The following is a 288,358-nucleotide window of genomic DNA, read 5'->3' as shown; positions in this document are numbered from 1 at the left end:
CATGTACACATAGAAGTACACGGGGGAGGGGAGACTTATCAAAACTAGTGCAAAGGAAAACTGTCTTAGTTGCCATAGCAACCAATCAGATTCCTCCTTTCATTTTCCAAAGGAGCTGTGAAATATGAAAAGTGGAATCTGATTGGTTGCTATAAGCAACTAAGCCAGTTCTACTTTACACCAGTTTGAAAAATGACAATATAAAAAAAAAAATAAAATGTGACAGCACTCTCAAACACTTAAAGAGGACCTTTCACTACTCTACAAACGAAAAACTAACTATACCTGTGGGCAGAGCGGCGCCCAGGGGTCCCCCTGCACTTACTAGCAAGTCTGGGCGCCGCTCCGTTCGCCCGGTATAGGCTCCGGTGCCTGCGCTCCCTCTGACTGTTTTCTTGTAGGAGGCGTGTCCCTTGCTGCACTGCTGGCCAATCGCAGCGCACAGCTCATAGCCAGGCTATGAGCTGTGCGCTGCGATTGGCCAGCAGTGCAGCAAGGGACACGCCTCCTACAAGAAAACAGTCAGAGGGAGCGCAGGCACCGGAGCCTATACCGGGCGAACGGAGCGGCGCCCAGACTTGCTAGTAAGTGCAGGGGGACCCCTGGGCGCCGCTCTGCCCACAGGTATAGTTAGTTTTTCGTTTGTAGAGTAGTGAAAGGTCCTCTTTAATTCACCCCTGTGGTCGCAACGTTTTCGGCTCATTCATAGAGCCTTTTTTCAAAGCTATAAGCGGAAACGTTGCAACCACAGGGGTGAAAAAAAAGTGTTTTTCTTTTCACCCTTTTTTTCTGAGAGTCCTGCCATTGTTTTTTATTTTTATATTATCTCAGATTTCTTTCCGGATCCATTGGCATCACCTCCATATTTATTTTTGGTCTGCTGTGCTGCCATTACAGTATATATATATATATATATATATATATATATATGTAGCAAGGGGGGAACTAACTCTCCTTAGGGAGAGAGCACCTTAATCAGCTTGAGGACAATTTTACTAGACAGAGGAATGTCTAGTAAACATGACACCAAACACCACCAGACATGTAACACCAAACTAGACATACAAACACCCTGAACATAACCCACTACATACAAATAGGGACAGGAAGGGAAGGAGACACCGGAATGACATTGATGACCACAAGGGTGGCCCTCGCTAGTTAGATGGTAAAAGCCAGGGACAGAGAACCACCAGCACACACCAAGGCTGGAGGAACCCACAGCTTCAGGCATTCAGCAAAGGTTAAAAAGCCCAAGCAGCCGCACACACACACAAACCCAGTGTTCACAAAACACTAGGAAGGTAGTTAACCCTTCCAACACCAGACAGTGGAAGGAAAACACTTAGAGGGGAAGTGCACACACAAGTATACCAAACCACGTAACCACTGGCAACAGCTTGCATGGCAACCATGTCACAGCAATCACCCTGAAGGCCAAGACACTGCCACCGCATGCTCTCACAGCAACACGTTGCCCACGGGCATCCGCAAGTGTGGCAACAGTGTCACAGCGTACACCATAGGCCGTGACAACAGGCCTCCTACCCAGTTAAGCCAGTACTCTCTGCTCTGCACTGATGAGGGGCAATCACCCCGAAACAGCTGTCTGCAGATGAGGTGCTGGCTTATTTAATATCCAAGACGAGTTGGTCAGCACACGCTGAAATGCACGTCGCCCGGGACAGGACAGGCTCCACGTGTAGTTAACGAAAAGATCCCGGCAGACGTGACTTGATGCTCTTTCATAGACTTTATTGTCATAAATCAATATGTCCCATCATCATCTAGGACACGTTTCGGCTAGACTGCCTTTTTCAACAGGTCTGTTGAAAAAGGCAGTCTAGCCGAAACGCGTCCTAGACGATGGGACATATTGATTTATGACAATAAAGTCTATGAAAGAGCATCAAGTCACGTCTGCTGGGATTTTTTCATTAACTATTTAATATCCAAGTCATGTCTCATGTCACAATAAAAGCATTTTTGAAAAAAAATTATCATGTTTTTGTGTCTGTATATTTATTTATTGTTTGTCAATTGCGGGATGAGGGGATGGTTTGATTGGTACAAATTTTGGGTGCATATAACTTTTTTTTATCACTTTCTTGATCACTTTTTCTAACATTTTTGGGGAAGTGAGGTGGACAAAATTGCAATTTTATCATAGTTTTCTTTTTTTTTTTCTGACGTTCACCATGTGATAAAATGAACGTGATTCTTTTACAGATCAGGTTATTAGACCTGGCTTCGGAGCTGTGCACACATGTCTGTGCAAGATCTGCTCTGGACCGCGTGGAAATGGGCTTCATACGCTGAATCCACGCATCCGATATGGGCAAGATAACTGAGGACAAGCCAAGGAACGCCCGGGTATGCAAAAACATGTCCTAAGTGCTGGAAAGGGGCCTAAGTCTCAATACAGCAATCCAAAGTGCAAAGCTCCCTGGGGAACAGTAATATGCAAATTAACAGTGGAGCCCCAGTTATGGGTCTACAACACAGTGAAGGCCAGATATTCCTCCAGAGAAGGAAAACCAAGCAAAGGGGTGTCCCCATTATAGAGATGACCAGATCCAACATATTAAGTGGCCCCTATGTTAGGATCCAGCTCTTTTACAAGCCTTAAGGATGTGACAGCACAATATAAATATTAAGCCCATGGGGACATGACCTCCAAATTTATGCTCTCCCAGCTTAAGAAATGCAGGGCCCCTACTTATATCTGCTGTCAACTCAGCTTCTTCTCAGCCATTGTGGACAACCAACCATATAGCGTCCCGCTTTAGCGAGTTTGATGCATGGCTATATTCAATCCACCTGCCTCGCTTGACCACTGAACTGGCAGCTTCCCTTTCACGCCCTTTTACCATTGAAGAACTAAACAGCAGTCCGACTGACTACCTTGCATAAAAGCCCAGGCTCTGACGGACTACCCTTGCTTTATTATAAAACCTTTCAGTCTCTCTTACTGCCCAAGCTTTTCAAAATTTAAAATGACACACTTCAGGCAGTCCCTTTACCTCCACATATGTTACATGCGACAATCCTCCCTAAAGAAGGGAATGTACGAGCTATCGCCCTACTTGACCAAGTAGATTGGCTGTTCATGACTAGGGTACTGCTCAAATACCACTTTTATTCACAATACATACAGTGCCTTGCAAAAGTATTCACCCCCTTGATTTTTTTCATATTTTGTTACATTACAGCCTAAGGCCCCTTTCACACGGCCGAGATTTCCGCCCGGCATCTCTTCTGTCTTCATCTTTGCTGTGCACAGGAATAGGACCTTTGATGATGTCACTGCGCTCATCACATGGTCCATCACACGATCTTTTACCATGGTGATTGATCATGTGACGGACCATGTGATGAGAGTAGTGACGTCATCAAAGGTCCTATTTCTCAAAGAAGAAGACAGAAGAGATGCCGACTGCGCGAACAAGTGGATTAAGGCGAGTTAAAGTTTTGTATTTTTTGTAACCCCTCCAGCACTATTATACTAAGCATTCTGTATTAAGAATGCTATTATTTTCCCTTATAACCATGTTATAAGGGAAAAGAATACAATCTACAGAACACCTAACCCAGACCCGAACTTCTGTGAAGAAGTTCGGGTTTGGGTACCAAACATGCTGATTTTTCTCACACGCGTGCAAAACACATTACAATGTTTTGCACTCGCACCGAAAAAATCACGCATTTTCCCGCAACGCACCCGCATCTTATCCAGGCAAAAAACATGACGCCCGTGTGAAAGAGGTCTTAAGGTCAATGTTTTCTTAATCTGAATTGTATGTGATGGATCAGAACACAATAGTCTAAGTTGGTGAAGTGAAATGAGAAAAATATATAAATAAAACTAGTGTTTAGAAATAGAAAACAGAAAATTGGCATGTGCGTATGTATTCACCCCCTTTGTTAGGAAGCCCATAAAAAGCTCTGTTGGAACCAATTACCTTCAAAAGTCAAATAATCTCCACCTGTGTGCAATCTATGTGTCACATGATCTGTCAATATATATAATCACCTTTTTTGAAAGGCCCCAGGTGCCGCAACACCTAAGCAAGAGGCATCACTAACCAAAACACTGCCATGAAGACCAAGGAACTCTCCAAACAAGTAAGGGACAATGTTGTTGAGAAGTATAAGTCAGGGTTAGGTTATAAAAAAAAAAATCCAAATCTTTGATGATCCCCAGGAGCACCATCAAATCTATCATAAGCAAATGGAAAGAACATGGCACAACAGTAAACCTGCCAAGAGACGGCCGCCCACCAAAACTCACAGACCGGGCAAGGAGGGCATTAATCAGAGAGGCAGCACAGAGACCTAAGGTAACCCTGGAGGAGCTGCAGAGTTCCACAGCAGAGACTGGAGTATCTGTACATAGGATGACAATAAGCCGTATGATCCACAGAGTTGGGGTTTATGGCAGAGTGGCCAGAAGAAAGCCATTAATTTCAGCAAAAAACCCAAAAAGATTACAATTACTTACCGGTAATAGTTTTTTCCTCTAGCCTCCACAGTGGCACGGATTCACAGGAGGGTTACTCCGCCTCCCCCAGGGACAGGAAATAACATGGAGATCTTTAAATAGCCCCCTCCCATTACCTGCTCCAGTAAATAACCGAGAAACTCTAAAATGGAGGCAACATAATGTTATTCATCTATTTTTCAAATAACAAAAATACGACAATACGGCATCAGATTATTATGGGGGGGGGGGGGGGGGATTTCCTATGCCGCTGTAGAAGCTAGAGGAAAAAAACAATTACCGGTAAGAAATTGTAATCTTTCCAAACGCCTGCACTGCGGCAGAGATTCACAGGAGGAATAACAGAGAAATTAATTATCTAGGGAGGGACCGCTGCAGATAACACTATGCGCGAAAATGATAAGTCCTTATTTAACACAGCTAACTGATAATGTTGAAAAAAAGTAGAAGTTGAAGACCAGGTGGCTGCCCGGCATATTTGTTCCAGCAAGAAGTCTGCTGACTCTGCCCATGAAGGGCACGGCTGATCGGGTCGAATGAGCTTTTAGTCCCTTTGGAGAAATGACATCCTTTAAGTTGTAGCAAAAAAGGACTGCTGATCTGATCCATCTTCCGATGGTTGTCTTGCTTGCCGCCTGTCATCTATTTGGTCCAGCAAACTGAATGAAGAGTCTCTCTGTCTGTCTTCCTGAAGGTTTCTGTTGCTGTCAGGTAAACTAACAAACATCTGCGAACGCCCAGATTATAAAAATGCCTCTCCTCCGGACAACCTGTTGGAGAACCGAATGATGGCAACGAAACTACTTGCAAACTGTGAAATTTTGAGGCCACCTTAGGTAAAAAAGAGGGAGAATGTTTCAGCACTATCCTATCATCTTTAACAGTTAGATAGGGAGGTCTACATGAAAACGCCTGTATTTCACCCACTCTTCTAGCTGAAGTAATTGCAACAAGGAAGACTGTTTTAAATTACAGTAATCTTAAAGGGATTTCAGATAATGGCTCAAATGGGGAAATCGATTAAAACTGACAAATCTAAATTTAGGTCCCAAGGAGGGATTGTAGACCTAACTATAGGTTCCTTCCTCATTGCCCCTTTTATAAATCTTTTAACAAGATCTAATTCTGCCAACTTTGTATCTAGAAAGGCACTTAGGGCTGACATATGGACTTATATGGTACTGACTCTTAAATCTTTATTTAGGCCCGCTTGCAGGAAATCTAGAATGATAGATACATCTAAGCCAACAGTAGTCCTTAGACTATCTTTTAAGGATTTTAAAAAAGCTTCTTAAACTCTATGGTAAATCTTTGATGTAATAGTTTTACGACTACATAAAATAGTAGAAATTACCGCCTCTGAAAGCCTTTTTTTCCCTCAACAATTCCTGTTCAGGTTCCAAGCTGCTAGACGTAGTTGTGCCGACCTAGGGTGCAAGACTGGACCCTGATGAAGAAGGTCTGGGAGAGGTGGCAGGATCCAATAATCCCCTGCTGACATGTTCAATAGTAGGGGGAACCAAAATCTTGACCAGTATGGAGCCACTAGAATTAGTTTTGACTTTTCTTGTAACACTTTTGATAGAATCCTGGGTATTAGGGCAAAACGGGGGGAATGCGTACAGGATCTCGTTCGGCCAAGGATGGGAGAGTGCATCCATGAACAAAGGGTGGTCTTTGTAGGATAGGGAACAAAATTCCTCTGTCTGTCTGTTCTGCCGAGTCGCAAACAGGTCTAGTTGTGGAATCGACCACTTCTTTGTTATATGAAGGAATATTTGCCGATTTAAGCACCATTCGCCTTCTTTCAAAGTGTCCCTGTACTATGGACACGTCTGAATGAGCCCCCCAACCGGATCTGCTGGCGTCTGTTGTTATAGGGGCTGTCGCCATGAGACTTCGTCACATAGGTTTCTTCTGTCTAGCCACCATATTAAAGAGTCTTTTACCGGTTGAGGGACTCTCACTTTCTTTTCTAATGAGAACATGGTCTTGTCCCAATTTTTTTACATAAACGTCTGTAGGACCAGAGAGTGTGCTTGTGCCCATCTTACTGCCAGAATGGAAGATGACATAAGGCCCAGCACCTTCATCACTACCCAAATGGTCACTTTTTTTCTTGCTCCGAAAGAGAGAAATTTCCCAATTGATTTTTGCTAATTTTTCTACAGGGAGGAAAGTCTTCATAAGATGAGAGTCCAACAACATTCCAAGAAAAACCTTCCTTTATTTCAGGATGAAGATCTAATTTTTCTTGATTTATAATCCAGCCTAGGTCTTTCAGATCCTGCTGTACTATGTTCAAGTGATGCTCAAAAATTTCTTTTGCTTTAGCGGCAATGAGGAAATCGTCCAGATAGGCGATAACAAGTACCCCTTCTGATGTAGGCTTGCTACTACCTCTGACATTACTTTTGAGAAGACTCTGGGGTCTGATGTTAGGCCAAAGGGAGGGACCTGGAATTGCAAGTGAAAAACTTTTTCCCTGACTTAACCGCAAATCTCAGATATTTGTGGTGACTGCTGCATATAGGAATATGATAATATGCATCGGCAAGGTCGAAGGTTGCCATATAAACGTCTTCTATAAGAAGACTTATTGTACATTTTATCGTTTCCATTTTGAAATGTTTGTACTGGAACTGGCCCTTTAAATTTATAATTGCTCTGTGAGATCCATTAGTTTTTTTCACTAAGAAAATTGGGGAATAAAAGCCTGTCTTTTCTTCTCCAGGTGGAACAGGAACTATGGCCTTTTTCTGAAGTAGTATCGTCAATTGATTTATGAGCACTGACAGTTTTATTTTATTCTTTGGTAATGCAATAAACATTCTGAGGAGGGGAGGAAAATTCTCCCTTTAGACGTGACGATAATACGTCTAATACTCAGAGGGATCTGGAGATTTTTTCCGAGGAGCCTTCCTCCCACTGCACTTCTGGCATCACTGACTGCTAGGTTTTGGGGAATTTTCTGGGCTAAAGAGAAAACCTCTACCTCTACCTGCCTGCCATCTTCTTGAAAACCTCTTTTTTCTGGTCCTGTCTGCCCCTTGTGAAGGAGCCGAAATTCCGTCTTTGGGTTCTTTTTTTTTTTAAATCAAATCTTTATTTAAGATTTCACATGCGGAAAGCAATGGATAAGACATTGTATTTGTGAACATCATAGAACATTAACAACATCCTTGATTTTGAGTCATAAGCTACATAGTAAAGGATTGGACATATATATACGATCGCTCGCGACCATCAACTCCGCACAGTATGTTGGTGGACATAGACAATAAAACAGTAAGTTCAACATCCCATTACTAAAGGAGATGCAACTATACAGGAGATATTGTGATGCATAATTGAGGTTCAGTGTTTCACTAACATCACTAACATCAGCGACGTGTACCAGAGCAGAGTGGATCTTATCCTTGTGAGTAGTGCTAGCGAAGGTTGAATTTTTTATGCCATTCAAGCCATGGATTCCATGTCAGAAGATACTTATCGTGCGACAAAGAAGACATATCTCATGCATTTTACTAACCCAATCGCCAATTTGCAGAGTTTTACTGGATAACCAGATCATAGGAACTAACAGCTTTGCTGCAGAATCTAGGGAGGCTAACAGGGAATGTTTTGACATTGCAAAGCTAGCGCTAGGTAGATCAAGCAAAACCACTAATGGGGTAAGTGGCGAGGAAGAAGGGCAAATCTCCTGAATATGCTTGGAAATCATGTCCCAAAAAGGGGGATATCAGTGGACACGACCACCATATATGAAACAATGTGCCTATAGCATCACAGCATCTCCAGCATTGAGCCGAGCATGAGGAATCCATGGCTCGAAGTTTAACAGGCGTGTTGTACCACCTAGTGACTAACTTATAAGCATTTTCCTGGATCCTAATACAGTGTGAATAACCATGTGAATGGCATAGAATCCGAGCCACTGTCTCACTGTCAAAGGAGGTAGCCATGTCTTTTTCCCATTGTGTAATGTAAAGGGGTTTGGAGGAGTCATCAGTGTCTAGTAATTATTATATATCAATGAGACTGCCCCTTTCCTACTCTCTTGTTGCGTCAAGACTACATCGTACCATTTAGAGTCATAATGACCAGGGGTACATGCAATGTATTGAGTGCATATTTTCAAAAACTGCGAATAATGCAAAGGGGTCCACGATATATGTGGGAAGCTAGATTGGAGCCATTGAAGTGAAGGGACCTTGCGCTGTTCTATGAAGTCCCCCACCGCACCTGTTCCCAATGCTGACCATATTCCTAAGTCGTCTTGGAAATCTTTAACCAATAGATACGGTAAAAAGCATATACGGGTGAACTGCGACAGGTATTGAGTGGAGTAAATGTGTGTTGACAATTTGGACCACGTGTCCAAAATGCCTTTGAGAGGGTCATGTTTGTCTGAGCCCTTATTACATTTAACTTTAGGGTCCCATAACCCTGCTAGACCCCTCGGGCCCAATAGCTTCTTGGCTATTTGGCACCCTAATTTGCAAACTTTTGGGTTACTAAGTTCTGAGTGCAATCTCAGTTTAACCGCTTTATAATAATTAGCCACTTCTGGAAGCCCAAAGCCACCCTTAAATCTAGATTTAGCTAAAATCTTATATGCGAGCCTAGGACTGCTGCTCCCCCATATGAAGGAAGAGAAGAGTCTACGAGTTTGGTCCAGAAAAGATTGGGGAAGGGAAATGGGAAGGGTCTGCAGAGTATCTAAGAGTTTGGGTAAGATAAAAGTTTTTAGTAAATTTTTTCTGCCCACCTGATCCTGTCTTAAAGCCCACAGGATAGGTATGGAATCTTGATGTCCGCGAGTTGTTGCCTAATACTGGACAGTAGAGGCACATAATTCAGAGAAAACAACGGACTAGGTTCCTTTGTCACTTTAATACCTAAATAACCAATATGGGAGTCATGCCACTGAAAAGGGAAATCCCTCTTGAATCCTTCCGTTAAAAAGCGGGCAATGTTTATGCCTAAAGCGGTGCATTTTTAGAGATTAATTTTAAACTTGGACAGAGACCCAAATTTGTCTAATTGCTTCAGGAGGGCTGGAAGCGCTTCTTCTGGATTTGTCAGGAATAGTAACATATCGTCCGCAAATGCAGCTACAGTATGAATTTCGGGGCCAACTGCTAGTCCCTTGATCGCAGGATCCTGTCTTAAAGCTTGAATGAACATCTCTAGGCAGAGTATAAACAATATGGTTGAGAGCGGGCAACCTTGCCCTGTCCCATTCGCTATATTAAAAGAGAGGGAAAAGATGCCATTCACTTGGACCCTTGCGGAGGGGTTAGAGTACAGAGACAGCACCGCACCAACAAACTGCAAAGGGAGACCAAATTTCAACAGGGTGGCTTTCATAAAAATCCAGTCCACCCTATCGAACGCCTTTTCAGCATCAGTACTAAGGAACGCAAGCTTCCGCCCGTGTTTCAAGGCGTACTGCTGTGCCTGAAGGACTTGAAATGTGCTGTCCCTGCACTCTCTGCCCCCCACAAATCCAGACTGTTCCGGCGATATAATCCCTGGCAACAGAGGAGAGAGTCTGTTGGACAAAAGTTTCGCCCACAATTTGACATCTGCATTTAACAGCGAAATTGGCCTATAACTGGAAGGAACCTCCGCGTCTTTGCCTGGCTTCGGCAACACGATAATATGCGCCTCTAGTGCCTGCTTGGTTAAGGGGGTTCCGTTCATCAATTAATTGTAAAAAGTTGCGAACCTAATACTGGGAAAAAACGTTTGTAATAAGCCACCGTAAGGCCATCTGGGCTCGGGCTCTTACCTGATGGTGTGGATTTAAGAACCTTCTTAACGTCATCTAAAGTTATGGGGGCCAACAAAGCTATTTTAGAAGACTCTGAAAAAACAGGTAAGTCCAACCATTGTAGGAACCTCCCAATTTCCTCCTCCCTAATAAGTACCTCATCCCCAGTCTCAACAGGCCTAAGATTATACAATGCATGATAATAAGTACTAAATATTTTTTATATACTTTGGGTATCCGCAGTGTTTAATGAAGGCCTGGTCATCTTGTTTTTTAATGAGCGCCGACATGATCTTACCACCCCTGTTTCCATGGACGTAATGTTTGTGTTTTACTCTCAAGTAAGCCCTGGCCGCTTTCACGTTTAGTAACCCCTTAAGTTCCTGTCTAAGGGTTTTTAGTTCTTCAAAATCCCGTATTGCTAGTGACTTTTTATGAGACGCTTCTACTGTGGAAATACGGGCTAAAAGGTCTGACATTCTCGTAATTCTGTCTTTTTTAATGTGAGAACCCAACGTGATAAATTCCCCATGTATCACAGCTTTATGTGCTTCCCACATTAAGGCCCTAGACGATGTGGAATCAACATTCAGGGTAAAGTACTCTTGCAATTTCTGCGATATAGTGTCCACTTGTGCCTTAGAGTTGAGGAGAGTATGATTCTGATAGGCGAGATTAGACATTCTATCTCCATGCACCGATCTCCAAATGTCACTGAGATGGAGGTCTCTGAGAGGTGTTTGGACAGCTTTGAGAGCCTGAAATGAGACAGCAGATTTCTGGGTTGAAGAATCAAACAGAGGATTCAGTGCTAGGTTGAGGTCACCCCCAAATAAAAGGACGCCCGTCGCGAAGGCATTGATCGTATTAAGTATGACCTTCAACCAGCTGGCCGTTTTAACATTCGGGGCATATATATATTGCAAACAGTGACCATCAAGCGCCCTATTTCGCCTTTCAAAAAAAGGTACCGTCCTTCAGGGTTTTCAACTCTGAGTGGAATATAAAGGGGACACCCCGTTTAAATCCAATGCTAACTCCTCGTGCAGACGAGCTATCACAAAGAGCATGATAGCATAGGCCGAAAGAGGAGTTACCTGGGTTGGGCACTTGGAGCTAGAGAAATGGGTCTCTTGGAGAAGGACTATGTCAACTGTGATTCTTCTAAGGATCTGGAAAATTTTATTGCGTTTCACGGGGTTGTTGCAGCTATGAACATTAAAAGGTGGAAAAACGTAGTTTTAATGGGGCCATTAGTATGGTCTATAGAACCGCGAGCGAAGGCCGTATATATGACCAAACATCAAGGATATACACAACAAAATAAACAGAACCATAGAATAAGTGAACATATCTGATTAAATTCCAATATAATCGGATTACTATACTAGGAGGGGGAGGGAAATACGCATGCAAGCAACATGTGTATCCCGACTAGCCCAGAACCCCCACCAACCCAGCCTCACAATTAAATGTGATAAAGTGATCAGGAACCACCCTTTGTGACCCACCTATTAGGTGAAAGAGAGAGCCCATGATAAACATAAAACCAGTAAGCATAGCAAACATAGATACATAATAATCAGGATCGGCAAGATCATTGTATAACTAGGAAATAACGTCTGTTAAAGGTATCGTAATAAGCCTAAGGACATGGTTATAACAAACAGTCGCTAGTAATATTAATATACCGCCAGCGCCCGACCCTCAGTCTGGCGCGACCTTGGTCAAGGCCTTTTTATTCCTCCCGGATCTCTGGGCTCTTGGTTTCATCCTTTTCGATACAGTGGGAAGTGGCGGTATATCCTCTATAGTTGGGATGGGCATCTAAGAAGGGATCTCCAATGGCGACAATTGTATGGACGGTTAAGCGATGATTCAGCGACTCAGGTGCATGGACGGTTAAGCGACGATTTCCAGCTGTAATCAGGATCCCAAAGGGAAAGAGCCATCGGTAAGGAATCTTGGAAGACCGTAGAAGGTCAGTGAGCGGTTTCAAAATCCTCTGTTTTTGAAGGGTGGAAGCAGCTAAGTCCTGATATATCTGGATATTAACCACTTGTAGCTTCACTTCTCCTCTTTTCCTCGCTGCCTGTAAGATCAGCTCAGTGTCTCTATAGCTCAGAATGCCACATATTATATCCCTAGGGTTGTCAAGGGATACCGGTTTAGGCCGCAAGGCCCGGTGCACTCTCTCAACCGTGACATGGACCGCTTGCTCTGGGCCTAGGAGCATATTATAGAGAGTCCATAACATGGAACAGACCCTCTTTATCTTCTGCCTCTGATAAGCCCCGGATCCTAATGTTCTTACGTCTATTCCTGTTCTCCTGGTCCTCCATCTGCAGCAGTAGAGTATTCATCGCTCTAGTGTGAGAGCGCAAGGAGTCCTTCACTGCTAAATTGAAGGTAAGTAAAGAGTCTTGGGACTGCACGAGGGTATCGACCCGATCTCCGATATGACGGACGTCACATTAAATGGACGCCAGGTCTGTCGCCAGCGGAGCCAGGGCTCTTTGTAGCGCTCCCTCCAGAAACTCTCTGGTGAGTTCAGACTGCTCACCTCCATGCTGCAGGCTACATGCACCCATAGCCTCATCATCTCTCATCGCTTGGGAGTCTGCTGCGCCGTCTGAGGCCGCGTCATGCTGTTTCGGCGCGATCTTGGAGGTCCTCGCTGTCGGCTGAGAAGCCGGTTTACTGAGAAATTTTCTCCATGTCCGACCGTGAATTCGAGTCTCCCTTATGCCCGGGGACGTCTTGCGGGCTTTACTTCGGCTGAATCTTCATGCCGGTCACAGGGTAATGCTAAGAATAAGGCTGAGATAGGGCCTGGTGGCGAGAGCTCTGCTAACAAGCAGCCGCCATCGAGCTCGGTCAGGCCACGCCCCCCGTCTTTGGGTTCTGTCGCAAAACCTTTTTTCCTATTCGTGGCTTTTTCAAGTATATCATCGAGTACAGACCCAAATACTCTGTCTCCCTCACAGGGGATACCGCATAACTTATTTTTTTAAGCAGAATCCCCTGACCATGACCTCAGCCACACCGCTCTTCTAGTGGCATTGGCTGCAGATCTGGCCGCCAGTTTAACGGTATCTACGGAGGCATCCGCCAGAAAATTTGCTGCCTGCTTAAACATAGGTAAGGAGGCAATGATATCCTCCCTTGGAGTACCTGCCACTAAATGCTCCTCCATCTGGTTAATCCAAATGGACCTGGCAGTAGTGCCTTCCCAGGATCTTTTAAAAAGAGCTTCACTTTTTTTGTCCAGGTGGTCTTTTGAAAGACCTACATCCTCAAAAGGGAAAGATTTTTTTGTTATTTTTGCTACAAGAGCATCTACTTTAGGGCATTTATCTCAAAGGGTGGTATCCTCCTCGGAAAATGGATACTTTCTCTTAAAAATTTTAGAAACCCCGGGCTTTTTTTCTGGGTCTGACCATTCTTTATTAATAAGTTTAATATTAGAATGGAGGGGAAAAACTCTTTTCCTTTTTCCCTCCAAACTTCTAAACATAAGGTCATGTACGGATTTTGGTTGTTTAGAGTCTGATTTAAAGTCTCCCTTATGGTTTTCAAAAGAGATTCTGTCTCTTCAATGGAACAAAGGGGGCGACCAGACTTGTCTTAAGAGGAATCAGAGTTGCACCCTGAAAGTAATTCTCCTTTATCAAAATCTTCCTCCTGCAGATCCATTTCGCCACTGAGGGACAATAAAGGGATTTTCTTCTTCTACTTCTTCAGAAGCGGCGGACGCTGCTGACATGGAGGTGGAAGTTTTTTGAGATGTGGACGCCACTTTACAGTCCACAATGCTGCTCACGTCCTCTTTGATAATGTTTCTGATATTATCCAGAAAGGAAGGAGATTATTCTGATACAATCTTTTCCAAACACTTCACACAGAGGGGTTTTTTTATGACCGGAAGGCAGTCCTTTTCTGCAAATTGAACACTTTTTAATACGAGGAGAAGATTCAGCTGACTTTTGCGTATCCCTGACCTAGGGGAATATATGAAAGAAAATGTTCAGAAGGAAGCGGCCTTAGGTCATAAAAGGAAATAGGTTTCCCCTCACAGAATTTCTTTGTCACCTGAAGTAAAACATATCTGTTACAAGTCATTTATAACACCCCAGGGGAGAAGAGCTTATCGGGCTGAGGGCTTTGGTTGGGTCTGCAGACCTCCGTACTCTGTCTGAATCCCCTGGAGTAGACATGATCCACTGCTTCTGCTTTTCAGCAAGACGCTGGAAAAAAGCACTTCTTCCTTCTCTTTTAAAGTACTCGTATCTAGGGGAAGTATATCGGCACCAGCGCTCCCGAGATCTCGCGCCCACCGAGATCTCGTTAGCGATCACGCGACCTACCCGTCCTCTCACGATAACTCGCACAGACGTCCCCCGGGGCTGCCTCCACCGGATGACTTATGCCAGAGAACCAGGAATGGGCGCACCGCGAGCCCCGCAGCCCTGTTCTCCGCCCAGCAGACAAGAGGCGCTAAGGAACGAACTCCTGCGGGCGCCCAGCCTTTGCAGGAGGATCTTCACACATCACAGAGGGACAGGAAACAATTGGAGCAGGTAAGGGGAGGTGGCTATTTAAAGATCTCCACATTGTTTCCTGTCCCTGGGGGAGGCGGGGTAACCCTCCTGTGAATCTGTGCCGCTGTGGAGGCGTTTGGAAAAGCACGTTGTGAGTTTGTGAAAAGGCATGTGGAGACTCCCAAAATGTACAGAGCAAGGTGCTCTGGTCTGATGAGGCTAAAATTGAACTTTTCGGCCAAAGAAAACGCTATGTCTGGCGCAAACCCAACACATCACATCATCCAAAGAGCACCATCCTTACAGTGAGACATGGTGGTGGCAGCATCATGCTGGGGGGATGTTTTTTTAGCAGCCAGGACTGGGAAACTGGTCAGAGTTGAGGGAAAGATGGATGGTGCTAAATACAGGGATATTCTTGAGCAATAGGAGGTTCGCCTTCCAGCAGGACAATGGCCCAAAACACACTGCTAAAGCAACACTTGAGTGGTTTAAGGAGAAACATGTAAATGTGTTGGAATGGCCGAGTCACAGCCCAGATCTCAATCCAATAGAAAATCTGTGGTCAGACTTAAAGATTGCTGTTCACAAGCGCAAACATCCAACTTGAAAGACTTGGAGCAGTTTTGCAAGGAGGAATGGGCAAAAAGCCCAGTGGTAAGATGTGGGAAGCTCATAGAGACTTATCCAAAGCGACTTGGAGCTGTGATTGCCGCAAAAGGCGGCTCTACAAAGTGTTGACTTTAGGGGGGTGAATAGTTATGCACATTGACTTTTTCTGGTATTTTGTTGTTTGCTTCATAATAAAAAAAACAAAAAACATACATCTTCAAAGTTGTGGGCATGTTCTGTAAATTGAATGACACAAAAAAGTCAAGGGGGTGAATACTTTTGCAAGGCACTGTAGATGCTATTATAGCCATGTACCATAATACATCTGCACGAGTCCTAGTAAACACTGTTCTTTCCCCTCCTTTCACAATGGCACCCGACAAGGTTCCCCTTTCCTATTAAGATCAGACAGGATGATAGAATTGAGGGGCTACAGTTAGGGGGAACCCAACATCAATTGGCTGCATTTGCAGACGATTTATTGATTATTATTAGTAATCCCAATTCAATTGATCTTGAACAGGGGATACCTGCATTACCCCTGAAGACGCTGGGTGTCCAGCGAAACATGTCGGGATGCAGGGTGTCTGTGTGTTTTTAGTTTCAGGCAGGAAGCTCCACAATAAGAAAACAGGAGTGTAGAAATAGACCGTCAGCCCGAGCGCTCCAAGGCTGAAGTCGCTACAGAGTATTAGTATTTAGAGCGCTGCTGTGAGGAAATGTAAAGAGCAGTAATTCATAGACCGGGAGAAGCAGCCAGCCTGTAAACCACTGGGAGTTTTAGCTTGTTTCCAGTGTCCATGGGAGAGAAGAGAAAGAATATACTTTTTAAAGGAGAAAAATAAATAAATAAATGTGAAGTTTTAAAAAACAGCACATGGAAAAAGACGCAGCCAGGACCAATTGTTATAGCCACTATTAAAGTAAAGGTTACATGTGCTGTGAGGTTCTATTTAGTTTGTATCATTTATTCTTACTGGGGCACAAATGGGGGCATTCTTCTTACTGGGGGCATTCTTCTTACTGGGAGGTACTAATGGGGGCATTATTCTTACTGGGGGGCACAAATGGGAAATTATTCTTACTGAGGGTACTAATGGGGGCATTATTATTACTGGGGGGCACTATTCTTACTCGGGGCACAAATGGAGGACATTATTCTTCCTGGGGGCACTAATGGGGGCATTATTCTCACTGGGGGCACAAATGTGGAAATTATTTGTCAAGGGTAGAGTCACGGGAATCAAGATAGAGCGGAGGTGCACCCCCCTGAGCTGCCACCCGGTCCCCTGTCCCTGCCTACTTGCACCACCCGCCCTAGGTGACGGAGCGCAACTGGGCGACAGTCCCTAACCTACTAAGTGAAAGCAGAGAGAAAGAGACAGCAGGGAAGAGGACAGCCACTGAGAAGTTACGGATAAGAGGTTGAACAAAAACGGAAGGCGAGGCGGGTCAACTAGCCGAGGTCAGTCCAGGAGGTCACGTCAGAACAAGGGAAGAGGCAAAGACAAATCCGTAAACAAGCCGAGTTCAATATCCGAGAGGTAGTGTCAAGATACAGGGAGCAGGCAGAAGAGGTGTCAAGAGGCGGATCGAGGTTCAATTCCAGAGGTAGCTAAATAACAAGAAAGTACACAGCCTATAGGACAAAAATCACAGGCAACCTGTAGCCAGCAGGCCGCCTGTATTTATAGTGGGGAGTGAGGGTCATGTGACGTGGCCAGCTCGGCGCTCAAGGCAGACCTAGGAGCAGGGAGCCTCCCAGTTAGCAAGGGATCCTCGCTCCCGAAGCTAAGCAGCAGGTCTGCGGCTGATGGGAGACCGAGAGCGCCTTCGGCGCCCCGTTACATTATTCTTACTAAGGGTACTAATGGGGGCATTTTTCTTACGGGAAGGCACTAAAGGGGGTATTATTCTTACTGAAGGGCACTAATGGGGGCATTATTCTTACTGGGGGTAATAATGGGGCATTATTCTTGCAGGAGGGCACTAATGGGGGTATTATTCTTACTGGGGTGCACTAATGGGGGCATTATTCTTACAGGAGGACACTAATAGGGGCATTATTCTTACTGGGGAGCACTAACGGCGGCATTATTCTTACTGGGGGGCACTAATGGGGGTCCTCCACATTAAAGGAACGTCCACTCACCCAACCGCTCCCCGGCTGCTGTACTTCTGACCGAGTCAGTAATTATGGGCAGAGTTAGAGGCTAGGCCTAGTATAAATAACCTGCTCTGATGCCGCACAGATTGTCCCTCTTTGCCATTTCTACTACCGGCACCACCGGCCACTAAACATTGTGTCCAACCTCCATGCACTGGAAGGACCTTGTGATGTCACGTGACATGTAAGGGTCCATTCACACGTCCGTAAGTGTCTTGCGGATCAAAAAGACATTGGCAATGTGAATTCCGCAATTTGTGGACCACACATCGCCGGCACTATAATAGAAAATGCCTAATCTTGTCCGCAATTGTGGACAAGAATAGGACTTGTTTTATTTTTTTGCCTAAACGGAAGCACGGAAGCGGAATTGCGGATCCGCAAATGCGGATGCGGACAGCACATTCCGGCCTTATTGAAAATGAATGTGTCTGCACCCGTTCCGCAAAATTGCGAAACGGATGCGGACCCATTTTGCGGACGTGTGAATGGACCCTAAGTCACGGGGGTCTGCAGCAGCAGGGTAATGTCTACATCTGTGTGCTGTGGTAATAAGGATAACGATAATTTGTTTTCCCTTAGTCCTAACAGTGGCACGGATGGGGTATTCCGCCTCCCGTGGACTGGTAGGACAGGTGGAAATTGTATTGACCTTATAATTAACAAAACCCTCCTACCTCCAATAAAGAGGGGGGAATCACCCCCAGTCCCCTTGTGTAATTACAAGTAGAAATAAGCAACAATAATGTATAACAATTTCTAACTAAGGGAAGATATTTGTGTGCCACTGTTAGGACTAAGGGAAAACAAATTATCGTTAGAAAACCCCCAAGGGAGGGCCCTCATGCCTGGCGGAGGTTAACACTGTTCGGCCAAATGAGGAATAGCTATCTATCCTAGAATCCACTCAACAGTGTGATATTAAAGTGGAGTGAGAACTCCAGGAAGCTGATTTACAGATCACATCCAGTGTAATCGAGCTTCTTTCGGCAAAGGAAGTAGCCACCGCTCGAGTAGAGTGGGCCTTTACAAACTCAGGTGGCTCAGAACCCTGAGACACATAAGACTCCCGAATTGCCTCTTTAATCCATCGACTTATCGAGGGCTTAGAGGCCTTCCTACCCTTGTGGGTACAGGAAAAAAGAATAAGGAGATTTTAATCTTTCCTAAATACCTTGGACTGCTCCAGGTAAATCCTGAGACATCTCGACACATCGAGGGTATGGAGCCCTCTTTCTTCTGAAGAGGGGAGTGGAGCCAAAATTGGAAGAGAAATCACCTGCCTGCTGAATGAAGGCACCTTTGGACTAAAGGTAGGCAAGAACTTGAGCAGCACCCGGTCTTGCAGGAACTTGGTGTACGGCTCAAAAGCAGAAAAAGCTTGGAGTTCCCCAACTCGCTTTGCAGAAGTGATAGCCAATAAAAAAAGTAATTTTCCAAGCAAGAAATTTGAACTCCACCTCATCTAAAGGCATGATAACCCCCTGAGCACGACCGTTAAATCCCATACTGGGATAGGTCTGATTACTGTAGGCTTTAACCTTGAAGCTTCCTTCAGGAACCTTTTGATAAGTGGTTCTTGAGAAATGGACCAGTTGAGACAGGCCGAGATAGCAGAAGTTTGCACTCTGAGGGTAGACGGTGACAACCCCTTGTCAAGACCATCCTGCAGGAACTGTAGGATAGTATGCATGGAAGCGTCTGTGGATGACAGTTGACGACTGTTTGCTGGACGGAAGCAGTCTTGTTAGCATAAATTTGTCCAATGGGGGACTGTCCAAGTCTAACAGATATCCCTGAGATATAATACGGAGCACCCAAGGGTCTTGGATGTGGATCTGTCAAGATTCTAGAAAGTGTTGTAGGAGACTGCCTACAGGAATATGGGGAGCAGGGAGTTCTGAGAATCCAGTCAGACCGGCATTGTACCAAGAGCCTCGAGGAGGCCTGCAATCAGAGCGTCTAGGATTTCTTGGGGGCTTAGAGACCCTGGAGGATCCCCCCCCCCCCCCCTGGGAGCTCCAATCTCTCTGGGTTATGGGCTGAGGTCCAGACCTGGACCCAAACCTTTTGCCCTGACCAAGAAAGGGCTGTTGGGGTAGGGACTTGCCCTTCTTATCTGACAGTCCCTCCATAATATGGTCAAGCTCTGTCCCAAAAAGTCTGCCGGGTTCATAGGCCATGGCGCAGAGATTATGCTTGGAAGTTGTATCAGCCTTCCAGGGTTTTAGCCAGAGCAGACGCCTGCCCGCGGCTGAGAGCGCCATGGTCTTGGAAGCCAATTTTAGATGTTGTGGAGCATCGTCACACAAAAAAATAAATAAAAAATCAATGGCCAGACCGGCCGTCTTACAAGAGGCCAAGATGTCATCCCTAAAGACCCCAATTTGAGCGAACCTGGTCTTGAGAAAGTTGGCCACTTCAGAGGACGCTATTGCGACCGAGGCAGAAGCCGAAGCAGAGGAATAAACGCAATCAGGCTTGCGGTCCATCGGATCCTGAAGACTTGAACCATCGTCCGATGGTACCATGGTCCTCTTGGAAATGGCCATATCCACCTTTGGTACTGCCCCCCCAAGAGGACAATTGATCTTCTCTTACCGGGAAGACAGACTTAAATCTTTTGGTCAGCACGGGACCTTTTTCTGGTTTCTTCCACTCCGTCCTCATTAATGACAGGAGGGAATCGTCCGCTTTAAAAACCCTGGGTCCCTTAGAGGCGGAGGTAGAGGCTTCACCCTGATCCACATCCTGGTCCCCCGACCAGATGGATTCCCCCCCCCCCCCCCCCCCGATATCTCCATGGCCCGATGAGGAGAGAAAGGTCTTTGGCGCTTAGAACTAAAGGCTTGCTTCAGCTCCTCTATAGAGGAGTTCACCTGGTTCATGTGGGACTCCATGTAGTTCTTCACCCAGTCAACTACATTATGAACCGTAGGTTTCTGCTGGGGAAGAAGCTTAGCTCTACAGGGCGGACATCGCAAAAATAAATTGTCTTCCAGGACAATTTGACAATCGTGGCATAGAAGATTATGTATTTTGCTAGAACTCTTCCTGCCCGGGCCCCTGTAGACGACATGGCTGCAAGAAACAAACAGAATTAACTGTTAAGACTGGATTCTTTATATTCACAAGCAGAGCCCTTGTAGCACTCAGTGGATATCTTTCTGGAGTAGAGTTCCCACCCCTTTTAACAATTAGTACAAAGACTCCAGTTGGATGCAACTTGTTTATTTTGTGTTCAAAGTTGGTTGCGGCGGCGAGGTAACGTTTCGGCAACTCTGTGCCTCCATCAGACTGCTGCAAAAAAAATAAAAAATATAGTATCTATATCATTCAATGTGACAGCGGATATTCAATGCACATTTGTATATAGGAAAAATACATACGTGAAAATAAATGAATACATTTTGAAGAAAAAGGAAAAATTAAGGCATAAGAAAATAATAAATTGGATTTCCACTGGAGTTCAAAGTTAAAGAACCTGTTGCGGCAAGGACACAGTCAACAAGTGGCATCCTCTTTTTCTCAAAAAAAGCTGTAGTGGTGAGTTAAGGGAATCGCCCGATAAGCCATTATAGCACCGGAAATACGTCATCGGAGTATCATTGTGCTTAGATGACGGATAAATAGGACAAATAAGGGGGAAAGAAAAAAGGTGGAAGGGAAAAAGGGAAAGAATGAGGATAGAAAGGCTGAGATAGAGACTGGAAGGGAGTTATCAATCTATATATCAGTCTCTATCTCAGCCTTTCTATCCTTATTCTTTCCCTTTTTCCCTTCCACCTTTTTTCTTTCTCCCTTATTTGTCCTATTCATCCGTCATCTAAGCGCAATGATACTCCGATGACGTATTTCCGGTCGGTGGAACGCAACATTACAACAGTATGTGTTCCATCTGATACACTTCCGCCCATATCCTGACCATCCGGTTTTTCCATATAATATGTTATCTAATAAAGCTTTCCCACCCTATACTATTGTTCCCTTCAAGGTCCGCCATCCCTCCCCTCGTCCCCATGCATCTACAACACGGCGCTGCGCTCCACCAAACACACTTCCGGGTGGTGGAACGCATCGCGGTGATCCTATGCGTTTCTACGCGACGCACTTCCGGAAGAGCGCGCGATTATTTAAACCCATGCCATAGTACTCCAGGCATGGCGCATCTTTCCTCTAGCGGTACAACTGCATGTTTGTCTTCACAACTGCGTCTATACCCTCGCGGCTTCTTCTTCTACAAGCGGCAGTAGGTAAGCTGTTCCTGGGACACTGGGTCATCGTCGTTTAACCTGTAACTAACTGAGTACAATATGGATAGGAATATATCTAAATAAAGTATAGGTAAGCTGTCCCTGGGACTCTGGTCCAGCATCATCATGCCTATAATAAACTGAGTGCAATGTAGATAGGAGCATATTACTACAGACAGGTGCTATAATGGCTTATCACCACTACAGCTACATCCGTCATCTAAGCACAATGATACTCCGATGACGTATTTCCGGTGCTATAATGGCTTATCAGGCGATTCCCTTAACTCACCACTGCAGCCTTTTTTTGAGAAAAAGAGGATGCCACTGGTTGACTGTGTCCTTGCCGCAACAGGTTCTTTAACTTTGAACTCCAGCGGAAATCCAATTTATTATTTTCTTATGCCTTAATTGTTCCTTTTTCTTCAAAATGTATTCATTTATTTTCACTATATACAAATGTGCATTGAATATCCGAGGTCATATTGAATGATATAGATACTATATTTATTATTTTATTGCTGCAGTCTGATGAAGGCACAGAGTTGGCGAAACCGCAACCTCGCCGCCGCAACCAAACCTTGAACCCCAAATAAAACAAGTTGCATCCAACTTTGTACTAACTGTTAAGACTGGAAGGAGGAAAAGAGTCCAAGCAAATAGGCTTTTTCACAGAAAAACCAAGAAACTGCCTCAAGCAAAACCCGCAAGGGTAAAATAGCAGAGGACAGCGCTAGCTGAACAAAGGAAAACCGCTTGGAAGAGGGGAAGCTTCACCAGTATAGAATACCCACACACCTGCGCTCCAGGAGGCCGAATAACCACTGGTGCGGGATTTAAAAGGGGCAGAGCTAGCGCCAAAATCTAATCATCAATAAAAATAACTTAAAACCAAGATCAAAATAGAAATACTAGGCTAAGAGGGAGCCAAAAAAGTACATTATTAAAGGAGAAAACACTTCTCCTAGAAACAGGAAGTGACATCACAGCCGGAGACGTCACTCCCAAAATGGCGGCGCCCGCAGGAAACACGTAGGGCCTCTGTTTCCAAGCTCCAGCGCTCAGGAGCCACAAGTGGGCCAAATACAACCATCCTCACCGCCCGAGATTACCCTGCGGACAGCCAAGTTACCCCAAAGGGGTGAGTGTCACGATGAAACGAACAGGGACTTCCACCAGTCCAAACCTGTCCGGAGGACAGCAAAAACCACAAGGGGACTGGGGGTGATCCCCTCTTTACTGGAGGTGGGAGGGTCTAGTTAATTATTTAATTATTAAGTGTCAATAACATTTCCACCTGTTCTACCAGTCCAGGGGGCGGAATACCCATCTGTGCCACTGGTTAGGACCTAAGGGAACAGGAACAATAGCACGGTGCTTACCCTGAGCTTGGGATCGAGGCTCCAGTGTCACATGACCCTGTGATGTCACAAGCTTCCTACGGCCCATGAAGTTTAGTCAAGGACCTTTCATGATGTCATGCCCATGTGACCATGTGTGGGAGGAGTCAGGCTGGAGGCTGTGCTGCTGGAGGAGGAAAAAGACCTGTGATGAGGCCATGACCATGTGACCATGTGTGGGAGGAGTCAGGGATCACATGACCAGGAGCTGCTCTGTGGTTGTGATAGACCAGAAGTTTGTGTGTTCCACCAGGAAGGAATTACAGTGTGTATGTAGCAGAGCTGTCTGTGTATGTAGCAGAGCTGTCTCTGTGTGATGTGTATGTAGCAGAGCTGTCTGTGTGTGATGTGTATGTAGCGGAGCTGTCTCTGTGTGATGTGTATGTAGCAGAGCTGTCTCTGTGTGATATGTATGTAGCGGAGCTGTGTCTGTGTGATGTGTATGTAGCAGAGCTGTCTCTGTGTGATGTGTATGTAGCGGAGCTGTCTCTGTGTGATGTGTATGTAGCGGAGCTGTCTCTGTGTGATGTGTATGTAGCAGAGCTGTCTCTGTGTGATGTGTATGTAGCGGAGCTGTCTCTGTGTGATGTGTATGTAGCTGAGCTGTGTCTGTGTGACGTGTATGCAGCGGAGCTGTCTCTGTGTGATGTGTATGTAGCGGAGCTGTCTCTATGTGACGTGTATGTAGCGGAGCTGTCTCTGTGTGATGTGTATGTAACGGAGCTGTCTCTGTGTGATGTGTATGTAGCGGAGCTGTCTCTGTGTGTGATGTGTATGTAGCGGAGCTGTCTGTGTGTGATGTGTATGTAGCGGAGCTGTCTCTGTGTGATGTGTATGTAGCGGAGCTGTCTCTGTGTGATGTGTATGTAGCGGAGCTGTCTGTGTGTGATGTGTATGTAGCGGAGCTGTCTCTGTGTGATGTGTATGTAGCGGAGCTGTCTCTGTGTGATGTGTATGTAGCGGGGCTGTCTCTGTGTGATGTGTATGTAGCGGAGCTGTCTCTGTGTGATGTGTATGTAGAGGAGCTGTCTCTGTGTGATGTGTATGTAGCAGAGCTGTCTCTGTGTGATGTGTATGTAGCGGAGCTGTCTCTGTGTGACGTGTATGTAGCGGAGCTGTCTCTGTGTGATGTGTATGTAGCAGAGCTGTCTCTGTGTGACGTGTATGTAGCGGAGCTGTCTCTGTGTGATGTGTATGTAGCAGAGCTGTCACTGTGTGACGTGTATGTAGCAGAGCTGTCACTGTGTGACGTGTATGTAGCGGAGCTGTGTCTGTGTGATGTGTATGTAGCAGAGCTGTCTCTGTGTGATGTGTATGTAGCGGAGCTGTCTCTGTGTGATGTGTATGTAGCGGAGCTGTCTCTGTGTGATGTGTATGTAGCGGAGCTGTCTCTGTGTGATGTGTATTTAGCGGAGCTGTCTCTGTGTGATGTGTATGTAGCGGAGCTGTCTCTGTGTGATGTGTATGTAGCGGAGCTGTCTCTGTGTGATGTGTATGTAGCAGAGCTGTCTCTGTGTGATGTGTATGTAGCAGAGCTGTCTCTGTGTGATGTGTATGTAGCAGAGCTGTCTCTGTGTGATGTGTATGTAGCAGAGCTGTCTGTGTGTGACGTGTATGTAGAGGAGCTGTCTCTGCGTGACGTGTATGTAGCGGAGCTGCCTCTGTGTGATGTGTATGTAGCGGAGCTGTCTCTGTGTGACGTGTATGTAGCGGAGCTGTCTCTGTGTGACGTGTATGTAGCGGAGCTGTCTCTGTGTGACCTGTATGTAGCGGAGCTGTCTGTGTGATGTGTATGTAGCGGAGCTGTCTCTGTGTGAAGTGTATGTAGCGGAGCTGTCTCTGTGTGATGTGTATGTAGCGGAGCTGTCTCTGTGTGATGTGTATGTAGCGGAGCTGTCTCTGTGTGACGTGTATGTAGCAGAGCTGTCTGTGTGATGTGTATGTAGCGGAGCTGTCTCTGTGTGATGTGTATGTAGCGGAGCTGTCTCTGTTTGATGTGTATGTAGCGGAGCTGTCTCTGTGTGATGTGTATGTAGCGGAGCTGTCTCTGTGTGATGTGTATGTAGCGGAGCTGTCTCTGTGTGATGTGTATGTAGAGGAGCTGTCTCTGTGTGATGTGTATGTAGCGGAGCTGTCTCTGTGTGACGTGTATGTAGCAGAGCTGTCTCTGTGTGATGTGTATGGAGCGGAGCTGTCTCTGTGTGGCGTGTATGTAGCGGAGCTGTCTCTGTGTGATGTGTATGTAGAGGAGCTGTCTCTGTGTGATGTGTATGTAGAGGAGCTGTCTCTGTGTGATGTGTATGTAGCGGAGCTGTCTCTGTGTGACGTGTATGTAGCAGAGCTGTCTCTGTGTGATGTGTATGTAGCGGAGCTGTTTCTGTGTGATGTGCATGTAGCGGAGCTGTCTCTGTGTGATGTGTATGTAGAGGAGCTGTCTCTGTGTGGCGTGTATGTAGCGGAGCTGTCTCTGTGTGATGTGTATGTAGGCCGAGAACGTCCGGCGGGCCATAGGGGAGTGTGTGTCTGCGTGTATATGTGCGTGTGTGTAAATCTTTTTTTTGTGTGCGTGTGTGTGTGGGCACGGGTGTTCACGGACTTAACCCTAAAACTAACAGGAAAAAAAATAAAAAATAACAAAAAAAAGGGGAAAAAAAGTGAAAAAATAAATTCAAAACCGCTGATCAACTGTCTGAAGTTGATTAGCAGTGGCCGGACGCTAAGAGTGCCGGCCACAGTCAGCGCACACAAAAAAATTAAAAATAAATCCTGCACCCCAAAAAAGGGGGGGGGGGGGGCAAGCGGCAGCACCCCTGGGGGGTCTAGGGTCTGTGGACCCCAGACACCCTAACTTAGGGTGATGCAATCAAAGCTAAAATAACTAACTTTCCCTTTATTTTCCCTGCCTAACCCAAACTTTCCCTATGCTTTCCCTATGTACCTGAAGTTCAGATGGGGGGTGCTGGGGCACAGATCGCGCCCTGGGGGGCACAGATGGCGTCCTGGGGGGCACAGATGGGGCGATGCTGGCACAGACTGACGACACGTGCAGGCAGCTCCTCTCTCCTCTGGCTCTGGAACACAAAAGGAGGAGGAGAGGAGCGCCTGCCTCTTTTGAATATCCCGCCGGCCCGCCCACCAACCAATCAGAGGCGATCCTGAGAGGTGATGTCACCATCACCTCTCAGGATCGCTGGATGGTGATTGGTGGGGTGAAATCACACCACCATCACCATCCTGTTCCGGGTTATCGGGTCTTCAGAGACCCGAATAACCCGGAAACGCTGAAAACAGCAGGTCTGAATTGACCTGCGGTTTTCTGCGATCGCCGACATGGGGGGGTCACCGGGCCCCCCGGCGCATTTAGCCCAGGTGCCTGCTCAATGAGCAGGCACCGGGTTCCGATCACCGCGTGGCGGTGATCGGAACCATACATGACGTACCGGTACGTCATGTGTCCTTAAGAGGTTAAAGTATAACTGTCATATATATATATTTTTGGGGTATTGGATTCTGGTGATTAATATCTCCTTGGTGGCCCTATTACAACTTTTCACTGTGTATTCAATACCCCTTAATTCCACAGTTTTGTTCCCTGTACTGCCTGCTTTTACCTCTGCTTAAAATAGTGTTGCTAGGCAGGTCCGTCTATCTGTTGAAGGACGGAGGACGCAGAAGCACGCAGCCTGCAAGGTCAGATTACAGACAGCCAGGGACTGTAAGTAAATGATTACAGCCAGGTCCTCCCCAGCAGCTGATACTAGTGCCTGGGCTGTGTGCACTTCTCCCTGTCCCTGCGCTTGGCAGACGCTCCCTCACTCAGCAGAGCTGGAGAATGCAGAGTTGAAGCAGCGCAGACCAGGGAAGGGAGATCTGCCGTCTGCTCAGTGTATAAATGAAAGCAACATGTGGTAAGAGGACCCCTTTGTGCTGCAGGAGATTAACTCTTTAGGGGGAGGGCTCTGGTTACTGACACTTTGGGGGACTATTGTTACTGGCTAGTGAGGGCTGGCGGGATTAGCCTCAGGGTGAGGGCAGTGGCGGCCAGCTTAACTGAATAGTGAAATTGCAGTTTTATGCAGACTGGTTGCTAAGGGCTGAATCTTATTATATATGGGGTAAGTCAGTCTAATAGTAACTGATTCTGGAATATCATGTTATTAGTAACTACATATATGAAAATTAAAATTAGGGTCTAAGTGTGACAGTTATCCTTTAATGGCAGAGTCCTCAAATTTGGCACAGTCATTGAGTGACTTCGGGGCAAATTTTAAAAAGTGGGTAGAACCACAAACAGCTAATCAGATTTCAAAGCAACATCCTGTGGTTTCTTCCGAAACGACACTATCTAGTGTTATCTGTGTTTTTACATAGGACTGCAGGTAACACTACCACATTATCAGGACTAGTGTTATCTGTGTTTTTACATAGGACTGCAGGTAACACTACCACATTATCAGGACTAGTGTTATCTGTGTTTTTACATAGGACTGCAAGTAACTACCACATTATCAGGACTAGTGTTATCTGTGTTTTTACATAGGAGTCAGACTGCAGGTAACACTACCACATTATCAGCACTAGTGTTATCTGTGGTTTTACATAGGACTGCAGGTAACACTACCACATTATCATGACTAGTGTTATCTGTGTTTTTTACATAGGACTGCAGGTAACACTACCACATTATCAGCACTAGTGTTATCTGTGGTTTTACATAGGCTTGCAGGTAACACTACTACATTTTCTGTACTCAGATAGTCATTAATGTGTTATCTATGTTGTTACATAGGACTGCAGGGGACATCTACTATATTATCTGTACTGTGAAACTAGACATACAATGCAACAGCTCACTGCAAACCAAATAAAGTACAAAAATGCATAATAATTGCTAGTGCTACACTTGGGCCTGCTTTAATTTCTGTCATTTTTTGTGCCAAAATGGCCTCCATTATATCCAAGGAATGCAGGTACCAACATGCACGCCGGGGCCCACCAAAGAATGCAATGAGAGTCCACAACTGTATCTCTCCTGGTGCCATTTGGCTTCCAGTGAATGAGGGGGAGCAAGCCAAGGTATATACTTACACTAATTAGAATCAGCCTATGGGGCAGACAAGGTGGTCAGGAGTGCACGACTGAGGTGTCAGCCACACCTCCAGTACAGACTGCAAAGAAAAGGGGGTCAGTCAGCACATTCCAATGCGCAGGGGCACGTTGCTATGGCTGAGAACAAGACTGTAAGACAAAACATGCAATGCAACAGCTCTGTGAAAACCAAATAAAGTATAAAAATGCATAATTTAACCGGCTGGCGCTGTTTTCTTCTTTGTGAAGAAAAAACATGGTTCTCTCCAGACTCTATTCCTGTGTTGTGGTCGATCTTGATGACATTATAATGTTCTTCTCAGATTTGGAATCCCACCGAAAACTTGTACACCTGGTCCTAAAAAGGTTTTAAGAGAATAATCAGTATGCCAAATTTGAAAAATATTTTTTTGAACAATCTTCGCTTCCATTTCTGGGGTACATAATATCTGATACTGGCCTGCAGATGGATCCTGATAAGCTGTCCACGATTTTGAAGTGGCCTCATCCTTCTGGTTTAAATTCAATTCAATGTTTCCTGGGGTTCTCCAACTACTATTGTCAGTTTGTTCCACACTTGTCTTCTTTGACAGCTCCCATCTAAGCCTTGACCCGCAAAGGGGCGAATCCCAAGAGTTGGACAGCTGAGGCTGAATCAGCCTTTCAAGCCTTGAAGCAGGCCTTTTTCTACAGTTCCAGTGCTCTATCATCCTGATTCCAGTAAGCAATTTTTTCTGGAGCTGGATGCATCGTCTATTGGTGCTGGGGCGGTGCTTTCACAAAAGTCTTCTTCGGGTAAGATGACAACCTCTGGCTTCTTCTCCAGGGCCTTTTCCGCTCCTGAGTTCAACTACTCGATTGGGGACAGAGAGTTGTTGGCCATCAAGATGGCATTGGAGGAATGGTGGTACCTTCTGGAGGGAGCTGGTCATCCTGTGGTGATCTATACCGACCATAACCTCACATATCTACAGTCTGCGCAGAGACTTAATCCTAGATGGTCCCTGTTCTTTGCCCATTTTGATTTCATTCTTTACTTTCGTGCTATAGACATAACTTCAAAGCAGATGCTCTCTCGAGATCCTTTGATTCTACCGACCAGGAGGAGGAGCCCCAACATATCATCGATCCCATTTAAGTCTCTGCCTGCCCTGTCAAGCTATCCGAGATTTCACCTGGAAAGACTTTTGTTGCAGAGTCTCTCAGAAAGCAGGTCTTACTATGAGGCCATTCATCTTAAGTGGCAGTTCATGCTGGTCAGCGAAAGACCTTCAGATTCATAGCGCAGCGGTACTAGTGGCCATCCATGCGACAAGACATCTAAGAATTTGTCACTGCTTGTCCATCCTGTGTGCAAAGTAAGACTTCCAAACAATGTCCAGATGGCCTTCTGCTTTCTCTTCCTATTCCTGAGGTTCCCTGGCAATAAATAGCCATGGACTTTATTACAGAACTGCCCACTTCCTCTGGTTGTTTTGTGATTTGGGTAGGGGTAGACCGCTTCTCTAAAATGGTGCATTTAGTTCCTCTGGACTCCCTTCTGCCCCACAACTGGCCAAGGAATTTATTGAGCACATTATCCATCTCCATGGCTTTCCTCTCCGTATTGTGTCTGATAGAGGCGTACAGTTTATGTAAAAATTCTGGAGAGCTCTCTGCAAGTAACGGAATGTATCTCTGGACTTCTCTTTGGCGTATTATCTGCAGTTCAATGGTCAAGTGGAGCGTGTCAACCAAATTCTTACCAACTTTTTGCGCCACTTCACTAATATTCATCATGACAACTAGGTTGAACTATTACCCTGGGCGGAATTTTCATACAACAATTATGTCAGCAAGTCCTCCAAGAAATCACCATTGTTTGTTGTTTATGGTCAACAACCTAACATCCCACTCCCGGTGTCTCCTACTTCTGGTATCCCTGCTGCAGATGCAACTTCAAGAGAGTTCTCTAAAATCTGGGAGGAGACCAGGAGCTCTGAAAGAGGCTTCTGTGCGCATGAAGGAGGCTGCTGATAAAAAGACATAGAGATTCTCCCAATTTGACTTGCCTCCAAATACATCAGGCTCAAAATACCCTCTTACAAATTGGGTCCACACTTCATCGGTCCATTTGAGATCCTTGAGAAAATAAATGATGTTTTTTACAAGCTTAAGCTGCTTTCCACATCTCCCTGCCGAAACCTGTCATCCTGGATCGTTTTGTCAAAAAAACTGTCTCTGCTCCTGTTGCAGTCAGTGATGTCAGTGAAAAAAATCTATGAGGTAAAAACTATTCTGGGGATGAAGAAGATTAGAGGTAAAACCCTGTTTCTTGTGGATTGTAAGGGGTTTGGCCCTGAGGAAAAATCTTGGGAACCTAGGGAAAACATCAATGCTCCTCTTCTTCTGAAAAATGTTTTTGTATTAGGGCCAGGCCTGAGGAGAGGGGGTACTGTTAGCCCAGCGGTCCATGACGGCGCTGCTGCCCCTACCCTCAGGCACGGGCGCCGGGCTCCCTCTTTCCTTCCTGTCGCCATGCTGACAAGCGTAGGCAGCAGCTACCTTAACTGTTGTATCTGTGCTCCATGCCAGAGCTTACTTCCTGCTGGAGTCCTGTACTGTTGTTAGGGCTTGCATGGGTGTGTCTCTCCTCCCTTGTGATGCAGCACGTACAAACCCGCTATTTCCCCAGCCTATGACTGGATTGCAGGAAGTATTTAAAGTTGCTTCTTACCACAGGAAGATGCCTGAGCAACTCTTGGTCACTAGCTTGTCTGTCACCGCCAGTTCTGTGAGGTCTGGCAGACGTTCTTCTCTATCTCTTGTATGACGTTCTTTGTTTTGGTTTCACTTTGTCATCTCCTTTCCTTGTGCCAGGTGTCACTTATTTAGACTAATCGTCTTCCTTTATATTCCCTCCCATACTGCCTCACTTTGCGGTTTATACTACTTCCTGGATGAAGTGTTCATTGCTGGAGGCTGCTGCTGCTGTTTGCTCAGATAAGTCTTTTCCTTTATTGTGTTTCCTTGCTGGCTTGATTCTAGGTGACCCTGAATCCGTCCGTATTAAGTGTGGTCGTGTCCCCTCACTATTATAGGGTTTTCAGGTGTCACACAGTCTTAGGTACGTGGGCATGCAATAGTCTACCATTGAGACCCTTGCATGTGCATAGCAGTCAGGGAGAGCTCTTAGGGTTTTATAGGGCTCGCCTGTCACACCTGTGACAGGTTTTAGAAGGTCTGAAAGATTATCTGCTCATTAGTGATCTGACAGCATCTTTTGGTTTCACTTTGTGTGTTGCTTGTATGTCCACACCTCCTGTTCAGGTGTGGATCATGTGACCTTTACCTCCCCCTATTTAGTTTGACTTCACCCATCACTCCTTGCTCTGGATAGCTTCATTTGGTGTTGGAAGAGCTGGAGTGTGGTTCTAGTTGAAGTCCTGATCATCCATCATCCTTAGAAGCTAAGTGTTTGGCTTGTTGTGTTTTGTATCCCCCCCCCCTCTGTTGTTTACTAGGCCTCAGTGAGACGCTGGTTCCTTCACCAGGTAAGGAGCGGGTTGTCTCTGCCCTGTTCTTAAGTCTAGGGCATCTGAGGGCCACCAGGGTTTTCTAGGTTCCTGTGTATGGGCATCTCTACCATCGAGAGGTGCCCATACGGATAGGAATTAGGACCAGGAGCAGGGTTTTATAGGTCGTGACCCTTTTCCTTCCCTAGCGGTGAGGCCTAGTGTCTTTTCCCTTCCGTCTTGTTGTCTTTTGGTGTTCTCCCCTATTACATCCGTGAAATCGCCTATATGCTCCTTAGTTTGGGATCAAGCCAGTCGGTCGTTTATTTATACGTTCCAGCTATCTGCAACTTCATCCATTACATTGTCTAGTTCCCAGTGTAAAGGCGTCTTTGGAGTTTCTGCTTTTCTGTGTACTGGACCCTGCTTTTGGATTTATCATATTTTGCTTGTTTGCCCCCTGCCTCTGACCTTAGACTTAGTTTATGGACTTTGCTTGATCGCTGCCTGCGCTGACTTCGAACTTCCTGACCATGTACTCCTGACTCAGGGACTGCTCTAAAGTGGCACCTGGCAACTACCCTAATGGCTCAAGCCTATCCTAACCATCAGAGGCTCTAGTAAAGACCAGGTAGTTGCTTAGTCACGCCCCTCCAGAGTATGGCCAGTCAGTGCACTTCCAAGGAAGCAGGGGGTGGCTCCCCAGCGCCAAAAAAGTCTATTAGGTTGCTTTGTCATATTGAGCCACAATACAGGAGCAGAACAAATTAAAATAAAAAATGTGCTGTGATGAGGATTGTGTCACTACTGTGACATTCAGAAGGCCCTAATGATGTTAAGAGGACAATTTGTCACTAATAATCCTGAGCTCACGTATTGTTATGGTGTCTGCAGATCCATAATGGTGGCCCCTCAAGCTGATTAGGGAACCAGAGGAAACACGCTGGCAGACCTCACTGGAAGCGGTGATACATGGAGCAGGTGAGTATATCAGAATAATAGTCCTGGCAAGTATGGCAGGCCCTAGCTCTAAGCAATTAGCTCTCCAAGAGCAGAAGACCCTGCTGTTAGCTCTACATGTGGGCCATATGGCCGCCGCAGCATGTAGCCCCAGAGGCTGTCAGAAACCCTGTGCTCCCTGAGTGGTGTGAGGACAGTGGGGTGAAATGTAGGAGAAGGGGATGCACAGAGCTTCTTCAGACGTCTGTTCCTCTATGTGGCCGGTATGACATACTCACAGCAGGGCAGGGAAAGCAGCAGGCCTGGTAATGTGCCTTCACCAGTTCTGGTAGGACCAAGGTGAGGTCCAGCTGTGCAGAGTGGCAGGAAGAGGAAAGAAGTTGCTTGCAGCAGTTGTTTAGCAGGTTAGAGACACTGTGAGCTGTGGTGAGGCATCTATATCAGTGAGAGCTAAGAATCAAGCAGCCATCTTAGGCAGCAGCCATCTCCCCCTCCCGAGACTCCAAACTTTTTTTTCTGCTGTCTCATGACCTTTGAAACCCTGTCAAAAAAGTGATATGGAAAGCTTCCCGTGTATGAATCTTTATATAGGAAGCATAGTTTTATGCTGCTGGATGAGACGTCATTGCCATGGAGGATCAGTCTGGTGACTATTTTTTCCTCTGGTACTGAAAGTACAACAGCATTACATCTGTCATAACCAGAATTTCATTTGACCTCATAGTGTGTGGCTTATCATACTGTGGTAAGGTGTACAGTAAAGTACTGGAAGGGGTGTATACTTCACCCAGAATCCTCACATGGATGAGGTAAATGAAGTCCACCAGTCTACACCCTTCCAGCACAGCTATTTCCCCTAGCCTGAGGTGATCTCAGCTGTTACTGCTGGTATCATTACTGGGGAATAACATCAGGTTTCGGATTGTCCATCAGTGTCAGAAAGCCTGGGAAGCTATATGACTCCTCCTGTGTGAACTGTTCTGTAGTGGCGAGTTAGAGACGACCTGTCGAGGTAGAGCCCAGAAGGGCTGGTGTTGGTTTTGATGTTTTGTTGTGGTATGCGCTGAAGCTTCAACCAAGTGACTGTGAACTTGGATGCCACAAATTGCGCTGTGCTGAGGAGCCAATAAACCGCTATTTGGACTTTTAACCCACAGAGTCCCATTGCAAGTACATCTATCCTGCGGATAAATTGTTGGAAAAATTGGTTGTTTCAGGAAACCAACCTTACAAACAAAAACAATCCCCAAATATTGTCACGGTGGGGAGTGGGGGAAATCCCCCACCGTACAATGAAGGGAAAGTAAGGTAGCAGCTAGGCCTGGAAACAGGGAAAAGGGAGCTGGTAACTAACTAAGCATCCCGTCAGAAGGTGGAGACAACCGGAGACAACCGATTCCTCCACGACACAGAGGAAACTGAGTCTCCAACAGGCCTAGCAAAAAAGGGGAAGAAAGCAGCCAGCAGTGGACGACACAACAGGTAAGTGGCCAGAGGCAGAAAACACCACTGCCAACAGGACCAACATGGACACCTACCTCACCACAGCTGCACTAGGAACTCGAGCCGCTATCACTGGATCCTGGAAAAGCGCATAGGCCCAAATACACACACCAGGCAGGACCCAGTACAAACACAGAATCCATTAAAAACAACCTGGACCACCATTATGCATGAACCATGGCAGCACCAGGCTGAGTTGCTTGTAGTTCCCCCTCCGTAGAACTCCAGGGACCCCCTTCCAGAGGTTAGGACATACAAAGGATATGTCTGGCACCCATGCTGATCTGAAACACCAAACAGGCCAGACATGAAACACCAAACCAGACATAACAACAACCCCAAACATAAACCCACACCAAACATGCAACAAGTGAGGTAGGGTAACTGAAACAGACACACAGGGATGTTATCAGAAGACAACAGGTGATCTTGATGTCCCATAAGGTGGCCCTCAAGGACTGGGCAGATGGAACAGCACCAGCTCCTCGAGACACAGAAGACAATCTCAAATCAGGCTCACAACTCCAGAACAATTAGAGCCAAGAGGCCACACCCAGTTCCACCTTGCTCATACCTTAATCCCATACACACCAGAATGGGAAGGGAAAGGGCCTTAGGCCTCTTGCACATGACCGTATGGCTTTTTCTGTATTTTGCGGTGCGCAAAAAACAGATCCGCAAAAAATACGGATGACGTCCGTGTGCATCAATTTTTTTGCGGAAAGTAACAGCTGGCCCTTGATAGAACAGTACTATCCTTGTTCATTATGCGGACAATAATAGTATAAGTTCTATCTTTGAACGTAACGGAAACAGAATGCATACAGAGTACATTCAGGTTTTTTTTGCGGATCCATTGAAATGAATGGTTCCGTATACAGAACGCAAAAAACGGAACTGAAACGGGAGGAAAAAACGTTTGTGTGCAAGAGGCCTTAAAGGGGAAGTTCACCTGCAAGCTATACAAACACCTTGTTGCCACAGTCAACAAGCATGCAAGGCAAAAGTGTCACGGTCCACTAACTCCAGACCATGACACAGCTGTGACAAATATAGTCTTAGATTCTAAGTGCAGATTGTCCTTAAATAAGATGGTCAGTCTCTCAAATCCATACAAAGAGAAAATAGGATGTCACAACTCCACAAAAGTGTATTTAAACAACACTGGAAATGGATAAAAAATGTCTGACTTGCACATTAAAGAAACCTCCACTGGTATACTTTCAATGTGAAGAAGACTCTCCACTGGTGAGTCCAGCCATGGTTCATCTTATCTGCTTCTCCTTCCTTCTGGTACAGCCACTCCACGATCCTTACATTGGGAAAAATAGTGAAGCACTACACTGGCAATATGCTCCTCACACCCTTTTATTATACTCAGAAGTTAAAAACAGCATATCCTAAACCACCATGTGGCAAACGCCTAGACTTGAGTTTCACAATGCAGCTCCCTTTGGTACACCAAAAGCACTGTATAAGGCTTCATGGACATATTCAAGCATATTCATCTTCCTGCATCTGATCCACATTTTTTGCATATTTGATGCAGACCCATTCATTTCAAAGAGGCCTCCAAAAATGTGGACAGAACACAATTCTGATGTTGTGTTGTCACAGGCCATGGTGACAGATTACCTTTAAAGCTCTCCTACAGCAGTGAAGATAAAAAATTTCACTTTTTTGGCAGATTTTCCATTTTAATCCTTTTTTCCGCTAATAAAGCAAAGGTTAACAGCCAAATAAAACTCAATATTAATTGCCCTGATTCTGTAGTTTACAGAAACACCCCAAATGTGGTTATAAACTGCTGTATGGCCACAGGGCAGGGCGCAGAAGGAAAGGAACACCACATGGTTTTTGGAAGGCAGATTTTGATAGACTGTTTTTTTTTATGCCATGTCCCATTTGAAGCCCCCCTAGAGTAGAAACTCCAAAAAAGTTACCCCATTTTGGAAACTACGGGATAAGGTGGCAGTTTTATTGGTACTATTTTAGGGTACATATGATTTTTGGTTGCTCTATATTACACTTTTTGTGAGGCAATGTAACAAAAAAAATAGCTGTTTTGGCACTTTTTATTTTTTGTTATTTACAACGTTCATCTGACAGGTTAGAGCATGTGATATTTTTATAGAGCAGGTTGTTAAGGACCCGGTTATACTGAATTTGTCTTTTTTTGGGGGGGTTTTATACAATTAAAGCCTTTTTTATAGAGCAGGTTGTTACGGACGCGACAATACCAAATATTGCTATTATACTTTTTATGATGTAAGGTAAAAAAAATGGCTTTTTTGACACTGTTTTATTTAATTTTTTTACGGTGTTCACCTGAGGGGTTAGATCATATGATATTTGTATAGAGCAAGTCATTACAGACGTGGCAATACCTAATATGTATACTTTTTAAAATTTATTTAAGGCTACTTTCACATTCGCGTTTGGTGCGTATCAGTCATGGATCTGCACAGACGGATCTGTTCAGATAATACAACCGTTTGCATCCGTTCAGAACGGATCCGTTTGTATTATCTTTAACATAGCCAAGACGGAGCTGAACACCATTGAAAGTCAATGGAGGACGGATCCGTTTTCTATTGTGTCATAGAAAACTGATCCGTCCCCATTGACTTAAATTGTGTGTCAGGACAGGTACGTTTGGCTCAGTTTCGTCAGACGGTGTCCGCCTCCAAAGCGGAATGGAGATGGAACGGAGGCAAACTAATGCATTCTGAGCGGATCCTTTCCATTCATAATGCAATAGGGCAAAACTGATCCCTGAACGGATCTCACAAACGGAAACCAAAACGCCAGTGTGAAAGTAGCCTAAGTTTTACACAATAACAGCATTTTTGAAACAAAAAAAACATGTAAAATCATGTTTTAGTGTCTCCATATTCTGAGAGCCAATTTTTTTTTAATTTTTGGGCCAATTGTCTTAGGTAGGGGCTCAATTCTAGTGGCATGAGATGATGGTTTGATTGGTACGATTTGGGGTGCTTATGACTTTTTGATCACTTGGTATTACACTTTTTGTGATGAAAGGTGACAAAATGGCTTTTTGACACCATTTTTATTAGATTTTTTTTACGGTGTTCACTATAGGGGTTAAATCATGTGATATTTTTATAGAGCAGGTCGTTACGGACACGGCGGTACCTAATATGTATACTTTTTTGTAAGCTTTATACACTAATATTATTTTTGAAACAAAAAAAATCATGCTTTAGTGTCTCCATACTCTGGTAGCCATATTTTTTTTTTTTTTTTTTGGGCGATTGTCTTAGGTAGGGTATCATTTTTGTGGGATGAGATGACTGATTGGTACAATTTTGGGGTGTGTATTACTTTTTGATCGCTTGCTATTACACTTTTTGTGATGTAAGGTGACAAAAGGGCTTTTTGCCACCATTTCCTTTTTTTTACGGTGTTCACCTGAGGTGTTAGGTCATGTGGTATTTTTTATAGAACAGCGGCGATACCTAATATGTATTTTTTTTTTACATTTAACACAATAAAAGCATTTTTTTAACAAAAATAAATCATGTTTTGGTGTCTCCATAGTCTGAGAGCCATAGTTTTATTTTTTGTGGGATGAGGTGAAGGTTAGATTTGTACTATTTTGTGGGGGCATACGCCTTTTTGATCGCTTGATGTTGCACTTTTAGTGATCTAAGGTGACAAAAATAGCTTTTTTTCAATTTTTTTTTTTTATGGTGTCTATCGGACGGGGTGGATCATGTGATATATTTATAGAGCCGGTTATTATGGACATGGCAATCCCTAATATGTTTTATTTTATTATTATTATAAAATTAGGGAAAAGGGCGTTTTTTTTCTTTTTTTTTAACTTGAAACTTTTATTTTATTTTATTTTATTGAAAACACTTTTTTCTGTCCCACTTTGGGACTTCAACTTTTGGGGGTCTGATATGGGGTTCTGAAATGCATTACAATACATCTGTATTGTATTGTAAAGCATTGCCTGTTATTGTATTACACAGAGTAATACAGGGAGTGCAGAATTATTAGGCAAGTTGTATTTTTGAGGATTAATTTTATTATTGAACAACAACCATGTTCTCAATGAACCCAAAAAACTCATTAATATCAAAGCTGAATATTTTTGGAAGTAGTTTTTAGTTTGTTTTTAGTTTTAGCTATTTTAGGGGGATATCTGTGTGTGCAGGTGACTATTACTGTACATAATTATTAGGCAACTTAACAAAAAACAAATATATACCCATTTCAATTATTTATTTTTACCAGTGAAACCAATATAACATCTCAACATTCACAAATATACATTTCTGACATTCAAAAACAAAACAAAAACATATCAGTGACCAATATAGCCAACCTTTCTTTGCAAGGACACTCAAAAGCCTTCCATCCATGGATTCTGTCAGTGTTTTGATCTGTTCAACATCAGCATTGCGTGCAGCAGCAACCACAGCCTCCCAGACACTGTTCAGAGAGGAGTACTATTTTCCCTCCTTGTAAATCTCACATTTGATGATGGACCACAGGTTCTCAATGGGGTTCAGATCAGGTGAACAAGGAGGCCATGTCATTAGATTTTCTTCTTTTATACCCTTTCTTGCCAGCCACGCTGTGGAGTACTTGGACGCGTGTGATGGAGCATTGTCCTGCATGAAAATCATGTTTTTCTTGAAGGATGCAGACTTCTTCCTGTACCACTGCTTGAAGAAGGTGTCTTCCAGAAACTGGCAGTAGGACTGGGAGTTGAGCTTGACTCCATCCTCAACCCGAAAAGGCCCCACAAGCTCATCTTTGATGATACCAGCCCAAACCAGTACTCCACCTCCACCTTGCTGGCGTCTGACTCGGACTGGAGCTCTCTGCCCTTTACCAATCCAGCCACGGGCCCATCCATCTGGCACATCAAGACTCACTCTCATTTCATCAGTCCATAAAACCTTAGAAAAATCAGTCTTGAGATATTTCTTGGCTCAGTCTTGACGTTTCAGCTTGTGTGTCTTGTTCAGTGGTAGTCGTCTTTCAGCCTTTCTTACCTTGGCCATGTCTCTGAGTATTGCACACCTTGTGCTTTTGGGCACTCCAGTGATGTTGCAGCTCTGAAATATGGCCAAACTGGTGGCAAGTGGCATCTTGGCAGCTGCACGCTTGACTTTTCTCAGTTCATGGGCAGTTATTTTGCGCCTTGGTTTTTCCACACGCTTCTTGCGACCCTGTTGACTATTTTGAATGAAACGCTTGATTGTTCGATGATCACGCTTCAGAAGCTTTGCAATTTTAAGAGTGCTGCATCCCTCTGCAAGATATCTCACTATTTTTGACTTTTCTGAGCCTGTCAAGTCCTTCTTTTGACCCATTTTGCCAAAGGAAAGGAAGTTGCCTACTAATTATGCACACCTGATATAGGGTGTTGATGTCATTAGACCACACCCCTTCTCATTACAGAGATGCACATCACCTAATATGCTTAATTGGTAGTAGGCTTTCGAGCCTATACAGCTTGGAGTAAGACAACATGCATAAAGAGGATGATGTGGTCAAAATACTCATTTGCCTAATAATTCTGCACTCCCTGTACACTAACAGGTTGCCTAGGAGACCCAGCTTGGGGCTTGATCTCCTCGGCCCCCGTAGAACGTAGGTCCCGATGCCGTGCAAGGAATTGGGCAGCCTCTGCATGGCATCGGGCTGCCTTGTCACACATCGGGTCCTACGCCACCGCAGCGCAGGGACCCGATACGCTCCTTCACCCACCGCAAACCACTTCTATGTCGCGGTCAGCACTGACCGCAGCATAGAAGGGGAAATCCGCCGGAATCTCTGTAAACAGCGATGTCAGCAAATGCAGCAGGGGCCCGGACCCCTGCAGTGATCGGGCACAACTTCTGCACCCACCCGATCAGCCCACCGTGCATGCACGGCATTTTGCGTTGAGGGTATTACATTTAATCTTATATATAGTCCTTTGGGGTACTAGTTAGGTGAATTTCTAAATATTTTACACTTTCCCCCTCCTCCTTGATCACCAGGGACCCCGGGATAAAGTCTCCTATTGGATCCAAAGGGATACAAGCAGATTTGCTCCAGTTTATTTTTAAGGCAACTTTAACACTGGCGTTTTGGTTTCCGTTTGTGAGATCTGTTCAGGGCTCTCACAAGCGGTCCAAAATGGATCAGTTTTGCCCTAATGCATTCTGAATGGATAAGGATCCGTTCAGAATGCATCAGTTTGCCTCTGTTCTGCCTCCATTTCGCTGTGGAGGCAAACACCAAAAAGATGCTTGCAGCGTTTTGGTGTCCGCCTGACTATGCAGAGGCAAACGGATCCGTCCTGACATTATTGTGTGCCACACAATATGGCACAATAGAAAAGGGATCAGTCCCCATTGACTTTCAATGGCGTTCAAGACGGATCCGTTTTGGCTATGTTACAGATAATACAAATGGATCCGTTCTGAACGGAAGCGTTTATGCAGATCCATGACGGATCCGCACCAAAAGCGAGTGTGAAAGTAGCCTAAACCAGGTATTTCTCCAAATTTCTCAAAAATCTCAAATATTCGGAACAGCGAACCATTAGACCGCACAGATAACATCATGTCGTCTGCATACATATGGAGACTTTCCTCATCTCTCTCTCTCTCTGGAACATAAATCTATACGATTGGTTGCTGTACTTGCATTGCGTGTGTTGTAAGATATTGATTGGTTGGATTTCAAAACCCTGTGGGCAGTACTATGTTTGTTTTTTATGAATAAAAGAGGCTGTACCTGAAGTACAGTCTGACCACTGCTTGACCCTCAACACGGAGCCTTGTCTTGTTATTGGGGGGGATTCCCTGTATGCTGTTAGAGATTGCCAGGAGTGTAAGCTGATTGTATGCATTTCCTGTTCGTCTGCTAGCAGCTATTCGCGAGGTTCCAGTTTGGAGTGCTATTTTGTATCCAGTTCGGGAGTTTAGTGTTCTGCAGTAGCTGTGCCTGTCTCTCAAAAAGGGGCATACCGCCTAAACGGATTTTAACCCCTTGTCTGCTGAAAACGGTCCGTTACATTACCTCACTCTAAACAGTGGTAGAGTCCTATCCTACTAGATGTAGTAGATTCAAAAGTGCTAAGTGTAGCAGAGCTAAAAAACTACAGCAGCCTCCTCCTCTCCACAGATGTCAATGTCAAAAGTAGGAATGAGCAAAGCAGCCATCTAAAAGCAGATAGAAGCTTTTTTCTTTAACAAGATATATTACAAAGTTTTCTTATATTCCCGTGTACTATTCATTTATGGATACTGGAGGAACACATTAAATATACTAATGTAAAATATTCTATACACATGGTGGATATACAGGTGTGTTATTTATTCGTAATAAAGATACAGTTGGTAAAGTATCGCTGTCAGGACAAGTAATCACAGAAATTCCTGATAGAGGTGGGTGTAGCACAAACTTTTAACCATTTTAACTAAATTAAAGAGGTTGTCCGCTTTTTTATAATGATGACCTATCGATCATCAATAGAATAGGTTAACAATATCAGATCGGCAGGGGTCTGACTCCTAGCACCCCTGCCTATCAGCTGTTCGAAGAGAAAGCAGCGCTTGTACAAGCACTGCCTTCTCCGTTTACCTGCTCTCTGTCACAATTGAAGTGGCGAGCAGTGTAATTACAACTATGGCATCTCTATTCACCTCTATAGGACAACTTCTGTCTGTTCAAGTGAATAGGACGGAGCCGTCCCATTTATGTGAATGGGGACACCATAGTTGTAATTACACTGCTCGCCGTGGCTTTCTCTTTAAGCAGCTGATCGGCGGGGGTGCCGGAAGTATGACTCCTGCCGATCTAATATTGATGACCCATCTGTGCTACATCCATTTCCACATGGACTTGAAATTTGACTATGCTTTCACTACAGCAGTGTCTGCTTTTTGTGCAGTCAAAAGAGATGACCAAGCTTTGGCCAAGTTTGGTCTTCTTCAGTCCTATACAGGCTTCACTACTCTATGGTTTGCCAGGTATTTTTAGCCCTTTTAGCACAATTTCTTGGTAACTGTCAGGGGCATACAACAACATTTTTGGACCCCATGGGAAAACTGACTTTCTGTGAGCTTTCTTACATTTACATTTTTTTTTATTGGTAAACAAATCTTAATTTTTACAAAATCGTACTTTCCCCAACTCCTATGTTGTAAAAAGTAGAGCAGGTGCTTTATGAATATGGCGCTTATTCTGAACACCGTGATCTCTGAAACTATTTACACCAGACAACTTACATTGCCAAATCTCCTCTATACAGCTCTAATTCCTTCGCCTCTCCCAAACAATATAGGAATAAATAAGACTTCCATTGAGCCCAATGCAAACTGAAAAAATCTTTTTTTACCACATTCCCTCTAGTGGTGGCTACAGGATATTATCTGGGATTTAAGCTGGGAACTGACAGAACATGGGCTTACTTTACCACAGGTCCCACAGCAGTGATGTGGTCTGCCTCCATATCAAGGACCTCTTCATTGCATACATTTCATAATTATCATTTACTGCTCTTAATTGCCTTTCCTTTCTGTTGCATGACATGTTAGTTAAAAAAAGAAAATTACCACATCCCTGCTTGGGTTCTTTGAAGATTAAAAAGATGAAATTTTTTGGTAAAATGTTTCCCACATTCATAAATGTCCTTTTCCATTGTGAACAGTTTTCCGATGATTAAAAAGATATGATTTGCGAGAAAAATATTTTCCGCATACTGAACAAAAATATGGCTTCTCCCCTGTGTGAATTCTACAATGTCTAACAAGATCCGATTTCTGAGTAAAGCATTTCCCACATTCTGAACATACATGTGGCCTCTGCCCTGTGTGAATTCTCTGATGTGTAATAAGATTTGATTTATTGAGAAATAATTTCCCACATTCAGAACATGAAAATGGCTTCTCTCCTGTGTGAATTCTCTGATGTGTAATAAGATTTGATTTTCTGATAAAAAATTTCCCACATTCGGAACATGAGTTTGGCTTCTTCCCTGGGTGACTCCTCTGATGTGACTTGTCTTCAATGTGCATCTTTTCATGAGCAACAAGATTTTTGAAAGCAAAACATTTCCCACATTGCGAACATAAAAACGGCTTCTCGACTGTGTGAAATCTCTGATGTGTAATATGACTTGATTTTCTGATAAAAATTTTCCCACATTCGGAACATGAAATTGGCTTCTTCCCTGGGTGACTCCTCTGATGTGCCTTCTCTTCAATGTGCATCTTTTCATGTGCAACTAGAGTTTTTTTGAAAGCAAAACGTTTCCCACATTGGGAACATGAAAATGGCTTCTCTCCTGTGTGAATTCTCTGATGTGTAATAAGATTTGCTTTTCTGATAAAAAATTTCCCACATTCAGAACATGAGATTGGCTCCTTCCCTGTGTCACTACTCTGATGTGACTTGTCTTCAATGTGCATCTTTTCATGTGCAACAAGATTTGCTTTTATGATAAAAGTTTTTCCACATTGAGAACATGAGTTTGGCTTCTTCCCCGTGTCACTGCTCTGATGTGACTTGTCTTCAATGTGCATCTTTTCATGTGCAACAAGAGTTTTTTTGAAAGCAAAACATTTCCCACATTGCGAACATGAAAACGGCTTCTCGTCTGTGTGGCTTCTCTCATGTTGAAGAAGTTCTAATTCATGGTTAAACGATTTTCCGCATTCTGAACACGAAAACAACTTAATCTTTATGTCAGCTCTTTGTTCAACAGAACTTCTCCCGCTTTTATTTTGAGTTACAGTCTGTGATGAATCAGAAGATTGGACCTGCTGAAGTGGATCAAATAAAAGATCTTGGCTGAGTAGGGCTGAGGGTATAGCTTCATATGTTGCTTGTGTAATATCATGAGCAGTTGCCTGCAAAGCTAAAGTAATCCAATGTCCATCTGAGCTTCTGGTACAGTCATCTGCAAGAATAAAACAGATTTTATTACTGTGAATAATAAAACCATAAGCAGTTCTATCTAAAAAGTTTAAAGAAAAACTTCCGCAAAAAAATTATTCTCTGACCTGCTAGAAAGGTACATGATGTAATCTGTGGTGAATGTAATTTTCTTACCAGAGTCTGTATTTGTGAGTTATCACCTCCCTTCTGCTTCTCATCTGTGTCATCTTCATGGCTTTCTCTACACTTTTCAAGTGAAATTCTCAGTGGAGAATAATGAAGGAATTTGTGAATCGGAGCTATTAGGTGGTATCTCTTTGACACACATTCTTGGAAACCTTTTCGAGAAAATTAGACTGACAGAGTCCAGGGGTTCAAATGGAGGCCCCATTAGTGTTAAAAAAAACTAAATTAAAGTCCAATTGAGGAATAAAATTGACAATGGAAGGTGTCAGTCTAGATGCAGCTTGGTTGAACCTCTCTATCCACCTGGACTTCAAAGTAGTCTCAATCAGGCCTCGAGAAAGCTTCGGAAGATGCGAAATTGCCGTAGGCCGGCTGCATCTGTGGAGTACTGTTTTCCTGCACTGTGCATATAGCTGAAATATATCTATACTGCTTTAGGCCTCATGCACACGACCGTATTTTGTTTCCGTGTCCGATCCGTTTTTTGGCGGATAGGATGCGGACCTATTCATTTCAAGGGGTCCGAAAAAAAACGCGGACAACACACCGTGTGCTGTCCACATCAGTATATCCGTACCGTTGCTCCGCAAAAAAGAATTGTGAATGTCCTATTTTTTTCTAGTTTGCGGACAAGGATAGGCATTATTAGAATGGATCCGCAAAAAAAACGGATCCGCAAAAGAAACGGATGCCATACTGAACGTCATCCTTTTTTTTGCAGACCGCAAAATACATACGGTCGTGTGCATGTAGCCTTAGTCTAAAAAAAAGGCACTCAAAGCCAAGATCAAGATAGCGTAATGGAAAAAAGGGTCAAAATTGCCGATTTGCCATTTTTTCATTGCTTCGCACACACTTCTAAATGGTATCAATAAAAAGTAAAGATTGTTTCGCAAAAAATGAGCCCCTAAAAAGCTCAGTAGACATAAGTATAAAACAGTTATAGTCAGAATATGGCGATGTAAAAAATATATATATTTTTCTCAAAGTTAAAATTTTTACTCTATTTAGACACAAAAAACCTATACATATGGGGTATCGTTGTCATCGGACTTACCGAGAAAATGAAGGGCATGGGTCAGTGTAAACAAAACACTGTGGGAACAAAACCTGCAAAACGGGGGAGGGATTGCATTTTTTTCCAATTCCACCCCATTTGGAATTTTTTTTCCACTTCCCACTACATTTTATGCCATAATTAATGGTGGCACGAGAAAATACAACCTGTCCCGCAAAAAATAAGCTCTCATACAGCAATGTGACCGGAAATATAAAAAAAGTTATGGCTCACGGAAAATAGGGAAGAAAAATGAGAACGCAAAAACAAAAAAAAATAATAATCTGGTAGCCAAGGGGTTAAAATGTTTTTAAAGTTGTAAAATTGAAGGCCGAAGTTATTCCCGGAAGTCTTGTGAGAGACTAATTTTGCCTCCACGCAGCACATACCGTACATCCTTATAGTATTAAAACGAAGTTGGGGAACAAATCGACTTCAGATTTTAGATACAAAGTGCGATTTGCTCCCCCCTAAAACTGACTGGGGCCACTGCAGGGGGCATTATACCTACAAGAGGCAAGACAAGGGGCATTATACCTCCTGGGGGCACTACTGATAGGTATTATACCTACTCAGACACTGCTGAGGGGATTATATCAACTGAGGATACTATCAACTGAGGATTATATCAACTGAGGGCATTATACCAACTGAGAGCACTACAGGAGGCATTACAATGACTGGGGGTTACTACAGAGGGGCATTATATTTATTGGGGCACTAGAGGGTGCCATTATAATTACTGGGGGCACTTTAGGTGGCATTATTACTACTTGGGTTCTGTAGAGGCATTATTATTATTGGGCACATTATGGAGGGTACTACTACTAACAGGGTCATTCTTGAAGAGCATTATCACTGTAGAGGGCACTATTACTAATTAGTACACTTTGGGAGAGAATTATTACTATTGGTGGGACTTTTGGGAGCACTTTGGGGACCATCTGTATGGTACTGTTATTTCTTCATTTTAGTATTTGAGGGCACAGTGTTGAGGGTAGCATGGGATAACACTGTTGGGACACTAGGAGGAGGATAACTAAACATGGCTGAAAGAAGTCGTTAAGTGTTGTCTGGGCCGAATGGAGAAGATGAGGAAAGATAACGTCTACATCAAGGGAGACGTCACTGAATATAATAATAGGTAGGTGGTGCTGTATTCTTCTGTACGTGTGATAGCACGAAATGTAATGTCCATTAAAATATGTCTTTAGCATTGGGGAGGGGGTTGGATGGAGAATTTGACACATTTGCATTGAGATTTGGGCCCCAAATCTTTTGATACCCTAGCAACACCCCTGATTTCCACAAGTCCAAACATGTCCACGTGAAAACCTGCAACGTAGTAAATTCTGGTACCTGGGACGCAGTTTGTGGCAGGGGTCCACCTGCGGTCATTTCCACTGGGCAGTGCTTAAACACTATCCCTAGTATGTCTACAGTTGGACTTCTGAAGGAACGAATCACTAGAAGAGGAGGTTGAGAGTACAAGGAGAACCTCATCTCTTCCTCCTAGACTCTGGTGACCACCATTCCTGACACTAATAGCTCTGACCTTCCATCCTCCCTCTCTTATTTGGGTGTATGTCTCCATGTTCTGTTCTGTTTCAGCACACAAAAACATTTTATGTGACCCTAATAGGAGCTAATGGTTCCTCACTCTCAAAATCAGAATCACATTTTCACCCTTATTTGATTTCTATTTTGGTTGAAAAACCTTACAGAATACAGACCATAAAGAATTCAACATAAAATTGTAGTATCCAGTGATGGAGTAGAATCTGTTAGTCTTCTCTGCTTTATTTAAAGGTTACTACTCACCTGGGCGGTTATCTGTAGGAATGTCCTCTGTACTCTGCTCATGACCCCTCACATATGTCTCTGTAACAAGCTATGAAATAAATAATGTATAAATCATCAGACAGTTGGAGAAGTTGTGTGGAAGGTTTTTTATGAACAGAAAATATCAGTAGTTAGATTGACAGCCAAACATGATCAAGCAGCAGTAGATGGTGAGGTATAATGTAGCTCTGAGAGCAACCAAATAATACAAGTAGTTTAAACCCTTAGTGACCACCAATGCACCTTTTTACATCGGTCACTAAGGGGCCTTAGGCTGAGCATTTTTTTATGGTGGCCCAGGCTAAGCATTGCATGGGTCCAGTGCAGCAGAGAGCAGGGATTCGACCCTCACAATAGAGCCACTCTCCTGCTTTAACAGTGCGGCCTGGCAGGATCGCCGATCCAGGCAATTTAATCTCTTACATGCCGCAGACAATAGTGCCCAGGGCATGTGAGCGGTTACAGAGGGAGTGGACTCCCTCTGTCTCCCATTGACACCCCGCAAATGAGATTGCGGGGTGCCGATGTCAGTGCAGCAGGCCAGGGCCTAGTGAAGGCCCCTGGCCTGCCTCTAGTGTGTCCCAGAAGGCTGTGCGTGTCCCGGAAGTGCCCTGCTACCCATGATATTCTGCAATAAATCCAGACCATCAATAATCGCGTGCTTCTGATAATGATTCATTAGAAAACATTTCTTGTAATCTGCACGTCACCTGTATAATCTCATCTGTAGTGATACCAGCAATTTGCAGATGAAATTATATGCTGCAGGCCTGTTGGCACAATAGTTACACTTGGGGCACATCTTCAGTTCTCTTCTTCTGCTTTTGGGGGACAGTGTGGCTACTGCAGTGTTCAGGCTTCAGTTGTAGGTTAGCCGGGGCCCAGAGGCAGGAGTTGGGTGGGCAGGCTTCCTGCTCGGTGGGCTAGGCTTCCAACTAGGCAGGCAGGCCTGTAGTCACATTGCTCCTGTTTCCCTATTGGAACTGCAGGAGTGTATGTGACTCAGCAGATTGATGGAGTAGCTTCACAAACCAGCTTAAGATCTGGAGCACATGAATGAGTGTGTGCCCCGCGCCCGTACTACGGCCTGCAAACAGAATGGTCTGTAATCCACAAGATACTGATCAGATGCCCACGGAAACATTATGAAGAGTTTCCAAGGGAGTTTGGTCCGTGCACGTTCTTGTGTTTGAGCCCTAACACTGAGCCCCACAATCAGGGGGACCACTTGCATATGCCCCAAAAGGAGGGCATCATACCTGGGTGATGATATAACACACAGAATGGAGACCATAATCTATATACCAGCGTTGGCAGATATTACAGGCAGGAGGTAGAAGAGAGAGGAATACAACTTCCAGAATGTCCACGCTGTTATTATGGGATTGGCAATATTTCAGGACAGGGGTATAAGAGGAGAGGACTACATCATCCCGGAAAGCCCAGGCCATTATTACAGAAAAGAGGATATTTCAGAGAGGAGTATAAGAGGAGAGGACTACAACTCCCAGAAAGCCCCGGTCGTTATTATGGAATAGAGGATTTTTCTGGGAGGGGTATAAAATGAGACGACTACAACTCCCAGAATGGCCAAGACATTATTATGGGATAGAGGATATTTCAGGGAGGGGTATAAGAGGAGAGGACTATTATATTAACCCAAAGGTTTCTCAGGCTTACCACTTCTCCGTTCCTGAGCCTGGCCCCTGCACTGATGACATGCCCCCTCTGCTCGGCCCTGCCCTAGGCACTTGCCCTCGGGTGCCTATTCGTAAATACGTCTCTGATGGCAGAAACTGATTGCTAAGGGTCACAGAAAGAGGAAATGATCCACCAAAGGAATGGATGACAGATGTGTGACATACAGGTAGATAGTGGATTAATGAGCAGTACTGAACTGAATCTGAATTCAAGTCAGCAGATCAGCCAGGACACAACAGCAACGCAACAAGCAAATCTCAAACACAGAAAAAAAAGACCATAAAACTACAGATCCCAAAATATACAGATACAAAGATAGAGTCACAGGACTACTAGTCTCAGAATACAGAACAATGTACGAACTACCTGGAAGGGAACGCATCTAGAAAGCACTCAAAAACCAGAACTGTGTAAGGCCTGACTATATAAAGGCTAGACAATCAGAAACTCCACCCTAATCACCAGACAAAGCTAGGTGTTAACCATGCCCAGATTCAGAAACAAGGCAACTGAATAAAAACTACCCAAACAAAATGAGAAACCAGTTGAAAATGAAGCAACAGGCAGGCCCCTGTTGCTTGTAACAACAACCTAACATTATAAACTGGAATACAGTCAATTTTCATATCCTGCAAAGGAAAACATACACCAAACATGTTCTCAACACAACCATATCAGCAATATGGCCACATTATCAGTTTTTGGTAGGGTGGGCATCTTCACTGCCGGTTATCTGACCCAAATATCTACAGGTCTTCTGTATATATCCAATGGGTTCCCTATTCCAACGAGCAGTCTCCATAGCTAGAGATATGTAATGTCTATGGTCAGCTGTAACCCTGCCATCTCCACCTTTCTCATTATACAAGGATAAAACATAAAATATCGGTGGATAAAACAAGATTGAACACAAGATCTTCACAGCCTTCTACAGATCATAGGGAACATTTCAAGAGGACTCAATCCATCTACCTGATCATCCTGTGGGACATTGTGATGTTCTATTGAACCATCCTGTGGAAGAAGAGGACTGGGACATCTCTCCGGTGTTCTTGTCTCTTCCTTAACTGTAGGAAACACATCCAGTGACTGAATTAATTCCTTACATACAGAAAATGAGAGGACGTGTGTATTTAGTCATGTCTATTACCTGGTGATGTGAGGGGCTGGTGATCCTCCATCATGACGTCCTTGTACAGATCTTTGTGCCCTTCTAAATACTCCCACTCCTCCATGGAAAAATGGATTGTGACATCCTGACACCTTATAGGAACCTGACAACACAATGATACAGTCATCGCCCAGATCCCTTCATAACATTCCTGTATAATGTCCCAGCATTCCCAGCAGTGTCACCTCTCCAGTCAGCAGCTCAATCATCCTATTGGTGAGCTTTAGGATATTCTCTCTATTGATTTCCTCATGTATCAGGGGGTGAGGCGGAAGCCCCATGATTGGGCTCAGGGTTCTTCCACATCCTTCAGACACAGCGGCCTGACAGCGCTCACTAGAGGTCTTCTTCACTACTGTGTAGTCCTGGTTATGGAGAGACACAGTAATAATTATCACTACATACATCTCCAGAGTCCCTCACCTCTCCAGTCATGTCCATCTGTTAGTAACATAGAGAAGATGATGTAATGTGACATCATCAGAATCTCTCACCTCTCCAGTAAGCCGGAAGAGGATCTCTAGGGTGAGATTTATTATACTCTCCGCCATCTTGTCCCTGTCCCTATCCATCCTTGATGGGTCAATCAGGAGAAGGATCTTATATAGTAGATCTCCACTGGCCGGATCCTATATTGTAGGAACCTGAATGGAGAGAAGATGAGAAGATGTAAAATCCTACAAAATCCCATGTAAAATACAATTACTTGAGAGAATAAGAGGAGACATTAGAGGAGATAATAAAGTGTAGATGTTGTGTTCTCTTTCTTGTTTGGATAGGAACATGAGTTAAATAGCTTAGTCAAGGCAGATCCTCAATGTGTGAGGTCAAGGTAGTTTCATAATATGTCACAACTTAAAGGCTATGGGCACCTTTGTGCATAAAAAAAAAATCAATAACCCATATGTTACTGTAATGCAGCACATAATAAAATTGCACATGTTTGTTTATTGGTATCAGCTTTGCTTCACAGGCCCTCAGAAGTGCTCTTCTATGATTTTTACTCACTGTGGTCATCTCCTGTGAGGCTCTGTAGGTGTTCCCTCAGCACTGGTCACATGGCCTCTCCCGTCTGTTGATTTCACATGCACCAGCACAGCTCTGCTCCCCTCCCTCCCTTCCCTGAGATAAGCCCTGCCCCCACACCCTGTCACATGGCACAGCTATGCTCCGCCCCTTCTCTGAGATAAGCCCCACCCCCACATCCTATCACATGGCACAGCTATCAGCCACTTCCATACAGAAGGCCTGTAATCAGCAGATCTATTTCTCACTTTCCATTCTGCAGAAAGTCCACTATTTATAGAAGACAATAGATATTTCTGCTGATAACGTTAGTGCAGCGATCTACAGTCAGAACCTTGGTGTTATACACAGGATATAGATCTCATTTACTGACGCTCTCTCTTCTGAATACAGTATTGTGTGCAGTCGGCATATGAACTGTCACTTTTCCCACACAGATTAGTACAGTGTGACGACACACAATGCCATGTACACATAGAAGTACACGGGGGAGGGGAGACTTATCAAAACTAGTGCAAAGGAAAACTGGCTTAGTTGTCCATAGCAACCAATCAGATTCCTCCTTTCATTTTCCAAAGGAGCCTTTGAAATATGAAAGGTGGAATTTGATTGGTTGCTATGGGCAACTAAGCAAGTTCGACTTTACACCAGTTTGAAAAATGACAATATAAACGAAAAAAGTGACAGCACTCTTAAACACTTAATTCACCCCTGTGGTCGCAACGTTTTCGGCTCCTTCATAGAGCCTTTTTTAAAGCTATAAGCGGCTTCAATTTGCTAGAGAGCATAACGATTGGACTCTGGAGCAATGGAAGAAGGTCATGTGGTCTGATGAGTCCAGATTTACCCTGTTCCAGAAGTAATGGGCGCATCAGGGTAAGAAGAGTGGCAGGTGAAGTGATGCACCCATCATGCCTAGTGCCTACTGTACCAGCCTGTGGGGGCAGTGCTATGATCTGGGGTTGCTGCAGTTGGTTAGGTCTAAGTTCAGCGACAGTATGTGCTCCAAGAATGAGGCCAGCTGACTACCTGAACATACTGAATGACCAGGTTATTCCATCAATGGATTTTTTTCATCCCTGATGGCACAGGCATATTACAAGATGACAATGCCAGGATTCGGGTATAGTAAGGACCGGCACTCGCTATTGGTAGTGATATCAAATAAATTTAATGGTCACATACAAATGGTTAATGTGACGCGTTTCGGCTATTAGAAGCCTTTGTCAAACATACTGTGTACAACAATCAAACAATTTAAATAGCCCGCGATGGAGCCGGATATGACGTCAGGTTGCCATGACAACATTGTAAACAAAGGACACAACAGTGCAGAACTGATGATAGAGCAAGTGGATGAGCAGGTAACAATGATTGCTTAACAGGGCACCATTTTTTGCAGTACTGTAAACTGTAGAACATGATTAACACAGATACAATATGATATACTTAATGTTAGATACTGTGGCTAACTAATTAAGGAAAAAAAGGGGTGAAAAAAAAACACAATTAAATTGTCGGTGCACCATGCTTTATACTGCCACATTTTGCTAAAATATATGAAAAATTCAAGATATTCTATACAGTTATACTGCTGTTATATGGTGAACTTACGCCCTGATTAAGCAGTTAGTAACATGGATGTAGTCAAGTTCTCTGTGGAGAAAAGAAAGAAGGAACCAGTTGAGAAAAATTGCTATGCACTGTAGTTTACAAAAAGCTGTTTAAAACACAATTTAATTGTGTTTTTTTTTCACCCCTTTTTTTCCTTAATTAGTTAGCCACAGTATCTAACATTAAGTATATCATATTGTATCTGTGTTAATCATGTTCTACAGTTTACAGTACTGCAAAAAATGGTGCCCTGTTAAGCAATCATTGTTACCTGCTCATCCACTTGCTCTATCATCAGTTCTGCACTGTTGTGTCCTTTGTTTACAATGTTGTCATGGCAACCTGACGTCATATCCGGCTCCATCGCGGGCTATTTAAATTGTTTGATTGTTGTACACAGTATGTTTGACAAAGGCTTCTAATAGCCGAAACGCGTCACATTAACCATTTGTATGTGACCATTAAATTTATTTGATATCACTACCAATAGCGAGTGCCGGTCCTTACTATACCATTATCTGTGGATCTTCTTCCCTGGACACGCGCACCGCTCCGCTGTAAGCAGTAGTGCCGCTCGTATCTTCTCTCTGATTTAATGCCAGGATTCATCGGGCTCAAATTGTGAAAGAGTGGTTCAGGGAGCATGAGACATCATTGTCACACATAGATTGGCCACCACAGAGTCCAGACCTTAACCCCATTGAGAATCTTTGGGATGTGCTGGAGAAGACTTTGCGCAGCAGTCAGACTCTACCATCATCAATGCAAGATCTTGGTGAAAAATGTATGCAACACTGGATGGAAATAAATCTTGTGACATTGCAGAAGCTTATCGAAACAATGCCACAGCGAATGCGTGCCGTAATCAAAGCTAAAGGCGGTCCAACGAAATATTAGAGTGCATGACTGTCACACCTGTGACAGGTCTTAGAAGGTCTGAAAGATTATCTACACATTAGTGATCTGACAGCCTCTTTTGGTTTTACTTTTTGTTTTGCCGGTATGTCCACCCCTCCTGTTCAGGGGTGGATCATGTGACCTTTATCTCTCCCTATTTAGTCTGACTTCACCCATCACTCCTTGCTCTGGATAGCTTCATTTGGTTTTGGAAGAGCTGGAGTGTGGTTCTTGTTGAAGTCCTGTTCATCCATCATCCTCAGTAGTTAAGTGTTCCGCTTGTTGTGTTTTGTATTCTCACCCCCCTGGTTGTTTACTAGGCCTCAGCAAGATGCTGGTTCCTTCACCAGGGAAGGAATGGGTTGTCTCTGCCCTGTCATTACCTTTAGGGCATCTGAGGGTCACCAGGGTTTTCTAGGTTCCTGTGTATGGGCATCTCTACCATCGAGAGGTGCCCATAGGGATAGGAGTTTGGGCCAGGAGCAGGGTTTTATAGGTGGTGACCCTTTTCCTTCCCTAGCGTTGAGGCCTAGTGTCTTATCCCTTCCTTCTTGTTGTCTTTTGGTGTTCTCCCCTACTACATCCGTGACAATGACCTTTTTTTTTGTGGACAGGCAGTGCATATTATTAGGGTTACTCCTGCAGTATATAAATATTTTGCTAGAGGTAGTTGTGCGTTGTATGTGTATCTATATATTTATTTATATTACGCTTTTTGTGAGGCGAGGTAACCAAAAAATAGCTGTTCTGGCACAGTTTTTATTTTCTGTATTTTACAATGTTCACCTGACAGGGTAGATCATGTGATATATTTATAGAGCAGGTCGTAACGACCTGGCAATACCAAATTTGTCTATTTCTTAAAATTTTATTTAGGTTTTACACAATACATTTTTGAAAAAAAAATGATGTTTTTGTGTCATCATTTTCTGAAAGCCATATTATTTTTATTTTCTGGACGATTGTCTTAGGTAGGGTCTCAATTTTTGCAGGATGAGATTACGGTTTGATTGGTACTATTTTGGGGCACATATGACTTTTTAATTGCAAGGTATTTCATTTTTTGTGATGTAAGGTGATAAAAAATGGCTTTTTTGGCACAGCTTTTATTTATATATTTGTACTGCGTTAGGCGGGTTGGATCCCATGGGATCCAACCCGCCAACCAGGCGGGTTGGATCCCATGATAGTTTTATAGATCAGGTTGTTACTGACACGGCAATACCTAATATGTGCATTTGAAAAAAAATAACATGTTTTTGTGTCTGTATTGTTTTTATTTTTGTGGCAATTGCAGGATGAGGTGATGGTTTGATTGTTACTAATTTTGGGTACATATAACTTTTTTGATCACTTTTTCTAACATTTTTGGGGAAGTGAGGGTGGACAAAATTGCAATTCCATCATAGTTGTTATTTTTATGACGTTCACAGTGTGATAAAATTAACGTGATCCTTTTATAGATCAGGTCGTTAGGCCTGGCAGCGGAGCTGTGCACACATGCCTGTGCAAGGTCTGCTCTGGACCGTGTGGAAATGGGCTTCATATGCTGAATCCTTGCATCCGATATGGGCAAGATAACTGAGGACAAGCCGAGGAACGCCCGGGTACGCAAAAACCTTTCCTAGGTGCTGGAGACATGGATAAATTTATAAAGAAGATAGGGCCTTCACTGGGGAAACAAGATAGCGCTGGAGGAAGAAGATGGCATGGTAGGGGAAAGAGAGAGCGTCACAGATGAGGCATTTACGCAGGAGCAATTACCGGTGACTCATTTCGGAAACGATCCGATCAGAAAGGACCTACAGGACATCAAATGTGACATAAGGCAAGTGTCTAAATGAGTCGACATGATGGAGGTTAACCAAGGAGCCATAGTGGAGTTTGGTATGGCGGTATCATCTAGCCTAGACAGCACACAGGCCTGCATCATCTCATTATACAACTTGATAGAAGACAAAGATTATAGAGGACACAGAAATAATGGGCGTCTTAAGGGTCTCCCTGAAACCATACCAACAGAAAGTTTAACGGCGTCTGTGACGGAATTGTTCTCTCTACTGCTGGGAACAGAGGCCTCTGCTGACCTGACTATGGACAGAGCTCACCGCGCCCACCGCTAAAGCAAAATGAGCTCCCACGTTATAAGCCGCACAGTCAGCTATCAAACTAAAGAGAAGATCTTAAAAGCTGCACAGGCCACTCCATCTTTCACCTTTACAGGCGCCTCTGTGTTCATTCATATCGAGATCTCTCCCCCATGACAATGCAGAAGTGGAGAGTCATGAAACCACTCCTAGAGATCGTAAAGATGAAATCCATGACATATCGCTGGCTGACTACTAGAAGAAAAGACCGGCACTCACTAAGTTTTCACGAACTCAGGCTATAAAGCCTGAGTTCGTGAAGACTTAGTGAGTGCCAGTGTTTTCTTCTAATACATGCGAGATAGTTATCTCGGACTCGTGCACCACGCCTCCTGAACAGAGTGCCGGCTGATCATTATCATATCGCTGGCTACATCCTGTGGGGCTACTTATACCACCTGTTCTTGTCCTTCTACTTTTTTTCGACATTATCAGTTAGATGTGTTAAAAGGACTGAGATTGAGGGACGCTACTATGTGAGGGCAGCGTGAGGGACGCTACTGTGTGGGGGCAGCGTGAGGGACGCTACTGTGTGAGGGGCAGTGTGGGGGACGCTACTGTGTGAGGGGCAGCGTGGGGGACGCTACTGTGTGAGGGGCAGTGTGGGGGACGCTACTGTGTGAGGGGCAGTGTGGGGGACGCTACTGTGTGAGGGGCAGCGTGGGGGACGCTACTGTGTGAGGGGCAGCGTGGGGGACGCTACTGTGTGGGGGCAGCGTGAGGGACGCTACTGTGTGGGGGCAGCGTGAGGGACGCTACTGTGTGGGGGCAGCGTGAGGGACGCTACTGTGTGGGGGCAGCGTGAGGGACGCTACTGTGTGGGGGCAGCGTGAGGGACGCTACTGTGTGGGGGCAGCGTGAGGGACGCTACTGTGTGGGGGCAGCGTGAGGGACGCTACTGTGTGGGGGCAGCGTGAGGGACGCTACTGTGTGGGGGCAGCGTGAGGGACGCTACTGTGTGGGGGCAGCGTGAGGGACGCTACTGTGTGGGGGCAGCGTGAGGGACGCTACTGTGTGGGGGCAGCGTGAGGGACGCTACTGTGTGGGGGCAGCGTGAGGGACGCTACTGTGTGAGGGGCAGCGTGGGGGACGCTACTGTGTGAGGGGCAGGGTGGGGGACGCTACTGTGTGAGGGGCAGGGTGGGGGACGCTACTGTGTGAGGGGCAGGGTGGGGGACGCTACTGTGTGGGGGCAGCGTGAGGGACGCTACTGTGTGGGGGCAGCGTGAGGGACGCTACTGTGTGGGGGCAGCGTGAGGGACGCTACTGTGTGGGGGCAGCGTGAGGGACGCTACTGTGTGGGGGCAGCGTGAGGGACGCTACTGTGTGGGGGCAGCGTGAGGGACGCTACTGTGTGGGGGCAGCGTGAGGGACGCTACTGTGTGGGGGCAGCGTGAGGGACGCTACTGTGTGGGGGCAGCGTGAGGGACGCTACTGTGTGGGGGCAGCGTGAGGGACGCTACTGTGTGGGGGCAGCGTGAGGGACGCTACTGTGTGGGGGCAGCGTGAGGGACGCTACTGTGTGGGGGCAGCGTGAGGGACGCTACTGTGTGGGGGCAGCGTGAGGGACGCTACTGTGTGGGGGCAGCGTGAGGGACGCTACTGTGTGGGGGGCAGCGTGGAGGGACGCTACTGTGTGGGGGGCAGCGTGGGGGACACTACTGTGTGGGGGGCAGTGTGGGGGACACTACTGTGTGGGGGCAGTGTGGGGGACACTACTGTGTGGGGGGCAGTGTGGGGGACACTACTGTGTGGGGGGCAGTGTGGGGGACACTACTGTGTGGGGGCAGTGTGGGGGACACTACTGTGTGGGGGGCAGTGTGGGGGACACTACTGTGTGGGGGGCAGTGTGGGGGACACTACTGTGTGGGGGGCAGTGTGGGGGACACTACTGTGTGGGGGGCAGTGTGGGGGACACTACTGTGTGGGGGGCAGTGTGGGGGACACTACTGTGTGGGGGCAGTGTGGGGGACACTACTGTGTGGGGGCAGTGTGGGGGACACTACTGTGTGGGGGTAGTGTGGGGGACACTACTGTGTGGGGGGCAGTGTGGGGGACACTACTGTATGGGGGCAGTGTGGGGGACACTACTGTGTGGGGGGCAGTGTGGAGGAATCTACTGTGTGGGGGAACTACTGTATGGGGCAGTGTGGGGGACGCTACTGTGTGGGGGCAGCGTGGGGGACGCTACTGTGTGGGGGCAGCGTGGGGGACGCTACTGTGTGGGGGCAGCGTGGGGGACGCTACTGTGTGGGGGCAGCGTGGGGGACGCTACTGTGTGGGGGCAGCGTGGGGGACGCTACTGTGTGGGGGCAGCGTGGGGGACACTACTGTGTGGGGGCAGCGTGGGGGACACTACTGTGTGGGGGCAGCGTGGGGGACACTACTGTGTGGGGGCAGCGTGGGGGACACTACTGTGTGGGGGCAGCGTGGGGGACACTACTGTGTGGGGGCAGCGTGGGGGACACTACTGTGTGGGGGCAGCGTGGGGGACACTACTGTGTGGGGGCAGCGTGGGGGACACTACTGTGTGGGGGCAGAGTGGGGGACACTACTGTGTGGGGGCAGCGTGGGGGAGGCTACTGTGTGGGGGCAGCGTGGGGGACACTACTGTGTGGGGGGCAGTGTGGGGGGGCAGTGTGGGGGACACTAATGTGTTTGGACTCAGTGTGGGGGACACTACTGTGTGGGGGTGTCACGGCCTTTGGTGTGCGCTGTGACACTGTTGCCACACTTGCGGTTGCCTGCGGCAAAGTGTTGCTGTGAGAGCATGCGGTGGCAGTGTCTCTGCCTTCTGGGTGATTGCCATGACATGGTTGCCACACATGCTGTTGCCGGTGGTAAAGTGTGGTTTGGTATGCTTGTGTGTGCACTTCCCCTTTAAGTGGCTTCCTTCCTCTGTCTGGTGTTGGAAGGGTTAACTCCCTCCCTAGTGTTTTGTGAACACTGTGTGTGTGTGTGTGTGTGTGTGGGTGCGACTGCTTGGGCTATTTAGCCTCTGCTGGATGCCTGTAGCTCAGTGTTCCTCCAGCCTTGGTGTGTGCTGGTGGTTCTCTGTTCCTGGCTTTTACCATCTGTCCAGCGAGGCCCCCCTTGTGGTGATTGATGGTATTATGGTGTCTCTTTCCCTTCTTATCTTTTGGTTTGTAGGGGTTATGTTCAGGGTGTTGTATGTCTTGTGTTACATGGCTGCTGGTGTTTGGTGTCCAGTAGGGCTGCAGCTAACGATTATTTGAATAATCAATTAGTTGTTGATAATTTCATTGATTAATTGAGAAAAAACACCAAAATGACAAAAAAAAGGGGTTTATATGATTTTACTTGAAAAAGTATGTTCAAAGGCCATATTAAAACAATTTTAGGACTTACATAATTATAAAAAATTTGCATTACACTGCAAAAAAGACCACATGTCCACATGGTCAGGGCTGAGGCTAGCTCTCTTCTTACACGGCAGGCACTGTTATGGGGGCATCTGTGGATGGCAGGCACTGTATGGAGGCATCTGTGGATGGCAGGCACTGTTATGGGGGCATCTGCGGATGGCAGGCACTGTTATGGGGGCATCTGCGGATGGCAGGCACTGTTATGGGGGCATCTGCGGATGGCAGGCACTGTTATGGGGGCATCTGCGGATGGCAGGCACTGTTATGGGGGCATCTGCGGATGGCAGGCACTGTTATGGGGGCATCTGCGGATGGCAGGCACTGTTATGGGGGCATCTGCGGATGGCAGGCACTGTTATGGGGGCATCTGCGGATGGCAGGCACTGTTATGGGGGCATCTGCGGATGGCAGGCACTGTTATGGGGGCATCTGCGGATGGCAGGCACTGTTATGGGGGCATCTGCGGATGGCAGGCACTGTTATGGGGGCATCTGTGGATGGCCGGCACTGTTATGGGGGCATCTGTGGATGGCGCATATGTGTCATCCACAGATTCCCCCCCCCCCCCAATAACAGTGTCCCTGTGTAGTGATTGTGAATGACCCCCAATACAGGGGTGGGGGCTGGCATTTCGGTTTTGTAATCGCAGCAGGTCACTGTGTTGTATTACACCGGGCCCCGCTCATCTAATCATATCCATCAAGTAGGGGATGCTAAACTACTTATAGTGCAAAATCCCTCCAGACCCTAACTTACTAGTATTAAACTATCGCAGGAGGCCGGGCAGCGGCAGGCGCGTAACTCGCTACGTCATGCGCCTTCATTCATAAAGTGGGAGGAGCAGGCGCGTGACGTAGTGAGCCTCCTGCCTGCTATGAAGTGCACTAGTAAGTTTTACACGCTGCCGCCCGCACAGCAAAAAATCGGGCGATTATTCGATAACGGAAATTGACAACGAATCCCGTTATCGAATATTGTCGATTAATCGTTGCAGCCCTAGTGTCCAGCATGTTTGCTAGACATTCCCGTCTCACGTTATTGCAGCTATGGTGTCCTGGGTCCCTGTGTGGTGTGTGCTGTGTCCTTTATGTTGGTGTGGACAGCAGCACTAGTGCACGGGTTCCTGTCAGACTCCTGTCCCTCCATGACTGGGATGAACAGGTCGTCTCTTCCCTGCTCCTTGGTGAGGGATTACCAGGGCGACTCAGGGTCTCTAGGAATCCGGAGTATGAGCCGTCCTACCATCGGGGTCCGCTCATACGGTGAGGAGTCAGGGAGAGGATTAGGGACGCTGTAGGAGGTGACCTGCTCCCTTATTACTCCTTTTGGCCAGGCTGATCCCCTTTACCCTTTGACACCGCACGGTGGGGGGTTTCCCCCGCTCCCCGTCGTGACAGGGGGACACTACTGTGTGGGGGGCAGCATGGGGGCCTTTCTATTGGGGAGGCACTGTAGGGGCCATTCTATTATTTTTGGGGACTTTATACAGGTATTGCCTGGAGCACAATATAGGGGGTTATTATTACTGGGGGCACTCTAGGGGACATTATAGCTGCTGTAGGACACTATAGGGACATTTGGGGTCATTTATCAAACTGGTGTAAAGTAGAACTGGCTTAGTTGCCCATAGCAACCAATCAGATTCCACCTTTAATATTTGACAGCTCCTTTGGAAATCCAGTTCTACTTCTACACCAGTTTGATAAATGACCCCAATTATGTCCACTGGGGGGTCACTATTCTTTCAGAGTATAGTACCTGGGACATTGGGGGGCACAACGGGCTCAGTATTGGGGGTGGCAGCAGGATGACACTGTAGGGACACCAAGGTGGGGGGGTTATGGAAAAATCTAACGTGTCTGTGTTACAAACTCTGCAGAGACGAGATGTGGCTGAAAGAATTAGTCATGGTGGTCTGACGGAGGAGAAGAGGAAAGAGAAGGTCTACATGACAGGAGATGTCCCTGGGCAGCCGCTATGGACCAGAAAGTCATTATTTGGCGCCATCTATAAAATATCTGGAATGCGATGATTTCTGCGCTAATATTTCAGTGGATACTGAAGAGCAAGAAAAGAATTGTCCCGGGGGCTCCGCATAAGAAATAAAGGGACGTCACTCACCCAACCGCTCCCCGGCCAGTGATTGTGGGCGGGGTTAGAGGCGTGGCCTAGTCTAATAACCTGCTGGGAGGCCGCACAGATTGTCCCCATTTCTACTACAGACCTACCTCCACCGGGGCCACCGGCCACTAAGCATCGTGTCCAACCTCCATGCACCGGAAGGGCCTTGTGACGTCACATGACCAGGTGACATGGGTAATATCTACATCCGTGCGCTGTGGTACTAAAGACCAGCAGTGTAATGTAACAGGAACAATAGCACGGTGCTTACCCTGAGCTTGGGATCGAGGCTCCAGTGTCACATGACCCTGTGATGTCACAAGCTTCCTACGGCCCATGAAGTTTAGTCAAGGACCTTTCATGATGTCATGCCCATGTGACCATGTGTGGGAGGAGTCAGGCTGGAGGCTGTGCTGCTGGAGGAGGAAAAAGACCTGTGATGAGGCCATGACCATGTGACCATGTGTGGGAGGAGTCAGGGATCACATGACCAGGTGCTCCCATGTGTTCCAGAGCTGTCTCTGTGTGATGTGTATGTAGCGGAGCTGTCTCTGTGTGATGTGTATGTAGCGGAGCTGTCTCTGTGTGACGTGTATGTAGCAGAGCTGTCTCTGTGTGACGTGTATGTAGCGGAGCTGTCTCTGTGTGACGTGTATGTAGAGGAGCTGTCTCTGTGTGATGTGTATGTAGCGGAGCTGTCTCTGTGTGATGTGTATGTAGCGGAGCTGTCTCTGTGTGATGTGTATGTAGCGGAGCTGTCTCTGTGTGATGTGTATGTAGCAGAGCTGTCTCTGTGTGATGTGTATGTAGCGGAGCTGTCTCTGTGTGATGTGTATGTAGCGGAGCTGTCTCTGTGTGATGTGCATGTAGCGGAGCGGTCTCTGTGTGACGTGTATGTAGCGGAGCTGTCTCTGTGTGATGTGCATGTAGCGGAGCGGTCTCTGTGTGATGTGTATGTAGCAGAGCTGTCTCTGTGTGATGTGTATGTAGCAGAGCTGTCTCTGTGTGATGTGTATGTAGCGGAGCTGTCTCTGTGTGATGTGTATGTAGCGGAGCTGTCTCTGTGTGATGTGTATGTAGCGGAGCTGTCTCTGTGTGATGTGTATGTAGCGGAGCTGTCTCTGTGTGACGTGCATGTAGCGGAGCTGTCTCTGTGTGACGTGCATGTAGCGGAGCGGTCTCTGTGTGATGTGTATGTAGCGGAGCTGTCTCTGTGTGACGTGTATGTAGCGGAGCTGTCTCTGTGTGACGTGTATGTAGCAGAGCTGTCTCTGTGTGATGTGTATGTAGCGGAGCTGTCTCTGTGTGATGTGCATGTAGCGGAGCTGTCTCTGTGTGATGTGTATGTAGCGGAGCTGTCTCTGTGTGATGTGTATGTAGCGGAGCTGTCTCTGTGTGATGTGTATGTAGCGGAGCTGTCTCTGTGTGATGTGTATGTAGCGGAGCTGTCTCTGTGTGATATGTATGTAGAGGAGCTGTCGCTGTGTGATGTGTATGTAGCGGAGCTGTCTCTGTGTGATGTGTATGTAACGGAGCTGTCTCTGTGTGATATGTATGTAGAGGAGCTGTCTCTGTGTGACGTGTATGCAGCGGAGCTGTCTCTGTGTGACGTGTATGTAGCAGAGCTGTCTCTGTGTGACAGAAAGGCACGTTGTGAGTTTGTGAAAAGGCATGTGGGGGACTCCCAAATGTATGGAGGAAGGTGCTCTGGTCTGATGAGACTAAAATTTAACTTTTCAGCCATCAAAGAAAACGCTATGTCTGACGCAAACCCAACACAACACATCACCCAAAGAGCACCATCCCCACAGTGAGACCTGGTGGTGGCAGCATCATGCTGGGGGGACTGGGAAACTGGTCAGAGTGGAGGGAGAGATGGATGGTGATGAATATAGGGATGTTGTTCAGTCGCAATTCATTCGCGCTCGGCTCTTTTTGCGACCCCCATGGACCACAGCACGCCAGGCCCCTCTATCTTCCACTGTCTCTTGAAGCTTGCCTAAGCTCATGTTTGTTGCCTCCATGATACTGTCCAGCAATCTCATTCTTTGCCTTCGATCTTCCCAGCATCAGCGTCTTCTCCAATCACTCCTGCCTTCTCATGATGTGTCCAAAGTATTTTAGCTACAGCTTCAGTATTGCTCCTGCCAATGAACAATCGGGGTTAATTTCTTCAAGGATTGATTGACTGGATCTTCTTGCAGCCCATGGAGCTCTCGGACGTCTTCTCCAGCACCACAGTTGGAAGGCGCAGATTCTTCTACACTCAGCTTTCCTTAAGGTCCAGCTCTCACAACCATACATTACTACAGAAAAAACCACGGCTTGACCATACGGACTTTTGTTGGCAAGGTGACATCTCTGCTATAAATTACACTGTTCAAATGTGTCATTGCTTTCCTTCCAAGAAGCAAAAGTCTGAATTTCATGGCTGCAGTCACCATATGCAGTCATCTTTGAGCCCAAGAAAACAAAATCTAATACTGCTTCCATTTCTTCCCCCTCTATTTGCCAGGAGCGGAAGGATCGTGATGCCATAATCTTAGGGTTTTTATATTCTTGAGCAGAACCTGCCCAACTCTGTGTGTGATTTGAGGCTAGGACGGAGGTTCTCCTTCCAGCAGGACAATGGGCCCCAAACACACGGCTAAAGCAACACTTGGGTGGTTTAAGGAGAAACATGTAAATGTGTTGGAATGGCCGAGTCACAGCCCAGATCTCAATCCAATAGAAAATCTGTGGTCAGACTTAAAGATTGCTGGTCACAAGCGCAAACCATCCAACCTGAAGGAGCTGGGGCAGTTTTGCAAGGAGGAATGGGCAAAAATCCCAGTGGTAAGATGTGGCAAGCTCATAGAGACTTATCCAAAGGAGCTTTGATCACTGGCGGATCCAAGGGCGGCGGGGGGGGGGCGTATACGGGGCAATCCCCCCCCCCCCCCCCCCGAGCTGGCGGCAGCGAGCACAGGGAGATGAGCTTGTGGAAGCGTTCATCTCCATAGTCATCTGTATCACCGTCCTCAGGAGATACAGGCGATACAGACGGCTGTGCAGCAGGGGAGGGAGAGGCGTGTCCCTTTCCCTTCCTCTGATAGGCTGCAGGCACTAGGCCGGCAGCCTATCAGAGGGCGGTGTGATGATGTCATTACGCCGCCTGAGCCATACAGTGCGGGACACAGGCTGGAAGAGGCTGCATCGCATCGCTGACATGGAGGTAAGTATAAGGGTTTATTATATATATATATACACACACAATACTTTTACTGCCACATTGGGGGTGGGGCTGTTATTACTGGTACATGATGGGAGGGCTCTTGTTACTGGCACATGATTGGGGGCACTATAGGGGCATCTACTGAGGCCACACAGAAGGGGTGTTTTATATGGGGGGCTCTGTACAGTAGCATTTTATACTGGGACACATTATGGTGGGTACTATGGGGAAAGGGAGTGAGGAGTACTATGGGGTCATCTACGGGGGGCACTAAGAAGGGGTATTTTATACTGGTACATTATGTGGGGGGCACTAGGAGGAAGGTGGGAGCACTATGGGGGTATTTACTGGGGGCACTATATAGGGGTATTTTATACTGGCACTTTATGGTGGGTACTATGGGGAAGGGGGGAGAGAAGTACTATGGGGTCATCTACGGGGGGCACTAAGAAGGGGTATTTTATACTTGCAAATTATGGGGAATACTGAGGGCATTTACTGGGGGCACTATATAAAGGTATTTTATACTGGCACATTATGGGTGCACTATGGGCACATTAGCTCAACTGGGGGCATTACAAGGGGGTATTTTTTACACTGTCTATTATAAGGAGAATTATTACTACTGGGGGGGGGGGGGGCATTTATTACTGCCACACAATATACAGTATACCGCTACACTGTGCCCCACAATATACAGTATACCTCTACACTGTGCCCCACAATATACAGTATACCTCTACACTGTGCCCCACAATATACAGTATACCTCTACACTGTGCCCCACAATATACAGTATACCTCTACACTGTGCCCCACAATATACAGTATACCTCTACACTGTGCCTCACAATATACAGTATACCTCTACACTGTGCCACACAATATACAGTAAACCTCTACACTGTGCCCCACAATATACAGTATACCGCTACACTGTGCCACACAATGTACAGTATACCTCTACACTGTGCCCCACAATATACAGTATACCTCTACACTGTGCCCCACAATATACAGTATACCTCTACACTGTGCCCCACAATATACAGTATACCTCTACACTGTGCCCCACAATGTACAGTATACCTCTACACTGTGCCAAACAATATACAGTATACCGCTACACTGTGCCCCACAATGTACAGTATACCGCTACACTGTGCCCCACAATGTACAGTATACCGCTACACTGTGCCCCACAATGTACAGTATACCGCTACACTGTGCCCCACAATATACTGTATACCTCTACACTGTGCCCCACAATATACAGTATACTGCTACACTGTGCCCCACAATATACAGCATACCTCTACACTGTGCCACACAATATACAGTATACCTCTACACTGTGCCCCACAATGTACAGTATACCTCTACACTGTGCCCCACAATATACAGTATACCTCTACTCTACACTGTGCCCCACAATATACAGTATACCTCTACACTGTGCCCCACAATGTACAGTATACCGCTACACTGTGCCCCACAATATACAGTATACCTCTACACTGTGCCCCCCCCACAATATACAGTATACCTCTACACTGTGCCCCACAATATACAGTATACCTCTACACTGTGCCCCACAATGTACAGTATACCTCTACACCGTGCCACACAATTTACAGTATACCTCTACACTGTGCCCCACAATGTACAGTATACCTCTACACCGTGCCACACAATGTACAGTATACCACTACACCGTGCCACACAATGTACAGTATACCGCTACACCGTGCCACACAATGTACAGTATACCGCTACACCGTGCCACACAATGTACAGTATACCGCTACACTGTGCCACACAATGTACAGTATACCTCTACACCATGTAGTCTGTTCTATAAGCACCATTGTGTTGTAGTGGCGGACAGAAAATAATCTGGAAGTGCCCCTCCCAAGACCAGACTCTGGATCCGTCACTGGATGTGACATACACGTCTCTGTGTGACGTGTATGCAGCGGAGCTGTCTCTGTGTGACGTGTATGCAGCGGAGCTGTCTCTGTGTGACGTGTATGTAGCGGAGCTGTCTCTGTGTGATGTGTATGTAGCGGAGCTGTCTCTGTGTGACGTGTATGCAGCGGAGCTGTCTCTGTGTGACGTGTATGCAGCGGAGCTGTCTCTGTGTGACGTGTATGCAGCGGCGCTAGGCTGACTGAACAGGAACGTGCTCACCGCCATGCTAAAGGACTTTGTTTCTTTTGTGGTGGTTCTGATCATTTTCGCTGTGATTGTTCCCTAAAGCCGGGAAACTCCCGAGCCTCAGGTCTGTTGCAGAGGTGGCTCTAGGTGAAGATCATTTCTCTCTACCCATGACTCTGCCGGCAACTTTGTCATTTGGAGATAATTGGCTCATGGAGATGGCACTTCTGGATTCCGGATTGGCAGGAAAGCCATAGTGGATTGATATCGTATTCCAGTCCGACGCCTGCAGAGACCATTGATGGTGTCATCTGTCGATGCAAGGGCTCTATCTGAGTACAGTTTAGTACTGAACCTGTGAAACTACAGATTGGAGCTCTCCATACTGAAGACATTTCATTCTTGATTCTTCCAAGTCTGTCTCATCCTCTCCTTTTGGGACTACTATGGCTCTGTATCCATGAACCTGTTCTTGATTGGAAGTCCAGAGATGTGCTTCGTTGGAAAATGTCTTTCTCCTGTACAGCCTGCTCGGGTACCACCAAATCTTGAAGATCTGCCTGCAGCATATCACACCTATGCTGAAGTCTTCGATAAGAAAGAGGCTGAGACGTTACCTCCACACAGGCCCTATGATTGTCCTTGTGACCTGGTACATGGTTCTTCACCTCCCCATGGTCATATTTATCCCCTGTCGCCAGCTCCGCAAGCCATGTCCGAATATATTAAAGAAAATCTTGATAGAGGATTTATCCGGAAGTCATCTTCTCCAGCTGGCGCTGGTTTCATCTTTGTAATGAAAAAAAAATCTCTGGCCATGCATCGGTTATAGGTGTGTCAATAAGTTCACAGTCAAGAACAAATACCCTCTTCCCCTTATTCCAGAGTTGTTTGACTGCTTCAGAGAAGCTAAGGTCTTTTCCAAATTAGATCTGCGTAGGGTCTACAATTTGATCTGAATTTGCCAATAGGATGAGTGGAAGACCGCCTTTAACTCCCGTGATGGTCACTATGAGTATCTGGTAATGTCTTTAGGGCTAAGCAATGTCCCGGGGATATTTCATGAATTTGTTAAAGATATCTTCAGAGACTTACTGTATTCCTGTGTTGTGGTCTTTCTTGATGACATTCTAATATTCTACTCAGATTTGGTATCCCACCGAAAACAGGTCCACCTGGTCCTAAAAAGGCTTTGAGAGAATAATCAGTTTACCAAATTTGAAAAATGTATCTTTGAACAATGCTCGCTTCCATTTCTGGGGTACATATTATCTGATACTGGTCTGCAATGATCCTGAGAAGCTGTCCGTGATTTTGAAGTGGCCTCGTCCTTCTGCAATTCAACGTTTCCTGGGGTTCACAAACTACTACCGCCAGTTTGTGCCAGGCTTCTTTTCTTTGACAGCTCCTATCTCAGCCTTCACCCGCAAAGGGGCGAATCCCAAGAGTTGTATAGCTGAGGCTGAATCAGCCTTTCAAGCCTTGAAGCAGGCCTTCTCTACAGTTCAAGTACTCCATCGTCCTGATGCCAGTAAGCTAATTTTTCTGGAGGTGGATGCATCATCTATTGGTGCTGGGGCGGTGTTTTCACAAAAGTCTTGCTCGGGTAAGATGACAACCTGTGGCTTCTTCTCCGCTCCTGAGTGCAACTACTCAATTGGGGACAGAGAGTTGTTGGCCATCAATATGGCATTGGAGGAATGGTGGTACCTTCTGGAGGGAGCTGGTCATCCTGTGGTGTTCTATACCGACCAGAAGAACCTCACATATCTGCAGTTTGCACAGAAACTTAATCCTAGATGGACCCTGTTCTTTGGCCATTTTTATTGAATTCTTTACTTTCATGCTGCAGACAAGAACATCAAAGCAGATGCTCTGTCAAGATCCTTTGATTCTACCGACCAGGAGGAGGAGCACCAACATATCATCAATCCCGCTTAAATCTCTGCCTGCCCTGCCAAGCTATCCGAGATTCCATCTGGAAAGACTTTTGTTGCAGAGTCTCTCAGAAAGCAGGTCTTACTATGGGGCCATTCATCTAAAGTGGCGGTTCATGCTGATCAGCGAAAGACCTTCAGATTCATAGCGCAGCGGTACTGGTGGCCTTCCATGCAACAAGACATCCAAGAATTTGTCGCTGCTTGTCCATCCTGAGCACAAAATAAGACTTCCAAACAATGTCCAGCTGGCCTTCTGCTTTCTCTTCCTGTTCCTGAGGTTCCCTGGCAATAAATAGCCATGAACTTTATTACGGAACTGCCCACTTCTTCTGGTTGATTTTGGTAGTGGTAAACCAGTGAAAAATTGAGCACATTTCCGTCTCCATGGCTTCCCTCTCTGTAGTATGTCTGTGTCACAGGAAGTACGGGGAAGGAAAGGCAACCAATGGGAACCACAACTAAACAACAACAGACTAGGCCCCAAACCTAGGGAATAAAGAGGTCACCTCCTAGCATTCCCTGATACTCTACCTAAGCTGCTAACAACATGTGCAAATCTCAGTGGTAGAAATGCACATGCACAGGAACCTGAGACTGCTGAAACACTGCACAAAACCCAAACTGACGGAGCTAGTGTCTCCCTGAGGCCTAGTCAGGACAGACACACCAAGAAAAAGGAACGTAGCTTGAGATGTAACTGAAACAGGAGCACCAACACACAAGCAGAGCACTCCACAGAAGAGCTTCAGGGAAACAAGTGAGAGGTGGAACATATAAAGAGCCACCTGGCTGATAATGAGAAGTATCTGCGACGGGGTGGAAACCTGTCAGCAACAATGAAAACAAGAGAGATCTGTCAGATAGACTCCTGAGTCTTTCATCTATTTGAACTTCTAAGATCTCTCCCAGGGCCGGCAGTGACAGTCTCATAGAGGCGTACATTTCACGTCAAAATTCTGGAGAGCTCTCTGCAAGTTACTGAATGTATCACTGGACTTCTCTCTAGCGTATCATCTGCAGTTCAACGGTCAAGTGGAGCGTGTCAACCAAATTCTTACCAACTTTTTGCGCCATTTCACTAATATTCGTCATGACAACTAGGTTGAACTAATATCCTGGGCTGAATTTTTGTACAACAATCATGTCAGCGAGTCCTCCAAGAAATATTGTTTATAGTCAACAACTTAACATCCCACTCCTGGTGTCTTCTACTTCTGGTATCCCTGCTGTAGATGCAACTTCAAGAGAGTTCTCTAAAATCTGTGAGGAGACCATGGGAGCTCTGAAAGAGGCTTCTGTGCGCATGAAGGAGACTGCTGATAAAAGACGTAGAGATTCTCCTAATTTTCATCCTGGTGATAAATTGTGGCTTGACTCCAAATTCATCAGGCTCGAAATAACCTCTTACAAATTGGGTCCACACTTCATCGGTCCATTTGAGATCCTTGAGCAAATTTATGATGTTTCTTATAAGCTTAAGCTGCCGGCCTCTCTTGTCAAAAAATCTGTCTCTGCTCCTGTTGCAGTCAGTGATGTCAGTGAAAACGTCTATGAGGTAAAAACTATTCTGGGGATGAAGAAGAGTAGAGGCAAAACCCTGTTTCTTGTGGATTGGAAGGGGTTTGGCCCTGAGGAAAGATCTTGGGAACCTAGAGAGAACATCAATGCCCCTCTTATGAAAAATGATTTTTTTCTAGGGCCAGGCCTGAGGAGAGGGGGTGTAAGGAAGGGGTACTGTTATCCCAGCGGTCGATGAAAGCACTGCTGCCCCTACTCGCAGGCATGGGTGTCCTCTTTCCCTCCTGCTGCTGTGCTGACAAGCGTGGGCATCAGCTAGTTTAACTGTTGTATCTGTGCTCCTTCCCAGAGCTTACTTCCTGCTCGAGTCCTGTACTGTTTTTAGGGCTTGCATGGGTGTGTCTCTCCTCCCTTGTGAGGCAGCACGTACACACCAGCTATCTCCCCAGCCTATGGCTAAATCGCAGGAAGTATGTAAAGGCGCTTCCTGCCCCAAGAAGGTGCCTGAGCAACTCTTGGTCACTAGCTTGTCTAGTTCCTAGTGTGAAGGTGTTTTTGGAGTTCCTGCTTTTCTGTGTACTGGACCCTGCTTTTGGATTCATCGTAATTTGCTTGTTTGCCCCCTGCCTCTTCTTCTTCGTTTATGGACTTTGCTTGATCGCTGCCTACGCTGACTTTGGACTTACTGACCATGTACTCCTGACTCAGGGACTGCTCTGGAGTGGTACCTAGCAACTACCCTTTCGACCCAAGCCTATCCTCACCATCAGAGGCTCTAGTGAAGACCAGGTAGTTGCTTAGTATGGCCAGTCAGTGGCGGAGTGGGTCCACACCCGCTTGCCAGCATTCATGCACTTCCAAGGAAGCAGGGGGTGGCTCCCCAGCACCCACAAAGTTTATTAGGTTCCTAGGAGCAGCAGATTTTCCATGTTGCTTTGTCATATTGAGCCACAATATAGGAACAGAACAAAATGAAAAATGTGCCAAGAAGTGTTAAACAGTACCTTATTGTGTGATGGGGGTACCTCTAGTGATGAGGATAAAATATCTCTACTGTCACATTCAGAAGGCCCAATGATGTTAAGAGGACAATCTGTCACTAATAATCCTGAGCTCACGTATTGTTATGGTGTCTGCAGATCCATAATGGTGGCCCCTCAAGCTGATTAGGGAACCAGAGGAAACACGCTTGCAGACCTCGCTGGAAGCGGTGATACATGGAGCAGGTGAGTATATCAGAGTAATAGTCCTGGCAAATATGGTGAACTGGATGGCAGGCCCTAGCTCCAAGCAACTAGCTCTCCAAGAGCAGAAGACCATGCTGTTAGCTCTACACGTGTGCAATATGGCCACCGCAGCATGTAGCCTCAGATGCTGTCAGAAACCCTGTGCTTCCTGAGCAGTGTGAGGACAGCGGGGTGAAATGTAGGAGAAGAGGATGCACAGAGCCGCTTCAGATGTCTGTTCCTCTATGTGGCTACGCTGTCATCTCTATATGTGGGCAATATGGCCACCGCAGAATGTAGCCTCAGAGGCTGTCAGAGACTCTGTGCTCCCCGCTTGGTGGGAGGAGAGGATGCACAGAGCTGCTTCAGATGTCTGTTCATCTATGTGGCCGGTATGACGTACGCACAGCAGGGCAGGGAAAGCACTGTGAGCTGTGGTGAGGCATCTATATCAGGGAGAGCTAAGAATCAAGCAGCCATCTCCCCCTCCTGAGACTCCAAACTTTTTTTTTTCTGCTTTCTCATGACCTTTAAAACCCTTTCATAAAGCTAACCAGTAAATATTTCAAGGATATTCAAAAGAGTGATATGGAAAGCTTCCTGTGTATGACTCTTTATATAGGAAGCATAGTTTTATGCTGCTGGATGAGACGTCATTGCCATGGAGGATCAGTCTGGTGACTATTTTTCCTCTGGTACTGAAAGTACAACAGCATTACATCTGTCATAACCAGAATTTCATTTGACCTCATAGTGTGTGGCTTATCATACTGTGGTAAGGTGTACAGTTGTAGTGTCCCACTAGGTAGGGGTGGGCACTACACAAGGGTCAATTGGGTCACGTGTTACTCCTACTCTCAAGGGACAGTGGCATTCTATTTAACTATGCATTTTAATGTATTTTCAATGTATTTTGATATGTATCGTTCCCCTGTGCCATGTACAGCAGGCCTATTGGGGTGTAGTGTAGCATCCTAGACACTAGAGGGAGATAAGGAGCCCCTAGTATAAATGTTCAGGCCCAGACAGGGAGGAGGTAGTCTGTAGTCAGGAGTCTGTGGAGACAGAAGTGAGAAGGCACCAGCCAGAGATATGCTGAGGGCCTCCTCCTGACATGCAGCTAGACAGCCCATGCTTCTAGTTGCCACCAGGAGGCTAGTGGAAGGATCCTAGCCTGCCTGCAGTTAATGAGCCTATGTTAGCTCAAAGGAATCAACCCCAGTAGAAGAGATGGGCCTCCTGGGAGAAACCTGCAGTGCCCTCCAGCCAAGCGGAGCCTGTGTATCCAGCTAAGACAAGTAAGCTGATGGGCAGAGGACCTATAAAGACAGCGCAAGGGTCAATACGGGAAGAAGATTTATTTGCCAAGGATAGAAGCCAGCATTTAGGCATACGGGCCTTGGGATAGAAAGCCAGCCAGGAGTTCAAAGGGAACAGTGTACACTATTTCTGAGGAGAAGGTACAGCCTGGTCTGAGTGTGGGCATTATTATTACCCTCCGAGTATCTTGCAAGATTATACCTGCCATTATTTAAATAAGCCTGCTCGTGAAGCATATGACATAAGGGACTGTATTACCATCTTGATGTACAAAGTTGGACTGTTTTCCAGTAAAGTGAAGTTTGGTTCATCATACCATCTGCGTACCTCACTTATTGCTACTGGAAACCGGTGTGCCACCGTTACAGGCACTGGCGTCATGATCCTTAAAGGGACCTTGCCCCAGGCACTCAAAACACCTGCAACATCCAGGGCACCTCATCCACCATCAGGCCTGGTCCCTACATCCAGAGTGTGCCCCAGAGGAACTTTGTGTCAGCCTCTCCTTCACTGCCGCACGACTGCCCAGAGTTCTCCTACAAACAGTGAGTAACCCTTGGTTGCCCATAACCATGACCTCACTTCTCAATACCCTGCAGGTCTGGTGTGCTGCACAGTACAGTACTGGAAGGGGTGTATACTTCACCCAGAATCCTCACAAGGATGAGGTAAATGAATTCCACCAGTCTACACCCTTCCAGCGCAGCTATTTCCTGTAGCCTGAGGTGATCTCAGCTGTTACTGCTGGTATCATTACTGGGGAATAACATCAGCTTTCAGATTGTCCGTCAGTGTCAGAAAGCCTGGGAAGCTAGATGACTCCTCCTGTGTGAACTGTGCTGTAGCGGCGAGTTAGAGATGACCTGTCGAGGTAGAGCCCAGAAGGGCTGGTGTTGGTTTTGATGCTTTGTTGTGGTATGTGTTGCCAAGTGTCTGTTAACTTGGATGCCACGAATTGCGCTGTGCTGAGGAGCCAATAAACTGCTATTTGGACTTTTAACCCCCAGAGTCCCATTCCAAGTACACAATCCCTCACAGCAGGGCAGGGAAAGCAGCAGGCCTGGTAATGTGCCTTCACCAGTTCTGGTAGGACCAAGGTGAGGTCCAGCTGTGCAGAGAGGCAGGAAGAGGAAAGAAGTTGCTTGCAGCAGTTGTTTAGCAGGTTAGAGACACTGTGAGCTGTGGTGAGGCATCCATATTAGGGAGAGCTAAGAATCAAGCAGCCATCTTTGGCAGCAGCCATCTCCCCCTCCCGAGACTCCAAACTTTTTTTTCTGCTTTCTCAGGACCTTTGAAGCCCTGTCAAAAAGCTAACCAATAAATATTGAAAGGACCTTGAAAAGAGTGATATGGAAAGCTTTCTGTGTATGTCTTTTTATATAGGAAGCATAGTTTTATGCTGCTGGATGAGACGTCATTGCTAATGATGAGCGAATTTTTCAAAAATTCGATTCGTCTGGTTAGCCAAATTTTTTTTTAAAATTCACTTTGATGCAAATTTTTTTAACGTATCGTGTTAAAATGGCTATTTCCGGGCTGCAGAGAGCTTTTATAGGGGTGTAGAACACTGTGTCTTGCAGTAACACACATAGGGAGTCTGCTGTGGTAGTGAAATAATCACAGCACACTTCACTTATTTGGGAGTTATAGGGCCAAAACTGACCAAATAACTCAAGTATAAACTCCGCCTTACAGGTCGATTTTTAGCGCCAAGAAGAAGTGCACTCCAGTAGCAGCATGAGACCACAGAGTGGCAAGGTGACATAATGTGGAGATGGCAGCAGCAGGATACCACAGAGTGGCAAGGTAACATAGTGTGGAGATGGCAGCAGCTGCATCAGGAGACCACAAAGTGACCCAGTATTAGAGTGGGGCGGTGGGTGGCAATACCAGTGCCCGCTGACGAAGGTGGGTGAAATAAGGAGCACTTGGCATCAGATGTGTGGCATCAGGCAGGTTGCAGTATCAGAGTAGTAGCTGAGGAAGGTAGTCAGAAGAAACCAGTCTCTTTTATCAAAGTGTTGGTGTGGCACCATGGATGATCTAGTCCGATGCATCAGGAATTGGTGGTACGAAATCCTGGCTGATCCACACCTGATTCATCTTGACAAAGATCCACATTTTGCGTGGACAGACGAGTTCTCCTTGGGGTAACTATGGCCCCCACTCAGATGCCACACTACTGGCCCGGTAGGACAGCTTTTCCAGGGCAAACTCTGCAAGTTGCGGCCACAAATCTAGTCTGGCTGCCCAGTAGTCCAGCGGATCTTCAATGTGGGATGGCAGGGTGATGTCCAAGTATGACCACCCCACCCCTCCCCTCCCCAGCAGCCATGGCAGTGGAATGTGAGAGCAGAGGGCCCCCCCCCCCGGTCAGAGCTGTGAGAGGATGGACGATGAAGCAGATAGGCAGCGGCCAACTGACTACATAGGATGTCTCTGTAGTAGTTCAATTTGTCCTCCCTCTTGGTGGGTGTAAAAAAGGCCCCCATTCTCGACCAGTAGCGAGGGTCATCCTTTTGCCGAATGGTGACAATTCGGCTGTCACTACGCAAACAAGTGAGCATGCATCGTGCTATTTGTGCAAGTGTCTCGGAGGGACTCCATGCCTCCATCTCCACTGCATACTGCCACGGTGCATCCGGGTCCTCTGTCTCATCTTCCTTATCACCCTGTAGCTCCTCTGGCTGTTCCTGATCCTCCTCTCCTTTCAGCTGATTAGAAAAAAACACCTATTTGGCTACACATTACCTGTGCTCTAATGTCCTCCTCTCCCAGTTCAGCCCCCACAGGGCTCATGTGGCCATGAGATCAAGGCACCACGTCTCCTGTACCCTAACCAGCCATAGTTACCAGCATCTGTTCCAGGACATGATGCAGTGGAATGATGTTGTTCATTCCGTAGTCCTGGCGACTGACAAATCATGTGGCCTCCTCAAAGAGCCTGAGCAAACGGCAGGTGTCAGGCATGAGCTGCCACTGGCTGACATCGAAGTTACATAGTGGGGTTCTCCTATCCGCTTGCATCATCAAGAAATCGTTGATGGCATTTCTCTGTTCGTATAGTTGTCCAACATATGGAGGGTGGAATTCTAATGGGTGGAAACGTCGTATATCAGCCTATGTTGGGGGATGCCGTTCTGCCGCTGCAGCTCAAGGAGGGTGTGTTTTGCAGTGTACGAGTGGCTGAAGTGCATGCAAAGTTTCCTGCCCATTTTTAAGATTTTTTGGAGATGGGTGGAAGACTTTGGGAACTGCTTGACAATATTGAACATGTGTGCCATGCAGGGCCTATGGCTCAGCCTTCCTTAACGCAGTCACCATGTTCTTCCCGTTGTCGGTCAGTATGGTTCCAATTTTCAGTTGTCACGGAGAAAGCCAGGATTCGATTTATTAATGCATCACATGGAGCAGTTCCTCCCCTGTGTGACTCCATTTGCCAAGGCAAACCAGGTGCAGAACAGCGTGACACCGCCGAGCCCTGCACATGTGGTATGCTGGAGGGGCACTGTGACTTGTCCCCGCAGTGGAGGCTGAGGACACGGTGGAGGATGAGGAGGCAAAGGCGGATATTGTCGCAGGACCAACGGCGCGACCTAACCAAGTTGCTGGAGTGGCTGTGCAGGAACCACATTCACCCAGTGGGCCGTAAAGGACATGTACTGTCCCTGACCATAGTTCCAGCTCTACACATCGACACGGCCGTGCACTTCGGCAGACACCTACAGGCTCAAGGACTGGCCTACCTTCTGTTCGACATATTTGTGCGGGGCTGGTACTGCCTTTTTCGCAAATAAGTGACGGCTTGGGACTCTCCACTTCAGCTCGGCACAAGCCATCTGTTCTCTGAAAGGTGCAGAGTCCACCTCTTGGAAAGGGAGGAACTGCAGCACCAGCAATTTGGACAGGAGAACGTTCAGCTTCTGAGCTGTTGGATGCGTGCACGCATAATGCTGTCTCTTTCCTATCGCTTCAGTGATTGATTGCTTACGGAATGACTGACAAGGAGCAGGGGCATCTGGAATAGCAGAAGATGGGAATGACAGACAGCTCCCTTCGGCTGAGGTGGTGGAGCCTTGACTGGCTGAAATTGGGTGTGTGCCCACTGGGTGATACAGCGGTAGCTGTGGCAGGCTGGACCACTATATTGGAGCCACTGTTCTCCCAGGCCAGTACATGGCGATGCTGCAAATGTTGATGCAGGGCCATAGTGCCAACATTGGCACCCTGGCCATGCTTCACTTTCTGCCCACATATTCTACATGTGGCCACTTTAACCTCCTCTGGCAGCCTAATAAAAAACTGCCACACGACGGAGTAGGCGATTTTCCCCCCCAACAGTCCGCAGCACCACTACTTTCCAGGCAGGTAGGCTGCTGTGAAGCAGGTGGTCTACCCCAGGCACGTTTGGCTCCCGACCTGCAACTGCTGCCACCATGCTGACTCCCAGCCATGCTACCCCCTTGAGGCTCATCCGCTGCCTCACAGGCAAGCTGCCACCCTCTTCTCCTGATGATAATGAAGCCCCTTCTGCACCCGGCTCCCAAGTGCGATCGGCTTCATCATCTTCAAGTAGTGTCTGCACGACACTGATGTTCTCCTCAACGGTCTCTGGGTCAGGAGACGCTACACAAGCTTCTGAGCCCCTTTCCTCATCACTAATTGCCCGCCTAGCAGAGGAAACGGTGGATGCCTCCTCCAGATCTTGGCTGGGCAGTAGCTACTGACTGTCCTCTAGTAGCTCTTCCTTGCTGAAAAGTGGAACTGAGCCCACAGAATATAGTACTTCTCGTGGTGAGGGAACAGAAAAGGACAGAGGCAGGTTGAGGACAGGTGAGGGCTCAGGGCCTGCTCCCGGGCCATACCAACTAAGGGTTGTGTCTGACGAACCCACCAACTGTTGGCTGGGGGTGTCTGATGTCACTTGGGATGACAGAGTTAACCAATCATAAACCGCTGGCTTGCTAGTCAAGACACGAACACTAGATGAAACTGGGAGCTCAGGCCTCTTGCTACGACTCTTGTTGCCACGCCCCCTTACTCTGCTGCGACCTCTGCTTGAGCCAGAAACATTCAGGCCTCTGACACCCCTCTATGCATGGCCTGACACTTCTCTACCTGACATACTTGTAGCTGAACTACACAAATTAAATGGAAATTAAAACACCCCTAAAAGCAACAAATATATTTTTCTTTTTGTACTAAAATAGTCCACTAAACGCTTTTACCACAATTAAGGGTACATTCACACTTGTGGCAAAGAAACTGCCTGGCAGATCCGTCAAAACGTATGCCAACTGATGGCATTTGTAAGACTGATCAGGATTCTGATCAGTCTTACAAATGCATTGAAATGCCGTATCCGTCTTTCCGGTGTCATCCGGAAAAACGGATCTGGCATTTATTTATTTAAATTTTTGAAAAAAAATGTTGGATCCGGTATTCCGGCAACTATTACGGATTTTTGGCCAGAGATAATACCGCAGCATGCTACGGTTTTATCTCCGTCCTGAACAGTCAAAAAGACTGAACTGAAGACATCCTGATGCATCCTGAACGGATTTCTCTCCATTTAGAATGCATGGGGATAAAACTGATCATTTCTTTTCCGGTATAGAGCCCCTAGGACAGAACTCTATGCCGGAAAAGTAAAACGCTAGTGTGAAAGTACCCTAACTACAGAAATGCACTGAGAATATATTTTTCTTGTAGTACTGAAATACACCCCTATATGCTTTCAACAGAAATAACTTCAGAAGTGACCTGAGAATATATTTTTCTTGTTGGACTGAAATAGGCCACTTTACGCTTTGACCAGAAAACAATTAAAGAGTGAAGTGCGTATGTATTTTTCTTGTAGTGCTGAAATACGCCGCCATACGCTTTCAACAGAAATGACTGCAGAAGTGAACTGAGAATATATTTTTCTTGTTGTACTAAACTACGCCCCTATATGCTTTCACCAGAAATAACTGCAACAGTGCAGTGTATATATATATATTTTTTTTTTTTTACTGAAATACGCCCTTATACGCTTTCAACAGCAATAACTGTAACAGTGCAGTGCGTATATATTTTTTCTGTTGTACTGAAATACGCCCCTATACGCTTTCAACAGAAAAAACTGCAGAAGTGAACTGAGAATATATTTTTGTTGTTGGACTGAAATAGGTCACTATACACTTTGACCAGAAAACAATTAAAGAGAGAAGTGCGTATATATTTTTCTTGTACTGAAATACGCCCCTGTACGCTTTCAACAGAAATAACTGCAGAAATGAAATGCGTATATATTTTTCTTGTAGTACTGAAATACACCACTATACGCTTTTAAAATAACTGCAGAAGTGGAATGCATATATATTTTCTTGTAGTACTGAATAAGATACTAAGATATAAGCCACTAAAGGCTTTTCAACATAACACTTGCCGCCCATCTCTAGTCATTGCTATGGAGGATCAGCCTGGTGACTATTTTTCCTCTGGTACTAAAAGTACACCAGCATTACATTTTTCATAACCATAATTTAATTTGACCTCATAGTGTGTGGCTTATCATAGGCCTCTTTTACACAGGCGTCGCATGGGAGGGCCGAATAGGATGCGGGTGCGTCGTGGGAAAATGCGCGATTTTTCTGCGCGGGTGCAAAGCGTTTTAATGCGTTTTGCACGCGCGTGAGAAAAATTGGCATGTTTGGTTCCCAGACCTGAACCCAAACTTCTTCACAGAAGTGCGGGTTTGGGTTAGGTGTTGTAAGATCCTCACCTGCTTTGCACTCCAGGGGAACCAAGAGGGGTCCTCGTGGAGTTGCGGGACAGGTTATGCGTGTCTCTGATGCACCAGCGCTGACCCCTTTGCGAGCCAGTGCGGAGATGCGTTCGCGTGGACATCGGAGGGGAGGACCGTAGGAGTCACGGGGACAGAGTGGCCAGGCGAGTGACAAGACGCCGCGGCCAGGGTTGTCTCCGGTGTCTCCTGCGACTTCCGTTTCCGCATCTGGGTCCACGCGCTCGCATACTCGCGCTGAGTCAATCATGCGTCCGTGCGTACGCACGAGGGCAGGTTCGCAAAGGGATACACGGTCGCGTGTACGCGCTTCTTATGCACTTCGTCGACCAGTGGCGCATATTATACTGACTCACAAGAGCAAAGTGGATTAGGGAGCCAGCCATGGGTTAATCAACTTGTGATTGCCTTAGGCCTTGTACTCAGGTGCAGGGCAATTTGTTCACCTATGGTAGTGGACACTTGGCACCCTGGGATTGGTCAGCAGGCATTTAAAAGGAGGTCTCTCAGGGTGATCAGTGCACACTGTTATTTTCCCTCAACCAGGTATAGGTCACAACTCCTAGTGACTGAAGACTGCCAGGAACTTTGTCCTTACAGCGGACCCAAGATCTGGAGTGACTCGACTGCCAAGTGCACAGCATCATTCAGCACTGGTTGGGACTATTCCTGGAATCTCCTTGCCTGTTTTTTTGTTATTATTCCTTGTTACCAGCAAGTGTCCTGGACGTTTATGTTTCTGGTGAATAAACACCTTTTTGCTTTCATCACTGGTCTGTTTGTTGGTGCCTTGCATTACAGAACAGTGGGCCCAACTAACAGTTGCCATGGACAAGATCCAGCAGCAGCTGAATGAATTAACGGGAGCCGTTAACCTGCTGTTCCAACGACGCCCAAATATACCAGCAGCCGCTGCAGCGCAAATCCAAGAGCAACTGACAACTGTGATGGAGGAGGTTCAGCAGCTTATCCAGGGAGCCTCAGCACTACCCGTCACTATCGCAAGGCATCAAACAGAACCTAAGATCCCGCTGCCTGACCCCTTCACAGGAGAGCGACAGGAGTTCTTAAACTTCAGGGACTCCTGTCTCCTTTATTTCCAGTTACGACCGATGGCTTCTGGCACTCTCAGGCAGAGAATTGGGATTGTAATGTCACTGCTACGTGGAGACCACCAACGTTGGGCATTTAACTTGCCTTAAGACCATACAGCTTTTTCGTCAGTGGATGCCTTCTTCGAGGCTATGGCTGTGATTTACGATGACCCGGATCGTACTCGCACCGCAGAGACCAATCTTGAGCATATTCAACAAGGCCGCCGCCCAGCTGAAGAATACGCTGCAGAATTCAGGCGATGGGCAGCTTTCACCACCTGGGGCGACGCAGCCCTACGCCATTGCTTCCGTTTGGGACTTTCGGATGCGGTCCGGGATCTTCTTTTGGCCTTGCCTACCCCCTTCTCGTTGGAAATGGCTATCTCTCAGGCAATCGATGCTGACAGGCGAATCCGTGAGAGGCGAGTGGAACGGTCGTCTCGGTTTTCATCCCCTCGACCACATCCAGGGCCTCTAAAATCGGCCGAAGAGCCAATGGAGGTTGGATCCTCCCATCTCACACAGGCAGAACGAGCTCGTCGCCAACAGAAAGGCCTGTGCCTATTTTGCGGGAAGTCTGGACACCTCATTAACACCTGTCCCCTCCTGCCGGCGGGAAACGAATGAACTAGGGGGCATAGAGGAGAACCCCCTAGGTGCTATTATCCCTCCTCCAAGCCGGGTGATGGTATCCATATCCTTACGGTGGCAAGACAAGGTCCATGAGTTGTCAGCACTAATCGATTCTGGGGCCGCTGGGAATTTTGTGGACTCAACCTTGGTTCGTCGACTTGGCATCCCGTTGATCCAGCCGAAAACCACCATGTCAGTGACCGCGATTGATGGTTCCCCTCTTCAAGATGGTCATGCAGTGTGGATGACTCCGGGAATACAGGTAACGGTGGGGGCTGATCATCGGGAGACCTTAAGCCTTTTTGTCCTTGACATGCCATCCACTCCCGTGATTTTGGGTCTCCCTTGGTTAAGGCTCCATAATCCAGTAGTGGACTGGCGCTCGGGTCTTATCTGTCAGTGGAGTACGGAATGCCTTACTAAGTGCATTCGTCCCGACCTGTCACTAGCCTCCATGGAAGTATTAAGTACTTTACCACAGCAGTATCATAATTTCCGAGATGTGTTCAGTCCTCAGGGGGCTGATGTATTACCTCCCCACAGGTCATATGATTGTCCTATAGACCTGTTGCCAGGCACCATGCCACCACGAGGGCATTTTTATAATCTCACTGGGCCTGAGGTTCAGGCTCAGCGGGAGTATATTAAAGAGAACCTTGAGAAGAATTTCATTCGTCCATCCACTTCCCCTGCTGGAGCTGGATTCTTCTTTGTGGAGAAGAAGGATGGAGGCTTGAGACCTTGCATCGATTATCGTGCCCTTAATCGGATTACGGTGAAGAATCGGTATCCACTGCCTCTGATTGATGATCTGTTTTCTTAGGTGGCAGGGGCCCGAGTCTTCACCAAACTCGATTTAAGGGGTGCTTATAATTTAGTTCGCATTAGAGAGGGTGACGAATGGAAGACCGCATTTAATACCAGAGACGGGCATTACGAGTATCTCGTGATGCCTTTCGGTCTCTGTAATGCTCCCGCGGTCTTCCAGGAGTTCATCAACGATGTTCTCAGAGATTTCTTGGATAGATGTGTTGTTGTCTATCTAGATGACATACTAATCTACTCCTCGGATCTGGTCTCTCATCGGAGACACGTGTGTCAGGTTTTCCAGAAGCTGAGGGAGAACCGCCTCTATGCCAAACTTGAGAAGTGTCTGTTTGAGGTGAAGGAGTTGCCTTTCCTGGGGTACATTATCTCAGAAAAGGGATTGGCTATGGACCCATCCAAACTTTCTGCTGTCTTGGATTGGCCTCAACCTAAGGATCTTAAGGGGTTGCAGCGTTTCTTAGGCTTTGCCAACTTCTACCGCAAGTTTATTAAGAATTTTTCTGCGATAGTAGTACCTCTCACCAACCTCACTAAGAAGGGAGCTAATCCTTCTAAGTGGACGAGAGAGGCAGTCAGAGCCTTTGAGATGCTGAAACAGGCCTTTTGCACGGCACCAATTCTTACTCATCCAGACACCTCCAGACCTTTTGTTCTCGAGGTCGATGCCTCAGAGGTCGGTGTAGGGGCAGTTCTCTCACAGTATTCTGGGGACCCCGAGAGGTTACATCCCTGTGCCTTCTTCTCTCGGAAGCTCTCTCCAGCCGAGTGTAATTATGATATCGGCAATAGAGAGCTTCTGGGAGTAAGATTGGCTTTTCAAGAGTGGAGACATTGGCTAGAGGGTGCAGAACATCCCATCACTGTTTACACTGACCACAAAAATTTGGAGTATCTAGAGAGTGCCAAAAGACTCAACTCCCGACAAGCCAGGTGGGCATTGTTTTTCACCCGCTTCAATTTCCGCCTCACTTATAAACCAGGTTCCAAAAACGTGAAGGCAGATGCCCTGTCCCGCTGCTTCCCTGAGGCTGCTTCCATCCTGGACTCTGAGCCAGAAACCATTCTCCCAACTAAATGTTTTCTTGCTGCCCTGGGGGCCGCAGAAGTAATGGAGGACTTGTCCTCTCTTCTTGAGCCCTCACAGGCAGAGAGTCCACCTGACAAACCCGAGGGTCGATGGTTCGTACCCATTAACCTTCGATTGGAGGTCATCCGACAGCTTCATGACTCAAAGTCTGCCGGGCATTTGGGTGTTAAAAAAACACTTGCCCTTGTTAAACGTCACGTGTGGTGGCCCAACATGTCCGTGGATGTTAAGGCCTATATCCAGGCATGTACTGTTCTTGAATCATGTCTTTCGATTACACAGAGTGCCGGATGACATTGTTTCAGACAGAGGAGTGCAATTCATCTCCCGCTTCTGGCGTTCTTTCTGCTCCTGATTGGGTATTAATTTGTCTTTTTCTTCTGGTTTTCACCCAGAGACCAACGGTCAGACGGAAAGGACTAACCAGACCCTGGAGCAATATCTCCGGTGCTTCGTGTCAGACTGCCAGGAGGAATGGGCAGCGTATCTACCCTTTGCGGAGGTGGCTTATAATAACTCTGAGCATGCTTCCACTAAGTTGTCTCCTTTCAGGTGCGTGGGGGGCAGGGATCCAAGACTCTCTTCTTTGGCCGGACCCTCCACTGACTCACCGGTGGTGGATCAGTGGTTCAAGGATAGGCGTCCCATTTGGTCGTCGGCCCAGCGGAATCTCCGCAGTGCGGTGGCGCAACAGAAGAAATTTGCTGATCGTCATCGCACCGTAGAGCAAAAATTTAAGGTGGGAGATCAGGTGTGGGTCTCCACCCGGAACATTCCGCTACGTCAGCCATCTTCCAAGTTGGGTCCTCGATTCATTGGCCCATACCCAGTGACACAAAAGATCAACCGAGTTACGTACAAGGTTGCTCTTCCACCGTCGATCCGAGGAGTGAACACCTTTCATGTTTCACTTCTCAAATCGGCAGCCGACTCCGCTCCCTTCATTCAGACCCCATCCCCGCTGGAGGTCCAAGGGGTACCGGAGTTCAAAGTGAACAGAATTTTGGACTCTCGTTTTGTCCAAAGGTCTCTTCAATACTTGGTGGACTGGAAGGGTTTTGGTCCAGAGGAGAGATGTTGGATACCTGCTCGCCAGGTGCATGCGGATGAGTTGGTGGCAGCCTTTCACCGGGATAATCCGGGGAAAGCTTGCTTGGAGTCTTCAGAGCCGCCTCCTCGAGGGGGGGGGGGGGGGGTAATGTAAGATCCTCACCTGCTTTGCACTCCAGGGGAACCAAGAGGGGTCCTCGTGGAGTTGCAGGACAGGTTATGCGTGTCTCTGATGCACCAGCGCTGACCCCTTTGCGAGCCAGTGCGGAGATGCGTTCGCGTGGACATCGGAGGGGAGGACCGTCGGAGTCCCGGGGACAGAGTGGCCAGGCGAGTGACAAGACGCCGCGGCCAGGGTTGTCTCCGGTGTCTCCTGCGACTTCCGTTTCCGCATCTGGGTCCACGCGCTCGCATACTCGCGCTGAGTCAATCATGCGTCCGTGCGTACGCACGAGGGCAGGTTCGCAAAGGGATACACGGTCTCGAGTACGCGCTTCTTATGCACTTCGTCAACCAGTGGCGCATATTATACTGACTCACAAGAGCAAAGTGGATTAGGGAGCCAGCCATGGGTTAATCAACTTGTGATTGCCTTAGGCCTTGTACTCAGGTGCAGGGCAATTTGTTCACCTATGGTAGTGGACACTTGGCACCCTGGGATTGGTCAGCAGGCATTTAAAAGGAGGTCTCTCAGGGTGATCAGTGCCCACTGTTATTTTCCCTCAACCAGGTATAGGTCACAACTCCTAGTGACTGAAGACTGCCAGGAACTTTGTCCTTACAGCAGACCCAAGATCTGGAGTGACTCGACTGCCAAGTGCACAGCATCATTCAGCACTGGTTGGGACTATTCCTGGAATCTCCTTGCCTGGTTTTTTGTTATTATTCCTTGTTACCAGCAAGTGTCCTGGACGTTTATGTTTCTGGTGAATAAACACCTTTTTGCTTTCATCACTGGTCTGTTTGTTGGTGCCTTGCATTACAGGTGTTGTGTAGATTCTATTATTTTCCCTTATAACATGGTTATAATGGAAAATAATAGCATTTTAAATACAGAATGCTTAGTAAATTAGAGATGGAGGGGGTTAAAAAAAACTAAAATTGAACTCACCTCATCCGCTTGTTCGCGCAGCCCGGCTTGTCTTTCTTCTTCTTTGATGACCTGGGAGGAAAAGTACCTTTGGTGACATCACTGCGCTTATCACATGGTACATCACCATGGTGATGGACCATGTAATGTGCGCAGTGACGTCACTAAAGGTCCTTTTCCTCCCAGATCATCAAATAAGAAGAAAGACAAGCCGGGCTGCGCGAACAAGCGGATGAAGTGAGTTTAATTATTTTCTAATAATTTTTAACAATATAGAACATGCTGCAATTTTACGCAACAGACAAGTGATGAGTGAAAATCACCGCTCATGTGCACAGCCCCATAGAAATGAATGGGTCCGGATTCAGTGCGGGTGCAATGCGTTCACCTCACACCTTGCACCTGCGCGGAAGACGTGCTCGTGGGAAAGAGGCCTAACTGTGGAGAGCACACAATTCTGTTATTGTGATGTCACAGTAGTTCTTTAGTGGAGCAATGATATCTCCATTAATTTGGGGGAGAGACCCTTCTCTAGCGCTAGATTCACACCAGCATTAATAAATCCAGCAACCTGTCCCGGAAGACGGTTCTGGCATAAATGCTATCTGCTGGACAAAAAAAAAAAAGCTGCATGCCGCTGTATTTGCATGGCCAAAAGTCAGCATTTATGCTGGAAAGTGTCCGAGTTACTGTTAGAGCCCATTATAATCATGTCTGGCAGTTCCGAATATGGTGGACTCTGGCAGACTGTTCTCTGGTGGAACAGCCTGACGGATTTCAGAAAGCTACAGTGAACGTAGCCTAAGCTGCCTACAAAAATAAAAACCTAGAGACCTGAGAATATGGTGGGTGTAGCCCTACCTTTTCAGATGTACAGTATACACTATCTATGGTCAGTCCAAGAAATTTTAAAATTCACGACAGCTTCTGCCAATCCATAATTTAAAGAGGTTTTCCGGCTCCTACTTGAAAATTGTCCATCTTCATAACCTGTGGAGAGAAGGTTCTTACACCAATACTTACCTTCCACAGTGCAGCCCTTCCTATGATTCCCTTCACGGTCACGTGACCGCTCTTGAAGCGTTTTGAAGTCTTCCGGTCCAGCACAGTCTTCTTCTTTTCCTGCCTGAGATAGGAGACGGAACGTCATCACTGACGTCACTGCCTCCTGCCAGCCTTCTTCGGTCCCGTTGCTTGCACACTACTGCGCATGCGCCGGGACCGCCGGCCATCTTTTGTGTACAGGCTTCTATGTGAAGCCTGTACTGACTCATGTACAGCACGATGTAAGCACTGTGCACGAGTGACAGCATAGAGATCAGCCAGAGAGGCTGATTGCTATGCTGTGGAGGTCATTGAGGGAGCTGTGGATGGCACATGGGGGCACTGTAGATAACATCTAGAGTGACCCCATAACAGTGATGGAAGTAGGGAGCCACAGCAGCATATCCACAAAATCTTCTTTATTCAAATGAACACCTCACAACAGGGCATAAAAATTGCAGCAACGTTTCGGCTACGAATAGCCTTTATCAAGCATATTTTACAACTAAAATCACAGCATATAAATCCCATATACTGGGCCCACCCACAATGCTAAACATCCAACAGACCGTGATACCATAGGTCACACCTACCTAGCGTGAGGTCACAATCACATTACATCACATTAATCAGCTGGTACAAGTTATAACAATTGTAATCCCAAGTTCACCTGTGTGGGGTTACGGCGTGTGAACATCCACGATGGAATTGGCGTCTCACAATCAGAGATGCGCATGTCCGTAGACGTCATCAAAAAGCGGCACATGAGAAGCATCACCGCGCGTGTATATGGCATGTATGGCAGTCGGCGTCCCGATGCATAGACAGCGCAGGTCCATGGGCGTCATCAAGGGGCGGCCGGCTTACGTCACGATGCCGCACCTCCTTGCGACGCACCAGGCTGACCTATGCCTGGGGAGGCAACAGGGCCACCAATAGGAATCGCCCGCACCGCTACTGTAAATAAACAGCGTGCAGGATGTTTATAGATCAAAGCCCCAACATGCGCTGGAGACACACTGCGCAACCTGGCACAATTTAAAAAAGAGGAGAATCAACGTGTCAATGTGGAAACGCGATCCCCACACAGGTTTACATATACAGTGTGGTACAAAGGACCAATGTTGGAGATAAAGAACAAGTATAATTGACGTGAGGCCTCATCAACACAGAGATCATCATGTCAAATACCTCATCAATAAAAGAGGGTGACCGGGTTGGTGTATATTAATAATTAAGGAGCATTACATAGTGGTATAATTAAGACATTTACAAATATATATAAAAAAAACCCACAAACCAATGTAACAGATGAGAGTTTAGCTGATACCAGCCACATTGAATTCAAGATTCAATCCAAAAGGTTGTAAAGATTTCAATGTGTAGATCCATTTGAGTTCCTTCTTTCTTAATATCGCATCTTTGTCTCCCCCTCTCCGTAAGGGACCCACACTATCTATAACCCTAAAGCGAAGTTGGTTCACTGAGTGTCCTGCTTCGACAAAATGCTTTGCAACTGGTTTATCCATGTTCATTTTGCGTATAGTGCTTTTGTGCTTATTGATGCGTTCCCTGACTTCCATAGTGGTCTCACCCACATAGGTGAGGCTACAGGGACACTGGATGGCATATATCACATCCCGTGACCTGCAGGTGTAATAGCCATTGATTTTATATTTTTTACCGCTATACGGATGGAAGAAGTGATCACCTTTGAGAACATTGCCACAGTTACAACAAGATAAACATGGATAAGTACCATTTTTGTGTGGGGCAAGCAGTTTTTGTGTAGTCAATGACTGGCCGCCTATATCCGTTTTAACCAGTCTATCACGTAGGCTAGGATTCCGCCTGTATGCCATCTCCGGCAACCCCCTTTGGAGTATATGCCACTCCTTTCTAAGGACATGGGCAATGTCGCCACTGTCCCGGCCGAAGATGGAGACAAACGGAACCCTAGCCTCGGATCTAGCTTTTGTCGATTTCTGTAGTGCAGCACACCTGTCAACCAACTTGACCTTATGTTTGGTTCTGTCAAGTAAAGATTTGGGGTAACCTCGTTCTATAAACCGTGTTCACATGGTGTCCACCCTTTGTGCACAAACATCTTCATCAGAGACTATTCTTCTAACCCTTAGAAGTTGACTCCAAGGGATGGAATCAAGCATTCTATGTGGGTGATAGCTATCATGCATCAGAAGGGTATTTCTGTCGGTGGGCTTCTGATAGAGGTCCGTTGCCGAAAGACCCCCCATCACATAAACCCGCACGTCAAGAAATTGTAGCTCACTAGGTGAAGAAGTGACTGTAAATTGTAATCCCGGGACACCCGCATTCAAATGTACGTGGAAGGCATCAAGCTCATCCACTGTGCCTGTCCAGATCATAAAGATGTCGTCGATGTAGCGCCACCAACACAGGACCCTCCCAAAAAACGGGGAACGGTAGACAAGCCTGTCCTCCACCTCGGCCATAAAGATGTTAGCGTAAGTTGGGGCCATATTAGACCCCATGGCCACACCCCGCTGTTGCTGATAGAAAGTGTCCCCGAAGAGGAAATAACTCCTCATCAGGACCCCCTCCAAGAAATCGACAAAAGCTAGATCCGAGGCTAGGGTTCCGTTTGTCTCCATCTTCGGCCGGGACAGTGGCGACATTGCCCATGTCCTTAGAAAGGAGTGGCATATACTCCAAAGGGGGTTGCCGGAGATAGAAGAATTCAAGTCCCCGCCGATGATGGCATACAGGCGGAATCCTAGCCTACGTGATAGACTGGTTAAAACGGATATAGGCGGCCAGTCATTGACTACACAAAAACTGCTTGCCCCACGTAAAAATGGTACTTATCCATGTTTATCTTGTTGTAACTGTGGCAATGTTCTCAAAGGTGATCACTTCTTCCATCCGTATAGCGGTAAAAAATATAAAATCAATGGCTATTACACCTGCAGGTCACGGGATGTGATATATGTCATCCAGTGTCCCTGTAGCCTCACCTATGTGGGTGAGACCACTATGGAAGTCAGGGAACGCATCAATAAGCACAAAAGCACTATACGCAAAATGAACATGGATAAACCAGTTGCAAAGCATTTTGTCGAAGCAGGACACTCAGTGAACCAACTTCGCTTTAGGGTTATAGATAGTGTGGGTCCCTTACGGAGAGGGGGAGACAAAGATGCGATATTAAGAAAGAAGGAACTCAAATGGATCTACACATTGAAATCTTTACAACCTTTTGGATTGAATCTTGAATTCAATGTGGCTGGTATCAGCTAAACTCTCATCTGTTACAGTGTTTTGTGTTTTTTTTTAATATATATTTGTAAATGTCTTAATTATACCACTATGTAATGCTCCTTAATTATTAATATACACCAACCCGGTCACCCTCTTTTATTGATGAGGTATTTGACATGATGATCTCTGTGTTGATGAGGCCTCACGTCAATTATACTTGTTCTTTATCTCCAACATTGGTCCTTTGTACCACACTGTATATGTAAACCTGTGTGGGGATCGCGTTTCCACATTGACACGTTGATTCTCCTCTTTTTTAAATTGTGCCAGGTTGCGCAGTGTGTCTCCAGCGCATGTTGGGGCTTTGATCTATAAACATCCTGCACGCTGTTTATTTACAGTAGCGGTGCGGGCGATTCCTATTGGTGGCCCTGTTGCCTCCCCAGGCATAGGTCAGCCTGGTGCGTCGCAAGGAGGTGCGGCATCGTGACGTAAGCCGGCCGCCCCTTGATGACGCCCATGGACCTGCGCTGTCTATGCATCGGGACAGCCGACTGCCATACATGCCATATACACGCGCGGTGATGCTTCTCATGTGCCGCTTTTTGATGACGTCTACGGACATGCGCATCTCTGATTGTGAGACGCCAATTCCATCGTGGATGTTCACACGCCGTAACCCCACACAGGTGAACTTGGATTACAATTGTTATAACTTGTACCAGCTGATTAATGTGATGTAATGTGATTGTGACCTCACGCTAGGTAGGTGTGACCTATGGTATCACGGTCTGTTGGATGTTTAGCATTGTGGGTGGGCCCAGTATATGGGATTTATATGCTGTGATTTTAGTTGTAAAATATGCTTGATAAAGGCTATTCGTAGCCGAAACGTTGCTGCAATTTTTATGCCCTGTTGTGAGGTGTTCATTTGAATAAAGAAGATTTTGTGGATATGCTGCTGTGGCTCCCTACTTCCTCCATATGTCTCTGGATCGCGTTGGATCTGTGATACCCTGCCCAGCTACTGCATGACCACCATTTTTGCTCTCTACAAGCCGCTTGTTGTGCTGCTCTTGAACTAACCTATTCTTCCATAACAGTGATATCCACAGTGCTCCCATACGAGTGACACTGTTATGGGGCACTGTGGATGTCACTGTTGTGGGGGGCACTGTGGATGTCACTGTTGTGGGGGGCACTGTGGATGTCACTGTTGTGGGGGGCACTGTGGATGTCACTGTTGTGGGGGGCACTGTGGATGTCACTGTTGTGGGGGGCACTGTGGATGTCACTGTTGTGGGGGGCACTGTGGATGTCACTGTTGTGGGGGGCACTGTGGATGTCACTGTTGTGGGGGGCACTGTGGATGTCACTGTTGTGGGGGCACTGTGGATGACACTGCGGTCGGGGCACTGTGGATGACACTGCGGTCGGGGCACTGTGGATGACACTGCGGTCGGGGCACTGTGGATGACACTGCGGTCGGGGCACTGTGGATGACACTGCGGTCGGGGCACTGTGGATGACACTGCGGTCGGGGCACTGTGGATGACACTGCGGTCGGGGCACTGTGGATGACACTGCGGTCGGGGCACTGTGGATGACACTGTTGTGGGGGCACTGTGGATGACACTTGTGGGGGCACTGTGGATGACACTGCGGTGGGGGCACTGTGGATGACACTGCGGTGGGGGCACTGTGGATGACACTGCGGTGGGGGCACTGTGGATGACACTGCGGTGGGGGCACTGTGGATGACACTGCGGTGGGGGCACTGTGGATGACACTGTTATGGCAGCTCAGTATGAGTGATAGGGATCATGCAAACTACTGTGAACGGCCCAGGAATCCATGTCTCAGTCCATGTGTCAGCCACAATTTCCAGGCCAACCTCGGCTCCCCGACCAGATAAGAGACTGGCTGCATCATACATTACTGTCATTTCGTCAGTGTCGGTCAGGAGAGTGCGGTCGGCCTGGGAGATGCGGCGACAAGCGGACAGTGTTTCCCAGGCTGATCATGGTCTTATCTCACGTGTATCACACATGATGGCCCAAAATAAACCCTTCAGCAGTCAGGACCAAAAAAGATAGCATTAGGCCTCATCGCCAAGTAGCAGATCTGCTAAATAAGGATACTGCCTTTGTGAGATGTGCATTTTTTCCAGAACCATTGAGTTCTATGGGCTTTAGATCTGCATTATGAGGACCAGAATAAGACCCGTTCTATCTTTTGCTGTACTGATATACGGATGTGGAAAGCACACTGTCCTCATAATGCAGACCTGAAATCCATAGAAATCAATGGGACTAAAAAAAATAAAAATAAAAATGCTGGTCGCACACTGACAGTATCCTTATTTAGCGGATCTGCATCTCGCAGACCGAAAAATGGATATGGTTGTGTGCATAAGGGTTTAGATACACAGCTCAGCAGGCAGGATCATACAAGATAGGATTAGATACACCACTCAGCAGATTGTGTCATACAAAATGGAATTAGATACACAGCTCAGCAGGCTGTATCATAGAAGATGGGATTATTTACACACTTCAGCAGGCTGTATCATAGAAGATGGGATTATTTACACACTTCAGCAGGCTGTATCATAGAAGATGAGAAGATGGGATTAGATACACACTTCAGCAGGCAGTATCATAGAAGATGAGAAGATGGGATTAGATACACACTTCAGCAGGCAGTATCATAGAAGATGGGATTAGATACACACTTCAGCAGGGAGTATTATAGAAGATGAGATTAGATACACTTCAGCAGGGAGTATCGCATACAACAGGCTATGCATCTGTAACACCCCAGAGTTAACATAGTAACATAGTAACATAGTACATAAGGCCGAAAAAAGACATTTGTCCCTCCAGTTCAGCCTGTTATCCCGCAAGTTGATCCAGAGGAAGACCCCTCTCTAGTAACTATAGCCTGTAATATTATTAAGCTCCAGAAATACATCCAGGCCTCTTGAATTCCTTTATTGTACTCACCATCACCACCTCCTCAGGCAGAGAGTTCCATAGTCTCACTGCTCTTACCGTAAAGAATCCTTTTCTATGTTTGTGTACAAACCTTCTTTCCTCCAGACGCAGAGGATGTCCCCTCGTCACCGTCACAGTCCTGGGGATAAATAGCTGATGGGATAGATCTCTGTACTGACCCTTGATATATTTATACATATTAATTAGATCTCCCCTCAGTTATGACACGCCTCTACCCCGCTACTATCTCCTAAGAGCCTTTACATTGTCATCTCATGTAACTTACATTATGTCTTTACAATGTTAAAGGTCTTCACAAACCTTGTTAAATATAATAGTCATTTTACATGTTCACCAGCAGATGGCAGCAATGGATTTGTAAGGAACAAGTTCTAGTTTAGTTTATCTAAGCTGGAATGGTTCATTCCAGCTTAGCTCCCCCTCTGTGGACGTGTGGAATGTTCCCACATCCTGCAGCTTGGGAGAGAAGGGAAGTTAGAGTCAGTGCAGCCCACCCCCTGCTAGGGGTAGGGTGTGTGTGTAAGGAGTCCCCCTGTCTAGGGAAGAAAGCCAGGATCCTGTCTCGGCTGAGACATTGATCACCTCCCCAGCCTGAGCCCTGTAGCCTCGGCTGGATGAAGCAAGCAGAAAACCACTAGTTAAGCAGAAAACCTCCAGGAAGAAAGCATTCCCTGAGAGCCTATCTGTAAGTAAAGTCCAGAGACCTAGAAGAACCAATATTCCTCCTCAGCTAGTCAGTCCTCATACAGCAGATGATAGAGAAAACTGCAGAAGCCAAATTCCTGCCACGATTACAGAGCTCACAAGCGGATGTCTTTTCCTGCAAGCTCACAGATTTATAGTGCAGACGACTTATTTCTGCCAACCATTGCCAAAGCCTGTTGGGACCAAGACCAAAGCTATATTTTGTTTGGATGAAAGTTATCCTCAGTAAAGCAAAGTTTGAACTTCATCTAAAGGTCTGGACATCAATTTCTGCTGCAAAATCCCTCTATTACTCCTCCTATCACTACATCACTACACTCAATTTATTGCAAGTAAGCCAGGAGTCCAGCCGTACCCAGGTAGGAGACACCGTTGACACCATTACCACCACCATACAGAGACATTACACCACTTGGGCATTCCTAACCTGAGACGTGCGTTATAACACCTTGGGAGGGCCCTGTGACAGTACTCTGCGCACGCTGCAATTGAAGTCACGAACAAACGTATAGACCAGCCATGTCCAAACTGCGGCCCTCCAGCTGTTGCAAAACTACAACTCCCAGCATGCCTGGATAGCTTACAGCTATTAGGGCATGCTGGGAGTTGTAGTTTTGCAACAGCTGGAGGGCCGCAGTTTGGACATGCCTGGTATAGACTATTAACCACCCATATTCTGGCCCACTGCATAAGTGGCGTCAGCGCGTACCCCAAATCCTGGTCACTGCACATCAGGCACACATACAGTACATGTTAGGATTAGATACAGATGTGTCTGGATGTGCTTGCTGATTAGAGCTGTTTATAGATGTGATTGGATATAATGTGTTTATTACACTCTGGAGATGGTGAGGGCAGAGCCTGTGGACGGTCAGTGATGGGATTAGATACACAGCTCGAAAGGCTGTATCACACAGGATAGGATTAGATACACATGTGAGGGCAGAGCCTGCAGACGGTCAGTGATGGGATTAGATACACAGCTCAGCAGGCTGTATCACACAGGATAGGATTAGGTACACATGTCAGGGCAGAACCTGTGAATGGTCAGTGATGGGATTTAGACACCGAGTGAGAAGTAGATTCCTGTCTGGGTGTAGAAAGATGGACACATGAGTTGTAGTGGGTGTGGCTGCTGCAGACAAAGCACTGTGGGGGGCGTGGCCATCCTGTGACTCATCACTGTGAAGTGCAGCCAGGCTTGTGTATCAATAAAGTTATGTATTCAACAAAACAAGAAGGGAACAAGGTAAACAGATCTGCCAGGATAATGTGATGTCTTCTAGGGGAGAAGGAAAACTCAGACATGAAAAACTGGTATTGGGGGCATATGTAGGCATGGTGAGGGGTGTTAGGAGCACATAAAAAGAATTTTGATTTTAGGACCGGACAACCTTTTTAACATCCTGCAGAAATGCCTTTCTGAAGCATCAAAGGTTTTTCGCACCTACTTGCAAGAAAGGACTGGGTATCATCTCTCTCTCTGGAACATAAATCTATAAGCTCCACTGCACCTCCATTAGTTCTGTGGCAACATCTAAAGGATGAAGAATGATTGGCTCAAACACAAGCATAGAGGTTTTACAAGCAGATGTTTATTAATGATTAGTAACAAGATTTAGGACCATTATAGTGTACCTCCAGTAATAAACAAGTTTTCAGAAATAAACAGTACAAGTGAATATAATAAACTTTATAATGTATTGAATTAAAGATACTCTTCTTATTGGGCTTCTGTGGGCAATTAACTTCTCTTGCCCTTCACCCTCCCTCTTATGTCTTGTAGCCCCTCTTCATGTCCAGCCTCACACACAAAAATCTCAGGAAAGAAGGGGCTGCTGCCAGCTAGTAAGTGATTTATTACCTCACTCTAAACAGTGGTAGAGCCCTATCCTACAGTTTGTGGGTCTCTCATCCAGAGGCCTCCTCCTCATCCAGATGTCAGTCAAAAGTAGGAATGAGCAAGGATCTATATAAGGATTTATTGGTAATAAAGATACAGTTGGTAAAGTATCGCTGTCAGGAGAAGTAATCACAGAAATTCCTGATAGAGGTGGGGGTAGCACAAACTTTTAACCATTTTAACTAAATTAAAGAGGTTGTCCGCTTTTTTATAATGATGACCTATCGATCATCAATAGAATAGGTTAACAATATCAGATCGGCGGGGGTCTGACTCCTGGCACCCCTGCCGATCAGCTGTTTGAAGAGAAAGCAGCGCTTGTACAAGCACTGCCTTCTCTGTTTACCTGCTCGCTGTCACAATTGAAGTGGCGAGCAGTGTAATTACAACTATGGCATCTCTATAGGACAACTTCTGTCTGTTCACGTGAATGGGGACACCATAGTTGTAATTACACCGCTCGCCGTGGCTTTCTCTTTAAGCAGCTGATCGGCGGGGGTGCCGGAAGTATGACTCCTGCCGATCTAATATTGATGACCCATCTGTGCTACATCCATTTCCACATGGACTTGAAATTTGACTATGCTTTCACTACAGCGGTGTCTGTTTTTTGTGTAGTCAAAACAGATGGCCAAGCTTTGGCCAAGTTTGGTCTTCTTCAGTCCTATACAGGCTTCACTACTCTATGGTTTGCCAGGTATTTTTAGCCATTTCACAAATTCTCTGTAACTGTCAGGGGCATACAACAACATTTTTGGACCCCATGGGAAAACTGACTTTCTGTGAGCTTTCTGATATAATATTTTTTTTTATTGGTACACAAATCTTAATTTTTACAAAATTGTACTTTCTCCAACTCCTATGTTGTAAAAAGTAGAGCAGGTGCTTTATGAATATGGCGCTCATTCTGAACACCATGATCTCTGAATCTATTTACACAAGACAACTGACATTGCCAAATCTCCTCTATACAGCTCTAATTCCTTCACCTCTCCCAAACAGTATAGGATTAAATGACTTTCATTGAGCTCAATGCAAACTGTAAAAATCTCTTTTCACCAAGCTCCCTCTTGTGGTGGCTACAGGTTATTATCTGGGATTTAAAGGGGTTGTCCGGGTTCAGAGTTGAACCCAGACATATCCCCATTTTCACCCAGGAAGCCCCCCTGACTTAAGCATCAGAGCAATTCATGCTCTGATGCTCTCCTTTGCCCTGTGCTAAATCACTCAGGGCAAAGGCATTTTTAGGAGTTCCGGTAACGAACCGGGCTCTCCATGGGGCTGCCAGGAAGCCCAGTGACATCACCGGCACTGATAAGTGGGCTTTAGCGCTGCCCTAGTCAGTAGGACGTCACCGAACACACTGCTGGGAGGAAGCCTCCGCCCGGCAGTGTGTTATGATAAACAAAAGAGCCCGTGCCCTGCGCAATCGCAGGGCAAGAGAGCGCATCGGAGGATGAGATGCTCCGATGCTAGCCCTTAGGGGTGCTGTCTGGGCAAAAATAACGGTATGTCTGGGTTCAGCTCTGAACCCGGATAATACCTTTGAGTTGCGAACTAACAGAAAGTTCACCTGTAGGCCCACGGCAGTCAAGGACCTCTCAAATGCATACATTTCATAATTATAATTTACTGCTCTTAATTGCCTTTCCTTTCTGTTGCATGACATGCTAGTTAAAAAAAAAAAAAAATGAGTACATCCCTGCTTAAGTTCTTTGAAGATGAAAAGATGTGATTTTTGGGTAAAATGTTTCCCACATTCATAAATGTCCTTTTCCATTGTGAAAGGTTTTCTGATGATCAAAAAGATATGTTTTCCGAGAAAAATATTTTCCGCATACTGTACACAAATATGGCTTCTCCCCTGTGTGAATTCTCCAATGTCTAACAAGATCCGATTTCTGAGTAAAACATTTCCCACATTCTGAACACACGTATGGCCTCTCCCCTGTGTGAATTCTCTGATGTGTAATAAGATTTGATTTATTGATAAATAATTTCCCACATTCAGAACATGAAAATGGCTTCTCTCCTGTGTGAATTCTCTGATGTTTAAGAAGATTTGATTTTCTGAGAAAAATTTTCCCACATTCAGGACATGAGACAGGCTTGTTCCCTGTGTGACTCCTCTGTGCCTTCTCTTCAATGTGCATCTTTTCATGTGCAACTAGAGTTTTTTTGAAAGCAAAACGTTTCCCACATTGCGAACATGAAAACGGCTTCTCGCCTGTGTGGCTTCTCTCATGTTGAAGAAGTTCTAATTCATGGTTAAACGATTTTCCGCATTCTGAACATGAAAACAACTTAATCTTCGTGTCAGCTCTCGTGTCAGAACTTCTACCGCTTTTATTTTGAGTTACAGTCTGTGATGAATCAGAAGATTGGGCCTGCGGAATTGGATCAAATGAAAAATCTGGGCTGAGGGGTGCGGGTATAGCTTCATATGTTGCTTGGGTAATATCATGAGCAGTTGCATCCAAAGCTAAAGTAATCCAATGTCCATCTGAGCTCCTGGTACAGTCATCTGCAAGAATAAAATGGATTTTATTATTGTGAGCAATATAACCATATCCATTTCTATAGAAAAAGTTTAATACAAATTGCAAAGTATAGAGCAAAATTCAATTATTAATGTAAGACAGTGGTGAGAAAACAGATCACAATCTAGCGGAAGACTTCAGAGCAAGGACCAGTAGATGATGTTCAGGCACAAGGCTGTTCTCTTCCAGTTTTCCACTTCTTCATAGGTTCATGTTCTTGACGATCTCTACACTTTTCTATTGAAATTCTCAGTGGAGAATTATGAAGGATTTGCAAGTCGGAGCTATTAGGCGATATCTCTTTGACACACATACGTGGAATCCTTTGAGGAATAAACCAGTCTACAATGACAAGCTCACTGCTTATTTTAAATTAGGAAATACTTGCAATCAGTGTCCCTCTTCTTGTTTTTATTTTGTATATGTCACGGTTTCCCCGGCCACTGCTGCCTGGTCTACTGGGCAGTATAGGCTGATGTTGGAGCCCTGGGCTTGCGGCCAAAAGGTGATAAGGTAGCATGCCTACTTCTTGATCGCATTGAACCCTGCAATAATGTAAAACTAGTGTTGTTACTGTTATATGTTACCATGTAGAACCCAGTAAGGCCACATAATTGGGAGATGCTGCTGCAGGAATTGGTAGTGCTTGTGTACCTAGTAATACCCTATAAATACTGCATGTCATGACTATTTTAACATGGTATATGCCCAGGGTAACCTAGAAAACATAGCGGGCCAGGGACCAACTTCTATATCTTCCAAAGCCTGCCGCTAGAGTTTCCATACTCAGATTTCATAACTCTGCGTTCTTGACACCAATTTCCTATATCTTGGGAGTTAGCTGTCTGACAGCCCAGAAAGATCTATGATAAACGCAGTAGGCCATCACTGCAACTGTTCACTTAGACACAAAAAATGTGAATTACTCTTACTGGCAATTTGGTTTCCATGAGTCCCTTATGATGGTACCACCTTGATCTCTTTAGGGGCTGGATCTCTTTAGGGGCTGGAACAGACCAAGGTTAAATTTGACCCGCCTCGCCGAGAACCTCCCACCAGTGTTTACTAAATGACTACAGTCATCAATGATAATCTGCCAAACCAAGAAATGTATTGTGCATTACCATCATACACCAAGCAGAAACAAAGGGAGGTATAAAAATATGTGCAATCATGGAGGACTAATGGAAACAGTTTATAGGTATAGCAAATTCCCATTTTGTCACCATGGCAGCACCACCTAGAGACGTCCTAGATTAGTAGTTATGGAGCGACAATGGCCTGGAGAAGAAGTTTTGCAAGTAGGGATGAGCGAACCTGAACTGTATAGTTCGGGTTCGTACCGAATTTCGTAAAAGTCCGGGTTCGGTGTTCGTCACTTTTTAAAAGGCTGCAAAGCAGCCAATCAACAAGCGTCATACTACTTGCCCCAAGAGGCCGTCACAGCCATGCCTACTATTGGCATGGCTGTGATTGGCCAGTGCAGCATGTGACCCAGCCTCTATTTAAGCTGGAGTCACATAGCGCCGCCCGTCACTCTGCTCTGATCAGTATAGGGAGAAGTTGCAGCTGCGACGTTAGGGCGAGATTAGGCAGTGATTAACTCCTCCAAAAGACTTCATTCAGAGATCGATCTGCAGCTGTGGATGATTGAACTGCTGCTATTGAATTGCTCACTGTTTTTAGGCTGCCCAGAGCGTTTTTCAGTCACTTTTTTCTGGGGTGATAGGCGGCCATTTTGTGTCTTGTGGCGCGCCAGCACAAGCTGCCAACAAGTGCATTAAACCCTCAATAGTGTAGTTGTTTTTTGGCTAAATCCTACATCAGGGTCAAGCTGTCACACCAAGTGCATTTAACCATCAATAGTCTGGTTATTTTTTGGCCATATACTACATCAGGGGCAAGCTGTCACCAAGTGCATTTAACCCTCAATGGTGTGGTTGTTTTTTGGCTAAATCCTACATCAGGGTCAAGCTGTCACACCAAGTGCATTTAACCATCAATAGTCTGGTTATTGTTTGGCCATATACTACATCAGGGGCAAGCTGTCACCAAGTGCATTTAACCATCAATGGTGTGGTTGTTTTTTGGCTAAATCCTACATCAGGGTCAAGCTGTCACACCAAGTGTATTTAACCATCAATAGTCTGGTTATTTTTTGGCCATATACTACATCAGGGGCAAGCTGTCACCAAGTGCATTTAACCCTCAATGGTGTGGTTGTTTTTTGGCTAAATCCTACATCAGGGTCAAGCTGTCACACCAAGTGCATTTTACCAGCAATAGTCTGGTTATTTTTTGGCCATATCCCAGTCTAATTCTGTCAGTAAACGTATACCTGTCATCCAGCGCCTAAATAATAGGCCTCAAATTTATAGTCAGCTAAATCTGTGGTTATTGCTGTGGCTGGGCAAGTTATTTAGTGTCCGTCAAAGCACAGTTTTTGTTCTGGGTTGAAATACAATTCCCAATTTAGAAATTTCCTAATTTAGTGGTTTCTGCTGTATCAGAGCTACTTTAAATCTATCCCTAAAAGGGTATATAAGATTCAAGGTGCACATAGGGTCATTCTGAATAACTTCACACACACGCTACTGTGCATTTGCAAGTCTAATTCTGTCAGTAAACCTATACCTGTCACCCAGCGCCTAAATACTAGGCCTCAAATTAATATTCAGCTAAATCTGTCGTTACTGCTGTGCCTGTATTAGTGTAATACGGTACCTAAATAGATAGCCAGATAGTGGTAGGTGTCTGTAAAAAAAAGGCCTGAATTTGAATTCAATACATTGGGCCAAATAATATTTTTCTTATTGTGGTGAACGGTAACAATGAGGAAAACATCTAGTAAGGGACGCGAACGCGGACATGGTCGTGGTGGTGTTAGTGGACCCTCTGGTGCTGGGAGAGGACGTGGCCGTTCTGCCACAGCCACACGTCCTAGTGTACCAACTACCTCAGGTCCCAGTAGCCGCCATAATTTACAGCGATATTTGGTGGGGCCCAATGCCGTTCTAAGGATGGTAAGGCCTGAGCAGGTACAGGCATTAGTCAATTGGGTGGCCGACAGTGGATCCAGCACGTTCACATTATCTCCCACCCAGTCTTCTGCAGAAAGCGCACAGATGGCGCCTGAAAACCAAGCCCATCAGTCTGTCACATCACCCCCATGCATACCAGGGAAACTGTCTGAGCCTCAAGTTATGCAGCAGTCTCTTATGCTGTTTGAAGACTCCGCTGGCAGGGTTTCCCAAGGGCATCCACCCAGCCCTTCCCCAGCGGTGGAAGACATAGAATGCACTGACGCACAACCACTTATGTTTCCTGATGATGAGGACATGGGAATACCACCTCAGCATGTCTCTGATGATGACGAAACACAGGTGCCAACTGCTGCGTCTTTCTGCATTGTGCATACTGAACAGGAGGTCAAGGATCAAGACTGGGTGGAAGACGATGCAGGGGACGATGAGGTCCTAGACCCCACATGGAATGAAGGTCGTGCCACTAACTTTCACAGTTCGGAGGAAAAGGCAGTGGTGAGACCGAGCCAACAGCGTAGCAAAAGAGGGAGCAGTGGGCAAAAGCAGAACACCCGCCGCCAAGAGACTCCGCCTGCTACTGACCGCCGCCATCTGGGACCGAGCACCCCAAAGGCAGCTTCAAGGAGTTCCCTGGCATGGCACTTCTTCAAACAATGTGCTGACGACAAGACCCAAGTGGTTTGCACGCTGTGCCATCAGAGCCTGAAGCGAGGCATTAACGTTCTGAACCTGAGCACAACCTGCATGACCAGGCACCTGCATGCAAAGCATGAACTGCAGTGGAGTAAACACCTTAAAAACAAGGAAGTCACTCAGGCTCCCCCTGCTACCTCTTCTGCTGCTGCCGCCTCGGCCTCTTCTGCTGCTCCTGCCGCCTCGGCCTCTTCCTCCGCCTCTGGAGGAACGTTGGCACCTGCCGCCCAGCAAACAGAGGATGTACCACCAACACCACCGCCACCTCCGTCACCAAGCATCTCAACCATGTCACACGCCAGCGTTCAGCTCTCCATCTCACAAACATTTGAGAGAAAGCGTAAATTCCCACCTAGCCACCCTCGATCCCTGGCCCTGAATGCCAGCATTTCTAAACTACTGGCCTATGAAATGCTGTCATTTAGGCTGGTGGACACAGACCGCTTTAAACAGCTCATGTCGCTTGCTGTCCCACAGTATGTTGTTCCCAGCCGGCACTACTTCTCCAAGAGAGCCGTGCCTTCCCTGCACAACCAAGTATCCGATAAAATCAAGTGTGCACTGTGCAACGCCATCTGTGGCAAAGTCCACCTAACCACAGATACGTGGACCAGTAAGCACGGCCAGGGACGCTATATCTCCCTAACTGCACACTGGGTAAATGTAGTGGCGGCTGGGCCCCAGGCGGAGAGCTGTTTGGCGCACGTCCTTCCACCGCCAAGGATCGCAGGGCAACATTCTTTGCCTCCTGTTGCCACCTCCTCCTACTCAGCTTCCTCCTCCTCTTCTTCCACCTGCTCATCCAGTCAGCCACACACCTTCACCACCAACTTCAGCACAGCCCGGGGTAAACGTCAGCAGGCCATTCTGAAACTCATATGTTTGGGGGACAGGCCCCACACTGCACAGGAGTTGTGGCAGGGTATAGAACAACAGACCAACGAGTGGTTGCTGCCGGTGAGCCTCAAGCCCGGCCTGGTGGAGTGCGACAATGGGCGAAATCTCGTTGCAGCTCTGGGACTAGCCGGTTTGACGCACATCCCTTGCTTGGCGCATGTGCTGAATTTGGTGGTGCAGAAGTTCATTCACAACTACCCCGACATGTCAGAGCTGCTGCATAAAGTGCGGGCCGTCTGTTCGCACTTCCGGCGTTCACATCCTGCCGCTGCTCGCCTGTCTGCGCTACAGCGTAACTTTGGCCTTCCCGCTCACCGCCTCATATGCGACGTGCCCACCAGATGGAACTCCACCTTGCACATGCTGGACAGACTGTGCGAGCAGCAGCAGGCCATAGTGGAGTTTCAGCTGCAGCACACACGGGTCAATCGCACTGCAGAACAGCACCACTTCACCACCAATGACTGGGCCTCCATGCGAGACCTGTGTGCCCTGTTGCGCTGTTTCGAGTACTCCACCAACATGGCCAGTGGCGATGACGCCGTTATCAGCGTTACAATACCACTTCTATGTCTCCTTGAGAAAACACTTAGGGCGATGATGGAAGAGGAGGTGGCCCAGGAGGAGGAGGAGGAGGAGGAGGAAGAGGGGTAATTTTTAGCACTTTCAGGCCAGTCTCTTAGAAGTGACTCAGAGGGAGGTTTTTTGCAACAGCAGAGGCCAGGTACAAATGTGGCCAGCCAGGGCCCACTACTGGAGGACGAGGATGAGGAGGATGAGGAGGAGGTGGAGGAGGATGAGGATGAAGCATGGTCACAGCGGGGTGGCACCCAACGCAGCTCGGGCCCATCACTGGTGCGTGGCTGGTGGGAAACGCAGGACGATGACGATACGCCTCCCACAGAGGACAGCTTGTCCTTACCCCTGGGCAGCCTGGCACACATGAGCGACTACATGCTGCAGTGCCTGTGCAACGACAGCAGAGTTGCCCACATTTTAACGTGTGCGGACTACTGGGTTGCCACCCTGCTGGATCCACGCTACAAAGACAAAGACCTTACTTCCTGCACTGGAGCGTGATAGGAAGATGCGCGAGTACACGCGCACGTTGGTAGACGCGCTACTGAGAGCATTCCCAAATGTCACAGGGGAACAAGTGGAAGCCCAAGGCAGAGGAGGAGCAAGAGGTCGCCAAGGCAGCTGTGTCACGGCCAGCTCCTCTGACGGCAGGGTTAGCATGGCAGAGATGTGGAAAAGTTTTGTCAACACGCCACAGCTAACTGCACCACCACCTGATACGCAACGTGTTAGCAGGAGGCAACATTTCACTAACATGGTGGAACAGTACGTGTGCACACCCCTCCACGTACTGACTGATGGTTCGGCCCCATTCAACTTCTGGGTCTCTAAATTGTCCACGTGGCCAGAGCTAGCCTTTTATGCCTTGGAGGTGCTAGCCTGCCCGGCGGCCAGCGTTTTGTCTGAACGTGTATTCAGCACGGCAGGGGGCGTCATTACAGACAAACGCAGCCGCCTGTCTACAGCCAATGTGGACAAGCTGACGTTCATAAAAATGAACCAGGCATGGATCCCACAGGACCTGTCCACCCCTTGTCCAGATTAGACATTAACTACCTCCCCTTAACCATATATTATTGGACTCCAGGGCACTTCCTCATTCAATCCTATTTTTATTTTCATTTTACCATTATATTGCGAGGCAACCCAAAGTTGAATGAACCTCTCCTCTGTCTGAGTGCTGGGGCCTAAATATATGCCAATGGACTGTTCCAATGTTGGGTGACGTGAAGCCTGATTCTCTGCTATGACATGCAGACTAATTCTCTGCTGACATGCCAGATTCTCTGTTACGGGACCTCTCTCCTCTGCCTGGGTTCTGGGCCTAAATATCTGACAATGGACTGTTACAGTGGTGGCTGACGTGAAGCCTGATTCTCTGCTATGACATGCAGACTGATTCTCTGCTGACATGAAGCCAGATTCTCTGTTACGGGACCTCTCTCCTCTGCCTGGGTGCTGGGCCTAAATATCTGACAATGGACTGTTACAGTGGTGGGTGACGTGAAGCCAGATTCTCTGCTATGAGACCTCTCTCCAATTGATATTGGTTAATTTTTATTTATTTATTTTTTATTTTTATTCATTTCCCTATCCACATTTGTTTGCAGGGGATTTACCTACATGCTGCCTTGTGCAGCCTTCTAGCTCTTTCCTGGGCTGTTTTACAGCCTTTTTAGTGCCGAAAAGTTTGGGTCCCCATTGACTTCAATGGGGTTCGGGTCGGGTTCGGATCCCAAACCCGAACATTTCCGGGAAGTTCGGCCGAACTTCTCGAACCCGAACATCCAGGTGTTCGCTCAACTCTATTTGCAAGTGTAATCTATAACGCTTTAGGAATGTATGGAAATTAAACCAAGTTGCTGCTCTACAAATTTGTTGTAGAGAAGCCCCAGCTCTTGCAGCTGAAGAGGAAGCAATGGTTCTTGTACAATGGCTTTTTACTCTCTCTCTCTATAAGCATCAGCAATTGTGGACCTAAACCACCTACCAATAGTATCTTTTAAAGCTTTCCAGGCTGTTTTTTTAAACAGTCTACACAAAAACTAGAGTCAATTTTTAAATCCATAGTAATCTTAAGGTATTTGAGTACTGTCCTGCTAACATTAATGGAATGGAATTCTCTTGGGGTCAGGACAGAAAGAGGGCAACATTATTTCTTAGTTTCTTTGAAATTTGAAAGCTGTGTTGAGTCTTAAAGTCAACCTATCATCCATTATCTTTAGATAGGGCTCTTTTATAAACATTGCCTGGATCTCTCCCAACCACCTTTCCAATGTAATGGCTATCAAGAAAGCTACTTTATGAGAGCGGTATTTGGACTGACAGAGACCAGGGGTTCAAATGGTAGCCCCATTAGTGCCCAAAGAACTAAATTGAAGACCCATTGAAGAATAAAATTCTTAATGGAAGGTCTCAGTCTAGATTCAGCTCTGTTGAACCTCTGTATCCACCTGTACTTCATCAAATTAGTCTCAAAGAAGACACTTAAAGCCAAGATCGATACTTTGAGAGTGCTGGGTCTCAGTCCTTTTTAATATCCTACTGAAAGAAAACCAGGATCCTCTGAATAAGGGTACTTTCACACTTGCGGCAGAGGATTCCGGCAGGCAGTTCTGTCACTGGAACTGCCTGCTGGATCCATCAAAACGCATGCAAACTGATGCCATTTGTCAGACTGATCAGGATCCTGATCCGTATGACAAATGCATTGAAATGCCAGATCCGTCTCTCCAGTGTCATCTGGAAAAACGCATCCGGCATTTATTTTTTTCACATTTTTTGCGGTCTGAGCATGCGCAGACCACAATGCCAGATCCGTTTTCCCGGAACACTTGGGGCCGGATCCGGCATTAATGCATGTCAATGGGAAATAATGCCGGAGCCGGCATTCCGGAATTTTGGACAGATATAAGACCGCAGCATGCTGCGGTATTATCTCCATCCTAAAAAGTCAAAAAGACTGAACTGAAGACATCCTGATGCATCCTGAACGGATTGCTCTCCATTCAGAATGCATCAGGATAAAACTGATCAGTTCTTTTCCGGTAATGAGACCCTAGGACGGAACTCAATGCCAGAAAAGAATAATGCTAGTGGGAAAGTACCCTTACTAATCTACAGTCATGTGAAAAAATTAGGACACCCTTTGAAAGCATGTGGTTTTTTGTAACATTTTTAATAAAAGGTTATTTCATCTCCGTTTCAACAATACAGAGAGATTAAAGTAATCCAACTAAACAAAGAAAACTGAAGAAAAGTCTTTTCAAGATCTTCTGTAAATGTCATTCTACAAAAATGCCTATTCTAACTGAGGAAAAAGATAGGACACCCTCACATGTATTCCCTCTTAAATTGGCTCAGATCTCACACAGGTATATCACACCAGGTGCACATAATTAGTAGATCGTTACTCTGCATGTTGAATGAGGCTTGCCCTATTTAAACCTCAGACATTTAGTTTGGTGTGCTCCTGACTGTTGAAGTGAGAGTGAGCACCATGGTGAGAGCAAAAGAGCTGTCAGAGGACTTCAGAAAAAAGATTGTAGCAGCCTATGAGTCTGGGAAGGGATTTAAAAAGATCTCAAAAGATTTTGAAATCAGCCATTCCACTGTCCGGAAGATAGTCTACAAGTGGAGGGCTTTCAAAACAACTGCCAACATGCCCAGGACTGGTCGCCCCAGCAAGTTCACCCCAAGAGCAGACCGCAAGATGCTAAAAGAGGTCTCCAAAAACCCTAAAGTGTCATCTCGAGAACTACAGCAGGCTCTGGCTACTGTTGATGTAGAAGTACATGCCTCTACAATCAGAAAGAGACTGTACAAGTTTAACTTGCATGGGAGGTGTGCAAGGAGGAAACCTTTGCTTTCCAAGAGAAACATCGAGGCCAGACTGACATTTGCCAGAGATAAAGTTGACAAAGACCAGGACTTCTGGAATAATGTTCTTTGGACAGATGAGTCCAAAATTGAATTATTTGGACACAACAGCAGAGGACATGTTTGGCGTAAACCAAACACAGCATTCCAAGAAAAGAACCTCATACCAACTGTGAAGCATGGAGGTGGAAGTGTCATGGTTTGGGGCTGCTTTGCTGCAGCAGGACCTGGTCAGCTCACCATCATAGAATCCACGATGAATTCTACTGTGTATCAGAAGGTGCTTGAAGAACATGTGAGACCATCAGTTAGAAAATTAAAGCTGAAGCGGAACTGGACCATGCAACATGACAATGACCCAAAACATACTAGTAAATCAACCAAAGATTGGCTGAAAAAGAAGAAATGGAGAGTCCTGGAATGGCCAAGTCAAAGTCCAGATTTGAATCCCATTGAGATGCTGTGGGGTGACTTGAAAAGGGCTGTACGTGCAAGAAACCCCTCAAACATCTCACAGCTGAAAAAGTTCTGCATTGAGGAGTGGGGTAAAATTTCCTCAGACCGATGTCGAAGACTGGTAGATGGCTACAAGAACCGTCTCACTGCAGTTATTTCAGCCAAAGGAGGTAACACTCGCTATTAGGGGCAAGGGTGTCCTATCTTTTTCCTCAGTTAGAATAGGCATTTTTGTAGAATGACATTTACAGAAGATCTTGAAAAGACTTTTCTTCAGTTTTCTTTGTTTAGTTGGATTACTTTAATCTCTCTGTATTGTTGAAACGGAGATGAAATAACCTTTTATTAAAAATGTTACAAAAAACCACATGCTTTCAAAGGGTGTTCTAATTTTTTCACATGACTGTATATTAATTTGGGGGACCATCACCTTTTCCTACCAAGAACAGAACCTCTTCCAGATCTGAAGGTTCAGTAGATGGTCGAAGTGACCAGCTTCCGACTACCCTGAAGAGTCTTTATTATGTTATCCTAGAATCCTTTCATTTTTATGAGCAACCTCTAAGGATTTAAGCAACAAGCTACAACTTTTGGTGGTCGTAATGAAAAAAGGACCCTGATGTAGTAAGTTCTTGCTCTGGGGTAGAACCCAAAAGGGTCTTCCAGGGCCATCTGTTTCAATGATGGCGGGAACTACAAGGGGGGCACTATAGAGGGGAATTATACCTCCCGGGGGTATTATGGTCTCGCAAGACTTCGGTGAAGAAGTTCGGCCTTCGATTCTATGACTTTAAAAACATTTTAAAACAGGAATCCGAAGTCGGCTTCGGTTACAAGGTACCAACTGGTACCGAAGCTGACTTCGGATTACTGTTTTAAAATGTTTTTTAGTTGTAGAATCGTAGGCAGAAGCTATTCAATGAAGTCTCTCAAGACTTCAGATTTTATTAATTTAGCCTTGGGCCGAATAGAAAGGACGTCTACATCAAGGGAGATATCACTGGATTAATAGGTAGGTGGTGCTGTAATCCTCTGTACGTGTGATAATGCGAAATGTAATGTCCATTAAAATATGCCTTTAGCACTGGGGAAGAGGTTAGATTGAGAATTTGACACACATGCATTAAGATTTTCGCCCTGAATCTTTTGAGACCCTAGCAATACCACTGATTTTCACAAGTGCAACTATGTCCATGTGAAAACCTGCAATGTCGTAAATTCTGGTACCTGGGACACATAGTTTGTGGCAGGGGTCCACCTGCGGTCATTTTCACTGCGCAGTGCTTAAACACTATCCCTAGTATGTCTACAGTTGGACTTCTGAAGGAACGAATCACTAGAAGAGGAGGTTGAGAGTACAAAGAGAACCTCATCTCTTCCTCCTAGACTCTGGTGACCACCATTCCTGACACTCATAGCTCTGACCTTCCATCCTCCCTCTCTTATTTGGGTGTATGTCTCCATGTTCTGTTCTGTTTCAGCACACAATAACATTTTGTGAGACCGTAATAGGAGCTAATGGTTCCTCACTCTCAAAATCAAAATCACATTTTCATCATTAGTTAATTTATATTTTGGCTGAAAAACCTTACAGAATACAGACCATAAAGAATTCAACATAAAATTGTAGTATCCAGTGATGGAGTAGAATCTGTTAGTCTTCTCTGCTTTATTTAGTGGTTACTACTCACCTGGGCGGTTATCTGTAGGAATCTCCTCTATACTCTGCTCATCATCCCTCACATATGTCTCTGTAACATATATAATGTTCAGATCTTCACTCGGATTCAGAACCTGTGAGTCAAATAATGGAGAGGTCATCATACGGTTGGAGAAGTTATGGAAAAGGTTTCATATGACTAGACTGCTGGTCATGACTGCCTGCTACTGCTGCCTCCGTGCACCGCTACTTCTTTGCGGACAAGTGGGCACGTTTGGCTACAGATCTTACACCGCTTCCACCCTGCTGACTCATGGCCACGTTACCACCCTGTTGGCTCAGCCACTGCCTCACGCGCAAGCTGCCACCTTTTTCTCCTGATGATGATGATGATGATAATGAAGCTCCCTCTTCATCGTCCGCCACTGTCTGCACGTCACTGAAGTTACCCTCACCAGTTACAGGGCCACGTGCCTGACTGCTTGCAACAACAGCTCCCATGCGAAAATAATCGTCGCTACTTGCTCGTATACCGGAGGAAGTAGCGGATCTCTCCTCCTCACCTATCTGTCGGACATACTGTACCATAACATTAACTGCAAGGGTAAAAGAGCAATAGTACCAGGCCACAATTTCGCACCAACTCCGCAACTACTGATTGAAACATTAGGCTACTTTCACACTAGCGTTTTTGCTGGATCCGGCAGGATTCAGCAAAAACACTTCAGTTACTGATAGTACAACCATCTGCATCCGTTATGAATGGATCCGGTTGTATTATCTTTAACATAGCCAAGACGGTTTCCATTGTGTCAGATAGTGTCAAAGTTAAACGGATTTGTTCCCATTGACTTGCATTGTGGGTCATGACATCTTGCTCCGCATCCCATGACGGAAAGAAAACCACAACTCCAGTATGGGAACACAACCAAACTGAACAGAATGCATTTTGGAGCACTCTGTTCTGTTCAGTTACGTTTTTTCCCTATTGACAATGAATGGGGACAAAACGGTAGCGCTTTTTCTGGTATTGAGACCCTATGATGGATCTCAATTACGGAAAATAGAAACGTTAGTGTGAAAGTAGCCTTAGTGTAAGTGTGTAGAGAAGTGTTCTGCTTCGGTGAACGGTGGCCTTGGCGGCTAAACCTTTTCAGGTTCTGTGGCCTTTATGGTGTGATCACCTCTAGTATCTTTTTTTTTCTTAAGCCCGAGGAGCGCGCTTTCTTCACTCGTGCAGCATGCCAGACCGCAAGTACTTATATATAAACTAAACACACCCCAAAACTGGTTGCACTTAGACTGCAAATTCACCCCAAAAGCAAGGAGAAATGGACGTACTTTTATATATATTAAAGGGTAACTGTCATATTTTTTTTTTATTTGCTAGTTTATTAGAGCTAGGCATGTATACCTGAATTAGTCTGTCAATGATTGTCAAAAGATCTGTAATTACCTTATAATAACAGTTTTCATTAATGTCCTCTGTCCCTTTCCACTGCTCCCTTAAAAGACAGTTGCTATGGCTCGTCTGTCTCCGGCTAAGAAGACAGGAAGACGGAGGGGCGGTCCTTCACAGTACATGCCTGCATTAGGCTTCAGAGTGAGGAGGCGTGTCTCTCAGTAATCCAATCTGATTGGCTGGCAGAGAGCTGCTGGCTACAGCAAGTGTGTATGGGAAGCGAGGGAAAGCAGTTTTGGCCTCAGAGAACTGGCAGAGGAGCCATCTTGAGAAGGTCCTCATATTGTAAATGTTTAAACAGCCGTAAGGAGGGCAAAAACTCAAGGAAAACAGTGGTAAGTGAAGAAACTGAAGATTGCTTTATGCATAATGCTGCTGCAGCAATAACATAAGCTAAAATTGATTTTTCGATGAAAACATGACTGTTACCCTTTAAAATAACTACACCCCAAAACTGCTTGTATCAGACCACACTTTCACCCCAATAACAGATGCTAGGATTACTGCAATTACTGGTTAAACCAATCTAAAATCTGTAGTAATAGATCACTTTGTATCCCCAAATTAGTGCAGTAAGATGTAATAGAATAGCCCCTATTACCCAGGCTTTACACTCTCCTATTGGTCCCTGCTCTCTCCCTACAGTGTGGATAATGCCTCCCTATCCTTTCCCTACACTATCAATAATCTGTCTCTGAATTGCTCAATAGTAATATTTTTTTTTAATAAGTCTTTCCTGATCACTGTCCCTAGTGCCTGACACATCTCTCCCTGCACTAAGTTCACTGTTAAATAGCAGAGACCGGGCATGAGGAGGCTTTTTATAGGGCTGTGACATCAGAGGGCTCGCTATCTGCCGATTGGCTGCATGCATGGCATTGTGGGTTCTCCCTCGGGAACGGGCTTATTACTTTCACTTTGTAACATGTGAAGCAGCCATTTTAGAAAAAATTTGATTCGTTACCACGAAGTGCTAGGAAATTCGACTTCGGGACAAATTGAGTTTTTACTGAAATTCGGATCGAATTCCACTTAGTCAACTTTAATTCGCTCATCTCTCATCGGAACCATGGAAACAAGCAGTTTAGAATGTGATGGGAAAATGAATACAGCCAGCAAAGGAAGCAATATGGACGATCACAATACATTAGTAAGTGCCTTGTATTCACTTTCTCTACATGATAAATGCCATTTGCTGAAGTGACACAACCCCTTTAAGGCCTCTTTCACACGAGTGATACGGATTGTGTCAGGATCTGTTCAGGGATAAAATGGTTGTTTTGCACACAAGCTCACTTAGTTTTGTCCGCCATTGCGTTGAGTTTCTGATTATTCCATCCGGATTGCATGTGTATTTTATGCGCAAAAATGAAGAACAATCATCCACATCTCCGAGCAATCATCAGTGAAATGCACATTGCATCCAGACGCCTTCCTGCCTTACGTTTTGCACACAAGCCCCATTCACTACGAAGGGGCCAGAGCTGCGTGAAAACTGCACAATATAGAACAGGCTACGATATTTCCTGAACTCAGAGATGATTCATGAAAAATGTACTCATGTGCACAGAGCCATTGAAATGAACGGGTCAGGATTCAGTCCGGATGCTCTGCGTTTCCCTTCGTGCATTGCATGGAAAACTCACCTGTGTGAATTTAGTCTAATGCATTAACATCAATCACTTATGGAACTCTCCACCCCGAGGAAGAGTTAGTGCAGCCCAGAGTCACACTTGGGGGGCCTCTTCAGTTCTCTTCTTCTGCCTTTGGGGGGCAGTGTGGCTACTGCAGTGTTCAGGCTTCAGTTCTAGGCTAGCCAGGGCCCAGAAGCAAGAGGTGGGCAGGCAGGCAGTCACAGTGCTCCTAATTCCTCATTGGCACTGCAGGAGTGTATGTGACTGGGCGGATTGGTGGAGTAGTAGTTTCTGCTCACTGCTGTTCCACAAATCAGCTTAAGGGATCACGAACGTATGCGTGCCCTGTGCCTGTATTGTGGCCACAAACAGAATGGGTCTGCAATCCACAAGATATGGAGCGGAGGCACAGATCGGATGCCCAAGCTGTTATTATGGGATATCAGAGTATATATCAGGAGGGGGGGTTGTAAGAGAGGATTATAACTCCCAGCATGTCCAGGTCGTTATTATGGGATAGAGGATATTGGAGGGAGTGGTATAAAATTAGAGGACTACAACTCCCAGAATGCCCAAGCCATTATGATGTGATAGAGGATATTTCAGAGAAGGGTATAGAAGGAGAGGACTACTATATTAACCCAAATGTTTCTCAGGCTCACCACTTTTACATTGCTGAGCCCTGGGTCCTGCACTGATCACATGACTGTGATGTCATCACAGGTCCTTCACTTCCACTTCTCTCCACTGCGGAGCTCTGGCCCCTCCTACACTGATCACACGATGGTGACACCACCGCAGATCCTTCAGCTCTTGCAGTGTAGCAAATACAGAGCTGATCAAGGTTAGTAGTCACTTCTTTTGGGTCTTTGCAGAACACCACAGCCCCTACTTCATGACAGGTTACCTAGTTAGCAGGGGGTGGGTAGTCAAGTAAAAAAAAAAAATTCAAACTCTCTGGCACCACCCCCTCTGGTGCCTATTTGGCTCTGAAAACAGAAACTGAATGCTAAGGGCCACAGAAAGAGGAAATTATCCACCAAAGGAATGGATAACAGATGTGCGACATATGGGTAGATAGTTGATGAATGAGCAGTACTGAACTGACCTGAATCTGAATTCAAGTCAGCAGATCAGCCAGGACACAACAGCACAGCAACAAGCAAATCTCAAACACAGAAAAAAAGACCATCAAACTACAGATCCCAAAATACACAGATACAAAGATGCAGTCAGAGGACTACTAGTCTCAGAATACAGAACAAAGTACAAACTACCTGGAAGGGAATGCATCTAGCAAGAAACTGAAAACCAGAACTGTGTAAAGCCTGAATATAAAAAGGCTAGACAATCAGAAACTTCACACTAATCAACCAGTCAAAGCTAGTGTCACGGTAGGTAAGATAAGGGAAGGAAACAGAACACGGCAAGGCAAAGCAAAACAAAACAACTGACTAGGCCCCAAATGCTAGAGAACAAAGGGGTCACCTCCTAGTAATCCCTAAAAGACTTTCCCTAAGCTGCTTAGCCCATGTACATATGTCAATGGTAGATATGCACATGCCCACGTACCTAAGGCTAAAACACACTGAACCAAACCCTCAGCTGTAGGGAAGAGGGAAAGAGACACCCAGCTCCTTCTACAATCAAAAGGAGCTAGCGTCTCCCTAGAGGCCTAGATAAAACAGACACAGAAGGAAAAAGGGAAAATGACTTATCTAGAGATGTGTTGGAGCAAATGATCCACCAAACTTCAGAGCTCACACAAGGCAGAACTATAACCTGCAAAGGCTATAGGGAGAGAGGGGAATAAATAGCCTCACCAATTACCTAAATAACAACAGCTGGGAGGAGGTGGCATTCTGCTCAAACTCATAACAAAACAAACTGTTAGATAGAGTTACATGCAGCAATTCTGACTGATCTCCTCAGAACACCCACAGGGCAGGGCATGACAGTACCCCACCTCTATGGGTGACATCCAGACACCCAGGCCCAGCTTTATCCGGGTGTTCCCTGTGAAAATGCTAGCCACCTTGTGAATGCCTAACATTGGTAGCCGGAACCCACATTCTTTCCTCGGGACCATATCCCCTCCAATGCACCAGGTACTGAAGGGAACCCCGAAGAACACGAGTTGAGAATTCTAGAGATCGGTGACCACAAAATTGAACCTGGTAAAAAACAATGACCATCTAGCCTGCCTAGGATTCAAACGCTTTGCAGATTGCAGGTAAGCCAGATTCTTATGGTCAATAAATACCGTAATCGGATGAGTAGCCCCTTCTAGCCAATGATGCCACTTTTCAAAGGCCAATAACTCTCTATTCCCAACATCATAATTTCTTTCGGCGGTCGAGAGTTTCTTGGAAAAAAAAGCACAGGGGTGCCATTTGCTAGGACAGGGACCCTGAGACAAAACTGCTCCGACTCCCACTTCTGACACGTCAACCTCCACAATGAAGTGTTGAGACACATCAGGTTGCATCAGAATGGGAGCAGAGGCAAAACATTTCCTAATAGCAGAAAAAGCCTGTAATACCTCATCCGACCAGACAGAGAAGTCATATCTGTCAAAGGTTTGACAATGGTGAAATAATTCAGCGTGAATTTTCTGTAGTAATTAGTAAATCCTAAAAACCGCATCAGGGCTTTCTGATTCTTCGGCCGGTCCCATTCCAGTACCGCACGGACCTTTTCGGGATCCATCCGAAAACCAGAGGCAGAAAGCAAGTACCCCAAAAAACGGCAGCTCCTGAACAGCAAACACACATTTTTCCAGCCTGGCATACAATTTATTCTCCCGAAGGATCAATAACACTGGTCTCAAATGATCCTGATGAGTCTTCATATTGGGTGAATAAATTAGTATGTCATCGAGGTAAAGAACAACGAACCTCCCCACCAAATGATGAAAAATGTCATTGATAAAGCGCTGAAAGACTGCTGGAGCATTAGTTAAACCAAAGGTCATGACTAGGTTCTCGAAGTGACCCTCGGAGGTATTGAAGGCCATTTTCCATTCATCTCCTTCCCAGATTCTGATCAGACCATAAACTCCTCTTAAATCAAACTTAGAAAACACCTTGGCACCGACAATCTGATCAAATAGATCCAGAATCAAAGATAACGGACAGTAATGAGATTCAGTTCCCAGAAATCTAGGCACGGTCTAAGGGATCCGTCCTTCTTTACGAAAAAGAAGCCAGCGGCCATAGGAGACTTAGATGGTCTAATATTTCCCTTTGCCAAACTCTCGGCAACATACTCCCATATAGCTACTCTTTCGGGTTGAGAAAGATTATATAACCGAGATTTGGGCAATTTTGCTCCGGGGATAAGATTGACCGGACAATCATACTCTCGATGAGGGGGCAAACTCCTGAGCTCCACCCTGCGAGAATACATCCCAAAAAAAAAAATAAAAAATGAATAAATAAATAAAAATTGGAAAGAAACTGAGGCAACACCTTATTGGACACCCCCGAAATAGAGGCATTAAGACACTCCAATTAGTGATTTGTCTTGCTTGCCAGTTAATGGTAGGGTTATGTTTTATGAACAATGGTAAACCCAGAACCATCCGAGCAGGCAAACCTTTCATAATAAAACAAGAAATGAACTCAACATGAGAATCACCCACCCTCAAATGAATATCCTGAACAATATGAGTTAGACATCTTTGCGAGAGGGGGGCGGAATCTATAGCAAACACTGGAATCTCTTTGCTTAATGGGCTAGTTTTAAAACCATGACTCTGAAGAAATTGAAAATCAATAAGATTAAACCCTGCGCCACTGTCAAATACCTTTAACTCAAGTCTTGCGCCACCATGGCAGGCAGGAGGAATCAGGTACTGCAGGTAGGATACGAATATACCTACTCTGACTCCCCATTCACACTACCAAGAGTAATGGAGTTTTTTTTTTCCTTTGAAGGAATTCCCTATTTGTTTTTCATTACCACTTCAAGGTTTAATAAAAGGGCACACTTTAATGAAATGACCTTCTTTACCACAGAAGTAACACAATCTATTCAGCTTCCTAAAATTCCTATTATTACCAGAGCAAGAAGTAACCTGACCCAATTGCATTGGATCCTCTCCAGTCCCTGATCCAAGTGTCATAGTACCCCGAGGGACAGGAGGGACCGATTCCCCACCGGACAGCACCCCCTGCCCGAGGGGGACCTTGCACCTCTCCCTAAGATGTCTATCAATCCGTACGGCCAAAGACATGGCTGCCTCCAAAGAATCAGGATTTTCATGAAATGGAAGGGCATATTTTAATCTCTCAGATAGCCCCTGACAGAACTGACTACGGAGTGCAGGATCATTCCACTCCGATTCAGTCACCCATCGTCTAAATTCAGCACAATATGACTCAGCAGTACGTTCTCCCTGGCACAAGCTGCACAACTTAGATTCAGCTATAGAGAACCGACTCTGAAAAATTTATCCACCGACCGGAGGGACTATGAACCGGTCGGCCGAGAAAAAGCCCAAGACTGAGCGTCACCTTTTAGCAGAGAAATAATAATCCCTACTCTTTGATTTTCGTCTCCAGATGAAATTGGACGCAGATGAAAATACAATTTACAGGACTCCCTGAACCGAATAAGGTTTTCCGGGGGAAGTGATAACTTATCAGGGAGAGCGACCTTAGGTTCCAGGCAGACCTGGTTTCCCCCGGTGGCGCCAGACGCCAAAGTACTCTGACACCGTGCAACCAAATTGCGGAGGTCAGCTACCTCCAAAGACAATCCATGCATGCGATCAACCAAAGCATCAATAGTTTCCATTTTGCAAAGAGCAAGGCAAAAATGACGGTATGGCGGGTTATAATGTCACGGTAGATAAGGGAAGGAAACAGAACACGGCAAAGCAAACAAAACAACTGACTAGGCACCAAATGCTAGGGAATAAAGGGGTCACCTCCTACTAATGCCTAAAAGACTTTCCCTAAGCTGCTATGCCCATGTGCATATCTCAATGGTAGATATGCACATGCCCACGTACCTAAGGCTAAAACACACTGAACCAAACCCTCAGCCCGAGGGAAGAGGGAAAGAGACTTCTACAACCGAAGGAGCGAGCGTCTCCATAGAGGCCTGGACAAAAACAGACACAGAAGGAAAAAGGAAAAAGGACTTATCTAGAGATGTATTGGTGCAGATGATCCACCAAACGTCAGAGCTCACACAAGGCAGAACTATAACCCACAAAGGCTATAGGGAGAGAGAGAGGAATAAATAGCCTCACCAATTACCTAAATAACAACAGCTGGGAGGAGGTGGGATTTTGCTCAAACCCAGAACAAAACAAACTGTCAGATCGAGTTACGTGCAGCAATTCTGACAGATCTCCTCAGAACACCCACAGGGCAGAGCATGACAGCTAGGTGATAACCATGCCTAGATTCAGAAGCAAGGCAAATGCATAGCAACTGCCCACACAAAATGTGAAACCAGGTGAAAATGAAGCAACAGACAGACCCCTGTTGCTCGTAACAACAACCTAACATTATAAACTTCTAACTAAATTTCCATATCCTGCAAAGGAAAACATACACCAAACATGTTCTTAACACAACCATATCAGCAATATGGCCACATTATCAGTTTTTGGTAGGGTGGGCACCTCCACTGCCAGTTATCAGACCCCAATATCTGCAGGTCTTCTGTATAAGTCCAAAGGGTTCCCTATTCCAACCAGCAGTCTCCATAACCAGAAAACTGTGAGAAAAACCAGACAACATGCAATGTCTATGGTCAGCTGTAATCTTGCAATCTCCACCTTTCTTATTATACAAGGATAAAACATATAATACTGAGATAAAACAAGACTGAAGACAAGGGGACAGATTTATCATTACTCTGACAGCTTACTCCAATCAGATTTCTGATCGGCCCTTTAAGGCTGAGTTCACACGGGCGAGATTTCCGCGCGGGTGCAATGCAGTAGGTGAACGCATTGCACCTGCACTGAATCCTGACCCATTCATTTCAATGGGGCTGTGCACATGAGCATTTTTTTTCATGCATCACTTCTGCAATGCTTTAAAATCGCAGCATGTTCTATATTCTGCGTTTTTAACGCAGCCCTGGCTCCATAGAAGTGAATGGGGCTGCGTTAATAACGCATTGCATCTGCAAGCAAGCGCGGATGCAATGCGTTTTTCACTGATGGTTGCTAGGAGATGTTGTTTGTAAACCTTCAGTTTTTTATCACGCGCGTGAAAAACGCATCAAAACGCATTGCATCCGCGCGGAAAAAACTGAACAACTAAACGCAATTGCAGCCAAAACTGACTGAACTTGCTTGCAAAATGGTGCGAGTTTAACTGAACGCACCCTGAACGCATCCGGACCAAATCTGTCACGCTCGTGTGAACTCAGCCTAAGGCCTCTTTCACACTACAGTTTTTTGCTTTCCGTATACGGTCCGTTTTTTGCGTTCCGTATACGGTCCGTATACGGAACCATTCATTTCAATGGTTCCGCAAAAAAACAGAATGTGTTCCGTATGCATTCCGTTTCCGTATTTCCGTTTTTCCGTTCCGTTGAAAAGATAGAACATGTCCTATATTTGGCTGAGAATCACAGTCCGTGGCTCCATTCAAGTCAATGGGGCCGCAAAAAAAACGGAACACATACGGAAATGCATCCGTATGTCTTCCGTATCCGTTCCGTTTTTTGCGGAACCATCAATTGAAAATGTTATGCCCAGCCCAATTTTTAATATGAAATTACTGTATACTGTATTTGCCATACGGAAAAACGGAACGGAACAACGGAACGGAAACGGAACCACAACGGAAGCAAAAAACGGAACAACGGATCCGTGAAAAACGGAACGCAAAACACTGAATGCAACATACTGTAGTGTGAAAGAGGCCTAAGACTGTGATAAATGTGGTTTGACCGTAGCAGTTTATCCGTCAGTAAGCAGCTTTACAAAAGTCGCACGTCTTTACGAAAAGTCGCATGTTCTTGTAAAAAGTCGCATAAGATAAGCATGGTCCGCACTGGAGTGATTTTGCTCATTTTTTTGCAACTTTTTAAATGGTCACAATAGTAAATCTGTCTATTCATTTACATAAGAAAACACGCCCACTTTCAGAAAACTGGCGAGCATAGTGCAGAGCCAATAAAAGTCTCAAATTTTTGCGCAGTTTAAGCGATTGCGCAATTTTTTTTGACTTTTTCACTCCATTATTCTGACTTGAGCTAATAATAAATCTGGCCCAAGATCTTCACAGCCATCTACAGATCATAGAGGACATTTCATGAGACCTTATCTTAATTTACCTGATCATCTGGTGGGATATTGTGATGTTCTTCTGACCCATCCTGTGGAAGAAGAGGACTGGGACATCTCTCTGATGTTCTTCTCTCTTCCTTAACTGTAGGAAATACATCCAGTTACTGAATTCATTCCTTAGATACAGATAATGAGAGGACGTGTGGATTTAGTCATGTCTATTACCTGCTGATGTGAAGGGCCAGTAATCCTCCCTCTTAACGTCCTTATCTCCATCTACCATATCATCTTGTTGGACATTGTGATGTTCTCCTGAACCATCCTGTGGAAGAAGAGGACTGGGACATCTCTCCGATGTTCTTCTCTCTTTCTTAACTGTAGGAAACGCATCCAGTGACTGAATTCATTCCTTACATACAGATAATGAGAGGACGTGTGGATTTAGTCATGTCTATTACCTGTTGGTGTAAGGGGCCGGTGATCCTTCATCATGATGTCCTTATCTCCATCTACCTGATCATACTGTGGGACATTGTAATGTTCTTCTGAACCATCCTGTGGAAGAAGAGGTCTGGGACATCTCTCTGGTGTTCTAATCTCTTCCTTAACTGTAAGAAACGCATCCAGTGACTGAATTCATTCCTTACATACAGATAATGAGAGGATGTGTGGATTTAGTCATGTCTATTACCTGTAGGTGTGAGGGGCCGGTGATCCTCCATCATAATGTCCTTATCTCCATCTACCTGATCATACTGTGGGACATTGTAATGTTCTTCAAAACCATCCTCTGGAAGAAGAGGACTGGGACATCTCTCCGGTGTTCTTATCTCTTCCTTAACTGTAAGAAACGCATCCAGTGACTGAATTCATTCCATACATACAGATAATGAGAGGACGTGTGGATTTAGTCATGTCTATTACCTGTAGGTGTGAGGGGCCGGTGATCCTCAATCATAATATACTTATCTCCATCTACCTGATCATACTGTGGGACATTGTAATGTTCTTCAAAACCATCCTGTGGAAGAAGTGGACTGGGACATCTCTCTGGTGTTCTTATCTCTTCCTTAACTGTAAGAAATGCATCCAGTGACTGAATTCATTCCTTACATACAGATAATGAGAGGATGTGTGGATTTAGCCATGTCTATTACCTGTAGGTGTAAGGGGTCGGTGATCCTTCATCATAATGTCCTTATCTCCAGCTACCTGATCATACTGTGGGACATTGTAATGTTCTTCAAAACCATCCTGTGGAAGAAGAGGACTGGGACATCTCTCTGGTGTTCTTATCTCTTCCTTAACTGTAGAAAACACATCCAGTGACTGAATTCATTCCTTACATACAGATAATGAGAGGATGTGTGGATTTAGTCATGTCTATTACCTGTAGGTGTGAGGGGCCGGTGATCCTCCATCATAATGTCCTTATCTCCATCTACCTGATCATACTGTGGGACATTGTAATGTTCTTCAAAACCATCCTCTGGAAGAAAAGGACTGGGACATCTCTCCGGTGTTCTTATCTCTTCCTTAACTGTAAGAAACACATCCAGTGACTGAATTCATTCTATACATACAGATAATGAGAGGATGTGTGGATTTAGTCATGTCTATTACCTTTTGGTGTGAGGGGCCAGTGATCCGCCTTCATGAAATCCTTATCTCCATCTACCTGATCATGTTGTAGGGCATTGTGATGTTCTTCTGAACCATCCTGTGGAAGAAGAGGGCTGGGACATCTCTCTGGTGTTCTTATCTCTTCCTTAACTGTAGAAAACACATCCAGTGACTGAATTCATTCCTTACATACAGATAATGAGAGGACGTGTGGATTTAGTGATGTCTATTACCTGTTGGTGTGAGAGGCCGGTGATCCTCCATCATGACGTCCTTATACAGATCTTTGTGTCCTTCTAAATACTCCCACTCCTCCATGGAGAAATGGATTGTGACATCCTGACACCTTATAGGAACCTGACAACACAATGATACAGTCATCACCCAGATCCCTTCATAGCGTTCCTGTATATTGTCCCAGCATTCCCAGCAGTGTCACCTCTCCAGTCAGCAGCTCAATCATCTTGTTAGTGAGCTCTAGGATTTTCTTTCTATTGATTTCCTCATGCATCAGGGGGTGAGGTGGAGGCCCTGTGATTGGGCTCAGTTTTCTTCCCCATCCTTCAGACACAGGGTCCTGACAGCGCTCATTAGAGGTCTTCTTCACTACTGTGTAGTCCTGGTTATGGAGAGACCATGTAATAAATATCACTCCATACATTTCCATAATCCCTCACCTCTCCTGTCATGTCCTTATAGGATAGCTGCCTTACCTCTGGTGGCATTAGATGCAGAGCTTGTTAATAGCCCATTTGCATCCCTTTCTTCTCAAAATTCCAAAGGAGCATGTATGGCCTATAAGTCTCCTCACAACGATTAAGGAGCTCTCTCTCCAAGGAGAAATAGTACCCCCCAAATCCTGACTTAGGCCTCTCACCCAGTTAAGCCAGTATTCTCTGCTCTGCACTGATTAGGGGAAATCACCTCGAAACAGCTGTCTGCAGATGAGGTGCTGGCTTATTTATTATCCAAGTCAAGTCTCAAGGCCTATTTAAAGAGTCGAACATTGACTTATAGGATGGCTGCCTTACATCTGGTGGCATTAGAAGCAGAGATTGTTAAGGGCTCATTTGCAACTTTTTCTTCTCAGAATTCCAGAGGAGCATGTATGGCCTATAAGTCTCCTCACGCCGACTAAGGAGCTCTCTCCCCAAGGAGAGATAGTCCACCCCCCAAATCCTCAGGATTTCTCACCTCTCCAGTAAGCCGGAAGAGGATCTCTAGGGTGAGATTTATTATACTCTCTGCCATCTTGTCTCCGTCCCTATCCATCCTTGACGGGTCAATCAGGAGAAGGATCTTATTTAGAAGATATCCACCGAGCAGATCTTATATTGTAGGAACCTGAATGGAGAGAAGATGAGACAATGTAAATGCTAAAAAAAAAACAACTTGTAAAACACATTAACTGGAGATAATAAGAGGAGACATCGGAGGAGATAATAAAGTGTAGATGTTGTGTTCTCTTCTTTTATAGGAAACACAAGGCAGAAGCACCATGTGTAAGGTCAAGGCAGTTTCAAAATATATGTCAGACTTTCACATGACCTAGAACCAATGAAAGGTAAGGCCACATCAGTGATGCCAGTATGAACAGCACGTGACCATCATAGACCCCAATGGTCAGGTGATATACATACTGCCATAGGAGCTCCAACCAATGTTGTCGATGCACAGACGGATCTGGTCACATAATACGACCGTCTGCATCCGTTCAGAACAGATCCGTTTGTATTATCTGTAACATAGCAAAGACGAATCAGTCTTGAACCCCACTGAAAGTCAATGGAGGACGGATCAGTTTTCTATTGTGCCAGATTGTGTCATAGAAAACAGATCCGTCCCCATTGACTTACATTGTGTGTCAGAACGGATCAGTTTGGCTCAGTTTCGTCAGACGGACACCAAGACGCTGCAAGCAGCGTTTTGGTGTCCGCCTCCAAAGCGGAATCGAGACGGAACGGAGGCAAACTGATGCATTCTGAGCGGATCCTTTTTCATTCAGAATGCATAAGGGCCAAACTGATCCGTTTTGGACCGCTTGTGAGAGCCCTGAACGGATCTCACAAACGGAAAGCGAATACGCCATTGTGAAAGTAGCCTTATTTTTAAGAAGTGGCATGACCAAATACAATAGTTCTTAAACCGGGTCAGGGATTGCAAACTCTGCAGGAGTTCCCACCAAATCAGGTGTCCAGGCGTCACCAAAGTGACTGTAGACAAGGCAGCCTATCCTACTATGCTGCTGTGGGTCTCTTTAAAGAGGTCGTTGTATGATTAATCTACAAATGAAAATATCTTTCTAACGGCTTGTTCACACGACTGTTGGTGTCCCGTATGCGATCCACAATGCACGGGCACCTTCCGTGGAGCAGGCGCATGGGAATCGAAGACCCATTCACTTGAATGGGTCAGCGATTCCTCCATTCCGCAAAAAGATAGAGCATATTCTATATTTTTGCGGTGCAGAGGCACGGAACTGAACCCCAGAAAGCACTCCGTAGTGTTTTGTTCCGCCCATCCGTTCCGCATCTCCTGATTTGCGGACCCGTTGAAATGAATGGGTCCGCATCTGTGATGCGGAATGACAACGGAACGGTGCCGTGTATTGCGGATCCGCAAATGCGGTCCGCAATACGGGAAACGGGACACCAACGGTCATGTGAACGAGCCCTAACAAAGCTCGAACCAAACCTGTACTTCATGTGAATCCAGTGATCTTCCCTATTTAACATTTCAATGGCTCTGCTAGATTTATTTCTAGCTGGAAGCTCCGGGAGTGTGTCCTTTCCGCTGCAGCACTATCCCTATAACTGTCATAGATTCTAACTGTAGAGCCAGCTGGTGGCAGTTCAGCGGAAATAAGGAACAGAACAAGCAGCAGGTGGCGCTATACACATACATTTTATTGAATAACTCAGTGACTCTACTACATTTCTAATTTGACTCAAGTATACAGATCCCGACACTGGTTTGAAAAATTTTGAATATTTTTCATTAGACAACATCTTTAACCTTTTCCATGCCAAGGACGTATGTCATATGTCCCTGCAGAGTGGAAATTCAGTAATCAAGGACATTGCTACGGATGGCTGGATCTCAGTCTTTGTAACAGCTAGAGCTTGTAACCAGTTTTGTTTAAAAACTGCCGATCTCATCTCTTAGAACAGGTCCCAGGTGAAAACTGCTCTAACTTGCCATTTATCACAGCTTGCGTCTCTATCTTGGTCTTGTTTTAATGCAGAGATTTCTTTAAAACAAGACCTTGCATTACTCCCTTCAGCCAGCCTTGAGGAACAGAGGGAGTCCAGTGCAGGAGTGGCAGCACAGAGAGAGACATATAGAGCCTTCTCTCTTCTCTGTGTAACTTTATATTGTCCCAGGGGGAGGATAACATGGACTTATGTGAATGTTATCAACTCCCTTTATCCATCAATCAGAGTGCATACTTGCTCTGTACATGTCACATATGGGGATCTTTTTATTTATTTATTTTTTATTCAGAAAAAACATCAAATTACCCATCCATGCCTAATTAGGCCCTTTATTGACACCATGACCCAGGCATTTACCTGTAACAAGATCGTGGCGGCAAATAAATTGGACTAAACACATAAACATCAATAAAGTTTACATTTTACACTGTCCCTATCCTGTCCATCCCCGATCTGTACAGTAAAATATAAAGACCGCATCTCTAGTAATACTTATTACATACTGCAGTAATAGTAATAACGATTAGCACTAGAAAGGAATAGCCAATATAATTCTGACAGATGGAAAAAAAATCATCAGAAATGACTTTTTCACTTTACTGCCACAAACCATTGTTCAATTACCTTGGATTTTTTAAACAGCAGAGGGGCTTTCAGACAAGTGTAATATGGGCCTTTTTGTCCATACTACAGATGCAACGCCCGAACCTCCCGCAGTTCATCAGAACCAGGTATGTCGTTCTCATTTTCTTATCAGGGTCATTTATTAACATGAAATAAGCCTATATTAGGTGTATTTCAGGCACAGATGGTGGCGCAACAGTGTAAAAAAAGTGGGCGTGAAATGACGGGTAGGCGTAGAAAATGGTCTAAATGTAAGCCAGCTAGGAAGCGGCGCTGCATGAGCTGAAGTTATGTAAGCCCCTGCTGTCTCCTTTCCTCCCTCATGTATCCAGAGCTCCTGTTTCACCCTCCTATCTCCTGTTGCTGCCCTGCACAGACCTCCTGCCCCTACTTGTATGAATCCCCCTCAGAGCCCCTTCCGCCTACTTGCTGTGTCCACCCCTCCTGTCCATCCAGGGCCCTGGGCCCCTGTCTCACTCCTCTGCCTCTCATTATGGTGGTGTCTAAACCGCATTCACCATAAGGACCTTTTAACGTCTCAGGGTCATGAAACTGTGACCCCCACCCCGTACTGTGCCCCCTTATGCCCTGCATTGTGCCCTCTTACCACACCCTGTGCAGTGCCCCTTGTCATTCCCTGTACTGTGCCCTCTTATACCCTTTTTTCGGTCACTGTATAGTGGTGCTACACAATGACTGTATGGCGGTGTTATCCAGTGACTGTATGGCGGTGGCATCCAATAACTGTGTGTCCATAACTGTATCCGCTACCCTGCCAACGCCACCTTTTTTAGACCTGGCATAAGTGGAGAAAAGTTGCAGATTGCGGTGCTAAGGACCTTTGCGCCACAATCTGTGTCAGAAATAAGCCTGACATAGACGTATTTCTATATAATAAATGACCCCCTAATTGTATTATTATTCGGGGGTAGGGCTAATATCTTTATAGTATATAGATTCTAGTGTATTATACTGTGCCCGGTATTTCCCAGTAGATAAATGATCATTGGGAAACAGTCCTCATCCCTGACCACCAGGACCAGGTAGCGCTCCGTCAGTACATGGCGGCCTCCCCTCTCCGCCACGCTGCTCCGCTGTGTACTGAGGCTTATTCTGGGTTCACATTACATTTTTGCCATCAGTTTCATGTATACCAAAAATGTTTGCGTTAACAGATGCCTCAGACTGGGCCTGTTCCATTGTAAAAAAAACATATGTTAACGTAGGTATTTTTTACTGGACTCTGCAGGACACAAAAACTTGGAGTGCTGCACATTTGTATACATCAAACCGATAGGAAAAACATGATGTAAATCCACTGGGGGGGGGGGGGGACTAAAATGTCACCTGGCCCAGCGGTGACATCATGACCGTCTCACTGCTGCAGCGGGCCTGAAGGAGCTGCGGTTAGTGAATGACAGGACCGCCGGCTCCCCTGCGCTCCAGCATTGATGGGTATGCAAGGGGGCCACTAGGGGATTATTACACTGTGAGGGCCCCTTACACAGTATAATGACCAGTGCCCCCCATTTAGTATAATGATCCCCAATGACCCTCCATTTAGTATAATGACCCCCAGAGCTCCCACTGAATATAATCACCCCCAGTGCCCCCTCCATACAGTATAACCCCCAGCGTGGGTACCACTGTGGGTCATTATTCTGATTGGAGGGCCACTGTGGGGTCATTATACTGTGTGGAAGCCGCCGGGAGACATGTAAATGCAAAAAAATGCCTCAAGTGGGCCCACTGGGATTTCTCGCCCAAGGGCCCACATTAACCTGGAACCACCCCCGTTTGACAAACTATATTTTATGTGCATAAGGTAGAGATAAGCGGACCTTTTGAGATACAGTTCATTTCAGGTTTGCAGAATTTTTCAAAAAGTTTGGTTCAGACCCAAATCGATACTACCCAAACCAAAGTTGCTTCAGTTGCCCTAGAAATTGTTATATAACCCCTCTAGTCTGCAAGGACTCAGAATTTGTAGAAAATTACGGTATAATTTTTGTTAAAGGGGTTATAATGCCCCCCAAAATGCCTGGGCCCCTCATACAAATTATACTTACCTCATTCCCTGCCAATGCTAGGGAGGTGACCAGGCATTTTAGGGGCATTATAGGGGTTGGATAACCCCTTAAATTTTTCATAAATGTTTGCTTTTTCTATCCCCCCTCCCCAAAAGCTTGAAGAAAATAACAGCAGTAGTAAAGGATGTCCTAGTGACACTGACATACATAGCTGTGGGGAAATACATGTTTGACAGCATTAACAAACATTGTGTCTAAAAACACATCTTTTATGCGTTTTCATATTCCAAAGCTTCCAAAAATTGTCCCTTACCAAGGGCAGGTGGTGTTTAACCCCTTAAGGACCTCCACCGTACATGTACGACGCTGGTGGACGTGACTTAAAGATCAGCGCCATACATGTATGGTGGGCTGATTGGGCGGCTGCAGGAGCAGCGCCCGCCCGATCAGCGTCACTGACAGCTGGATTCCTGCTGTGAAGACACAGATGCCGGCGTATTAACTCCTTGTATGCCATGGTCAAAGCTGACACGTGCCCTTCGCATCTCTATCGGATACCCGTGCTGCAGTGGCAAGGACCCGATGGCAGAGAAGGCAAGCACGATGCCTTCCATAGGCATCAGGACTTTCTTTCTACAAAAGCCTGTGAGATCCCGCTCTTAGGCTGGGTCTCACAGGCAGGCTGTCGGCCTAAAAGCTGCCATGCAATGTGTTACAATACAGGCTGTATTGTAATGCACTGCAGAGAGGATCAGACCCCCAGAAGTTGAAGTCCCAGAGTGGGACAAAAATAAAAAGTAAAAAATAAAAAATATTTAAAAAGTTTTTTTCATAATAAAATAAAAGTTTTAAGTAAAAATAAATGTCCCTTTCCCAAAATAAAACACATACATTTTTTAAAAAGAAATAGAAAAAAAAAAATACAGACATATTGGGTACTGCCACATCCGTAATGACCGGCTCTATAAAAAATATCACATGATCCACCCCCTCAACTGAACACCGTAGAATTTTTTTTAAATAAAAAACTATGCTAAAAACAATCACTTTGTCACCTTACATCACAAAAAGTGCAACACCAAGCGATCAAAAAGGCATATGCCCCCCAAAATAGTACCAATCAAACAGTCACCTCATCCAGCAAAAAAATATGCCCCTACATAAAACAATCGGGCAAAAAATAAAACAAACTATGGCTCTCAGAATATGGAAACACTAAAACATGATTTGTCACCTTACATCACAAAAAGTGTAATACCAAGCAATCAAAAAGTCATATGCACCCTAAAATAGTACCAAACTGTCATGTAATACCGAAAAAAAATGAGCCCCTACATAAGACAGTTGCCCAAACACATAAAAAAATAATAATAATATGGCTTTCAGAATATGGAGACACTAACAAACTCTTCAAAAATGCTTTAATAGGTAAAACTGAAATAAACAACCAAAAAAAGAGTAATATGTGGTATTGTCGCGTCCGTAACAACCTGCTCTATAAAAATATACATGATCTAACCTGTCAGATGAACGTTGTAAATAACAAAAAATAATATGGGGCCAAAACAGCTATTTTCTGTTACCTTACCTCCGAAAATGTGTAATATAGAGCAACCAAAAATCATATGTACCCTAAACTAGTACCAACAAAACTGCCACCTTATCCCGTAGTTTCCAAAATGGGGTCACTTTTTTGGAGTTTGTATTCTAGGAGTGCTTCAGGGGGTCTTCAAATGTGACATGGCAACTGAAAATTATCCCAGTAAAATCTGACTTCCAAAAACCACATGGCGCTCCATTCCTTCTGCACCCTGCCGTGCGTCCGTACAGCAGTTTGTGATCACAAATAGGTTGTTTCTGTAAACTACAGAATCAGGGCAAGGCCTCATGCACACGGCCATCGTGCGGCTGTTCCCTGCAGCAGCCGGGAGGGATCAAGACCCATTCAACTTGAATGGGTCCGTGATCCGTCCGCAGTGCAAAAAAAAAAAAGAACATGTTCTATTTTTTTGTGGTGCAAAGGAATGGACAGAAACACCACGAAAGCACTTTGTAGTGCTTCCGTGGGGTTTCTTGCCTCCGTTCCGCACCGCAGCTCTGTATTGCGAACCCATTCAAGTGAATAGGTTTGCATCTGTGATGTGGGGAGCACACGGCTGATGCACAAATATTAAAATGGAAAATCTACCAAAAAAGTGAAATTCTGAAATTTCATCTCCATTTTCCTTTAATTCTTGTGGAACACCTAAGGGGTTAACAAAGTTTGCAAAGGGGTGTAACTTGTAAAAATTGGGCCATTTATGGGTGGTTTCTATTATGTAAGCCCCACAAAGTGACTTCAGACCTGAACTGGTCCTTTAAAATTAGGTTTTGGAAATATTTTGGAAAGATTTGCTTCTAAACTTCTAAACCTTCTAATGTCTCCAAAAAAGAAAATGTCATTTACAAAATAATCCAAACATGAAGTAGACATATGGGGAATGTTAAGTTAGAAATATTTTAGGAGGTATCACTATCTGTTTTAAAAGCAAAGAAATAGAATTTATTGGGTAAATTTTGAATTTTTTAATAAATAAAAATGAAATATTTTGACTCAAATTTACTATTTATCATGAAGTACAATATGTGATGAGAAAATAATCTCTGAATGGCTTGGATAAGTAAAATCGTTTTAAAGTTTTCACCTCATAAAGTGACATGTCAGATTTGCAAAAAATGTCCTGGTCTTTAACCCCTTAGTCACCACGCACATTAAAAAAAAAAAAATTGCATTCCAAGAGCTATACATTTTATAGTTTTTTCATCAATGTACTTGTATGAGGACAAGTTATAGTTTTTAATGCACCATTTTAAGTACATGTAATAATTGATTAAAGCAAGCCGTTTAGCTAAAACCCCCTTTGTTTACGTCAGTAAAAGAGCATATTAGTGGTCACTAAAGGGTTAAGGTAAAAAAATGGCAGAGTCCTGAAGGGGTTAAACACGCACAGTGTTATTGGGGGAGGGGGGGGGGGGGACAGTGGCTTGTCAGCAGGCCAAGCGTCCAAAAATCATGCCTTAACGTAGGGAGAATGCCTTCCCCTACGACACGCACAAGTGTTAATTGTCAGAAGAAAATTGACTCGTTCTGAACTAGCCTAGAAAAATTCTCCCTTTTAATTGAGAGCAGCAGCAGACAGGGCCAATGCAAGGATTTTTGCCAACATAAGTGAAGTTACATTTTGCCCCCCCCCCCCATCAGTGGGGGTGATGTAACATGGAGGGGGAGAAATGTGACAAATTTCTCCCCCTCCCCTCTCTATTAATGTTTTGTAAAAAAAACATTATGCTCACCTGGCCCTGGTCCCGTCTGCAGCAGCTCCCCTTCTCCTCTGTGTGGTCTTGGTATCTTCTCTCTAGGCTCCCGAAAAGTTTAAGGGCCTGTCCCACTCAGCCAATCAGTGGCAGCAGCTTTGTCACGTGTCAGGCCAGTGATTGGCTCAGCGGAAAATCACTGGTCTGACACGTGACAGCTGCGGCCACTGATTGGCTGAGTGGGAAAGGTCCTCAAACTTGTCTGGAGCATAGAGAGAAGATACCAAGACCACACAGAGGAGAACAGCCGCAGGCGGGCGGCTGTCGGCGTGCAAGTAATTTGGCTCGACGTCTCTGCGCCCTAAGGCAGCCACTTGGTCTACCTTATTATAGCGCCGGGCCTGGCAGCAGAGCAGTGTGGAAAGGGTAAAGCAAAGCAGCATGTGGCCGCAATAGTGGTGGCAGCAGTGACAGCATAGCATGGAACATACATGGCAGTAGATCGGCTGTTTTTGGGTAGTAGTAGTAGTAATGGTAGTAGTGGTAGAAGCGTGGCATTAATAGTGGTGGAAGTAATGGATTAGTAGCACGAAATAGTAGCTGCGGTGGCAGCAGCAGCAGCCATATGGTACATGTTTGGCAGGCAGACAGAAGCAATGGCATCATAGGGCAGATGTTTTGGACACCGGCGGAGGACAACTTGGTCCGTTTTGGCGTCACCATGCCCCCTGTCGTGCTGAAGACCATATCCGAGATGACACCGAAGGCCGGGCAAGAAAGAAAACAGAGCGTGCTGTGCCAGGGCAGTGTTGAGGCATAAGGTCTCCATTTGCTGATTTGCATAGTCTGGCGCAGCGCATGAAAGCCTTTCCATTATGTTAGGACACTGAACTGGCTGCTGCGGCTTCTGCTGCTTGTGGCAGCAGAGAGGGCAGAAGATGGGTAACCCTGCAAGGGGCAAAGAGGGACCTCCCTTTTAGACCCACTAGCGGCACGCGTGTGCTTGCAGAAAGCTGCGTACACAGGGTTTTCTGGTAAGAAAGATGCATTAGTTGTTCTGTTCCTGCCCTTGTTCCTTGCTGCATGAGCATCACCATCTATTCTAAGATAAATATGAGGGGGGTGAGATCACATGTGGTCCCCACTGACACATTTTGTGGCCTCTTCTAAGGGCTTCAGCAAGCAATAGGCATCTATGATTAGCTGTCACTGCCTGATCTCAGAACAACACATGCTCCCTGCTGAGGCGGTCTAGTGCATGACATCACTTCACTTTACATGTGACAGTAGGGAGGGGGAGTGGGAGCAGGAGCAACGATTTGCCCTGCTGCTGTTGAGGACAGGAGGATGTCCATGGAGGAGGTGGTGGAGGAGGCAGATAAGCACCTGGTGTGGGAACTAGACTGACACAAATGTGGCGGTGTTGATAAGACCTGACCTTGTTGCTGGGGTGCTGCCGCAAATAACATTGACCCAGTGGGCTGTAAAATACATCTACTGTCCCAGCCCGTAACAGCTGGTCCTGCACCTTGCTGCACAGTGAGAAATGTGATTAGAAAAAAAATTGTGTTGAAAAAAAAAATGGACAGCTGAGCAGAAGCATAAATATTATAGAGCAGAATGAAATTTTAGTGAACGTGCTGAACTGCAAAACCATTACCACAACTAAGAGGTACAGCAGCAACTGCACCACCAGCAACTTGGCCAGGTGGGAATTCAGCTTGTAGACAAGCTATTTGCTGGTCGATTATAGTTTTCTCATGGCCACACATTGTGTTTTGGATGTCTCATAATGGAGAGGAGAACAAGGCTACTGATGAGGGTGATGACAAGGCCACTGTACTGCTTGGGGATGCGGGCCGGCTGCACAAAAGACTGGGAGATGGATGACAGACTTGTTCTGATTGGGAAAATAGAACTGACTGGCATTCCCAAAGGATCCAGTGATGCTGCCTCATGTGCTACAGTAGAGCTCTGGTACCTTTGTTTGTGTTGGAACGCCCACAGCTTACTTTAATCCAGCAGATCTTGCACACAGCTGTGGTTTTGTGAGCTGGCCTTGTGGAGAAAAAAATATCATGCACGAGCTGCTCACACACAGCTAGCGGAAGCCAAGCTTGGTGCAAGTCTGGCACATTTTGAGACTGTGCCCACAGTATTAGCAGCATCTCTCGGAAATGCCTTCTAAAAGGGTTGTCTGCATTCAGAGCTAAAACCAGACATATCCCCATTTTCACCCAGGCAGCCCGCCTGACATGAGCATTGGAGAATTTCATGCTCCGATGCTCTACTTTGCCCTGAGCTAAATCGCACAGGAAAATAGGTTTTTCCTGAGATCCGGTGACATACTGTGTCACGGTCCCTCCTATTTAGTTCTGACTTACACTGCTTACCATGTGGTTGATATTTCCTGTTTAGTGTTGGTTGAGCTGGTGCGTTGTTGCTTTGGATCTCCTTCTCCTCCATCCTTCTTTAAGAAAAGTGCATTTCATTTTGCATTTTGTTGTTCGCTCGTGTGTTTTGTTTTCTAGGCCTCAGGCAGATGCTGGTTCCTTTATTTGGGATCGAACCAGTAGTCTCATTCCCTGCCACCGTTCCTAGTGCTTACCAGGGTCCCCAGGGCTTAGGTTCCGGTGCATGAGTATTTTCACCTTCAGGGTCTATTCATACTGGCAGGAGTCAGGGAGCGGTCTAGGGATTCCTAGGAGGTCACCATCCCCCTTCCTTAGCGTTGACGCCTAGAATCTGGTTTATTTCCTTCAGGTGTATTTTGGTGTAACACCCTTCCCAATACCCGTGACATTATCAACAGCCCAAAAACCGCCAATTTATTTGTGTCAGTACAACGATGGATACTGTTTCTGCACTGGTCGATCATATGTCTTTGGAGGTGGCTGAACTCCGCACGGCCGTCTCGCAGTTTCCGAGGCCACGACGGCGGGTTACAGCAGCGGGAACCAGGCCTGTCCTGAACCAAAGGTCGCTCTTCCGGATAGGTTTTCCGGAAGTGACAACTTTATTCGGTTCAGGGAGTCGTGCAAACTATATTTTAGATTTCTAACTCTTCTGTGGACGAGAGTCAAAGAGTGGGGATTATTATTTAATTACTGAAAGGTGATGCTCAGTCTTGGGCTTTTTCTTTGCCGACCGGATCACAATCTCTCGGTCGGATATGGGCAACTAAATGGGCAACTAAAACTGAGTGGAATGACCCAACTAAATGGGCAACTAAAACTGAGTGGAATGACCCAGCCCTCCATAGTTAATTCTGTCAAGGGTTATCCGAGAACCTGAAGGACGCATTGGCATTTCACGGTCTAATGTTCCTCTCGCTCGAGACATACTATCATATAGGGAGGCGGCCCCTTCTGACATTTTGGGTAAAGAGGCACCTCAGCTTATGTCTGATTATAAGCCAATGCAGTTGGGGAAAGTCACTCCTGGATCTGGTAATAAAGACGTTAGGGTTAAGAAAAGACTCTGCTTTTTCTGTGGTAATGGGGGACATTTTAATAACGTATGTCCTTATGTAAAACGTCAAGGTGAAAAAGGTAAAAAGAAAACTAATGTGTTTAGTCCTCTTCTCACTCTTGGTGGTGCTGGTGGGAAATCTGAGAATGTACTTTTTACCGGTAGTACCCAATTTCTCCTGCCTGCCAAGGTGGCGCTAGACTCCAAAACTGTGGGAATTTAAGTATTTATTGACAGTGGGGCAGGGGTTAACCTAATGGATAGCCAATTCGTCCGTATGCATGGTTTGACAACAAGCGCATTAGACAAAAATATTTTGGTGTTTGCGATTGATTCCGCTACACTCTCACAAAAGTATTTTTTTTAAAACAGTAGTACAGGACATTTGCCTAAAGGTGGGAGATTCTCATCAAGAATCCATTTCATGTTTTGTGCTGGAGGGTCTGCCTGCTCCTCTGCTGCTAGGTTTACCGTGGTTATCCAAACATAACCCTACCATCGATTGGCAAGCGAGTTGTAGAAAACGGTCTTAGCACATCGCTTTCTGGTGTAACCACTAAAGTTATACCTTCATTTATTTTGGATTTTTCTGATGTATTCTCTAAAAGTGGAAACCAGGAGTTACCTCCACATCGGGAGTATGATTGCCCCGTCAACCTTATTCCCGGAGCTAAGTTGCCCAAGTCTCGGTTGTAAAATCTTTCTGAACCCAAACGAGCTGCTATGCGAGAATATATCACCAAGAGTTTGGCCAACGGTAATATTAGACTATCCAAATACCCAGTGGTTTAAGAAAAAGGATGGAACTCTTAGGCCATGTTTAGACTTCCGTGAGCTTAATCGCATTACTGTCCGTGATCCTTATCCCCCTCCTTTGATTCCAGATTTGTTCAAATCAGATTGTCGGTGCCAAGGTGTTCTCAAAGTTGGATTTCAGGTGGCATATAATCTGGATCAAGGAGGTGGACGAATGGAAGACATACCCCTGAGGGTCATTTTGAAAATATGGTCATGCCTTTTGGGTTAACCAGTGCTCCTGCAGTTTTTTAACATTTCATCAATGACATCTTTCAGCATCTGGTGGGCAGGTTTGTGTTGGTGTATCTGGATGATATTGAAATTTATTCTTCCGACATGGAGAAGCATCAGGATCACGTGAGACAGGTCTTACAGATCCTGAGGGAGAATAAATTGTATGCTAAGGTGGAGAAGTGTGTATTTGCTGTTCCGGAAGTGCAATTCCTGGGGTACATTCTCTCATCTTTGGGTTTTTGTATGGATCCGGAGAAAGTCCATGCTGTATTGGACTGGGAGTGACCCAAAAATCTGAAAGCACTCATGCAATTTTGGGATTCACCAACTACTACCGTAAATTTATCTTTAATTACTCGACTGTTGTTAAACCATCAACAGATATGACTAAGAAAGGTGCGGATTTCTCAGTCTGGTCTGATGAGGCATTACCTGTCTTTTCAGTGGTGAAGGAGTGTTTTGCTTCTGCTCCTATACTGGTGCAACCGGATGTGTTACAGTCATTCATTATGGAAGTTGATGCACCTGACTCTTGTCCTCCAGAGAAGTAGTTTTTTCCTTCGGAACAACGGCACAAGCTGTTCCAGGAATATCACTGTACTGTTCTTACGGGACACTCTTGGAGCAGATCCACGGTTGATCTTATTTCCCAGAGATTCTGGTGGCTAGAGTTGCATAAATGTATTGAGGGCTATGTGTCAGCTTGTGAGACTTGTGCACGGGCAAAGGCTGACACATACTCGGCCTTCAGGATCTCTACTTCCCTTGTCTATCCCGTTCCGACCGTGGACTCATTTGTCCAAGGACTTTATCACAGATTTGCCTAGCTCCTCGGGGAAAACTGTGATTCTGGTTGTTGTTGATCGCTTCAGCAAGATGTCGCACTTTATAGTATTATCAGGTCTTCCTAATGGTAAAACTCTTGCACATGTGTTTGTCGATAACATTGTGAAACTACACGGTATCCCCTCTGATGTGGTGTCTGATAGGGGGACAGTTTGTTTCCAGATTCTGTACTCGCCTGGGGGTCCAATTGTCCTTCTCTTCGGCTTTTCATCCTCAGTCGAACGGACAGACTGAGCGCACTAACCAGAATCTGGAGACTTATTTGAGATGTTATGTCTCAGAGAATCAGGACGAGTGGTCTTCATTTTTGTCGTTGGATGAGTTTGCCACAAATAAAAGTAGGCAGGAGTCCACTGATAAGTCAACGTTTTTCAGAGCATATGGGTTCCATCCACAGTTTGGCACATTTTCAGTTACTTAGACTTCTGGTATACCGGAAGAGGAAAGATTTTCCTCTTCTTTGTCATGTATTTGGCAGAAAATTCAAAACAATTGAAAAAAAAATGGGCAAAAAGTATAAACGTATGGCTGACAAGAGACGTATGAGTGGTCCAGACCTGAGAGTGCGTGATTCTGTGTGGCTTTCCACAAGAAACAGTAAGTTGGAAGGTTTATTGGGCCATATAAAATCTCTGTCATTATTAAACTGTTTGCTTTTCATCTTGCACTCCCACAGGCTGTAAAAATTCATAATGTCAACCCTGCTGAACCGTCTTCCTTACCTCCTGCTCCTGTCTTAGTGGACAGTAATCTTGAATTTCAGATTGTCAGGATAGTCAACTCACAAATTCTTTGTCGATCTTTTCAGTATCTCGTGCACTGGAAAGGTTACGGTCCAGAGGAAAGAATGCGGGTCCCTGCGACCGACGTTAATGCCAGTCGCCTTGTGAAGGCCTTTAATAGGGCGCATCCTGATAAAGTTGGTCCTGGGTGTCCGGAGGTCACTTGTAGAGGGGGAGGTACTGTCACGGTCCCTCCCGTAAGAAGATCGGAGAGCCTGGCGGCACGTGAGGGTATCTGACAGTCTCTCTGTTTTCTCCTTGCAGTGTTGTTGTTTTGCTTAACCACACCTCTTGTCAGATGCAGGTTGTAATAATTTCTGAGGCCCTATTTATTTCTGACTCACACTGCTTACTATGCTGTTGATGTCTCCCGTTTGGTGTTGGTTGAGGTGGTGTGTTGTTCCTTTGGATCTCCTTCATCCTTCTTTAAGATAAGTGCATTTTGTTTGCTTGTGTGTTTTGTTTTCTAGGCCTCAGGGAGATGCTGGTTCCTTTATTTGGGAAGGAACCAGTAGTCTTATTCCCTGCCACCATTCCTAGTGCTTACCAGGGTCCCCAGGACTTAGGTTCTGGGCTGGCGCAGGAGTATTTCCACCTTCAGGGTCTACTCATCCTGGCAGAAGTCAGGAATCCCTAGACCTCTCCCTGATAAGATAAGATGCCTTTATTCTTACAGTGACAATAATGGCATCTTATCTTATCAGGTAGAGGTCTAGGGATTCCTATGAGGTCACCATCCCTCTTCCTTAGCTTTGAGGCCTAGAATCTGGTTTATTTCCTTCTGTGTGTATTTTGGTGTAACCCCTCCCCATTACCAGTGACAAACGGGCTCTCCATGGGTAAGCTAGGCAGAGGCTTCCACCTAGAAGTGAGCCCAGTGACATCACTGGCACTGATGGGCGGGCTTTACCGCTGTCCTTGCTTGTAAAACGGCTAGGGCAGTACTAAAGCTTGCCCATTAGTGCCAGTGACGATATTGGGAACAGTGATGGCCAGTTCGCAGTGTTCACCGACGAACACATGCGATCTGCCATCTTTATTCCCAAGTCCGGCGATGCAGAGGTAAGTCCTTACCTGTGCCTGCGCCGCAAGCCGCTCTGAAACAGGCGCAGGCACAAGAAAGGACTTACCTCTGCATCACCGGACTTGGGAATAAAGATGGCAGATCGCATGTGTTCGTCGGTGAACACTGCAAACTGGCCATCACTGATTGGGAACACTGCTAGGTGGAAGCCTCTGCCTAGCAGTGTAAAAAAATAAACAAACTGCCCTTGCCCTGCACGATACAGAGCAAGGCAAGGGAGAGCATCTAGGCATGAAGTGCTCCGATGCTCATGTCAAGGGGGCTGCCTGGGTGAAAAAAGGGATATGTCAGCGCTGAACCCGGACAACCCCTTTAAGGCTTTTGGGAGGTAGAGCCAATTTAATGGATGCATGCAAGATGCGGAACCTCATGGCGTTCCCTGCATTTCCCAGTAGAGTATTGGGAAGCACAGTTCATCCCCAAACGGGCCCCTGACACTCCCTTGTCACTTGGGAGCGGCAAGGATGGCGTAAAAACACTTGTGACATCGGTGACGGACCCCACCGATTAGTGATGAGTGAAGTAAGCTTCAGATGCTTTGTTGCTTTGTTCAAAACTTCGGAATAAGGGTCCATTCACAATGTCCGATTTTTTTTTTTCAGGACCCATTGAAAATGAATTGGTACAGATCTGGTCCAGATCTGTTCCGCAAAAAACTGAACAGATCAGGAAAGAAACAACGGACGTGTGAATGGACCCTAATACTGTACGGAGATTCGTCGCCGTACAGTATTAGAATGTATGGGCTTCCATGAGCTGAAGTTAGTTATTCACGAAGTCGCGAGTGACTAAGTTGAATAACTTTGGTAGCTGATTTTTAAAGCGGAAAATCACTTTTAAAACTTGAAACCGAACCCAGCTTCAGTTCCGAAGTACTAGGTTTTCCATTTTAAAAATCAACTACTGAAGTTATTTAACTTAGTCACTCGCGACTTCGTGAATAACTAACTTCGGCTCCTCGGAGCCCATACATTCTAATACTGTACGGAGATGAAGCATCCGAAGCTCGTGTCGCTTAACACTACTGATGACCTATCTGGTGGACAATACGGTTCTAGCCTGAGAAACCAGCACTTTCTCAGCGCACCAACACTAAAGCGCGTTATTGCCGTATGAACCCACATATCTAAAGAAATCTACGGATAACACGACCGCCGCTTCATGGTAGATCCGCTTACCTGAGTGATCCCCGGTCACTTCCTGTTCAGGGGAGTCACATAACAGGCAGGAGGAGCGCACAGAGGAGCGCACACTCACAAGGAGGAGGAAAGCAATCCTGACCGCTACACTAATCACAGCGACGCGGTATATAAGGGGGGGCATTGGGACGGGAACTTACTTTTCTTTGTCTCCTTCCTGCCTAACATGGAGCAAAACTCATTTTTTATTTTTCCCATCAACTTTGCTGTATGACGGCTTATTGCTTGCGGGACGAGTCGTACGTTGTAACAGCAGTTGAGTCTACCGTAAATGAACCACAGGACGGCTAATAAATCATTATCTGCGGTGGAGGGAAAAATAAACCGCAACTTCCTCATTGTTTTGTAGGTTTCCGTTTTACGGTATTAATTGTGCAATAAAAGCGACGTTACCTTTATCCTGCCGGTCACTAGGAGCACGGAGAAACCGGACAGACGGTGACGGTGACTGTACACCTCCCTCCAACGGCACCGCTCTACTATACCAGTATGGGGGAGGGGAGACTAGTGGGCTAAAGGACCTTTCATGATGTCATGACCATGTGACTGTGTGTGGGAGGAGTCAGGCTCTGGGCTGTACTGCTGGAGGTAAAGGACCTGTGATGATGTCATGACCATGTGATTATGTGTGGGCGGAGTCAGAGATCATATGACCAGCGTAAGCAGGATTCTGCTCTGCAGGTTGTGATCAGTGCTGATGGCCTGAAGTTTTTGTGTCGCATCAGGATGGAATTACAGAGTGTATGTAGCAGAGCCGGGAGCGTAACTACCATAGCGGCAGACCATGCGACTGCTATAGAGCCCAGGGCAAGAGGGGGCCAGTTGGGATCATCTCCTCTTCTACCGGGGGTGAAAACTTGGTCAGGACTCTACCCTCTACACCAGGCATGCTCAACCTGCGGACCTCCAGCTGTTGCAAAACTACAACTCCCAGCATGCCTGCTCTAAAGGAGCAACTTTTAGCAAATGTCCTGTGTGGGAGCCTGGTTTTATCCTTGCTAGGGGACAATTATTTCTCTATGTACACCACTGAGCAGAGCTGTCTCTGTGTGATGTGTATGTAGCAGAGCTGTCTCTGTGTGATGTGTATGTAGCAGAGCTGTCTCTGTGTGATGTGTATGTAGCAGAGCTGTCTCTGTGTGATGTGTATGTAGCAGAGCTGTCTCTGTGTGATGTGTATGTAGCAGAGCTGTCTCTGTGTGATGTGTATGTAGCAGAGCTGTCTCTGTGTGATGTGTATGTAGCGGAGCTGTCTCTGTGTGATGTGTATGTAGCAGAGCTGTCTCTGTATGATGTGTATGTAGCGGAGCTGTCTCTGTGTGCTGTGTATGTAGCGGAGCTGTCTCTGTGTGATGTGTATGAAGCAGAGCTGTCTCTGTGACTTGTATGTAGCGGAGCTGTCTGTGTGATGTGTATGTAGCGGAGCTGTCTGTGTGATGTGTATGTAGCAGAGCTGTCTCTGTGTGATGTGTATGAAGCAGAGCTGTCTCTGTGTGACGTGTATGTAGCGGAGCTGTCTCTGTGTGACGTGTATGTAGCGGAGCTGTCTCTGTGTGACGTGTATGTAGCGGAGCTGTCTCTGTGTGACGTGTATGTAGCGGAGCTGTCTCTGTGTGATGTGTATGTAGCGGAGCTGTCTCTGTGTGATGTGTATGTAGAGGAGCTGTCTCTGTGTGATGTGTATGTAGCGGAGCTGTCTCTCTGTGTGATGTGTATGTAGCGGAGCTGTCTCTGTGTGAAGTGTATGTAGCGGAGCTGTCTCTGTGTGATGTGTATGTAGCGGAGCTGTCTCTGTGTGATGTGTATGTAGCGGAGCTGTCTGTGTGATGTGTATGTAGCGGAGCTGTCTCTGTGTGATGTGTATGTAGCGGAGCTGTCTCTGTGTGACGTGTATGTAGCAGAGCTGTCTGTGTGATGTGTATGAAGCAGAGCTGTCTCTGTGTGACGTGTATGTAGCGGAGCTGTCTCTGTGTGACGTGTATGTAGCGGAGCTGTCTCTGTGTGATGTGTATGTAGCGGAGCTGTCTCTGTGTGATGTGTATGTAGCGGAGCTGTCTCTGTGTGATGTGTATGTAGCGGAGCTGTCTCTGTGTGATGTGTATGTAGCAGAGCTGTCTCTGTGTGACTTGTATGTAGCGGAGCTGTCTCTGTGTGATGTGTATGTAGCGGAGCTGTCTCTGTGTGATGTGTATGTAGCGGAGCTGTCTCTGTGTGATGTGTATGTAGCGGAGCTGTCTCTGTGTGATGTGTATGTAGCTGAGCTGTCTGTGTGATATGTATGTAGCAGAGCTGTCTGTGTGTGATACGTATGTAGCGGAGCTGTCTCTGTGACCAGTGGCGTACATAGAGATGTAAGGGCCCCATACCAAGGATTAAACCAGGCCCCCCACACAGGACAGAAGGGTTTCTGCCTCAACCCCTTTCAATGACCCTTGAGTCATTTTTTTCCACGGCCTCATTTGCTAAAAGTTCTTCCTTTAGAGCAGGCATGCTGGGAGTTGTAGTTTTGCAACAGCTGGAGGGCCTGACCAGGTTTTCACCCCCGGTAGAAGAGGAGATGATCCCAACTGGCCCCCTCTTGCCCTGGGCTCTATAGCAGTCGCATGGTCTGCCGCTATGGTAGTTACGCTCCCGGCTCTGCTACATACACTCTGTAATTCCATCCTGATGAGACACAAAAACTTCAGGCCATCAGCACTGATCACAACCTGCAGAGCAGAATCCTGCTTACGCTGGTCATATGATCTCTGACTCCGCCCACACATAATCACATGGTCATGACATCATCACAGGTCCTTTACCTCCAGCAGTACAGCCCGGAGCCTGACTCCTCCCACACACAGTCACATGGTCATGACATCATGAAAGGTCCTTTAGCCCACTAGTCTCCCCTCCCCCATACTGGTATAATAGAGCGGTGCCGTTGGAGGGAGGTGTACAGTCACCGTCACCGTCTGTCCGGTTTCTCCGTGCTCCTAGTGACCGGCAGGATAAAGGTAACGTCACTTTTATTGCAGAATTAATACCGTAAAACTGAAACCTACAAAACAATGAGGAAGTTGCGGTTTATTTTTCCCTCCACCGCAGATAATGATTTATTAGCCGTCCTGTGGTTCATTTACGGTAGACTCAACTGCTGTTACAACGTACGACTCGTCCCGCAAGCAATAAGCCGTCATACAGCAAAGTTGATGAAAAAAAATATATATGCTCCATTTTAGGCAGGAAGGAGACAAAGAAAAGTAAGTTCCCGTCCCAATGCCCCCCCTTATATACCGCGTCGCTGTGATTAGTGTAGCGGTCAGGATTGCTTTCCTCCTCCTTGTGAGTGTGCGCTCCTCCTGCCTGTTATGTGACTCCCCTGAACAGGAAGTGACCGGGGATCACTCAGGTAAGCGGATCTACCATGAAGCGGCGGTCGTGTTATCCGTAGATTTCTTTAGATATGTGGGTTCATACGGCAATAACGCGCTTTAGTGTTGGTGCGCTGAGAAAGTGCTGGTTTCTCAGGCTAGAACCGTATTGTCCACCAGATAGGTCATCAGTAGTGTTGAGCGACACGAGCTTCGGATGCTTCATCTCCGTACAGTATTAGAATGTATGGGCTCCGAGGAGCCGAAGTTAGTTATTCACGAAGTTGTGAGCGACTTCGTGAATAACTAACTTCAGCTCGTCAGAGCCCATACATTCTAATACTATACGGCGACGAATCTCCGTACAGTACTATTCCGAAGTTTTGAACAAAGCATCCGAAGCTTACTTCACTCATCACTAATCGGTGGGGTCCGTCACCGGTGTCACAAGTGATCCTTGCCGCTCCCAAGTGACAAGGGAGTGTCGGGGGCCCTGCTGGGGCTGAACTGTGCTTCCCAATACTCTACTGGGAAATCCAGGGAACTCCATGGGGTTCCGCATCTTGCATACATCCATTAAATTGGCTCTACCTCCCAAAAACCTTAAAGGGGTTGTCCGGGTTCAGAGCTAACATATCCCTTTTTTCACCCAGGCAGCCCCCTTGACATGAGCATCGGAGCACTTCATGCCCAGATGCTCTCCCTTGCCTTGCTCTGTATTGTGCAGGGCAAGGGCAGTTTGTAAATTTTTTTACACTGCTAGGCAGAGGCTTCCACCTAGCAGTGTTCCCAATATCGTCACTGGCAGTAATGGGCAAGCTTAGGTACTGCCCTAGCCGTTTTACAAGCAAGGACAGCGGTAAAGCCCGCCCATCAGTGCCAGTGATGTCACTGGGCTCACTTCTAGGTGGAAGCCTCTTCCTAGCTTACCCATGGAGAGCCTGGTATGTCACAGGATCTCAAGAAAAAGCTATTTTCCTGCGCAATTTAGCTCAGGGCAAAGTAGAGCATCGGAGCATGAAATGCTCCAATGCTCATGTCAGGGGGGCTGCCGGGGTGAAAATGGGGATATGTCTGGGTTCAGCTCTGAATGCAGACAACCCCTTTAGAAGGCATCTCCGAGAGATGCTGCTAATACTGTGGGCGCAGGCTCAAATGTGCCAGACTTGCACCAAGTTTGGCTTCCGCTAGCTGTGTGTGAGCAGCTCGTGTATGATATTTTTTTCTCCACAAGGCCAGCTCACAAAACCACAGCTGTGTGCAAGATCTGCTGGATTAAAGTAAGCTGTGGGTGTTCCAACACTAACAAAGGTACCAGAGCTCTACTGTAGCACATGAGGCGGCATCACTGGATCCTTTGGGAAAATAGAACTGCCTGGCATTCCCAATCAGAACAAGTCTGTCCTCTATCTCCCGGTCTTTTGTGCAGCCAGCCTGCATCCCCAAGCAGTACAGTGGCCTTGTCATCAACCTCATCAGCTTCCTCTTCTCCTGCTAAGGCTCCTCCTTGTCCTCCGCTCCATTATGAGACATCCATAACACAATGTGTGGCCATGATAAAACTATTATCGACCAGCAATTAGCTTGTCTACAAGCTGAACCCCCACCTGGCCAAGTTGCTGGTGGTGCAGTTGCTGCTGTACCTCTTAGTTGTGGTAATGGTTTTGCAGTTCTGCACATTTACCAAAATTTTATACTGCTCTATAATATTTATACTTCTGCTCAGCTGTCCAGCCGCAGAGGCCCACCCGTCAGTGACTGCTGGGTCTGTGCGGGCGCTGCTCCTGCACCCGCCCGATCAGCCAATCATACATGTATGGCGCTGATCTTTAAGTCACGTCCACCAGCGCCGTACATGTACAGTGGAGGTCCTTAAGGGGTTAAACACCACCTGCCCTTGGCAAGGGACAATTTTTGGAAGCTTTGGAATATGAAAACGCATAAAACATGTGCCGGCGCAGTGTGTATTTAGACACAATGTTTTATTAATGCTGTCAAACATGTATTTCCCCACAGCTATGTACAGTCATGGCCAGAAGTTTTGAGAATGACACAAATATTAGTTTTCACAAAGTTTGCTGCTAAACTGCTTTTAGATCTTTGTTTCAGTTGTTTCTGTGATGTAGTGAAATATAATTACACGCACTTCATACGTTTCAAAGGCTTTTATCGACAATTACATGACATTTATGCAAAGAGTCAGTATTTGCAGTGTTGGCCCTTCTTTTTCAGGACCTCTGCAATTCGACTGGGCATGCTCTCAATCAACTTCTGGGCCAATTCCTGACTGATAGCAACCCATTCTTTCATAATCACTTCTTGGAGTTTGTCAGAATTAGTGGGTTTTTGTTTGTCCACCCGCCTCTTTACGATTGACCACAAGTTCTCAATGGGATTAAGATCTGGGGAGTTTCTAGGCCATGGACCCAAAATGTCAACGTTTTGGTCCCCGAGCCACTTAGTTATCACTTTTGCCTTATGGCACGGTGCTCCATCGTGCTGGAAAATGCATTGTTCTTCACCAAACTGTTGTTGGATTATTGGAAGACGTTGCTGTTGGAGGGTGTTTTGGTACCATTCTTTATTCATGGCTGTGTTTTTGGGCAAAATTGTGAGTGAGCCCACTCCCTTGGATGAGAAGCAACCTCACACATGAATGGTCTCAGGATGCTTTACTGTTGGCATGACACAGGACTGATGGTAGCGCTCACCTTTTCTTCTCCGGACAAGCCTTTTTCCTGATGCCCCAAACAATCGGAAAGAGGCTTCATCGGAGAATATGACTTTGCCCCAGTCCTCAGCAGTCCATTCACCATATTTTCTGCTGAAGATCAATCTGTCCCTGATGTTTTTTTTGGAGAGAAGTGGCTTCTTTGCTGCCCTTCTTGACACCAGGCCATCTTCCAAAAGTCTTCGCCTCACTGTGCGTGCAGATGCGCTCACACCTGCCTGCTGCCATTCCTGAGCAAGCTCTGCACTGGTGGCACTTCGATCCCGCAGCTGAATCCTCTTTAGGAGACGATCCTGGCGCTTGCTGGACTTTCTTGGACGCCCTGAAGCCTTCTTAACAAGAATTGAACCTCTTTCCTTGAAGTTCTTGATGATCCTATAAATTGTTGATTGAGGTGCAATCTTAGTAGCCACAATATCTTTGCCTGTGAAGCCATTTTTATGCAACGCAATGATGGGTGCACGCGTTTCTTTGCAGGTCACCATGGTTAACAATGGAAAAACAATGATTTCAAGCATCACCCTGCTTTTAACAGGTCAAGTCTGCCATTTTAACCCAATCAGCCTGACATAATGATCTCCAGCCTTGTGCTCGTCAACATTCTCACCTGAGTTAACAAGACGATTACTGAAATGATCTCAGCAGGTCCTTTAATGACAGCAATGAAATGCAGTGGAAAGTTTTTTGGGGGATTAAGTTAATTTTCATGGCAAAGAAGGACTATGCAATTCATCTGAGCACTCTTCATAACATTCTGGAGTATATGCAAATTGCTATTATAAAAACTTAAGCAGCAACTTTTCCAATTTCCAATATTTATGTAATTCTCAAAACTTTTGGCTACAACTGTATGTCAGTGTCACTAGGACATCATTTACTACTGCTGTCATTTTCTTAAAGCTTTTGGCGAGGGGGGATAGAAAAAGCAAACATTTATGAAAAATTAAAGGGGTTATCCAACCCCTATAATACCCCCAAAATGCCTGGGCACCTCCCTAGCATTGCTGGTAATGCTAGGGAGGCTTGTTCCTGTCGCGGTCTGCTATTGGCTGCTAGTCGTCGGATGTTTTGATCAGCGCAATGGGAAGATGCAGTGGCGGCTATGCGGGCATCAGAAGCAGCGCCGATGCCAGGGAACGAGGTGAGTATAATTTGTATGAGGGGCCCGGGCATTTTTGGGGGTATTATAACCCCTTTAACAAAAAGATAATGTAATTTCCTGCAGACTAGAGGGGTTATATAACAATTTCTAGGGCAACTGAAGCAACTTTGGTTTTGGTAGAATCAATTTGGGTCTGAACCAAACTTTTTGAAAAATTCAGCAAACCTGAAATGAATTGTATCTCAAAAGGTCCGCTTATCTCTACCTTATGCACATAAAATATAGTCTGTTAAACGGGCCGGCTCCAGGTTCATGTGGACCTTTGGGCGAAAAATCCCAGTGGGCCCCCTTGAGGCATTTTTTTACATTTACATGTCCCCCTGTGGCTTCCACGCTGTATAATGACCCCCAGTGGCCCCCATACAGTATAATGACCACTAGTGGCCCTTCACACAGTTTAATGACCACTAGTGGCCCTTCACACAGTTTAATGACCACTAGTGGCCCTTCACACAGTATAATGACCACTAGTGGCCCTTCACACAGTATAATGACCACTAGTGGCCCTTCACACAGTATAATGACCCCACAGTGGCCCTCCAATCAGAATAATGACCCCCCAGTGGCCCCCACACTGGGTGTTATACTGTATGGAGGGGGCACTGGGGGTGATTATATTGAATGGGAGATTTGGGGATCATTATACTGAATGGAGGGTCATTGGAGCTCATTATACTGTGTAAGGGGCCCTCACAGTGTAATGACCCCCCAGTGGCCCCCTCACATACCTATCATTGCTGGAGCGCAGGGGAGCCGGCGGTCCTGTCATTCACTAACCGCAGCTCATCTGCCTGCGCTCCTTCTCTCCTCAGGCCCGCTGCAGCAGTGAGACATCATGATGTCACTGCTGGGCCGGGCCTGGAGGAGAGAAGAAACTGTGCAGTGATGTAGCTAGAACTGACTGGGCCCCACAGAAAATTTAGTACCCTCCCCCCAGTGGGTTTACATCACACTTTTCCTATCGGTTTGATGTATACAAATGTGCAGCACTCAAAGTTTTTGTATCCTGCAGAGTCCAGTAAAAAATACCTACATTAACATATGTTTTTTTTACAATGGAACAGGCCTAGTCTGAGGCATCTGTTAACGCAAACATTTTTGGTATACATGAAACTGATGGCAAAAATACCTACGTTAACATATATATATATATATATATATATATATATATATATATATATATATATATATTTTATTACAATAGAACTTTAAGGTGAACGGACGCCACTGTACGGCATCAGTCTGAGGATTGTATGGTGAACGGACGCCACTGTACGGCATCAGTCTGAGGCATCTGTTAATGTATAAATCTTTGGTATACATTAAATGGATGGCAAAAATGTAATGTGAACCCAGCCTTAGTGCCAGAATAAGCATCAGTACATAGCGGGGCGGAGATGGAAGGCAGCCATGTACTGACAGAGCGCAAGCTTGTCCTCGTGGTCAGGGGTGAGGACTGTGTTTCCCAAGAATCATTTATCTATTGGGAAATACAGGGCACAGTATAATATACTGGAGTCTATATACTATAAAGATATTAGCCCTACCCTGGAATAATAATCCAATTAGGGGGTAATTTATTATAAAGAATATTCTGACACAGATTGTGGCGCAAAGGTCCTTAGCACCGCAATCTGCAACTATTCCCCACTCATGCTAGGTCTAAAAAAGGTGGCGTGGGCAGGGAAGGGGATACAGTTATTGCTATACAGTTTTTGGATACCACTGCCATACAGTCACCGGATAACACAGCCTTACAGTTATTGGATACCACCACCATACAGTCACCGGATAACACGGCCATACTGTGATTGGATAGCACCACCATACAGTGATTGGCTAAAAGGGCACAGTACAGGGAATGACTAGGGGCACTGTACAGGGTGTGGTAATGTCACGGCCCCTCCCATGACAGAGGTGTCAAGATCAGGGAGATTGGCAGCACGTGAGGCTATCTGACAGTCTCTGTTCTCACCTTGCAGTTTGTTGTTTAGTGATGACCACCCCCCTTGTCAGGTGTTGCCTGTGGTCATCACTGAGGCTCTATTTAGTTCACTCTCACACTGCTTACCATGCGGTTGATATTTCCTGCTTGGTGTTGAGCTGGTGTGTTGTTCCTGTGGATTACCGGCTTCTCCATTCCCTCTTTAAAGATAAGTAATTTTGTTGTGCATTTTGTTGTAACTCTTGTGTGTTGTGTTTCTAGGCTTCAGGGAGATGCTGGGTCCTTCACCTGGGAAAGAACCAGTAGTCTCATTCCCTGCCACCGTTCCTAGGGATTGCAGGGTCTCCAGGGCCTAGGTTATGGTATATGAGTTTTTCCACCTTAAGGGTCTACTCATACTGGCAGGAGTCAGGGAGAGATCTAGGGATTCCTAGGAGGTCACCATCCCTTTAGCTTTGAGGTCTAGACTCTCATTTATTTCCTTCTGTGTGTTTTCTTGTGTTGTCCCCTCCCCATTACGTGTGACATTATCAACCGCTGAAAAACCATTCATTCACCAATCATTTTGCTTGTGCCAGTACAGCTATGGATACAGTTTCTGCACTGGTCGATCGTTTGCAGGGGCTGTCTTTGGAGGTGGCTGACCTCTGCACGGCCATCTCGTTGTGTCAGGTTTCTGGCAGCGGAAGCCATGCCTTCCCTGAACCAAAGGTCGCTCTCCTGGATAGGTTTTCAGAAGGAAGTGACAACTTTATTCGGTTCAGTGAGTCGTGCAAACTATATTTTAGACTATGTCCTAATTCTTCTGGGGACAAGAGTCAAAGAGTGGGGATTATTATTTTGTTACTGAAAGGTGACTCGCAGTCTTGGGCTTTTTCTTTGCCGTCCGGATCACAATCCCTCCGGTCGGTAGATACATTTTTCAGAGCTCTGGGGCTCATCTCCGATGACCCAGATCTGGGCTCCCTGGCCGAGACTAAGTTGCGCGGCCTATAGCAGGGAGAGCGTTCTGCGGAGTCTAATGATGAGCCAATGCAGTTGGGGCAGGTCACTCCTGGACCTGGTGATAAAAATGTTAGGATTAAGAAAAAACTCAGCTTTTTCTGTGGTAAAGGGGGACAGTTTGTGAACATATGTCCGTATGTTAAATGTCAAGGTGAAAAAAGAAAGGGAAAAATAAACACTAATGTATTTAGTCCTCTTCTTACTCTTGGTAGTGTGAGTGGGGAATCTCAGAATGTACTTTTGTCTTTTACCGGTAGTACCCGATTTCTCCTGCCTGCCAAGGTGGCGCTAGACTCCAAAACTGTGGGAATTGAAGTATTTATTGACAGTGGGGCAGGGGTTAACCTAGTGGATGGCCAGTTTGTGCTTATGCATGATTTGACAACAAGCGCAGTAGACAAAAATATTTTGGTGTTTGCAATTGATTCCGCGCCACTCTCACAAAAGTGTTTATCACAAATGGTGCAGGATATTCGCCTAAAGGTGGGAGATTCTCATCAAGAATTTTGTGCTTTATGCTGGAGGGTCTGCCTGCTCCTCTGGTGCTAGGGTTACCGTGGTTAACCAAACATAATCCTACCATCGATTGGCAAGTGAGACAGATTCTTGATTGGAGTGATTTTTGCATAGACAACTGTCTTAGCACGTCGATTTCTGTTGTAACTACTAAAATAGTGCCTTCTTTTATTTTGGATTTTTCTGATGTATTCTCTGAAAGTGGAGATCAGGAGTTACCTCCACATCGGGAATATGATTGCCCGTCAACCTTATTCCCGGAGCTAGATTGCCCAAGTCTCGGTTGTATAATCTTTCTAAACCCGAAAGAGTTTCCATGTGAGAATATATCACGAGAGCTTGGCTAAAGGTCATATTAGATCATCCAAATCACCAGTGGATGCAGGGTTCTTCTTTGTAAAAAAAATACAAATAATAATAATAAAAAGACGGAACTCTTAGGCCATGTTTGGACTTCCATGAGCTTAATCGAATTACTGTCCTTGATCCCTATCCCCATCCTTTGATCCCAGATTTGTTCAATCAAATTGTTGGTGCCAAGGTGTTCTCTAAGTTGGATTTGAGGGTGGCATATAATCTGGTAAGGATAAAGGAGGGGGATGAATGGAAGATGGCCTTTATTACCCCTTAAGGTCATTTTGAGAATTTTGTCATGCCGTTTGGGTTGACCAATGCTCCTGCTGTTTTTCAACATTTCATCAATGACATCTTTCATCATCTGGTGGGCAGGTTTGTGGTGGTGTATATGGAGAAGCATCAGGATCATGTGAGAAAGGTTTTACAGATCCTGAGGGAGAATAAATTGTATGCTATGATGGAGAAGTGTGTATTTGAAGTCCTGGAAGTGCAATTCCTGGGGTACCTACTCTCTTCTAAGGGTTTTAGTATGGACCTGGAAAAAGTCCGGGCTGTGTTGGACTGGGATCGACCCAAAAATCTGAAAGCGCTCATGTGATTTCTGGGGTTTACCAACTACTACCGTAAATGTATCTTGAATTACTCGACTGTTGTTAAACCATTGACTGATATGACTAAGAAAGGTGCACATTTCTCAGTCTGGTCTGAAGAAGCATTACATGCCTTTTCAGCGATAAAGGAATATTTTGCTTCTGCTTCTATTCTGGTGCAACCTGATGTGTAACTTATTGTGGAAGTTGACGCATCAGAGGCAGGGGTTGGAGCAGTCCTGTCACAGGGTCCTTATCCTAAAAAAAACTCTCTACTGCCAAAATAAATTATGATGTAGGTAATAGAGAGTTGGCTTTTGAGGAATGGCGTCACTGGTTGGAAGGAGCGATTCATCCTATTACGGTAATTACTGATCACAAAAATCTTACCTATTTGAAGTTGGCTAAACATCTGAACCCAAGACAGGCCAGGTGGTCTATTTATTTTTTTTTTATTTTTTTTTAACCAGATTTAATTTTGTTGTCACCTATCGCCCTGGGGTTAAGAACGTCAAGGCGGATGCTTGGTCGTGTAGCTTTCCCGGGGGAAGAGGAGCGTTCTGGTCCGATATTAGCTGATGGGGTGGTTGTACCCGCTCTTTATCCTGAACTGGAGGCAGATGTGTTTGGGGCCCAGAGAGATGCACCTCATTCTTGTCCTCAGGGAAGTTGTTTGTTCCTTCGGAACTACGGCACAAGGTGTTTGAGGAACATCACAGTACTGTTCTTATGGGAAACCCTGGGAGCAGATCCACAGTTGATCTAATTTCCCGGAGATTCTGGTGGCCAGGGTTGCATAAGTGTGTTGAGGGTTGTAACGGATGTCCTAGCACCCCGACCGGGTACCTCCGTTGATGGATGCTCCCAGTGCTTCCTGAGGACTCCAAGCACTCCGCTCTACACCAAAACCACCAAAGGAGCCAGGAACAGCTCTTACAAGAGCTAGTAGTTATAGCCAGAGGAGTATAGCAAATCTTCAGAGTATATCAATTCCCTACACACATGAGACAAGGCTCTATGTTGAATGTAAAACAGGAACTCTTTAATGGCTACAACCCACATAGAATCCTCCCCTCTGCCTGTGATATAATCATGGTACACCATGGTTAACATACTCATCACAGGCAGGAGAATACACAATGTCCCCTGTCATGGAGACAACCGAGTTGTAATTCAATTATCTCTCAGGACAGAGGGCAATCGCCAATACACACAGAGAGACAATGGAACAGACCTCACTACTCAACGTATACAATGTCCCACCCTTTACAATACACATAGACATTTAACATCCCAACATAGCACAAATTAGTTGTAAAAGTCTCTTGGGCCTGGCTGTACTCATGGCTTTTCTGTCCAAAACAGTTCCACAGATTTATAAGCTGTGCGGCCGGTCTGTCTTCTCCTTCAAAGTTAGTATGGGCCATAATCTTGGGGCAAGAGGCTGGCAACCAGGCCCCTCCAAAGCCCAGTGGCGAGGTTGGTGTCGCCACAAGGGTTATGTGTCAGCTTGTGAGACTTGTGTGCGTGCCAAGGTGTCGAACGGACAGACTGAACACACTAACCAGAATCTGGAGACTTATTTGAGATGTTTTGTCAGGAGGAGTGGTCTTCATTTTTGTCGTTGGATGAATTTGCCATAAATAACCGTAGACAGGAGTCCACTGATAAGTCGCAGTTTTTTGGAGCATATGGGTTCCATCCGCAGTGTGGCACATTTTTGGGTACTGAGACTTCTGGTATACTGGAAGAGTAAAGATTTTCCTCTTCGTTGTCATCTATCTTGCAGAAAATTCTAAACAATTTAAACAAGATGGGCAAAAAGTATAAACATATGGCTGACAAGAGACATATGAGTGGTCCGGACCTGAGAGTGGGTGATTCTGTGTGGCTCTGCGCAAGAAACATTAAGTTGAAGGTACACTCTTGGAAGTTGGGCCTAAGGTTTATTGGGCCATATAAGATCTCTGCCATTATTAATCCGGTTGCCTTTCGTCTTGACTAGTGTTTATGGAGCACCATAATACTCGGGTGCTCGGGCCGAACACATCGGGATGCTCGAATGCTGTACCAAGCATCCGAGTATAATGAAAGTCAATGGGAGAACCCGAGCATTAAACCAGGCACCCCTGCTCTGAAGAGGGGAGGGTGCCTGGTTCATAGGAAAAGGTCAGAAAATGATAGAAACACCACCTAAATGGTTCGGGAACAGCATGGGGAGGTTGTCTAGATGCATCTTGGACTCCCAGATTGCTGCTGGGAACAATGTTGTCTGAGTAGTACGCCACTTTTACAGACTGACAATAATATGCACCAAACTGAAGATAAAATTGATTTTAGAGGAAAAATTGTTAGGAAAAATTCTTTCCTGTATATATACTTGTGTATATAAAGTGCAAGTGCTGCCAAAAATTACAAGGAAGAGGCATTCCACTACAACCTGCATATCACATAAAGGAGGGCCTCATTCACATCGTGGTACAATTGTTCATGTAGTGGGACTTCTACACTCCTAAAGGACACTAAGTGAAAGGGCTGCCCAAAATTACAAGGAAGCGGCACTCCAATACACCCTTTGTTACACATAAAGGAGGGCATCATACACAGCCTTGAAAAATTATGATTGATGGCCTGCTGGTGAACCTCAAAAACATTTGGAGCAAGGGCCTGCTGATCTGACCATCTAAAACATTATGGGCGAGGTCCTGCTGCCGCCTTGGTGATTCTAGATAACCTGGGGACGATCGCACATGCCTGTGACAACGACAATCCATTCGGATGTCTGCCCTATCAACTTTTGATGTTATTTTCAGCCCAAACCATGTAGTAGGCCATGGGTAACGGGGAAATCATGGTTCGATTCCGGAGAGGGAGCCTAAGAAACGGCTACGTCTACCACATCCAAGCAAGGTAGCATGCACGCAAATTACTTATAAGGTATAATTAGGTGCTGGCCTGCAGGTGAGCTGACCCTGTAAAAGATTTTAGGTGCAGGCCTGCTGGTGAGCTGACCCTCTAAAACATTATATGTGAGGGCCTTCAGATGAGCTGACGCTGTAAAAGATTGTAGGTGAAGGCCTGCTGGTGAGCTGACCCTGTAAAAAATTATATGCAAGGGTCTGCTGGTGATCTGACCCTGTAAAAAAATTATATGCGAGGGCCTGCTGGTGAACTGACCCTGTAAAACATTATATGCAAGGGCCTGCTGGTGAGCTGACCCTCTAAAAGGTCGTAGGTGAGGGCCTGTAGGTGAGCTGACCCTCAAAAACATATGCGAGGGCCTTCAGGTGAGCTGACCCTGTAAAAAATTGTAGGTGAAGGCCTGCTGGTGAGCTGACCCTCTAAAAAAAATATATATATGCGAGGGCCTGTAGGTGAGCTGACCCTGTAAAACATTGTAGGTGAGGGCCTGCTGGTGAGCTGACCCTGTAAAACATTATATGCGAAAGGCATATATGGGAGGGCATTATTTGCAACCAATAAGCATGTGTTGATATAAGGGAAGAGGAGAAGGAGGGTGAGAAAAGAAAGATTCAACCATGTTTGTGGTGAAAGGGGTGCATGGGAATACAGTGTATTCAGTACATTATAAATATACATTTATGTTCATCCGCTTTCCTCTGGTGGAGTCAAGAAGTCATGGTCAATCCAGGCCTTGTTAATTTTCATAAGAGTCAACCTGTCAGCATTTTCAGTTGTATTTTCAGCTTATCTGTTATAATGCCACCAGCAGCACTAAATGCCCGCTCAGACAAAATGCTAGTGGTAGGGTAGGCCAGCACCTCCAAGGCGTAGAGTGCCAGTTCATGCCACGTGTCCAGCTTGGACACCCAGTAGTTCATTGATTCAGGGATCTTTGAGGACGCTGACACAGTCTGCTATGTACTCCTTCACCATCTTCCAAAATGTTTCCCTCCTAGGAAGCGCATCAGGGTGAGGGTGCTGGCGGCGTGTCATGAAACTGTCCCAGGCTTTGGAGAGTGTTGCCCTGCCTCTGTTGGAACTGCTGTGTGTTCCCCTTGTCCCCCCTCCTCGGTTGCCCAAGGAACTACGGACTCTGCCGCCAGCGTTGCCAGCTGGAAATTTTTGGAGTCATTTTTCAACAAGGACCTTCTGGTATTACCTAATTTTTCGTCCTCTCCACCAGAGGAATGAGAGTTCTCTTTGTAGCAGGGTCGAGAAGGATAAACAACCAGTAATCCGTGTTGTCTAAAATGCGTATAAAGCGCGGGTCGTGGGAAAGACAGCCTAACATAAAGTCAACCATGTGTGCCAGAGTACCAACAGGCAAGACTTTGCTGTCATAAAGAGGATGACTCTCAATCTCCTTATCCTTTCCCCCCTCTTCTGCCCACCCACGCAGAACAGATGGAATTAAAATTCCATGGGTACTACCCTCTGTAGCGGAGTCAACTGTCTTCTGCTTCTCCTCCTCCTCTTCATCGTCCAATTCGCGATGAGAAGACGAACTGAGGGTGGTTGTCACCCTGTGTAATGTCTTCCCCCATTTCCACCTCTTCCCCATGCAGAGCCTTGTCCCTAATTGTGAGCAGCGAGCGTTTGCGTAGAGACAGAAGTGGGATGGTTATGCTGACATTATCGCCACTCCCATCTGTGTTGATTCCTCAAAGTTTCTTAAAATCTCACAGAGGTCAGACATCCATGCCCACTCCTCGTTTGTGAATAGCGGGAGCTGACTGGAAAGGCGACGACCATGTTGCAGCTGGTATTCCACTACTGCCCTCTGCAGCTCACAAAGCCTGGCCAACATGTGGAACGTGGAGTTCCAGCGTGTGCTGTCGATGACTTGCGGATGATTAGCTCTGGCAAATTGGGGTCGATTTTGAGAAACCGCTGAACCACAAGGTTGAACACATGGGCTAGGCATGGGATGTGTCTAAGCTTGCTGAGCTCCAAAGCGCCACCAAGTTACGGCCATTATCAGACACAACCATGCCTGGTTGTAGGTTGAGTGGCGAGAGCCAAAGCTCAGTTTGGTCTCTTATCCCCTGCCACAGCTCTGCGGTGGTGTGCTGTTTGTCCCTAAAGCATATCAGCTTCAGCACGGCCTGTTGCCGCTTCCCCACTGCAGTGCTACACAGCTTCCAGCTACCGACTGATAACTGACTGGTGCTGCACGCAGATAAATCGGAGGTGGAAGTGGAGGAGAAGTGGGGTTTGGAGCCACTAACGTAGGTACTGGCAGAAACCCTGATTGGCGTTGGTAGCACCTTTGCCATCCCATGGTATGACTCACTCCCAGCCTCCAACATTCACCCAGTGTTCCGTCAGGGAAATGTAGTATCCCTGGCCGAATGCACTTGTCCATGTGTCTGTGGTTAAGTGGACCTTCCCAGTAACTGCGTTGGTCAGGGCATGTATGATGTTACGGGACACATGTTGGTGTAAGGGGGGCATGGCACACCTTGAAAAAATTGTGGCGGCTGGGGACTGTGTAATGCGGGACGGCCGCCGACATCAGGCTGCGGAAGACCTCGGTGTCCACAAGCCTAAATGGCAACATTTTCAGGGCCAGTAATTTGGAAAGCTGCACATTTAGTGCTATTGCCTGTGGGTGGGTGGCTGGGTATTTTCGCTTGCGTTCAAAGGCCTCGGGTAAGGACATTTGGACGCTGCGCTGGGACATGGAAGTGTGGTCACTAATGGTGCTTGCGAAGGTCCAGGTGCAGGGCAGGAGGCATCCGGGCATATGCCTTTGAAATGGGATTGGCAAGCACGTAACATAGAGAAGAGGAGGCAGTGGTGTGACCCGCAGACAGATTGTGGACCCAGGCGTTCGTCCCACTTATTACGGTGCTTGGATGCCATGTGGCGGATCATGCTGTTGGTGATGAGGTTGCTAGTGTTCACGCCCAGCTCATTTTCGTATGGCACAGGTTGCAAACTACTATTCCTACTATACACATTCCTCAAATAAGCGACATACTGCGGAACATCTACCCCTTGGCAAGGGAGATTTCCGCATGGGGGTGCTCCTTGGAACAGTTGCGGGCCTGTTTGGTGTGGCCTGCCTTCTCCCTTTTGGCACCTCACTGCCTCTTCCAGCCTGTTGCGGTGCTGCAGATCCCTCCCCCTCTGTACTGCTGTCTTCGCTCGGCTTTCCCCTTTCCCAGGTTGGGTCAGTGACCTTTTCGTCCAACACCTCCTCTTCAACCTCCTCACTCTATTCATCCTCCTGATTTGCTGACCTAACCACAACATCTGTGATTGACAACTGTCTCATCCTCTTCATCAACCTCTTGAGACAGTAATTGCAGTTGACTCATTGGCAACTGTGTCTCATCATCATCCACCTCCTTAAACCCTAATTACCGTTCCCCACGTCAAGTTCTTGTGACCGTGGATGCTTCAGAGTTTGGGAATCAGGGCACAAGATCTCATGTCCCTCTTCAAGCGTGCTTGGCGAGAGGGCCAAATCAAGTAATGGCGATGAAAATAGGTCCTCAGAATATCAGAGTGTGGGATCACTTGTTTGGCCAGACTGTACATGGTGGGAGGATGGAGGATCAGGGGATTGTGAGATTGTGAGGATTGTGTTGACCAGACTCCTGTCTACTGAGAGTGGACTTGGTGGAAGACTGGGTGGTGCTTAACCGACTGAAAGCATTATCTGCTGCAATCCACCTGGTTGCACTGGTCTGACTTCAAGAGTGGTGTCCTGCGCCGCCCTGGAAACTGGGACATAAAGCTAGGTATCGTGGATGATTGTTTTTTTTGTGCTCTGGCAGCAGGCACAGTTTCTCCGTGCGCAGGGCCACGGCCTCTGCGTGCACCATCAGCATCACTTCCCCGTCCCTTACTGCTCGCCTTCTTCATTTTAAATGTGATATATGCTTGAAAGTATGTCACACGTACAGTAGTGTAGGATTTGGAAGTGTATGTGCAAAAATATTTGCAAAGGTATTTGTGATTAGCAAACGTTATACAGGACAGGTACCAGAGGTAATGTCACTGTTTGCAGTGTCTACGGAAAAAGGTACACTGGATGTCACTGATATTTTAGGGATGCACACACTTTAAACAGGAGATGTGGTGCGGATAATTTAACTGTCCCCAGTGGCCTATTAACACTGTATTTAGTGCATCATGTGCTAAAAATATACAGACGTGGACAAAATTGTTGGTACCCTTTGGTCAATGAAAGAAAAAGTCACAATGGTCACAGAAATAACTTTAATCTGACAAAAGTAATAATAAATTAAAATTCTATAAATGTTAACCAATGAAAGTCAGACATTGTTTTTCAACCATGCTTCAACAGAATTATGTAAAAAAATAAACTCATGAAACAGGCATGGACAAAAATGATGGTACCCCTAGAAAACACAGAACATAATGTGACCAAAGGGACATGTTAATTCAAGGTGTGTCCACTAATTAGCATCACAGGTGTCTACAACCTTGTAATCAGCCATTGGGCCTATATATATGGCTCCAGGTAATCACTGTGTTGTTTGGTGATATGGTGTGTACCACACTCGACATGGACCAGAGGAAGCAAAGGAAAGAGCTGTCTCAAGAGATCAGAAAGAAAATTATAGACAAGCATGTTAAAGGTAAAGGCTATAAGACCATCTCCAAGCAACTAGATGTTCCTGTGAGTACAGTTGCACATATTATTCATAAGTTTAAGATCCATGGGACTGTAGCCAACCTCCCTGGACGTGGCCGCAGGAGGAAAATTGATGACAAATCTAAGAGACGGATAATCCGAATGGTAACAAAAGAGCCTAGAAAGACTTCTAAAGAGATTCAAGGTGAACTTCATGCTCAAGGAACATCAGTGTCAGATCGCACCATCCGTCGTTGTTTGAGCCAAAGTGGACTACATGGGAGACGACCAAGGAGGACACCATTGTTGAAAACGAATCATAAAAAAGCAAGACTGGAATATGCCAAACTACATGTTGACAAGCCACAAAGCTTCTGGGAGAATGTCCTGTGGACAGATGAGACAAAAATCGAAGTTTTTGCCAAGGCACATCAGCTGTATGTTCACAGACGAAAAAATGAAGCATATCAAGAAAAGAACACTGTCCCTACTGTGAAACATGGAGGAGGCTCTGTTATGTTCTGGGGCTGCTTTGCTGCGTCTGGCACAGGGTGTCTTGAATCTGTGCAGGGTACAATGAAATCTCAAGACTATCAAGGAATTCTAGAGAGAAATGTACTAGCCAGTGTCAGAAAGCTTGGTCTCAGTCGCAGGTCATGGGTCTTGCAACAGGACAATGACCCAAAACACACCGCTAAAAACACCCAAGAATGGCTAAGAGGAAAAAATTGGACTATTCTAAAGTGGCCTTCTATGAGCCCTGACCTCAATCCTATTGAGCATCTTTGGAAGGAGCTGAAACATGCAGTCTGGAAAAGGCACCCTTCAAACCGGACACAACTGGAGCAGTTTGCTCATGAGGAGTGGGCCAAAATACCTGCTGAGAGGTGCAGATGTCTCATTGACAGTTACAGGAAGCGTTTGATTGCAGTGATTGCCTCAAAAGGTTGCGCAACAAAATATTAAGTTAGGGGTACCATCATTTTTGTCCATGCCTGTTTCATGAGTTTATTTTTTTACATAATTCTGTTGAAGCATGGTTGAAAAACAATGTCTGACTTTCATTGGTTAACATTTATAGAATTTTAATTTATTATTACTTTTGTCAGATTAAAGTTATTTCTGTGACCATTGTGACTTTTTCTTTCATTGACCAAAGGGTACCAACAATTTTGTCCACGTCTGTATATTGCTGCTGTCACACACAATAGTCCTTAAAAGGACTTTTGGGTCTCTGAAAAGTTTTTTGTATAAAAAATCTTCCTATTTCACTCCCTACACTGTCTGTTCCTTCCTATGCACAGCTCTCCCTAACACTGAGCAATTTAGCGCAGGTTGCGCTACAAACATATATTGCTGCTGTCACACACAATAGTCCTTACAAGGACTTTTGGGTTTCTGGATAGTTTTTGTCCCCAAAAAATAATTACACTGCCTACGCTCTTGCTTCCTATGCTCAGCTCTCCCTGACTACAAATGAGCCGAACATGCGTCCATCAGGTGCTATATAGCACCCGATGACGCATTCCAGCCAGTCAATCACTGTAATGCCAGTAGCCAACATGGCTACTGGCATTGCAGTAAGGGCAATACTTACCCGCAGCCAAGAAACGTGCGGGGAGGAGACTCGAGCATGGCGCTCGAGCACATGCGGTACTCGGCCAAGAACCGCTATGTGCTGAGCATCAATATGCTCCAGCCGAACAGGTGTTCGGCCCAGCATGCTCGATCATCACTAGTCTTGAGCTTCCGCAGGATTTAAAAATTAATAATGTCTTTCAGAAATCATTGCGGAAAAGATATGTCGAATCGGCTGAACCGTGCTCCTTACCTCCTGCTCCTGTCTTGATGGACTGTAATCTTGAATTTCAGATTGCCAGAATAGTGAACTCACAAATTCTTCATAGATCTCTTTAGTACCTTGTGCACTGGAAAATTTACGGTCCAGAGGAAAGAATGTGGGTTCCTGTGGCCGACATTAATGCCAGTCGCCTTGTGAAGGCCTTTAACAGGGCGCATCCTGATAAAGTCAGCCCTGGGTGTCTGGAGGTCACCTGTAGAAGCGGGGGTACTGTCATGGCCCCTCCTATGACAGAGGTGGGAAGATCAGGTTGGCAGCACATGAGGCTATCTGACAGTCTCTGTTCTCTCCTTGCAGTTTGTTGTTTAGTGATTACCACCCCCCTTGTCAGGTGTTGCCTGTGGTCATCACTGAGGCTCTATTTAGTTCACTCTCACACTGCTTACCATGTGGTTGATATTTCCTGCTTGGTGTTTGTTGAGCTGGTGTTTTGTTTCCATAGATTACTGGCTTCTCCATTCCCTCTTTTAAGATAAGTGCTTTTGTTGTGACTCTTGTGTGTTGTGTTTCTAGGCCTCAGGGAGATGCTAGGTCCTTCGCCTGAGAAAGAACCAGTAGTCTCATTCCCTGCCACTGTTCCTAGGGCTTCCAGGGTCTCCAGAGCCTAGGTTACGGTGTATGAGTTTTTCCACCTTCAGGGTCTACTCATACTGGCAGGAGTCAGGGAGAGATCTAGGGATTCCTAGGAGGTCACCATCCCTCTACCTTTAGCTTTGAGGTCTAGACTCTGGTTTATTTCCTTCTGTGTGTTTTCTTGTGTTGTCCCCTCCCCATTACATGTGACAGGTAAGAGGGCACAATGCAGGGTATAAGGTGGCACACTACATAGTGGGGGACACAGTCACATTACCCTAAGACGTTAGAAGGTCCTTATGGTGAATGCGGTTTAGACACCACCATAATGAGAGGCAGAGGAGTGAGACAAGGACCCGGGATGGACAGGAGGGGTGGACACAGCAAGTAAGTGGAAGGGGCTCTGAGGGGGATTTATGCAAGAAGTAGGGGCAGGAGGTCTGTTCAGGGCAGCAATAGGAGATAGGAGGGTGGAAAAGTAGCTCTGGATACATGAGGGAGGAAAGGAGACAGCAGGGGCTCCATGAGGATGAGATAGGATAGGATATAAGGGGCAGGTGTAATGGAGGCAAATTGCTTAATTATGCAGTAAAACAACTAAATAGCATAAAGCTGCTGGTCTACAGCATCCAGCAGCAGCTTGAAGAGTTCCCTGAACCCGACCCCCACTCCTGTCCTACAGAGAAGAGACTGTCACAGTGCAGACTCACTCATAGACTGTCTGCACCTCTTCAGACTGCTGCTCCAGCTGCTGGGGTCTCTCTCCTCCTAAGGCAGGACGTCATGTGTAGAGGGGGCATGTCTGAAGCTGGTAAGGCAACATGTCTTCTCTGCTGGAGTGAAGAGGGGGCATGTCTGAGGCTCCGCAGCACAGGAGCTTGTAAGGAGGACAGCAGCAGCAGGCCTCATGTGACTATCAGAGGGCCCACCAGAGGATGCTCCCTTGCTCCAGTCTGAAGCTATGGAAGTGAAAGGACTGCAGCTCCCTGCACTCCAGCAATGAGTGCTTCCATCTGTATTGATTATAGCAGTGCAGTGGGCCCGGGTATTCCGGGTGCTGACGCCGAACCTGCTGTCAAAAACTGTGAGGGGGTCATTTATTAAGACCAGAGTTTTTTATGCGAATTTGAATATAGCCCCAGCGCTGGCGGTGGATCATCGAATTTATGAAGAGGCGCCGGCATCCCCATAACTTCAGCTCATGCAGCGCCGCTTCTAAATGTAAGACGGCTTCCATACTGTTTAAAAAAAAAACATGGTAATTGAAAACAATGGTTTATGGCAACAGTTAGAGTGAAAAAGTCATTCCTGACAGATTTTTTTTCCATTTGTCAGAATTATATCGGATATTCCTTTCTAGTGATAATCGTTATCACTATTACTGCAGTATGTAATAAGTATTACTAGAGATGCGGTCTTTATATTTTACTGTACAGATCAGGGATGGACAGGATAGGCACAGTGTAAAATGTAAACTTTATTGATGTTTATGTGTTTAGTCCAATTTATTTGCTGCCACGATCTTGTTACAGGTAAATGCCTGGGTCATGGTGTCAATAAAGGACCTAATTAGGCATGGATGGGTATTAGATGTCTTTTTCTGGAGGAAAAAAAAAAGACCCCCATATGTGACATGTAGAGAGCAAGTATGCACTCTGATTGATGGATAAAGGGAGTTAATAACATGCACATAAGTCCATGTTATCCTCCCACTGGGACAATATAAAGTTACACAGAGAAGAGAGAAGGCTCTATATGTCTCTCTCTGTGCTGCCACTCCTGCACTGGACTCCCTCTGTTCCTCAAGGCTGGCTGAAGGGAGTAATGCAAGGTCTTGTTTTAAAGCAATCTCTGCAAGAAAACAAGACGCAAGCTGTGATAAATGGCAAGTTAGAGCAGTTTTCACTGGGACCTGTTCTAAGAGATGAGATCGGCAGTTTTTAAACAAAACTGGTTACAATCTCTAGCTGTTACAAAGACTGAGATCCAGGCCTCGGTAGCAAGGATGAACGAGGAATGTCCTTGATTACTGAATTTCCAAGGTGATGTCCAATGAAAAATATTCAACATTTTTCAATCCAGTGTCTGGATCTGCATATTTGCGTAAAATTAAAATTGTAGAACAGTCACTGAGTTATTCAATAAATGTATGTGTATAGCACCACCTGCAGCTTGTTCTGTTTCTTATTTCCGTTGAGGTGGACGCACATGCTCAGTCCCATCCTTGAAATGCCCCTAGCTGGCTCTACAGTTAGAATCTATTAGGTCTGGTTCGAGCTTTGTTAAAAAGAGGTTTTCATTTGAACATTAATCATATGACAACACCTTTAAAGAGACCCACAGCATCATAGTAGGATAGGCTTCCTTGCCTACAGTCACTTTGGTGACGCCTGGACACCTGATTTGATGAGAAAACTCCTGCAGAATTTGCAATCCCTGACCTGGTTTAAGAACTATTTTGGTCCTGCCACTTCTTTAAAAATAAATCTACTAAACTACGTCCTCTATGTGGTGTGAGGAGGAGCTGTCAAAAATAAAATCTGTCATCTTAATGTGTGTCTAGATATGAACCTGTAGAATCCTCCACTCAGGGGCATAGCTAAAGGCTCATGGGCGATGGTTAAAGTGTTCAGCTTGGGTCCCCCTTCCATCAGTGTTTTGTGGCCAGGGGCTGGGAAGCACACAGCCTTACTGCTGCCTATGGCAAAAATTGAAACGGCACCCCCCCTCATGCCAAATTCTTGACCTAACTCCTTCCCTTCAGCCAGAGGTGTAACTTGACCAGCATGCACTTTCTATAATACCAGTGTCTTCTTATGATTACGCCCCTGCCTCCACTGCTCCAGCACTGAGGCTCCTGTGGTCTCCTTCAGTCTGTTTACATCACTGCAGCGACAACATTAGTTGGAACTCCGATGGTGTGTATATCACCTGACCCTATTGAGGCCTGTGATTGTCTATAGCGGTCACGTGCTGTTCATACTGGCATCACTTACCTTTGATTGGTTCTAGGTCATGTGAAAATCTGACATATTATGAAACTGCCTTGACCTCACACATGGTGCATCTGCCTTGTGTTTCCTATAAAAGAAGAGAACACAACATCTACACTTTATTATCTCCTCTTTTTATCTCCATTTAATGTATTTTACAAGGGATTTTTTGGGGGGATTTTACGTTGTCTCATCTTCTCTCCATTCAGGTTCCTACAATATAGGATCTGCTCAGTGGATATCTTCTATATAAGATCCTTCTCCTGATTCGCCCGTCAAGGATGAATAGGGACGGTTACAAGATGGCAGAGAGTATAATAAATCTTACCCTAGAGATCCTCTTCTGGCTTACTGGAGAGGTGAGAAATCCTGAGGATTTGGGAAGGTGGACTACCTCTCCTTGGGGAGAGGGCTCCTTAGTTGGCGTGAGGAGACTTATAGGCCATACATGCTCCTCTGGAATTCTGAGAAGAAAGAGATGCAAATGAGCTCTTAACAATCTCTGCTTCTAATGCCACCAGATGTAAGGCAGCCATCCTATAAGTCAATGTTCGACCCTTTCAGTGCAGAGCAGAGAGTACTGGCTTAACTGGGTGAGAGGCCTAAGTCAGGATTTGGGGGTACTATTTCTCCTTGGGGAGAGAGCTCCTTAGTCAGTGTGAGGAGACTTATAGGCCATACATGCTCCTTTAAATTCTGAGAAATTTAGGGATGCAAATGGGCTATTAACAAGCTCTGCTTCTAATGCCACCAGAGGTAAGTCAGCTATCCCATAAGGACATGACGGGAGAGGTGAGGGACTCGGGACATGTATGGAGGGATATTTATTACTGTCTCTCTCCATAACCAGGACTACACAGTAGTGAAGAAGACCTTTAGTGAGCGCTGTCAGGACCCTGTGTCTGAAGGATGGGGAAGAACCCTGAGCCCAATCACGGGGCCTCCACCTCACCCCCAGATACATGAGGAAATCAATAGAAAGAAGATCCTAGAACTCACCAACACGATGATTGTGCTGCTGACTGGAGAGGTGACACTGCTGGGAATGCTGGGACATTATACAGGAACGCTATGAAGGGATCTGAGTAATGACTGTATCATTGTGTTGTCAGACTCCTATAAGGTGTCAGGATATTGCCGTCTATTTCTCCATGGAGGAGTGGGAGTATTTAAAAGGACACAAAGATCTGTATAAGGACGCCATGATGGAGGATCACTGGCCCTTCACATCAGCAGGTAATAGACTTGACTAAATACACACGTCTTCTCATTATCTGTAAGGAATGAATTCAGTAACTGGATGGGTTTCCTACAGTTAAGGAAGAGATAAGAACACCAGAGAGATGTCCCAGTCCTCTTCTTCCACAGGATGGTTCAGAAGAACATCACAATGTCCAACAGGATGATATGGTAGATGGAAATAAGGACGTTAAGATGGAGGATCACTGGCCCTTCACATCAGCAGGTAATAGACATGACTAAATACACACGTCCTCTCATTATCTGTATGTAAGTAATAAATTCAGTCACTGGATGGGTTTCCTACAGTTAAGGAAGAGATAAGAACACCAGAGAGATGCATCAGTCCTCTTCCACAGTATGGTTCAGAAGAACATCAGAATGTCCAACAGGATGATATGGTAGATGGAAATAAGGACGTTAAGATGGAGGATCACTGGCCCTTCACATCAGCAGGTAATAGACATGACTAAATACACACGTCCTCTCATTATCTGTATGTAAGTAATAAATTCAGTCACTGGATGTGTTTCCTACAGTTAAGGAAGAGATAAGAACACCAGAGAGATGTCCCAGCCCTCTTCTTCCACAGGATGCTTCAGAAGAACATCCTAATGTCCAACAAGATGATATGGTAGATGGAGATAAGGACGTTAAGATTGAGGATCACTGGCCCTTCACATCAGCAGGTAATAGACTTGACTAAATACAAACGTCTTCTCATTATCTGTATGTAAGTAATAAATTCAGTCACTGGATGGGTTTCCTACAGTTAAGGAAGAGATAAGAACACCAGAGAGATGCATCAGTCCTCTTCCACAGTATGGTTCAGAAGAACATCAGAATGTCCAACAGGATGATATGGTAGATGGAAATAAGGACATTAAGATTGAGGATCACTGGCCCTTCACATCAGCAGGTAATAGACTTGACTAAATACACATGTCTTCTCATTATCTGTATCTAAGGAATGAATTCAGTCACTGGATGTGTTTCCTACAGTTAAGGAAGAGATAAGAACACCAGAGAGATGTCCCAGCCCTCTTCTTCCACAGGATGCTTCAGAAGAACATCCTAATGTCCAACAAGATGATATGGTAGATGGAGATGAGGACGTTAAGATGGAGGATCACTGGCCCTTCACATCAGCAGGTAATAGACTTGACTAAATCTACACGTACTCTCATTATCTATCTGTATCTAAGGTATGAATTCAGTCACTGGATGTGTTTCCTACAGTTAAGGAAGAGATAAGAACACCAGAGAGATGTCCCAGCCCTCTTCTTCCACAGAATGGTTCAGAAGAACATCACAATGTCCAACAAGATGATATGGTAGATGGAGATAAGGGCGTTAAGATGGAGGATCAACAGCCCTTCACATCTGCAGGTAATAGACATGAATAAATACACACATCTTCTTATTATTTATATGTAAGGAATTAATTCAGTCACCGGATGCGTTTCCTACAGTTAAGAAAGAGAGAAGAACATCTGAGAGATGTCCCTGTCCTCTTGTTCCACAGGATGGGACAGAAGAACATTACAATGTTCCACCGGATGATCAGGTAAATGGAGATAAGGTCTCATGAAATGTTTCCTATGATCTGTAGAAGGCTGTGAAGATCTTGTGTCCAGTCTTGTTTTATCCACCAGTATGTTTTATCCTTGTATAATCAGAAAGGTGGAGATGGCAGGATTACAGCTGACCTTAGACATTACATGTTGTCTGGCTCTTCTCACAGTTTCATGGTTATGAAGACTGCTGATTGGAATAGGGAACCCGTTGCACTACAGATGACCTGCAGATTTTGAGGTCAGATAACTGGCAGTGGAGGTGCCCACGCTACCAAAAACTGATAATGTGGCCATATTGCTCACATGGTTGTGTTAAAAACATGTTTGGTGTATGTTTTCCTTTGCAGGATATGGAAATTTAGTTAGAAGTTTATAATGTTAGGTTGTTGTTACGAGCAACAGGGGTCTGTCTGTCTGCCTAATTTTCACCTCATTTTGTGTGGGCAGTTGCTATGCATTTGCCTTGCTTCTGAATCTAGGCATGGTTATCCCCTAGCTTTGTCTGGTTGATTAGGGTAAAGTTTCTGATTGTCTATCCTCTATATATTCAGGCCTTACACAGTTCTGTTTTTCAGGTGCTTGCTAGATGCATTCCCTTCCAGGTAGTTCTTACTTTGTTTTGTAGTCTGCAACTAGTAGTCCTGTGAATGTATCTTTGTATCTGTGTATTTTGGGATCTGTAGTTTGATGGTCTTTTTTCCAGGGGCGTTGCTAGGGTCTCAAAAGATCCAGGGCCCAAGGCCCAATGTATATAGCCCAATTCTCTAAGTCAACCGATGCCCCACCCCAAAAAAATAGTACTGAAGACCTTTTCCTGTACTTGCTATACAGCAGCACATATTGCTCACATCCAGGGCCTCCCAGGTGACGCCTCCTCCGATGTGGATCTTCTCAGTCATCATCCTCTCCATTCAGTCCAGACAACTTCTTTTAGTCGCGCCTCGTCAGAGTGTGACACACAGACATCTTAGATTCCTCACTTTTCTATCATCATCCCCCATACTTGAGTCCCAACCGTGTTATCCTGCTGCTCGCTGTGCTCCCCAATACCCCCAAATACTATCCTGAAGAAAAATAAGCTCCCCCCATTGTGATAGTGCTCCTCAAAGACCCCACCAATAGTAATCTCCTTTTTGAATGCTCTCAAGAGTTATACTTCCCCCTACAGTGATAATGCTCCGCAAGAGTGCCTCCATTTAGTAGTTGAGCCCTCCAGTATTGATAATGCCCTCGCAGAGCTCCCAATAGAAGTAAGGCACCCTATTGTTCCTCCAGTGGTAAAAAAAGATCTCTACAGACCCCTCAGTATAAATAAGACCCCCTACAGTCCACTATAAGTCCTTCCTATAGAGCTCCCAGTTGTGATAAGAACACCTATAGTGTCCCCAGTATTTATATCACCTCCCCTACTGTTATAATGCTCGCCCTGAAGTGCCCCAGTATTTATAATGCCCCCTGCAGTGCCGCCTGTAGTTATATTCCTCCATTTAATGTCCTCGGAAATTATAATTCCTCAGCCTCTCCACCATACAGTCCCATGTAAATAATATTATTTCCCTCCCTCTGCCATAGAGTCCCATGTAAATACCATCACACCATCTCTCCAAACCCCTCCAATATACAGTCCTATGTAAATAACATCCTTCTCTATCTACAGCCCCCTCCAAAATACAGTCCCATGTAAATACCATCACACCATCTCTCCTGGCCCCTCCAATATACAGTCCTATGTAAAGAACATCACCCCCTCCCCAGCTGCCTTCAACATACAGTCCCATGTAAATAACATCACCCTGCCCCAGCCACCTTCAACAGGCATTCCCATGTAAATAACATCACTCCTTCAACATTTAGTCCCATCTAAATAACATCACTCCAACATACATTACCATGTAAATAACTTCCCTCCCTTCTGCCCTAAAATACAGTCCCAGTTAAATAACTACAACTCCCAGCATTGCTCTGCCTCTAACACTGACCTCTCCTCATGTAACAGACATCACACCAGCTTCTTCCCAGGACTTCTCCTCCTCACTTCTGAGCCGTGCTCCTGCACTGGTCACATGATGGACATCATCGCAGGTCATTTTTTAGCTACTGCATTTAGAACTAATCACATGGACTGTGATGTCATCACAGGTCCTTCAGCTCTTCCAGTGCATTAGATTTAATTGTATTGTCATCCTAAGGACAGCAATACAGTTTTTATCTATCTGGCAGGCAGGAAATTCGGGGCCTGGGACAAAGCATCAGGGGCCTAAGCCCCGAATGTTTTAACCTAGCAACGCCCCTGATTTTTTCTGTGTTTGAGATTTGCTTGTTGCGTTGCTGTTGTGTCCTGGCTGATCTGCTGACTTGAATTCAGATTCAGTTCAGTACTGCTCATTAATCCACTATCTACCTGTATGTCACACATCTCTCATCCATTCCTTTGGTGGATCATTTCCTCTTTCTGTAACCCTTAGGCCCCTTTCACACGAGCAAGTTTTCCACGTGGGTGCAATGGGTGACCTTAACGCATTGCACCTGCACTGAATCCTGACCCTTTCATGCCAATGGGTCTGTGTACATGAGCGTTGTTCTTCACGCATCACTTCTGGCATTTATCATGTAGAGAAAGTGAATGCTAGGCACTTACTAATGTACTGTGATCGTCCATATTGCTTCCTTTGCTGGCTGGATTCAATTTTTCTAAACTGCTTGTTTCCATGGTTCCGACTAGAGATGAGTGAATCAAAATTGACGAACTGGAATTCGATCCGAATTTCAGGAAAAATTCAATTTGTCCCGAAGTCGAATTTCCTACGCTTTATGGTAACTAATCACATTTTTTATAAAATGGCTGCTGCACATGTTACAAAGTGAAAGTAATAAGCCCGGGAACGAGGGAGCACCCACAATGCCATGCAGACAGCCAATCAGCAGACAGCCAGCCCTGTGATGTCACAGCAATATAAAAGGCCTCCTCATGCCCGGTCTATGCCATTTTTCAGTGAACTTAGTGCAGGGAGAGATGTTACAGGCGCTAGGGACAGTGATCAGGAAAGACTTTATTCCCCCCAAAAAAGATTAATCAGTTCAGGGAAAGATTATTCATAGTGTAGGAAAAGGATAGGGAGGCATTAGCCACACTGTAGGGAGAGAGCAGGGACCAATAGGAGAGTGTAAAGCCTGGGTAATAGGGGCTATTCTATTACACCTTGCTGCACTAATTGGGGATACAAAGTGATCTATTACTACAGATTTTAGGTTGGTTTAAACAGTAATTGAAGTAATAATAGCATCTGTTATTGGGGTGAAAGTGCGGTCTGATACAAGCATTTTTGGGGTGTATTTAGTTGATATATAAGTACTTGCGGTCTGGCATGCTGCACGGGTGAAGAAAGCGCGCTCCTCGGGATTAAAAAAAAAACTTCTCTACACACTTTTAGGGAGGTCGAATTCTTTTACACTTAATTCGATGCCTCAATCGGTAGTTGCGGAGTGTGAAATAGCGGCCGGATACTACACACTTTAGGATGACTTCACACTTCAGTTATTTGATCAGTTATTACTATAATTTTTGGTCAGCCAAAACCAGTAGTGTAGCGTACTCGGAGATAAGGTGAAATGGAAAGATCTGCACCTGTTCTGTGTTTTTGACCCAAACCTGGTTTGATACTGCACATTTTAGGGTGTTCAAATTCTTTTACTCTAAGTCTACTTTCACACTAACGTTTCTATTTTCCGTTATTGAGATCCGTTTTGTCTCCATTCATTGTCAATGGGGACAAAACGTAACTGAACAGAACGGAATGCTCCAAAATGCATTTCGTTCCGTTTGGTTGTGTTCCCACACTGGAGAGCAAACCGCGGTTTTCTTTCCGTCCTGGGATGCGGAGCAAGACGGATCCGTCATGACCCACAATACAAGTCAATTGGACGTATCCATTTAACATTGACACTATCTGAAATAACAGAACACGGATCCGTCCCCCATTGACTTTCAATGGAGTTCGTGACGGATCCTTCTTAACTATGTTAAAGATAATACAACTGGATCCATTCATAACGGCTGCAGATGGTTGTATTATCAGTAACGGAAGCGTTTTTGCTGAACCCTGCCAGATCCAGCAAAGCGTGAAAGTAGTCTAATGTTTCAATCAGTAGTTGCGGAGTTGGAGCAAAGTTGTTGCTCTTTTACCCTTGCAGTTAATGTTACGGTACAGTGTGTCTGACAGACAGGTGAGGAGGAGAGATCCGCTGCTTCCTCCGGTAGGCGGGCAAGTAGCGACGATGATAGCTGCGTTGGAGCTGGTGTTGCGAGCAGTCAGACACGTGGCCTTGAGACTGGTGAGGGTGACTTTAGTGATGTGCAGACAGTGGCAGACAATGATGTGGCCGAATGCATGTGGGAGCCAGGTGAAGAGGGGGCTTATCCTCATCAGGAGAAGAAGATGGCAGCTTGTGCGTGAGGCAGTGGCTGAGCCAACCGGGTGGTAACGTGGCCGTGAGTCAGCAGGGTGGAAGCAGTGTGAGATCTGAAGCCAAAGGTGCCCGAGGAAGACCATCTGCTAAGCAGGAGCCTACCGGTCCGGAAGGAAGTACCGGTGCAACGGTTCAAGGAGACAGTGGTAGCAGGCAGTCATGACCAGCAGTCTAGTCATATGAAACATTTCCCATGACCTCTCCATTATTTGTCTCACAGGTTCTGAATCCGAGTGAAGATCTGAACATTATTTATGTTACACAGACGTATGTGAGGGGTGATGAGCAGAGTATAGAGGACCTTCCTACAGATAACCGCCCAGGTGAGTAGTAACCACTAAATAAAGCAGAGAAGACCCACAGATTCTACTCCTTCACTGGATACAACAATTTTATGTTGAATTCTTTATGGTCTGTATTCTGTAAGGTTTTTCAGCCAAAATAGAAATTAGATAAGGATGAAAATGTGGTTCTGATTTTGAGAGTGAGGAACCATTAGCTCCTATTAGGGTCACATAAAATGTTATTGTGTGCTGACACAGAACAGAACATGGAGACATACACCCAAATAAAAGAGGGAGGATGGAAGGTCAGAGATATGAGTGTCAGGAATGGTGGTCACCAGAGTCTAGGAGGAAGAGATGAGGTTCTCCTTGTACTCTCAACCTCCTCTTCTAGTGATTCGTTCCTTCAGAAGTCCAACTGTAGACATACTAGGGATAGTGTTTAAGCACTGCCCAGTGAAAATGACCGCAGCTGGACCCCTGCCACAAACTATGCGTCCCAGGTACCAGAATTTACGACATTGCAGGTTTTCACATGGACATAGTTTGACTTGTGGAAATCAGGGGTGTTGCTATGGTCTCAAAAGATTCAGGGCGAAAATCTCAATGCAAATGTATCAAATTCTTAATCTAACCCCTTCCCCAATGCTAAAGGCATATTTTGATTAACGACATTACATTTCGCATTATCGCACGTACAGAGGACTACAGCACCACCTACCTATTAAATACAGTGATGTCTCCCTTGATGTAGACGTCCTCTCGTCATTCGCCGAAGCTAAATTTGTCAAGTCTGAAGTCTTGAGAGACTTCATTAAATAACTTCTGCCTTTGATTCTACAGCTTTAAAAGCAGTTTAAAATAGGAATCCAAAGTCTGCTTCGGTACCGGCTGGTACCTTGGAACCGAAGCCGACTTCGGATTCCTGTTTTAAAATGTTTTTAAAGTCGTACAATCGAAGGCCGAAGTTCTTCACCGAAGTCTTGAGACCATATCACCCCCGGGAGGTATAAATCCCCTCTATATTGCCCCCTTGTAGTTCCTGCCATCATTGAAACAGATGGCCCTGGAAGACCCTTTGGGTTCTATCCCATGGCAACAACCTACTACATGAGGGTCCTTTTTTCATTACGATTACCAAAAGTTGCAGCTTGTTGCTTAAATCATTAGAGTGATAGGTTTGAAGGACGGACCGGCACACTCAATATCTGGGATCCAGTGAAGGAAGAAGAATGAGAAGCGGAGAGAATCGGTGTATAAAAAACGAATTTATTGACCTAAAATGGCATTAGAGGTATAATGCAAGGAGTAGCGATAAGGGTAGGTATACAATTTAAATAAAAATGGTATAAAAATAGTACAAAAATATAGCAAAAATAGTACAGAATTCCGGATAGAGATAGTCTTATAGTAGTCCAGAAAAAAGGTTGTAGAAATGTGTAGTATTCCGGAAAGGGGGGGAAAGAAGAGAAAGTCTCAGTGCATCAGCCGTGTTTGGTGGTCAAAGTGATCTGTGCCTGTATGTCCTGTATAGTGTGTTGGAGTGGTAGTTATGGTGCACAGTGTGAGATACTGTTTGTGGTGCAGCAGAAGCAATATATAGTGCATAATTTAATGCATGAGGTCAATGCATAGAATTAATATCGGTTGATGCATAAAAAATAAGTTGATGCGTTTAAAATGCAAAAATGAATGCATAAGATTCATATAAATCGCAAGTAGGTCGTATAAGATGGTGAGAGTTTGTTAGAAAGTTATGCAGCAGACAGATCAGTTGTACAGGTCTCCGGTGGCATCCCACACAGAAGCCTTGCTCTGCCTGCTGTTAACTTTGGTGCCTTTGCGGCGTCTCGTCAGTGCTGCCGATCCTTTCCTGTGTGCTGTAGGTGGGTTCTCCTCGTTTCCGGCTTGTGGGCGGCGTGCACAATGGACTCTAAACGCCCCATGTGGTCTTGGCGTCCCACGTGGTCTGAGATGAGTGGCGTCCCATGTGATTCAGGACCGCTGTATGTGAATCTTGTTGTGAGGGATATGCTGGCTGGAAAGTTGATAGGGAGGCGCTTCCTAATGGTGGTCGGTGTCCTCTGTAAGCGGGTCTTTCACCAGACGCGTTTCGGAGTCTTAGCTGACGCCTTCCTCAGTGGTAACCCGCTAGTTGGATTGGCGCCCTTTTTATCCCCCTCCTTCAATTAAAGGTTATCTCTTTCCATTGGTCCCATGTGTCCTCAATTAAGGGAATGAGTGGTTAACTGTTTCGATACTGAGCCAATTTCAATGAGAGTGGGGAGATGTGAGAATTGAAAAAGATGGCATATGAAGGTCCATTTGGGGGGTGGGGCAAATATGGTATTGAGACGAGTGGTGTTTGTTTTTTATGGGCAGAGTAAATATGATAAATAAGTAATATGGTAATATATAATGGAAAGATGAATTAGGGTATATCTTGTTGGATGACGTGATGCACAGAAGAGTTATGATTGTGGAGAATATGTAGAATTGATTTAGGTGCATAAGAAATATGTATATGGGTACACAAAAATATGTTTAGGTATACGAGAGTATGTGTTTAGATACACAAAGATGCACGTAGGTATGCAATATATACCATGCGATATATACGGGGGTATGCAATATATACCATGTGACATGCATTGGGCACGTGCTGGACATGTACGAGTCTGTGTTTGATCATTCAGATGCAATGAGTGGAATGGGGCGGGGGTTCAAAGCCGAAGGGAGATCGGAGTGCTGGTAAACAGCCCAGAACACCCGCCCCAGGGTGCAGAGATACTAAAATTACAGGGAATTGAAAGAATCCAAACAGTTCCAATTCGGCATTTCGGCCTTCAGGGAGGACTGTGTCTAGTTCAAAAATAAATCTTGATTCTATGCGGGACATTTTTGCAATCTGATCGCCTCCTCTCCAGTCTCTCTCTATTTTTTCTATTGCTGCAAAAGAAAGACCACTAGGGTCTTGGCTGTGGTGTGTTTGGAAGTGGCTAGATAGGGAGTGCTTGTCGTATCCTTTCTTGATGTTGTTGATGTGTTCTGAGACTCGTTTTTTCAATGTTCTTTTCGTTCGTCCTACATACTGTTTATTGCAGGGACATTGAATAATGAAGATGACGTTGGTGCTGCAGCATGAGAGAAATTCCTTAATCTCGTGTGTGAATTTGTTTGTCCTTGAACTTTTTTTTTTTCCGTTTTTGGGGGGAATGATGTGAGTCTGCAGTTGCAGCAGCTATTACATCTGTAGAAGCCTTTGAGTTTGAGCCAGCTGTTTATTGGGTGTTCTCCCATTTTGTTCTTCTGTGTTTTGATGGAGGGTGCTATTTTTAAGCCCAAGTGGGGTTCTTTGGTGTAGGTTATAAGTGGGTTGGTGGGGATCAGTGAACCTATTGTCTTATCTCTCTGTAAATGGGGCCATTGTTTTTTAATACTATTTTCTACTTTTTTGTATTGGACATTCTATGGTAATATAATACGTGGTGGTGCGTCTTCCTCTCTGGTTTGTTGGGCTGCCTACAGCACACAGGAAAGGATTGGCAGCACTGACGAGACGCCAAAGGTAACAGCAGGCAGAGCAAGGCTTCTGTGTAGGATGCCACTGGAGACCTGTACAACTGATCTGCCTGCCACATAACTTTCTAACAAACTTGCACCATCTTATACGACCTACTTGCGATTTATATGAATCTTCTGCATTAATTTTTGCATTTTAAACGCATCAACCTTTTTTTCATGCATGAACCGATATTCATTCTATGCATTAATTTATGCACTATATTTTGCTTCTGCTGCACCACAAACAGTATCTCACACTGTGCACCATAACTACCACTCCAACACACTATACAGGACATACAGGCACAGATCCCTTTGACCACCAAACAAGGCTGATGCACTGAGACTTTCTCTTCTTTCGCCCCCTTTCCAGAATACTACACATTTTTACAACCCTTTTTCTGGACTACTATAAGACTATCTATCTCTATCTGGAATTCTGTACTATTTTTGCAAATTTTTCATACCATTTTTATTTAATTGTATACCTACCCTTATCGCTACCCCTTGCATTTTACTTCTAATGCCATTTTAGGTCAATAAATTAGTTTTTTATACACTGATTCTCTCCGCTTCTCATTCTTCTTTCTTCACTGGATCCCAGATATTGAGTGTGCCGGTCCGTCCCTCAAACCTATCACTCTGTAACTCTGACACTGGCTGGGTGGGCCAGTTAGACCTAGAGCACCTTGCATGATATTAAGATTGGCGAGCACCCACACAACCTATTGCCTCTTAAATCCTAAGAGGTTGCTCATAAAAATGAAAGGATTCTAGGATAACATAATAAAGACTCTTCAGGGTAGTAGGAAGCTGGTCACTTCGACCATATACTGTACCTTCAGATCTGGAAGAGGTTCTGTTCTTTGTAGGGTATGGTGATGGTCGCCCAAATCAATATAGACCAGTAATTCAGAGGATCCTGGTTTTCTTTCAGTAGGGTATTAAAAAAGGACTGAGACCCAGCACTCTCAAAGTATCGATCTTGGCTTTGAATGTCTTCTTTGAGACTAATTTGATGAAGTCCAGGTGGATACAGAGGTTCAACAGAGCTGCATCTAGACTGAGACCTTCCATTAAGAATTTTATTCTTCAATGGGACTTCAATTTAGTTCTTTGGGCACTAATGGGGCTACCGTTTGAACCCCTGGACTCTGTCAGTCCAAATTCCGCTCTCATAAAGTAGCTTTCTTGATAGCAATTACATTGAAAAGGTAGTTGGGAGAGATCCATTCAAGGTCTATAAAAGAGCTCTATCTAAAGATAAAGGATGATAGGTTGACTTTAAGACTCGACACAGCTTTTAAATTTCAAAGAAACCAAGAAATAATGTTGCCCTCTTTCTGTCCTGACCCCAAGAGAATTCCATTCCATTAATTTTAGGAGCACAGTATTCAAATACCTTGAGATTACTATGGATTTTAAAATTGACTCTAGTTTTTGTGTACACTGTTTGGAAAAACATCCTGGAAAGCTTCAAAAGATACTATTGGTAGGTGGTTTAGGTCCACAATTGCTGATGCTTATAGAGAGAGAGAGAGAGTAAAAAGCCATTGTACAAGAACTATTGCTTCCTTTTCAGCTGCAAGAGCTGGGGCTTCTCTACAAAAAATTTATAGGGCAGCAACTTGGTCTAATTTCCATACATTCCTAAAGTGTTATAGATTACACTTGCAAAATTTCTTCTCCAGGCCATTGTCTCTCCCTAACTACTAATCTGGGACGTCTCTAGGAATTTGGCTTGCTTATAATTCGGTTTCCATTAGTCCTCCATGACTGCACGTATTTTTATACCTCCCTTTGTTTCTGCTTGGTGTATGATGGTAATACACAATACATTTCTTGGTTTGGCAGATTATCATTGGTGACTGTAGTCATTTAGTAAACACTGGTGGGAGGTTCTCGGCAAGGGGGGTCAAATTTAACCTTAGTCTGTTCCAGCCCCTAAAGAGATCAAGGTAGTACCATCATAAGGGACTCATGGAAACTGAATTGCCAGTAAGAGTAATTCCCATTTTTTGTGGCTAAGCAAAGAGTTGCAGTGATGGCCTACTGCGTTTATCATAGATCTTTCTGGGCTGTCAGACAGCTAAATCCTAAGATATAGGAAATTGGTGTCAAGAACTCAGAGTTATGCAATCTGAGTATGGAAACTCTAGCGGTAGGCTTTGAAAGATATAGAAGTTGGACCCTGGCCCACTAGGTTTTCCAGGTTACCCTGGGCATATACCATGTTAAAATGGTCATGACATGCAGTATTTATAGGGTATTACTAGGTACACAAGCACTACCAATTCCTGCAGCAGCATCTCCCAATTATGTGGCCTTTATGGTAACATATAACAACACCATTTTTACATTATTGCAGGGTTCAATGCGATCAAGAAGTAGGCATGCTACCTTATCAACATTACACATTTCAATAGAGCTGGGAAGGTCATCAGCAACATAACCATCCCAGATCAGAACCTAGTAGGACATTGGTGGGAATATTCTCAGACACTCCTACTTAATCCCTCCCATGCATTATAGTATAAATACACCCATGCCATAGCAGGGTTGACTCTTCCAAACCAGTCAGTGACAATCAGGGCTTTCCTGAGTGTTATATCCTCAGAAGACACACATTTGGGACAGTCAGCACCAGTGTCTTTTAGTGATTGTAACAGTACATTTTCTATTGGTTTCCCCTCATCCCACCCACAAACAAAACAGCTGGTTAGAAACAGGTGATTTTGGTAAGTGGGTGTCCTTTTGTCTGGGCAAGTATTTCTGAGGTGCCCAAATGTCAAATGCAGGGTTGGTATATTATAAAGGGGTAGAACCTTGAGGACAAATTTGCATTATTAATTAGTCTTCAAAGATGGTAATGGACAATCGATGGATCCACTGTTGAAGATTGGTTTTCCAGCCATTTTCCACATCAGAGTAGCTGACAATAGTTCCACAAGAAGTCCTATCTTTTTTGATAGACCTTTTGGGTTAGGTATTATTTCAGATGAGAGCTTGTTTAATTATCTCATAATCCTCACACTGGTGTCAGGGAAGTTCTGCAACCATTTACAGGGTTTTCTCATAACCAGGGTGTTAAGTACTTAGCTCATTGTTCATTAGGTAGTTGGCACAGTTTTCAAGTTTTTACAAAACCTCCCAAGAACATGTTTAGGTTTCCATCATCTCTATACTGCAATACATGAAGAGGCAACATAAAAATAGGTACAAACACTAGAGTAGTCATGCAGAAAAAAAGGGTTTAAAGGCCAGTTGTAAAATGAAGTACAAAATACGCCAGACGCAAACTAAAAATACAATGTCAGAACCAGGAGATCAAAACAATACCAAATCGCCAGCAGCCAAAAATGTAGTCGCAATACCAAATCCAGAAATCCAAGCCAAAGAAGTCTTCCGTAAATGCAAGAGAACAGTAAGGTGAGCCAGAGGACAAGAAATTCACTGGCACATTCAGGTTCTGGCCTTTTAGACAGAAGAAAGGCAGCTGACTCCAGCATGCCTGCCCACCGAGTGGAGATGCTGGCCACATGCCCTGACGCTCGGGAGCCCCAGCGTACCTCCTCATTGACCCAGGGCTCCAACATCAGCACAGACTGCCCAGTAGACCGGGCAGCAGTGGCCAGGGGAACCGTGACATATACAAAATAAAAACAAGAAGGGGGACACTGATTGCAAGTATTTCCTCATTTAAAATAAGCAGTGAGCTTGTCATTGTAGACTAGTTTATTCCTCGAAAAGGATTCCATGTATGTATGTCAGAGATACCACCTAATAGCAAATCCTTCATGATTCTCCACTGAGAATTTCAATAGAAAAGTGTAGAGATCGTCAAGAACATGAACCTATGAAGAAGTGGCAAACTGGAAGAGAACAGCCTTGTGCCTGAACATCATCTACTGGTCCTTTCTCTGATGTCTTCCGCTAAATTGTGATCTGTTTTCTCACCACTGTCTTACATTAATAGTTGAATTTTGCTCTATACTTTGCAATTTGTATTAATTTTTTTTCTATAGAAATGGATATGGTTATATTACTCACAATACTAAAATCTGATTTATTCTTTCAGATGACTGTACCAGGAGCTCAGATGGACATTGGATTACTTTAGCTTTGGATGCAACTGCTCATGATATTACCCAAGCAACATATGAAGCTATACCCGCACCCCTCAGCCCAGATTTTTCATTTGATCCAATTCCGCAGGCCCAATCTTCTGATTCATCACAGACTGTAACTCAAAATAAAAGCGGGAGAAGTTCTGACACGAGAGCTGACACGAAGATTAAGTTGTTTTCATGTTCAGAATGTGGAAAATCGTTTAACCATGAATTAGAACTTCTTCAACATGAGAGAAGCCACACAGGCGAGAAGCCGTTTTCATGTTCGCAATGTGGGAAACGTTTTGCTTTCAAAAAAACTCTTGTTGCTCATGAAAAGATGCACATTGAAGAGATGGCACAGAGGAGTGACACAGGGAAGGAGCCAATATCATGTTCTCAATGTGGAAAAACTTTTATCATAAAAGCAAATCTTGTTGCACATCAGAGAATTCACACAGGAGACTTGCCATATCCTTGTTTCGAATGTGGGAAATTATTTATCAGTAAATCAAAGCTTATGGCACATGAAAGAATTCACACAGGGGAGAGGCCATACGTGTGTTCAGAATGTGGGAAAAGCTTTACTCAGAATTCTGATCTTGTTAGACATGGGAGAGTTCACACAGGGGAGAAGCCATATTTGTGTACAGTATGTGGGAAATCCTTTTCTCGGAAAACATATCTTGTTGATCACCAGAGAACCTTTCACAAGGGAAAAGTACATTTATGAATGTGGGAAGCATTTTACCCAAAAATCACATATTTCATCTTCAAAGAACTCAAGCAGGGATGTGGTCATTTTTCTTTTTTTAACTAACATGTCATGCAACAGAAAGGAAAGGCAATTAAGGCAGACCACATCACTGCTGCGGGCCTACAGGTGAACTTTCTGTTAGTTTGCAACTTAAATCCCAGTTAATTACCTGTATCCACCACTAGAGGGAGCTTGGTGAAAAGAGATTTTTACAGTTTGCATTGGGCTCAATGGAAGTTGTATTTATTCCTATTCTGTTCAGAAGAGGCAAAGGAATTAGAGCTGTAGAGAGGAGATTTGGCAATGTCAGTTGTCTGGTGTAAATAAATTCGGAAATCAGAATGAGCGCCATATTTATAAAGCACCTGTAAATTTGTCCATTCACTTCAATGGGACAGCTCTGTTCTATTCACTTCAACAGACAGAAGCCGTTCTATAGAAGTGAATAGGGGTGCTATACTTGTAATTAAATTGCTTGCCACGGCAGTTGCGACAGCAAGCAGGTAAACCTAGAAGGCAGTGCTTGTACGAGCGCTGCTTTCTCTTTAAACAGCTGATCAGTAGGAGGTCTTACTCTTGAAGATAGGTCCTCAGTATAAAAAAGCAGACAACCTCTTTAACCACCTCCGGACCGCCTAACGCAGATGTGCGGTCCGGAGGTGGCAGCGCTGCGCACAGTCACGCATATACGCGTCATCTCGCGAGATGACGCGAGTATGCGCCCGCGCGTGCGCAGTTCGCGCCGGCATTTCATCGAGAAGTATTTCGTCAGCAAGCTGCCAGCCAATGATCGTGGCTGGCAGGTTGCTGATTTTTAAAAAAGCCAATTAAAGTGCCAGATATCAGATCATATTAGTAAATATGATCTGATATATGGCTGCCTGCTCCTCTGCTGGTTCTTTTCGTCGGTTGGATCCAGCAGAGGAGCAGGCTTCACAGTGAGTACACCAAACACTACACTTTAGCCCCTGATCACCCCCCTGAACCCCAATTAATCCTTTGATCACCCCTGTCAATCACAAGTGAAAAGAAAAAAGTGATCAGTGCAAACTGTCACTTTTTTTTTTCACTGTTATTGACCGTTAGGTTTTAGGTATAGTTTAGGTCCCTTGGTTAGGTAGTTAGCGATCAGTTAGCGCCCAGCCCACCGCACCGCAGTCCGTTATTCGCTGATTAGCGTATCGCTAATCAGCATTTGTACTTTTATAGTATCTGGAAGTGATCAAAACTGATCACGGTCAGATCTATAATAGTACTAGTGTCACTTTAGTTCGCCCTCCACCCAAAACGCAGTGTTTGCCCGATCAGGCCTGATCGGTCGCCCACACGTGCGTTCGCCCACACCCGCCCCACCGCAGTGACAAAAAAAATTTTTTTTTTGATCACTGCACATTCACTTTACACGCACTGTGGCGATAAAAAAATCTGTTTTGATATTTTTTATCAACCGCAGCGGCCTCCGGTACTTCGCTAGGCTCCCCTTTGTAAGACAGGCTTGCTTTTTTTTCTTGGGTAGTCTCAGGGAATACCCCTAAATTTAGTTGCCCACATGTCAAACAGGGGGTATTCCTCTGAAGAGGCCTACAGGCTTCTGACCCAGTCGGATGAGGAATGGGAACCCTCATCTGATGAATCCAGCGGGTCAGAATACGAACCTGTAGAAAGCAGTGGCTCTCTGACCCAAAGTTCGGACGAGGAGGCTGAGGTCCCTGATACCACCAGGCGTACCCGGCCCCGTGTCGCTAGACCGCAGGATCCGCTTCAAGAGCAGCAGAGTGGGGCTGGTGCTGTCGGATTACGTGGTGAGGCATACACCAGCAGCCCAGCCCTCCCTGGACCTAGTACCAGCACTGCCGTACAACCTGGTGAAGTAGCGAGCACCAGAAGGGCAGTTGAAGCTGGTACGGTGGCACGTGCAGTAGTGACCCCGTCGCAGCCACCGCAAAGACGTGCCCGTAGAGCCCCTAGAATCCCAGAGGTGCTGGCAAACCCTGATTGGCAGTCCCCAACTTCCGCCGCACCTGTAGTTTTCCCTTTCACCGCCCAGTCTGGAGTTCGGGTTGAGACAGCTCAGATCGGTTCGGCCCTGGGATTTTTTGAGCTGTTCTTGACTGCGGAGCTTTTAGACATAGTTGTGGCCGAAACAAACAGGTATGCCACACAATTTATCACCGCTAACCCGGGAAGCTTTTATGCCCAGCCTTTCCGGTGGAAACCAGTCCAAGTTTCCGAACTTAAAACTTTTCTGGGCCTCCTCCTCAACATGGGCCTGACAAAAAAGCATGAATTGCGGTCATATTGGTCCACGAACCCGATTCATCACATGCCCATGTTCTCTGCTGCCATGTCCAGGGCACGTTTTGAGGCCATCCTGCGGTTCCTGCACTTTAGTGACAACACCGCCTCCCGTCCCAGGGGCCACCCTGCTTTTGACCGGCTCCACAAAATTCGGCCCCTCATAGACCATTTCAACCAGAAATTTGCAGATATTTATACCCCAGAGCAAAACATCTGCATAGACGAGTCCCTGATACATTTTACCGGGCGCCTTGGCTTCAAACAATACATCCCAAGCAAGCGCGCCCGGTATGGGGTCAAATTGTATAAGCTCTGTGAAAGGGCCACAGGCTATACCCACAAATTTCGTGTCTATGAGGGAAAAGATCAGACCCTGGAGCCGGTCGGTTGCCCTGACTACCTGGGGAGCAGTGGGAAGACAGTTTGGGACTTGGTGTCACCCTTATTCGGCAAGGGGTACCATCTTTATGTGGACAATTTTTACACAAGTGTGGCCCTCTTTAGGCATTTGTTTCTAGAACGGATTGGCGCCTGTGGTACCGCGCGAACTAGTCGCGCGGGCTTCCCCCAACGGCTCGTTACCACCCGTCTTGCAAGGGGGCAGAGGGCCGCACTGTGTAACGAAGAACTGCTCGCGGTGAAATGGAGAGACAAGCGTGACGTTTACATGCTCTCCTCCATTCACGCAGACACGACAATACAAATTGAGCGAGCAACCCGTGTCATTGAAAAGCCCCTCTCAGTCCACGACTATAACCTCCACATGGGAGGGGTGGACTTCAATGACCAGATGTTGTCTCCGTATTTAGTTTCCCGACGCACCAGACGCTGGTATAAGATGGTGTCTGTATATTTAATTCAATTGGCTCTGTACAATAGTTTTGTTCTCTACAGTAAGGCTGGGAGAACTGGATCCTTCCTCAAATTTCAGGAAGAGATCATCGCGAACCTCCTGTACCCAGGAGGTTCCGTGGCCCCATCCACCAGTGTAGTTAGCCGTCTACACGAGCGACATTTCCCCAATGTCGATCCTGGTACCTAAACCCAACAGTCACCCCGAAAAAGATGTCGTGTCTGTAGCAGGAGTGGAATAAGGCGTGACACCCGCTATTTCTGTCCTGACTGTCCGGACCACCCTGCCCTATGCTTTGGAGAGTGTTTCCGGAAGTACCACTCACAGGTACACTATTAGCATAGGGATCATCTCACCTGGACAGGCACACAGGGCTATTAGGGCCCATTCACTCACTGCTGCTGCAAATGTCTCCTTTCACACGGGACAAAGTGCATAAGGCACTTCGCCACATCTTTTGGGCGATTTGCGCTTTGCACATTGACCCATGGGGAAGGAGAGGTTTGTTCTATAAAGGTAAAAAAACACACCAGTAAGCAAACACGTTAATGTTCAGTTAAAAAAGTTAAAGTTTATATGTTCTGTTGCAAAGTTAATAAAATTATTGCGTTGCGGCCTGGTTTTTTCTTTTTTTTTTTTTTTTTTCTTTTTTTTACCTTCCAGGTGGACCAACCGATTGACTAGCTGCAGCACCGATGTGCATTCTGACAGAAGCATTGCGCTGCTGTCAGATTACACGCAAGTCGGTGTATGCGGCGCTGCAAGACGGGATTTTCTCCTCTGCAGTAACAGATACGTTTGCCAAGGCATACGAGCTGAGGAGGAGGCGGCGTTCCTATGCTTTGGCAAACACTTTGTATATATATATATAAAAAAAATTAAAAAAAATCCCGGCAATGATTTATTCATCCACATCGATTGATGTGAATGGAGAAATCTGGTTTGCCAGGGCATACGAGCTAAGTGGGTATGGATGTAGGGCGGAGCTCCTATGTCCTGGCAGACGCCTTTCCCCTCCATTTTATTTTTTTTGGCAGAGATTTTTTCATCCACATTGATCGATGCGAATGAAGAAATCTGTGCCGTTCATTTTTTTCTTTCAGCCCAGAGGCTGAACGGAAAAAAAAATCTCATTACCCGTATGCTCAATATAAGGAGAATAGCAGAAACTCCTAATGCTGGCCATACATGTAATGATTGCGGAGACCCTCAAATGCCAGGGCAGTACAAACACCCCACAACTGACCCCATTTTGGAAAGAAGACACCCCAAGGTATTTGCTGAGGGGCATATTGAGTCCATGAAAGATTAAAATTTTTGTCCTAAGTTAGCGGAAAGTGAGACTTTGTGAGAAAAAAAATAAAAATAAAATCAATTTCCGCTAACTTATGCAAAAAAAAATAATTTCGATGAACTTGCCAGGCCCCTCATTGGATACCTTGGGGTGTCTTCTTTCCAAAGTGGGGTCACATGTGGGGTATTTATACTGCCCTGGCTTTTTAGGGGCCCTAAAGCGTGAGAAGAAGCCTGGGATCCAAATGTCTAAAAATGCCCTCCTAAAAGGAATTTGGGCCCCTTTGCGCATCTAGGCTGCAAAAAAGTGTGACACATCTGGTATCGCCGTACTCAGGAGAAGTTGGGCAATGTGTTTTGGGGTGTCATTTTACATATACCCATGCTGGGTGAGATAAACATCTTGATCAAATGCCAACTTTGTATAAAAAAATTAGAAAAGTTGTCTTTTGCCAGGATATTTCTCTCACCCAGCATGGGTATATGTAAAATGACACCCCAAAACACATTCCCCAACTTCTCCTGAGTACGGCGATACCAGATGTGTCACACTTTTTTGCAGACAAGGTGGGCAAAGGGGCACATATTCCAAAGTGCACCTTTCGGGTTTCACCGGTCATTTTTTACAGATTTTGATTGCAAGGTACTTCTCACACATTTGGGCCCCTAAATTGCCAGGGCAGTATAACTACCCCACAAGTGACCCCATTTTGGAAAGAAGACACCCCAAGGTATTCTGTGAGGGGCATGGTGAGTTCCTAGAATTTTTTATTTTTTGTCGCAAGTTAGTGGAATATGAGACTTTGTAAGAAAAAATTAAAAAAATAAAATCATCATCATTTTCCGCTAACTTGTGACAAAAAATAAAAAGTTCTATGAACTCACTATGCCCATCAGCGAATACCTTAGGGTGTCTACTTTCCGAAATTGGGTCATTTGTGGGGGTTTTCTACTGTTTGGGCATTGTAGAACCTCAGGAAACATGACAGGTGCTCAGAAAGTCAGAGCTGCTTCAAAAAGCGGAAATTCACATTTTTGTACCATAGTTTGTAAATGCTCTAACTTTTACCCAAACCATTTTTTTTTTTTGCCCAAACATTTTTTTTTTAGCAAAGACATGTAGAACAATAAATTTGGCGAAAAATTTATATATGGATGTCGTTTTTTTTGCAAAATTTTACAGCTGAAAGTGAAAAATGTCATTTTTTTGCAAAAAAATCGTTACATTTTGATTAATAACAAAAAAAGTAAAAATGCCAGCAGCAATGAAATACCACCAAATGAAAGCTCCATTAGTGAGAAGAAAAGGAGGTAAAATTCAGTTGTATGGTAAGTTGCATGACCGAGCGATAAACGGTGAAAGTAGTGTAGTGCAGAAGTGTAAAAAGTGCTCTGGTCATGAAGGGGGTTTCACCTAGCGGGGCTGAAGTGGTTAATTTAGTTCAAATGGTTTCAATAAAGTTTGTGCCACATGCCTTCAATCAGGAACTTCTGTGATTCCTTGTCCTGGCAGCGTTTAGCTGCTGTATTATCCTACCTTGCTGATGGTGAGGATGAAGCAGGCCGGTTGGGTTCACTTAAGCTGAAGCTGGGATCATTTCTCATCCAGGCTTGAGCACTAATAAACCTGCAGAAGTATGAGAATGGAGGAAAGGATACATTATAGTCTCTTTTGTATTTTGAGCCCTGTTGTGCCCATTTCTCTTGTAGGCCATATGGCAGTTTAGACACCACTGGGAACAAGTAAAAAATCCCAGCAAACCGCGAATATGCTACATAAATATAATTCTTCTTTATTTCATATCTCAGTTAATAGCAATTTTTACGCATTTCGGCAGACAGCCTGTATCAATAGATACATAATGTAATTCAAACCAACTTTATATAAGGTATGTCTAATCAAACATAAGTGACATCATCCACCTCCCTATGGATGGAAGCATACCAGCACCAACCCGCAACTTAGTTCCACTTCCACCCTGCACACACCGTGAACAGAAAGGATATCACAAATCGAAAGTGGGAAATCAACGGGCCGATAGTGTCTATAATGAAAAGTAAAGAATAAGGCACTTAAAGAGGACCTTTCACTACAATACAAAATCTAAACTAAGTATACAGACCTGGAGAGTGGCGCCCAGGGATCTCCCTGCACTTGCTATTATATCTGGGCGCCGCTCTGCTCTCCCGGTATGGGCTCCGGTATCTTCAGATTTTTGGCTCAACTGGGAACAGCCTGCTCTTGTTCTCCTGGGCGTCTCCTTCTCCCAGGCTGGAGTGCTGGCCAATCGCAGCGCTCAGCTCATAACCTGAGAGTTTTTTTCTCTCAGGTTATGAGCTGAGCGCTGCGATTGGCCAGCACTCCAGCCTGGGAGAAGGAGACGCCCAGGAGAACAAGAGCAGGCTGTTCCCAGTTGAGCCAAAAATCTGAAGATACCGGAGCCCATACCGGGAGAACGGAGCGGCGTGCAGGGAGATCCCTGGGCGCCGCTCTCCATGTCAGCATACTTAGTTTAGATTTTTTATTGTAGTGAAAGGTCCTCTTTAAGTAAAGCAATATATACAGTCAGGTTCATAAATATTGGGACATTGACACAATTCTTAAATTTTTGGCTCTATACACCACCACAATGGATTTGAAATTAAACAAACAAGATGTGCTTTACCTGCAGACTGTCAGCTTTAATTTGAGGGTATTTACATCCAAATCAGGTGAACGGTGTAGGAATTACAAGTTTGCATATGTGCCTCCCACTTGTTAAGGGACCAAAAGTAATGGGACAGAATAATAATCATAAATCAAACTTTCACTTTTTAATACTTGGTTGCAAATCCTTTTCAGTCAATTACAGCCTGAAGTCTGGAACGCATAGACATCACCAGATACTAGGTTTCATCCCTGGTGATGCTCTGCCAGGCCTCTACTGCAATTGTCTTCAGTTCCTGCTTGTTCTTGGGGCATTTACCCTTCAGTTTTGTCTTCAGCAAGTGAAGTGCATGCTCAATCGGATTCAGGTCAGGTGATTGACTTGGCTATTGCATAACATTCCACTTCTTTCCCTTCAAAAACTCTTTGGTTGCTTTTGCAGTATGCCGTCCAATGAGTTCTGAAGCATTGGGCTGAATATGAGCAGATAATATTGCCCGAAACACTTCAGAATTCATCCTGCTGCTTTTGTCAGCAGTCACATCATCAATAAATACAAGAGAACCAGTTCCATTGGCAGCCTTATGTGCCCACGCCATGACACTACCACCACCATGCTTCACTGATGAGGTGGTATGCGCTTAGGATCATGAGCAATTCCTTTCCTTCTCCATACTCTTCTCTTCCCATCACTCTGGTACAAGTTGATCTTGGTCTCACCATAGGATGTTGTTCCAGAACTGTGAAGGCTTTTTTAGATGTCGCTTGGCAAACTCTAATCTGGCCTTCCTGTTTTTGAGGCTCACCAATGGTTTACATCTTGTGGTGAACCCTCCGTATTCACTCTGGTAAAGTCTTCTCTTGATTGTTGACTTTGACACACATACAGCTACCTCCTGGAGAGTGTTCTTGATCTGGCCAACTGTTGTGAAGGGTGTTTTCTTCACCAGGGAAAGAATTCTTCGGTCATCCACCACCGCTGTTTTCCGTGGTCTTCCGGGTCTTTTGGTGTTGCTGAGCTCATCGGTGTGTTCCTTCTTTTTAACAATGTTCCAAACAGTCTTTTTGGCCACGCCTAATGTTTTTGCTATCTCTCTGATGGGATTGTTTTGTTTTTTCAGCCTAATAATGATTTGCTTCACTGATAGTGGCAGCTCTTTGGATCTTATCTTGAGAGTTGACAGCAACAGATTCCAAGTGCAAATAGCAGACTGGAAATGACCTCTGGACTTTTTATCTGCTCATTGTAATTGGGATAATGAGGAAATAACACACACCTGGCAATGGAACAGCTGAGAAGCCAATTGTCCCATTACTTTTGGTCCCTTAACAAGTGGGAGGCACATATGCAAACTGTTGTAATTCCTACACCGTTCATCTGATTTGGATGTAAATACCCTAAAATTAAAGCTGACAGTCTGAAGTTTAAGCACATCTTGTTTCATTTCAAATCCATTGTGGTGGTGTATAGAGCCAAAAATGTTAGAATTGTGTCCATGTCCCAATATTTATGGACCAGACTGTGTGTATATATATATATATATATATATATATATATATATGCTGTGTCTATCAGAACATTACAATCCTATAACTTTGCAACCTCATAGTCACGATTCAGACCTCTGGGATGTAGTGTGTTGTGAGTATGTATCCAAAAAGCTTCCCTCCAGAGTAGGAGTTTTTTTTAGATCACCTCCTCTCCTTGGTCTAGTGACCTGCTCTAGAACCTGAAACCTAAGCTGGGACACTGTATGTTTACATCTGTCAAAATGGTATGGTAACAGCAATAATACATTTTTTGTCCTTATTGTGGACTTATGCTTACATATCCTTTCTCTCACCATCTGCATAGTTTCTTCCACGTATGCAAGCCCACATGGGTATTTGATCAAATAGATCACATATTTTGATTCACATGTGTAAAATCCTTCTATTTTAAAAGCCTTTGCTGTGTGGGGATGGTAAACCTCTGAGCCTTTGATTTATATGAGAACATTGAAGACAATGTAGGCACGGGAACGTGCCTTTTTTCACAGTCCTCAATGTGCTCTGTCTCAATGTTTCTCTTTTGCGCCTTAGATCTGCATGCACCAGTTTATCTCTAAGACTGGGATTCTTTTTATTGCAGATCAATTGTGGATTTTTTAACTCCTCCACATTAGGATAAGCTTTAGTTAGGATACTCCAGTGTTTCCTGACTACATTGTCTATATTCGCATTATAGGGATAAAACTTATGTATGAACGCCACTCGTTGCTGTTTAGTCCCCATAGTACCCTGAGATGGACTCACAACATCTATTGTCACTAGCCAGCTGTCCACCGGAATGGAATGAAGATCCGTGATCACTTTCAAAAATGCGCCGTATCGAATAGAAACGAGCGGGTATTTTTCGTCAATGGTGTAGGCACCTTTTTTCAAGGCGGAACAACTACTGCGGGACAGAGCCAGGCAGTGCAGACCCGCTGCCAGGTAAGAGAGAATCTCTTGTCATAAATTTATCTTTGAAAAACCTTGACCATGATCAGGTGGTGGCATTGCAGAAGGGTCTAACTTTTAGCCCTACCACAGGGTTCGACAGCTTCCAAATGGATTTTGATTTGCAACAGTTTTTTCCAAACAGGCTTAAAGCCCATTTTTCGGAACCCAAAGAAATAAATTATACAAATGGGACCCTAAGGTACAGGGTAGAGGGACAGTTAAAGAGGACCTTTCATCGGTCCAAACATTGTGAACTAAGTATCATGACATATACAGCGGCGCCCAGGGATCTCACTGCACTTACTATTATCCCTGGGCGCTGCTCCATTCTCCCGTTATGTCCTCCGGTATGTTGGGGGACTTGGTTATAGTAGGCGGAGACTTAGGGGACTTGGTTATAGTAGGCGGAGTCTGCCCTTGTTCTGCTGGGGCGTCTCTTTCTCTTAGGCTGTAGCGCTGGCCAATCGCAGCGCAGAGCTCACTGCCTGGGAGTTTTATTTTTTCTCCCAGGCTGTGAGCTGCGATTGGCCAGCGCTACAGCCTAGGAGGAGGAGACGCCCAGCAGAACAAGGGCAGTCTCCTCCTACTATAACCAAGTCCCCGAACATACCGGAGGACATAACGGGAGAACGGAGCGGCGCCCAGGGATAATAGTAAGTGCAGCGAGATCCCTGGGCGCCTCTGTATATGTCATGATACTTAGTTCACAATGTTTGGACCGATGAAAGGTCCTCTTTAAGTCTGCAAGACTTTGATCTTAAAATACAAAGTACATTTATGCCGCCAAAGACCTATCACCCTGTAGAAACATATATACAACTTGTTTCCAGAGAAGTTGAGACATGCTTGCGGTCTATAAAACAATGGGATCTGCATATGTGCCACAATGTTACCCCTAAAGAAAGGGCAGCCATTAAAACATTAATGGAGGATGCATCCTTGATCATAAAGCCCGCTGATAAAGGGGGCTCTATAGTGATCATGGACAAGAATAACTACATTCGAGAGGTGATGCGTCAATTCTCCGACACTGACACTTATGAAAGCCTGCAAAGCCTCGAAGAAAAGATAATACAAATGGTGGATTATTATGGAGCAAAGGGTGTTATTGATGCAATATCTTTGACTTTAGAAGTAGTGTTGATCGCGAATTTTCCAAATGCAGATTTTCGCAATCAAGAAAATATTGACTGAAGATCACGAATTCTCGAATATATGACGAATATTTTCCCAAATATTCGCAAAATATTGCTAATTCGAATATTGCCCCTGCCGCTCATCACTGGCAATTTTCCACAGCTGCCATAGGCTTCAAAGAAGAACATGTTTTGGAGGGAAAAAGCCAGACTTGTTGACACCATAACCAGACAGACTGACCTTGTGACCGTCTGGTTTAGCTCTGTTGTTATGTCTGGAAATCTGTATCTGGAAAAACTGCTGTGCCATTGGGTATCATTGAAGCTCTAATGTAAGTCTATGACAGACAGGAGCGGTAACTTTGTAAATGTTTTGGCTGGGTTTCTCCACTCCACCCTCCCACTAGAAGTTTCCAGTCTAGCTACAAATTATATATAAGGAGAGTCAGTCTGAGCCCCCAGTGTGCTGCAGTTAAGGATCAGTGCTTACAACAGGAGACTCTCCCAGACTACTGAGTGACCAGAAGAAGACGCTGAGACAGGGATACGCTGCCACAGACCCTGGATCACCAGCCTTGGACCAGGGTACCAGCCTTCTGAGAGACAGAGAGGGACAGCTAGCTCAGGCCTTTCCCCAGCATTATACCTTTCTTCTGCCAGGGAGGAGATTGGAGAAGCTAGCCCTACGCCTCGCCTGTATTGCTTTGTACCTGAATTGCTCCAGTAAAGAAGCATACTGGTTACTGCAGACCCTGACTCTCTGGACTTATTTCCCATTGGGGTGCACCACGCCTTACCATCCCCTCTGGAGAGCAGCAACACGTGGCGATGCCTTCATGGTGTCCGGGGGACCCAGTATAGCGTTGGCCACTGCACACGGAATAAAATAAGCCGTGGGCATTCCAACACAATCATAGGTATGAGGACTCCACATTAGCACATGAGGCGGCATCACCGGATCCTGTGGGAAAATAGCACTGACCGGCATTCTCAATAAGAACAAGCGTGTCCTTCTTATCCTGGTCTTTATTGCAGCCAACCTTCATCCCCAAGCAGCCCAGTGGCCTTCTCATCATCATTAGCTTCTTCTCCTGCTCAGACTCTTCCTCCTCCTTGTCCTACGCGCCATTGTGAGACATCCGTTACGGAATGTGTGGCCCTGAGAGAACTATTCTCAACCAGCAATTAGCTTGTGGCACGCTGAACTCCCAGCCGTCCCTGTTGCTGGAGGAGCAGTTGTGGTAAATGTGGTGCACCTGTCCTCCTTCATCAAAATGTCATTATTCTTCTGTAAAATTCCATAGACTCCTGGCCAGGCATCTGTGGTGGGGCACTTCCACACTTTCATTCTGATGTACGATATTTATACTTCTGCCCAGTAATCATTTTTTTTTTCTAAAAAATTCTTAATTTTCTAAATGACTCATGCACAGTATACTCCTGTTCCCTGACTCCATGGACTTCTGGGCAGGCAGACTGGAACAGTGGCTGAAACTGGCCCAGTAAGCTCTCTATCTTCTGTCTTGCCGAGCCTTCAGCGTCATCTCGGAGGGATTTCAGCGTCGCAGGGGGTGTGGGGACACCCAAACTGACCAGGTTGTCCTCCACCAGTGTTTTCAGAACATCGTTTTTGTCAAAATGAATGAGGTCTGGATTCGGCTGAGGCCGATGTAATAGATCTGCCCTCACGGATGGTTCCCCGTCCTGCCACTGTCTGCCTGCCTAAAATCATGTTCCATACCATATAGCTGCTAATCCCTTATTGCCTCCACTACTACACTGTCTTGTATGTTCTATGCCAGGCATGCCCAACCTGCAACCCTCCAGATGTTGAAACACTACAACTCCCAGCATGCCCGGACAGCCTACAGCAGGGCATGATTGAAGTTGTAGTTTTAAAACATCTGGAGGGCCGCAGGATGAGCATGCCTGTCTATGCTGTGCTGCTTCTGCTGCCACGTGTCTCTTATTACCAAACTCTTTCCATTAAAAGGAGAATTTGTTTAGGCTCCTTCACAATGAGACACTTCTTCTTCTGACAATCAACACTTGTGCGTTTCATATGGGCGGCATTCTGACCCCATTAAGTCATGTTTTTTAGGAGGCTTAGTCCCCAGACAAGCAACAATTTTTCCCCCATAACACCGTGTGTGTTTAAACGCCATCTGCCCCCAATAAGGGACAACGTTTGGAAGCCTTAGGCCCCTTTCACACGGGCGAGATTTCCGTGCGGGTGCGATGCATGAGTTGAACGCATTGCACCCGCACTGAATCCTGACCCATTAATTTCTATGGGGCTGTTCACATGAGCGGTGATTTTCACGCATCACTTATGCGTTGCGTGAAAATCGCAGCATGTTCTATATTCTGCGTTTTTAACGTAACGCAGGCCCCATAGAAATGAATGGGGTTGCGTGAAAATCGCAAGCATCCGCTAGCAAGTGCGGATGCGGTGCGATTTTCACGCATGGGTTCTAGGTGACAGTCTATTTATTGTATTATTTTCCCTTATAACATGGTTATAAGGGAAAATAATAGCATTCTGACTACAGACTGCATAGTATAATAGTGCTGGAGGGGTTAAAAAAATAAAAAAGTTAACTCACCTTATCCCCATGATCGCCTAGTTCCCGGTCGGTCTCTTCTTTAGCTGTGACTAAAGGACCTGTGGTGATGTCAGATCACATGCTCCATCACCACGGTGATGGACCATGTGATTGGAGCATGTGATCTGACATCACCAAAGGTCATTCAGCCCAAGCCCACAGCTAAAGAACAGACCGACCGGGAACTACACGATCATGGGGATAAGGTGAGTTAACGTTTTTATTTTTTTTTAACCCTTCCAGCGCTATTATACTAAGCATTCTGTATTCAGAATGCTATTATTTTCCTTTATAACTATGTTATAAGGGAAAATAATAGAATCTTCAGAACATCAATCCCAAGCCCGAACTTCTGTGAAGAAGTTCGGGTTTGGGTACCAAACATGCCCGATTTTTCTCACGCGAGTGCAAAACGCATGACAATGTTTTGCACTCGCGCGGAAAAATCGCGGGTGTTTCCGCAACGCACCCGCACATTTTTCCGCAACGCCCGTGTGAAAGGGGCCTTAGGGCCGCTTCACACGAGCGGATGCCGTGCGTGGCATCCGCTCCGTGAAAGAGTGCCAAGACCCGCTGCAGACTGCAGAGGCACGGAGCAGTAACATGACTGTTAATGCTCCGTGCCTCTCTGTGATCTCTTTACTACGAAATCACAGTTGTCACTGTGATTTCGTAGTAAAGAGATCACAGAGAGGCACGGAGCATTAACAGTCATGTTACTGCTCCGTGCCTCTGCAGTCTGCAGCGGGTCTTGGCACTCTTTCACGGAGCGGATGCCACGCACGGCATCCGCTCGTGTGAAGCGGCCCTTAGAGTATGAAAAAGTATAAACCATGTGCCGGCACAGTGCATTTATCCACAGCTCTGCTCCATACACTTCTTATACAGAGACAGCTCCGTAACATACACGTCACACAGAGACAGCTCTGCTACATACACATCACACAGAGACAGCTCTGCTACATACACGTCACACAGAGACAGCTCTGCTACATACACATCACACAGAGACAGCTCTGCTACATACACATCACACAGAGACAGCTCTGCTACATACACATCACACAGAGACAGCTCTGCTACATACACATCACACAGACACAGCTCCGCTACATACACATCACACAGAGACAGCTCTGCTACATACACATCACACAGACACAGCTCCGCTACATACACGTCACACAGAGACAGCTCCACTATATACACATCACAGAGACAGCTCCGCTACATACACGTCACACAGAGACAGCTCCGCTACATACACATCACACAGAGACAGCTCCGCTACATACACGTCACACAGAGACAGCTCCGCTACATACACATCACACAGAGACAGCTCTACTACATACACATCACCCAGACAGCTCCGCTACATACACATCACACAGAGACAGCTCCGCTACATACACATCACACAGAGACAGCTCCGCTACATACACGTCACACAGAGACAGCTCCGCTACATACACATCACACAGAGACAGCTCTGCTACATACACATCACACAGAGACAGCTCTGCTACATACACATCACACAGAGACAGCTCTGCTACATACACTTCTTATACAGAGACAGCTCCGTAACATACACGTCACACAGAGACAGCTCTGCTACATACACATCACACAGAGACAGCACTGCTACATACACGTCACACAGAGACAGCTCCGCTACATACACGTCACACAGAGACAGCCTGCTACATACACATCACACAGAGACAGCTCCGCTACATACACATCACACAGAGACAGCCCCGCTACATACACATCACACAGAGACAGCCCCGCTACATACACGTCACACAGAGACAGCTCCGCTACATACACATCACACAGAGACAGCTCCGCTGCATACACGTCACACAGAGACAGCTCCGCTACATACACATCACACAGAGACAGCTCCGCTACATACACATCACACAGAGACATCTCCGCTACATACACATCACACAGAGACATCTCCGCTACATACACGTCACACAGAGACAGCTCCGCTACATACACATCACACACAGACAGCTCCGCTACACACATATCACACAGAGACAGCTCCGCTACATACACATCACACAGAGACAGCTCCGCTACATACACGTCACACAGAGACAGCTCCGCTACATACACATCACACAGAGACAGCTCCTCTACATACACATCATACAGAGACAGCTCCGCTACATACACATCACACAGAGACAGCTCCGCTACATACACGTCACAGAGACAGCTCCGCTACATACACATCACACAGAGACAGCTCCGCTACATACACATCACACAGAGACAGCTCCGCTACATACACGTCACAGAGACAGCTCCGCTACATACACGTCACACAGAGACAGCTCCGCTACATACACGTCACACAGAGACAGCTCCGCTACATACACGTCACACAGAGACAGCTCCACTACATACACATCACACAGAGACAGCTCTGCTACATACACGTCACAGAGACAGTTCCACTCAGCACCAATCACAATAAACCAACACAGCAAAACAACGTCCTTTATACGCTGGTCATATGATCGCTGACTCCTCCCACGTATGGTCACATGGTTATGACATCACCACAGGTCTTTTACCTCCTCCAGCAGCACAGCCTGTACCCTGACTCCTCCCACACATGGTCACATGGCCTTGACAACATGAAAGGTCCTTTAACTCCTCTTGCCGCACAACCTGGACCCTGACTCCTCCCACACATGATCACATGGTCATGACATAATGAAAGGTCCTTTAGCCCACTAGTCTCCCCCTCCCTCTTCCATGTAGTGTTGTCCAGCGGTGCAGGTGGAGGTATGTGTACAGTCACCGCCATTGTCTGTCAGGATTACTGGGGAGGGGTCAGATAATATTTGATTGTGTAACATGGACGTGTTCACACGTGTGCTCCTCCGCGATGATGCGTGTCACTGTATTCATTACCTAAGCATGACTAGGAGAATACAATGGGGGAGATTTATTAAAACTGCTGAAAAGGAAAGCTGACTCAGTTGCCCTTAGCAACAAATCAGATCCCACCTTTCACTTTTTGGCGCTCCCCTGCTTAATGAAAGGACCAATCTGATTGGTTGATGTGGGAAACTAGGTCAGTTTTCCTTTGCACCAGCTTTGGGCAATCTTCCCCTCATTTGCAAACCTTCCTCTAAATATGACTAGTTTTCCTACAGCCCTGAAGTCTGTGGGTGACTGGCTATTTAGCAGGATATCAGGCAGTCAATAGTGAAAAAAGATAAAATATATTTATGATTAATATTTCAAACCTTTTCAAAATGTATATGAAAGTTGTATCTGGGGGCAAAGAAATGTATTGACTCCTACTATTTGTTATTGATATCGTAACTTTCATATACATTTTGAAAAGTTTTGAAATATTAATCATAAATATATTTTATCTTTTTTTAATCCAAGGCTCTTATTTATCTAAATCAGTGATGAGCAGTGTTGTAGTGATGATTAGGGTTCATATATCTAAATTCGACTTCGGCTTGCAGTTTTAAAGGTTTTCAAGTAATAAAATCAAATGCTGAATTTCTTCACTGAAGTGTTGCGACACTTTTGACTTAACGAATTTCACCTTGGTAAAGTCCATACATTTGAATGCTGTACGGAAACGGGTCTCTGTACAGCGTTCAAACAAAGTTTTGAACAAAGCAACTCGGATCGCACTCAATAGGTGATAGATAATCAGTTCTCACCTCTCCTGTGTACTCTCCTGTCATACTATATACAGTGATAAGCAGGGTTGTCTAGTGGTGATAGATAATCAGTTCTCACCTCTCCTGCATTCTCTTCTGTCCTTTGTACTATATACAGTGATAAGCAGTGTGTTCTAGTGGTGATAGATAATCAGTTCTCACCTCCTGTGTTCTCCCCGTCATTATACTATATACAGTGATAAACAGTCTGTTCTAGTGGTGATAGATAATCAGTTCTCACCCCACCTGTGTACTCTCCTGTCATACTATATACAGTGATAAGCAGGGTTGTCTAGTGGTGATAGATAATCAGTTCTCACCTCTCCTGCATTCTCTTCTGTCCTTTGTACTATATACAGTGATAAGCAGTGTGTTCTAGTGGTGATAGATAATCAGTTCTCACCTTTCCTGCATTCTCTCCTGTCCTTTGTACTATAAGCAGTGATAAGCAGGGTGTTCTAGTGGTGACAGATAATCAGTTCAAACCTTTCCTGCATTCTCTCCTGTCCCTCATGCTATAAACAGTGATAAGCAGAGTGTTCTAGTGGTGATAGATAATCAGTTCTTACTTCTTCAGTGTTCTCTCATGTTATAAACAGTGATAAGCAGAGTGTTCTAGTGGTGATAGATAATCAGTTCTTACTTCTTCAGTGTTCTCTCATGTTATAAACAGTGATAAGCAGGGTGCTCTAGAAATTATATATAATCAGTTCTTACCTCTACAGTGTTCTCTCCTGTTATAAACATAAAGTTATAGTGTTTTATTGGTGATGGAAAACCCTTTCTGAACTCTCATATGTTCTCTCCTGTCCCTTATACTATAAACAGTGATAAGCAGGGTGTTCTAGTAACGATAGATAATCAGTTCTCACCTCTCCAGTGTTCTCTCCTGTCCTTATACTTTAAACAGTGATAAGCAGGGTGTTCTTGTGGTGATAGATAATCAGTCCTCACCTCTCCTGTGTTCTCTCCTGTCCCTTATACTATAAACAATGATAAGCAGAGTGTTCTAGTGGTGATAGATAATCAGTTCTCACCTCTCCTGTTTTCTTTCCTGTACCTCATGCTATAAACAGTGATAAGCAGGGTGTTATAGTGATGATACATAATCAGTTATTACTTTTTATGTGTTCTCTCCTGTGCTTATACTATACACAGTGATAATCAGCATGTTCTAGTGATGATAGATAACCAGTTCTTACCTCTCCTGTGTTCTCTCCTGTCCTTATACTATAAACAGTGATAGAAAGTGTTCTAGTGATAGAAAATCTAGTTCCCACCTCTCATGTGATCTCTTCTGTTCCTTTTACTATAAACATTAATATGTAGGTTGTTGTAGTGGTGATAATAATTTCTAACCTCTCCGGTGTTCTCTCCCATCTATCTTCTATATACAGTGATAAGCCGGGTGTTGTATTGGTGATAGATAATCAGTTCTCACCTCTCTTGTAAAATCGAATGCTAAATTTCTTCACTGAAGTCTTGTGATACTTTACAAATTTCACCTCAGCGAGGCCCATACATTTAAATGCTGTATGGAAACAGGTCTCTCTACAGGTCTCTATTTAAACATAGTGACTTCGGATCTATAAACAGTGATAAGCAGAGTATTATAGTGGTGATAGAAAATCAGTTCTGAACTCTCCTGTGTTCTCTCCTGTCCTTATACTATATACAGTGATAAGCAAGGTCATAGCATAGATAATCAGTTCTCACCTCTCTTGTAAAATCGAATGCTGTACAGAAACAGATCTCTGTACAGCATTCAAACAAAGTTTTGAATAAAGTGACTTCTGATCTATGATCTGAAGCGCGATTCATCAACGCTAGAGGTGATAGATAATCAGTTGTCACCTCGCATGCGTTCTCTCCTGTCCTTTGTACTATAAACAGTGATAAGCATTGTGTTCTAGTGGTGATAGAGAATCAGTTCTTACCTCTCCTGTGTTCTGTCCTGTCTTTATATTATAAGCAGTGATAAGCAGGGTGTTCTTGAGGTGATAATCAGTTCTCACCTCTCAGGTGTTCTCTCCCATCCTTCTACGATAAACAGTGATCAGCATGGTGTTCTAATGGTGATAGAAAATTAGTTCTAAAATCTCATGTGTTCTCTCCTGTCACTTATACTATAAACAAAGAGAAATCACAGTTCTGATAGATACGGACATTAGAAGTCCAATTCAGTCACTAGTGTCACTAATTAAACATACCACAGAGCACCTTCACCAGGGTAAAATGTAACCTTTACTAATAATGATTAAAATTAACCCAAAGATGTGCCATAAAAAGCAATTTTCTTTTCCATTTAGGCTGGGTAGGCTATGGAGGGAAGAAAATACCTCACACTCGCCCTATAAACTGTTGGCCCTGCCTACCAAAACAGAATGGCTGCTTCTCTCCTGTTCTGTTCTGAACTGTCACATGTTCTCTCCTGTCCCTTATACTATATACATTGATAAACAGGGCGTTCTATTGGTGATAGATAATCAGTTCTCACCTCTCTTGTGTTCTCTCCTCTCCCTTATACTATATACAGTGATAAACAGGGTGTTCTATTGGTGATAGATAATCAGTTCTCACCTCTCCTGTGTTCTTCCCTGTCCTTATACTATATACAGTGATAAGTAGGGTGTTCTACTGGTGATAGATAATCAGCTATTATTTTTCCTCTGTTCTCTCCTGTCCTTATACTATAAACAGTGATCAGCAGAGTATTCTGGTGATGATATGTAATCAGTTCTCACCTCTCCTGTGTTCTCTCCTGTCCTTATACTATATACAGTGATAAACAGGGCGTTCTATTGGTGATAGATAATCATTTCTCACCTTTCCTGTTTTCGTCACTGTCCTTATACTATATACAGTAATAAGTAGGGTTTTCTAGTGATGACAGATAATTCAGTTCTCACCTCTTCTGTGTTCTCTCCTCTCCACTAAACTATAAACAGTGATAAGCAGGGTGTTCTAGTGTTCATAGATAATCAGTTCTCACCTCTCCTGTCCTTATACTATAAACAGTGATAAGCAGGGTGTTCTAATGGTGATAGAGAATCAATTCCCACCTCTACTGTGTTCCCTTTTGTTCCTTATACTATAAACAATAATAAGCAGGTTGTTCTAGTGGTGATAGATAATCAGTTCTCACCTCTCTTATGTTCTCTCCTGTCTTTATACTATGATCAGTGATCAGCAGGGTTTTCTTCTGGTCATAGATAATCAGTTCTCACCTCTTATGTGTTCCCTCCTGTCCTTATACTATAAATAGTGATAAGCAGGGTGTTCTAGTGATGATAGATAATTTCTCACCTCTCCTATGTTCTCTCCTGGTACTCATGCTATAAACAGGGATCAGCACGGTATTCTAGTGGTGATAGAAAATCAGTTATTACTTTTCCTCTGTTCTCTCCAGTCCTTATACTATATACAGTGATAAGCTGAGTGTTTTATTGGTGATGGAAAACCCTTTCTGAACTCTCATATGTTCTCTCCTGTCCCTTATACTATAAACAGTGATAAGCAATGTGTTCTAGTAATGATAGATAATCAGTTCTCACCTCTCCTGTGTTCTACCCTGTCCTTATACTATATACAGTGATAAGCAGCGCGTTCTATTGATGAGAGATAATCAGTTTCTCACCTCTCCTGTGTTCTCTCCTGTCCTTATACTATATACAGTGATAAGTAGGGTGTTCTAGTGGTGACAGATAATCAGTTCTCACCTCTCTTGTGTTCTATCCTGTGCTGCCTACTGTTTTCTTCAGGCCTGCCCCTCTGTGCTACCTACTGTCCTTCATACCTGCCCTGCTTTGCAAATGCAATATCCATTTCCGTAAGGCTAGAGCTACACTGTGACATGTGTCACAGAAAGTTTGCACAACATTATTTATAATGATAGTCAATGGTGTTGCAATGCAATATACTTTGACATAAAATCCATCCAAGTTGCATTTCTGTGCGACTATTGCATCGCAGCATGTCGCAGTGCAACACCATTGACTATCATTATAAAAATGTTCCTTCCAAGCGGAGCCCAAATTGCGAAATATATGATGGGAAGCCTGATGTCATAATGTATTTTGTGAAAATGCTAAATGTTAAACTTAAGGTAATTGTTACTTGAAGAATTTGGCCCAATTCCAATAAATTCTGTGAAACTAGTATTGAGTCAGTATGCTCCCCACACACCTAGATGAACATCCTGATCATGTAGTTTTCCAAATTATAAATCAGGGTCTCTTAAATGCAACATGGTGCCCTAAAACTATTTCGGCAAAATCTACAAAAAGAAAGCAAAATACAGCACCCATTCTAAATGGAAGATTCAAGTTCCAGCATGCACATCTTTTTAGGGGCCCAGTCCAATGGCTCCTCAGTAACAACAAAAACCAAAAAGATGAGGACCAATTCCAACAGTTGTGATGATGAGATTCTTTATTCCATAGTAGTGATTCTATAAACCCAAATACATACGACGTTTCGGCTGACACTCATGCTTGAAGAAGGCTGAGTGTCAGCCGAAACTTTGCATCTATTTGGGTTTATAGAATCACTACTATGGATTAAAGAACCTCATCATCATAACTGTTGGATGCTGTCCTCATCTTTTTTGGTTTCAGCAAAATCTCAGCCGCCATATATTACATGTATTACCGTACTCGGGAGAAATACTCCAACAAGTTGATTACCACTTGTGAAATTGACATGGTAAATGTTATCATTTTTTACAAATTATGAAAGAATACAATGTACAGTGAAAAAAAATCAAATCATGCGGATACATAAAAGCAACATTAATAATTATTATGAAAAAAAACATGTCTACGCCCTCAAGACGAAACATACTAAACCCGTTATCTCCAGTAACTGTATTACATGTTTTACACAGGATTTTCTAGGATTTTACATCGACTCATCTTCTCTCTATGCAGGTTTTTTCAATATAGGATCCTCTCAGTGGATATCTTCTATATAAGATCTTTCTCCAGATTGACACCTCATGGATGGATAGGGATAAGGACAAGATGGCGGAGAGTATAATAAATCTCACCCTAGAGATCCTCTTCTGGCTTACTGGAGAGGTGAGAGATTCTAATGATGTCACATTACATCATCTTATCTATGTTACTAACGGATGGATATGACTGGAGAGGTGAGGGACTCTGGAGATGTATGGAGTGATATTTATTACTGTGTCTCTCCATAACCAGGACTGCACAGTAGTGAAGAAGACCTCTAGTGAGCGCTGTCAGGTCCCTGTGTCTGAAGGATGGGGAAGAACCCTGAGCCCAATCATAGGGCCTCCACCTCAACCCCTGATACATGAAGAAATCAATAGGGAAAAGATCCTAGAACTCACCAACAAGATGATTGAGCTGCTGACTGGAGAGGTGACACTGCTGGGAATGCTGGGGCATTATACAGGAACGCTATGAAGGGATCGGGGTGATGACTGTATCATTGTGTTGTCAGGTTCCTATAAGGTGTCAGGATGTCACCGTCTATTTCTCCATGGAAGAGTGGGAGTATTTAGAAGGACACAAAGATCTGTACAAGGACGTCATGATGGAGGATTACTGGTCCCTCACTTCACCAGGTAATAAACATGACTAAATACACACGTCCTCTCATTATCTGTATCTAAGGAACGAATTCAGTCACTGGATGTGTTTCCTACAGTTAAGGACGAGAGAAGAACACCAGAGAGATGTCCCAGTCCTCTTCTTCCACAGGATGGGTCAGAAGAACATCACAATGTCCCACAGGATGATCAGGTAGATGGAGATAAGGTCTCATGAAATGTCCCTTGTTATCTGTAGAAGGCTGTGAAGATCTTGTGTTCAGTCTTGTTTTATCCACCAGTGTTATATGTTTTATCCTTGTATAATGAGAAAGGTGGAGATGGCAGGATTACAGCTGACCATAGACATTGACCATCTTCTCAGTTTTCTGGTTATGGAGACTGCTGGTTGGAATAAGGAACCAACAGATAATTGGGTCAGATAACTCCTGCTGTCATGTGTTCTTGCTAGTTAATATTTTTGGGTATCTGCAGGTTGTCATTAGAAATGAGTGAATTTCTTAAAATTAGTTTTGGGTCCAATTTTTACAAATAAGTCAGCAGATTTGATTAAGGTATGAATAAATCCATCCGAATCAAAGTTGCTCAGATTGCCCTGAAAATTTGTGTTTGACTGTATGCAACGCCTTCAAGCTCTTTTATGTCCAAACAGCATTAGTAATATAATAGTGATAGTGATATATAAAGCTATGTAGCAAAAAAGGGAGAGGCGCTCATAGGGTAGTAGGTTTTTAGTCGATTGATTGAAAGAAAAGATGGTTAGGCTCACCTTTTGTCATGCCCTGTCCTGTGGGTGTTCTGAGGAGATCTGTCAGAATTGCTGCACGTGACTCAATCTGACAGTTTGTTTTGTTGTGGGTTTGAGCTGAATTCCACCTCCTCCCAGGTGTTGTTCTTTAGGTAATTAGTGAGGCTATTTATTCTTCTCTCTCCTTATAGCCTTTGCGGGTTATAGTTCTGCCTTGTGTGAGCTCTGGTGGTTTGGTGTATCATCTGCTCTAACACATCTCAAGATAAGTCCTTTTCCCTTTTTCCTTCTGTGTTCTTCAGTTGTAGAAGGAGCTGGGTGTCTCTTTCCCTCTTCCATACAGCTGAGGGTTTGTTTCTACCATCCAGATATGGACCTGGGCATAGCAGCTTAGGGAAAGTCTTTTAGGGATTGCTAGGAGGTGACCCCTTTGTTCAATAGCATTTGGGGCCTAGTCAGTTGCCAGTCCTCTAGAGGAGTGATATGAGAGACAATAGATGGGTGTGGAGAAAATGAGGTCCACAGTTTTCGATACCTCCTGGCGCAATAACACGACCTCAAGCAGTTGAAGATGATTCCTTTTATTTAAATATAGATGACAACGCGTTTCAGAGTTGAAAACACTCCTCTTTTTCAAGTCTAATAATAAGTGGTAGTCAAATATAAAGCTATGGGTAGACAGATGCTAGCCAGTGGTAGCCTAAAAACTTATTGCATTGTCAGATTTTATTTATTTACGGATCAAAGCATGGTCCACAAATTTTCCCTTTTTGGTGGCAAATGCCTTAATCTCTATCTTTTGAATCGAATCGCAAAAGATTTAGATTCTTGTGAGTTCCGAATTTCTTGGAAATTCGATACTAATTCCATTAGATTTAGAATCAATTCACTCCTCTTTAAATATCAATAATGGATAACAAATTGTTAAAGGGCATTAGTCAGCAGATTTGTACCTACGGTGCCTTGCAAAAGTATTTACCCCCCTTGACTTTTTTCATGTTTTGGTGCCTCACAACCTGGATTGTTTAAGGATTTGCATAATTTAATTTACAGAACATGCCGACAACTTTGAAGATGTTTTTTTTCTAAAGTTTTTTTTATTGTGAAGCAAGCAACAAATAGGAAAAAATAACAGAAAAAGTCAATGTGCATAACTATTCACGCCCCCCTAAAGTCAATACTTTGTAGAGCCACCTTTTGCGGCAATCACAGCTCCAAGTCGCTTTGGATAAGTCTCTATGAGCTTCCCACATCTTACCACTGGGATTGTCTCTCATTCCTCCTTGCAGAACTGCTCCAGCTCCTTCAGGTTGGATTGTTTGCACTTGTGAACAGCAATCTTTAACCCCTTAGGGACCCATGACGTACCGGTACGGCATGGATCCCGAGTCCTTAAGGACCCATGACGTACCGGTACGTCATGAGTTTAAAGTGAGATTGTGGCACCCCAGGGGTTAATCTGCACAGGATGCCGGCTGAAATCATTCAGCCGGCATCCTGTCACAACGCTTGGGGGGGTCATATGACCCCCCCGTATCGGCGATCGCAGCAAACCGCAGGTCAATTCAGACCTGCGGTTTGTTGCGATTTCTGCTGTTTCTGATCACCGCGGTCCCTGTCCGCGGCAATCAGAAACTTTAGTGTGGCACAAATATATATGTATCACCCCCCCTGCACCCCTGCATGATTTCAGCCTGGTGGGAGGTGCAGGGGGGGTGTTGCGCCTCCCGCCGAATAATCTTTGGCTTCTAGTGGGTATACCAGGGTGTCAGCACATTGCTGACACCCTGGTATAAACGGCTGACATCTGTGAATGGATGTCAGCTGTTTAACCCTTTCCGGACCGCTGTATGGTAAGAGTTAACAGTAAGATGCGGCTCCCTGCCTCTCCCATCGGGGGGCTGCTGTGCCTTTGCAGCCCCCCGACAGGATGGGTTGACAGAGGGAGGGAGCCCCAGTCCTTACCCTTCCCCGTCTGCGAAGTTGTGGCCACAACTTCGCAGCGGGGGAAGGTTCCCATGGCAACAGGACGCCTTCTCAGGCGTCCTGCTGTCCATGGTGCTGAACAGATCTATGCTAAAGGCATAGATCTGTTCAGACAAAGTGTAAGTAAAATACAGTACAGTACAATATATATTGTACTGTACTGTATTATACAGACATCAGACCCACTGGATCTTCAAGAACCAAGTGGGTCTGGGTAAAAAAAAAAAAGTAAGAAAAAGTGAAAAAAAGTGAAAATAAAAAAAAAACACATTTATCACTAATTAAAAATGAAAAAAATAAAATTCCCTACACATGTTTGGTATCGCCGCGTCCGTAACGACCTGATCTATAAAACGGTCATGTTACTTTCCCCACACGGTGAACGCCATAAAAATAAAGAAATAAAAACTATGAGAAAATTGAAATTTTGCCCACCTTACTTCCCAAAAAAGGTAATAAAAGTGATCAAAAAAGTCGCATGTACGCCAAAATAGTGCCAATCAAACCGTCATCTCATCCCGCAAAAAATGAGACCCTACCAAAGATAATCACCCATAAACTGAAAAAACTATGGCTCTTAGACTACGGAAACACTAAAACATGATTTTTTTTGTTTCAAAAATGAAATCATTGTGTAAAACTTACATAAATAAAAAAAAGTATACATATTAGGTATCGCCGTGTCCGTATCGACCGGCTCTATAAAAATATCACATGAGTTAACCCCTCAGATGACCACCGTAAAAAAATAAAAATAAAAACGGTTTAAAAAAAGCAATTTTTTGTCATCTTACGTCACAAAAAGTGCAATAGCAAGCGATCAAAAAGTCATATGCACCCCAAAATAGTGCCAATAAAACAGCCATCTCATCCCACAAAAAATGAGACCCTACTTAAGATAATCGCCCAAAAACTGAAAAAACTATGGCTCTTAGGCTATGGAGACACTAAAACTTTTTTTGTTTTAAAAATGAAATCATTGTGTAAAACTTACATAAATAAAAAAAATTGTATACATATTAGGTATCGCCGCGTCCATGACAACCTGCTCTATAAAATTACCACATGATCTAACCTTTCAGGTGAATGTTGTAAATAACAAAAAAAAACTGCCAAAAAAGCTATTTCTTGTTACCTTGCCGCACAAAAAGTGTAATATAGAGCAACCAAAAATCATATGTACCCTAAACTAGTACCAACAAAACTGCCACCTTATCCCGTAGTTTCTAAAATGGGTCACTTTTTTGGAGTTTCTACTCTAGGGGTGCATCAGGGGGGCTTCAAATGGGGCATGGTGTCAAAAAAACCAGTCCAGCAAAATCTGCCTTCCAAAAAACGTATGGCATTCCTTTCCTTCTGAGCCCTGCCGTGTGCCCGTACAGCAGTTTACAAACACATATGAGGTGTTTCTGTAAACTACAGAATCAGGGCCATAAATATTGAGTTTTGTTTGGCTGTTAACCCTTGCTTTGTTACTTGAAAAAAAATATTAAAATGGAAAATCTTCCCAAAAAGTGAAATTTTGAAATTGTATCTCTATTTTCCATTAAATCTTGTGCAACACCTAAAGGGTTAACAAAGTTTGTAAAATCAGTTTTGAATACCTTGAGGGGTGTAGTTTCTTAGATGGGGTCACTTTTAGGGAGTTTCTACTCTAGGGGTGCATCAGGGGGCTTCAAATGGGACATGGTGTAAATAAACCAGTCCAGCAAAATCTGCCTTCCAAAAACCAAATGGTGCACCTTTCACTCTACGCCCCGCTGTGTGGCCGTACAGTAGTTTACGGCCACATATGGGGTGTTTCTGTAAACGGCAGAGTCAGGGCAATAAAGATACAGTCTTGTTTGGCTGTTAACCCTTGCTTTGTTAGTGGAAAAAATGGGTTAAAATTGAAAATTAGGCAAAAAAATGAAATTCTCAAATTTCATCCCCATTTGCCAATAACTCTTGTGCAACACCTAAAGGGTTAACGAAGTTTGTAAAATCAGTTTTGAATACCTTTAGGGGTGTAGTTTATAGAATGGGGTCATTTTTGGGTGGTTTCTATTATGTAAGCCTCGCAAAGTGACTTCAGAGCTGTAGTGGTCCCTAAAAATTAGGTTTTTGTAAATTTCTGAAAAATTTCAATATTTGCTTCTAAAGTTCTAAACCTTGTAACAACCCCAGAAAATAAAATATCATTCCCAAAATAATTCAAACATGAAGTAGACATATGGGGAATGTAAAGGCATCACAATTTTTGGGGGTATTACTATGTATTACAGAAGTAGAGAAACTGAAACTTTGAAATTTGCAAATTTTTTTTAAAATTTTGGTAAATTTGGTATTTTTTTTATGCAAAAAATAATAATTTTTTTGACTTTATTTTACCAGTGTCATGAAGTACAATATGTGACGAAAAAACAATCTCAGAATAGCCTGGATAAGTCAAAGCGTTTTAAAGTTATCAGCACTTAAAGTGACACTGGTCAGATTTGCAAAAAATGGCCAAGTCCTTAAGGTGAAATAGGGCTGAGTCCTTAAGGGGTTAAGGACCCTGCCATTTTTCACCTTAACCACCTCCCGACCGCCTAACGCAGGGATGCGTCCTGCGGGCGGCCGGGTTATTCCTCCGTCACGCATATACACGTCATCTTGCGAGAGCCGAGATTTTGCGTGGACTCGCGCGTGCATGCGCGTTCACAGCGACGCGCAGCCATGAAGTTGATCTCCAGCCTGCCAGTGGCGATCATTCTTTTTTAACCCCTAACAGGTATATTAGACACTGTTTTGTTAACAGCGTCTAATATACCTGGTCCTCTGGTGGTCCCTTTTGCTTGGATCGACCACCAGAGGACACAGGCAGCTCTGTAAGTAGCACTAATCACCACACTACACTACACCCCCCCCCCTGTCACTTATTAACCCCTGATCACCCCATATAGACTCCCTGATAACCCCCCTGTCATTGATCACCCCCCTGTAAGGCTCCATTCAGACGTCCGTATGTGTTTTGCGGATCGGCGGATCCGCAAAACACGGACACCAGCAATGTGCTTTCCGCATTTTGCGGATCCGCACATTGCCAGAACTATATAGAAAATGCCTTTTCTTGTCCGCAATTGCGGACAAGAATAGGACATGTTCTATAGGCTCTACAAAAAACGCAGTGTTCGCCCGATCAGGCCTGATCTTGTGCGCACACTTGCGTTCAGTCCGCCCCACCGCAGTGACAGAATTTTTTTTTTCTTATCACTGCAAAAACACCGTAAAATCGCTGCGGCTCCATAAAGAACACTTTTGAGGGGCATGGCGAGTTCATAGAATTTTTTTTTTGGCACAAGTTAGCGAAAATTGATTTTTTTTTTTATTTTTTCTTACAAAGTCTCATATTCCACTAACTTGTGACAAAAAATAAAATCTTACATGAACTCACCATACCGCTCACGGAATACAAATGCGTAAAAATGCCCTGTGAAATCCTGAAAGTACTCATTGGAATTTGGGCCCCTTTGCGCATCTTGGCTGCAAAAAAGTGTCACACATGTGGTATCGCCGTACTCAGGAGAAGTTGGGCAATGTGTTTTGGGGTGTCTTTTTACATATACCCATGCTAGGTGAGAGAAATATCTCAGTAAATTGACAACTTTGTATAAAAAAAAGTTGTCATTTACAGAGAGATTTCTCACACACAGACTTCAGAGCTGTAGTGGTCCCTAAAAATTGGGTTTTTGTAAATTTCTGAAAAATTTCTATATTTGCTTCTAAAGTTCTAAACCTTGTAACAACCCCAAAAAATAAAATATCATTCCCAAAATAATTCAAACATGAAGTAGACATATGGGGAATGTAAAGTCATCACAATTTTTGGGGGTATTACTATGTATTACAGAAGTAGAGAAACTGAAACTTTGAAATTTGCAAATTTTAATTTTTTTTGGTAAATTTGGTATTTTTTTTATGCAAAAAATAATAATTTTTTTGACTTTATTTTACCAGTGTCATGAAGTACAATATGTGACGAAAAAACTATCTCAGAATAGCCTGGATAAGTCAAAAGCGTTTTAAAGTTATCAGCACTTAAAGTGACACTGGTCAGATTTGCAAAAAATGGCCAAGTCCTTAAGGTGAAATAAGGCTGTGTCCTTAAGGGGTTAAGGACCCTGCCATTTTTCACCTTAACCACCTCCCGACCGCCTAACGCAGGGATGCGTCCTGCAGGCGGCCGGGTTATTCCTCTGTCACGTCATCTCGTGAGAGCCGAGATTCGCTGGCAGGCTATAGATGCGATTTTTTTTTAACCCCTAACAGGTATATTAGACGCTGTTTTGATAACCGCGTCTAATATACCTGCTACCTGGTCCTCTGGTGGTCCCTTTTGCTTGGATCGACCACCAGAGGACACAAGCAGCTCTGTAAGTAGCACCAATCACCACACTACACTACACCCCCCCTGTCACTTATTAACCCCTGATCACCCCATATAGACTCCCTGATCACCCCCCTGTCATCGATCACCCCCCTGTAAGGCTCCATTCAGATGTCCGTATGTGTTTTGCGGATCCGCAAAACACGGACACCGGCAATGTGCACATTGCCAGAACTATATAAAAAAGGCATTTTCTATATAGTTCTGGCAATGTGCGGATCCGCAAAATGCGGAAAGCACATTGCTGGTGTCCGTGTTTTGCGGATCCGCCGATCCGCAAAACACATACGAACGTCTGAATGGAGCCTTACAGGGGGGTGATCAATGACAGGGGGGTTATCAGGGAGTCTATATGGGGTGATCAGGGGTTAATAAGGGGTTAATAAGTGACAGGGGGGTGTAGTGTAGTGTGGTGATTAGTGCTACTTACAGAGCTGCCTGTGTCCTCTGGTGGTCGATCCAAGCAAAAGGGACCACCAGAGGACCAGGTATATTAGATGCTGTTAACAAAACAGTGTCTAATATACCTGTTAGGGGTTAAAAAAAATCGCATCTACAGCCTGCCAGCGAATGATCGCCACTGGCAGGCTGTAGATCAACTTCATGGCTGCGCGTCGCTGTGAACGCGCATGCACGCACGAGTCCACGTGAAATCTCGGCTCTCGCAAGATGACGTGTATATGCGTGACGGAGGAATAACCCGGCCGCCCGCAGGACGCATCCCTGCGTTAGGCAGTCGGGAGGTGGTTAAGGACCAGTTCAGGTCTGAAGTCACTTTGTGAGGCTTACATAGTAGAACCACACATTTTAGAAACTACCCCCTTCATGGTATACAAAACTGATTTTACAAACTTTGTTAACCCGTTAGGTGTTAGGTGTTCAACAAGAATTGATGGAAAATAGAGATGAAATTTCAGAATTTCACTTTTTTGGCAGATTTTCCATTTTATTTAATTTTTTCCACTAACAAAGCAAGGATTAACAGCCAAACAAAAGATAATATTTATTGCCCTGATTCTGTCGTTTACAGAAACACCCCATATGTGGTCGTAAACTGCTGTATAGGCACACGGTATTGCGCAGAAGGAAAGGAACGCCATATGGTTTTTGAAAAGCAAATTTCACTGGGATAATTTTAAGCTGCCATGTCACATTTGAAGACCCCCTGATGCACCCCTAGAGTAGAAACTCCAAAAAAGTGACCCGACTTTAGAAACTACACCCCTCAAGATATACAAAACTGATTTTACAATCTTTGTTAACCCTTTAGGTGTTCCACAAAAATGAATGCAAAATAGAGATAACATTTTAAAAATTTCCATTTTAATCAATTTTTTCCAGTTACAAAGCAAGGATTAACAGCCAAACAAAACTCTGATTCTGTACTTTACAGAAACACCCCATATGTGGTCGTAAAAGCTTCTTTATGGGCAGACGGCATTGCGCAGAAGGAAAGGAATGCCATATGGTTTTTGTGGGCCAGATGTTGCTGGACTGTTTTTTTTTACCCCATGTCCTATTTGAAACACCCCTAGAGTAGAAACTCCAAAAAAGTGACCCCATTTTGGAAACTACGGGATAAGGTGGCAGTTTTGTTGGTACTATTTTAGGGTACATATGATTTTAGGTTGCTCTATAGTAAACTTTTTCTGAGGCAAGGTAACAAAAAAAAATTCTGTTTTGGCACTTTTTATTTTTTGTTATTTTGCAACGTTCATCTGACAGGTTAGATCATGTGGTATTTTGATAGAGCAGGTTGTTACGGACATGACAATACCAACTTTTTTGGGTTGTTTGTTTCAGTTTTACATAATAAAGCATTTAAAAAAAAAAAAAAGATTTTTTTAGTGTCTCTACATCCACATTCTTAAAGCCCAGGGCTCGTAAAAATATCAAGGAGCCATCGGCTCCTAACCTTAAAAATTTAGTTGCCAAATTGAAATTTTTAGTCGCCATATTTAAAATACATATAATTACGGTATAATATTTAAAAAAACACGTCTTACATAGGGTTGTCACGATACAAAAATTTTGACTCTATTTCAATACCATAAAAAAGTATTGCGATACTCAATACCACGTGAAAAAAATAAAACCCCCAAAAAGCCGTGTGCATTCCACATTTTATGGAACATCTGGACCATAATAGAACAGGCCTAACCTAATTTTTGTCGGGACGAGGGGACAAAAAAATTGCAAATTGCAAGTTTTTTTATTTTGTATATATTTTTTTTCTGTTACGCCGTTCACCGCATAGGAGATATTTTTAAATATTTTAATACTTCACACTTTTTTGGGCGTGGCAATATGTAAATTTTTTTATTGTTTGTTTATATATTTTTTTATGTAAAATTGGGCAACGGGGTGATTTAAACGTAATATTTTGGTGTTTGTTTTTTAAATTTTTTAAATTTTTTTTTTTACTTTTTATTTAATACCTATTTACCCCCTTAGGGGCTAGAACCTGGGATCTTTTCATCCCTTGTTCTATTCACCCTGATAGAGCTCTATCAGGATGAATAGGACTTCACACTCTCCCTGCTGCTCTGTACACACAGCAGCAGGGAGCCGACTATGGCAGCCAGGGCTTCAGTAGCGTCCTGGCTGCCATGGTAACTGATCGGTGCCCCAGGATTGCACTGCTGGGGCTCCGATCGGAACTGCCACTGCACTACCAATGATAATACTTAGGGGATGGGGGGTTGGAGGCGCACTGCACCCCCAATGATTCTGATTTATAATACTGGAGTTGAGGGAGGTTCGGTGCACTGCGCCACCAATGAATATAGTTTATGCTTAATACAAACGCAGGCTGCGGGTGCCGGACATATCCCATACCCGGCACCCAGCCTCTATAACTACGCTCGCTGCGATCTGTGTGGCACCTGAGGGGTTAATAGAGGCGGATCTCAGCGCGCAGTCATAGAGGCTGGGTGCCGGGTATGGGATATGTCCGGCACCCGCAGCCTGCGTTTCTGTTAAGCATAAACTATATTCATTGGTGGCGCAGTGGCCACAGCCCCTCCCCTCCTCCTCCCTGCTATCAGCCCACTGGTGGCGGTGGCAGCGGCAGCAGCGGTGCAGGGGGGAGGTACTGCCTCTTTCTCCCCTATGCTGTGTTGAGAAGAACATGGCACGCGCTGACAGCAGCGCGTGCCATGTCAGTTTGTGAAAGCGGCAGAGCAGCGGAGGGTCTAGGCGCAAATGGCGCCATTTAGCAATTCTAGGTCACATTTGCAACCATTTTGGTTGCCATCTGGAGCCCTGAAGCCGTAGTTTTTTTATTTTTTCGATGACTGTCTAGGGGCTCATTTTTTGGGGGATGAGATGATGGTTTGATTGGTACTATTTTAGGGCGTATATGACTTTTTGATCGCTTGCTATTACACTTTTTGGGATGTAAGGTGACAAAAAATGGCTTTTTTTGACACCGTTTTTATTTTTTTATTTTTTACGGTGTTCACCTGAGGGGTTAGGCCATGTGATATTTTTATAGAGCAGGTTCTTACGGACGCAGCGATACCTAATATGTCAACTTTTTTTATTTATGTAAGTTTTACACATTTCGGGGCATGTATGACTTTTTGATCATATTTTACTCAACTTTCTTTTGTCAAAAAAATTCCTTCATGGTGTTCACCGTACGGTCTAGATACTATTTTCAGTTTTAATAGTTTGGATAATTTCAAACAAGGAGGTACCAATAATGTTTTTTGGTATTTTTTGCTTTTTTAAACAGGGAAGGGAGTAATTAGCATTTTTAATTCTTCTTTTTTTACTTTTTTTACTTTGTGTTTGGTCCTCTTCGGGGCTTTGAAAATGCAATCTTTGCTTATAACATAGACTGCTATATAATATTACTGCTGTCTATGGCAAAATCACTATGTCCTTGTTAAGCCCTGCCTCAGCTCGGCTATGGTGTCGCTCAGCTCTTTAGCTGACGCCATATGTAAAGATCTGACATCCGCCACACGTGGTGACGAGAAGGGGGTTAAAAAGACTGTTGAATATGAAATAATCCATTTTACTACTGTTGCTATCTGTATTTTCATTTCAACTTCCCTTCATGTCTGGAGTTACTAGACTTAGGGGGAAGGACGTTTTAGGAAATTGTAATTGATCTGTACAAGTTTTTATATCTATAATTTTATTTTTGTAGAAAAATTGAGAAAATATTTGGGTCATATAAAACATCCCTCAAGACTTCTCCAATATCCCACATGACTTCTACAATATTTGTTTCACAGCTTGTGAATCCGGGTGAAGATCTGAACATTATATATGTTACAGAGACATATGTGAGGGGTGAGGAGCAGAGTACAGAGGACATTCCTACAGATCACTGCCCAGGTGAGTAGTAACCACTGAATAAGGCTGAACAGACTCATATTTTATTTATTTTTATTTTTTATGTTGCTGCTCTGAGAACAGTGGTTCCCGCTTTGTGCTCTTTCTGTAACAATCTTTTTACATAGCCTGATTTATCATAAGCGATAAAACAAGTCTACTTATTCAGCTTGTTTGTCCCCCATACACTTTGTATAATGTCAGCATCGTTTGGTTGCATAGTGAAATGCGCTGCTGAACTTTTTCATATTTGCTTAAAAGAACTGATTGGCCAACAAACAAGCATTTTCTTGGGTGTTTATATGGATGACAATTATCTGAACGAATGTTTTGATGAATATTTGTTCCCGATTATTGGCCAATTAAGAAGTCTGTACACAACCAGTTAGCGAGGCTTTAGCCGTGGACACACATACTGTCATGTTCATGGTCGTGACTCCTTGGGAGCCGCATGCAGTTTCCCATGGTCTGGGTGTTGTGTCAACCGCAGCTGGGGGCACTTAGTTGTTTGCCTCAAGTGCGGTTGCCGCGGACAACAGGTATGCATGGTTGCCTTTGGTTATGTGTGTGTGTTTGTATGCACTTTCTATGTCTGGTGTGCACAGGGTTTATGTATGTGTGCACTGTGACACTTCCCTTCGCCTGTGGCTGCCCGTGGCAACGTGTTGTATTGTTTACATGTGTTGGCAGTGTCTCGGCCTTCTGGCCGGCTCCCAGGACACGGTTGCCACACATGTCGTTGTCGCCGGTAACAGCTGCAGTGTGATAGTTGTTTGTGCACTTCCCCTTTTAGTAGCTTCACTACCCTGTTTGGTGATGGAAGGGTTAACTCCCTTCCCACAGTGTGTCTGTGTGGGTGTTGCCACTTTGGGCTATAAAGCCTCTATGGAGACCTGAAGCTGAGGGGTTCTTCAGCAATGGTTTGCTGGAGACATCCTCCTGGTTATTCACCATCTCTCCAGTGAGGGCCACCCTTGTGGTCATAACTCTTGTTTGATGTTATGAAGATGTGTCTGTGGTATGCTTGTTTATTGCACCTTATGGTCCTAGGTTCCTGTGTGATGTGTGTTGTGTGCTGTGTCCGTTTGTGTTTTAGGACAGCAGCACTTGCACATGGGTTCCAGGCTTAGTGTCTGTGGCAGGTGAGTGTTCTGTTTGTGGCATTTACCTGCTATTTCCATAAGTTGTATATGTTCCCCTTCCCTTTGCAGCTTGGCCACTTTAGACTCTGGTTTCTCAGCGTCCAGGAGGAACAGGTAGTCTACCCAGCTCCTAGCTCAGGGATCTGTGGAGGGTTAGTAGGGATCCGAGGTTCCGGAGCATGAGCCCTCCTACCATCAAGGTCGGCTCATGCAGCTAGGAGTTGGGGTCAGATTAGGGATGCGCTAGGAGGTGACCTGCTCCCTAATTCTGTCTCCCTGGTCGAGCAGCGACTACCATCATCTGGCATCGCACGGCTAAGGGTTTTCCCCATCCTCAGCCGTGACACATGCACAATTTAATTCATTATACTGGTGCATTGATTTCACATAAGTTAGCAAGGAAGGGGGAGAGGGAGGAAGGGTGAAAATCCAGAAGGGGAACTGAAGTCATAAAAGTGCAAACTGGTGGAGGAAAGAAAGGTGAATATACTGAAGGAGGAGGGGAACTGAAGTCATAAAAGTGCAAACTGGTGGAGGAAAGAAAGGTGACTATACTGAAGGAGGAGGGGAACTGAAGTCATAAAAGTGCAAACTGGTGGAGGAAAGAAAGGTGTAACGGGGTGCCGAAGGCGCACTCGGTCCCCCATCAGCCGCAGACCTGCTGCTTAGCTTCGGGAGCGAGGATCTATGTTTGACCTCGTTCCCAGGGCAGCTTTGCTAGCTGGGAGGCTCCCTGCTCCTAGGTCTGCCTTGAGCGCCGAGCTGATCACTCGGTGCTCGACTGGTCGGTCTGTCGGTCATGTGATGCTGGCCATGCCACGTGACCCTCACTCCCCACTATAAATACAGGCAGCCTGCTGGCCACAGGTTGTCTGTTAATTTAGGTTCCTGGCATTTGTTGGATACCTGTATACTTACCTGATCCTGTTCCCTGATGATCCTTTGCCTGCTCCTCCTGTACTGCTCATCTCTCCTGGTATCCTGACCCCGGCTTCCACCTGACGATTCTTTGCGGACTCCTGTTGTACTTCATTTCTCTCCTGGTATTTGACCTCTACTTTTCCTGACTATTCTCTGCTCATTCCTTAGTACTGCGTAGCTCTCTAGGTATTGACCCGGTCCGTTCACTATCCGTTATTTGTCTTGTCTGTCCTTCCCGCACATATCCTAAGTTAGGGACTGCCGTCCAGCTGTCATCAGGACTCGTGAGGCAAATAGGCAGGGCCAGGGGGGAGGGTGGAGCGCAGTGGTCACTATCCTCCCCCCTGTGTGTGTGTATACGTGACCGTTACAAAAGGTGAATAAACTGTATTAAGGTAACACAATATATAAACACTTGTTGTGGGAATGCCTGGGGATAAAAGAGTACTGGATTAAAATATTTCGGAAATTACAGAATAGTTCCCCTCTGAAATACGAAGCGTGTATTGACTTGGCGATCTTAGGCACTTTCCCAGAGACAAATAAAAATAAAATTGAGCAATTACTCTGGCTCCGGGGCATAGCCTTGGCCAAAATAATAATAGTTAAATATTGGGGCTCCAAAAATTACCCTAATTTTCAGGAATGGATAGAGTATATGGATAGAGTAAAGCTTTACGAATACAATCTCGCCTATACGGAAAAAAAAGAATGGGGATTTGATACATGATGAGAATATGTTGTAATGTATGGCACTGTATTTAGTAATATGATATTCGATTTGATATATTGTAATCTTCTGTTCTCTTTTTTTATTCCCTTTTTGAAAATAAAATGATTTATAAAAAAAAAAACCACAAGAATTATCTGAAAACAATGCTGCTGAAGCTGATCATATACAATAAATATATGTCGGCCCAACCCACTGACTTTATCGGGATTGGCCAGCCAAGCATCTAACGTGACAGCTCAAACAGATAAGGGTTTAGCTATAATGAGTGTAAATCAACTATCAGGAGCTTAGAGATAAGGGCTATAGATTCAACCGACAGAGAAGTTCTCTGACCGATTTTAGTATGAAGCAGAAAGCCTGATACTGTGTAGATGAAGTAAAAATTAAAGCTGTAGAAGAAAAACTGTTGAGAATGTTTAATAAAGACCAATACCCTAAAACAAGTAGAATGCAATAATGAAGAAAATTGCCCCTAAAGGTGTTCACAGCCTTAAATGGCAGCTGTGGTGGGCACTCAGAGGCGGCATATGTGGCCTGTCATACATAACATGTGGTATGTCTAGAAGCTTTTTCTCAGAATGTGTGCATTAAAAAGAGTATTATGGGAAGAGGTGGGCTGTCTAACTAGAACAAAAAAGGTGTTAATGTGGAAGGAGAGTTGTAGTAGTGTGTGCCTTCATATCCATTGACATTCAGCTTTTTTTTTATTATATTAATGCAGCATGTCTATATACTACTCTCTGGTTTCATATGTAATTGTTAGTGCACCCTTCCTCCTACAAACTTAGGGAAGCTGGTGAGTCTGAGGGACTTCTGCAAGAGAACAAGCAACTATTGCTCCTGGAGCTAATGAGATTGGGAAAGTGTTGAGGAGTCCTTTCCTAAAGGAAAGAAAGATACTAAAAGATAGTGAGTGCTGTGATTGAAGGACAAGAGGATATATCTACAAGTGGCTGTACCAGTGTGATACTGTAAAGACAGCCAGGGTCTGTATTAACCCCCACCCCAACATGTCAATCTTGTGGTTGCCACTCATAGCTCAAGGTGACATAAAGCACAGAGGCTTCAGTGGTAAAGTTTTATGTGTGCTGTTAGTAGGAGTCAAAGGGTCACTAACTTTTCAAAAGACATATGATATGTCATAGAGACATACCAAAAGTTTAGATCAGTGGAGGTCTGAGTGTCCCCCACAAACCCCTAGAACAAGGAGAGAAAGGCACGTGTTAGAAGTCTACAGGCCCATCTCAATTCTGTCCTCAGCAGCGAGGGGAGAGAGTGCGCATTTCTCCCTCCTCATTCTAGGTATTGGTTGGGGTCTAAGCGCTCAGACCTCCACCAATCTAAACTTTTCATATGTCTCTGTGACATATCAAAAGTTTTTTGTAAAAAGAATGACCCTTTAAGTTGAACTCTTAAAAAATCAGTAATCCCGTATGGAGTTTGGGTTGTGTTATTAGGAACCTCACAAAGGTATTACATGCATGTTGTGGTGTTCAAGGAACAAGCACATAGCTGTATGAGTAATTCCTATAAGAGTAGTGGCCTGGGAGTCCCGGAGACTGCAGAGGTCCTGGGCTTTATCATACAAGAGGCTGTTGGAACCCATACACAATGCCTAGTTGGGATATATGCTATCATAGATGGTAACCCTTATTAGACCCATTGAGACACATGTGTTCCAGCAAGAGACATCAGCCATATTAGTAGCAAACGTGACCGACTGGAGGATTTGTGGTGTTAGTGCACAGTGTACTAGGCCTAGTAAAAACTGTTTTTCTGCCAGTGGTCAGTGGTCAACTGTCAATCTGTTCGGGAATATTACCCACCAAGATTTAGAGAAAACATCAAATTTTGTTTGAGACGGACACCACCTAATAGCAATGACTAACGGGTCCCTTCTTGAATTTCCACTGAGCATTTCTATAGAAGAGAGTGGTCGTAAGTACAGTACATGAAACCTATGTAGATGTTGACTTCAACACAGTAGTGGATACAAGAGAACAGTGATTTTGAGCCAAAACCAGGCGTGGGTCAAAAACGCAGAACGGGTGGAAATGTTTCCATTATAGATTATATCAGTGTCAGGGCCGGTTTTAGACAATATGTAGCCCTGGGCAAAATCAAAAGTGGGGCCCCAATTCTTCTAATAATGTACTAACAACACAGTTACATTCTGTCGATTCCGACCCTCCCTCACCAATTTACACCCCGTAAAGCTCCTCACAGTTCTTCACCCTCTTGGCACCAGAATATGCCACATGCCCCCTCCCCACACAGCAATGAGTTTCCGTTACTCACGGCATCTAAGAGTCTTAAAAACCGAAAGCGCAGGATTCCTCTTCAGGCGCGCTTTCCCCCAGAGGAGATCAGGGAAAGCACCCTGTTCTAAAATTGAGTCGCAGCCTGTACTTGTGATAAAGTGATTTCTATACGGAATAATGGAGCAACTTACATTTGATGAATGTAAGCTGTGGTCCACTTGGGGGACTTAACAAAAAGAAAAAAAAATATATAAAAAAAGTTTTGAAAATATTGTAATATATCTGCAGATATAATATAAATATGTATATGAAAAATATATAATAACTGGTTTGGTAATCTTCTCCAAATATAGTGTATGAGTTATTTGGAGTTAATAACACCCGCAGGACTGTTAATATTTCCCCCAAATAAAGTTAAAAAAAAGGTAAAAAATAAGGGACATATTAGACATATTAGGTATCGCCACGTCCGTATCGACTGGCTCTATAAACATATCACATGACCTAACCCCTCAGATGAACAACGTAAAAAAAAAAAAACTATGCTAAATAAACCATTTTTTGTCACCTTACATCACAAAAAGTACAACAGTAAGCGATCAAAAAGGCGTATGCCCACCAAAATAGTACCAATGTAACCGTCACCTCATCCCACAAAAAATGAGCCCTTACCTAAGACAATCGCCCAAAAATAAAATAACTATGGCTCAGAATATGGAGAGACTAAAGCATCATTTTTGGGGTTTTAAAAAAGCTGTTATTGTGTAAAACTTAAGTAAATTTAAAAAAGTATACATATTAGGTATCGCCGCGTCCGTAATAACCTGCTCTATAAAAATATCACATAAAAATATCACATAACCTAACCCCTCAGGAGTGTAATAGCAAGTGATCAAAAAGTCATACGCACCCCAAAATAGTGCCAATCAAACCGTCATCTCATCCCGCAAAAATCATACCCTACCCAAGATAATCGCCCAAAAACTGAAAAAACTATGGCTCTCAGACTATGGAGACACCAAAACATGATTTTTTTTTGTTTCAAAAATAAAATCATTGTGTACAACTTACATAAATAAATAAAATTAGGTATCGCCGCGTCCGTGACAACCTGCTTTATAAAAATACCACATGATCAAACCTGTCAAATGAATGTTGTAAATAACAAAAAAAAACTGTGCCAAAACAGCTATTTCTTGTTACCTTGCCTCACAAAAAGTGTAATATAGAGCAACCAAAAATCATATGTACCCTAAACTAGTACCAACAAAACTGCCACCCTATCCCGTAGTTTCTAAAATAGGATCACTTTTTTGGACTTTCTACTCTAGGGGTGCATCAGGGGGGCTTCAAATGGGACATGGTATAAAAAAAACAGTCCAGCAAAATCTGCCTTCCAAAAACCGTATGGCATTCCTTTCCTCCTGCGCACTGCCGTGTGCCTGTACAGCAGTTTACTACCACATATAAGGGGTTTCTGTAAACTACAGAATCAGGGAAATAAATATTGAGTTTTGTTTGGCTGTTAACCCTTGCTTTGTAACTGGAAAAAAATATATTAAAATGGAAAATCTGCCAAAAAAGTGAAATTTCGAAATTGTATCTCTATTTTCCATTAATTCTTGTGGAACACCTAAAGGGTTAACAAAGTTTGTAAAATCAGTTTTTAATACCTTGAGGGGTGTAGTTTCTAGAATGGGGTCACTTTTTGGAGTTTCTACTCTAGGGGTGCATCAGGGGGGCTTCAAATGGGACATGGTATCAAAAAAACAGTCCAGCTAAATCTGCCTTCCAAAAACCGTATGGCGTTCCTTTCCTTTTGCGCCCTGCCGTGTGCCCATACAGCAGTTTACGACCACATATGGGGTGTAGTTTCTAGAATGGGGTTATTTTTATGGTTTCTATTATGTAAACCTCACAAAGTGACTTCAGACCTGAACTAGTCCTTAAAAAGTGGGTTTTTGAAAAGTTCTGAAAAATTTCAAGATTTGCTTCTAAGCCTTGTAACATCCCCAAAAAATAAAATATCATTCCCAAAATGATCCAAACATGAAGTAGACATATGGGGAATGTAAAGTAATAACTATTTTTGGAGGTATTACTATGTATTATAGAAGTAGAGAAATTGAAACGTAAAAATTAGAAAATGTTTCCAAATTTGGTATTTTTTTATAAATAAAAATGTTGTGGTTTTTTTGTGTCATAAAGTACAATATGTGACGAAAAAACTATTTCAGAATGGCCTGTATAAGTCAAAGCGTTTTAAAGTTATCGCTACATAAAGCGACACTGGTCAGATTTGCAAAAAATGGCTCGGTCCTTAAGGTGAAAATGAGCCCGGTCCCTAAGGGGTTAAGAATACAACTATGTACTGCAGGAGGGGGTTTATAGTCATTTAATGCCCCTGAGCTGCCTTTCATATCCTGGCTTTCACTCACCCAGAAACTACAGTAGACAGTCCATTGTGAGCCAGTGTTATTTACTTAACTGCCTTCTTTCCTTTAGCAGCGGTGCACGGCTGGGAGGGAGTAAGCTCATAGAGGCTTCGGAACAGTAGTTCATGCCGGCTCCTTGTCAGGAATGGCTGCAGCTGCCCCTTCTCCTGCTCTTTTCCCCATAGACTTAGTGTGCTATTACCCTTCAGTTGCCCCCGGCCACTCCGGTAGGATCCTAGCACAGCTCGTCTTGTAACTTCTGGGAAATGTGGGGACAGGAGCGGTGGAGAACACCCAGGGCTGGAAGTTTTCTGTATTGAAGTCTCCGGGGATAAGCAGGGAAGGGCAACCGAGGAAAAGGAGAATAGCTCTTCTCCTCTCTCTTTGGCTATGGAGCGACAACAGACAGGCTGGCAGCATTCCACTTCTCTGACTGCTTCAATGCCGCCGCCCGCTCTTCAATGCTGCCACCCGCCCCACAATATGTCTTTCCTCAATAGACTTTTTTCTAGCTAATACTTAACCCTATTCTCATAACTTATCTGCTGATGAGATCCTGGAATATCCTTCTCAATGTGACTGATTTGGACATATCAAAATCTCTTAATTCATTTAAGAAATCCATTGACTGCTTTTTCTTAAATTTTTCATCAATAATGACAGGATCACATTTAAAACCCATCTGATTCTGAAGGTCCATACCTTTGTCCTCTGACCTTTTCCCTCTGTAAATCCTTCTCTGGTGTCTATTTGTAGATGGTTGACACTGAGAATTATGTATAGCTACAATTGCTATCTGTGTATTTGTATCTGTGACTGATTTTATCATATGATAGGGTTTGAACATTACATGTAATTTTCTGCATTCCTCATAAAGAGTATCTTTAGTTTTTTTACATGTACAGGTTAAACTCGAAAAAATTTGAATATCGTGCAAAGTTAATTTATTTCAGTAATGCAACTCAAAAGGTGAAACTAACATATGAGACTCATTACATGCACAGCGAGATATTTCAAGCCTTTATTTGTTATAATTTGGATGATTATGGCTTACAGCTTATGAAACCCCAAAGTCTCAATTTCAGGTACCCTTTGCTCAGGGGATATGGATTAATTAGCACTTTGAGCCTAGGATATTGAACCTTTTCACAAAATTCTAATTTTAAGCTGAATTAATGCAATTTATTTTATTTTGCATTACTGAAATAAATTGACTTTTGCACGATATTCTAATTTTTCAAATTTTACCTGTATATGATAGTTAGGTCTTCTAAGGCCAGAATTTGTCTATTTTTCTGATATGTGATGGAGACATGTTCTGCTTCATTTGCTTTCTCATACTGTCAGAAACTTTGCAGCCTGAAATAATGTTTGTTTCTCTGATGCCAACACTAATGTAAAAGGCTCTAAAAATGTGAACTTTCTTACAAACATGTTAATGATATGTGATGGTTTGGCATTCTCAATAACCACTTTGTATGTCCGTTCAAACATGGACATAAATCCAAATGTGGATTCCTTTCGGACAATTTTTGATTCCTTTATAATTTCATATGTGGGAATGCTGTCACTTCTAATGTACCAAATCAGCTCTTTTAATCTTTGAACATCATTATGAAACATCCACTTCTTATCATCAACATGTTTCATTGCTAGACTCCTAGAAAAATTAACAGGAATCCCCAATCTAAATAATTGATTTCTTTGTTCATTCAAATCTGTCTGCATGGCTCTCAAAAATCTCAGAATTCCTGCACATATAAGGTTTATATCATATGTGGGGATTTCTTTGCATATGTTCATTAATTGCTTCTGCAATTTTAATTGTAATCTGTCCTCTTTAACCACCTCCCGACCGCTGTACGCAGATATGCGTCCGGGAGGTGGTTGCTTTACTCCTCCTGGACGCATATACGCGTCCTCTCGCGAGACGCAAGATTTCCTGTGAACGCGCGCACACAGGCGCGCACGCGCTCACAGGAACGGAAGGTAAGCGAGTGGATCTCCAGCCTGCCAGCGGCGATCGCTCGCTGGCATGCTGGAGATCCGAATTTTTTAACCCCTAACAGGTATATTAGACGCTGTTTTCATAACAGCGTCTAATATACCTCCTACCTGGTCCTCTGGTGGTCCCTTTTGTTAGGATCGACCACCAGAGGACACAGGTAGGTCAGTAAAGTCGCACCAAACACTACACTACACTACCCCCCCCCCCGTCACTTATTAACCCTTTATGAACCCCTGATCACCCATAATCACCCCATATAAACTCCCTGATCACCCCCCTGTCATTGATCACCCCCCTGTCATTGATCACCCCCCTGTCAGGCTCCGTTCAGACGTCCGTATGATTTTTACGGATCCACGGATACATGGATCGGATCCGCAAAACGCATACGGACGTCTGAATGGAGCCTTACAGGGGGATGATCAATGACAGGCGGGTGATCACCCATATACACTCCCTGATCACCCCCCTGTCATTGATCACCCCCCTGTCATTGATCACCCCCCTGTAAGGCTCCATTCAGACGTCCGCATGATTTTTACGGATCCACGGATACATGGATCGGATCCGCAAAACACATGCGGACGTCTGAATGGAGCCTTACAGGGGGGTGATCAATGACAGGCGGGTGATCACCCATATACACTCCCTGATCACCCCCCTGTCATTGATCACCCCCCTGTAAGGCTCCATTCAGACGTCCGCATGTGTTTTGTGGATCCGATCCATGTATCCATGGATCCGTAAAAATCATGCGGACATCTGAATGGAGCCTTACAGGGGGGGTGATCAGTGACAGGGGGGTGATCACCCCCTGTCATTGATAACCCCCCTGAAAGGCTCCATTCAGACGTCCGCATGTGTTTTGTGGATCCGATCCATGTATCCATGGATCCGTAAAAATCATGCGGACATCTGAATGGAGCCTTACAGGGGGGGTGATCAGTGACAGGGGGGTGATCACCCTGATCACCCCCTGTCATTGATAACCCCCCTGTAAGGCTCCATTCAGACGTCCGCATGTGTTTTGTGGATCCGATCCATGTATCCATGGATCCGTAAAAATCATGCGGACATCTGAATGGAGCCTTACAGGGGGGGTGATCAGTGATAGGGGGGTGATCACCCTGATCACCCCCTGTCATTGATCACCCCCCTGTAAGGCTCCATTCAGACGTCCGCATGTGTTTTGTGGATCCGATCCATGTATCCATGGATCCGTAAAAATCATGCGGACGTCTGAATGGAGCCTTACAGGGGGGGTGATCAGTGACAGGGGGGTGATCACCCTGATCACCCCCTGTCATTGATAACCCCCCTGTAAGGCTCCATTCAGACGTCCGCATGTGTTTTGTGGATCCGATCCATGTATCCATGGATCCTTAAAAATCATGCGGACATCTGAATGGAGCCTTACAGGGGGGGTGATCAGTGACAGGGGGGTGATCACCCTGATCACCCCCTGTCATTGATCACCCCCCTGTAAGGCTCCATTCAGACGTCCGCATGTGTTTTGTGGATCCGATCCATGGATCCGTAAAAATCATGCGGACGTCTGAATGGAGCCTTACAGGGGGGGGGGTGATCAGTGACAGGGGGGTGATCACCCTGATCACCCCCTGTCATTGATCACCCCCCTGTAAGGCTCCATTCAGACGTCCGCATGTGTTTTGTGGATCCGATCCATGTATCCATGGATCCGTAAAAATCATGCGGACGTCTGAATGGAGCCTGACAGGGGGGTGATCAGTGACAGGGGGGTGATCAGGGAGTCTATATGGGTGATCACCCCCCTGTCATTGATCACCCCCCTGTAAGGCTCCATTCAGACGTCCGCATGTGTTTTGCGGATCCGATCCATGGATCCGTAAAAATTATACAGACGTCTGAATGGAGCCTTACCAGGGGGGTGATCAATGACAGGGGGGTGATCAGGGAGTCTATATGGGTGATCACCCCCCTGTCATTGATCACCCCCCTGTCATTGATCACCCCCCCCTGTAAGGCTCCATTCAGACATTTTTTTGGCCCAAGTTAGCGGAAATTTTTTGTTTGTTTTTGTTTTTGTTTTTTCTTACAAAGTCTCATATTCCACTAACTTGTGTCAAAAAATAAAATCTCACATGAACTCACCATACCCCTCACGGAATCCAAATGCGTAAACATTTTTAGACATTTATATTCCAGACTTCTTCTCACGCTTTAGGGCCCCTAAAAAGCCAGGGCAGTATAAATACCCCACATGTGACCCCATTTCGGAAAGAAGACACCCCAAGGTATTCGCTGAGGGGCATATTGAGTCCATGAAAGATTGAAATTTTTGTCCTAAGTTAGCGGAAAGTAAGACTTTGTGAGAAAAAAACAAAAAAAATCAATATCCGCTAACTTATGCAAAAAAAAAAAAATTTCTAGGAACTCGCCAGGCCCCTCATTGAATACCTTGGGGTGTCTTCTTTCCAAAGTGGGGTCACATGTGGGGTATTTATACTGCCCTGGCTTTTTAGGGGCCCTAAAGCGTGAGAAGAAGTCTGGGATCCAAATGTCTAAAAATGCCCTCCTAAAAGGAATTTGGGCCCCTTTGCGCATCTAGGCTGCAAAAAAGTGTCACACATCTGGTATTGCTGTACTCAGGAGAAGTTGGGGAATGTGTTTCGGGGTGTCATTTTACATATACCCATGCTGGGTGAGAAAAATATCTTGGTCAAATGCCAACTTTGTATAAAAAAATGGGAAAAGTTGTCTTTTGCCAAGATATTTCTCTCACCCAGCATGGGTATATGTAAAATGACACCCCAAAACACATTCCCCAACTTCTCCTGAGTACGGCGATACCAGATGTGTGACACTTTTTTGCAGCCAAGGTGGGCAAAGGGGCACATATTCCAAAGTGCACCTTTCGGATTTCACAGGCCATTTTTTACAGATTTTGATTGCAAGGTACTTCTTACACATTTGGGCCCCTAAATTGCCAGGGCAGTATAACTACCCCACAAGTGACCCCATTTTGGAAAGAAGACACCCCAAGGTATTCCGTGAGGGGCACGGCGAGTTCCTAGAATTTTTTATTTTTTGTCACAAGTTAGCGGAAAATGATGATTTTTCTTTTTTTTTTCTTTTTTCCTTACAAAGTCTCATATTCCACTAACTTGCGACAAAAAATAAAAAATTCTAGGAACTCGCCGTGCCCCTCACGGAATACCTTGGGGTGTCTTCTTTCCAAAATGGGGTCACTTGTGGGGTAGTTATACTGCCCTGGCAATTTAGGGGCCCAAATGTGTGAGAAGAACTTTGCAATCGAAATGTGTAAAAAATGACCGGTGAAATCCGAAAGGTGCACTTTGGAATATGTGCCCCTTTGCCCACCTTGGCAGCAAAAAAGTGTCACACATCTGGTATCGCCGTACTCAGGAGAAGTTGGGGAATGTGTTTTGGGGTGTCATTTTACATATACCCATGCTGGGTGAGAGAAATATCTTGGCAAAAGACAACTTTTCCAATTTTTTTATACAAAGTTGGCATTTGACCAAGATATTTTTCTCACCCAGCATGGGTATATGTAAAATGACACCCCAAAACACATTCCCCAACTTCTCCTGAGTACGGCGATACCAGATGTGTGACACTTTTTTGCAGCCAAGGTGGGCAAAGGGGCACATATTCCAAAGTGCACCTTTCGGATTTCACCGGTCATTTTTTACACATTTCGATTGCAAAGTTCTTCTCACACATTTGGGCCCCTAAATTGCCAGGGCAGTATAACTACCCCACAAGTGACCCCATTTTGGAAAGAAGACACCCCAAGGTATTCCGTGAGGGGCATGGCGAGTTCCTAGAATTTTTTATTTTTTGTCGCAAGTTAGTGGAATATGAGACTTTGTAAGAAAAAAATAAAAATAAAAAATCATCATCATTTTCCGCTAACTTGTGACAAAAAATAAAAAGTTCTATGAACTCACTATGCCCATCAGCGAATACCTTAGGGTGTCTACTTTCCGAAATGGGGTCATTTGTGGGGTTTTTCTACTGTCTGGGCATTGTAGAACCTCAGGAAACATGACAGGTGCTCAGAAAGTCAGAGCTGCTTCAAAAAGCGGAAATTCACATTTTTGTACCATAGTTTGTAAACGCTATAACTTTTACCCAAACCATTTTTTTTTTGCCCAAACATTTTTTTTTTATCAAAGACATGTAGAACTATAAAGTTAGCGAAAAATTTATATATGGATGTCGTTTTTTTTTGCAAAATTTTACAGCTGAAAGTGAAAAATTTCATTTTTTTGCAAAAAAATCGTTACATTTCGATTAATAACAAAAAAAGTAAAAATGTCAGCAGCAATAAAATACCACCCAATGAAAGCTCTATTAGTGAGAAGAAAAGGAGGTAAAATTCATTTGGGTGGTAAGTTGCATGACCGAGCGATAAACGGTGAAAGTAGTGTAGTGCCGAAGTGTAAAAAGTGCTCTGGTCATGAAGGGGGTTTCAGCTAGCGGGGCTGAAGTGGTTAATATGCAATGTCTGCTGGTGTATAGACTTGTCATTGTCTACTGACACAAGGTCACCTTCAGCAGAGATCTGCAATGTCTTCTCTGGTTGTACTGACCCATCCTCATCTATACGGTTATGGTCCCCTTCAGCAGAGATCATACATATGTGTTTCATCTCATTCTGCTGAGTTCTCAAATCATCATTATACTTACTTTCATCTACTTTATTGCCAATTCCACCCTCAGTTGATGCATCTTCACAGATCACAGCATCTGTGATTGGAACTTCACTAGTACAATTATCTGACCCTAATCTGTAAAAGACCTTCACATATAGAAATTATTTCTTATTTTCTCTTTCTCTTCATTTACCAAAATACGCTTAAAATCTATTTTATTTTTTTCCTGTTCACATTCTCCATATAAAACAAACCATATCTTCTGCAGATCTAACTGTTCACTAGACATAAATGTAAATTGTAATCTACTCTTATCAGCAATAGAATGTATTATTTCCATACTCACCTCAGTAGATTCGAGGCTGGGCTTCTGTCATCAGTACATCTTGGTACATCTGGCACTTGTTGTCCTCCTTCAGAAGATTCTTCTTAGATTCTCCGACTTATTAAACCTTGATAATTCTTTTTTAGTTCACTCTTCCCCCTCTTCAAGCTTGAATATGCGGTATGGTAGCGCGCCAATTGTAATATATCTCGAGATATAAATATGTATATGAAAAATATATCATAACTGGTTTGGTAATCTTCTCCAAATATAGTGTATGAGTTATTTGGAGTTAATAACACCCGGAGGACTCATCACCAGATATTCAACAAGAGTTATATAAAAAAAATAATGAATAATGTGATGTTTTCAGTCTTTATAAAAGTTGATTACTTACAAAAATAGTTTAGGAAGTCTTAATTTAATTGTCCATGACTACATATAAATGTCCTTTAAAGTATCATTGTTGAAGGTCAGGAATCCTCTTCTCAGGGCTCCATGTGTCTTTATCTTCTCAGCAACAACCCCCCCCCCCCCCCCAACAGATGTGAGAGTGAGAAGACCACCCTTTGTCCAGACTACCTTATTGGGCAAACTAGATGGGCCAAATGGTTCTTATCTGCCGACACATTCTATGTTCCTATGTTTGTCTATCCCTGTCAGTCATTTATACCCTAGATACAGGCGTGTCATACTAATGCATGTGCTTATACATTGTCATGTATGGTAGACTTCAAATATAGGTCTTGACGTCCACATACAGACCTCCCATAGCCAAGTGTATTACTATAGATGGTGTCAGTGTGTAGTGTAATACATCCTTTATATTAAATACCAATTAATATTATATCACATATTATTTAACAAATATAAAAAAAACATAAAAAATTAGAATTATGGGCATCGCTGCATGCGAAAGCGCCCATACTATCAAAATATCGAAAACAAGTTTGCCCATATGGTGAATGGCATATAAGATTTTTTTTTTCGAGTTTTTTCATCACTTTATCTCCCAAGAACATTGAATAAAAAAAGTGATCAAGTCATACACAACCCAAATGGTATTGTCAAAAACAACAGATTGTCCCGCAAAAAATGAGCCCCCACACATCTCCGTGGATATAGCTATAAAAAAGTTATGACTGTCAGAATATCGCGATGATTTTTTTTTTTTTTTTTTACAAAGTGATTCCTGATGAGGCTTAGCTTGCTGCAGTTAGTGGGCCTATAGAGGTCCTGAGTGGAGGGGCTTTTAGGGTTGCCACCTTTCCAAACCAAAAATACTGGTTACGCAAGTTAAAAAAGTTTTGCTCCATTTTCTTCTCAATAAAATAAAATTTTTCACTGTTGGGAATACCCTGTGTATTTAAGTTTTTATTTAGCCTCTATTTTTAAAAAGTTTCTGTGTGGGTTTGAACTTACAACCTTCCACATTAAGGGCAAGAACCTTAACCACTGGGCTATAGAGCTCAATGCTAAGTCAATGATGAAAAACCTCATAGAAGTTTCTCTTCTGTTAAAAAAAGCATAGAAGTTTATCTTCAATGAGGTTTTTCCACCAGTAACTAAGCATTAAGCTCTATAGCCCAGTAGTTAAGGTTTGTACCTGTAATATAGAAGGTTGTGAGTTTGAATCCCCACAGAAACGTTTAAAAAATACTGGTTAATCCGAGTTTTATTTGATCATATTTTACATTTTGCTCCATTTTTTTTCTAAATTTTTTTTTTCTGTGTATTTAAGTTTTATTTAGCCTCTATTTAAAAAAAGTTTCTGTAGGGATTTGAACTCATAACCTTCTACATTAAGGGCAAGAACCTTAACCACTGGGCTATAGAGCTCAATGCTAAGTCAGTGCTAAAAAAACATCATAAAAGTTTAACTTCTGTTAAAAACAGCATAAAAGTTTCTCTTGTTTTATATACAGGGTGTCCCTAATCATAATGGCAATGCTTGGGAATACCCCTTTAATTTTCATAACACTGACTTCATATATGGACATATGCATAAACATTGCATATATGGGGTCAGAGCAGGGACTCCTAAGCTGTAAAATTCCCCACTCTGGAGTCCCGACTGTTGAACCTACTGAGATGGCTGAAAATCACTGATAAACACTGTGTGAAAGCAGCCTTATATTGTGACATGTTTTGCCACCAGTCTTAGTAAGTTAAGAATTTAACTTTGTTATATGCCCTGCAATTTGTATGGAAAATTGTATGTAGAAATGTTATGAAATATCATTTTAAAGTCATATTATTCCAAAATAATAAAATCTGTTTTATTCTCGGCAGATGACTGTGCCAGGAGCTCAGAGGGACCCCTGATAGTATCAGATTTCAAAGCAGATGATTATGGTATCACACAAGATACATATGAAGAGCATGCCAGTATTCCAGATATACCTTCAACCCTAACCAGCAAACATATAGCCTCTGATCCTTTTCAGTGGGTCCTATCTGTTGATTTATCACAGGCTGTTAAACAAAACATAGAATACAAAACGAATAAACATCATAAAGCTCACACATGTTCAGAATGTGGAAAAAGTTTTAAAAAGAAATCCGTTTTTGTTAAACATGAGAGAAGTCACACAGGAGAGAAGCCATATTCATGTTCAGAATGTGGAAAAAGTTTTACAGATAAATCAAATCTTGCTACACATCAAAGAACTCACACAGGGGAGAAGCCATATTCATGTTCAGTTTGCGGAAAACATTATAGTGCCAAATCAGCTCTTGTTGTACATCAAAGAATTCACACAGGGGAAAAGCCATATTCATGTTCAGAATGTGGGGAATGTTATAGCATTAAATCAGGTCTTGTTAGACATCAGAGACTTATTCACACAGGGGAGAAGCCATTTCCATGTTCAGAATGTGGCAAATGTTTTGCTTTCAAAAAATATCTTGTCATACATCAGAGAAGTCACACAGGTGAGAAGCCATTTTCATGCTCCGAATGTGAAAAATGTTTTAACAATAAATCAGATCTTGTTAACCATAGGAGAACTCACACAGGAGAGAAGCCATTTTCATGTTCAGAATGTGGGAAATGTTTTTCTTTCAAGAACTCTCTTGTTAAACATAAAAAAACTCACACAGGGGAGAAACCATTTTCATGTTCAGAATGTGGGAAATGTTACAGCATTAAATCACATCTTGTTAGACATCAAAGAACTCACACAGGAGAGAAGCCATTTTTATGTTCAGAATGTGGCAAATGTTTTAAACAGAAATCAGATCTGGTTAAACATCAGCGAACTCACACAGGGGAGAAGCCTTATTCATGTGCAGAATGTGGAAAATGTTTCAATGATAGATCAGTTCTTGTTGAGCATAGGAGAATTCACACAGGAGAGAGGCCATATTCATGTCCAGAATGTGGGAAGTGTTTTCCCTTTAAAAAATCTCTTGTTACACATGAAAGAACTCACACAGGGGAGACACCATTTTTATGTTCAGAATGTGGAAAATGTTTTAAACAGAAATCAGATCTTGTTAAACATCAGAGAATTCACACAGGGGAGAAGCCTTATTCATGTTCAGAATGTGGAAAATGTTTTACGTTTAAAGCATCTGTTGTTATACATCAAAAAACTCACGCAGGGGAGAAACCAATTTTATGTTCAGAATGTGGGGAATGTTGTAACACCAAATCAGAGCTTCTTCTACATCAACGATCTCATGCAGGAGAGAAGCCATTTTCATGTTCAGAATGCGGCAAATGTTGTAACACCAAGTCAGAGCTTGTTATACATCAGAGAACTCACACAGGGGAGAAGCCGTTTTCATGTTCAGAATGTGGAAAATGTTTTACACAGAAATCAGATCTTGTTAAACATCAAAGAATTCACACAGGGGAGAGACCATATTCATGTTCAGGATGTGGAAAACGCTTTACCGATAAATCAAATCTTGCTAGACATGAGAGAAATCACACAGGGGAGAAGCCATTTTCATGCCCAGAATGTGAGAAATCCTTTATTCAGAAATCAAATCTTGTTTACCATCAGAAATACTCACACAAGGACAAAAACAGAATTATGTTCTAAATGTAGCACTTCTTTGCACACAAAACTTATCATCTTAAAGTTTTTTTTTCTCTGGGATTTTACTATTGATGACCTATCCTCAGGATAGGTCATCAGTATCTGATCAGTGGAGGCCCACAACCTGGGGCCCCTGCTGATCAGCTGTTTGAGAAGTCACCAGCGCTCCTGTAAGTGCCATGGCCTTCTCCATGCTCGCCAAGCACAGAGCCGTACGTTGTATAGCGGCTGTGCTTGGTATGGCGCTTATTCACTTACCAAGCACAGCCACTATACAATGTACAGAGGTGTGCTTGGTGAGTATGGAGAATGGAGAAGGCCATGGTGCTCACAGGGGCTATAAACACATTTGGAGCATTTTTCTATTATTGCATTCTACTCATTGTGGGCTAAAAACCTTTTTTTTAATTGGTCTTTATTAAAAACTTCCTGCTATTTTGCAGGTACAGCTGCCAGCTTCTGTGCATTTGCTCTTTATTTAGGGGATCATGTGAAGCCCTTATCTCTCAACTCCTAACAGCTCATAAACACCCATTTATTCCATAGTCTTCTCAATTTCATAAGAATTGAGCTATAATGAGTGTTTATGAGTTTCAGAGATAAGGGATTTTTTTTTAGCTCAAAATAAGAAGAATGCAATAATAATAATGATAAAACATGCCCCCAAAGGTGTCCTTAGTCTTTAAATAGTAAATATCTCACACGGGTAAGTAGATTTTTTTAAAAACTAATTTTGATAAATAGTACAAGGAAACAATACAACAGTTACCGACAAAGTAAAGTCAAATGTCATACGAGAGAAAAAGAAAGCAATTTTCAGCATGAATGATAATTAAGGGATGTATGCAAGTACCAGTAAATATTTGTTATCCCAGGAGGAGACAGAATACAGATAACACCTATATATAAACCATGTGAATAGACTATTTCACATTAATTTATTTACCTTCTTCTTCGAACTTTTGTTTTGTAATCATTAATAAACATTTACTTTAAGAACTTATATCCTTGTATTTGGACCTACCTTTCTTCATCCTTTAGATTTTCTGATTTTGCCTCAGTAGCTATGAAGTTGGAGAGATGGTGGGCATTTTGGAGGACATTTACTATTAGATTTAAGTCTTTCTTTTGGGTCTAAAATTGTTGCATGAAATGTCGCATGGCAATTTTTGTGGTAAATTATGCGCCATTTGCAGTGTTCTATGTTTAGGACAAGTGAATGGATTTACCCAACAATGTATACGTGAATAAGTTTGTTAGCTATAGGGAAACGGTTAAATTGAATTTGAAAGCCTAATTTCAATTTTACTTTGTAGGGGACAGTATGAAGGTCCAGTATTTCCCACCCACAAAGCGAGTGTCGGTGTCCCGGCCTTGTTGTTGTGCGCCATGACACGTTAGCCGTGCATGATGGTTGCCAGGGGAAATGCGTTGTGGTGCGGCATGTTTGTGCTTTCCTCTTCTGGTTCTTTCCCTGTCTGGTGCTCGAGGGGTTAACTTCCTGGCTAGGTGTGTTCTGTGTGTGGCCTCATGGCTCTTCTTAATCTGGTGCTGTGAGATTGTGGTCTGTAGTTCTCCAGCCTTGGGTGCGTCAGGATAATCTCATAGCACTTTGACAACTTGTGTTTTCCACAAGACAAAGCTTTATCTCAGAATCTGCATATTTGAATGCACATAGGACATTACGCGCAAATCTGTTACTGACGCTGATTTTGCATTATTCCCAAAAATACATTTTCAGTAGCAGTGTGTTCAGTGTATTTGTATAGTAGTAGTAGTAAGCTGCAGTTCTCCCTGGTTTCGGAAAGGTGCAACATTAGAGGAGGATGGGATTTGGGACTGGATGGCTCACTCCTCTTCTCAGTCACAGCAGTATGACAGATAGTCAAGAGAGTCTCCCTGTTGACTTGTGTGAGAACAGTCAGCATTTATTAGTGGCAGTCGGAGCAAATGCATAGCAGGGAATCTGGAGGGGGCGAAGGAGCACTCCATGATATATTACAGAAGGGGTGGCCCACCTTACAGACACAAAGAGCCCCCCCAAAAAAAGTATGACTGCCAGGAGCCACAAGCTATACATTTCATTTACACAAATATGCGTGCACACGACAGAATTACTGCAATTGAGTTTTCAAACATTTAAAAGTGTATTTAAACCGCCTTTCCTACCTGTTATGTAGACAACTTTAGTGAGACTTGGCAATCTTTGTTTTTCACAATGTGTTTCAAATCTGGCTTGTATTCAGTCCGCCTCATGCTCAGATGACCCTCTCACCCCCATTCTGAGATCATGTGTGTGGGGGTGATTTGACATAGCAGAGATGTGAGCATGGGGTGTCTGATTTTAGATGTCTTATGTGGGCACTGGGGGGCTTATTTTGTGGGTCTGATGAGGATTTGGGGGTCTTATCTGAGCTGGCACCCCCCCCCCCCCAATACTTAAAAAAAAAAAATGTATCCCCTCACAGTAGTATTGCCCTTGTTGTACAACCTTCACAGTAGTTTTGTACAGAAGTGTGTGCCCTCACAGTAGTTATGCCCTCTGTGCCCCTTTCACAGTTGTAATGCCCTCTTTGTGCCCCCTTCACAGTAATAATCCCCATTGTGCCCCCTTCATAGTAATAATGCCCATTGTGCCCCCTTCACCAGTGATGAGCGGCAGGGGCAATATTCGAATTCGCAATATTTTGCGAATATTTGGGCAAATATTCATCATATATTCAAGAATTCGTGATCTCCAGTCATTATTTTCTTGATTGTGAAAATCGGCAATCGGAAAATTCGCGATCAACACTACTCCTAAAGTCAAAGATATTGCAGCCTTCTCATTGGCCCACAAGCAAGAAGCAGTGAGGGATCATGGGTACTGATAAAAAAAAAAATCCTGAATATTAGCAATTACGAAGATATAGCACTATATTCTAGATATTCGCGAATTCTCGAAGTGCCAATATTTGCGATAAAATTATGCGATTAGAATATTCGCGATCACACTATCCTTTAACGTAAAGCCCATTATGCCCCCTTAATAGTTGTAATGCCCAATGTTCTAGTAATGCCCTCTGCGCCCCCTCCATAGTAGAAATCCCCATTGTGCCCCCTTCACAGTGATAATGCCCTCTGTGCACCCTTTATTGTAGTAATTTCCTCTGGCTCTGTGCCCTCTCCATAGTAGAAATGCCAATTATACCCCCTTCACATTAGTAATGCCCTCTGAGCCCCCTCCATAGTAGAAATCTCTATTGTGCCCCCTTCATAGTATTAATGCCCACTGTGCCGCCTTCATAGTAATGCCCTCTGTGCTCCCTTCATTGTAGTAATGCCCTCTGGCTCTGTGCCCTCTCCATAGTTGAAATGCCAATTGTGCCCCCTTCACATTAGTAATGCCCGCTGTGCCCCCTCCATAGTAGTAATGCCCTCTGTGCCCTCTCCATAGTAATAAAGACCTCTGTGCCCCCTCCATAGTAATAAAGTCCTCTGTGCCCCCTACATAGTAATAAAGCACTCTGTGGCTCCTCCATAGTAATAAAGTCCTCTGTGCCCCCTCCATAGTAATAAAGCCCTCTGTGCCCCCTTCATAGTAATAAAGCCCTCTGTCTGTGCCCTTTCATAGTAATAAAGACCTCTGTGCCCCCTCCATAGTAATAAAGTCCTCTGTGTCCCCTCCATAGTAATAAAGCACTCTGTGGCTCCTCCATAGTAATAAAGTCCTCTGTGCCCCCTCCATAGTAATAAAGTCCTCTGTGTCCCCTCCATAGTAATAAAGCACTCTGTGGCTCCTCCATAGTAATAAAGTCCTCTGTGCCCCCTCCATAGTAATAAAGCCCTCTGTGCCCCTTCATAGTAATAAAGCCCTCTGTCTGTGCCCTTTCATAGTAATAAAGTCCTCTGTGCCCCCTCCATAGTAATAAAGTCCTCTGTTCCCCCCTGTATTAAAAACAAAAAACACAGTAACTACTCACCTTGTCCTGTTCCTAGAGCTCACAGTCCTCTCTCCCCTGCAGGCACAGATCGCTCTGCAGCAATGTGTGGGCGGGGCTTATGCAGATTACCGGGCTACAGGCTCCACCCACACATTCCGGCAGCACGATCCATGTCTGCAGGCTGAATGGTGCAGTGGGGAGAAGTCTTCCTGCTCCACCGGCCTGAAGGAGGGGAGGAGCACAGGGAGCAGAGTGGTAAGTGACAGGACTACAGCTCCAGCAATGTGCGCTACCATCTGTATTGATGGAAGCGCTCATTGCTTCTGTGTTCGGCTCCTGGCACCTCCTGAGAGCGGCACCCAGGGCGGACCGCCACCACGCCCCCCTTTCCAGCACGCCACTGGAAAGCACTGCTAAGACAAGCGCAAAGTAGCGGAATAGCTGGCCAGCTCCCCTACGATTAAACCTACAAACACCTCTCTGTCCAACCTAGACAGCAACACATACCACCTGTATAGTATCTGATCTATAAACAAAAAAGCAAGTGGAGATAATATATCAAAATATCACTTTATTCTCGAATATAATAAATAGGGGAAAAGACAGGATGGTAAACAGTATACAGAGAAACATAGGGCAGTATACACAATTGCGAGACCATGTATGTCCACACAATAATAAGCATGGATAGCCTACAGGTCAAAATAATTATGGTGCATGGACAACCAATACTGCGTAGCAGATAATAAAATTAACCCAGCAAGGGGTATATGCTGTAAAGCAGAATCAATGAATCACTGATTGTCCATAGACCTCACATCAAAAAATATATATACACTACGTGCAGAATTATTAGGTAAATACCGTAGTTATCGGCGTATAACACGCACAGGCGTATAACACGCACCTTCATTTTAAGAGGGAAATTTCAGGAAAAAAAATTACATTTCAAATAAAGAACTTTGAAGCAAAATAAGGGTAGCTCCGAACTTTTTTTTAATTAATATTATTACCACTTATAAGGTAAATAATGTAAAAGGATGACACTTATGGGGCTCTGTGGATGACACTTATGCATCCACAGATCCCCATAAGTGTCATCTACAGATCCCCCATCAGATGGATCAGTGTGGAGAGAGGAGGCGGGGACACTCATGGCGGGGCCCGGTGCAGTGACTCTACTCTAATACACCGGGCCCCGCAACTGTTAAACATTCAATCTGACTCTATATCTAATTGTACGGTACTTACTGTAGTACCGGAGGTATAACATTAAGACGGCGCAGACCGGCATCTCCCTCGGTCATGCGCCGCCTGTCTCAGCTCCCTCCTGATGCGCCGCCTGCCCCAGCTCCCTCCTCATGCGCCGCCTGCCCCAGCTCCCTCCTCATGCGCCGCCTGCCTGCTTATCTCACTTTATGAATGAACAGGCAGGCGGTGCATGACAGAGTGAGCTGGGGCAGGCGCCGCATGACAGAGGGAGCTGGGACAGGCGGCGCATGAGGAGGGAGCTGCGGCAGGCGCTGCGCCGTCTTAATGTTATACCTCCGGTATGTAAAAACATGGCTTCTTAACATTATATCGGCGTATAACACGCATTCATCATTTGCCCCCTATTTTCAGGGGGAAAAAGTGCGTGTTATACGCCGATAAATACGGTAAGTATTTTGACCACATCATCCTCTTTATGCATGTTGTCTTACTCCAAGCTGTATAGGCTCGAAAGCCTACTACCAACTAAGCATATTAGGTGAGGTGCATCTCTGTAATGAGAAGAGGTGTGGTCTAATGACATCAACACCCTATATCAGGTGTGCATAATTATTAGGCAACTTCCTTTCCTTTGGCAAAATGGGTCAAAAGAAGGACTTGACAGGCTCAGAAAAGTCAAAAATAGTGAGATATCTTGCAGAGGGATGCAGCACTCTTAAAATTGCAAAGCTTCTGAAGCGTGATCATCGAACAATCAAGCGTTTCATTCAAAATAGTCAACAGGGTCGCAAGAAGCGTGTGGAAAAACCAAGGCGCAAAATAACTGCCCATGAACTGAGAAAAGTCAAGCGTGCAGCTGCCAAGATGCCACTTGCCACCAGTTTGGCCATATTTCAGAGCTGCAACATCACTGGAGTGCCCAAAAGCACAAGGTGTGCAATACTCAGAGACATGGCCAAGGTAAGAAAGGCTGAAAGACGACCACCACTGAACAAGACACACAAGCTGAAACGTCAAGACGGGGCCAAGAAATATCTCAAGACTGATTTTTCTAAGGTTTTATGGACTGATGAAATGAGAGTGAGTCTTGATGGGCCAGATGGCTGGATTGGTAAAGGGCAGAGAGCTCCAGTCCGACTCAGACGCCAGCAAGGTGGAGGTGGAGTACTGGTTTGGGCTGGTATCATCAAAGATGAGCTTGTGGGGCCTTTTTGGGTTTAGGATGGAGTCAAGCTCAACTCCCAGTCCTACTGCCAGTTTCTGGAAGACACCTTCTTCATGCAGTGGTACAGGAAGAAGTCTGCAAGGTAAGAAAAACATGATTTTCATGCAGGACAATGCTCCATCACACGCGTCCAAGTACTCCACAACGTGGCTGGCAAGAAAGGGTATAAAAGAAGAAAATCTAATGACATGGCCTCCTTGTTCACCTGATCTGAACCCCATTGAGAACCTGTGGTCCATCATCAAATGTGAGATTTACAAGGAGGGAAAACAGTACACCTCTCTGAACAGTGTCTGGGAGGCTGTGGTTGCTGCTGCACGCAATGTTGATGGTGAACAGATCAAAACACTGACAGAATCCATGGATGGCAGGCTTTTGAGTGTCCTTGCAAAGAAAGGTGGCTATATTGGTCACTGATTTGTTTTTGTTTTGTTTTTGAATGTCAGAAATGTATATTTGTGAATGTTGAGATGTTATATTGGTTTCACTGGTAAAAATAAATAATTGAAATGGGTATATATTTGTTTTTTGTTAAGTTGCCTAATAATTATGCACAGTAATAGTCACCTGCACACACAGATATCCCCCTAAAATAGCTAAAACTAAAAACAAACTAAAAACTACTTCCAAAAATATTCAGCTTTGATATTAATGAGTTTTTTGGGTTCATTGAGAACATGGTTGTTGTTCAATAATAAAATTAATCCTCAAAAATACAACTTGCCTAATAATTCTGCACTCCCTGTACATAGACATCCAAGACTCACCTCCTGACGAAGCCGCTGAGGTGAAACGCGCGTCGAGGTCTTGTGCTTTGGGCTATCCCTTGCGTTCATCATGTCCTCAGGTACGTTCCACGTATAGTACTACGGTATATCTATACATGGTCCCATATCACATCCATATTAGGCCCAGGATACCATCCGTGGGGCACTATCATATCTTGATATCCAGTGACCGATTCTATTTGTGACATTTATTATATATGTCTTAGTCTTGGATGTCTATGTATATATATTTTTTGATGTGAGGTCTATGGAAATCAGTAATTCATTTATTCTGCTTTACAGCATATACCCCTTGCTGGGTTAATTTCACTATCTGCTACGCAGTATTTGTTGTCCATGCACCATAATTATTTTGACCTGTAGGCTATCCATGCTTATTATTGTGTGGATATAACGGTACATGGTCTCTCAATTGTGTATATTGCCCTATGTTTCTCTGTATACTGTTTACCATCCTGTCTTTTCCCCTATTTATTATATTCGAGAATAAAGTGATATTTTGATATATTATCTCCACTTGCTTTTTTGTTTACAGCTCCCCTACGAGCCACATAAGTAGACAGAGGAAAGTAAGAGCTGGCCGGACCACTCCCCTGCGAGCCACATATAAAGATGCAAGCAGTGATGGCCAGTTAGCATTGTTAGCCCGCGAACACATGCGGACTGCCATCTTTTCTCACAAGTCTGGCGAGGCACAGGTAAGCCCTTACCTGTGCCTGTGCGTGAGCCGGCCTGAAATCAAATGCGATCAGCGGGAGCAGGCAGTTCTGGGAACAGCACGATGAAGGCCCCCGGCGGCCGTTCTCGGAACTGCCTGCTCCCGCTGACCGCATTTGATTTCAGACCGTCTCGCGCACAGGCACAGGTAAGAGCTTACCTGTGCCTCGAACAGGATATATACAACAACAAACATGAAATGCACGTTACACAGCAATAAACATGATAAGTCAAGGCAAGTTAACCCTTTAAAGTGAAATAAAGTGAGAAGTTGATGACTTTGCATAGAGGAAATAGGGGCAAATGTCCACAATCATCCAGACTTCAAAGTATCACTTATCAAGGGCACTATAAGTATAATGTACAGTGCAGAGCTGTGTGTGTATAATGCACAGTGCAGAGCTGTGTGTATAATGTACAGTGCAGAGCTGTGTGTGTATAATGTACAGTGCAGAGCTGTGTATAATGTACAGTGCAGAGCTGTGTGTATAATGTACAGTACAGAGCTGTGTGTATAATGTACAGTGCAGAGCTGTGTGTGTATAATGTACAGTGCAGAGCTGTGTGTGTAATGTACAGTGCAGAGCTGTGTGTGTATAATGTACAGTGCAGAGCTGTGTGTGTATAATGTACAGTGCAGAGCTGTGTGTGTATAATGTACAGTGCAGAGCTGTTTGTGTATAATGTACAGTGCAGAGCTGTGTGTGTATAATGTACAGTGCAGAGCTGTGTATAATGTACAGTGTAGAGCTGTGTGTATAATGTACAGTGCAGAGCTGTGTGTATAATGTACAGTGTAGAGCTGTCTGTATAATGTACAGTGCAGAGCTGTGTGTATAATGTACAGTGCAGAGCTGTGTGTATAATGTACAGTGCAGAGCTGTGTGTGTATAATGTACAGTGCAGAGCTGTGTGTATAATGTACAGTGCAGAGCTGTGTGTATATAATGTACAGTGCAGAGCTGTGTATAATGTACAGTGTAGAGCTGTGTGTATAATGTACAGTGCAGAGCTGTGTGTATAATGTACAGTGCAGAGCTGTGTGTGTATAATGTACAGTGCAGAGCTGTGTGTGTAATGTACAGTGCAGAGCTGTGTGTGTATAATGTACAGTGCAGAGCTGTGTATATAATGTACAGTGCAGAGCTGTGTAAAATGTACAGTGCAAAGCTGTTTGTGTATAATGTACAGTGCAGAGCTGTGTATAATGTACAGTGCAGAGCTATGTGTATAATGTACAGTGCAGAGCTGTGTGTATAATGTACAGTGCAGAGCTGTGTGTGTATAATGTACAGTGCAGAGCTGTGTATAATGTACAGTGTAGAGCTGTCTGTATAATGTACAGTGCAGAGCTGTGTGTATAATGTACAGTGTAGAGCTGTCTGTATAATGTACAGTGCAGAGCTGTGTGTATAATGTACAGTGCAGAGCTGTGTGTATAATGTACAGTGCAGAGCTGTGTGTGTATAATGTACAGTGCAGAGCTGTGTGTGTAATGTACAGTGCAGAGCTGTGTGTGTATATTGTACAGTGCAGAGCTGTGTGTATAATGTACAGTGCAGAGCTGTGTGTGTAATGTACAGTGCAGAGCTGTGTGTGTATAATGTACAGTGCAGATCTGTGTGTATAATGTACAGTCCAGAGCTGTGTGTGTGTATAATGTACAGTGTAGAGCTGTGTGTGTATAATGTACAGTGCAGAGCAGTGTGTGTATAATGTACAGTGCAGAGCAGTGTGTGTATAATGTACAGTGCAGAGCTGTGTGTGTATAATGTACAGTGCAGAGCTGTGTGTATAATGTACAGTGCAGAGCTATGTGTGTATAATGTACGGTGCAGAGCTGTGTGTGTGTATAATGTACAGGGCAGAGCTGTGTGTGTATAATGTACAGTGCAGAGCTGTGTGTGTATAATGTACAGTGCAGAGCTGTGTGTGTATAATGTACTGTGCAGAGATGTGTGTGTATAATGTGCAGAGCTGTGTGTGTATAATGTACAGTGCAGAGCTGTGTGTGTATAATGTACTGTGCAGAGATGTGTGTGTATAATGTACAGTGCAGGGCTGTGTGTGTATAATGTACAGTGCAGAGCTGTGTGTGTATAATGTACTGTGCAGAGATGTGTGTGTATAATGTACAGTGCAGGGCTGTGTGTGTATAATGTACAGTGCAGAGCTGTGTGTGTAAAATGTACAGTGCAGAGCTGTGTGTAAAATGTACGGTGCAGAGCTCTGTGTATAATGTACAGTGCAGAGGTGTGTGTATAATGTACAATGCAGAGCTGTGTGTGTATAATGTACAGTGCAGAGCTGTGTATATAATGTACAGTGCAGAGCTGTGTAAAATGTACAGTGCAAAGCTGTATGTGTATAATGTACAGTGCAGAGCTGTGTGTGTATAATGTACAGTGCAGAGCTGTGTATATAATGTACAGTGCAGAGCTGTGTAAAATGTACAGTGCAAAGCTGTATGTGTATAATGTACAGTGCAGAGCTGTGTATGTATAATGTACAGTGCAGAGCTGTGTGTATAATGTACAGTGCAGAGCTGTGTGTGTATAATGTTCGGTGCAGAGCTATGTGTATAATGTACAGTGCAGAGCTGTGTGTATAATGTACAGTGCAGAGCTGTGTGTGTATAATGTACAGTGCAGAGCTGTGTGTGTATAATGTACTGTGCAGAGATGTGTGTGTATAATGTGCAGAGCTGTGTGTGTGTATAATGTACAGGGCAGAGCTGTGTGTGTATAATGTACAGTGCAGAGCTGTGTGTGTATAATGTACAGTGCAGAGCTGTGTGTGTATAATGTACTGTGCAGAGATGTGTGTGTATAATGTGCAGAGCTGTGTGTGTATAATGTACAGTGCAGAGCTGTGTGTGTATAATGTACTGTGCAGAGATGTGTGTGTATAATGTACAGTGCAGGGCTGTGTGTGTATAATGTACAGTGCAGAGCTGTGTGTGTAAAATGTACAGTGCAGAGCTGTGTGTAAAATGTACGGTGCAGAGCTCTGTGTATAATGTACAGTGCAGAGATGTGTGTATAATGTACAATGCAGAGCTGTGTGTGTATAATGTACAGTGCAGAGCTGTGTATATAATGTACAGTGCAGAGCTGTGTAAAATGTACAGTGCAAAGCTGTATGTGTATAATGTACAGTGCAGAGCTGTGTGTGTATAATGTACAGTGCAGAGCTGTGTATATAATGTACAGTGCAGAGCTGTGTAAAATGTACAGTGCAAAGCTGTATGTGTATAATGTACAGTGCAGAGCTGTGTGTGTATAATGTACAGTGCAGAGCTGTGTGTATAATGTACAGTGCAGAGCTGTGTGTGTATAATGTACGGTGCAGAGCTATGTGTATAATGTACAGTGCAGAGCTGTGTGTATAATGTACAGTGCAGAGCTGTGTGTATAATGTACAGTACAGAGCTGTGTGTGTGTATAATGTACACTGCAGAGCTGTGTGTGTATAATGTACAGTGCAGAGCTGTGTGTGTATAATGTACGGTGCAGAGCTGTGTGTATAGTGTACAGTGCAGAGCTGTGTGTATAATGTACAGTGCAGAGCTGTGTGTATAATGTACAGTGCAGAGCTGTGTGTGTATAATGTACGGTGCAGAGCTATGTGTATAATGTACAGTGCAGAGCTATGTGTATAATGTACAGTGCAGAGCTGTGTGTATAATGTACAGTGCAGAGCTGTGTGTATAATGTACGGTGCAGAGCTATGTGTATAATGTACAGTGCAGAGCTATGTGTATAATGTACAGTGCAGAGCTGTGTGTAATGTACAGTGCAGAGCTGTGTGTGTATAATGTACACTGCAGAGCTGTGTGTATAATGTACAGTGCAGAGCTGTATGTGTATAATGTACAGTGCAGAGCTATGTGTATAATGTACAGTGCAGAGCTGTGTGTATAATGTACAGTGCAGAGCTGTGTGTATAATGTACGGTGCAGAGCTATGTGTATAATGTACAGTGCAGAGCTATGTGTATAATGTACAGTGCAGAGCTGTGTGTAATGTACAGTGCAGAGCTGTGTGTGTATAATGTACACTGCAGAGCTGTGTGTATAATGTACAGTGCAGAGCTGTATGTGTATAATGTACAGTGCAGAGCTATGTGTATAATGTACAGTGCAGAGCTGTGTGTATAATGTACAGTGCAGAGCTGTGTGTATAATGTACGGTGCAGAGCTATGTGTATAATGTACAGTGCAGAGCTATGTGTATAATGTACAGTGCAGAGCTGTGTGTGTATAATGTACTGTGCAGAGATGTGTGTGTATAATGTACGGTGCAGAGCTGTGTGTGTATAATGTACAGTGCAATATACATTCCAACTTCAAAAATGGTTGTGACTAAATACTATACTCCATAAGGACCTGGTCCTCACCAGTGATAGGAAATAGCCGACTGTAGAGGAGCTGTCTGTTTCCCACCATTTGTAGGGACCTCGTCTGCCACATTGATCGGGCTATTGAACTCTGTTAGGATTTAGTTGTTTCTCAATGACTTGGCTAAATCCCCTTGTCTATTAGGACCTGGTCAGTAACTATGACCAGTAACACATCTACATGGATACAGTGTTATAGTATACAAAAAACTTATATTGGGGACTATTGTACTATTGTAGAATAAGCCTCTTTTATGTTCATTTTTGAAAAATCTTTACAATAAACAAAAAAAACAAAAAACAATCATGTGACTTCTGAGCACTTGTTTCTGCAGAATTGGCCGGTCCTGTGATATTTATGGTAAAACGCTTTGCAGAAACATCTGGTCATGTGATCTCTGTACTTTCCTTGTATGGATTATACTTACCTGCTCAGTGGCACCCGCGTCGCTGCGGATTTCTGTATGGCCGTTGTCGATCAGATCAAAGCATCCAGTGACGGGGGAGCAGCCAATAGCAGGCCGCAACGGTGACCAGACCCAAGGGGGCTCGTCCTAGTCGCGGCCTGCTATTGCCTGCTCTCCCCGTTGCCAGATATTTTGATCCGAGTGACGGGGAGATGCAGCGGTGGCCATGAAGGGATCGGGAGCGACGCGGGTGCACTGAGCACGTATAATCCATACAAGGGGCCCGGGCATTAGCGGAGATATTTTTGATATCAGATAACCCCTTTAACATTTTTTGTTTAAGAAACCAATTAGAAATTTCCTATATTCTCAAAAGGACCTTTGCCCTCTATTATGTACTAGGAAGGATTCATACTGCTGAGTAGAGTTTCACTGCGAACTTTGATTCGCCGAACATACAAACATATGGCAATATTCGCGCCGGCGCCATATTCTTTTACATTGTGAAGAACTTTGACCCATGACACATCCATCAGGTGGTACAGTACAGCCAATAGAGACGTTTCAGCACATGGACATACCCCCTACCTTATAAATAAACCCGATCTAGGCGCCATTTTACATTCAGTATTTTGCCAGTGTAGGGAGAGGTTGCTGTGTGGAGCAGGGACAGACTGTTAGGGACACCAAACGCTAGCTAATAGGGCCACAAAAGTCCTTTTAAGGACTGGTATAGGTGTGCTATCAATAGGTGTGACATACTGAGGGGTGCGATCTACTCATAATATACTTTCTAACATAGAAAGTTCATTATAGTGCATTTGTATTGTGCAGCAGTTGTGTGCAGTTCTGCTGCGTTACCGCAGCTACATAGAGTGCCAAACGCTATTGGAACAAATCATTTCTACTGGTGTGATTTATCAGTCGCTCCCCCAAAAAACTGATTGAGGCAGGGGTGTTATATACCAATAATATACTTTCTATATAGTGCATTTGGGTAGTGCAGCATTTGTTTTCGGTTTTGATGCGTTACCTCAGCTCACAGAGTGACAAACACTATTGGACCAAATAATTTCTACTGGTGTGATTTGCCAGTTGCCCCCCCCCCCCCCCCAAAAAAAAATGATTAAATCAGGGGTGTGATATACTGTATCTATAATGTAATTTCTATATAGTGCATTTGTATTGTGTAGCAGTTGTTTGCGGTTCTGCTGAGATACTGCAGCTATACAGAGGGACAAATGCTATTGGAACAACTAATTACAACTGGTGTGATGTACCAATTGATATCCAATGACCGGGTAATCTACCTCCAGTCACATACTTACTTGTTTTTTTTATGTACGCTGAATGCATAATTGTTGCGGGCTGGGAGGAATTCACCACCTGTGACAACCACGTGTTATCGAATTTCAAATATTATCATTAGGGTTTTTTTTCTAAGAGGGGGGATTTCGTTAGCCATGTTTTTAATCCTATTTTATATATTTAGTTCTTTCAAACATATGTATTAGACATGTATTTGTACTGGCCTGCAATACAATATTTATGCAGCGACCGCCTAATCTACCTCCAGCCACATAATAACTAGATCTTTTCTGTCCGGTGAATGCCTAATGTTTGGGGCCTGTACTCCCGAGGCCTACCGTAATTTTTTTATCTATGGACCGCATAATGTACCTCTAGCCACATAATCACAATTTATTTTATGTCAGGTGAATTCCTTATTTTTTAGGGCCTGTACTCCTGAGGCCCAAAATAAAACATTTCTAGGCTCCAGCAGGGCACATTTTTTTATAATTTTATTTTAAGACGCATAAAAATGGCCCCTGATTAAAATACATATTTTTTGTTGGAATTTTTTGCCATTGATTCCCCTCTAGTATGTCACTATCCATGTTGTGGGACTACAGGTCCTTCTAAAAAAATTTGCATATTGTGATAAAGTTCATTATTTTCTGTAATGTACTGATAAACATTAGACTTTCATATATTTTAGATTCATTACACACCAACTGAAGTAGTTCAAGCCTTTTATTGTTTTAATATTGATGACTTTGGCATACAGCTCATGAAAACCCAAAATTTGCATATCATGAAAAGGTTCTCTAAACGAGCTATTAACCTAATCATCTGAATCAACTAATTAACTCTAAACACCTGCAAAAGATTCCTGAGGCTTTTAAAAACTCCCAGCCTGGTTCATTACTCAAAACCGCAATCATGGGTAAGACTGCCGACCTGACTGCTGTCCAGAAGGCCATCATTGACACCCTCAAGCAAGAGGGTAAGACACAGAAAGACATTTCTGAAGGAATAGGCTGTTCCCAGAGTGCTGTATCAAGGCACCTCAGTGGGAAGTCTGTGGGAAGGAAAAAGTGTGGCAGAAAACGCTGCACAACGAGAAGAGGTGACCGGACCCTGAGGAAGATTGTGGAGAAGGACCGATTCCAGACCTTGGGGGACCTGCGGAAGCAGTGGACTGAGTCTGGAGTAGAAACATCCAGAGCCACCATGTACAGGCGTGTGCAGGAAATGGGCTACAGGTGCCGCATTCCCCAGGTCAAGCCACTTTTGAACCAGAAACAGCGGCAGAAGCGCCTGACCTGGGCTACAGAGAAGCAGCACTGGACTGTTGCATGTCATTCGGAAATCAAGGTGCCAGAGTCTGGAGGAAGACTGGGGAGAGGGAAATGCCAACATGCCTGAAGTCCAGTGTCAAGTACCCACAGTCAGTGATGGTCTGGGGTGCCATGTCAGCTGCTGGTGTTGGTCCACTGTGTTTTATCAAGGGCAGGGTCAATGCAGCTAGCTATCAGGAGATTTTGGAGCACTTCATGCTTCCATCTGCTGAAAAGCTTTATGGAGATGAAGATTTCATTTTTCAGCACGACCTGGCACCTGCTCACAGTGCCAAAACCACTGGTAAATGGTTTACTGACCATGGTATTACTGTGCTCAATTGGCCTGCCAACTCTCCTGACCTGAACCCCATAGAGAATCTGTGGGATATTGGGAAGAGAAAGTTGAGAGACGCAAGACCCAACACTCTGGATGAGCTTAAGGCCGCTATCGAAGCATCCTGGGCCTCCATAACACCTCAGCAGTGCCACAGGCTGATTGCCTCCATGCCACGCCGCATTGAAGCAGTCATTTCTGCAAAAGGATTCCCGACCAAGTATTGAGTGCATAACTGAACATAATTATTTGAAGGTTGACTTTTTTTGTATTAAAAACACTTTTCTTTTATTGGTCGGATGAAATATGCTAATTTGGGGTTTTCATGAGCTGTATGCCAAAATCATCAATATTAAAACAATAAAAGGCTTGAACTACTTCAGTTGGTGTGTAATGAATCTAAAATATATGAAAGTCTAATGTTTATCAGTACATTACAGAAAATAATGAACTTTATCACAATATGCTAATTTTTTTTAGAAGGACCTGTATGTGTGCACTTCTAGTAAGTATTTGGTGGCTGCAAATATGACCTGAAGGTTTTTCAGGTTTGCCTGCCATTAAAGTGAATGGGCCCCACCTTGACCTTGATTTGATTACATATACGTGATCGCCCTGGCTAATGTTCGTCCATCACTACTCCTGAGGTCCTTTTCAGGGGTAGGATTCAGCCCACTCACACTGAAGTGGCAATTTCCCATACTCCAAAAGGGCCTTTTCCCTCTATTATGTACTAGGAAGGATTCATACTCCTGAGGTCCTTTTTTTAGGGATAGGATTTAGCTGAATCACACTGAAGTAGCTATTTACCAATATTATAATGTAGGTTTTATCAAATACACGCGGCTGGTTGCAGGGGAATGAGTCATGTGGCGCTAGCCAAGTGACATGGCTCCTCTTCCCCACTATATACAGTTGCAAGAAAAAGTATGTGAACCCTTTGGAATGATATGGATTTCTGCACAAATTGGTCATAAAATGTGATCTGATCTTCATCTAAGTCACAACAATAGACAATCACAGTCTGCTTAAACTAATAACACACAAATAATTAAATGTTACCATGTTTTTATTGAACACACCATGTAAACATTCACAGTGCAGGTGGAAAAAGTATGTGAACCCTTGGATTTAATAACTGGTTGAACCTCCTTTGGCAGCAATAACTTCAACCAAACGTTTCCTGTAGTTGCAGATCAGACGTGCACAACGGTCAGGAGTAATTCTTGACCATTACTCTTTACAGAACTGTTTCAGTTCAGCAATATTCTTGGGATGTCTGGTGTGAATCTCTTTCTTGAGGTCATGCCACAGCATCTCAATCGGGTTGAGGTCAGGACTCTGACTGGGCCACTCCAGAAGGCGTATTTTCTTCTATTTAAGCCATTCTGTTGTTGATTTACTTCTATGCTTTTGGTCGTTGTCCTGTTGCAACACCCATCTTCTGTTGAGCTTCAGCTGGTGGACAGATGGCCTTAAGTTCTCCTGCAAAATGTCTTGATAAACTTGGGAATTCATTTTTCCTTCAATTATAGCAATCTGTACAGGCCCTGACGCAGCAAAGCAGCCCCAAACCATGATGCCCCCACCACCATACTTCACAGTTGGGTTGAGGTTTTGATGTTGGTGTGCTGTGCCTCTTTTTCTCCACACATAGTGTGTGTGTTTCTTCAAAACAACTCAACTTTGGTTTCATCTGTCCACAGATTATTTTGCCAGTACTGCTGTGGAACATCCAGGTGCTCTTGTGCAAACTGTAAACGTGCAGCAATGTTTTTTTTGGACAGCAGTGGCTTCCTCTGTGGTATGTCCCATGAAATCCATTCTTGTTTAGTGTTTTACGTATCGTAGATTTGCTAACAGGGATGTTAGCATATGCCAGACACTTTTGTAAGTCTTTAGCTGACACTCTAGGATTCTTCTTTACCTCATTGAGCAGTCTGCACTGTGCTCTTGCAGTCATCTTTACAGGACATCCACTCCTGGGGAGAGTAGCAGCAGTGCTGAACTTTCTCCATTTATAGACAATTTGTCTTACCGTGGACTGATGAACAGCAAGGCTTTTGGAGATACTTTTATAACCCTTTCCAGCTTTATGCAAGTCAACATTTCTTAATCGTACGTCTTCTGAGAGCTCTTTTGTGCGAGGCATCATTCACATCAGGCAATGCTTCTTGTGAAAAGCAAACCCAGAACTGGTGTGTTTTTTTATAGGGCAGGGCAGCTGTAACCAACACCTCCAATCTCATCTCATTGATTGGACTCCAGTTGGCTGACACCTCACTCCAATTAGCTCTTGGAGATGTCATTAGTCTAGGGGTTCACATACTTTTTCCACCTGCACTGTGAATGTTTACTTGGTGTGTTCAATAAAAACATGGTAACATTTAGTTCTTTGTGTGTTATTAGTTTAACCCCTTAAGGACACAGCCTTTTTACACCTTAGGACCAGGCCATTTTTTGCAAATCTGACCAGTGTCACTATAAGTGCTGATAACTTTAAAACTCTTTGACTTATCCAGGCCGTTCTGAGATTGTTTTTTCGTCACATATTGTACTTCATGACACTGGTAAAATGAAGTTAAAAAAAATTTTTTTTTTGCACCAAAAAATACCTAATTTAACAAAAATTTTGAAAAATTTGCAAATTTCAAAGTTTCAGTTTCTATACTTCTGTAATACATAGTAATACCCCTAAAAATTGTGATGCCTTTACATTCCCCATATGTCTACTTCATGTTTGAATTATTTTGGGAATGATATTTTATTTTTTGGGGATGTTACAAGGCTTAGAAGTTTAGAAGCAAATCTTGAAATTTTTCAGAAATTTACAAAAACCCAATTTTTAGGGACCACTACAGCTCTGAAGTCACTTTGCGAGGCTTACATAATAGAAACCACCCAAAAATGACCCCATTCTATAAACTACACCCCTCAAGGTATTCAAAACTGATTTTACAAACTTCGTTAACCCTTTAGGTGTTGCACAAGAGTTATTGGCAAATGGGGATGAAATTTGAGAATTTCATTTTTTTGGCTAATTTTCCATTTTAACCCATTTTTTCCACTAACAAAGCAAGGGTTAACAGCCAAACAAGACTGTATCTTTATTGCCCTGACTCTGCCGTTTACAGAAACACCCCATATTGGCCGTAAACTACTGTACGGCCACACAGCGGGGCGTAGAGTGAAAGGTGCGCCATATGGTTTTTGGAAGACAGGTTTTGCTGGACTGTTTTTTTGACTCCATGTCCCATTTGAAGCCCCCTGATGCACCCCTAGAGTAGAAACTCCATAAAAGTGACCCCATCTAAGAAACTACACCCCTCAAGGTATTCAAAACTGATTTTACTAACTTCACTAACCCTTTAGGTGTTGCACAAGAGTTATTGGCAAATGGGGATGAAATTTGAGAATTTCATTTTTTTGCCTAATTTTCCATTTTAACCCATTTTTTCCACTAACAAAGCAAGGGTTAACAGCCAAACAAGACTGTATCTTTATTGCCCTGACTCTGCCGTTTACAGAAACACCCCATATGTGGCCGTAAACTACTGTACGGGCACACAGCGGGGCGTAGAGTGAAAGGTGCGCCGTATGGTTTTTGGAAGGCAGGTTTTGCTGGACAGTTTTTTTGACACCATGTCCCATTTGAAGCCCCCCTGATGCACCCCTAGAGTAGAAACTCCAAAAAAGTGACCCCATCTAAGAAACTACACCCCTCAAGGTATTCAAAACTGATTTTACAAAGTTTGTTAACCCTTTAGGTGTTGCACAGGATTTAATGGAAAATAGAGATACAATTTCAAAATTTCACTTTTTTGGCAGATTTTCCATTTTAATATTTTTTTTCCAGTTACAAAGCAAGGGTTAACAGCCAAACAAAACTCATTATTTATGGCCCTGATTCTGTAGTTTACAGAAACACCCCATATGTGGTCGTAAACTGCTGTACGGGCACACGACAGGGCGCAGAAGGAAAGGAATGCCATACGGTTTTTGAAAGGCAGATTTTGCTGGACTGGTTTTATTGACACCATGTCCCATTTGAAGCCCCCCTGATGCACCCCTAGAGTAGAAACTCCATAAAAGTGACCCCATCTAAGAAACTACACCCCTCAAGGTATTCAAAACTGATTTTACAAAGTTTGTTAACCCTTTAGGTGTTGCACAAGATTTAATGGAAAATAGAGATACAATTTCAAAATTTCACTTTTTTGGCAGATTTTCCATTTTAATATTTTTTTTTCCAGTTACAAAGCAAGGGTTAACAGCCAAACAAAACTCATTATTTATGGCCCTGATTCTGTAGTTTACAGAAACACCCCATATGTGGTCGTAAACTGCTGTACGGGCACACGACAGGGCGCAGAAGGAAAGGAATGCCATACGGTTTTTGGAAGGCAGATTTTGCTGGACTGGTTTTATTGACACCATGTCCCATTTGAAGCCCCCCTGATGCCCCCCTAGAGTAGAAACTCCAAAAAAGTGACCCCATTTTAGAAACTACGGGATAAGGTGGCAGTTTTGTTGGTACTAGTTTAGGGTACATATGATTTTTGGTTGCTCTATATTACACTTTTTGTGCGGCAAGGTAACAAGAAATAGCTTTTTTGGCACCGTTTTTTTTTGTTATTTACAACATTCATCTGACAGGTTAGATCATGTGGTAATTTTATAGAGCAGGTTGTCACGGACGCGGCGATACCTAATATGTATACAATTTTTTTTATTTATGTAAGTTTTACACAATGAATTAATTTTTAAAACAAAAAAAAGTTTTAGTGTCTCCATAGTCTAAGAGCCATAGTTTTTTTTAGTTTTTGGGCGATTATCTCAAGTAGGGTCTCATTTTTTGCGGGATGAGATTACGGTTTTATTGGCACTATTTTGGGGTGCATATGACTTTTTGATCGCTTGCTGTTACACTTTTTGTGAAGTAAGATGACAAAAAATAGCTTTTTTTACACCGTTTTTTTTTTTTTTTTTTACGGTGGTCATCTGAGGGGTTAGGTCATGTGATATTTTTATAGAGCCGGTCGATACGGACGCGGCGATACCCAATATGTATACTTTTTTTTATTTATGTAAGTTTTACACAATGATTTCATTTTTGAAACAAAAAAAATCATGTTTTAGTGTTTCCATAGTCTAAGAGCCATAGTTTTTTCAGTTTTGGGGCGATTATCTTGGGTAGGGTATGATTTTTGCGGGATGAGATGACGGTTTGATTGTTACAATTTTGGAGTACATACAACTTTTTTGATCACTTTTATTAACTTTTTGGGGAAGTAAGGTGGGCAAAATTTCAATTTCATCATAGTTTTTAATTTTTTATTTTTATGGCGTTCACTGTTTGGGTAAAGTAACATGACCGTTTTATAGATCAGGTCGTTACGGACGCGGCGATACCAAACATGTGTAGGGAATTTCATTCTTTTTTTTTTTTAATCAGTGATAAATGTGTTATTTGATTTTTACTTTATTTTCACTTTTTTTCACTTTCTTTTTGACCCAGACCCACTTGGTTCTTGAAGATCCAGTGGGTCTGATGTCTGTATAATACAGTACAGTACAATATATAGTACTGTACTGTATTTTACACTTTGTCTGAACAGATCTATGCCTTTCAGCACAGATCTGTTCAGCACCATGGACAGCAGGACGCCTGAGAAGGCGTCCTGTTGCCATGGGAACCTTCCCCGTCTGCTCAGTTATGGTCAGAACTGCTGCAGACGGGGAAGGGTAAGGACGGGGCTTGGGGGGCTGCCTGGGAGCTCTCTCCCTCTCCATTCGGAGGGGCTGCAAAGGCACAGCAGCCCCCCGATGGGAGAGGGAGGGAGCTCCCTGCGCTGTTAACCTTTTCCATACAGCGGTCCGTACGGACCGCTGTATGGAAAGGGTTAAACGGCTGACATCGCATCACCGATGTCAGCCGTTTATACCAGGGTGCCAGCAATGTGCTGGCACCCTGGTATACCCACTAGACACCAACGATTACGCAATGGGAGGCGGGCGGGGGATCGCGATCCCGCCTGCAGCAACGCCCGCCTCCCGCACCGCCCGCAACCCTCCCCCTGCACCTCCCACCCGGCAAAAATCACTAAGGGGTGCAGGGGGGAGGGATACAGATGCATTTTAGGAATACTAAAGTTTCTGATCCCCGCGGTCAGGGACCGCGGGGATCAGAAACTGCAGAAATCGCAGCAAACCGCAGGTCTGAATTGACCTGCGGTTTGCCGCGATCGCCGACATGGGGGGGTCACGGGACCCCCCGGCGCATTTAGCCTAGGTGCGCATTTAGCCTAGGCGCCGGGTTCCGATCACTGCCAGCCGCACGGCAGTGATCAGAAATACACAGGGCGTACATGTACGCCCTGTGTCCTTAAGTACCAGGGCACAAGGGCGTACCTGTACGCCCTATGTCCTTAAGAGGTTAAGCAGACTGTGATTGTCTATTGTTGTGACTTAGATGAAGATCAGATCACATTTTATGACCAATTTGTGCAGAAATCCATATCATTCCAAAGGGTTCACATACTTTTTCTTGCAACTGTATATAGGCAACCTGCTGGCCACAGGTTGCCTGCGGATAAGGTCCTTTCCTGAGTTCTTCAGTGAGATTCTGTGGCTATTGACTCCCAACTTGTTTATCGTCTTTGTCCTTGCTTGCTCCTTGTGTCAGCTTTGCTTTTCCTGGTTTTGACTTCTGGCTTGTTATTGACCTGTTTTGTCTTATCCTCTGGTACTGTAGTGATCTCCTGGTTCAGACCCGGCTTCTTGACCATTCTATGTTTGTCTGTCCTACCAAGGCTAGGGAACACCGCCTAGTTGTGCTCCGTTACCTAGGACGGATAGTGCAAGTAGGCAAGGACATGGCTGTGGGTGGAGTCAGTGGTGCACCATCCCCTCCCCCTCTTTGTGACAGTTACCCTGCCTGGCACACTGTGCAGAAACTGGAGGAGTGACAGTGTAAAAATGTCTTGTGTGTCTCTTACGGTATTGATTTTAGTATAATTTGGTTATTGATTTGTGTCTGTTTTCGTGTATTTTTATCTGTCCGGGCTCGACTGTTTCTGCTTTGGTTTTACTTGATTTTGGCCGATTTGTCACTAGTTAGTCATTTTGACCCCACTGTACCTTCCCCTTATAGGCCTCAGGACTTCACTGTGGACTAGGAAGGATCGTGCAAACAGTGAGGAGCATTGTTGGGGTAATTGAGCATCAGATGTCCTTTCTGTGACACACAAAGCATTGTACAATGCAGGGAGTCCCCTTGTAGCAGTAGATGTGGCTCCCTAGTAGTGTATGTCTGTTACATCGTACATAGGCCCTGATCTATCAGAACTTCACTCCAGAATTCTGGCATCAAAAAGTCGCAAAATATGGCTTTAGTGACTTTTGCCCTCAATTGCGCAAAATTTTGTGACTTTTTGCATTTTTACACAACTCACTCCAATTTTGTCATATAGATGGAAAAGTGGGTATTGTTAGCTATGTTAATGATTTTTAAAAAAAAATTTAAGTCGCAATCTCACTTCTGGAGGAGGGAAGAATAGGAAAACTGGAGGAGCTTCTCTAGAAGAAGTGTTGGGTGTAAGAACAAGCCACATTTCTCAAACAATCTGTCCCATTTTATAAATGTGGAATAAAGTTCTCAAACACAGAATCAAGCAAAACTGATATCAAATATTCTCCTCATGATAAACTCCCCCCATAGTGCGCCATCGCAGACACATGCACGGCTACAGTTTCCCAAAGTACAGTGGATACAAAAAGTCTACACACCCCAGTTATAATGTCAGGTTTCTGTTATGTAAAAAAATGAGACAAAGATAAATCATTTCAGAACTTGTTATATCTTTAATGTGACCTATAAACTGTACAACTCAAATGAAAAACGGAACTTGTTGTAAGTAATACAGCCGGATTACACAGGATTATTATATTTTAACAATGCCTACAGGTTACATAAGATTATACAACAGGGACTGCACCTGTCCCCACTGTCTTTCCTAATCCAGATGCCGGCCCCCAGCCCCTCCTCCCTCTGTTGATACACCCGCCGACCGCGCAGTGCGGCGGCCGTGTAACATTTTGTCTAACAGTCGGCAAAATGTTGGGTCGGCCAAATCGCCATTGTCGATTATCGTGATACAATTGCTTTGGCAATATATCGTGCAGGCCTAGTACACCTTAAAGGGAACCTGTCACCGGGATTTGGGGTATAGAGCTGAGGACATGGGTTGCTTGATGGCCGCAAGCACATCCGCAATACCCAGTCCCCATAGCTCTGTGTGGTTTTATTGTGTAAAAAAAACGATTAGATACATATGTAAATTAACCTGAGAGGAGTCCTGTCCCTGACTAATCTCACGGAAAGGACTCAACTCAGGGTAATTTGCATATGTATCAAATCGTTTTGGTTTTTTTGCACAATAAAAGCACACAGAGCTATGGGGACTGGGTATTGCGGATGTGCTAGCGGCCATCAAGCAACCCATGTCCTCAGCTCTATACACAAATCCCGGTGACAGGTTCCCTTTAAACTTTTTTCTCAGACTAAAACAGCCTGAACAGGCATCTCGGATGCCTGTACAGTACTTTTGAATGCAGTACTTTACTTTTAGTCCGGCTGCTTCTCGCTGTGCGCATTACGCCCCCATTCTAGTCAATGGCGACGGGGCGGCAGTCCGGGGGCACACATGAACTAGCGGCAGGAATTCCTCCTTCTACCCTGTGATGTTGAGAAGAACATAGCACGCGCTGACAAAAGCGCATCCCATGTCAGTTCAACTTGTATGTGAAAGAGGCAGAGCAGTGGAGGGTCTAGCCGCAAATAGCGACAATTCTACAAAGTCTTGTCGCCATTTTGCAATTAAAAGTCAAACTGGCGACCATTTTGGTTGCCATCTGGAGCACTGCCTCAGCATACACACAGCTGCCCCCCATCATATACAACCCACAGGCAGCACCCTTCAACCCCCCCATCTTAGCATACAATCTAACACAGCCCCCCATATACAACCCATGTTACCTACCCATGTTGCTGCTAAAAAATGGTGACACGGTTCCCCCACTGCTTCAACCTCGACACGTGTTTCGTCACGTAGGCTTCGTCAGGAGGTACCTCCTGACGAAGCCTACGTGGCGAAACACGTGTCGAGGTTGAAGCAGTGGAGGAACCGTGTCACCATTTTTTAGCAGCAACATGGGTAGGTAACATGATATCTAGATTAGGGTGGGACTAGTGGCTTGCAGTTATTGTTATATGCCATCTTTATGAGTAGTATTGCACCGTCCTAGTATACCCTACAGCATCCATTGTTTGGATGCTGTGAATAAGATCTAGGTAGTTGTTCAATACCAGGGAACAGCAATTGCACCCGCAACTACTCCAATATTCACAGCTTCTGTCAATTGTCTGTTACCTGCTGTATATGGTCATATTATCCCCCATTGTGATTCTTCACATTGTAGAGCCCTTTGTGGCCCAGACAAAAATAAGAAAAAAGGTATCTGGAGACAATGGAGGTCCTCTTAGCTCTTCTTTATTAATAAATTCATAAAACCGACACAGTCACTGGATCCACGGCATGGTCGCTGACGCGTTTCGGGTATGTACCCTTAGTCGTACCCTTTGTGGCCCAGTCTCCATGTTCTGTCCCTTTTGAGTCTCACCTGTAATGATCATGTGATTTATATTGAATAAAATGAGATTTTTTTACCTTGTTAAATCCTTGCTCGTTTTTTGTACAAGTCCTCCCACACAGGATCACATGGCCGTGAAGTAATGAAAGGTCCTTTACCTCCTCAACTAGAATCTGGCCCCTCCCATACATGATCACATGGCTGTGACATCGTGAAAGGTCCTTTACCTCCTCCTGCTGCACAATGTGATATCTAACTCCTCCCACACATGGTCACATGTTCATGACATCATGAAAGGTCCTTCAGCCCACTACTCTCCTCCTCCCCCATAAGTATAGTGTCCAGCGGTGCAGGTGGAGGTATGTGTACAGTCCCCGCCATTGTCTGTCAGGATTACTGGGGAGGGGATCAGTAAGGCTGTGGACGCCTTTCATCATTTCTTTATGGAATACTATATATTTTGTGCTAAAAAACATTTAATTTTAATTGGATTTAATTGTTAGGGTTTTTCAAAAGGAATAATTTAGTTTTTTAAATTAAAAAGGGGTGAGGCAGAAAAAGTAAAATATCAAATATTCAGTGACCCCCTCCTCCATTTCGATGCTACTCTGGTGCCCCATGCTCTACAGAATCAGATCATATTTAACCCTTTCTGCAGCACTGTGGATAGCATGGGTAGGTTGGTAGACAGAGATGAGGAGGAGCGGTGCAGCACTGTGGAGAGCAAGGGTAGGATGGCAGACAGAGATGAGGAGGAGATGTAAGGTGGGTGCAGCATTGTGGAGAGCACGGGTAGGGTGGTAAACGGAGATGAGATGCAGGGGGTGCGGCACTGTGGAGAGCATGGGTAGGGTGGTAGACAGAAATGAGGGAGGAGATGTAGGGGGTACAGCACTGGAGAACACGGGTAGGATGGTAGACAGAGATAAGGTGGAGATGTAGGGGGTGCATCACTGTGGAGAACACGGGTGGGATGGTAGACGGAGATGAGGAGATGTAGAGGGTGCAGCACTATGGAGAGCATGGGTAGGGTGGTAGACAGAGATGAGAGCTGAGATGTTAGGGGGGTGCAGCACTGTGGAGAGCACATGTAGGATGGTAGACAGAGATAAGGGAGGAGATGTAGGGGGCGCAGCACTGTGGAGAGCATAGGTAGATTGGTAGACAGAGATAAGGAGGAGATGTAGGAGGTGCAGCACTGTGGAGAGCAAGGGTAGGATGGTAGACAGAGATGAGGAGGAGATGTAAGGGGTGCAGCACTGTGGAGAGCACAGGTAGGTTGGTAGACAGAGATGAGGAGAAGATGTAGGGGGTGCAGCACTGTGGAGAGCACGGGTAGGATGGTAGACAGATGCGGAGGAGTTGTAGGAGGTGCAGCATTTTGGAGAGCAAGGGTACGGTGGTAGACAGAGATGCGGAGGAGATGTAAGAGGGGTGCAGCACTGTGGAGAACATGGATAGGATGGTAGACAGAGATGAGGAGGCGTTATAAGGGGTGCAGCACTGTTGAGAGCACGGGTAGGGTGGTAGACAGAGATAAGGAGGAGATGTTAGGGGGTGCAGCACTGTGAAGACCACAGGTGGGATGGTAAACAGAGATGAGAAGGAGATGTAAGGTGGGTTCAGCATTGTGGAGAGCACAGGTAGAATGGTAGACAGATGAGGAGGAGATGTAAGGTGGGTTCAGCACTGTGGAGAGCACGGGTGGGGTGGTAGACAGATGAGGAGGAGATGTAAGGTGGGTTCAGCACTGTGGAGAGCACTGGTAGGGTGGTAGACAGAGATAAGGAGGAGATGTAGGAGGTGCAGCACTGTGGAGAGCACGGGTAGGATAGTAGACAGACATGAGAGGAGATGTAAGGGGTGCAGTACTGTGGAACACACGGGTAGGATGGTAGACAGAGATAAGGAGGAGATGTAAGGGGGTGCAGCACTGTGGAGAGAACGGGTAGGATAGTAGACAGACATGAGGAGGAGATGTAGGGGATGAAGCACTGTGGAGAGCACGGGTAGGATGGTAGACAGATGCGAAGGAGTTGTAGGAGGTGCAGCATTTTGGAGAGCACGGGTACGGTGGTAGACAGAGATGCGGAGGAGATGTAAGAGGGGTGCAGCACTGTGGAGAACATGGATAGGATGGTAGACAGAGATGAAGAGGCGTTATAAGGGGTGCAGCACTGTTGAGAGCACGGGTAGGGTGGTAGACAGAGATAAGGAGGAGATGTTAGGGGGTGCAGCACTGTGAAGAGCACAGGTGGGATGGTAAACAGAGATGAGGAGGAGATGTAAGGTGGGTTCAGCATTGTGGAGAGCACAGGTAGAATGGTAGACAGATGAGGAGGAGATGTAAGGTGGGTTCAGCACTGTGGAGAGCACGGGTAGGGTGGTAGACAGATGAGGAGGAGATGTAAGGTGGGTTCAGCACTGTGGAGAGCACGGGTAGGGTGGTAGATAGAGATAAGGAGGAGATGTAGGAGGTGCAGCACTGTGGAGAGCATGGGTGGGATGGTAGACAGAGATGAGGAGATTTAAGGTGGGTGTAGCACTGGGGAGAGCATGGGTAGGATGGTAGACAGAGATTAAGAGGAGATGTAAGGGGTGCAGCACTGTGGAGAGCATGGGTAGGGTGGTAGACAGAGATGAGGGAGATGTAAGCGGTGCTTCATAGTGGAAAGCACGGGTAGGGTGGTAGAGCGAGATGAGGGGGAGATGTAGGGTTTGCAGCACTGTGGAGAGCACGGGTAGTGTGGTAGACAGAGATGAGGGAGGAGATGTAAGGGGGTGCAGCACTTTGGAGAGCACGGGTGTGGTGGTAGACAGAGATGAGGAGGAGATATATGGAGGTGCAGCACTGTGGAGAGCACGGGTATGGTGGTAGACAGAGACGAGAAGGAGATAGATGGAGGTGCAGAACTGTGGAGAGCACGGGAAGGACGGTAGACAGAGATGAGGAGGAGATGTAAGGGGTGCAGCACTGTGGAGAGCATTGGTAGGATGGTAGACAGAGATGAGGGAGGAGATGTAAGGGGGGCGCAGCACTGTGGAGAGCACAGGTAGGATGGTAGACAGAGATAAGGGAGGAGATGTAGGGGCGCAGCACTGTGGAGAGCACGGGTAGATTGGTAGACAGATATAGGGAGGAGATGGAGGAGGTGCAGCACTGTGGAGAGCATGGGTGGGATGGTAGACAGTGATGAGGAGGAGATGTAAGGTGGGTTCAGCACTGTGGAGAGCACAGGTAGGTTGGTAGACAGAGATGAGGAGGAGATGTGATGTGGTTACAGCACTGTGGAGAGCACGGGTAGGATGGTAGACAGAGATGAGGAGGAGATTTAGGGGGTGCAGCACTGTGGAGAGCACAGGTAGGATGGTAGACAAAGATGAGGAGGAGATGTAGGGGGTGCAGCACTGTGGAGAGCACAGGTAGGATGGAAGACATAGATGCGGAGGAGATGTAAGGGGTGCAGCACTGTGGAACGCTGGTAGACAGAGATGAGGAGGAGATGTAAGGGGGTGCAGCACTCTGGAGAGCACTGGTAGGATGGTAGACAGACATGAGGAGGAGATGTAGGGGTTAAAGTACTGTGGAAAGCATTGTAAGGATGGTAGACAGAGATGAGGGAGGAGATGTAAGGGGGGCGCAGCACTGTGGAGAGCACAGGTAGGATAGCAGACAGAGATAAGGGAGTAGATGTAGGGGGCGCAGCACTGTGGAGAGCATGGGTAGATTGGTAAACAGAGATAAGGAGGAGATGTAGGAGGTGCAGCACTGTGGACAGCACAGGTGGGATGGTAGACAGAGATGAGGAGGAGATATAAGGTGGGTTTAGCACTGTTGAGAGCACAGGTAGGTTGGTAGACATAGATGAAGAGGAGATGTGAGGTGGGTTCAGCACTGTGGAGAGCACGGGTAGGATGGTAGACAGAGATGAGGAGGAGATGTAGGAGGTGCAGCACTGTGGAGAGCAAGAGTAGGATGGTAGACAGAGATGAGGAGGAGATGAATGGGCGGTGCAGCATTGTGGAGAGCATGGGTAAGTTGGTAGACAGAGATGAGGAGGAGATGTAGGGGGTGCTGCACTGTGGAGAGCACAGGTAGGATGGTAGACAGAGATAAGGAGGAGATTTAAGGGGGTGCAGCACTGTGGAGAGCACGGGTAGGATAGTAGACCGACATGAGGAGGAGTTGTAGGAGGTGCAGCATTTTGGAGAGCACGGGTATGGTGGTAGACAGAGATGAGGAGGAGATGTTAGGGGGTGCAGCACTGTGAAGAGCACAGGTGGGATGGTAGACAGAGATGGGGAGGAGATGTAGAAGGTGCAGCAATGTGGAGAGCATGGGTAGGATGGTAGACAGAGATGAGGAGGAGATGTAGGAGGTGCAGCACTGTTGAGACCATGGGTAGGATGGTAGACAGAGATTAAGAGGAGATGTAAGGGGTGCAGCATTGTGGAGAGCACGTGTAGGGTGGTAGACAGAGATGAGGAGGAGATGTAGAGAGTGCAGCACTGTGGAGAGCATGGGTAGGGTGGTAGACAGAGATGAGAGAGGAGATTTATGGGGCGTGCAGCACTGCCGAGAGCATGGGTAGTGTGGTAGACAGAGATGAGGGAGATGTAAGGGGTGCATCATAGTGGAAAGCACGGGTAGGGTGGTAGAGCGAGATGAGGTGGAGATGTAGGGTTTGCAGCACTGTGGAGAGCATGGGTAGTGTGGTAGACAGAGATGAGGAGGAGATATATGCAGGTGCAGCACTGTGGAGAGCACGGGTATGGTGGTAGACAGAGACGAGAAGGAGATAGATGGAGGTGTAGAACTGTGGAGAGCACGGGAAGGACGGTAGACAGAGATAAGGGAGGAGATGTAAGGTGGGTGCAGCACTGTAGAGAGCATGGGTAGAATGGTAGACAGAGATAAGGTAGGAGATGTAGGGGGTGCAGCACTGTGGCGAGCACGGGTAGATTGGTAGACAGAGATATGGAGGAGATGTAAGGGGTGCAGCACTGTGAAGAGCACAGGTAGGATGGTAGACAGAGATGAGGGAGGAGATGTAAGGGGGTGCAGCACTGTGGAGAGCACAGGTAGGATGGTAGACAGAGATAAGGAAGAGATGTAGGGGGCGCAGCACCGTGGAGAGCACGGGTAGATTGGTAGACAGAGATAAGGAGGAGATGGAGGAGGTGCAGCACTGTGGAGAGCACGGGTGGCATGGTAGACAATGATGAGGAGGAGATGTAAAGTGGGTTCAGCACTGTGGAGAGCACAGGTAGGTTGGTAGACAGAGATTAGGAGGAGATGTGATGTGGTTACAGCACTGTGGAGAGCACGGGTAGGATGGTAGACAGAGATGAGGAGGAGATGTAGGGGGTGCAGCACTGTGGAAAGCACAGGTAGGATGGTAGACAAAGATGAGGAGGAGATGTAGGGGGTGCAGCACTGTGGAGAGCGCAGGTAGGATGGTAGACATAGATGCGGAGGAGATGTAAGGGGTGCAGCACTGTGGAACGCTGGTAGACAGAGATAAGGAGGAGATGTAGGAGGTGCAGCACTGTGGAGAGCACGGTGGGATGGTAGACAGAGATGAGGAGGAGATGTAAGGTGGGTGTAGCACTGTGGATAGCATGGGTAGGGTGGTAGACAGAGATAAGAGGAGATGTTTGGGGGTGCAGCACTGTGGAAAACACAGGTAGGATGGTAGACAGAGATGAGGAGGAGATGTAGGAGGTGCAGCACTGTGGAGAGCAGGAGTAGGATGGTAGACAGAGATGAAGAGGAGATGTAAGGGGTGCAGCACTGTGGAGCGCACGGGTAGGATGGTAGACATATATGCGGAGGAGATGTAGGAGGTACAGCATTTTGGAGAGCACGGGTACGTTGGTAGACAGAGATGAGGAGGAGATGTAAGGGGGGTGCAGCACTGTGGAGAACATGGATAGGATGGTAGACAGATGAGGAGGAGATGTAAGGGGGGTGCAGCACTGTGGAGAGCACGGGTAGGGTGGTAGACAGAGATAAGAGGAGATGTTTGGGGGTGCAGCACTGTGGAGAGCCCAGGTAGGGTGGTAGACAGAGATGAGGAGGAGATGTAAGGTGGGTGTAGCACTGTGGAGAACATGGATAGGATGGTAGACAGATGAGGAGGAGATGTAAGGGGGTGTAGCACTGTGGAGAGCACAGGTAGGATGGTAGACAGAGATAAGGGAGGAGATGTAGGGGGCACAGCACTGTGGAGAGCACGGGTAGTGTGGTAGACAGAGGTGAGGAGATGTAGGGGGTGCAGCACTGTGGAAAGCATGGGTAGTGTGGTAGACAGAGATGAGAGAGGAGATGTAGGGGGAGATGTAAAGGGGTGTGAAGCACTGTGGAGAGCATGGGTAGTGTGGTAGACAGAGATGAGAGAGGACGTATGGGGCGTGCAGCACTGCCGAGAGCATGGGTAGTGTGGTAGACAGAGATGAGGGAGATGTAAGGGGGGTGCAGCACAGTGGAGAGCACGGGTAGTGTGGTAGACAGGTGAGGAGATGTAGGGGGTGCAGCACTGTGGAAAGCATGGGTAGTGTGGTAGACCGAGATGAGGGAGGAGATGTAAGGGGTGCAGCACTGTGGAATCGCACGGGTAGGATGGTAGACATATATGCGGAGGAGATGTAGGAGGTACAGCATTTTGGAGAGCACGGGTACGTTGGTAGACAGAGATGAGGAGGAGATGTAGGGGGGGGGTGCAGCACTGTGGAGAACATGGATTGGATGGTAGACAGATGAGGAGGAGATGTAAGGGGGGTGCAGCACTGTGGAGAGCACGGGTAGGGTGGTAGACAGAGATAAGAGGAGATGTTTGGGGGTGCAGCACTGTGGAGAGCCCAGGTAGGGTGGTAGACAGAGATGAGGAGGAGATGTAGGAGGTGCAGCACTGTGGAGAGCATGGGTAGGATGGTAGACAGAGATGAGGAGGAGGAGATGTAAGGTGGGTGTAGTACTGTGGAGAACATGGATAGGATGGTAGACAGATGAGGAGGAGATGTAAGGGGGGTGCAGCACTGTGGAGAGCACAGGTAGGATGGTAGACAGAGATAAGGGAGGAGATGTAGGGGGCACAGCACTGTGGAGAGCACGGGTAGTGTGGTAGACAGAGGTGAGGAGATGTAGGGGGTGCAGCACTGTGGAAAGCATGGGTAGTGTGGTAGACAGAGATGAGAGAGGAGATGTAGGGGGAGATGTAAGGGGGTGTGAAGCACTGTGGAGAGCATGGGTAGTGTGGTAGATAGAGATGAGAGAGGACGTATGGGGCGTGCAGCACTGCTGAGAGCATGGGTAGTGTGGTAGACAGAGATGAGGGAGATGTAAGGGGGGTGCAGCACAGTGGAGAGCATGGGTAGTGTGGTAGACAGGTGAGGAGATGTAGGGGGTGCAGCACTGTGGAAAGCATGGGTAGTGTGGTAGACAGAGATGAGGGAGGAGATGTAAGGGGTGCAGCACTGTGGAGCGCACGGGTAGGATGGTAGACATATATGCGGAGGAGATGTAGGAGGTACAGCATTTTGGAGAGCACGGGTACGTTGGTAGACAGAGATGAGGAGGAGATGTAAGGGGGGTGCAGCACTGTGGAGAACATGGATAGGATGGTAGACAGATGAGGAGGAGATGTAAGGGGGGTGCAGCACTGTGGAGAGCACGGGTAGGGTGGTAGACAGAAATAAGAGGAGATGTTTGGGGGTGCAGCACTGTGGAGAGCCCAGGTAGGGTGGTAGACAGAGATGAGGAGGAGATGTAGGAGGTGCAGCACTGTGGAGAACATGGGTAGGATGGTAGACAGAGATGAGGAGGAGATGTAAGGTGGGTGTAGCACTGTGGAGAACATGGATAGGATGGTAGACAGATGAGGAGGAGATGTAAGGGGGGTGCAGCACTGTGGAGAGCAAGGGTAGGATGGTAGACAGAGATAAGGGAGGAGATGTAGGGGGCACAGCACTGTGGAGAGAACGGGTAGTGTGGTAGACAGAGGTGAGGAGATGTAGGGGGTGCAGCACTGTGGAAAGCATGGGTAGTGTGGTAGACAGAGATGATTTTTTCACATTAAACGGAATAACAACCGCACTCAACTTGAGTTCTGATGTGTTTGTTTTTATTTTTATGGCAACTTCACCAATTTGTGACGTTTCGGTCATAAGACCTTTATCAAACACTGTGATAATGAAAAAATATTTCTATAAATATACAATATAATGGCAACATCAAAATATATCATTACACCTTATTTCATCATATAGTATTTGCACTTTCTACAATGGAAAATATTCAGATGCAGGTACTAAGAAAATCAAACAATCCAGAAAGAAAATAAAAATAAGAAATACAAAATCAAAAAATAATAAAAGAAAACAGCTAATACAGCAATACAGACATGTTCATTTACATGAGTATATCAAGAGCATCAAAACGTGGCACTCCATATCTAGTAGATCGACATTAAGGATAATTATTCTATTAATAAATAGATATATTATAAATATATTAATATGCATAGATGAATAAATGAATAAATCTGCGATCCTTTGACATAGGTAGCTTTAACTACAGCTTAAGAACGACCTCTGTCCCAGACTGAAATTGACAGAGTAAAAAACGAAAATTATAAAAATTATAAAAACAAACAGATGCAATTGTGGCTATTTCTAATAGAACCGGGTGCCCCCATATAGACAAAACAACACTTACCAAGTTGCCGTAAGGAAGAAAAAACATAAGAGAGGTAGAGCTGATGGTGTATCCACACCCATATGAACGCTAAGGCTAGGTGGTGCATGTGCTGTAATATAGCCGGCCTGGGAGGAAATAGCCGAAATATAGCTGGAACGCATATCGCCTCGTCTACTAAGGTTAATGTAGCCTCTATGTATGTCCAGGGGGGGTACTATGTAATATCACTTGTGTTATGGAAAGAAAACACGTTGCTATAGGGGGCATAACTGCAGATACTATATTATCCACAAGATATCGCAAACCGGAAGTACGTTCCGGCCCCGACCGGAAGTTGCCGATGCGTTCCTCTCTCATTCTCTTTTTTTCCTTTTTCTCTGTTCTGTCCTTCCCTTCTTTCTCTGTTCTATCATTCCCCCCTTTTTTCTTTTTTTCTCCTTTTTCCAGCTTTTTACTTTTATTTTTAACAATAAATAAATTTTTCCCATATTCATTCTGCTACCTATTATAGTTGTAGTCTGTATATCCCAAATTAATACATTCCACATAATTCATTCCACATTGTTTAGTGACCCAAAAGCTCACCTTTAGGATAACAGATACTGGCCTATGTTTAACAGGATGATCGCATCCGATGCGTTCCAAGCTGGAACGCATCGGCAACTTCCGTTCGGGGCCGGAACATACTTCCGGTTTGCGATCTCTTGTGGATAATATAGTATCTGCAGTTATGCCCCCTATAGCAACGTTTTTTCTTTCCATAACACAAGTGATATTACATAGTACCCCCCCTGGACATACATAGAGGATACATTAACCTTAGTAGATGAGGCGATATGCGTTCCAGCTTGGAACGCATGGGCACTTCCGGTTTCGGCTATTTCCTCCCGGGCCGGCTATATTACAGCACATGCACCACCTAGCCTTAGCGTTCATATGGGTGTGGATACACCATCAGCTCTACCTCTCTTATGTTTTTTCTTCCTTACGGCAACTTGGTAAGTGTTGTTTTGTCTATATGGGGGCACCCGTTTCTATTAGAAATAGCCACAATTGCATCTGTTTGTTTTTATAATTTTTATAATTTTCGTTTTTTACTCTGTCAATTTCAGTCTGGGACAGAGGTCGTTCTTAAGCTGTAGTTAAAGCTACCTATGTCAAAGGATCGCAGATTTATTCATTTATTCATCTATGCATATTAATATATTTATAATATATCTATTTATTAATAGAATAATTATCCTTAATGTCGATCTACTAGATATGGAGTGCCACGTTTTGATGCTCTTGATATACTCATGTAAATGAACATGTCTGTATTGCTGTATTAGCTGTTTTCTTTAATTATTTTTTGATTTTGTATTTCTTATTTTTATTTTCTTTCTGGATTGTTTGATTTTCTTAGTACCTGCATCTGAATATTTTCCATTGTAGAAAGTGCAAATACCATATGATGAAATAAGGTGTAATGATATATTTTGATGTTGCCATTATATTGTATATTTATAGAAATATTTTTTCATTATCACAGTGTTTGATAAAGGTCTTATGACCGAAACGTCACAAATTGGTGAAGTTGCCATAAAAATAAAAACAAACACATCAGAACTCAAGTTGAGTGCGGTTGTTATTCCGTTTAATGTGTTAGTGTGGCTGGGAAGCCAACACAACCAGCACCACGACCTCAAGAGACACGAGTGCCACGTCTTATCTATACAAAGTAGACAGAGATGAGAGAGGAGATGTAGGGGGAGATGTAAGGGGGTGTGAAGCACTGTGGAGAGCATGGGTAGTGTGGTAGACAGAGATGAGAGAGGACGTATGGGGCGTGCAGCACTGCTGAGAGCATGGGTAGTGTGGTAGACAGAGATGAGGGAGATGTAAGGGGGGTGCAGCACTGTGGAGAGCACAGGTAGGATGGTAGACAGAGATAAGGGAGGAGATGTAGGGGGCACAGCACTGTGGAGAGCACGGGTAGTGTGGTAGACAGAGGTGAGGAGATGTAGGGGGTGCAGCACTGTGGAAAGCATGGGTAGTGTGGTAGACAGAGATGAGAGAGGAGATGTAGGGGGAGATGTAAAGGGGTGTGAAGCACTGTGGAGAGCATGGGTAGTGTGGTAGACAGAGATGAGAGAGGACGTATGGGGCGTGCAGCACTGCTGAGAGCATGGGTAGTGTGGTAGACAGAGATGAGGGAGATGTAAGGGGGGTGCAGCACAGTGGAGAGCACGGGTAGTGTGGTAGACAGGTGAGGAGATGTAGGGGGTGCAGCACTGTGGAAAGCATGGGTAGTGTGGTAGACAGAGATGAGGGAGGAGATGTAGGGGGAGATGTAAGGGTTGTGAAGAACTGTGGAGAGCATGGATAGGGTGGTAGACAGAGATGAGGAGATACAAGGGGGTGCAGCACTGTGGAAAGCATGAGTCGGTTGGTAGACAGAGATGAGGAGGAGATGTAGGCGGTGCAGCACTGTGGAGAGCATGGGTAGGATGGTAGACAGAGATGAGGAGGAGATGTAAGGTGGGTGCAGCATTGTGGAGAGCATGGATAGGATGGTCGACAGAGATAAAGAGATGTAAGGGGTGCAGCATTGTGGAGAGCACGGGTAGGGTGCTAGACTGAGATGAGATGCAGGGGGTGCAGCACTGTGGAGAGCATGGGTAGGGTGGTAGGCAGAGATGAGGGAGGAGGTGTTAGGGGGGTGCAGCACTGTGGAGAACATGGGTAGGATGGTAAACAGAGATGATGGAGTAGATGAAGGAGGTGCAGCACTGTGGAGAACATGGATAGGATGGTAGACAGAGATGAGGAGGAGATGTAGGGGGTGCAGCACTGAAGAATGAGATACCAATAGTAGTCGATACTATATGAACCTACACGGGGAAACCCCAATGGATTTCTAGTGCACCGCCTTAATGAGACTGTATGGTGTAAGGCAGAATTGTTTATATGCTGTATATTATTATTATTTTATAAACTCTATGGAAGAATTATTTTTATAATATATAGAGACAGTTTTTAATGTATGGCGGCAAATATTTAACTGCTGTATAGCAGCATTATTTGTTGTAAAGAGGTAATATTTTATATATTATGTGGAAGTATTATTTATATATTGTATGGTAGCATTTTACACACTGAAGTATATCCGTACTGCATGGAGACCATGTTCTAATTATTATAAGGAGAGTTTTTGCAGTTTTTTCTATACATTTGGCAGTAGTTTAATTTTGAGTAGCATTATTCTTTGTATGGCTGTAATGTTTTACGTATTATTTGGCAGAGTTATAGGGACAATTATTTCTGTTCTGTGTTGGCGGTATTATATAGCAGATACATTATGGTCACAGTTCTTCATATATAGTAAGGGTAGGGCTGCAGTAAACGATTATTTTAGTAATCGAGTATTTTATCGATTATTTTTTACGATGAATTGTTTAATCTACTAAGAAAAACCTTCCTAAAATAACGTATTGCTTTATAAAAACAATATTTTTATTCCTTACAGTGTTTTAGCAAATAATTGCACACACATAAGGCTTCTTTCATATCTGCAATATACTTTCTGTCAGAAGAACAGCCAGCCGGAATGTACCATATGGGGTATAGCTGGATACTGCCGGCTGCTGCAGCGATTGACTGTGAGGCCCCTTGCGTGTCCGGATTAGGTCCGGATGCGTTGCGTCTGCGATCAGGTAAAATAGTGCGAGTAGGCGCGCAATTGGAGTCCGTTTTGACTGTGATTGCGTTCCGATGTTCAGTTTTTATCCCGCGGGTGCAATGCGTTTTGTACACGCCTGATAAAAAACTGACTGTGGTACCCAGACCCGAACCTGGACTTCTTCACTGAAGTTTGGATTCGGTGTTCTGTAGATTTTATTATTTCCCCTTATAACATGGTTATAATAGCATACAGAATGCTTACTAAAATGTGGCTTATGGGGTTAAAAAAATAAATAAAAATAACTCACCTCATCCACTTGATCGCATAGCCCGCATCTTCTTCTTTCTTCTTCTTTCAGGACCTGCAAAAGGACCTTTGATGACGTAATCGTGCTCACAACGTGGTGAGCGCGTTGACGTCAGCGCGTGTCCTGCTGAATTAAGATAGAATTTTCTATAGATAGAAATTATATCTTCATTCAGCAGGACATGCGGCGACCTCACCACGGAGAAAACCAAAATTCCGGAACACTTGCATTGAAATGTATTAATGCCGGATCCAGCCCTAAGTGCCGGATCCGGTTTTGCGGTCTGCGCATGCGCAGACCTTTTAAAATGTGAAAAAGATGAATACCGGATCCATTTTTCCGGATGACACCAGAGAGACGGATCCGGTATTGCAATACATTTGTGAGACGGATCCGCATCCGGATCAGTCTACAAATAGTATCCGTTTGCATACAGATTGCCGGATCCCGGCGACGCTAGTGTGAAAGTACCCTAAGGCTTTCTGGCATTTTTAGAAGGCAAAAACAAAAACTATGTGGGAGAATAGATTTATCAAAAGTGGTGGAAAGGAAAACTGGCTTAGTTTCCCAATAGCAACCAATTCGATTTCACCTTTCATTTTCCAAAGGAGTTGTGAATAATGAAAGGTGGAATCTGATTGGTTGCTAAACCAGTTGACCTGATCAAACTACACCCCCCCCCCCCAAATCACATCTCAGCCACAGATAAGCCCCTCAGACTAGCAGCCCCTCCATGCCATGTCCCCCAGTGCCCCATGATGGCACTGCCATGAGCTCCTCTATGCCATCCAGATTGCCATGATGTCCCCCTTCCCCAGTGCCTCCTATGCCATCCACCATGTTCCCCAGTGCCATCAGACCAGCAGCCCCTTCATGCCATGTCCCCCAGTGCCCCCATGATAGCACTGCCATCAGCCCCTCCATACCATCCAGATTGCCATGATGTCCCCATTCCCCAGTGCCTCCTATGCCACCCACCATGTCCCTTACTCCCCCAATGCCATCAGATCAGCAGCCCCTCCATGCCATGTCCCCCAGTGCCCCAGGATGGCACTGCCATCAGCTCCTCTATGCCATCCAGATTGCCATGATGTCCCCCTTCCCCAGTGCCCTACTATGCCATCCACCATGTCCCCCAGTGCCATCAGATCAGCAGCCCCTTGAAGTCATGTCGCCCAGTGCCCCCATGATAGCACTGCCATCAGCCCCCCCATGCCATTCAGATTGCCATGATGTCCCCCTTCCCCAGTGCCTCCTATGCCATCCACAATCTCCCCAACTCCCCCAGTGCTATCAGATCAGCAGCCCCTCCATGCCATGTCCCCCAGTGCCCCCATGATGGCACTGCCATCAGCCCCTCCATGCCATCCAGATTGCCATGATGTATTGTCCCCCTTCCCCTGTGACTTCATGCAATCCACCATGTCCCCCATTCCCTCAGATCAGTCCCTCCATGCCAAATCACAGGTGTCCCCAATAACCCCTCTCCCCTCGTCCACACCAGTAACTTTATACATGCCAAATCACAGTTGCCCCCATTCCCCCCCTTCCCGCCGCTGCTAACTTTATACTTACCTTTCCTGGCAGTGCGGCGTGCGCTGACACATGGAGTCCGCAGGAGACGTGTCTTCATCCCAGAATGCACTGGGAGGGACCTGACGTCACAAACGGCGTCAGCCAGCAAGATGACATTGTGTGAAAGCAAGGCCCTGCAATGCCACGGAGCAGTGAGTGAGAAGCTTTATTTCACTCGCGCTCCGTGGTCATGTGATTTAAACGAATTAGCATCAAGGATTTTTTTCCCTCGATTACATTGATTAAATCGATGAGTCGTTTCAGCCCTAAGTAAGGGAGAGTAATATTTACTTGTACATACTGGATCTGATACTATATGGTTGCATTTATATATATGAACCTGTAGTAGATTTTAAATGCCGTATGCTGGCTTATGCAGCAGTTATGTATGCGCTTTATGGCAGAATTATTTCTGTACTGTTTTACAGAATACTATAAGTGGCCACATAATCCTGGTGTCGGGCTCCTCTGTCTATTTACGGACATGGGCCACATCCACTAATCGCAGTGCACCTAAGCGCTATTGTAAACCGTACCAAGCTTTGACACCAACTGGTACTTTTTTTTGTGCAAATTGCCACATCTAGTTTTAGAGCAATCCTCCGCTCCTAGCTTGGCCATGTGGGCGTGGCTTTGTGGTAAATGGGCGGGATCTAAGATGCACCAATTTGCACCAAAATTGTGCCTTTCTTCCATACAGATGTCACAAAGTATGACAACCAGTAGTGCCTGCACCGTCCAGCCTGAGCCGCTGTGATAAATCTGGTGCAGGTCTAGGGTAACGTCATGTACAGGTTTAGTAAATCTGCCCCATTCTCATTGCTTACTGTCTTTGTAGTGTGCTAACCACTGAGCCACTGTATATATTTTCCATGGGATATTTGTCTGTTACATCATAGTAATAATCTCTGGAAGGGATTAAAGGGGTTTCGCCATCACATACAATGGGGGATATCGCACTTCTGGGACCCGCACCTACAAGGAGAACGGAGCGTAGAGAGCTGTGGCTGGAGGCCCCCTGGTTTCCCAAGGTCCGGCCACCACCAAGCGCTCCTCGCCGCTCCTCCCATACATGTAAATGGAAGCGCACCAGACATGCGCCGCCCCCACTCCCATTCATTTCTATGGAGCCAACAGAAATAGCCTAGCTGGCTTGGTTATTTTCGGCGGCCCCATGGAAATGAATGGAGGGTGGCTGCGCATGCGCAGTGGCAAAACCCCTTTAAGGAATCGAGCCATTCATGAAATAGAGCTTTTCGTCTGTAAAAGGTTGTCCTTGCTTCTAAAGAAGCTCAACCCTGCCACTAGGGCTGGACAACTCACTTGGCCCTGACAATATCGCATCTGCGCCATTATTCTGGTGCAAGCAGAAGTTCTGCTTCCAATACCAGGGACTGTTCATGCGCCACTACCTGAGAGTGTACCGGCAGTAACTAGAAGTTGCACACCCAGTAGTTGAAGGAATAAATGTTGGTGCCCGTCCATCAGGTGTCCACTGTCACGAATCACCAATACCATAAAGTCTTTAGAGAGTAAGGAACGCCACTCCAAGGGTAATATTTCGATGTGAATAAAGGGAGTCATTTACTAACTATCTGTAACTGCTCACGCCGGATCTAAAAAAAGTAGGCATGTTGTGGGCAAGGAAGGGGCAGGCCGGCTGGCCTGTCTCATTTATCATTTTCTACACCTGTTTTAGGCGTAGAAAATGATGTATATGTAAGACAAAGAAGCAGACATAGATTTAGATAGGTGCTGGATGTGCCGAAAGTTACGTAAAGGCCGGCTTTTCTACATAAATTCGAGGGGTTTTATGACCGCCACAGTTTATTATATCCAGTTACATGAAACACAGTAAAGCAGCGACATTTTGGAGCAGAGCTGCCCTTTATCAAGCTGTGATAGGCAAAAACATCCGTGAGTAACCATTATATGGGGAGTACAATACGGAGCAGATGAAACGTACATATAAAAACCAAGGTCACAAATGTTGATGCTGACTGCAGTGCATTACATAATGGTACCGTACCACAAATACAATGGTGTGGAATATCCCCCGACACCAAAAAGACTAAACAAGGAGGTGGGGTAGGTAACCTTTATTAATCAATGAATCAGACGCTATAAGCAAAAATTGTAAAGAATGCAAATCTCCATAAATAAATGAGTTATATGAACAAATTGTCGACATCGGCAGGTCTTACCGGTTCGGTCGTTTCGATATCTCATCTATCCAGTAAGTTCCAGATGTCTGTATATTGTTGGGTTTTCTCCTATGTTTCAAGACGGGGTTAGGAGGGGGTTTGGCAGGGGATCCGATGGTGCTGAAAATCGAATCAAAGGGTGGTGTCACTAACCCTGCTATGCCCTATTGATTGATGGGGAATGGGGCCCTATGTCACCCTACCCTAACAACACAGAGCACCTGCCAAGATAGGGGCGACCCCATCTGGAACCTGACCCTCAAACGCCCAAATCCCTTTTAGTGTCCCTCATACACCACTCCCTACATGATGACATGTTTCATCCCGCAAGTTGAGAATCTTCAGGGGGCAACAGGTGACTGGTAGAGACTGTGGGGATTCGCTCTTGTAGACTGAACAAGCGGGTGCAGTATAGAGGCAAAGACACGTTTGTTACTCAAAAACTGCAGTGTTTATTCACACTAGTTGCAGGTTCACAGTATGACAGTCCATTTTCAGTATTGATGTTAGTTCACACCCAAAACAGTTCATACACAAAAACATTCACCTTTGATCCTGGGTGTTTAATCCACACCCGGCTGAATGCAAAGCCTTAGAAAGTCCACCTGTCTTCAGCTTTCAGCCCACACACAGGCCTCAGATCTCAGCAGAGTTTCAAATAGCTCCAGTGTCAGAGAGGAGTAATCCACCCACCTAACACTGCTGGCTGTTTTTTATAGGCCTGTCAAAACTCAGCCTGGACTGTGGGGAGTAGTCACCCACCTAGCACTTTGACTACTCTCAGTAAGAGTCATCCCGTATCAGCTATTTACAGTCATACTAGATAGCAAGGTGTCACACAGCAACTGCTACTGACACATGAAAACTGGCTCTTATTCCACCAAGGCCAGGAACCTCGGTGACACATACCTATTATCCACAATGATTCCTTGTACCTTCTCACATACCTCCCCCTTTGTTCATTCCTGAGGGGGTGAACACACGCCAGACAGGGCACTCTGGACATGGCATCCGCGTTACCCTGCAAGCGGCCTGCCCTATGTTCTACGGAGAACTTAAAGTTCTATAAGGACAGGAACCACCTGGTGGTATTTCTTTCCTGATTCCTTGTACCTTCTTACAAGACTCACATAACACACCGCAATACACGCAGGGCTAACCTTGGCCTCTCTGTTTTATGCACCATGAGAAGGGCCAATGTTTATTATTGACCAAGGTTTGCCCTTAGAACTGGTCCTTCAAAATACGGTGGGTTAGATGGATCCACAATTTCTGTCGTTCTAATCGCTCCCAGGAGGTCATGGTACTAGTTTGCAGTATAACTTTCTACAACTTAGATTAGATATCGAGGGGCATGCACCGCCACATCCCCATTGACTATAATAGCATCCAACAGGGATCTGGTGATTTTCCAGCATAAAGGAATATGCCAATGACCATTACCAATGCAATCTGGATGCCTGGAGATGCCTACAAAGGTAATAAACTTCTGGACATCAAAACCAAATGCAGGATGATTTTTTTGGGTGCTAAACAATCAACCCAACTCATTTTTAACACATATGATCAGCATCTCCAATGCACCAACTATTTTAGCGATCCATGACCCTGCTCTATACTATCCATCTGTGATACTTTCCAGCACTTTTTTGCTTCTTTTTACACACATGAGTTACTAAAACCAAAATTAGTATTTATGTACAAAGTACCACTTGCCCTAAACTGTCTATAACAATACCGGTTGTTTACAAGACTGCAGAACTGGACTTCACCTATAGATACCCACAGGCCAAACTGCACAACAACTGGATGATTGCAAGAAACATATGTGAGGCGTGTATCAGCTTTAGTAGGCAACAGTGCTCTGAGAGAAACTCTCCGGTAGCTAATAAGAACCTAACGATGAAGGACATCAGAGTCTGCCATCGCAGTTTATGGCAGATGGTGATGGCATAGATCTAGAGAGTGGATGATGAGTGAATAGAATGGGAGATAATGAGAAGTATATAGTACAGTGGCTCAAACCTCTTATATCACCTGGATACGGTGCACAACCCTTGCGGCCTACCCTTGGATCGCAGTTGAAAAAAAGAGATTAAATAGATGGATAAGGGGCACTCGGCTACCTGGAACCAATGGATAATCACTACACTTTGTAATTGTATTATAGTATAGTAAATTTAATCAATCAATGGTGGATACAATGAAATATAAAATAAGATTCAATTCCAACCACATAAAATCACACCAAATCACATTAAAAAGGCGCCATGTAAAATTGCATAAATTACACACTAAATAAAACACTAGAATAAAATGTACGAACAACTTGTGTTTGCAGAGAAAATAATGTTAAATATTAGTCCCGTTTCGGGGTCTGAACTTAGGAAGGGCTGATCACGTGACCGGAAAACACGGGCGCAAGCAGGAAGGTCCTGCATTCAACTCCGGCGTCTCGATCATATGAAGACTGGAGGATCGAACCATACCGTCTGGAGGGGTAATGTACTAAATAATTATACACACATGCCTATTGATGCCCTAACTGGACACGGTTGTTCCTAATGTACTGTTGTGCTTTTTCATAAGTGTAAACAGTTATATCTACTTATTTTAGTTATAATGGGTATTCATTGCCTTTAAGAGCGATGTTGATTTATATTCACTGTTTTGTATGGATTTTCATGTAGGCCAAAATAAGTCCATGAGAAGATTTCTGTGCCGTTCAAAAGCTAGTGTTATTGTAACAATATATTATACATTTAGAAAGTTAGAATATACACCGCACCTGCAGATTATGAGGCTTCATTTTTTTTCCTATCTGAACATGAATTCCACAGTGTGAGAATTGTCTAGATGTTCCTCAAAGTATATATTCATGTATCAAAGTTTGTGCCTCGGCCCTGAGACAAGGCCTCCGGATGTCAGAGGTGTGAAGTATTGAAAATATCAGGCATGTATGAGTTAACCCTTAATGGTATGATGCTTATTGCTTATACAACAGTGCCACCTAGATATGAGCAGTTAATACTACATCAGTAGCAAAATTGCATTCTGGGTAGTATTATGACATCATGCTCCTTATCAATGCACACATCCATCCAACAACGATTGGAAAGTTCCAAATTCGGAGGGCGTGTTCATCTGATAAGTTTTGGGTTAAGAAACCAGATACCAGGAAAGAAAAAAAGGAAAAGGAGAAAGAGGAAAAAAACATTTGGATTATAGATCTCTGGAGAATCATTTGGATTATCGGGAAAAACTCTTGAGAGCTGGCTGCCCCAAGACTCTGCACATCACTTGACCCTTGGGTAATGTATATTTTGTTTTATGTAGTATTGATCTAAATAAAATGGCTTGATACTTAGCCAGATACCTGCTCATTTGCGGACGTGTAACGTTAGTAGATACAGCAGCATTTTCTCTGATTTCAGTTACGATGCATATAACTGAATAAAGGGGACAATATTGGAGAAACTCTCTGTTGGGAATCGTTGTATTCCCTAGTTTGATATCAAGCCAATCATTTATACGTTTTGTTGCAATACTACCATTATCTGAGAGATTGGTCATCATTTTTGGGCGGAGCAAGGGATCGTATCTGTCATCTTCTTGATTGAGTTTTCCACATAATCCATTGATTGTATCTCTCTCACAAATTTAAAGCTGTATTGCATAATATTCTTGTGTTGGTTGAGTAGTGTTTTGTTAGTATCATATAGTGGTGAATTCTGGGTACTGCATATCATTGTATATTATTGAAATTTATGTTGATTAATTTTTGATTGTATTTTAAACTATTGTATAATAAACCATTTATATTTTTGCATAGACGCTTGTACCCTGTTTTACTGATTGCACAAAATAATCAGGTTCTCGATTGAACTCTTTTTGAGATGTTTATGTCCATTTTTTTTTTATATTTATATAAAGCATTTGCTTTATATACCCGACAGTACGGAGCCTGATGAAAGTAACGCAACTGGCGGAACGCTACACCAGAAATTGGGTAGTAGTTCATAACCATACATTGGGGGCTAATATCTATATCCTGCAGTCACATGTGCTGCTAACCCTCTATTATGGATCGCAATACTTACCATTGTGAATAACCATCTACACAAATGTGCTATTGGGGACTAAAATCCACTTGTCCATCACAATCATAAAATAAGCCAAACTGACTATGCTCTGCAATACAACCCAACAAGACAGCAAAGACAAGTAAAATAAAACAACAAACAGATAATACAGAATCACAGACAAATCCTCTTCCTCATCTTTTTTAGATCAAGGGACACATTATCCGTTGCAGACCCGAAACACTCAACCATCGACTACGCAACAACATTAGTTGACGACAAGTTGGTTATCAATTTGTTTTCTCGTCCCCTGACCCAAATAGAGAACAATTTACTTAGACGTGGTCTCTCATTTGTTCCCACTACGAGGTTTGATTTGTTCCGCTGGACCAAGGATCTGCACTTGTTTGCCCACAAGCTGAGGTGGCATAAGCACTTCAAGCTTAAAGACAAGAAGGAAAGTCGCGACCTGGGCATAACGGTGGAGATTCTTGGTGATGTCCAGCTTTTGTACAACTTGGACATCATGCCCACTAACTCTGAAGGAAAGGGTCCTTTCACGGACCTCAAAAATAGGAGCACCAAAATGCCCCCGATAGGGGAGGTCTCATGTATTGACGTCTTTTTAAAACAGACTATCGCTGAACTTTCTACTCTTAATTCCACCCCCATGAGGTTTAACTGCAGTAGGGAGGAGAGACATGCGCTTAAATTATTAGTAAGCGATAAGAGCATAACTATCAAACCCTCTGACAAAGGGGGGGAACGTCGTTGTCATGCATACCCCGGTATTCAGGGAAATGTGCCTAGCTATTCTTAATGATGAGGTCCTACTCAGTGATCCGACCCCGAGATTTCAAAGGGAGTTATGACAAATTCTAACAAGAGCCAGGACTGACCAATTGATCAGCAGTGATGAGTTTGAGTTTTTAAACCACTCCCTTCCAGTGGTGGCAACCTTCTACTGTTTACCGAAGGTCCACAAGGACACATTACCTATCAAGGGACACCCTATTGTCTCAGGGGTGGGGAGTCTCTCACAGAACATTGGCATCTATGTGGACCATATGCTTTGTCCGTTTGTACAATCTTTGCCCTCTTATGTTAGGGACACGGGGGAATCTACTGACTAAACTTGAGCATATATGTATAGAACCAGACTGGTTCCTAGCCTCAATTGACATTAATGCACTTTACTTTTCAATTCCTCATGACAAGGGTCTTGAAGCGACTGCACATTTTTTGAGAGCTAGGGGCTGCCAATTCTCCGCACACAACAAGTTTGGTCCTTGAATTACTGCATTTTGTCCTGACCAGCAATTTTTTCTTATTTGATGGCCGGACATCCCACCAGCTCAGGTCACTGCTATGGGCAGCTCGTGTGCGCCATCCTATGCGAACTTGCTCCTGGGCTGGTGGGAGGAGACAGTTGTGTTCGGGGATGCGCCCAGTTGGTACTCTGGACATATCGCACTTTGGTCCCGCTACATTGATGATATTTTTATTCTGTGGAATGGGACCGAAGGGGATTTCGATATGTGGGTTCACAAGCTCAACCACAACACCTTTAATCTCAGATTTACCTATACCATTGTGAGGAACCATCTTCCCTTCTTGGATATCTCTATTTCTAGAGATGGTAGTGGTGGCCTATGTCATGGAAATTTTTATACGCATAGGATTATTATAGTGGACTTTCTCTTTAGCTTAGGAATGTTATGTAGGTTTATTTTGTATATGCCTCCCTGTGTAAGGTCTGACCGGATTGCGATTATATTAGCGTGATCGGGTCAGTACGGTACAAGGGAAATTCTATAGATCAGCACTCGGGTTCCTACTCCCCCATGTGAAAGCCATCACCGTTGGTTTGAGGGGGATCTAATGGCTGCTGGCTCTGAGAGCAATGTTCTTAGTGAAAGCTACCAGCGGTTCCTCATCAGCAACGGTGGGGTATAGCACGCTGATGCCGGTCTCACTGAACCATGGGGGCCCCAACATGAAACATTTGTTGGTGGGGCTGGTGTCCATGTGAATGCTATATCACCTTTCTTGGTTGACCCTGTTTTAAAAGACCTTCCTCAGGGCCTGATACCCCTTTCAGAACCATGTCTAACAGGTTCACTTTGGGTCAGTAGTAGATTTGTACCGGATTAAATGGATGTTGTCTGATTAGGGCCATATCTGTTTAAGTAAAAGGCTGATTCATTTAGAAGCATTTGCACGTGTTCTGGGGTTGGTGGTGGATTGTGAGCATGTTTGAGCTCCACCTACGACACACTCAGGAAGTGTGCAAATGTGTACCTTTCAGTTCTGAAATGTATTCCTGTTGGTCAAGGAATGAGGTGGATTGTACCTGCCTATCTGTAATATTATTGGGCGGCCATGTGCCATGGAGAGCGGGGTTAGCCCAGTAAATGGTAAGTGATGGTGGTTTCTCATCTTCTTGTATCATCACTTCCTGTATGTTTGTTACATGAAGGAAGTGGTCGGGTGAGGGGCCTGCCCCTTTCTATTGTTACACCCTTTTGAGAGTAAGAAATAAAAGTGAAACAGACTGGGCTGGAAGGGAGGCAGTGCTCTGAAGAAACTCAACATTAAAACACCTTTATCTGAGTCTTTGAAGAGGTTTACCTTTCCTTTGTTTAAATCTAACACGCCAAACGGCACTTGCCAGACCCGTGCTTGACAGTGGGACACTGCCATGTTCGGTGCCCACTTCCCTGGATGTTTGCCATACGCCCCTCCAGGAGCATTATAAGTACTCTTTACTCTTCTCCACTTACTATTTGACGCATGTTGTGCGGGATCGGTTTCCTGACTGGGTCTGTCCCTGTATTTGTATATCTGTTTCAGGTGATACTTTGGAGCAACGCCATACGCCTCGCTGCAGTAGTAATTATACTTGCCCTAGTCTGCGGAGCAGTGCCATATGCCCCTTTTCAGCAGTTAGGCAGCTAGTCAAATATTAAGCCCTGTGTCCCTGATGATTCATGGTGTTTCTTAGCATGAACAGTTGGTTTTCTTGATATGTTCCTTTGATGAAACGCGTTGGGACACGCAAATATATCGTGGGCAATTTATTATATGTACAATTCCATTGACCTGATCAGGTATCCAGTTTAGCCTCTTGATACTTCCCTGTAGGGCCTTATAGGTATCCTTGTTTAAGGTGAGGTCCTGGACGGGGCCACCCCTTGCGGGGCACGGACCCCGTGTTAGGTCACTAGGGCTGGATAGGTCAAGTAGGGTGCAACAGGGACAGAATTCTCTCCCCGATGCTTCCCTACTGCCAAGACTGATGACCTGAGGACTTGATGCCTGTGATACCATTTGGAATCTGGTATTTAAAGCCTGCAAACCTGGAGTGACCGTCTCCTTTACCGACACTCCACACTGTGGAAATAGTGAGGTTTCTCAACCAAAACCGATAAGACCATTCCGTGTTTTGATATAGCGTCCTGCTTGTCCCAGCACTTGTTTACTGCACTCTGTGTGTTGTGTGTGACCCTGTTTATCACTGTGGTACATACCTAGAGTATTGTGTCTTGTTAAATCCAACATTATGGTTTGGGTCTCTCTTTCATATTAGAACCTAGTTTAGTGTGTCACCGATTTTTATTGTGTGGCACAACTGTTTAGGCCCTGCACTTGTTTGTCTGTTTATGTTTGTAAGGGGTTTCATTCTCCCGGTTAACCCCTTAAGGACCGGGCTCATTTTTACCTTAAGGACCAGGCCATTTTAACTTTCAAATGCTTTTACTTATCCAGGCCATTCTGAGATAGTTTTCTCGTCACATATTGTACTTCATGACACTGGTAAAATGGAGCAAAAAAAATACAAAATTTACAAAAAATCTGGAAAAATTTGCAAATTTCCAAGTTTCAATTTTTCTATTTATATAATACCTCCAAACATAGTTATTATTTTACATTCCCAATATGTCTACTTCATGTTTGGATCATTTTGGGAATGCCATTTTACTTTTTAGGGACGTTACAAGGCTTAGAAGTTTAGAAGCAAATCTTGAAATTTTTCTGAAATCTTTCAAAACCCACTTTTTAAGGACCAGTTCAGGTCTGAAGTCATTTTGTGAGGCTTACATAATAGAAACCACCCAAAAATGACCCCATTCTAGAAACTACATTATTTACAATTGGTCATTAGACCACTGATGTCTCGAGGTTAACACGTATTGATTTAGTACTAAAATATAACATTTATTACGTGCCCTTAAAATTAACTCGAACTGTATTAAAATTATCAGCTGTGCCTGCTATATCAATAGCTGTCATCTTGTCTATAAGGAATTACCACTAGAGGGCAACCATCAGTTATGACTGTGTATCCCTTTACAATGTTGTCACTTATAATCTTCTATACTGTGTTTGGGGCGCACTGTTATTTTCACAGTGCGCTGCCTCCTAACTGTGGTAACTCCTCTAGTGTTATTTTTTTCATATGTCACTTCATTGTTGGCAGGCTCGTGCTGGCTAAAACACACATAAATTCCTAACTGCCCCCCGACATGTTTCGCCAAATGCCTTGGCGTCTTCAGGGGTATGGGCAGTGACTGTGTTGGGGGCGGGCACGGGCGTTTTAAAACCTCCCTCCTTACGTCATACTGGCGCTAGCTACTCTGTATCTATTTTACTTTTGGGCCGGCTCAGTAGCCTATCACTATTAACTTCTCAGGAATCACGTGATAGTGGGCTGTCCTTCTCTTTAGTAACCAATGGTAATGCGACTGCGCTTTCCGTACCTGCGCATGGGCTTAGTGCTGGTCGCATGTGTAGTCCCTCATTGCGCATGTCCAGGCACTTGTACTCCAGTTTAATTTTCCCTGTTATTAGTGCGCATGCGTCGACTTATGGGCCGTCCCTCTCTTTTATGTCCATTAATAGTGCGACTGAGCTTTCCGTACCTGCGCATGGACTTAGTGCTGGCCGCATACATAGTCCCTCATTGCGCATGTCCAGGTACTTGTGCTCCGATTAAGCTTTCCCTACTAACAATGCACATACGTCGACTTATAAATTGGTTCATCATGTTCAGGACATGTTCTACAGGCGACCCAATTACTTTATGGACTTTATATTTATGCGTATTCGCTGCCGTTCTGTCACAATCTCATCTCTCTTATCTTATGAATTATTCCAGTCATTACTCCAATACGTGACAGAATTGCAGCTAATACGCTATTTACTTATAGGACTATATCTATTTCCCATAGCTACTTATTAGTACAGCTATAGGGTCTTCCCACTGTTTATGTCTTTCATCCCATTTATGAATTTAGCTGGGACTAGATGAAGTGATGGATTTCTCTCTCTTTTTATTTATTGATGTACATGCTCTCATATGTATACTGTTGAGCCGGACTCAGATTCTCTGATTAATTATTCAAGGATTTTTATGTTTTTCTATGTGTTTTTGTATTTTTTTAGAGATTTCCAGAATGCTCAACCTCTCTAATTCTCCTTTCAAATGAGGCACTCTAGGTAAGTATATATATATATATATATATATATATATATATATATTCTTCACTTTTGGTATATTTTTACTCTCTTAAATTAACATTTTTGTTTTTATTCTTTTTTTAATAGGTACCTATTTTTTTGTTATTTTATACCTACTTATCTATAATTTTGTTATTTTATCTTTTATTGATATTTTAATATTTATTATAATAATCATTATTTGTCTGGAAATCCTTCCCATATAGTATGAAATGATTTTGCTTTTTCTCTTTATTTTTTTATATTTAGTATTATTTTAATAGATACCTATATTTTTGTTATTTTATACCTGCTTATATATAATTTTGTTTTGTTATTTTATCTTTTATTGATATTTTAATATTTATTATAATTATCATTATTTATCTGGAGATCTTTCCCATTTACTATGAAATGATTTTACTTTTTCTCTTTATTTTATATATTTTTTATTATTTGAAAATAGATACCTTAATATTTACTTACAGTACGGGTTTATCACAGCCAGTTGTCTGCCCTATTATTAACTAACGTATTGTTCTATAGTTAATTCTTCTCTACTGTATTTTAGTTTGTTATGAAAATTATTGGAATCTCTCATAGAAACGAAGTTTAAGTAAAGGCTTCATTTAGACCATGCGGGGCTAGGCTACCCAGGCGATATATCCAACGGGTTTCTTCCTGTTGTAGCCTCTTGTCCAGGTTACCCATTCTTGGGCCTAACTTGAGTTTTTGTATACCCCATACTTGTAAATTTTGACTATTTCCATTATGTTTGTTATGTATATGTCTTGAGAGGGGCGTATCGCTGATGGTATTAATAGTGCTGAGATGTTTAGAGATGCGCCTTCTTAATTCTTGTGTGGTTTTGCCCACATAGATTTTCGGACAGCTACATTGTATGGCATATATTACTCCCATTGATTTGCAGTTTATATATTCATTAATATAATATTTTTTATGGTCAACTGGATTGAGAAAATCTTTTTTTGGTATCATTTTTCCACAAAAACTGCAGTCGCAACAGGGGTACGACCCCACCGTCCGCAGCCAGGTAGATCTATCTTGTGCTCTACTAGGGGTGAAGTGACTATGCACTAATTTTTCTTTTATATTTTGTCCCCTCCTGTATGTAATAGCTGGCTTTGGGCTAATGATCTCCTGTAGTTCATCATCTGAGAGTAGTATATGCCAGTGTCGTCTTATGATACTACGTATCTTTTCGTTTTGTCCATCATAATTGCCTATACATCTTATTACATTCACTTCTCCGTCTCTGGACTGTTTACTGCTGTGGAGTAAAGCGGTTCTGTAAAGCGGTTTTCTTGGCCCGATTATATGCATAGTGTAGTTTTTTTTTTTTGGGATATCCTCTTGATAAGAATCTCTCATAGAGAAGCCTGCACTCTTGCTCAAACCCTTCAACTGTGGAACAATTCCGTTTTGCCCGAAGGTATTGTCCGATAGGAATTCCTTTTTTAAGGGTAGTGGGATGGTGACTTTGCCAGTGTAGTAAGTTGTTTGTAGAGGTAGGCTTCCTATATATGGTGGTTTTAACGCTGCCATCATCTTCCAGGGTAATGGTAAGGTCTAAAAAGTTTATTGTTCTCTTATTAATTTCAGCGGTAAATTTAAGGCCTAGCAAGTTCTCATTAAGTCCCTTGACAAACTCAAGGAAATGTGTTTCTGTGCTGTGTCTCCGTGCTGTCCCATAAAATTAAAATATCGTCTATAAAACGACCCCAATAAAGTATGTGATTTGTAAATTGATGATTTTCTTCTATAAATACTGTGCGTTCCTCCCACCACCCTAAAAATAAATTTGCAAAGTTAGGTGCACATGTCGTCCACATAGCGGTCCCAGTGATCTGTAAATAAAACTTACCATTAAATATAAAATAATTGTGTGTTAACAAAAATTGCAATAGTGACAATACAAAATTGGACATGCGCAATGAGGGACTATGTATGCGGCCAGCACTAAGTCCACGCGCAGGTACGGAAAGCGCAGTCGCACTATTAATGGACATAAAAGAGAGGGACTGCCCATAAGTCGACGCATGCGCACTAATAGCAGGGAAAATTAAACTGGACATGCGCAATGAGGGACTACACATGTGACCAGCACTAAGCCCATGCGCAGGTATGGAAAGCGCAGTCGCATTACCATTGGTTACTAAAGAGAAGGACAGCCCACTATCACGTGATTCCTGAGAAGTTAATAGTGATAGGCTACTGAGCCGGCCCAAAAGTAAAATAGATACAGAGTAGCTAGCGCCAGTATGACGTAAGGAGGGAGGTTTCAAAACGCCCGTGCCCGCCCCCAACACAGTCACTGCCCATACCCCTGAAGACGCCAAGGCATTTGGCGAAACATGTCGGGGGGCAGTTAGGAATTTATGTGTGTTTTAGCCAGCACGAGCCTGCCAACAATGAAGTGACATATGAATAAAATAAGACTAGAGGAGTTACCACAGTTAGGAGGCAGCGCACTGTGAAAATAACAGTGCGCCCCAAACACAGTATAGAAGATTATAAGTGACAACATTGTAAAGGGATACACAGTCATAACTGATGGTTGCCCTCTAGTGGTAATTCCTTATAGACAGATGACAGCTATTGATATAGCAGGCACAGCTGATAATTTTAATACAGTTCGAGTTAATTTTAAGGGCACGTAATAAATGTTATATTTTAGTACTAAATCAATACGTGTTAACCTCGAGACATCAGTGGTCTAACGACCAATTATAAATAATGTGATTGTACGTCTCAACACGTATTAATGGGGTCAAATGTAAATAAAGTAATTCTAGAAACTACACCCCTCAAGGTATTCAAAACTGATTTTACAAACGTTGTTAACCCTTTAAGTGTTCCACAAGAGTTAATGGCAAATTTTCCATTTTAATCAATTTTTTCCAGTAACAAAGCAAGGGTTAACAGCCAAACAAAACTCAATATTTATTGCCCTGATTCTGTAGTTTGCAGAAACACCCCATATGTGGTTGTAAACTGCTGTACGGGCACACGGCAGGGCACAGAAGGAAGAGAACGCCATATGGTTTTTGGAAGGCAGATTTTGCTGGACTGGTTTGTTTACACCATGTCCCATTTGAAGCCCCCCTGTTGCACCCCTACAGTAGAAACTCCAAAAAAGTGACCCCATTTTAGAAACTACGGGATAAGGTGGCAGTCTTGTTGGTACTACTTTAGGGTAAATATGATTTTTAGTTGCTATATATTATACTTTTTTTAGGCAAGGTAACAAAAAATTAAAAATTCAGAAATTTCATCTCCATTTGCCAATAACTCTTGTGGAACACCTAAAGGGTTAACAAAGTTTGTAAAATCAGTTCTGAATACCTTGGGGTGTAGTTTCTTAGATAGAGTCACTTTCTACTCCAGGAGTACATCAGGGGGGCTTCAAATGGGACATGGTGTCAAAAAACCAGTCCAGCGAAATCTGCCTTCCAAAAACCACATGGCGTTCCCTTCCTTCTGTGCCCTGCCGTTTGGCCATACAGCAGTTTACGACCACATATGGGGTGTTTCTGCAAACTACAGAAACAGGGCAATAAATATGGAGTCTTGTTTGGCTGTTAACCCTTGCTTTGTTACTGGAAAAATGGATTCAAATAGAAAATTTGCCCCAAAAATAGCTTTTTTTTTTTTTTTTTTTGCTATTTACAGCGTTGATCTGACAGGTTAGATCGTGTGCTATTTCTATAGAGCAGGTTGTTACGGACGTGACAATACCAAATATGACTAATTTTTGGGGGGGTTTGTTTCAGTTTTACATAATAAAGCATTTTTTTTTTTAAATGCTTTTTTTTAGTGTCTCCACATTCTGAAAGCCATATTTACTTATTTGTTTTGGGCAACTGTATTTTGTAGGGGCTAATTTTTTGCGGGATGAGATGGTGGTTTGATTGCTGATTAAAACCAGCTTTATGTCAAAGAAATCTATCTCTACAAGGTCTATAAATACACCTCAGTAATCCATGATGAGCTTGAAATCAGGAGATTAGTTTTGCTTAAGGGCCGCTTCACACGAGCGGATGCCGTGCGTGGCATCCGCTCCGTGAAAGAGTGCCAAGACCCGCTGCAGACTGCAGAGGCACGGAGCGGTAACATGACTGTTAATGCTCCGTGCCTCTCTGTGATCTCTTTACTACGAAATCACAGTGACAACTGTGATTTCGTAGTAAAGAGATCACAGAGAGGCACGGAGCATTAACAGTCATGTTACCGCTCCGTGCCTCTGCAGTCTGCAGCGGGTCTTGGCACTCTTTCACGGAGCGGATGCCACGCACGGCATCCGCTCGTGTGAAGCGGCCCTAATAGGGGCAAGGGCACCATTGAGTAGGACTATCTGTACACGTGTATGTACACGTTCCATGTTCCATCTTGGGTTTGGTTCAAGTTGTTACAAGCGAGTGCAGCTACTTTATAATTCTCCAGATGCAAAGGTGATAATAAACATTTGCTTGTTATCCAGCTTCAAACTTCACAGGGGCACTAAGAGTGATCACTTGCATTGATGCACTATTAACCATGACTGTCAAAAAATATTGTCACTTTGCCTGCATATCTCCCTGTATCTTCTTGGTCTGTCCATCAGAGGGGCACTTTGAAGCTACACTCACCTAAAGAATTATTAGGAACACCATACTAATACGGTGTCTTTTGCCTTCAGAACTGCCTTAATTCTACGTGGCATTGATTCAACAAGGTTCTGATAGCATTCTTTAGAAATGTTAGCCCATATTGATAGGATAGCATCTCTCCAGTTGATGGAGATTTGAGGGATGCACATCCAGGGCACAAAGCTCCCGTTCCACCACATCCCAAAGATGCTCTATTGGGTTGAGATCTGGTGACTGTGGGGGGGGGCCATTTTAGTACAGTGAACTCATTGTCATGTTCAAGAAACCAATTTGAAATGATTCGAGCTTTGTGACATGCTGCATTATCCTGCTGGAAGTAGCCATCAGAGGATGGGTACATGGTCGCCATGAAGGGATGGACATGGTCAGAAACAATGCTCAGGTAGCCCGTGGCATTTAAACGATGGCCAATTGACACTAAGGGGCCTAAAGTGTGCCCAGAAAACATCCCCCACACCATTACACCACCACCACCAGTCTGCACAGTGGTAACAAGTCATGATGGATACATGTTCTCATTCTGTTTACGCCAAATTCGAACTCTACCATTTGAATGTCTCAACAGAA

The 288,358-nt window shown here is 44.7% G+C and overlaps 5 protein-coding genes and 1 long non-coding RNA gene across 10 annotated transcripts in view; 4 read left to right on the top strand and 2 right to left on the bottom strand.

Moving 5' to 3' along the window:
- Positions 1-41,288: 41,288 nt before the first annotated feature.
- On the bottom strand, positions 41,289-47,334 carry LOC122941686 (gastrula zinc finger protein XlCGF17.1-like). The gene is made up of 2 exons (XM_044299110.1): positions 47,278-47,334; positions 41,289-44,235 (listed from the first exon to the last, which is right to left on the bottom strand). The coding sequence occupies exon 2, from the start codon at positions 43,856-43,858 to the stop codon at positions 42,956-42,958; it is 903 nt and encodes a 300-aa protein (XP_044155045.1). The 5' UTR covers positions 43,859-44,235; positions 47,278-47,334; the 3' UTR covers positions 41,289-42,955.
- A 49,182-nt stretch (positions 47,335-96,516) lies between these two features.
- On the bottom strand, positions 96,517-139,037 carry LOC122941921. The gene is made up of 14 exons (XM_044299419.1): positions 138,913-139,037; positions 122,137-122,286; positions 121,382-121,561; positions 121,176-121,299; positions 120,943-121,092; positions 120,710-120,859; positions 120,477-120,626; positions 120,244-120,393; positions 120,011-120,160; positions 119,778-119,927; positions 119,545-119,694; positions 119,367-119,461; positions 108,994-109,096; positions 96,517-97,738 (listed from the first exon to the last, which is right to left on the bottom strand). The coding sequence occupies exons 2-14, from the start codon at positions 122,212-122,214 to the stop codon at positions 96,975-96,977; spliced, it is 2,394 nt and encodes a 797-aa protein (XP_044155354.1). The 5' UTR covers positions 122,215-122,286; positions 138,913-139,037; the 3' UTR covers positions 96,517-96,974.
- A 2,216-nt stretch (positions 139,038-141,253) lies between these two features.
- Positions 141,254-164,089, top strand: LOC122941704. The gene is made up of 3 exons (XR_006390496.1): positions 141,254-141,515; positions 163,388-163,537; positions 164,029-164,089. It is a non-coding gene; the product is annotated as an uncharacterized LOC122941704 (long non-coding RNA).
- Positions 164,090-164,184: 95 nt separating this feature from the next.
- Positions 164,185-179,762, top strand: LOC122941920 (zinc finger protein 496-like). The gene is made up of 12 exons (XM_044299418.1): positions 164,185-164,208; positions 164,291-164,414; positions 164,494-164,643; positions 164,727-164,873; positions 164,957-165,106; positions 165,190-165,336; positions 165,420-165,569; positions 165,657-165,806; positions 165,890-165,984; positions 166,570-166,596; positions 170,682-170,784; positions 178,388-179,762. Exons 1-12 carry the CDS (start codon positions 164,185-164,187, stop codon positions 179,149-179,151), a joined length of 2,031 nt encoding a protein of 676 aa, XP_044155353.1. The 3' UTR covers positions 179,152-179,762.
- A 12,900-nt stretch (positions 179,763-192,662) lies between these two features.
- Positions 192,663-232,795, top strand: LOC122941919 (zinc finger protein 345-like). The gene is made up of 7 exons (XM_044299417.1): positions 192,663-192,698; positions 201,152-201,286; positions 201,416-201,595; positions 201,678-201,801; positions 201,885-201,938; positions 213,222-213,278; positions 230,057-232,795. Exons 2-7 carry the CDS (start codon positions 201,209-201,211, stop codon positions 231,814-231,816), a joined length of 2,253 nt encoding a protein of 750 aa, XP_044155352.1. The 5' UTR covers positions 192,663-192,698; positions 201,152-201,208; the 3' UTR covers positions 231,817-232,795.
- A 50,270-nt stretch (positions 232,796-283,065) lies between these two features.
- Positions 283,066-288,358, top strand: part of LOC122941669 (gastrula zinc finger protein XlCGF17.1-like) — a 21,854-nt gene continuing 16,561 nt past the window's right edge. For 3 of the 5 annotated variants that reach the window (XM_044299085.1, XM_044299088.1, XM_044299089.1), the window contains exons 1-2: positions 283,067-283,121; positions 288,357-288,358. The exon at positions 288,357-288,358 is cut by the window's right edge and continues 55 nt beyond it. The gene's annotated coding sequence lies outside the window, so the exon portion shown is untranslated. Of the gene's footprint in view, positions 283,122-288,356 lie in introns of all 5 variants that reach the window. The other 2 variants (XM_044299087.1, XM_044299086.1) reach the window with 1 other exon arrangement.

This window comes from Bufo gargarizans, chromosome 6 (genome assembly GCF_014858855.1).
Source record: "Bufo gargarizans isolate SCDJY-AF-19 chromosome 6, ASM1485885v1, whole genome shotgun sequence".
In the NCBI taxonomy this organism is placed as follows: domain Eukaryota; kingdom Metazoa; phylum Chordata; class Amphibia; order Anura; family Bufonidae; genus Bufo; species Bufo gargarizans.
Note: the sequence above shows the minus strand (reverse complement) of the source record. Positions and strands in the feature narration are given on the sequence as shown.

Coding starts and splice junctions, on each gene's coding strand:
- LOC122941920 (XM_044299418.1), top strand. CDS start 164,185: ATGATTGTGCTGCTGACTGGAGAG. Junction 165,337..165,419: donor CTGGCCCTTCACATCAGCAG/GTAATAGACTTG, acceptor TGTTTCCTACAG/TTAAGGAAGAGATAAGAACA. Junction 166,597..170,681: donor CTAGATGCATTCCCTTCCAG/GTAGTTCTTACT, acceptor TTTGTCTCACAG/GTTCTGAATCCGAGTGAAGA.
- LOC122941919 (XM_044299417.1), top strand. CDS start 201,209: ATGGATAGGGATAAGGACAAGATGGCGGAGAGTATAATAAATCTCACC. Junction 201,287..201,415: donor TCTTCTGGCTTACTGGAGAG/GTGAGAGATTCT, acceptor CTCCATAACCAG/GACTGCACAGTAGTGAAGAA. Junction 201,596..201,677: donor TTGAGCTGCTGACTGGAGAG/GTGACACTGCTG, acceptor TTGTGTTGTCAG/GTTCCTATAAGGTGTCAGGA.
- LOC122941686 (XM_044299110.1), bottom strand. CDS start 43,858: ATGCACATTGAAGACAAGTCACATCAGAGCAGTGACACGGGGAAGAAG.
- LOC122941921 (XM_044299419.1), bottom strand. CDS start 122,214: ATGGATAGGGACGGAGACAAGATGGCAGAGAGTATAATAAATCTCACC. Junction 120,161..120,243: donor CCGGCCCCTCACACCTACAG/GTAATAGACATG, acceptor CGTTTCTTACAG/TTAAGGAAGAGATAAGAACA. Junction 119,928..120,010: donor CCGGCCCCTCACACCTACAG/GTAATAGACATG, acceptor CGTTTCTTACAG/TTAAGGAAGAGATTAGAACA.